Below are 263,052 nucleotides of genomic sequence, written 5' to 3' on the forward strand. Positions count from 1 at the left end.
AGACTTAGTTTAAATAAACCAAGCCTCGATTTGTTTCAGGAAATGAGGCTGGGCCACAAGTCAACCTAATTGCAAGGTGGTGGCTGAGGGACAGGTGCCAAGCCAGCTGCTCTTAGAAAGGAAGCAGGGAAGCTCTATGTCAGGGGTTTCCAAACTTAGCAACTTTAAGATTTATGGACTTCAACTCCCAGAATTCCTCAGGCGAGGAATTCTGGGAGTTGAAGTCCACAAGTCTTAAAGTTGCTAAGGTTGGAGACCCCTGCTCTACGTTAACAGGCGTCTGCATGTGTCCCTTGCAGTGATCCCCTGCCTTGGGGTAACCCTCTTGGGATCTCCCTCTTGGAAGGCTGAGCTCTAACTTAAACCGTCCCTGCTGCCCCCCACTTTCTGCTCCTCTTTACCCTCTCCTGAGAGTCGTTTCTTTCAACCTACATTAACAGTTGTGAAAATGATTTCTAGCTAAATCCCATATCATGCCGCCCCCATTCAGACATGCCATTCCTGTGAATGGGGCACGGGGAACGGTGATTTCAAAGCAACTGTTCCCGAGCACACAAAGCATACTGTGTCGCCTTTCGTTTATTTATTGATTCAGGGTTGAAATGTGGTGCATCATTCAAAAAGATTCTTAAAATGGAGAAAGTGGAAATGAGGTTTTATCGAAATGAAATGAATTTTATCTCTGAAACTACTTTTCTTCTTCCACGCCAGTTTAATCAGTCAGGTTGCATTCTAAATAAAAATGATTTCTGATCCATTAAACCTTGGCGTTGTGTGAAATCCTACTAACAGTAAAGGCCGAGATGCCATGTGATTTTTAAAGTTGCAACCCCATTTAAACCAGTGTCTTCATTCTGGTTGAACTGTATCAAAAATGAAAAGGCAGAACACAGGAGATCACACAAACCACAACTTCCAGTCCTTGGTTTGTTCTGCATGCAGGTTGTTCTGGCAGCTGTTGTGGGCAAGCCTGATGTGTCGGAGGTAAAAGCTTTACCAGCCTGGTTCTCTGGCTCAGACTTGAGGGAGGGTGGGGGGGTGGAGTGTCTTAGGCCTTAGGCCTCAGGCCTCTTAAATCTTGAGACATTATCTAAATGAGTATAACTGAGTGTGAAGATAATGGCTTGGTGTATATTAAGTATAGTACTCATAAGTACTACACTAATTTGTACTAAGAACAAGTCTTTATCCCCCTCAGAATTCCAGAACTCCATTTAACAAGTCCCAGAAGATTCCTTATTGCCTTAAAATGCCTCAGAGTGTTCACAATTAACTCCCCTTCAGTTTCTGTCTAGCCAACAATTCTTACTTTAAAAAACAGCTCAAAAGAATGAACACAAACAATGTTACCTCCACTCAGTTGGACTGAACCCCATAGTCATATTATTTACTTGAAGAGGGCTCCAAAATGAATCCTACCCTCCTAAATTGGCTTGTTGCTCTGATGCAATGAAAAATTCCATCCCTGTTGTTGAAATACCAAGTACCAAATACCAAGTCCACCACCAAGTACAGTACAGTGAGATGATTTCCTAATCTTTGCCTAGGGCATCAAAATGGAAGCCTTCTAGAAGGAAGATTTATAGAAATCCCAACTGGACTATGAAATCAAGGAAACATTTGCGGGGAGGGAAAGGCAATGGCAAATCACTCCCATGTCGTCATGAAAATAATAATGGATGTCTCTATGAAATACAGAGGTACAGCTCAACCTGTTTCACTCAACCCAATCACCATAACCATATAGACTGGATTCATGCAATGCATTAGGACTAATGATTAGGTTACATCATTATTGGCTAGCTTGTAGTCTTGTGAATGCAGTCTTTGTCATATGGCACAGACATTTGTGCAAGCTTTTGGACGTATCTGGACCAACTGAAATGTTATTTCCCTCCAACTGTGTGTAGAACAAGTTCAAAGTTGCTAGATACACACTTTAAAGTTATCCACCATTAAATCAGGAGGATAACAGCACTTCTTCACCATGGTTCCTCATTCCCGACAATCTGGAATTTAAAAATACTGGTAGATGGTTAATATGAGGCATCAATGAGTGGACCATTTAATTCAATAAAAGGACTAAAATACTGAGAATTTCAGATAGAAGACTTTCCTTATTGAAGCTACTTCATGAATGTTCATGGAGGAACAAGGGCAGGGATGAAATACATACACGTGTAATGTAACCGCGTGAATGTCACCACTTGCATACTGGCATAAGACATGATATAAATATATAATTGCACTGTCAACATGACACCATCAATTACTTCATCAGGTCAATGTCATCATAGCTTGTTATGGACACCGCTGACCTGGTGGGTGCCAATGTGGGATTTTCAGACTGTGTTTACATGAGACACCGAATTATCAATCAAAATAGAGGTGGAAGGGACCTTGGAGGTCTTCTACTCCAACTCCATGCTTAAGCAGGAAACCCTATACCATTTCAGACAAGTGACTGTCCAGTCTCTTCTTAAAAACATCCAGCGATGAAGCATCTACTACTTCTGAAGGGACAAAACATGGGTCGTGGGCTAGCTGTGCAGGAGGAAATTATGACGTTAAACTATGGTGCAAAAAAACCAGCAACAAGTGCTTGGTAGCCTCTTTTGCTAGTAAAATGTTAATAAATAAAATAAAATGGTAATAAAGGACATGAGGTGCAGCTCATAAAAAACTTATGTTTTTATATAATGTGTATTAGTTGGAAATGTGCTGTCAAACACCTTAAGATTCTATGGGAAAACTAATATGTTAAAGTTAAAATATATATGCAGCATATCTGTACTAGACATTATTTATGACAATTAACAGGTAAAAGTTTCAAATCCTGTTTAGTCTTCAGGTATTATCAGATTTTCATTGCTTGGTTTTTCTTCCATTATAGAAAAGTTGCTGTTTTGCCTTGATGAGCAGCAGTGAGAATTCGGGGTCCTTCCTCTTTCCTTTTCAGCCGTTTTCTGTTTATGCCATTGATTTTTAGATGGTAAGACTGCTGCCAGCCTTATTACTGCTATTGTTGTTGTTTGTTGCACAGTCACCCAGATGTTTAGACTGGATTTGACATTTTTATCCACCTGCTAAGTCCTTCCCAAGGGCCTGGGGTAGACAAAACTGAAGTAGGTATAGTCACAGGTATTATTATTATTATTCTTTCAAATAAAGAACAGGATAAAAACCTGTTGCAAATATATTCAGCAAAATGAATTCCATTAGATCCTGAAGCCTCGGATAGCTTTCTATTTAGCATTAAACTTCAATCTTTCACAGACAGTCTGCAAAAGAAAAAAGCAAGGAGACAAAGAGAAAAGTGACTGGTTTAACGAAGAAATATTTTATGAAAGAGCAAAACTTCCTGCCAAGGTTCCGCCGTATCTATTCTCCAGGGGGATTGCAGTCTGACAAAGCAAACTATGGAAAGCCCACTAGGTCATTTTCTCAGGATACTGTTTATCGCTTGGGGAAGGAGCAGTGGTTTTGAAATGTTACCAGAAGAAGAAGAAAGTAGAGAAAGTGATCTGGAATGGAAGGCGAATAATCCTTTCAGCTGTTACCATAAGAAGAAAAATGGGCTCTTGTTCTTTTTTTTGCTCACTGCAAGTAATAAAATCTCATGTCTCCAAAGTTTTTGCCTGATTGCAGTTAAATTTGCACAGGCAGATTCTGTGAACTTTTATTCTTCAAAAATTCAGTTTACAGGAATGTTGCACAGCTATATCATGTAGAATGTATTTGAAGTTATTCTTATCAGGATCACACAACTCACTGGCAAGCAAAAACGTCTTAGTGGACACAAAAGGAACCAGAGCCAAAAGATTACTTTTCAATCCAAAGATTGAGAGTTTGTTTGGCAAAGAACTTATGTGAGTGCTTGAAGTCATACATTTCTTATGCACACACATAACCTGTAGCTTTTACTTCCCTCTTTCGCCCTATCCCTCCTCCAACAAAAAGTAGAGATATAAAGTTGCTGCATGCCAAGCTGAAGTTTACCTGCAATCCAAAATCCATTCACTCCAGAGCATTTGACCCAAAGTCAATATGATTAATTTCCCCAGTACTCTGGGTATGATGAATGTTAAGCTCCATAATTTTCAGTCTTCAAGTTGGGCACCCAGCTTCATGCAGGATAACTTCTATGGCTGCCATTCCTAGGCACCATCAGAAGGGGAATTCATTGATGTTCCATAGGAACAGCCTTCCTTAACCTGGCTCTTTCAATCAGTAACCTTCAATTGCCAAATTTCCCAGCCAGTAATGGGCACTGCTGAGAATTAAAGTTCTCTTGTCTAGAGATTATCAAGATTTTTTTTTACAGTTGAGGATTTTAACTGACCTTCAGTACATTATGATTTATCATCCTGCTTAATTTTACATTAATCCAGGATACACCACCTCAAGCACTTCTAAACTTTAACATTGTTGAAATAGCAGGCAATTAAAAATGCTGTTCATTTCTAGTGTACCCTGTATCTACCCACCAAGGTATGTGTTCTGATACTTTCCTATTGAAACACCCAGGTATTTTGATAGGTACTACAACAGGCCTTCTCTGTAAGGTTAATCCTCAATATATGGACTCACAAATTATCTGACTACATTTAAGCCTAGGGTGGTTTGTGAACTATGTGTCACTGGTTAATCTATGATACAGGCTGTCGAGTAACCAGTTTGTTAAATAAATAAATAATGGAAATTCAGCCTTTCTTTTTTTGCTTTCCAAGCGGAGGGCTCAACTCTATAAATATTATTCAAGCCCTACATACCAGAAATGAAAAACAATAGGATTTACTTCTAAGCAATCAGATCTTAGACTGTACTGCAGTCGAATTATCTTTCATGTGGAATTAAGAGCCTCTGATATTCAACATTAAATAATCCCCCTGCCCTCTATCCTAATTCAGAGCGATTTTCTGAAAGCTGGAATACTGGCTTTGATGCCCACGCTGGTGTTGGAACCCAAGGCAACAAAGTCTCAGAGGGAAGCCCCTTTGAAAAATCAAGATTACCCACTCTGGATAAGAGAATCTGGACCTTCGGTTGTTCCCCCAGATCCTTCCTCAAGCCTTCCGACCTTCCTGGATCGGGGTGCGCGTGAATTGGCATTCCGTCCGTCAGGTAGGAAGAAAAACCACCCATTACTCCCTGATTTCATTGGGGCTACTCAAGAACAAGGCGACCCACAGGCACTCTTCGTTCAGGAAGACGAGCTTGAGGCGCTTCCGAAGAGCGACTGGATGGCACCTCTTCCAACCGAACGGTTTCAAGCGTTGTCTCCCCCCCCAAAAAACCAAAAAAAAAAAAACCACCGTAACTTAGAAACTAGCAGGGAAAGGAGGCAGACGAAGAAAATTCATTACAACAGAAGCCATCCCAGCCTACGAAATATTCCGTTAGCTTAAGTTTACTTCAATTTATCACAGCTCAATCAAATCTAGGTTCCGTCCAGTTCCGTTTCTTTTCCAGTGTGGCCTGTCCATGCCACTCAACCCGCAGTCGCCTTCACGGTTTCCAAAAAGTTGCCGGCTCGACTCATCCCGTCTTCTCCAACTTGGGGCGGCGCTCAGGATGTTTGGACGATACAACGTGCCAGGATACATTTCCCGGACAGAGTAAGGTCGCCATCGGGTTGGCCCAAGAGCCCTGGGCCGACTCAGCCGGCCTTACGAGGCTTTTCTCCGTCCGCCCGACAGCAATGAACGGCCGCAGTCCGCTTCTAACTCGGAGCGCACCCAGGAGCCCGAGGTCAAGAGCGAAAGCCTCCTTCGTGCGCTCCCCGAAGTCCCACCCCGCAAACTGGGACGTTCCGTTCTTGCTTGCCAAAGAGTTTGGCGACGGCGCCCCGATTTCTGCAATTCAGCCAGAGCTGAACCTGAGTTTTTTCGCCCTCCGTTCTTCCCACTCTACAAATCGGTGCTTTAGATCTCGCATTCGCCTTTGTGACTGTTGCCGCTTCAATCTGAGAGGCCTGACCCTTACCTAAGCCTATCCTTGGAACTTCAAGCGGAGCAGAGAAAGTACTTCGAATGTGACTCTCCCGACTTGAAGAAAAATCCAGAGCAACTACTGGGTTGGCCATATTTACTTATAATCCCACCCAACACTCATATGAGCCAACAAGTCCAACTTCGGGATGGAAAACAGAGGGGGGGAAAGGGGGGGGATAGTTGAACTGAATGAGTTTATTCTATTTTTAGATAATGCTTCCTCACAGTGCAGCCCTCATTCATTTTGTTCAGGTTTGCTCCCAAAAGCAGAGTTCCAGCCTCAGCTAGATGATAGATAGATAGATAGATAGATAGATAGATAGATAGATAGATAGATAGATAGATAGATAGATAGATAGATAGACAGACAGACAGACAGACAGACAGACAGACAGACAGACAGACATAGAGAGAGGGGGGGAGGAAGAATCAGAAACTTGAAATAATGGACAGTGGCAATTTTGATTCACCATACACCTAAGTCCACTTGTTAAATACATTTCCTTTTAAATAACCACTTAGTAGCAGCTTTACAATAGTAACATGTCTGTAACCTTGGCCCCACTGAATTGAATAGAAAGAACATCTGAATTTGAGGCCTTAATCCATTTGCACTAGACTGAATTGAAATTATCTCTTTGCCCCATATATCTATCTAAAAGCACTTTGGTCACATCAGTAGATAGATACTTACCATTAAGGTAAATTATATGTGTGAGATACAAGTTATTGCCTGTTTCTTTTCAGATTTTCTTCCACACTCATTTCTATTTTTTAAATTACTTTTCTGATATTTATAATTTCAGAATTGTTGAAATTCCTGAGTGGTCCTTTGGCATTTATCAGAAGGTTTTTGGAAATCTGCCATTCTAGTATATTTCCAACATCATAACTCATGGAAAATGTTCATAAAGAAATGTACTTCCAAATAAATGTTCATTGAACTTTTCAGGAGAATTCCTGGCTGATCCCACCTATCAATCATAGCCTCCTACACCTTTTTTTTCTAGGATAGTTTATATCCTTTGGCTTTTCAGCAATCCTTAAACAAGCAACACTCCTCAAACTCCAGCAGTGCCTGTGTTGATCCTCATGAATCTGATTTCCCCACCTATTTCCCAGTTCTTAGGGAATGCCTTGCCTTTGTGGAAGGATGCAGGCCTTCAGGACGATAGTCTACTAAAGTGCCATCCATTTGAATGGGATTTACTCCCAGTGAAGTCACTGTGTCCACAGTAAATCTCCAGGGGCTTTCACAGGATGGTCATGAGCATCAGTTGAATCTCGTGGTACAGGAACACGTGGGGGAATCAAAGTCACACACACACCCCAACCAGACTGCCATTCTTTCTATTCGGATTATACCAAATCAGCAAAAACTCCAGCCCCAGACCAAAAGAGCAGCTTCAGACTCCCCCTTTTTACATGCATCCTTCACTCACTTCCTGGCTTCCACTCATTGTATATGTGTATGCCCAGATGCATGGCTCACTTTTTTGTTGTTGTTCCTACATTACACTTTCCCATGTTTTATTTCATTAATACAATGCTCAGGCTTGGTAAAACACACTAAACCCTGAATTTATACGGAATGGCTTTGTGCAGCATCTGAGCCTAAAGGGAACAGGTTGGCTGGTTTGTAGCTCAACTTCTCCAGCACACAAACGCGGTACATGGGCTGTTTGAATTGAGCCAGGCTGTCTAGGCACAGGTTCTTTTTTCTTTTAGTAGTTGCGGAATTGCTAAAAGTAGCAAGGAGGAAATAACACACATATAAAGCCACCCTGCGTGCCTGCATTCAGAGAGAAGGCCTGCCTCCTGTTAGAACTGCAGGGATGCAAACCAACACCCATTGATTTGGAAATTGGGCAGTACTCATAACTGAGGCCCTTGTGAGTAGGAGGTCCAATGAAAGGACCTCGACTTCACTCTCCTTGCTATCTCAGGTGTAATATCAACCCCCCCCCCCATATCATGGGTGGTGGTGGTGGTGGACTATTAGAAGACCTTAAAGGTCCCTCCAAGCCTATAATTCTGTTATTGTATCTTCTTCAGTCTTCCCCCCACCTCCAATTAACTGCAGCATAGGCTGCCTTCTGGAATTCCAGGGAATGCTGCTGTGTCTTCTTTGCTTCACTTTGAAATCCTTGCACCTTCCCCAGCACACCGTGCATTGCTAAAAAGCAAAATAAAACACACCCAGAATTTATGGGTATTATTTTTTTCCAAAGGCTCTAAGTAAAACTCATCTCTCTTGACAGCTTCTCTCCTTTTTATTATTCCCAGTCCTATCTCTGTGCCAAAAATGGGAATTGCTTAAAGCTTCAGCTTGTCTGGGAGGCCCTTTCCCACCTCTTCTCCTTCCACCAAGCCCTGGCAATTGCAGGTTCCACTGCTTTTACAGAACAGGAGGAGGCAAGGCAGCAGTCTTTTGACAACAGGGGAATCCTGTACGTGTGGCTTCAACATTGCCCTACTGGGTACCACTGAGGTCCTTCTCCCCAGATCCATAGTCTTCAGGACAAGGGCATCAATCCCGTACAGTGCAGGAGCCAGGGATCCGCAGGGCTTACGTGCCAGGCATACAAATCAGGTAGAGCTTCTATAACACCACCCATTTTGACGTCTTTGACCAAACTCTGCCCACACACTGGCTTGCACATGGATTTGAGTCAATCCTGGGCATTTTAAACAGAGGTGGGAAAATTCTTGCTTGAAATCTTAAGAGAAGTGCTCCTGTCTTTAGTTGCTTTCTTTCAACATAGTAAATTTGAGCTAGTTTTAGCCTTGGCAAAAGTTTGCTTGTTTACGGTTTAGCACATTAGGCATATCCAGCAAAATTGGTTAGCTTATGGTAGAGTGAACACACAAAATGGGTTACTTTAGTCCAGGGGTCTCCAACCTTGGCAACTTTAAGCCTGGCCGACTTCAACTCCCAGAATTCCCCAGCCAGCAACACTGGCTGGGGAATTCTGGGAGTTGAAGTCCGCCAGGCTTAAAGTTGCCAAGGTTGGAGACCCCTGCTTTAGTCAACAAGTTCGACCTGTTCTGTGAAGGCAGCCAACGTGGCTGCTGAATGGGCCCACAGACTAAGAAAAAACAGTTTCTTAGATTACCAGGCACCAAAAGCCCCTCCTGCCCGGCAATGAATTGGAAGAGGCCTAAGCAAACCCCCCTGGCTGCCCTTTCACCAAAGGCACACAAGGCCCAGAGCAACTCTGCAGGGTGTGGGCAAGCCAGAGAAGGCCTGACCTTTCTTCACAGATCCACTCAGGCTTCTAAGCCAGCTGTCCCTATCCCAGGCCCGGGGAGCGACCTTTACATCCCAATCGTGCTTCTCTTTCCTTGGCCCAAAGAGCCCTCCAGCCCAGCAAAAGCAGAAACGCAGGGCTAAGCTCCTCGGCAGAGGCACACAAAGGGCGCAGCCCCAGGCAGAGCAAGGTGGAGGGAGGAGAGCCCCACACGAGAGTCCCGGTCAGGTTCCCGCAAGCCCCATTTCTTCCCGCCACTGCAGTTTAGCCTGGCTTTCGACTTTTACTCGCCAACTACTGAGAGCTGGGTTTTAGCCTGCTTTGCCCCTCCTCCGCTGCTTCCCATCTTAAAAGAGTAAAATTCAGGACTTGGCTGCTTACTTGGAGGATTTTTCTCCACGCAATTTCCCCTGGAAGGGGATGGAGACCCCCCCCCAAAAGGACACCGAGTTGCAGGAAGAGCAGGCAACCCTGCGAAACCGAGCAAGAGCCTAGAACTCGCCACCTGCAACAAGTTGGTTTGCAGCTGGCTTCCACAGGTCCTCAGATCTCCCTTTCGGTACCTGGCCATCAGCTTCTTTTGCTGGGCCACGAAAGGCGCTTTCCTCCGTGGTGTGACCAGAGTCTCTTTCCCGTGGACTGGAAGCAGCTGGCCTCCGTGGAACAGGACAGAACAGAAGACCAAGGCCAGAAGGAGGCAGCCTCAGGAAGCAGTAGGTTTGGAGGGCACAAAAGTGAATCCTATTTCTTCGTGAAGAACTTGCTTGTGGAGTGCAAATTTCCATTTTGGAGTGCTAGAGCCGGCTTTATAGGTGTCTCCATCAGGGCTGGGAACTCGGTCCTTTTTCACATGCAGCGGGATCCCAGGCCAACCCAAAGACATGCCCCGTACTCTCTCAATGCAGTCCTTGATCTGGTCTTGCTGCGGAATCCCGCTTAGTGATTGATAGCACCATCCAGCCCTCGCTGTGCCCATTTCCCAGTCACTGACCGGCTTTAGGCTTTATGACACCACGCTATGACTGGGTGATGTTATAAATCACTCATGTCGAAAGAATCCTAACTTCCAAAGTCCTTCTCCAGAGGACCCTTCTGTGTAGTTAATTGCAATCCAATGAAACAGAATTTACTTCTGAGTAAACTGGTATAAGATGTAGCCTGACCACCTAGGGTGATTATTAATTTACTGTACATCAACAACAAAAAGAGAGAAATAGATTAGCTCTGAGTCTGTGTTAAAGTGATAACCAAGGCAGTTGCAAAATACTGGCGTTTAATCTGAGCCTAGAAAATGCATGTAGTGTAATAATAGTATAACCATAACTGCATTTGGCACAACCTGGATTTACCTGCTAAAAGCATAAAAGAAAGTGGAGGCAATAAAAGTGAAGAAAGCGTAAGTGCACCTCGAAAAGCTGGAAACTCACTTAAGGACTGAGTTATGGGGACGAAAATCCAGAGAGGTGGTCGCCATGAGCTCTATTTCGCTCTCTGTCCCTCCCATCCCCTGATGGAATCTAGACATTAAAGGTTGAGAAATCCCGACAGGCGCAGGCTCCGGTCCTAGGCCTATTACTTCTACGGAGGAGAAGTAGTCCTGTTTTATTTAACTGATCCCCTGGCAGGGATGGATCTGGGAGTAAGGCCACGGGCTCAGATCCCTCCCGGCCCAATGTGACGCACGCTTCACCCAAACCGATGGGGTAAGGTTTCCACGAGTGGGCAAAATTTAAGGCACACATCTGCATCGAAGTTCATTTGCATGTTCAATCAGTTCCAGAGCGAGAAAACCTGACCCTCAAAAAGTGGCGCTAGATTTAAGAACCATCAAGGGAGGGAGGGAGATAGGCGGGTGGAGGACTAAGAAAAAAGCATCCTCTTGCCTCTTGTTGTATTTATTACAAACTCTAGAAAAAGGTTATGCGGAAAATAACCAGGTTCCTTTCTCCCAGAGAAAGATTTGTGGAGTTAGAATAGGGGGGGGGGGGAGAGACTAAAATCCCCTTATTCATATTAACCAATTAATATCCGAAATAGTCAGAATGCAAATAAGATAAACGGCTTTTTGCTCCATCATTCCCGCCTGGAATAAATAATAAGTATCTTGTTCTATAACAAAATTTCCGCGTTGGGAAGTTGACTCCCCGCAAAGGGGAGAGTTGGATCACAAGAAACGAAATGAGGCTCTATTCCAAAAGCTTTTCAGGCAGCTTTTCAGGCATCGCAGATCAGGAGGGCCTGTGACCCCCTTCCTACCCCCTTCAAAGAAGTCTATTTTTGCTCACAGCAAACCCAGGCGCCCTTCACGATTCTGAAGCATTTAACTGACAAGAAAGTGGGCCTGCCCCTTGATTTCTTTGGTTTTTGCGATAAAATAAAGAAAACGCCACGCCTGGGATCAGGGATGAGCTAGAATTAAAGGTAAAACAAAAAAACAAAAAAAAAAAAACTTTATGGGGAATACATTTTCGGAGACGAGAAAGGAGAAAAAGACCACAGCCGAATCGAAAAGAATCGCAGCCATTCCCTTCCCCTCCTTGGAAAAAAAGAAAGCGAAGAGAGAGATGCCTTGGCGAGATAGTAGCTCTGCGGCTGCTTAAGCGACGCCGTGTGTGGCATTGGGAAAAACCCAGGCCGCGTACAGCAGGCCTTCATTACGTTTCCAATAGATAACATTTGGTTAACTCGGTCCCTAGATTACAACGCGACATAATAGCCCGTCAGCAAAGACGGGGCTTTTTGTGTGGTCCTTCTGCGGGCCACGAACTGAAACATTAGCTCTCCCTTCGCTAAGTCATTCTAATTCTAAATCAGCCTAATTCTTCCCTGAAGCGGGGGGTGGGGGGGGTGGAGGAGAGGAAGGGAGCGTCTTAATAAAACCACACTTTGCAGTTTGGGGAGAAAAAGATTAGGAGGAGGAGGAAGGGTAGGGAGACAATCCCCCCCCCCCTCCGTTTGTTTTTCAGCCCAGGGTTTCGGCTTGATCTCCGCAATGCCTCGCTCCTGTGGCTGCGTGTTCAAAGCTCCAAAGGGGACTCCAATCTGCACGGGAGCAAAGTCCCTCTTCAGCGAGCCACTTCGGAGTCCCCTTAAAACAGGGGTCTCCAACCTTGGCAACTTTAAGCCTGGAGGACTTCAACTCCCAGAATACCCCAGCCAGCTTTGCTGGCTGGGGCATTCTGGGAGTTGAAGTCCTCCAGGCTTAAAGTTGCCAAGGTTGGAGACCCCTGCCTTAAAAGACAGTACGGGTTTGTCCTTCTCAGCATCTGCTCGGCCGAACTGAATTGCCCGCTTCGCTACTGACCCTTTGGTGCGGGGGTCCCTTTCTTCCCAGGGCCGTGGCCTCGAGCAGGCAGCCTCCAGCAGGCCAGCAAGGGCAGAGGCTCGAAGGGAAGGGAAGGGGTCACCGCCGCAAAGCGGAGGATTCCCCCAGAGAAGTCCGGCTATAACAAAACATGGAGGTGCTGGAGCAGCTCACCTAACGCCGATACAAAATGGCCAAGGGAGAGAACGCCGCTGACCGCTTAACTGTCCGGGAAGAAGAAGGCACCCGCAGGAGAGAAAGGCCTCTAAACGCAGCAGTCCTTGCTTGTCTTTCAGCTTTGGTCTCTCACCTCTCCAAATACACACCTCACAAAGCCTCCCCAACTCGCAATCATTTCTGGGAGAACTTTTGAACAAATGACAATGTAGGTCCTTACTAAATGAAAGATCAGCATAGTTTCCTGAGTTTTTAGGAAATTAGAAAATTCATTTAGAAATCACTTTGTTTATATCTTTGAGGAGTCTGGCTTTTTAAAATATATATAGACGTTGGTTATTTGCTCCCAAGACAAGAAATCGGGTTGCCGCCTTCTGAATCCTTAGGAAAACCAAACAATATTAATGCAGATAAGAGTTGCCAGCACTTTAAAATTATCCCCATGACTTTTTGACAAATAAATTGCATTGTCTTCGAATTGAAACATTAACTGAGAGCAACAAATTTGCACATAACGAAAAATCTAGGCAACAGTTTTAGGAACTAAGGAAATTATTGATTGTAACAGTTTAGGAAAAGTAGACTCAAGTTAGGCAGCCAGATCCAGAGTTCTACAGGTGAGTTTTGCCAGAGGCATCATAGTATTCATAGTTATACCTAAAGAGTTTCAGGAGAGAGGTGTTGACTTCCTGTTTTTCTGCTAAGCACCTGCTCAATGCACTGAGTGCACTGATTGCTACAGTGCAATCAAGTTTTTAGCGAGATAATACAACATTTTTCAGCAGAGTTCCCATATACCTGGCTATTAAAGCTCTGAACAACTCTGTATGGTGGTTGTTGTTTTTTCTGGAAAAGAACACATGAAGCATTTATTTATATAGGTTTCCCCCCCCCCCAAAGGAATGTGCTGCTCCTTTACAGTATACTATAGAATGGAACAGTATTCAAATATGCCTTACAAATTAATAATGATTACTCTTCCTTAAGGCAAACATAACCAGGCAAACATAAAATATGGTTTTAGAATTCCTTAACATTTGTGTTAAATTTAATTTTTTTTTTGAAATACCAAAATATTGTAGAGGTAGCTTGTTTCTAGGTATATGCAGACATTTCAGGGAAAAGGCTCTTTTTGTCTGAACTGAAAATTATTTCAAAATTAATACATCAGACCAGTTACTATATTTACCCTATAATTAGCAACATGTAAGTTTTTTAAAAAATCTGTTTTAACTGCTCATCGGCTTTCAAATTGCCAGACCAGCTCAAAGCATTTTCTATACTTCTATATATTTAAAAGCAATATAGTAAGTGCTGAATATTTGTCTGCAGTTAAGGCAACTCTGTTTAATTGGATGTTTTTTTTTTAATGCATGCATGCTTCTATTCAAATATGAATGCTGGGAAGGTAGGCAGATATCTGCATTATTTGTGTGTTTAAAATGCTAAACCCATAAATAGGTGCCCTTCATCTATAATCTATCACACAGATTGGTGGGGGACACAGACAAATGTGACCAGCTTGCCAAGTTCATTATACTCTGAAATCCTTGAAAGAATTTACATTCATTTGCTTCAAATACACAAGGTTGTCCTTAGAGAAGATTATAACTTACAGCTACCAGACTTTATCCATCTTTAAAAGAGCTCCTTGTTATTAGTTGTTGTTGTTTTTTTTTGGTTATTCCTTACCCTCATTTGAGTTATTTGTTTAGGAAAACTAAAAAAATATTATTCTATGTCTGCTGCATTATAATGGTTTCTACCAGGGTAGATCAAGGAATGAGGTAGTTAAATTCAGTTTTCACCATAAGCCTATTGGCTTACAGTTAAGCACAAAGGAAGTCCCACTGATTTCAACTATGAGCCTGTGGGATTATTGAAGACCAACTGCAGGAAAGAGGGAATGTACAACTTCATTTCAAAGTTGCTAATCTCATGGAAATATGATAAGATTTAATGACCTTTCATCAGGATTAAGTTATGGCTAAATCTTGAGAACCATACCTCCTCTGAGAAAACATTTGCTGCTATTATTGTTTGTTATTATTTTTATTCATCTGCCTAAATATTGATAGAATTAGAACTACAAATACATTTTCACAGGGCAGAACACTAAAGACCTGAAGCCCTAAAGCCAATAGCGGGATTTATTTTCTTGAAAAATCATTTGCTTTATTTCTGGAAATATGTAAAAAAAAAAAAGCGTTTTTTTTTTTTTTTTTTAAAATTGGAAGGTACAATAAAACTTGTCAGTCCTCTTAACAATAATCCTGATAAAGAATATGCATAAAATACAAATTGAAAAGACAAAGAGCCTTCCATTCATACATACCCCAGATTAAAACGACAATGACAATCTCTTCTATGTAAACATTTTGATCTTTCCGTGCAGAAGAAGTACGGGGGGGGGGAATGAGCGGCAAAAGACCGACTCTCTCACCATTTTTGCTGGATTCCCATGTCCCCCCTCCTTCCTTCCTTCCTTCCTTCCTGGGGGACTCCAGCGCGCTCTGCAGCGGAAAGTAAATAAAACTTTTTAAAAAGAAGATATTGTAAAGGGCGGGGGGGGAAGGACGGCGTCTGTTTTCAAAGCAGAGAGCCGAGGACCGTTTCTCCGCCATCTGTCTCTGCAGCATGTAGAAATGGCTTTGCATAAATAGAGGTACGGAAGAAGGAGCAGACCGGAAGGCCAGAGACAAGCGAGGAAAAAGGGCACAGAGAAACCAACCAGCGAGTCGATCTGTCCGGAAAGGTCTCTCCGCGTCGCTGCTCTCCAAAGCCGAAGGGAGACGAGGCTGGCCCAGGCAGCTAGCAATTGGAAATCCTGGCCGCGCAGCTTTCCATGCTGCCCAAGGCCGCCCCGTGGGGCAGAGTTCCCAGAGAGGCGGCGGCGGCGGCGGCGGCGGCAGGAGAAGCCAGCGAGGGCGAAGGCGACGGCGAGGCCATCAAAGTTCGTGCCAGGACCGGCAGCCCCGCGGCCTGAGACCCGCAGCGGTTCCCCAGCCCGGGGCTCACGCTGCCTCCGATGAGGCTCTCAATGGAGAACGGGGAGCGCGCCAAGACCGAAGTGGTCTTGGTGGCGGCCGCGTGCAAAGAAGCGGCCAGCGACGGGCCGAGCTGGGCCGCGTAGTTGAAACTGGTAGTCCGGGCCAGCTCCGGTCCCGCCGCCGCTGCCGGGCCCAGGAGGGAAGGCGGGGCAGGTGGCAGGACGGGGCCCGACGCCGACGGCCGCCTCTCCTGGGGCTGGAAAGCGAAGAGAGTCGAGGGCGCCGGGTAGGGCTGGAGGTGGAGCCCGTAGCCGCAGCTGTAAGGCCCGTAGGCGTACGCGGGGGGTTGGCCGGGGTGCCCGGTCGGCGGCGGCGGCTGTGCGGCCGGCGGGTGAAGGAAGGCGGCGGCGGAGGGTTCGAGCCCGCGGAGGAGCAATTCGGACGCCGGCAGCGGCTGCCTCTTGAAGCGCTTCCTGCGCCGCAGGAAGCTGCCGTTGTCGAACATGTCGGCGGACTCCGGGTCCAGAGTCCAGTAGTTGCCCTTGCCCGGATTGCCCGGCTCGCGGGGGATCTTGACGAAGCAGTCGTTGAGCGACAGGTTGTGGCGGATGGAGTTCTGCCAGGCCGGGAACTTCTCGCGGTAGTATGGGAAGCGGCCGCTGATGAACTCGCAGATCTCGCTCAGCGTCAGCCGCTTCTTGGGGCTCTGCAGGATGGCCATGGTGATGAGCGCGATGTACGAGTAGGGAGGCTTCACCAGGCTGCTCTTGCCGCCGCCCGCCGCCCTGAAGGGTCCCGGCTGCGAGGAGGAGCCGGAGGACGAGGAGGAGGGCGAGGAGGGCGAGCCGGAGCCAGGGGACCCTGCCGGCGCGCGCCCCCCGGGGGACCTGGGCAGTGAGATGGCCTCGTCCTCCTCCCCGTCGTAGGGACGCCGAGGAGGGGGCTCCTCCTCGTCGTCCTCATCCTCGTCGCCGCCCCCCTCGTCCTCTCCCTCCCCGACCACGTCGATGTCTGTCTCTTCGGCCAAGGCGGAGGCGGACATCTCCGCGCTCAGAGTCATCGCTTGGCGGAACCGGGCATGGGCGCAGCGGGCGGGGAGGCGGCGGGGCAGCTGCCCGCGGGAGGTGTCGGTCCCGGTCAGCCGCGCGCCGCTTTGGGCCCGGCGCTCCTCCACCAGCCGGAGTTGGCTTGCCGGACTGAGGGGATGGCTTCTCCGGCGGGTGGGCGAGCCGGGAGCTTGCTCCCTTCCGCCGTTCCCCTCAGTTAGGAATGAACCCTGCGGGGAAAGCAACCGCGACGCTTCTCGGGGAGGCTGGCAAAAGCAGCGGAGCCCGCGGACGAGCTTGGCCAGGCTGAAGCCGTGCCCAAAGGGGATGGCCTTTTCTCCTCCCGCGGGCGGGCGGGCGGGGCGGGGAGCGCAGCGGAGAGTCACATGGCTCCAAACGTCAGCGCCATAACCGGGAAAAGACTCCGGGAAAAGAGCGGCGGGATGAGGGGGAGGGGAGCTCGGGGAGCGGGATCCGAGCGAGCGAGAAGAGGCCAGAGGGCAAAACCGGAGCCTCATTCCGGGCCTAAAAAGACCCGCTGGGAACCTTGGGGTGGGGGAGGGGCGCCCCCGGAACTCCCTCCCCCGTCTCCCCCGCCCCGCCAACCGGACCGCTTCAGACCTTCCTTCGCCTTTCCCCTCCCCCTCCGAATGGCGGGCAGTTGTCATTTGTTTCTTAAACTGGAGGCAGCGGAGGAGAGAAAGTGCTTCGGAATTAAAAATAAGAGATCCGAACTCCAGCGTTGCCGCCGGAAAATGTCCCAAAATGTGAGGGAAATTGTCCAAGCGCTGCGCAGGATCCAGTCAAGGAGGAACGGAGAGGGGGAGGGTCGCGCGATTTGGGGGGGAGGGACGGGGACCCCTCAAAGAAGACATTCTCCCCAACCCTTTTATGCGCTGGGAAGCAGAGAAATGAAAGCCCGAGTCGGGGTTTCGCCCGGCAGAAGGCCGGTTGGTTGGAAACCCTGCCGGGATGTAAGTAAACGCCAATCCCGAGGTTTGTCAATCGGCTGCTTGTCCCCTTGTGCTCAACGGGGCGTGCTTCGGTCGAGGAGGTCTTAGGGTCTCTTAAATTTGGCTCTTCTCTTCAGCCTGGACCTTTTCCCAGGAGGACCTTCGCTCGGACCACCCGAGGACACCTCGGGGCGGGCGGGTTGACCGTGAAGACCGGCTCGGTCGTTGGCAGAGGAGTAAATACACCGAGCCTTTCCCGCTCCACCGAGATTAAAACAAGAAACTGTTTTCTGAAAGGCGAAGCGATTAAAAAAATATAACATGCCTGAAGCCGGTGGGATTTTTTTTCTCTCTCTCTTTAAACATGATTTGATAATGATCGTTTCAATGGGGACGAACCAACTTCTACACTGTCGACCTTTGTTTTCTCTTTTATTCCTCCCTCTTCCCCGCCCCTAAACCCTCCGCTGGGCATAAATTCATTTGGTAAAAGAAAAGACGGGCTCTATGCATTTCCAATCCTTAAACAGCGCAGTAGCCTTTTCCCCAGAAGTCAGGCTTTAGAGAGGCTCATCATCCCCGGACAAGAGAGCGCGGTCGTTCGGCCGTTTATCGCTCTCTGCAGCCGAAGGCGGCCGCCGGGATGTCTGAAAGGCAGGAGAGGGCCCGAGCTTCTGTGTTGCTGTCGCCAATGCGCCGCCAGGCGGAGCGACCTACTTGCGGAGCTGCGCTGTCTCTTCCGTGACCCGCATTGTGATAACGCCCTTTCCCTGGGACTGGGAGCGAAGAGGCTGGTTTGCTCCTTGCTCTCTTAGTGAGCGGGTAGTTTATCAAGTGGGCACACTTAAAAAATTATTTAGGCGGTGAATTAAAAACGTCTAAAACGTGTAGCAGTGTGTGCATATTCTGTGCGTGTGTACTCTTCTATGTGGGTGGGTGGGTGAGCGAGAGAGCTAATAATAAAGACCAAAGGAGACCAACACTTTTATTTCTTTTTGCTCCTTATTACAGTGTGCGTGTGTTTGTGTCTGTATGGGTGTCTGTATGGGTCTATTTGTGTGTAAATAAGTACACTCAACCAGATCCAGAGCAAATTTGTTTGAAAAATATTTCATGCTTTAAAACTTCACTTTCCCATTTCTCCCTTATATGTATTTATACATCTATAAAATAATTTTAAATACAGATCATTAAATAAAAAATAAGCAGCATTTCAGATTGGGTGACTGTTTAGAGAAATCTCTCTGCCCTTGCAAAAAGAAAAATCCCATTTTCTTTAATAGCTTTCTAAATAATTTCCTTGATGAAATTATACCAATAAGATCCCTTCCAGTGTAATTGCCCTGCTTCTTAAAGTATAACCAAGGGTTTCAAAATCAAGGGGTGCAACTCTTCTCCTTTGATCTTAAATATATTAGAAATACAATTCTCATTCTTTCTAATAATATATTTTAATTATATATTTAATACTTTGTTTAACTCAATTTAGTTCAACTGGTAGATAAAAATCAATCTGATATATAGACATATAGTAATTATATTAATTAACTATACTTATTAATAAGCCTAAAATAAGGCAATGTACATTAATCATGCTTCTTTACCCTGTTTAGAAGCCAAACAAATTTATTTTCTTGGGATTTACTTTCAAATAAACGTATAAGAAATTGCAGCCTAAAGGAAATTCCATTTAGTGCAATCTATTTCTAGATTGCTCTAGCAAACTTTTTTTTAATGTAGCCAAGCCTTAAAGATTGGACTAAAGAACAAGTGATATTGTTAAAAAATCAACAAATTCCCTCCATAGCTTCTCTGTATATAGCAAGTTCTATTATTAAATATTTGAACAAGGAACCTATCCTCCTAGGAACCACAGTTACGACCAAAAACGAAGGAGGATTTGGAACGATTTGTTAGAAGAAAACCATGCTGATTTATTGCTTATTTACAATTTTTGAAGTTGCTGATAACACCAGATTGTACTATCGTGTGTATTGTTTTATCTTTATTTCAATTTTCTTCCATTTCAGACTGTTTCAGTTGGAGTTGAATTACATGGGAAATGTTTGCATCTGGGCATATTTCCCCAGAAATAAGACTTAATTTCTAAGGAATTACACGTACCTCTCTTTTCTCTCTCTCTTTTTTTTTTTGCTGAAGAATAAGCCTAAATTGGGGAAATTTCCATAGAGATCAAGTATTTAGTCGGCTTTGGGGGACGAGAGAGGACAGATGCATAAAGAATACAACATTTATTAAATCAACGTGAGGCAGGTGGATCCCTTCCCTCAGATACACAACGGGCTGGAGATATCATCAGACCTGTTAATGCCGAGTGGTAAACGCTCTTCCTAGGATGAGGTCACCCGGAAGGGATCAGAAATGTAAATAACCACCGACTTTATTCCGTAACGAGAGAAACGGAGATCCTGTGACACGCCCGACGGCTGGATTCGTTACGGTTTATATTCAACCGTCCAACATTCCGGTTTCACTCCGTTTCCATTCGTCTCTTCGACGGTTGGGAGAGATTGTGCCTGATCGCTCTGATCACAGAATAAGACTTCCATCTTTTAAGCTCCTCCAAACCCGTGGGAAAGGAAGGCACCGTTAACCCTTGAGAGAAACGACCGGTTCTTGACTGAGTGAATCGGAGCGACTCGCGTGTCAGAATGGCAGATAATCTCTGACCCGGTCGCCATCTTTCACCGAGCCCGGACTGCGGCAGTAAAGACAGAAGAAGCGACTCAGGAGAACTACGACGGAAAAGTTCCCGGCCGCCGTCGGTCCAAGCCTGGAGGCAGAAGGGACTGCTTAGGTCAGACCTGAAAACCGATGCCCAAATCGGCTAGCTCCAGATCTAAGAAGGTTAGCTGCCCTTTTTCCTCTCAGGGCAGCTGTGAATCGCCCTGAGGGACGAACAGAAGCTGGCAAGTTGCAACACCCCACCCTCCACGGCAAAGGGGAGGGAGGATCCCCTCTTCCCCAGAGAACGACGGCCACACTCTCCCCAGAAGCTCGCCGCGAAGAAAGGGGAAATGTAGGTGCGGAGCAAGGTTCTGGTGGCGTGGCCGCCTCCTCTAATCTTCGGGCCGCGAACTTCTTCAACCAAACCGGTCGACTTGGCCGTGCTAGCTGGGCATTGTGTGGGCCGCAGTCCAGCTTTCTGGAGGGCCCCAGGTTGCAGAAGGCCGTCGGGGTGGCTGCCTCCTCGGCTTCTTGCTCCTCAGTGCCCGGGAGAGTCGCCGGAGTGACTTCGTAGAGGAATGATGCCACCTACTGGCCACCCCATCAGAGGCTTGCAGCGCCTCAAAGAGGCTCTATTTTAAGCTGGCTGGATGTTCTCCGATAGATCCCTGGGCTCTGACGGAAAACCATTGCCTCCTTTTCTCTAGCCCAGGGGCCCTCAAATTTGGCGACTTGAAGACTTGCGGACTTCAACTCCCAGAATTCCCCAGCCATTCTGGGAGTTGAAGTCCGCAAGTCTTCAAGTTGCCAAGTTTGAGGACCCCTGAGCTAGCTGGTGGGATTGCAAAGAATGCTTCTTCTTCAAGGTAGCCTAGGTTTTCCCCATCACTTGTCTATTCAGACTCATTCTGTTCCGGCTTTGGATCCCAACTCTTGTCATCCCCATCATTTTCATTGGTACCCTTTTAGCATGATCAGGACTGTCCTACTAGGTGCATTTTTTAAAATGGACAAAGTTGGAGGAAGCTAATTTCAAAAAAGTAGAGAATTATGACTTGTGAGATGATTGGAAGGATCGCTTCAATTACAGGCATGGTTTTAGTAATGTTATTTTGTTCTTCTGCCGGAGTTGGTGACTGGGCACTTTGTCTTATGAAAGAGGTTCCCCAAGCAACTCAAGATTAATTATAGTTGTCTTTTCTGCAAGGAGCTATAATTTGTTGGGGAATTCTCATGTATGTTCACAAGCAAGAGAAGCCATCTGACTAGGGCTGTTCTTCATTGTTGTTGAAGCACTATCCACTAGAGATGCTGCATTGGGATCCTGGGAAAGGATCTGTATACAGATATTGCAGACAAGTGTTACTTGCATGTCCCCCCAAAAACCTTTTGGACATTAACTTTAAAGCCCAATACAGTTGTATGGTCTTGCCCATCCTTGAGTCAGCACCAACACTTTACTGGCCTGAAATTTTCTCATCAGTGCTATTCCCTATTCTCCTCTGTTTCAGATCATCATAATCACCTGATCTCTCTTCAAAATATCTGATATATACACACATACATATACATATACATATATACATATACCCAGGGGTGGGATTCTACCAGTTCACACCTATTCAGTAGAACTGGTTGTTAACATTCTAAGCAGTTAGGAGAACCCGTTGTTAGAAGAAATTACTGGCCTAATCCTGTAAGGAAGGCAGGAAGGAAACATTCTGGTGTTGCTGACAGAAACTGCCTCTCCGTTAACCCTTATTACATTCTTGGCAGGACTAGACTTCCTGTCTCAGGAACGTCTCTGGAGTTTTTTTTTCCTCCTTTGCTGGTACTTTGCCTGTGTGGAGTGACCATTCAAAGTTACAATGGCATTGAATTTTTTTTTCACATTTACAACTGTTGTAGCATCCCCACAGACAGAAGAGGCCAAGCAAGGAGATACATGCCTCAATGTGAGTGATGTTGAGTTGGCCATGCCCAGCCAGTCATATGACCACCAAGCCATGTCCACCCAGTCACATGACCACCAAGCCACACCCACCACCTAAGCCACGCCCACAGAACTGGTTGTTAAAAATTTGAATCCCACCCCTGCACACACACACACACACACACACACACACACACACACACAAAATGAAGTTGTTTCGGATAGCATTGGAATAAGAAAGAGAACTATGTTAACTCTGGAATAAAAGGACATTCAGTCTGTCTCACTCATGTCTGGAGACAAGATTATGGCAAGTTCATCACGTGAAAAGAGTTGCTGCACTGATATTTTCAGATGTAGAAAAAGCCTTTTCTAGCCTTTGTTTATAGTTCTGAAATATATAAACCTTGGATATAAATTTATTAAATGGGTAAGTTCAATTTATATTTCTCAGAAAAAAACAACTGTTAATAAAGAACTAACAAAACCTTGTATGATTTAAAAAGAGACAAGACAAGGATTTCCACTGTCTCCACTTTTGCTCATTTTTTCTTGAAGTACTAGAGACATAAGACAAGATAAGAGAGTTATGGGAGTTAAGATTAAAAAACAAATTTATAAGAGTATCTGTGGATGTTAATTCTGAAAGATTAACTAGAGACAATAGAAACATTAATGGGAAAATTAAATGACTTTGGTTTTAAGATTAATAATCAGAAGACAAGGATGATAACAAAAATATGAAAGTAGAAGACCAAATACAATTGATGGAAAAAAGATTTATAAAAAAGTAAAATGCTTGGCTATTACTATAACAAATATGAATTGCATGCTATTTCAAAATAATTAAGATATGAAATAAAATTAAGAAGGACATATGGAATAGGAGGAATTAAAATTATCAGCATTGGGGGAATCTTTGTCATAAAAATAAATGTTTTGCCAAGAACGGTGTTTTTGTATTAGACAGTGTCTATTTTGACAACTGATATTCCATTCAAATAATGACAAAAAGACATACCTCAATTTATAAGGCAAGGAAAAACCATGAATTGAATATAAAGTGTTAAGAGATTCAAAAGAAAGAGAAGAACTGGGTTTACTGGATTTGAAATTCCATTTTACTGCTTGCTGTTTGTCTGGAGTAAAGAATTAATGTTGCTGAGAAGCAAGCTTTTTTTAACAATTAAAAGATCATGAGTGACATGGATATTTATGGTACATTAAGGTTAAAGTTAATGTAGACTTTAAAATCAATTTTATATGTGCCATATTGAGAATATGGAGTAAATATAAACCTGAGTCATGATGAAAAATATGTTTATGGATCTCAGCTTAAGTAGCTTTCCATAGAAGATAAACAGACGAGGACAAATGGTTGGAGTAGTGGGAATTATTAGAAAACTATCAAGGGGAATTTAAAATCAAACCAAAAGAGCCACTAACAGCAGATTATGATTTTCATTGGTTTTCCCCTTTAGTTATCAGAAAGATTTCAAATGGACAGAATGACCAATGGCATGGAGACAAAATGTGAAGTACAATTGTATACTAATAATGAATGTTTAATTGCTAAAATGTATATACTTTCATTGAAATTTGAAACGGGAAACACAGGTTAAATAATGTATGATAAAATGGGCCAAGAATTTTGGTTATAATATATAGATGGATCAATCTGAAAATATGTGATTAAAAGGATTGAAAGTTATGCGTTATGATCCCAAACAGAATTTTCATAAAATGACACTATTGTTGGTACATGATACCAGAGAAGTAATCTAGAATGTATAAAGACACTTTAAATGTATTTTAGAAATGTGAACAAAAAGCAGGAACAATTTATCATGTTTGGTGGACATGTAAAAAAGCTTTAAAATTGGTTTCAAATACATAGTTTGCTATAGAGGATTTTAAAGATTAATATTCAATTGAAGTGAGAATTTTCCCTTTTAGAACTGCAGTAATGGATAACCAGTTAGAAAAGAGCCATGGAAGATTATTTCAATATACGATTACTGTGGCGAGATTACTATATGACAAAGATAGAAAGATTCAACTCATGGAGGAATTGTGAAATTTACAAATTTTGCTGCAATGGATAAATTGCTTATATTTATTAGTGATTGGAAACCTCTAGTGGATTAATGAAAAAATGAACGTGATTTAGGGCTTTGATGACATGATAGCACAAATTATATTAACAGTATTATGAAAGAACTTTAGAGAGGTTACATATAATTATACCTATAATTGTTGTGAATTACGGTATCATTATTCAACTCAGTCTGGAACTGGTAAAAATTTAACAGTTTGTGCTAACCTAAGAGCTGTTAAGGTAGCATCTGAGTATATAGGCAGTTCCAAGTAGGGTGGTTTTTTTGCAAAGTCAGAATACTCAGGTTTAATAAGTTTAAAATTTCCATGTATCTAGGCAGTTCAAGGGCTCCTATTACTACTGGTGTAACCATTGATTTCTTTCTACCATAATCGCTTAACTTCAATTTGCAGAGCACGGTATTGTTATTTTTTCTAGCTGTTTTCCCCCAATTCGTGCATCACCTGGTATTGCAATATCAATAAACCTGACTTTTTTCTTTTCCACAATAGTGATGTCAGGCATGTTGTGGGCTAGATGACTTGTCTGTTTGGATCCAAAAGTCCCACAAGATCTTGACCTGTTCATTTTCAAGAACTTGGTTAATTTGTTGTTCCCAGTAATTTTTGCTGCATTCGAACCCAAAAATCTGGTAAAGCTCTGATGTATGATTTTGATAACTTTATCATGATGTTGTAGATGAGATTTTGGTACAGCTACTAATAAGGTGATCTACTGTTTCATTTTTCTCATTGCGTGTCTTTTGCTGTTGTTACCGATATGTTGAATTTTTGCTTCCATGGAATTGGTCTACAAGACTTGTTCTTGGGCAGCCAAAATGAAGCATTCAGTTTCTTTCTTCAAGAGCTCAATTCAGGACAATAATAAGAGGCACAACAATATCATACACCATTAAAAGAAATAAAGAAAAATATGCCCAACAAAATAAATTAGAACAAAGAATCAAGGAATTAGAAACTCAGCTACAAAACACCCCAAAAGATTGCAAATTGAAAAATCAGATGATAATAACTAAACATAAATTAAATTTAATCGAACAAGAGGGAATGGTTTCAAAGTTGAATACAACTAGACAGATATTTTTTGAACAGGCCAATAAACCAAGAAGGTGGTTGGCCTACAAACTTAAAAAAGAAAAACAAAAAAGATTGATCTACCAACTAATAGATGAAAATGGGGATGCCCAACAAGGAGTAGAACAGAAAAAAGAAATTGCATGTACATTTTTTGAAGATCTTTATAAAAAAAAGGAGGTAGATGAGGATATGATAAGAAACTATTTGGCTATTACTAAAGATAAAATAATCAAGGAGATGAAGGAAATGTTAATTAGAGACATTACGTGGCCCAAGCTAAAAACAGCAATAGAAAACCAAAAGAACAATAAAACCCCAGGACCTGATGGGATACCAGGGGAACTTTATAAGAAAATAGGAGAACAAATAGGACCTCTCATGATGGAAGTATATAATGAGGTCTTACTTGCAGCAAGAATGCCGGATTCATGGAAGGAGACACTGATATCGCTGATCCTAAAAGAAGACTCAGACTTACGACTTATACAAAATTATAGACCAATTTTCCTGTTAAATACTGATTATAAAATATTTACCACAATTATAGCAAATAGATTTAAAAAATATTGAATGAGTATATAAGATCAAAACGGATTCCTTCCCAATAGACAAAATAGGAATAATTTAAGAATAGTACTAAATGTTTTGGAATATTACAAAGCCCATCCGGAAAAACAAGTAGCCCTTGTATTCTTGGATGCACAGAAGGCCTTTGACAACCTAAATTGGCAATTCCTAATTCAACAAATTTACAATATGAATTTAGGCACTAAATTTGAAAACATTGTGACTACAATTTATGATTCACAAAAGGCGAATATTATAATTAATGGAGAGTACACGCGCTCAATAAAAATAGAGAAAGGAGTTAGGCAGGGATGTCCATTATCTCCCTTGCTCTTCATATTATCTTTGGAAACATTGCTTACATGAATTAGACAGAACTCAGGAATAAAAGGACTAAAAATTAAGAAAGAATATAAACTCCAGTCATTTGCGGATGATATGGTTTTTTTCATAGAGGAACCAATTGAAACAGGTCAAGAACTATTGAAAGAGTTAGATCAATTTGGGGAAGTTGCAGGACTTAAAATCAATAGGGAAAAAAATGAAATTAATAACTAAAAATTTAACAGAAAAACAGAAATTAAAATGGCAAAGGATAATGGGATTACAAATAGTAAAAAAAGTTAAATACTTAGGCATTTGGTTGACGACTCAATGCAAAACCCTAATGGAAAATAATTATAATAAACTACTATAGCAAGTCAAAAAAGATTGAGAGATATGGGTCAAATTGCAAATCTCTTTACTAGGGAGGATTGCCAATATAAAAATGAGCATTCTGCCCAAATTTATTTACTTATTCCAAACAATACCAATAAAAAAACATAAAAATTACTTTGGGGAACTTAACAAGATAATCACCAAATTCATTTGGCAAGGGAAAAAACCGAGGATAAACCTAAAGGCAATGCAAGATATGAAGAGCAGGGGAGGTGTGGCACTCCCAAATTGGGAAATATACTATAGTGCAGCCTCCTTACTTTGAAAGAGTGGGTAAACCTATCGAACAAAAGAATCTTATTTCTAGAAAGCCACGACTTACAGAGGGGGTGGCATGCATTTTTATGGGACATTGGAAGAATCAAACAGAACTATTTCCACAGACATATAATTAGAGATTCCTTATTGGCTAATTGGAATAATAAAAAAAAACTTTATTTAAAAATCCCAATCTGGATCTCAACAATGGAGGCGATGATACATCCAAATAATCTAGATCTTAACAAAATGATAAAATACAAAGACCTTCTTGATGCGCAAGGAACTTTAAAATCATGGCAAGATCTCCAAGAACAAGGGCTACAAGTAGACCGGTGGGCTTACCTGCAAATTCAAAATAGATATAGTCAGGATAAGAAAATTTTTGGAATTTATGCTAAGTCACAACAATTAGATAAAATCCTATTAGGCCCAGATAAAAAAATATAACTAAATTTTATAATTATTTATTAGAGATAGAATTAGAAGAGGAAGTAGTCAAAGGCAACATGATAGCTTGGAGTAGAAACATAGGACATAGCATTACATTATTAGAATGGGAAAAGGTCTGGACAAGGAACAATAAAATCACAAAAGCAGCAACATATAAAGAAAATGCCTATAAAATGTTTTATAGATGGTATCTCTCGCCCTCGAGAATAGCGAAGATGTCTCCTAACGTGGATCCGAATTGCTGGAAATGTAAAAAAGAAACACGGAACATTCTTTCACATGTGGTGGTCCTGCACTGAAGCCCAAAGATACTGGCACAGAATAAAAAAAATGGTTAGAGGAAACAACGGTGGAGCAAATTGAATTAAAACCAGAATTCTTCTTACTGGGGATATTTAATAGACAAATTTCTAAAAATGTCAAATATATAATTCTTACTGCAGTCAGAATAACCTTTGCACAGTGTTGGAAACAAGCAGATATTCCAACAGAGGAAATGGTCATTCAGAAAATAACAGCCTGTGCAGAGATGGATAAATTAACCTTAGCACTTAAGGAAAAAGAAACATCAGAATATTATAAAAGCTGGGAATGCTGGTATGACTGGATAGAACAAAAATAGAAAATATATTAGTAAACACCGTAAAATGTAAAATAGGTAGTAATTATATACTCGCAATAAGATGTATTTGTAAATATGTCACCAATATTGATAACAAACAAGGAACCATAGACTGTCGAGAATAGAATTGCTAGTTTTTTTAATCGTTTTTTTTCTTTTTGTGTGTTGTATATGTGTTTGTTTGACATTTTAATTGTATAATTAATAAAGTTTTTTTTTTAAAAAAAGAGCTCAATTCAGTTTTTGTTTTTACAGTCTTAAATAATCTTATGTAGAGCAAATGGGAAATTTTCAACCCTTTTTAGCCAATTCATAGCCACAGTTTGTTTTGATTAAAATGCTGTTAGTAATCCCATCAAAAGTACAAATAACAGAGGTGACAATGAATTGCCTTGGAAGATTCCTCGTTTGATTATTATTAGCGTATGGAGTTGTTACATTGGCCAGACTATGGAATCGCACAAATAGTAGTTTAGTTGCTTGTTTACCAGCTCTGTCAGGTACACATTTGCACGCTTCCCACCACACAAGGCGAGCTAGTTTCACCAGAAAGAAAGACAAGTGGCTCTTCCTGCAGTATCATCCTAGGCTCCCTCCCTCCCCAGAGCTGCCTCACAAACAAGCACAATACCTGGGACGGTTCAGAAGGCAGGAATCTGACTGTCTGCAGAGTACCAGCTCATCTCCCCACTAAAGTGGTACCAATTCATCTACTCACATGGAATATGCTTTTGAACTGTAACGTGGACAGAAGCTGAGGTGAAAGATGGGAGCTCACCCTGACACACAGCGCTGGGACCCAAACTGCTGGAGCAGAAACCATCTTGAACATCATTAAGCCATTGAGCCTCTATTGCTGTGAAGAATATCAGAAACTACTTTGTATTTTTTTTTCTTACTTTTCCGTTTTTTAAAAAAACTTTTTTTCTTTCACTTCTTGCTTTCTTTTTGCTGTTTCCTTTTCTTTTTTCCTTAACTTTATATTAGTTTGCATTAGTTTTCTTTTTTAAAGACTTCAATAAAAATCATATTTTAAAAAGGAATTGTAATGATGATTTGATGACGATAATGCAAAATATTCTCCAGGATATTTGCAGGTGTGGAAACAGAGATTTTCATTATTTATCCTTAAATGTGAACTCTAGGCAGCTCCTTGCAGATAGGATCACCTTTAGGATTCTAGTAATCTACCATAAACTTATTACCTTGCTGGCTATTCGGGGGTCCAGAAATACATTTACCTGAAATAAATATTCTGCCTCAAATTCAGAGACATTTTGAAAATTCTGTCAGCTGTAGAAAATCAAAAGCCTATCCATTGTGAAGATGAGAAGCTATTTACTGTGTTGCAAGAAATTTTTACCCTAATCCCAATTTAAACCAATAAAGCCAAACAGTGAAACAACAATGCTTTGAAGTTTTATTGATTTGTGACCATAGTGTGTTCTTAAGACAAAATTTATATGTAAAGAAGCATTTTTATCAAACTATTTATGTACATCATCTTTCTGCTTACCTTATTAGGAACCACCCATAATTATTGGTATGTGTTTGCTTCTATCTCAGTAACTTATTTTAAAAACAAGGAGAAGTGTTTTTAATTTGTATATGGCCTGTGCTTCACATCACTTATTTTCTTTCCAGCAAGTGCTGTGCTTTTCTACTTGACAATTACTTCTAGCTTATTCAATTGAACACCTTAAATGTGGCTTTGGTTATGGTTGCTAATGCTTTCTGGTATAGAGGTCTGCAATGTTCATTCCCATTGAAATTATCCTCCTTCTATCTTCTGGGTTTTATCTTTTCCTGTGAGGAAATGGATAGGGTAGTCTATTTCAGAAGGTCTATTTCTTATTACTTGCTTTTATGCATCAAGACTTTCGGGGGCAAATTATTTATTAAAAGTATTTTTTTACTAAGTGTGACTTTTATATCATTGAAACTTACAACTCACTCTATTTCTATACTGTCTCAGTCTCACCCTGCCTATGGAAATCCACTTAATCCTGGTTAATTCACCTGGCTGTCAGCAGCTTGCGGCATTTTGGTGCCAGCCTTATATTTATTTAAATTAATTGTTACTCTTCCTGGACTCTTGTTCATTCGCTTTGCTGGCCTGAAAAGTTAGTGTGATTCTGATTTTGCAGTCACTGATATTTATGCTATTGATAGTTTAGAATGGTTACAAGGCTCTTCAGTTGGATAGTGCTAAATGATTGGACTGCAATATTACCATCAAAACAACAACACACCCCTTTTCAGCATCCAGCATGGCCCTTTGGAAAAAAAATTCTCAGTCCTCAGTTCTCCAGCTGTCACTCCTCTTCTGGAAAAAAATGAAAAGAAAATCAGAGAGTTACACTTTAACTACTTCATCCACTGGAACATCTCGACTCAGAATTTATACTTGTGTTAAGGCAGCTACTGTGACTTATTCAGGAAATCATGATTCAAGCAAATCATGGGGTAACATAATGCATTTGTTCAATCAGCCATATTTGTTATCTTTCCCTCTGTCTCTCGCACACAAACACACTGTACCCCCAGTATGGGCACACAAAGTTCCAGAATGTATTAATTGCTCCTCTCTCAGTGCATCAGATCAAAAATGTTCCTTCTGTTTACCACTTCAGTTTAGCTTTAAGTACTCATCCCTATTTAAATCGCATTCCTTCCATCTCAATTGGTATTTCAATGGGCTTGGAAAAAGCAAGGCTGAGGCACAGCTAGGCTGTGACGCCATGTCATTTAAGTGCTAGACAGACAATGTGCTTAGTGTAGGTCAGCTGGAAGGAAATGACAGTGATTTTAGCCCTTGGGCATCCATTTCAGAATGGAGGAAATTGAAATCCTGCTAGTGGAAATAACTTGAGAGTGGTCATACTAAGGTAGTATTTCTAGGCATAGTCATAACATTGACTGACCAACTGCATTGCTGGGCTGCACTATCTGGATTGTAAAAATCCAAACAGCCACTAGATGTTAGCAAAGAAAGATGGAAAATTCTAATATTTTGCTGCCAACTTGTGGCTGTTTAGAGTTTAGCAGCTTAGTCATAGGATGCCCCAGAAAGGTACAGATAGCATGAAACTTCACAATAGACTCTAAAAGTCAGAGCTTTTCCCTACCTTTCAGCAGTTTCCTGATTTTCTTTCACACACAGATTGAAATTGCACTCCATGCTGAAAGGCAACAATTCAGTTGCCTTCTCTCATTGGTTCTTTTATTCAGAATATTCCCGTGATTTTGATTACAAAAGGATTACAAATAACTTAAAAGGGGCTCACAAATTCTGTAATCAGGCTTGCAAAAGGGGAACCCTGTCAAAATTTGCTAAGGGCTTTGTACCCCAGCTTACCTCCGGAAGCCCACAATGGGTTACTGAAGTCTGAGAAATTTGTGATACACAAATTAGATTTTTCAAAGTAAGTACAGCAAGTGGCATGTTGAACTAGTGAAATTATTGTTTCTGTGTTGGATGCTGGTGAATGGGAGTATAGGCATTTGTATCTACAGTGGTGCCAAACATGATTAGTGACATCAAGATGCAAAGCCTGCCCTGCCATACTTGTATTAATGATGTCACACTTAAATATGGAAGGAACATTGCAACATACATTTTGTTACTTTTTACTCTTGTAGATACCTTTTGGGGGATCAAATGTTATTGCATCTTCAATTTTTTTAGTTTTCTTTTTGTTTGGGTTTTTTGTTTACTTTCCCCCCAATTTTTATTTTTTATTTACTTTTGTTTGTGTTATTATAAAATACCTTGTACTTCTGATTTTTTCCCCCAAAATTCCCACTGATTTCCCCCAAAGTAAAATATATCTGCAGATATAGGCAGTTGTCCTGAGAAATAAAATGTTTATGTTGGCCTGGGGCCCCACTGGGGGATCAGCATGATGGAACTGGTTGATCGCGTAAGAAGAGATCCCACCGCTCCACATTCTGCCCCACTTTCCCCATGTGCCCTTAGATCTTAATCTTTGGTTTTATTTATGTTGTAATAATGTAGATATATTTTTGATTACTGTAAGCCACGCAGTTATCTTATGGTAAGACAGGCAGTCAATACATTTTATAAATAACAACACATAAAATATGGCAATATAGTAACAACAACATCACAAATGTTCCATTACTTACTTTATGAAAAGAAACTACTCATCATGTGATAGGTTTTTTTGGCTCAGATGTACAAAGAACTTGACTGACCTAAAGTATTATATACCTAGAATGGAACAAAAGAGACCCCACATATTATTCCAATCAGACTTTGGATCAGCATACAGAACAATGTTGAAAAAACTAACTTTAAGATGTGTGAACTAACTGGGGAATTCTGGAAATTGAAGTCCACCCATTTAGTTACCAAGTTGAAAAAACATTAGTAGACATTAGACCCAAGAACAGTCCCCCCCCCAAAAGCCATCACTCTGCTAAACAAATAATTCCCTCAACACTGTTCAACTATTTACAAAGTCTGCACTTCTATTACTGTTAATCTTCTCATCACTCCTTATCACCCATCCCCTCCCACTTGTGATTGTAACTTTGTCGCTTGTATCCTTACAATTTATATTGACTGTTTCCTAGTATGATTTGATTGCTTATTGTACCCTATGGCTATTATTAAGTGTTGTACCTGATGATTCTTGGCTCTTGATGAATATATCTTTTCTTTTATGTATACTGAGAGCATTTACACCAAGACAAATTCCTTGTGCGTCCCAATCACACTTGGCCAATAAAGAATTCTATTCTATTCTATATTCTATTAGTATATAGAGTGACTGCAAAAACTGATTGTTTTCAATGTCACCCCACACAAACCTGTTTATTTCCTTCCTAGTTTTTCAGCAAGTGCAGGATCTGTTAGGAATATAAGTCACCTAACAGGTATTTGGGTTAGAAATATATAAACCAGGATAAACATTTTAAAACTGTAACTTTAAGAAACTGCAAAACTGTAATTGGGTGTGGTTTCTCAAACAGCCATAAGATGGAGCCAGAAACCTGGGTTGTTTAGTCTGAGTCTCAGAAGAGAGTCTGAGTGATTATCTCTGTTTCCTTCTGTTGGAAAATATTGCTGTTGCTCCATTTCTTCTAATTGACTGATATTACTGGATTTAATGTAAGTCTGATACTGAACTGTTTTTGACACTGGAATTTGATATTTGGATTATCCCTGGATTGAAAACTGACTGATTTAACTTGTGAATGACTTTGGATTGCTTATTTTGGACTTTGCTTAAATCTTTCTGGAAGTAAAAACCCACATTTACTGTACAGTGTATCTGTGTACTGTGTGTGTATTATCCAAACACTTCTCTCAAATACGTCTCCCTGTATGCGCTCATTCTCCCAACGGGGAATTACCTCAACAGGATCTACTCGTTTTTTCGATCAGCCAAATCTCTAAGGAACTAGTCTCTTGATTTTTAGCCTGGTGGCTTAACCACTAGACCGAACTGGCTCTTACTCTGCAAGACGCTTATACCTCGGATCGAAACGAGACCCACCTAACAGGATCAGCAACTGGAATTATCGTTCCACCTGCAAGCACCCTATAATTCCCAGCCCACTGGCGGAAACGTCATGAGACAGAAGACTGGGCTGCAGCCTCCCACTCTGCCAGCGTCCAGCGCTGAACTGCAATGGGAGCTGCGAAAAGCATGGGGGCAAAAATTGAGTTAGTACGCATGCGCAGAGTCCGGGTTGCCTCACAGCATCGCCGCTGCCTGTTTTTTTCCTTTCCGGCGGCCATCTTGGTTCCCTCCGCGTGCGGCTCTCAGGGTCGGCGCTTCCCTCCTGCGGCTTTTCCTGCTCGCTTGCCGGGACCCGCCCGTTTCGTCCCGCAAAGGTACGGCAAGACACCCCCCCCGGCCCCCCAGGAGGAAAGTGGGAGGGAGACAGAAAAAACAGTCGCAGGTGGCAGTCGAGATCCGTTTCTGGGACAGCCCTTGTGGGCCCCTCTTGAGTCGGGAAGACGCCCGGGGCCTTGAGCGCGTAGTGAATCCCGGTGCAGCCTCCGGAAGTGGCCGCCTGATTTCGGTCGCTCCGCAGCCGTCGGCACTTGGGGGAGCGGACGTTGCCTTCTCTCATGAGGAAGAGCAGTTGCTCGTAGGCTGAGCCGAGCAAGGCCGGGGCGTGGAGGGCGGAGGTCCTTTGAGGGTCCCTTTTAATCCCGCCGGCCCCGAAGCGGTGCGGCTCTACTCGTTTTAACCTTCCCGTTTGCCTTTTTTGTTTTTTTTGCCTTAGATGAAAGAAACGATCATGAATCAAGAGAAATTAGCTAAACTGCAGGCCCAAGTGCGCATCGGTGGGAAGGTAAGACGGGCTGCGTCCCATTTCTCGTCCCTCTTTAACCTCGCACGAAATTAGGATCTTAACCGTGGCCATTTTTGGGGGGTGGGGGGGCTTGCGGTGCCTTCGCCCGCAAAACCAGATTACATCTGGCTTTCATGGATTAAATCTTTTTTTCCTTTCATGGTTCGTTTAAGGCGTGACTTTGTAACTGGTTTGGAGGGGCGAGCTGCGAGATGAACCTCGCCTGGGTGGTCTAGTGTTACGCAGATCTGTTAGAAAAGCATCTCGTGAAAGTTATGCACAGAAAGTGTTTTTATCTTTTTATTTTTATTTTATTAGAAAAACTATTAAACGTTAAAAAGATACATGTTTTTAGATAGGCCTCATTTTTATGTGATGACATTGTTAGGTAGGTGAACAAGTAAATCGTAGCTGGTTGATAAGTTTTCTAAAATCATGTACGGTCTGGCTAAGTGAGGACAGATCTGGTTAATACTCGAGTGAAAGACCACCAGAAAAATAGCAAGAGTTGTAGGTTGGGCTATAAAATTAAAAAAAAAAAAGATATCCCAGAAAGAACACAGCGTCCACCATTTTCACATTGTTGCTACTAAAACTGTAATTATAAGGAGCCATTTTTGAGGCGAGGTGTTTGAGGAGACTGTTCCTAAACTGGCATAGCCATTAAATTCATTGGTAAAGAAAAAGGAACTAAGGCCATTTTGTTTTGGAGAAAAACTAGGTACATTTAGAAGCAAATGCAATGTACTTATGTCTTCATTGGTTTAATCAAACACTGAATTGAAAACTCTTCTAAAGAAAAGCATTACATTCACCATACTGTACTTTGCATGTGGTTATATTTGAGTTGATGTTAGTGCTGCTAATGAAAAGGGATGTTTTCATGTTATAACCACAATTATTAGTATCTGATAAATATGCTTTTATTTCTGGCAATTTGTGAAAATAACCTGATAAAGATTATTTGCTAGCAATACATAATGTACTAAAGATATACCGTGTTTCTCATATAATAAGGCCGGGTCTTCTTCTTTTTTTGAGCCCCGAAAAAATGGCTAGGCCGTCTTATTGGGGGGTGACTTAATTCCTCACCCTGCATCGGCGGGCGGGTGGCGACGGCTTGGACTGACCTCGGCGTTGGTGGGGCACTTCATATCGGGAGACCTTCCTCCACTGTTGCTTTCCCTTCTGCCGCCGCATTTGGCGCAGCCACACAGGGCTGGCCAGGGCTCTTCCCTGCAACTGGAGCCCAGGAGAGACACTCGGTTTCAGGCGCTCCTGTCTTTGCCTTCGAACGATGCCCAGGAAGGTGGCGACAGGAGCGCCTGAAGCCAAGTGTCTCTGCCGGGCTCCAGTTGTAGGGAGGAGCCCTGGCCGGCCCTGCATGGCTGCACCAAATGCCGTGGCGATGCTCCAAACGCCGCGGCGGCACGGGGATTAGGGAAAGCAACGGTGATGGAAGGTCTCTCGATACGAAGTGCCTCACCGACGCCGAGGTCAACGCATGCAGCACCATACCCGGGTGTGCAGCAAAAGTACTTGGCGACAGTAGGGAGGTTGGTGGCGAGGCATGGCTGCCCACGGGGTGCTCCTAACGGCAAGCCCCCCACCCTTCCCCCCCCATATTGCATGTTTTAAAATAGGCTTAATTTGGGAGGAGGGGCTTAATTTCATTTCATGCCTATAAAACATGCTGGGACATCCTATTGGGGGAGGCCGTATTGTTGGAGAAACACAGTATATTGTAAGCTAGTAAATTGAACAGTTGGGTGTAGTTAGTAGTCCAGTGGAAGTTCCCTAAGATACTAAGGCTTTAGGCTGAAAAGTCTAGAAACATCTTAGAAGAAGGCAGTAATGAATCACATACTGTTACTAAGAAAACTCTGGACATTTTTTGAGGACTTCAGGAGTTGGGTTTATGTTAACACAGACTTTATCTTTTTATGCTACATGTTCCTAAAGTAAAGATTTAACAAATTCAGTAAGACTTTTTCCATCAGACAGATTGCTAAACCAATGGCACACCACCACTGCTCTGGAATATAGTCTTGTGGCTACTTATTTGGAAGAAAGCCTATAAATTAATTATATGGCTGTCTTGCATAGATACCACATGGTATTCTGTTCAAAGATTAAACATGGTCTGTGTACAAAATGGTGTGTATTATACCTTTCTGATACCATCAGTATTAGATTCACTGTGCATAAGAAACCTATCTTTAATTAAGGGTGGAGTCTGGAATTTCAGGTCCCAGCAAGTTTACAGCTGGAACATATAATTTTCATCATATACACTAAATGGTATTAAGCGTAAAGCAGTATAGTTTTTGCACTGAAAATAATGATGTCTTAGCCTGTGAATTTAGTTGATTCAATTGAATTAAACTCTTCATGTTTTCAGAGTATGGTATAGTACTGAAGGTATTGGGTTCATACTCTTAGCTAGGAAGCTTATTGAGCAGCATTCCAATCTTTCAGTCCAATCTATACCTCATGGGTCATTATTGTTCATAAAATTAGGAGAAAAATTGCTACTGTATATTTGTCACTTTATCCTGGTTGATTAATTGGCACCCATCATTTGTAAAACACTTCAGAATTACTCAATTAGAATTATTTTTTCTGCATATACAAGTAGCTGTGCTACTTGTACAAAAATGTGGAAATCCATTTCCATGAAGAATAATCGATGTGATTCAAAAAAAGGACTCTTAAAACGTTGACTCACCATTCAGCAGTCATTAAACCCACTGACTTAAAATACAATTCCAATCTAGCATGTTTTATATTTTTCCTTTTTTTTTTTGTTTAGTCCTCATGGCCTCCTGACAGAATTTCACTCACAATTTTTTCCTTCAAAGAGAAAGTGAACTTTGGAGGATGTTTTGTGGAAAGGGGCTTTTTTTTGGTTTGATTTATTGTATATAATATATGTCACCTTCTAGTAATGAAAGACTGATGGGTGCAACAGTATCTGCTTTCATTTTCTTCACAGATGCTTTGTATGTTTGCCTATGAAAACTGAATTACTTAAAGAAAACAGGGTATAAACTGCCAAAAGTATTTAACAATGTTTCAGATCTTACTGTTTCTTCTGTTAGAAGTTATTGAACTCTTTAGATATATCTGTGCTACTAATGTTCATGTTAATTCTCTGAAAAATATATTTTCAGCATTTGGAATATAAGTATAATGAATAATATGTATAAGTCTGTTTTCAGCTAATTTTATTGAATTTGCTTCATTCTTGTTTATCAGTGGAATTGCTTAGCTTTAGTGCTTAATGCATCCAGAGATAGAATTAGGCTGCCTGACATTTACGTGCTATGCATAAGTGTTTAAAGACAACATTTTGAAGACTTTAAAATGTACTTTTTATCTGTAGGGTACTGCTCGTAGAAAGAAGAAGGTAGTTCACAGAACAGCTACAGCAGATGACAAGAAACTTCAGTTTTCCTTAAAGAAATTGGGAGTAAATAACATATCTGGGATTGAAGAGGTAACAGCTTTTTCTTTCAGTGCTTATAAAGACTTGACAAAATGCTGCTTTTAAGAAAATAGAGTTAGTAGGAAATGGGTGAAATGGAGTGCATTCATATAAAAATGTATTGGTACAATTAATAGATATTTTTCATGTATTATAGGTCAACATGTTCACCAACCAAGGCACTGTAATTCACTTCAACAATCCTAAAGTTCAAGCCTCACTAGCTGCTAACACTTTTACAATCACAGGCCATGCTGAGACAAAACAGCTGACTGAAATGTTGCCTAGCATTTTAAATCAGCTTGGTGCTGATAGTCTGACAAGCCTGAGAAGACTGGCAGAAGCTCTACCAAAACAATGTAAGTAAAGACCCACTATAATTAAGAATGAATATTCTGGAAGCATTTCTATTAAGTACCTAGATACATAAAGGCTTGTGGTCTTTATGAAAAAGATGCTAAATTTGGGTTTCCATGGGAATGCATTCTTAATTAGAACTTAATATATTGTTCGTTATTTTCACTTGATAACCAGATTGAAGAAGACATGATAAACAGGAGATCTTTTTGACAAATGGATAAAAGATCTATATTAAAAGTATATTCTGGATGCTGAGTTATGCAGAGAAGATTTGAGATAAAGTTTTTGTATAATTACAGGCTGGGGCCACAAAGACTTCACAATAGGTGTAGAGTTAGTGCTGCAGGGATTATAATAGCATAAGAAGAATGGATAAAAATCAGGTTTTTGGAGGAATTGTGCTTTTAAAAATAAAGTGGGTGCATTCATCTTAGTAGACAATAGGATTATTTTCTTATTCCACTAAAAAAAAACCTTTATTGTGACTTGGATGTAAATCAAAGCAGGAAGGCACAAATTTTGCCCACAAGTGTAACTGCATCTTCATGCTTGTAATAGAAAATAGGCAAAAATTGTTGCCTAGTAATTAGAAAAATGATTCAGTGTGTCATGCAAAAAAGTATTACCTGGAATTTTAGATAATTCAAATGTCTTTCATGTCCTCTTCCAAAGAGTGGAATAGAAAAGACTGATGATAACTCTGTTCCTCTACTGACAAGACATTTTTAATGACTTGAGAAAACTGCAAGTACATTTTTTCTTAGTTCCTGAACAAAAGAGGAATTTTAACATCTTCCCTTGACTAATTAGTATGAATAGCCAGATTTTCTGCATATGAAGAAACTGGTTGAAAATATCTGGTGTACTTTTTCAAGGCTAAAAGAAGATAGAAATTGGTTGAAAAATATTACAAGTTATGATCTCAAATACAACATTGAAATCAGAAGTGCTTTTGATTTTACCTTGGGAGCAGTCAATATTTTTTCTAGCTTGAATAATGTTGGACTGATTCTTCCTTATTTTATTACGTGCAATTTTGGACTCCTTGCCAAAAAGCAAACAATATATGCGTGAGATCTTAAATTATTTTGAAAAATGGCAGACAACAAAATTCTAGACATACTTTGGGTGGCCTATTCCTGTATTAAATATATTACATTCACAAATGTGTCTGTTTGGAAGTGCCATTGAATTCAGTAAGACTCATTCTGAGGCAAGTGAGTAAGAGACATTGTGATAGAAAGTTAAAACATTAGATGCTTCATCCGTGTTTTAATATGTGATTTCAGCTGTGGATGGGAAAGCACCTCTTGCTACTGGAGAAGATGATGATGACGAAGTTCCAGGTAAAAATTGTTAGCCTCATTTATTTTTAAGGTCAGGATTTGAAAAGATTTGTGTTCTTACCACTTTATCTGGAAGTATTTTTCGCCCAATTTTTGTTATGTCCAGAAGTGGAATATGGATTAGACTTCTGGTGTATATACGTAACCCTCATGTTACAACAGAAGTTGGGACTGGAATTTCCATTGCCAAATGATGCAGTTGTAAAGTGCAAAGTTACCCGTATGATACTTAGGCACAACAGTTCAGGCATCCCTGATTGCTGCTGTTAAATGTATTGCCCTGGGTTGTCAGGCAAGGACATCACATGATTACTTTTGTGATTTCCTTTCAGCTTCAAATACTGAATTTGAAACAAGTATTTAAACATTAGTACCTCACAGGAATAACTGATAAGTACAGTAGACATCAACGCAGTAATGTTCACAAGTGAACATTCGCTTGCTGGAACCTGGGAACGGTCATAGATGGTAGCCATATGATTGTGGAATTCTGTGTCACAATTGTGAATAGGCACTGAATGCTTGGCTGCAGTTGCACGATCATGGGGACATTTCAACAGCTGCAACTCATGGACAGGCCTCTTGGTCAGTGTTGTTATAACTTTGAATGAATAGATGTAACCGAAGGACTGCAATTGATCAAAAATAGTTGCATTACAATGCATTGCTTCCCCCAGATCAGTTGTGTAAGTATATGAGGTAGAGATAGTTGTATAGTTATGCAGGAAGCTTTAATACTTAAAGCCCTCTGACAGATATACAATTCTAAAATGCTTTAGATGTTAGCATAAAGCACAGGACTTTTTCCACTGGGAAAAAAAAAACCTCATTCCATTTTTTTTCCTTTGCAGATCTCGTGGAGAACTTTGATGAGGCTTCCAAAAATGAAGCAAATTGAATTGTCACGTTCAGTAAAACTTGAAAATTATGTGGAGCTGCTATTTTATATTGTGACTTTTACTTGTAATATTTTGTACTGATCTTAGTCTTAAGATCTGTAATATTTGGAAACTCAATTCAATGCAGCTCTCTTCAGTTGTTAATGCACAGTGCAAATGGGCTGGAAGCGCAAAAAATGGAAAAGTACTAAGTCCAAAAGCTAATAAAGACTAAATTTTAGGCAAATACTTTATTAGTATTTTTGTATACAATTAAAACAATCACTTGTGGATAGTAGTGGGAAATGAAGGTTCTTGGCTTTAAATTTTATTTTGATAAAAACCTAAAATCTTCCATAGCCACCTCTTTTGCATTACCTATTATTTATGCTAACATATAATAAAATGGATTTAAGTTCACAATTAGATTATTGATGGTGGTTCAGCTTTTATCTGGATAAAAGACAGGTTAGATTACTCAGTTATAGATAGGCTGGCACTAACCTTTTATTTAAAGGTTTCATGGTTGGCTTAATCTTCATTGGGTCTCCCCTTGATATATTGGACTTCAACTCTTCAAGTTCTTAACAGTAGGACATCTTTATTAGCTGAGAATTATACAAGAAATCTGATATTGAGGAGCCTAAAATGGAGAAGGCAAACTTAAAAGGATGTTATTTAATATAAAAAAATTCCTTTGTTTATTTAAATGAATATGTATGCATGATCTTTGCTAACATATCTATACAGTGTGGACAATGCAGAATAATAAGATCACATGGCTTCAGAAGAGCCTAAAGGCATTTACAATAGACTTTCAAATAATAAAGGAAAAAATCTTTTGAGTTGCTGAGATTTTAGTGATAGGGTGATTTTTTTTTTAGTTTATTCTTTACAGCAATTGTTTGCCATTCTCCTTTCCGTGTGGAAGTTAATATAAATAATTGTTCAAAATAACTACACATCGATAAAACTACCATTAGGAGCTGTTCTGGTTTCTTTGCTTTTATTTTTAAGACAGCAGTTTATTAACAGCAAATGACTATACGTTGTCTTGAACAACTGGATCATTAGCAGAATTGTGTTCATTATGTCTAGATGCAAAGAATACTGAATTTGAAACAATTATTTAGACCAAGGGTCTTCAAACTTGGCAAGTTTAAGGCTTGTGGACTTTAACTCCCAGAATTCCTGAGCTAACATGACTGGAGGAAGAATTCTGCGAGTTGAAGTCCACAAGTCTTAAAGCTATCAAGTTTGAAGATCTCTGATTTAGACACTGGTATCTCACAGGAATAATTTATAAGTACAGTAGACATCAACAAAATGTTCACAAGTGTACAGTTCATGACAATGCATGTTGTCTCAGTTGAATGAATCTTGATTTTTAGATAAAATAACAGCTGCACTAGTGCTTGGACAAAAGCTTGTAGAAATCTGTATTTCAGTCTAAGACCAGAGAAGGGCTTTTGTGACAAGTTACCTGTTTAAAAAAGATAGGCACAGGCAAGATGAATAATTTGACATTTGTGCTATGCTCTAAAATGACACATAAAGAAGACTTTCTTTCCTAGTGTTATTTTAGAGATAGTAATTAATCCAGTCCATGGATAAGTAATCTACCTTGGGTACTATTTGGATGAAAGAACACCAGGAAAACCTAGAACTTATAGGCTGCACGGAAAAGTTGAAACAATTTCTTGGAAGGTCATGGCAAATCAGTTTCATATTGCCATTAATGAAGAAATGAATGGCAAATCCTTGTCTTTGCCTTAATTATAATGAAAAAAAAGCAGTTAAGATGCATGAAGTATACAGCATCCCATTTTAAACAAAAATATGCTCATTAAAATTGACTACTGTAGATAACTACTTAAGATTGCTTAAGTCTGGGGTAGTTATATAGTAGGAAAGTATCCAACACTGCCATTTACCCAAATAGCTATAATTGTGTTGGTGCAGCCTAGTTGCTTTCAATAAAACTTCTGGGACCAGAACTGCTGTCTTCAACATGCTGTTGCAGAAGACAAATTATCCACATGACTTATGTATTTTTATTTATATGGTAATGAATACTGTGTGCAAATGGTGTGCTAACATCTTTTACAATTTCAGTGAACTACAGGAAAAACTGATTACTATTTAATGGTGAATTGGAAGCATGGAATAATGGCAATATATAGCTTGCTGCTAGTTATAAATACTGAGGAAAAGCTATTTATAAAAAATACAATACAAAAACATGAAAAAAATCATGATAGACAACAGCTCAAAAACACAATTTGTACTTTATATAAAACACTCCGAAAACAGTTTAAAACTGTAGGTTTGCTTTCCAGTCACAATTTTATAAAACCAAAACAGCATTTTATCTCAGAAGGCTTGAGAACATAATAACATATAGTATATTAAATATAAATTGAGAGATGCATACGTTTTTGGCCACCTAAAAATAAGTAGCAGAAGCTAAAGGATTCTCTTTGGCTAGTAAGATTCTCATAGTAGGCGAATCTACCATATATTAAGTATTGCACAATTTCCCCACAACAGTTTAGAGGCATATGTCTATTTTCAATGAAACATGTTTACCTCATGCTTTTTGTGTCTTATGTGAGAATTAACAATTCCATACATGCAATAAAGATAATTTTCAGGATAATATCAATGCATGGGTTGAAATTTTGTTACAATCGGCTGTAATTTCACTTAGTGGTATTTTTTATAACATTCCTAGAACAGAAGGCTTTGAACCAACATTACAATAAGATACATTTATTTTAGGTGGTTCTTAATTAAAACACCAATATTTTTAATTGTAATAGTGTGCTAATGTTAACAATTTTGTTCAGTCATCCCAGGTTATAGCTTCAGCCAGCAATATTTTTGTTTCTTGTGTATATATTATTTCTCTATCCAATTCAAATACTTAATCTATAGTAGAAAATCATATTAAACCTGTATATTTCAATAGAGGCACTGAAATAAAACAAGCTATTTGTATAAAAAAGTCTGTTCTTCTAAGATTTTAGAAGTCAGTTGTAAACATTAAAAATCCTTTCTAAAAACAGCAAAGAACTGATTGTTGTCTATACATGAAAATAAATAGACACAAGAACTACACATTATAAAACCCCTACTGGCACTAACTGAATCAAATTAATTCGATTAATACAGTCTGAAAAGCTATCTTGCTATCAGTTTGAAATGTATAATTCATACATCGGTGTGTAATATAATTTTGTGTATTGTCATAGTACTTTTAACAATTCATTTTTCAAGTGCATACATGAAATAGAAATAAATAGATAAGTTTGAATTTTAAACATCTATGAACATCACTCAAATGAACATGGTTCACCTAAAATATAACTCAAAAGAAAAAAAACTGCTTGAATAAATCCCGTAACATTTTTCTGAATTCAGCTTTCAAGTGCTGTTATTACCCATTCTTGTATCTAAACATTGAAACAGAAATTCTAATGTCATAGATCCTACTATGAAATATTGGAACAATAAACCAGCACTATGGTACAGGAAAGGTTTGCTGGGGCAAAAGGCAGTCTCTTCTACTTATAAATCAACTGCTAAATATGCATGTCACCATTTCAAGCACATTTGGTAAGTAGTAACAATGAAGAACGGACTAAGTTACCAATTAAGAGATGCTTTTATACTGAAGTCCATTTCTTCTCTTATTCCATAGCTATTATTCTTTGATATTTTGAAGGAGTGATAATAAATGAGTCTCAATAACCTGTTGAACTGAAATAGAGGAAAACGGTTAGCATTCAATTATTTAAACCGGGGACTTCTAAAAGTACTGAAACGTGAGGACTAAGATTTTGTAATAGTTGATATATGCATTAGGCATACACCTATTAGTTTCCAATACACAGTTGATTACACTTGTGAAGAAAAAGAACCAAGTTACACCCAGCGATATACCTAATTCAGAGTGCCTGTGGTTAGCGGTGTTGGGTGGGAGTTCAGACCCAAGATACAGATTTTCTACCCTTCACTTCTATATAGAAAAAATAAGATTTGCTGTTTGAATGCATTGTTAGGAGTAATCGCTGTTCCCAAGCCTTGACATTGATAATAGCATAGCTACCATCCTGTATACATATGTATACATATATACAATGTGTCACTGCAAATACATTTATGCCTTGTGTAGCCACACATGATGGTTTTTTTAGATTATTAAAGTTCTATTGTGTTATCCCTTGAACATGCTGTACTACAACCAAGCATTGGTGAAAAGCTTAGTTCTAACTACATTGCATGTATGTATATGTGTGTGTGTGTATGTATGGCATTCAGCTTTGTTCGGGTATTTTCCCACATCATAGTAGTTGTGCTTTTAAAAGTTGTAGCAACGTTTCGGCAGAATCTCATCTGCCGAAACGTCGCTACAACTTTAAAAGCACAACTACTATGACGTGGGAAAATACCCGAACAAAGCTGAATGCCATACATGTAAGTACACATACACACACACACACATATATACACATTGTCATTATCCACACACACTTTACAAACAAACAGCCATTTATAACATTAGGAATATTTTTATCTTGACATTAAAAGGGAATTGATACACATAATATTTATCTTTTCTTAGCTATGTAAAGAGTAAAGAATGCTGTTCTTTAAAGAAGCAGCAAGAAACATTTGGGAGGACTCCTGATTTAACAGGCCATGGTTCTAAAATGCCCATTCGAATATGCATAACAAAACCTATTAAGTGGTTAAACTAACCAACTGACAATAAAAAGGACAGCAATAGTAAAAAGGAGAGCACTTGAATACTCACCACTACGATGGCCCAAGGCTACAGCGAGATCCATAGAATTATATCCAGAATCAGTTTCTACAGTTGGATCAGCACCATGTTCTTTTTAAAACAAAATGACATTTAGGAATATGTACATGAAGGTTAAATCTCATTGTTTAACAAGTTCCTGAACTCTTACTTCACAATGCCCTTAGGGTGCTCCAGTGAATACACTGACAGTTCCATTTATTTAGCAAAATACCCCACACTACCTCTGAATTCACTGCCACAACACATTTTGGGCACTATAGGTTTAATTTGTATTATTAATAATTACCTAAGAGTATTTTGACACATTTCACATGATTCCCATGAACAGCATAGAGCAAGGGTGTACCACCATTCTGAGGAGAGAAAAAAAATAAAATTTCCTTTGCATAGCTCAATGATAAAACCATTTGTCCCAAAATTTCAATTTATTTATTAGCAAAGTGTATCATATCGTCCCAATTCATCTTTTCCTTATCAAAGCAAGAGAAAGAGAGGTGGATTTTCTTCTGTGAACTAGACTTTAGCTTGCACCCACTAATTAGATGGCTTTCCTGTGGTTGGGCTACAACTCAGCCTGATGACCAGAATACTATAGGAAGCATTCAGGTATCATGGCTACATGGAATGTGGAAAGGAACTACAAGCCATAGGTGCCCTCAGATCCTGGAAAAATAAGAAGAAAGTGTTCAGGAATTAAACCAGGTCAGAGAAGTTGCCATTGTGGTATTCTAATAGTTTTGTAAGATGACACAGAGCAGAAATTGCAGAAAAATAAGACATGGTAGGTATTCTTTCCCAAGGTTAAAAAAGAAGAGGAAGAAGTAGAAAAGAGGGATGGACAAGATCGAATACATTATAGGAAAGTTGTAGAATAATATGTTAAAATGACAGACCTTTATCTTGTTTCTGTGTCAAGCTTAACTTGATGAACTTAAGTCCCTTGAAAATTATCTTAGCCATTTTGATTGGTATGAAGAGCCAAAACCCAGAATTATACAATCAAGGAAAATAAAGTTAAATATGTTTATACAATCCAATTTACCATATCACCTATTCACAAAATGAAGAGTATCAAAAAAAAAATCTAAAGCAGACATTCACCCTTTATGCTCTACTGGGGGCATATCAAGTGCTGTGATATGTACCCAAGCCTTGGTCTATGAATAGATAAATAGGTAGGTAGGTAAGTAGATAGATAGATAGATAGATAGATAGATAGATAGATAGATATGGCACTTGCACTCCCACTGAGAAACTTACCCAGTCATATTCATTTACATCAACTCCACAATCCAGTAGCATCTTGACAATGTCTGTATATCCTTTACTACATGCTAGTGAAAGTGCACTCTCTCGTCCTTTCCCCAAGATTTGTGGGTCTGCACCCTGTAAGGAAAAGCAGCATTGGTTTCATTATCAAGATCATTCATGTGTAGAACTCATGGATCAATCAAATGATCTCCTAAGTCCAAGGATCAAACCCATTATAACATATAGCCATTTGCTTCTTTAAAATGAATGCAACGTCTCCAAACAGCCAAGGAATAATTTGCTTGAATGAGCCACTCTTTCTTCTTTTTTTTTGTAAATTTTATTTGAGTTTTCACAAAGAGAAAAAAAATACAAATAAAACATCTTTTTTAAAAGCAGCATAATCCCAGGTTACATTTCTTCATACAGACACAAATTCAGGTTCATGCTCATTTTTATATTCTATTTCATATCTTATTACTATTTTACATTTTCTGCATAGCTTCTCCTCTCTTTTAATTTTCTCAATTTTATTTTAATTATCTCATCTCAAATCATTGTATTTATATTTTTTGTCTGTCCTGTTTCAATTATCTATTATCTTTTCTCATTAAACAAAATTTCTCCTGTAGTTACTGATTGGAGTATGACGCCTTTATATCTTTTCCCTAAAGTTGTAACATTCAATATAATACATAACTTTGATTCGGATTCTGCTTGGTACATTCTTAAAATACACACTGTATTCTTAAAAAAAGAAAAAAATTATAAATGTATATAATTAAAACAACATTCCATTCCAATTCAATTCTATCATTAATATTCATTAAAGTCTTAACATCTTTAACATTACTTTTCAATTAAATATCATACTTCTATGGGAACAATTATAAGCTTTCCATAGTTAATTCCCCCCCTTCACTTATATGTTATTCACTTATTTTATTCACAAACATTTCACTAAATTACACTATTTTATCCCTCATTTTAATCATACGTTGTTTCCAATTTTCTAAAGTTATTTCTATTACTAATATAACAATACAATCTTATGTACCTTTACAGAATCCCTTTTTCAGTTAGATTTTCACCCATTATCTCTAAATAGGTCCTGTTTGAAGGGCTTCGGCGACAGAAATCCGCGATCGTGCACGGTTTCTGTCTTGGCTCACCGCTGGAGTGCCCTGAGCCGGCTGGTTTCGGGGCTAAGCCACCCCGTAGAGGTGAAGAGGGGGGAGACCGCCAGCAGGGTCAAGGAGAGCCGCATCTCTCCTCCTCAGCTGGCCATTACTCCCTTTCCTGAAGACGGTTGCAGCGGTGGTCAGAAATGGCCACCACAAAGAAGAACTCGACCGGAAAAAAATGTGCAGGAGGAAGATAAGAAGTGAAAGTTTTGGCTGACCGGGTTAAATTGTAAATGCAACAACCAAGGTACCCTGGAATTTAAACTTACAAAAAAATAACATCGCTCCCAAAGAAGAGTCAGAAGCAGCGAAGCAAAGTGAAAAGGGAAAGGTTTGGCTTTTTTTTCTTCTCTCTCCTTCCCTATACTGACAACTAAGAGACTTAAATAAGAAATCAGAAAAATCCGCTTTGACATCAATAGGCAATTAAGCTGAAAATAAAACAAAATGCCAAAGGGATAATAAAGATTTCTGGACATTAAAAACTTTCTTTTTCATAAGCAGGAAGGGAGAGAAAAAGAATAAGGGCAGGATCTGGAAGAGGGAGGAGACTGCCTGGAATTAAAAAGAATCTAAAGTAAAACTTCAACAAGACTTCTAAAAGATACATTTTAACTGAAACTTTGCAACTAAATAGTAACCCCAGGAAGAGAAAGTGAAAAAAAAGAGTAAAAAAGAAACAGCTTGTGTGTATTTGGATTATTTGGTGTTCTTTGGATTTTTGGTTATTGTATCTGAATGACTAAAATCAATCGGATGGTTGTTTGAAAATTTATACAATGGCACCACTTCCGGATGAATTGAAAATGGAACTTAAAAAGTACAAAGAAGATGCACAAGAAGGGAAGGGTTCTTTTGGCTTGGTTTTTCAATTCTTAGAAATGGAGATTTGGAACTATGAGAAACAACAAAAAAAGACTGCAAAACAAGAAGACTGGGACAAAGAAGATCTTTAATGAACAAGTAATTCTATGTGGGGAAAAAAAAGGAAAGGGGGGAAAGAGAATGGAGAATTTAAGACTTAAAAAAACAACCAAAGAAAAGAAAAATAAATACTGGAAAGCAACAGAAAAGGGGAATACAGAAGAGAGAAATAGAGGTAGAGAGACAAGGGGGTAAAAAGGGGAGAGAGAAGAAGAGAGGGAAGAAGGAAAGGAAAAGAAGTTACAAAGGACCGGAGCAAGATATAGAGAAACAGGACCACTCTTTCTTCTTATGCATAACTCTTCCTCTGTTGCAGTTTAAAGTAATTGCTTCTTAAATCTGACCCTTCAGTTTTTTTTAATAATAATCTTTATATTCCTAAAGAATAATCACATATCTTCACTCATTGTATTTTCCACTATCCCTCTTTTAGAACATGAATGCAAAATAATAGTTTAAGTACTGATGAATCTATCATTTAATATGATTCTGGGGAAAAGGTTATTTATTGCTCCTATGAAAGTATTAGACAAGGGACATATTGAAAATAGAGAAATGGACAATTAACGATCTGGATATGAAATTATTTCTATAAATGGAAAAATACTTAATAGGAGACTAATGCAGTATCATTTATAACTGCAGATCAAAACACTTTGAGCTCTACTGATGTTACTTACATACCTTAAAGAGACTGACGCCCACAAAAGGCCGACAGTCCTAAACCTTGTTCCCCAGATGTGTTCTGAGTCTTTATACTATTATCCCACCATCTGTTTTGGGGCAGCAGTTTGATACTTCTGCTGCCACCATCTATTGTGGTAAGAACAGCTCTGGTCATAACAAGCAGCTTGCAAATTATTTCATCCAAAAGAAATCCAAAAGAAAATCTATCATTCTGGAAAGATAACAAGGTAGCAATGGATTCCTACAAATTAAGAATCCTCTGCCCAAAATATTACAGACCACAAGGAGATGGTTCAAAATATTAGAGATCACCAGAAAATTCTAAACGAAAAAATCCATCTTCATGTGTATAGCCTGAAATACGGAGGAACGTGGAAATTAAATATCCAGTTATATAATTTGTATCAAGAGATAAAGAAATATAGAATACATTTTTTTAAAAAATCCCTAATTCAAATTCCTAGTTATATGTTTTACATATATTTATAGCAACCAAAAGTTTTCTGAACCAAATGGTCCTTTTGTTAAATTTCCTGCACTTCTCTAGTTGCTAAAGATCCAAAAATTGATCATAGGCTGCTGAGGAAGATAGAAATGCTTTTTACCTCCAGCCTATCTCTATAAACTCCTTTCTGGTTTCAGAAAAGCAGGAGAAGTTAGAAAATCTTGCTCTGTACTAGACAAAGAAACCATTTTCACTCACAGGGATATGGCTTGTGAATCTAAAGTCTGCAATGCAGATTCATAATACTTGCATACTCATTTCTCAGTTTTTATATTTTCTTGGTACTGATGCAACTGCTTTAACAATTTACATTCAGATGGAAAGAAACATCTGCTTGTAGCATCACTAGGCATATATAAAATACAATACAATTTCACTTACATTTTGGAGTAGAAATTCTACTACTGCGATTTGCCCGTGAGCTGCAGCCCACATTAGAGGAGTAAAGCCTTCTTCATCCATATGATTGATAACATTTTCTGTTCAACAAAACATACAGGTGAACTCTCTTTCCACTTATTCTGCCCTTGAATTACCCAACTGCTGCCAAAACTTGCATCCCATTCATAGTACTTTGGGGGCTGCAAAATATGCTTTCCATCTCCATTTGGCTGGAGGTTCAACCATGTCTGAGCTACATAATCAGTCTGACACGTTAAAACAGTTTTTTTTCTGTTTTTGTTTCTTTTTAGTTTAAATAAATCATGTTTTAATCAGATAAAATCTTTTTATATATATTTCTACATCAGTTCTCTATTACAAAAAAAAAATCCTAAGAATTTCTAGCTGAAATTAAAAATATAAACACTCTAAAACACTCATTATTAGTTGTTCACATTCATCAAATAGTCAAAAAGGTACACAGGTTGATCTCAGAGGTAAGAAAAAAATTATCTGTGACAACACTGCAATTTAAGCAATGTCATAAGAAATCCTGTCAGAAATGAACAATGACATAAGAAGCAGCTTGTACAATATAAGTAAAACTTTTATTAAAAAATATGTTCCCTTGCTCATGTCATATGATTCACCAAAATTAAGGATACCTTGAATAATAATTTCATAGTAGTATAATAAAAGGTTTGCTAATAAATATATTTTCCCAATGAAAAAAATGTAGAAGTCCCATAATGCAAGACTATCTACTGCTTTTAAATCTTTTCTTTCTGTAACACTGGTACATAGTTTTAAGTATATATATCAGTATTTGTCTCAATGCTGATATAAAATGATTTGACATGATTAATTGAACTAAAATGATTTTGAACTTATTTCAAAGCAGCTGGAGAAAAATAATGAATGCAAGGAAGAAATGGAAACTTTCTTTAAAAAAGAGCCCTGGTACAGACCCCACCTAGCACCATATTATCTCTGCCAAAAACCCCAGAAAAATCCAGAGATAAATTCTTACCTTGTTCTATACGTGTAGCTAAATATAACATTTCTCCCTGAGCTGCCAGCTGGTGAACAGACAGAGCTGCAAAGGAAATAGCAGAAAACTATATTAACAATTCAGTAAATAACTAAATTCGGTGGATAACCAGGAATCCACAGACACATAAATTAGGTTTATACTACAAATTGTACTAAGATATGGTTTGCCTTTAACTACATTTATTATACTATATCACTTAGGTTCACACATTGAACTATAATCAAACCCACCAATTCTCACATTGGTTTGGTATATGAAGCCAATCACAGGGTTAGATACTGGTAGGACATATATTAAGAAAGTGAGAGCTTCACTTTAGTAATAGTTCAGTTACAAAGCAATATGGCTGTATCTTTCATTGCTATAAAGCAACATGGCTGTACAAGTTTTACAATATATCTTTCCTGAGTAAAGCACTTGTGTGGAATTCTTGATGCAGAGTTTGGTTGTTTGCTTGCAGATATTTTATTATCCAACTACATAGCATCAATGCTTGTGGGGGTGGAATTTGCTCTATTTATATACAGTACCTTGCCCTGCTAGTATTGATGGAGATGTGGTTTTCTTTCTGGTACTGTAGTTTATTAATTACAGTATTGTTTTCCGCTTGTGTGGAATTAATCCCTATTTATCTGAATGTTGACTACTGAACAGGATGTATTCTGGTCTTTTTGTTTCCTTCTTGGCTTTATTTTCTCTTTTGAATGGTAGGTAAATGCGATTTATCTTTACAATTTCAATTTATGACTTTAATAGAGCCTGCCCATCATAGTCATAAATCGTGGCAATTTTAAAATGGGTCAGTTACATGACCAACCTGATTTTACAGCCTTTTTGCTGTGGTTAAGTAAAGCAATGGTTCCCTATGGATGTGATTTTTGACAAAATATCATAAAATGTAGTCATGTGACTGTGGGGAGCTGCAAATAGCCATAAATGCAGCCATGTCGCCAAGTGCCTCAATTCTGTCACGACTGCTGTGTCAGTTGGAATTTTGAATCCAGGTCATAAAAAGCCCCAAGATAGGTCCATCATAACTTCAAATGGTCACTAAGCAACTGGTTGTAGTTAGGACTACCTATATGTGTCTATTGATGGCTAATTTGTCTAAGTGCCAACTTAAATGAATTCCCTAGTGATTTTGGATTTATTTTGGTTTAGGATGCAGTTTCTCAGTTGAAACTAGGTTGAGTCTGTTCATGCATTGTGAGATTAAGTTTTTATTGCTAGATGGCAGCAATGAATACCCTCTCCTAGTCTTCTACTTACTTGTCCTATATAATGGCTATTACAGTCCTGACATTGTATGCTGTAGGACTTCTGTTTTTCTTCCTTAGGCTATTTAGTCTTTTGGTTTATTTAAGATGTTTTAATTTAAAGGTTTATATATATTATCTTCAATTGGTAAAGTACATCTCTGGGTCTGTGGTAGAAAGCAGCCAAAGTAGCTTGAAGGCTCCTGAGGACTTCTGTATCAATATGTATTTCTGGGACTATTCTCAAACTTAATTCTTTCTACAGAGAAACACGTACAGTTTACAAGTAAAGGTGTTGTAGAAACTTCATTTCCTCTGTGCTTGTTAGTTAAAGTAGTTGACTGCTTGATAGGTGAAAAATGCTTAGTAGTTGATGGAGTATAGACGTGTCTCACTTGAATCCCAGGAGAAGGAGAAGTGTGGATGTTGCACTCAGCTAGGTAAAAAAAAAAACTACTGTCAGAATGTCATATGGTATAACAATAATTTATTATATGAAGCAATGTGGTTGTTTCATGCTTTATTTAGATAACAACAGAGCTTATCCTCAGTTCAACATTTACATAGTTAGAAGGACAAATGTAAAATGCAAAATAAACCATAGACTCAGGCAACTTAAGGCAAATGAGATTATGTAGGCAACCTTCATAATATGCCTGAAGATAATCTGCTAAAATATTTTTGGATCCTAGCTTGTAATGATAATCTAATTATCTGACTGAAAGAAATATTTAATCAGGATTCTGCTCATGGTATAGGAAAAAGATGGCATTGATCACACTCTTGAATGGCCTGTAGTAGCAGTGGGATGGAGCCATCCTAGCTCCATCCCACTTCCACTATACTAGGGAATTGGGGGTAGGTGCATTGTGCTGTGTTGGTTCCTTTCCTTTCTCAAAGGTCTGTTTCAGTTGGTGTTAATAAGAGGGGAGAAGTCCAATCCTTAGTCCGTACTTGTGCAATGTTTCAGGGCTTCGTTCTTTCTCCCCTTTTGTTTATAATCTACATGAAACTGCTGGGTGAGGTCATCTGACAGTTTGGGATTAGGTATGACCAATATGACTGGGAACACAAGTATATGCAAGGACCTGTTTTGTAGTTAATATAGTCATTATAATACCATGGGTGCTTTATTCTTGGCTGCCATATATTTTAATGTTTGCATTATTTTAATTATTATTTAAATGTTGTTTCCCCGCCCAGAGTGAGATGGGCAGCCATGTGAAATAAATATTACTCTATTTAGTAGCTTGGATTGGACAGACCCAATCATAATAGAAAATAGCAGGACCTTGTATTTTTATTCCTAAATTATTGTGTATATATCTGAGACTAAATATTAAGTCAATCCATAAACGTGGAATGTTCAGGTCACTTTACATATAAGAATGGCAAAAAAATGACAAATTTTCCACAAAAATAGAAGGAAAGAATATTAGATATACTTGCTGCCTTGAGTCATTTATAAAAATAATGTACAATAAATACATAATAAATAAATAATAGCAAAGAAAACAGGAAAAATGTTGGGTCAGATAAGATGGAACATCAAATCAAATTTAAGTCCATTCTTTATAAAAAAAATACATTGTTCAACTACACCCATATACTCATTTCCCTTGATACCATTATTGAATTTTTTTTGAAAAACTGACCTTTAAATAATACTGAAGCCACTTCAAGGTCAGAATTCACTTGATCTTGAATATTTTTGCTATCCTCTTCATTCAAGGACTTGACAAATCGAGAACATACATTCATATCAAACCTATTGGGCAAGATGAATTTCATTCCCATGGTAACACTCTGAGGTGGTCCTTCTTCCACACTGGACTCAAGGTGATGTTCAACTTTAATATCTGGCATATGAGACAAGCTAAAGGTGCCAGCACAATCTTCCACAATTAGCTGGGTATCAGCATCTAGATTGGTTGAAGACTCCATGATCTGAATTTCAATTATGTAATCTGTTTCTCAAGGTATTTGATGTATTCTTTTTTTCAGTATTAGTGTTTGAGATTTCTAATAATCTATAGTTGGAAACAAAATACCAGTAAATTAGAACACTGAACTCTGATTCAGTTTACTGTGCAAAAAATAGCAGTCACTACTATAAACAACTAATTAATTCTGAATAATGTAGAATATTCTCCATCTTCTGTACATAAGGAAAATCCCAAGATAGCCTCTAAAATTTCTATACTGGACTCGATTCAAATCAGATTTTTACTATGTTACAAGGGAATAAATCAGTTCCTGATAGAAGTTTTAAAAATTGAGAAGGACTTCTTTTCATAAACAGTGACTGATGATCTCACATAGAGATACATATTAAACATCCATGGCAGAGTACTTTGGGGACTTATCTTTGCCAGTTTCGTTGCTGCTTTCACTATAGGCAGGGCTAATGCATCCTGAACATGACATTTATTTTAGATAAAAAACTACATTTAAATTCCACTTTTAAAACCATTCCATTCCATTAAGTTCTTTTGGGGGAAAACATGTAAACAAAGACAGCTTACAGAACATACATGAAACATCACATTTCATAATAGCAACAGTACTTCACAGTTATACCGCTTCACAGTACTTTACGGCCTTCCCTAAGCTGTTTACAGAGTCAGCTTATTGCCCCCAACAATCTGGGTCCTCATCTTATCTCACAGTATTTTTCTTTTTTCAGGAAGGCTCCCTATGAATTGCAACACAAAACCAGTACAGGCAGTCCTCGACTTACAACAATTCATTTAGTGACTGTTCAAAGTTACAACGGCTTATGACCATTTTCCACACTTTTGACCTTTGCAGCATCCCCACGGTCAGATGATTTACATTCAGATGCTTGACAGCTGACTCACATTTATGACGGCTGCAGTGTCCTGGAGTCATGTGATCCCCTTTTGTGACCTTCCGACAAGCAAAATCAATGGGGAACCAGATTCACTTAACAACCATGTTATTAATTGAAGAACTGCAGTGATTCACTTAACAAATGTGGCAAGAAAAGGTGTAAAACGGGGCAAATTAGAAAAAGTATCACTTAGCAACATACATGAGGCTCAATTGTGGTCGTAAATTGAGGACTGCCTGTATCTTTCCATCGGACACCTCTAAGTTATTGTTTGTTGCCGCATGAATGCGACACAATTGCAACCAATTTAAATGCCCTAAATAGGATGCCTGTGAGACCTCCCCACTTGCAGAACCGGCATCTAGCAGAAGGACCTCCCCTTCGCAGACCCGGCTTACTTAAGCCGACCCGGGTCTCTCTCTCCGATCTAAACTTCGCTCTATGGAGCGGACGCGTCTGTTCCCGCCACCTCTCCGGCTTCACTTCCACAGGTCGCCGAACCCTTCGTCTCCCACCACGGCATCCTTCAACTCCATTGTCTCGCTTCGTTCGCCGCGCTGCAGCGCCCAGTCGCAGCTGTTGCGATTCCGCTCCATGACGTCACTTCCGCCGAAGCACAACAGGAGACTCAGAAACGGGGGCCGGCTCTGCTGCTCCGGTTACTACCCGTCAGCTGGGCTGCAAGCTTCCAGAAGGCCGCGAGAGGGCAATACTGAGGAACTCTGGGAGTTGAAGTCCACAAGTCTTAAAGTTGCCAAGGTTGGAGACCCCTGTCTTGGAGGTTTGCTCAAGAGAAGCTCAGCTCAAGACAAGGAAGACGTTCTGGATTAAGAATGGAGAAAATTTAGAGCAACGCAACCCCCTATTTTAAAAAAAATACAAAAAAACAATTGTCGAGGACAGGGAGGAACCGCAAAGCCGTTTCCCTCCGGCTTATTCTGCCCCCTTCTGGCAGAGGAATGAAAAAAATAAGCGGAAAGGAGCGCGAAAGCGGCAGCGAATGAGAAAAACAGTCGCCCTGTGCCAGGCCGCCGCAAAAGTTAGAGAGGAGGCGCGCTGTGATGACGTATTCGGAGCCGCTACACTTGCGCTGCGATGGCGGCTCCCTCGGTGGCAGCGTGAGAGTGAGGAACCGGAGGACCAGGTAACCGCGATCTGATTGCAGGGGGGACTCCCACAGATGCGAAAGACCCCCCCTCCGCCTCTGAAAACAGAATGGTTTCCTTCTCCTGGAATAGCTGTTGCATTTTCCGGCCTCAATTCCTCCTCTCTTAATATAGGTAGACGGTAGCGTTTCAGTGGCAAGGAAGGCAGAGGAGGAACAGACTCTACTTTCCCCACCTTGTCGTCTCCCTTCCAGAAAATGCTGCAGGAGCATTAGAGTAGATTAACGCTTCCTTGTTTGCCTGCATTGTTGTGCAGGTTGTCCTAGGAAGCCTTCAAGTGAATTCTGAAAGCAGCGCTTTCCCATGTTTGCAATCATTGGTATTTGGGGCAATGTTGCTTCTGAATAAAGTTCCTTGGAGCAGTTGTCCACTGGCATTTCTGCTATCAATAAATTCTAAAAGTAACTGCAATAAGAAAAAAGTGCCCCGTGTTATCTGTTACCAATCTGATTTCTTTTAAAATGGAAAAGGGGGGTGGGCAGAATTTTATTTTATTTTATTTTTTATTTGTTTGTTTGTCAAACATGTACAAGATAACAAGTATAAGTATGATCATAAACAAAAACAAAAGTAAATACAGATAAATGGGGACAATAAGACAGGGAGGGCACGCTGGTGCGCTTATGCACACCCCCTTTATTATTTATTAATATTTACTAATTGAGCATAAAACCTGTATGGTCATAAACACAGTTCATGAACTCTGAATATATCAGCTATAAATTATCATTTGCAATTTACTATGTATGTGATTGTTGACATTGAGACTTTTGCTCACATATCCCTCTTCAGAGCTTGTAACTATTGTCTCTAAGGAAAAATATAAATCTTCAGATTTTAAAAAAAACTTGAATGGAAAAGTGTAATAGAATAACAGAATTAAAACATACCCTGGAAGTCTTGTGTTCTAATTCCCTGTTCAAGCAGGAAATCCTATTTCATTTCAGATAAATGGTTATCCAATATCTTCTTAGAAATAGAATACTTATTTTAGATTATGTAACAAATATAGTGTAGATTATTGTAGAATGTTACCACCTCCCATTTCAAAATGAATGAAACAGGTTAGTCCCCAACAGTAATTTGAATTCTAAGATTTATTTTGCACATTCATATTTTAGATAAAAGAAGATTGGAGAATTGTCTATTTACTTGTTTTTTTATTTGAAACAACCTGTTTGCTTTTTAGAAAATTCTAGCCCTATGAAGTTTACAGATAGAAGATTGCTTTCTGCTCCTGGAGAAATTTCCTTTAAGAAACAATGGCAAATTACAAGCCTGTAATAGTTCAGACATTTCCCAAGCTTGGAGAAAAAATTACAAAAGATACTTTGTATTGGAAGAATTATAAGGTAATAACACATACTGTAGTTAATTATAGGAACTGAAACTGAAATTCTTTGTAAATATTACTTGATTTGTCCCAAAGGTGCTTTTTCAGCAGGCAACTGGACTTTTTTTTTCTTTTGAAGACATTTCGCTTCTTATCCAAGAAGCTTCTTTAGCTCTGACAAGATAATGGGGAATGGAATGGTTGCCTCTTGAAAAAGAACCTTTGGGACAACTATAACCAGGATGACTGAGAATCTCTACACACTTTTAGCATTACCTGATTTGATTTTTTTAAGTGAAAAAAGAAAAAATGCAAAATTTGTATATCACTTCTGCATTCTCCCATTCATGGATGAACCTTGATTTAATGAATCCTCAGTTTAGCTAACTTTAGAATCAATGGATCAGATTTCATCCAAACATCCCCCATAAATGCCAGACAACTTGATTGCATTACAGTCTGGGTGAGATAGTTGAAGTTGCAATAATTTAACCTACATTTTACAAAACTACAGCAATTATGCAAAATATGTTAATGTTAATTTTTGAGAGCCAGTTTAGTCTAGTGGTTAAGGCACCAGGCTAGAAATCAGGAGAGTGTGAGATAGTCCTGCCTTAGATAGTAAATAGTTTTCTAATAACTTTGCCTTAAAAAGGATAATAATGTTTAATGTACTATCTTTGTTCAGACTCCCATTCAGATAAAGGAATTTGGTGCAGTGAATAAAATAGACTTTTCTCCAGTTCCTCCATATAATTATGCTGTCACAGCCTCATCAAGGGTAAGATTTAAGTTAAATTTTGCTTTAAAATATCTACATTTTTTCACATTCTAATTCTACTTTATATTACAGGAATGGTGTATTTCTGCAAATTCACTTGCTGTATCATCCTATTTTTACTGCAGTAGAATAAATATGTCCATTTGCTGAAGGAGGCAAAAACATGCATAGGAAATTCAGTTCTGTTATATGGAAAGGGCTTTTATAATCCCATAGTATAGACATTGCTACAAACCAGAGTTACTTTTTGGCCATTTCACATTGGCCACACCAATATCTGTGCAATGAGAGTCAGAAGGTTATGGTTATTGACTTTGGCGTAGGGCACATGGATAATGATTCTTGCAATAACTGAGACCATAAGCAACAAAGCTTTTGGCTTTTTCCAGTGTTATTCTGAATGAAAATTTGTGCATTATATGTTGTTTTAGATTCACATATATGGGCGATATTCACAAGAGCCAATCAAAACATTTTCTCGCTTCAAAGATGTAGCTTATTGTGCTACCTATCGAGAGGATGGGCAACTGCTTGTTGCTGGCAGTGAAGAGGGCAGCGTTCGGATCTTTGACATTGGTGGGAGAGCACCATTAAGACAATTTGAAGGCCACTCCAAGTAAGTATGGGAACATGACAGTACTTGATTCATTGCCTAATTGTTTCAATCTACAATTGTACTTCGGAGTAATTGAAATTTCAGATGTGAGAAAACATATTTGAAGCATCTGTTTTCTCAGCTAGTCAACAAACGTGTTAATTATGTTGCAAATATAGTATTTATAAGTAAGTTATCATTATGTCTATTAATGTCATTAGTCACAGTGCATTGATTTAAAAATGATTCGTGTATGTATATGTAAAATGTAGTCTTTTGGCATATATTTTTCACATTCACTTTTGCTGCATTAGATCTGATTTTATTTAATTGTGACAGAAAACCTGATTATTTATTTTGGTTTTAATTAATGTTACTGAAAATATTAACAACCTGGAAACATTTGACTATTGATCCAAGCAGTGTTTTCAAAATTGTATGTTTTAAAAGTGTGGCTACAGTTTGTCTCTTTTTATGAATAGTACAGAATTTTAAAATATGAATTGTTGAATATATTTAATTTGCTAATTAAAGTTTAGTTTTTTATTTGCAAATTTTATAGGGTGCTCAAATCCGAACTAACTCTGGCCCATAAGCTGCATATAATATCCTGTTTAGCACATCATGCTTAACCCAGAATAACTGGATCATTGTTACCTTGATGAGTGAACTCAGCCATTTTATTTGTATTTGCTATGTGAATTAGATGGACAGCTTCCACCTATTTATAAAGATTATTTTCTTAGATCTTTAATGTATTGTTCTCAAGTCTTGTGTTAATTAATTTTAAACAATAGAGATGATTTCAGATCCAGACTTTAAGTATCTCAGATAATCTTCACATAATTCAGAAAACCATGCTAATCAGTACTCTGAAATAGTAGAATATACAGTGTGTTTCATGCTTTGAAGGTGGTGTATTGACTACAGCAAAAAATTGAAATGGCCTTATATTTATTGTTTTTTGTTATTGTGATTTATAGAGCAGTCCACGTTGTAGGATTTCTGTCTGATAAGTACCGAATAATGTCTGGAGCAGATGATTACACGACACGGGTCTGGGATGTTTCAACTTCATCTGAAATAGCCTGCTACAAAGAACACACAGATTATGTAAGATGTGGCTGTACTAGTAAACTGAATGCAGATCTTTTTGTAACAGGTTGGTGATTAACCTTACATTTACTTGTGACAAAATGACTTCCTGAATGATGTTTTCATTACCGTTACAATATTATCCTAATTATAAATTTCTTATTTATGTTCAAATATATTGATTTTCCTGATTCAGCTTGGTTTTCTGCTCTGTATTTCATTATTTTTTTTGGGGGGGGGTAAGAATGACAATCATAATTGTAGGTTGGTAATTCAAAAATTCTGCAGACATTTTGGAATCAGAACATGAAATCCTTAGATGGCACATTTGACCTTAGATTATAAGACACTTTATGTTGAAAACTTGGTTGTTGTTGAGTTTGTTTTATTGTTTTTAATGTTTGTAAGACATTATACATTGTAAGACAGCCAGTAAAATAGAATAGAATACTTTATTGGCCAAGTGTGATTGGACACACAAGGAATTTGTCTTGGTGTAAATACTCTCAGTATACATAAAAGATACATTTGTCAAGAATCATAAGGTACAATGCTTAATGATAGTCATAGGGTACAATAAGCAATCAAATCATACTAGGAAACAGTCAATATAAATCGACAAAGTTACAGTCATACAGTCACAAGTGGGAGGGGATGGGTGATAAGGAGTGATGAGAAGATTAACAGTAATAGTAGTGCAGACTTTGTAATAGTTGAACAGTGTTGAGGGAATTATTTGTTTAGCAGACTGATGGCTTTCGGGGAAAAACTGTCCTTGTGTTTAGTTGTTCTGGTGTGCAGTCCTCTATAGTGTCGTTTTGAGGGAAGGAGTTGAAACAGTTTATGTCCGGGATGTGAGGGGTCTGTAAATATTTTCACAGCCCTCTTTTTGACTCATGCAGTATACAGGTCCTTGATTGAAGGCAGATTGGTTCTTGACTTACAATCATTCATTTAGTGACTAGTTACAAAAGCACTGATAAAGTGACCCGTGAATGGTTTTCACACTACTGCTGTAGCATCCCCATGGTCACGTGATCAAAATCCAGGTGCTTGGCAACTTGGATTATTTATGATGGTTGTATTGCCCCAGGATCATGTGATGACCATTTGTAACCTTCCCAGCCACTTCTGAAAGCAAAGTCAATGAGGGAAGCCAAATTCATTTAACTACTACATGATTCACTTAACTGCAGTGATTCATTTAACAACGGGCAAAAAGTCATAAAATGAGGTGCAATTCCATTAATAACTGCCTCATTTAGCCACAGAAATTTTGAGCTTAATTGTCGTAAATCAAGGATTACTTATAATCAGTTTGTCAGTTTTCCAAATTGGGCAGTTAGAAACAGGCACCTAAACTACAACAAGCTTAATCGAGACAAGTAGGACAAGCTGCCACATAAAAAGCCAACAAACCCCATTCCTTTGTGTTAAAGTACTAACAAAGTTAGGTTGTGTTTTAAGTCTGAAGAAAAGCACATGTGCTGTTCGCACTAAATCTTTTCTTCTTCTGGCATACATTCTAGGTTCCTACGACCATACAGTGAAAGTATATGATACACGGACAGACAAAAGCATTATGAAGATAGAACATGGGCAACCAGTTGAAAGTGTTAATCTGTTTCCTTCTGAAGGTCTTCTTGTGACAGCAGGTATTTCTTTCAATCAGAAGGGGTTTTTTTTTCTATCTCTTTTTGCCATCTTTATTTTAAACAAAACATCCTGTTTTTATTTCTATATGCAAAAACTCTGTTTCTCAGTTGTTGTTTTCATTACACAAGCATGGGATGGGGCAGATATGAAGTCCCTGTGACTGCTTAATGCATGCTGAGATTTACAAGCCTTTTCTAGATTACAGTCTAGTTTCTTTTGCTGCGCTCCAAGTGAAAGTGCTGAATCTATTAAAAGCTATTTTGTTAGTAAAAAGGGGGTAATTAATAGACTGGGAAGAGAAATAAATTATGGGTATTGCCTTCCAAAATGTCTGTATAAATTACTATTTTTAAAAACTTTGCAGGTGGTCGTTACATTAAAATCTGGGATATTCTTAAAGGAGGCCAGCTATTAGTGTCCTTGAGAAATCACCATAAAACTGTAACCTGTTTGTGTTTGAGTAGCTCTGGTCAAAGGCTTCTCTCAGGCTCCCTAGATCGGTTTGTATTTTTCAGCATTTTCTATCAAGCTTTTAATGGTTCTGTGCAATGAATGCATATTCAATTAAAAAATTGAAAAGTGGACATATAGCTTAGTGGCATTCCCAAAGTATTGAGTGCATTTCTTCCATTTTCTGAAGACAAAGGTGAAACTTGCAAGCTTACTGAATCTCAGAATCAGGGCTAGACGTCTAATGATGTGATTTTGGTGCCAGCAATAGATTGCTGTCTTTTCATTAGCTGGATAGGAAATATGACCATTTTAGTCATATATATGAACAAAGAAACTCATTAAACAAGAAGGGGTACATAGAGTTGCAACCATACATACAGATGTTTGTATGGCAACTGCATAAATAAGTGATATAGGGATCACTTTGACAACTTGAGGTAACTTTTGAAATTATTTTTCATTCACATCCCTGAAGGGCTGATGATGTCATGGCATCATGTGTAAAAAGCCTGGAGATATTCTTCAGTGTTTGACTGGGAAGAGAGGGGACTTTGGGAGTTGTTGTTTCAGGTATATTCCATCTTTCAAAGAAAAAAAAGTTGGTCTTGCCTGCTGAAGCAGTAGGAAAAGTAACTGCTCAGTTAAGGCTATTAAATAATATGCTACATTGTGTACTTTATTTTATTAAATACAGGTGTCCCTTGACTTAAAACCACAACTGAGCCCAAAATTTATATTGCTAAGCAACAGTTAAGTGAGTTTTGCCCCATTTTACAACCTTCCTTGTCACAGTTGTTAAGTGAATCACTGCAGTTGTTAAGTTGGTAACACAGTTAAGTGAATCTGGCTTGTCAGAAGTTTGGTGATCACATGACCCTAGGATACTGCAACCACCATGAATGCATGCCAGTTGCCAAGCAGCCAGATTTGATCATGTGCCATGGGGAGGTCCAATGGTTGTGAATGTAAAAAATGGAAATGTCACTTTTATCAATGTCATTGTAACTTCAAACGGTCATTAAACAAATGGTTGTAAGTCAAGGACTACCTGTATTGACAAAATTACAGCAAAGGGCTGACTATGGTATTGATATTTTATTTTTTAGGCACGTGAAGATTTACAGTACAACTTCCTACAAAGTAGTGCACAGTTTTAACTATGAAGCATCAATTCTCAGTCTTGCATTGGCAGTAAGTAGTATAACCTGGTGGGTAAACAGATAACAGTCATTTGTGTCTGTGTATTGTTCTAGGCCAGTGGTGGCTAACCTTTTTGGGCTCCTGTGCCAAAAATTGTGTGCGCTTGCACGCTCGCACTCACGTGCCAGCAGACAGAAAGGCAATGTGTGCCTCCCTACGCATGCATGCGTAATCCCCACCCACCCACCCCTGCTGCCCTCTTACCTGGACTGCGCCTCACAGCTAATTTTCGGCCGGTTTGAAGCCTTTTTCGGCCTCCCAAAGGCTTGAGGAAGGCTTCTGCAGGTTTTTGCAGGCCAAAAACTAGCCCTGTTTCATCATTTCGGGTATTTTCGGAAAAACAGGAAGTGATGAAAGGGGGCTAGTTTTTGGCCTGCGAAGCCTGCAGAAGCCTTCCTCAAGCCTTTGAGAGGCCGAAAAAGGCCTCAAACTGGCCGAAAAATCAGCTGTGAGGCATGCACATACCCAGTGAGGTAAGCTTGCCTGCAGCTCGGGTGCCGGCACAAATGGCTCTGCGTGCCACCTGTGGCACGTGTGCCATAGGTTCACCATCATGGTTCTAGGCCAAATGTGTTTGGCTTGCTTTTTGTTTTAACATAATGCAGTGAACCCTGCTATTTTATTTTGTAGGCATTCAGATTTTGTCAGTAAAAATGCTTATCAGTCTTAAGTTTTTGAATATAAGGTGCTGGATACAAAGACATTTATAAAAATAGATCCTGTTAAAGAAGGTGTTGTGCATATGCCATGCTTTTCAACGATATTCTTCAAATTTACATAGCTGCCCAAATAAATAACATATCTGGCCCGCTAATAAAGAAGTAGGAGCAAAAACATGCATATAACAAAGCAAATAAAAGAGATTTACCGAGGTATAAGCCACAATGGAATACTTAATATATGGTTAGAATAATTGGGCTAAAAAACTTGATTGGGCTTAACCTCAAGCCTGGTAATTTAATATAGTTTTATTTGATTAAAATCTTTTAGTCTGACATTGTAGAATGCTTCTTCATGTTTAATATTAGGAGTTAATTTCTCTGTGAGGCAGTATTTTCATAAAATTAATATAATTGAACTTTTTAAATAAGTTTTAATGAGTTTTAACAAAACAAATAAAACATCTTATTTGAGTACAGCATGGTTCTGGGTTATCACATTTCCATACAGACACAATTTCATATGCTTATTCATCTTTTTTTAAAATAAAGTTTTATTTGGGTTTTCACACATACAAATTCAAGTAAAACATCTTTTTTGAAAATAGCATGGTCTCGGGCTGAACTTCTTTATACAGACACAAAACTCAATTTCATGCTCCTTTTTGTGTACTATTCCATATCTTATACTATTCTACATTTTCTATATAGTTTTTCCCCTCTTAATTTTCTCAATTTTATTTTGATTATCTCATCTCAATTCAAATCATTATATTTATACTTTTGTCTGTTCTGTTTCCATTTCATATTATCTTTTCTCATTAAACAAATCTAATTGGAGTATGACACCTTTATATCTTTTAAGTACATCCATTCAACTCTTATTTAAACTTCAATATATACCTTAAGGTTATGACCTTCAATATAATACATAATACATAACTTCCAATCAAATTCTGCTTGGTACAATCTTATAATACACACTATATTCTTAAAAAAAAAAGGATTATAAATATATGTAATTATAAACCCTCATTCCATTCCAATTCAGTTCCATCATTAATAATCATTAAAATCTTAACATCTTTAACATTTCTTTTCAATTAAATATCATACTTCCTTAAAGACACGTATAATCTCCATAAATAATTTTTCCCTTATTTCTCTTCACGTATGTTTTGTAAATCATTAAATATTCATTTTGTTACATTTATTTATTGACAAGCATTCCACTGAATTACGATAGCTATTTTATCAAACATTTTAATCATACATTGTTTCATATTTTCTAAAATTATTTCTATTTCTAATATAACAATACTATCTTGTGGACCTTTGCAGAATCCCTTTTTCCATTAAATTTTCACCCATTATCTGTAAATAGGCCCTGTTTCTCTATATTTTGTTTCTGTCCTTTATAACTTCTTTTCCTTTCTTTCTTCCCTGTCATCTTCTCCCTCCCCTTTTTACCCCCTAGTCTCCCTACTTCTAATTCTCTCTTCTGCATTTCCCTCTTCTGTTGCTTTCTGATTTTATACTTATTTTTCACTCTATTTTTTGTTTTTCCCAATCTTAAACTTTCCATTCTCTTTCCCTCCTTTCCTTTTTTTCCCCCCACCTAAGATTACTTGTTCATTAAAGATGGCTTCTTCTTTGTCGCAATCTTCTTGTTCTGCAGGCATTTCTTGTTGTTTCTCATAGTTCCAAATCTCCATCCAACTGAAATACGAAGCCAAAAGAACCTCTCCCTTCTTGTGCATCTTCTTTGTACTTTTTAAGTTCCATTTTCAGTTCTTCTAAAAGTGAAGCCATTTTAAACAGTTTTAAACAACCACCCGATTGATTTTAGTCATTCAAATACAATAACCAAAAATCCAGAGATCATCAAATAATCCAAATAGTCCCAGGCTGTTTCTTCTTATTTCTTTTTCCACTTTCTCTTCCTGGGATTTTTGTTGCGATGTTTCAGTTAAAATGTATCTTTTGGAAGTCTTGTTGAGATTTTGCTGTGAGTTCTTTTTAATTCCAGGCAGTCTCCTCCCTTCCAGTTCCTGCCCTTTTATTCTTTTTCTCTCCTTTCCTGTTTTCAAAAGCTTTTAATTATCCAGAAATCTTTATTATCCCTTTGACTTTTTATTTTCAGCATTAAATGCCTATTAATGTCAAAGTGGATTTTTTCCCAATTTCTTGCTTAAGTCTCTTAGCTGTCAGTATAGGAAAAGGAGAAAAAAACCCCAAATCTTTTCCCTTTTCTCTCTCCTTCGCAGCTTAAAAATCTTCTTAGGGAACAATGTTATTGTTTTTTAATAGTTTCAATTGCAGGGTACCTTATTTGTTGCTTTTGACCTGGTCAATCAAAACTTTCTCTTCTTATCTTCCTTCTGCACATTCTTTTCCGGTCAAGATCTTCTTTGAGGTGGCCATTTCTGACCACCGCTACAACCGCCTTCGGGAAAGGGAGTAATGGCCAGCTGGGGAGGAGAGATGCGGCTCTCCTCAACCCTGCAGGCAGTCTCCCCCTTCGAGCACGGATCGAAGCCTTGCAGAGACAAGATTTCGGTCTGTCGCCGAAGAAGCTCAAACTGGAAGTCCCATATGCATATTCATCTTATGTATTCAACTTCATATCTTATTACTCTTTTTCCAACTTCTCACTATTTCTCCCTTTACTTCTCTTAATTTTCTTTTATGGTTATCTCATTTTCTTGTTATTCAATTGTATTTCTTTTACCTAAATTTCTATATCTTTGTATTCATTGTACTTATACTTTCGTCTGTCTTGTTTACAATTTCATATATTCTCTTCCGGCATTCTTAAGCAAAATTCACCCTATGATTGCCAATCGAAGTGCAACACCTTTAAATCTTATTGTTGTTATCATATGAAATCTCATTAAACATTGAATTTGTGCACTCTAAAATTATATAACATTCACATTTCTAATATTTATTTTATATCATGTAAATCTCATCATTCAGACTCTGCTTGGTAGTTCCCCTTGAAAATGTAAAAAGAAAAATTCTAAAAACAGCAAAAACTATATATATATATATATATATATATTTTCTGAGGTTCTCGGTATTTGTATGTGGATCTTTGGTTATTCGGGTTTCTCCGCGTAGATTGGAAGTATCTAGGCACGCTTTCGATGAAGTCTCATTCATCATCTTCAGGCTTGTGTCTTCTGCTCTGTGCTTCTCAGAGTGATGTGAGCTCACATCACTCTGAGAAGCACAGAGCGGAAGACACAAGCCTGAAGATGATGAATGAGACTTCATCAAACGTTGCCTAGATACTTCCAATCTTACGCGGAGAAAACCCGAATAACAAAGATATAGATATATATATATATATATATATATATATATATATATATATATATATATATATATATATATATATATATATACACACACACACACACACATATACATATACATATATATACACATATACATATATATATATATATATATATATATATATATATATATATATACACACACACACATTAGTAAACAAAATAGTTATTCAAAATCATTCTAGTACTGGTATGAACCTTGTAAATCTTTCATGTTTCTTTTCAATATCTATCAATCTTTGAGAACAATTGAAATGTTTCCCTCCCTTCTTCATTATTACTTAACTGTTAATAAGCATACCATTGGATAGTCATACAGTTTTATAAATTATTTACTATTAATAAGCAAAATAATTATTCCAATTCATTCTAATAACTGGTATAAATTTCCTTATAAATCTTTCACATTTCTTTTCAATATTTTATCAATCTTTAGAAACAATTGCAATATTTCCCTCTCTTCTTTATTATTGCATTAATTATAAATAAACATACCATTATATAACAATACAGTTTTATCTCATAGATTATTTACTTATTTGATTTCTAAGTCATTACAGTATTCTATTGTCACAACACTACCTTTTGTACCTTTGCAGAATCCTCACTTTTAACTTAATTTAACCATTGTCTCTGTGTTTTCTAGCTGAGCAAATACCTTTAATCCTAGTACATTTCCCCTTTTTCTTTATTTCCTGTTTTTGTCCCTCATAAATTCTTTCCCTTTCTATCTTTCCCCCCTTTTCTCATCCCTTTTTTTATACCCTTCTCTCTCTAATTTTCCCTTCTGTAGTTTTATTTTCTGCTTCTCCTTGCTGTTATACTTCTTTTTCAGACTATTTTTCTTTTTGGCTGTTCCCTTTGATCTCAAACTTTTAACTCCTTTCCCCCCTTTTCCCCTTATTACCACACTTTGCTTATTTGATCATTGAAAATGGCTTCTTCTTTGTCCCGCCCTTCTTCTTGCTCTTGAAGCTTTTCCTTTTGCTTTTCATAGTTCAGGATCTCCATTTCAAAAAATTCAAATACGAAGCCAAAGGATCTTCCTCCCCTTTCTGCATCTTCTTTCTGTTTTTTAAGACTCATCTTCAATTCCTCCAGGAGTGATGACATTTTAAACACTTTTGAACAACCACCCGATTGACTTTAAGTAAAAACAGAAAAAGAAAGAAAAAACCAATGCCAAATTTTTTTTTTTAAAATCACCAAATGATCCCGACTGTTCCTTCTTGTTTCTTTCCTTTACTTTTCCTTTCCGTGGGTTACTGTATCTTTTAATAAGATTTCAGTTACAATGTATCCTCGGGAGTCTTTTCAAAGTTTCACTGTTAATCCTCTTTATTTTTCCAGGTGGCACTCCATTTTTCCATTATTCCAAGTCCCACCCTTTTGCCGCCACTCTTCTCCTTTTTAGGGCTTTAAAATGACCAAGAAAAAAATCTTTATTCTCCTTTTGACACTTAGATTTCAGTTTAAGGTTGCCTATTAGTGTCAAAATAGATTAATATAAATTTCTTTCCATACCATTTGTAATTGTCAATATAAAGGTAAAAAAAGGGTTTTTAACCTCCTTTTCTCTTTCTTTCACCGCTTGATGATCTTCTTTCAGAAGTATCCCTCTAGGTACTTTTAGATTCAGGGTACCTTGCTTAGATGTTCTCTGTTGTTTAGCCCTGTCTGTCCTGCTTTCCTCTTTGTCTTCCTCCTGCACAATCTTATCCAGTCGGGTTCTTCTTTGAGGTGGCCATTTCTGACCACCGCTGCAACTGCCTTTGGGGAAGGGAGTTTAGACCAGCCAAGGAGGAGAGATGCGGCTCCCCTCCACTCGGCTAGCAATCTCCCCCCTCTTTACCACCTCTACGGGGTGGCTTCAGCTCCGAATCCAAAGGATCAGGGCGCTCCAGCAGTGAGCACAGATTGAAATCACGCACGATGATGGATTTTGGTCTGTCCCTGAAGAGACCCAAACCGGAAGTCAATATAATTGAACTTAATGTATCGATTAAACCAACTTTGTTTTCCTTTATAGCCTGAGGATGAAGCTTTGGTTGTAGGCATGACAAATGGCATATTGAATGTTAAACATCGGAAGCATGAAGGAGTAAAAGAGGTTTTGCGTCGGAGAAGGCCTGCATACCGAACCTTTGTGAAAGGAAAAAATTATCTACCAAAGCAGGTATGCAGAAAAAAGTGTTCAGAGAAAGCCTTATTTTTTTTTTTTAGTGAATAGCATAAAGAAGTTAAGATGTGAGGGGTAAAATTGGGCTATATTTCACTGCATATTAACAAGAGTTAATTGGGGACCCGGTTGGAAAAGCTGATGTGGGGTAGCCAATTAAAAAGAAAAATAAACAAAGATGCTACTGGTTAACTGGATACTAAACATTTAAAATGTTAAGCATTAAAATATTAAGCATTTAAAATACAGATGTGGGCAGGTGGCAAACATGGTGATTGAAGGAATCAAGTTGCACTATATTCAAAGTGAAGTGAACAAAGTTTGGAAGGCCTTAGAACAGCCTGGTGTCTACTGAGACCAACTCTCACTGAGTTAATTGAATCTTTTTTATCATGTAAAAGGATCTGTTTTATTTATATAATAAGTATCCTGCCTGGTCTTGTACTGCATAGATGACAGTTTAAATCAGTGAAGAATTAAAATATAAAAGGACACAAAAGCATGATTATTTGAAATATTGAAAACCTTGTGGTGGGGTTCATACCAGTAAGTTCAAAGTGTACTTATGGTCACTGAAGACACCTTTTCTCTTGGCTTCCTCCAGTGAGCTCTGCCATTGCATACAGATACAGAAGAACATTTCCACTTTTTTGTATGGTCTGTGCAGGGAGTTTGGGGAAATAATCCAGAAGGTATTCTGGATTGCAGTGATATTGTTTAAGATAACTGCCTAAAATTACCTAGTCAGGTGAGAACCCAGAAATCAGTACCCCCTTTTTTCCATGCAAGAACCTTGCAAGAACAAACTATATCTGTTACAGATTCCATTTGGCAGAGGACGAGATTAATTAAGACAAGAAGAAAATGAAGCTAAAACAGGATTTTTTTTACCGCTTACGTTGTTGACTGTTCTCTGACTCTTTTCCTGTCATTAGGAAGATTTATTTGTCAGCAAGCCTGTGAAGAACTATTTGAAGAAATATGACAAGTTTCTGCGAACTTTCCAGGTTTCCAAGGCTCTGGATGCAGTACTTCAGGTAAGATAATATTACTTGAACCATCTGCTTTATTTTTAATAAAGTGGGTCTGCAGTGGGTCTGGTCAATATTTTCATAAATATAAGCCTTCTGCTATATATGCAATAACATTGGTACTACGGTGCACTAGTGATACTGTTTATTAGTGCACAGTACTAGTGGACTGTGATACTAGTGTGGAATACCAAATGTAATGTTAAATGGTATTGGAGAAATCCTCTGTAGATTTTACGTGAAGAAGTATTCAGGACTAGGAAAACAAAGAGATGACATTGTTTTGAGTATTGCTTGTTTAACTAGAATCTCTTTATATTTTAATAGAATTTTACAAAGCTCTGATCACATTGTAAATTGCAGTACTTCAGGATTACAGAAGAGATAGGTAGTCCCAAGGTTCACAAACATTCTCTTATTGCTGTTTACACTTTAATTCCTAAAGTAGCAAAGTGGTTTTAGATTGGTAAAAGATGCTGCTAAAGTTTCAGGTTTTCAAATTTGTTTTATATCCTCCAAAGGAAAATAAAAGCTCTTCCCTCTGCCATTAATATTTCCTGAAAATTTCTATCTTCAGGCAGAGCAACCTTTAATCCAAATGGTGGGTGGAAAACTGAGTCTGGCCTGGGGACTGGATTGAGTTCTCCGCTGCTGTAGCAAATTGAAAGATAACAGGTTAAGTTCTCCCTCCTGAAGGACCTTCATAGACAGCACTCTTCTGCCTATGAAAGGAGTTGAGGGCCATTGCTTTCCATCTCTTGCCTGGACAAAGGCCTTTGGTAGAGAGCATCTTTCCCCATCTTTCACTGCATGGCAGGCTTTTGTTTGCAGGAGGAGGCAAAGTGGTGAAAGGTGGACATAGTTTTCACCTAATGTGTTTCCTTCTTGAGAACAGTGATGAGTGGCTAACAGAGAGCTGTGTTTGAAGGCAAATCACACAATAATGCCAGAAGGGAGAAAGTGGTTTGAGGAAAGAACTGAGACTTACTTGAGGCCATGTGGGTCAGATTAGATTTGGTTGGAGCCAGGCAGTTAAGTGGTTTCCCCAACTCAGGTTGGCAAGCGCTCTGTAGGATTTCATATTGGTGCCTTTCCTTGGAGAAGCCAGATTTTGAATTATGCACCATTTGTCTGCAAATCATATATACTGTGCCACTGACCTGGAATCTCTCACCACTTCAAGTTCTTATATCAGCACGTAGGTATTTTTTAAGGAAAAGTGGAATGAAAAGATTTTAGTACACTTTTTATATGTAGTTGTTACCTGCTTTTCATCATTAAATGTGAATGTGGAATGAGCCATTTTTAAAATATAATTTATTCATATAAGAAAGCAACATATAAGATTACCTTGTCCTAGAAATAACTGTAAATTAAATTAAGTTGGTTTGGAAAACAAAAAAAAAGTGTTTCATTAATGATCCTTGAACAGCTCCTTGCAATCAAGACCCTTAACAGATGTGTCCTTGGTCCAGCAATTGGACAAGATTGCAACAAGCTGTTCTGAATGGCTTTTAAATGTAAACTGTTACATTCTGAATTAACTCATTTTTCTTTATGTTGAAATGCCTGAGGACATTTTATTGTAAAAATGTGTTCTTGAATAATTTCTACTTCTAGGGCCCTGAAAAAAAGAATCCACCTGAAGTTACAGTTGCTGTCATGCAAGAATTAAACCGCAGAGGAACCCTGAAAAACGCACTTGCTGGGCGGGATGAAAAGCAGCTCAGTGTCCTCCTTTCTTTCTTAATAAGGTTAGTTGTCAAAGACAACTACCGTATTTATCGGCGTATAACACGCACAGGCGTATAACACGCATCTTCATTTTAAGAGGGAAATTTCAGGAAAAAAAATTAAATTTCTAAATAAAAACTTTGAAGCAAAATAAGGGTAGCTCAGAACTTTTTTTTTATTAATATTATTACCACTTATAAGGTAAATCAGTGGTCCCCAACCTTTTTTGTACCAGGGACCGGTTTCAAGCAGAAAATTTTTGCAAGGACCGGGGGGAGAAGAGAAGGAGGCTTGCTCTCTCGCTGCTCCACCATCCAAGGAAGAAACTGCTTCAAAGAAGCGGGGGGCTTTTCCTGTCGCCGCAGCTATTCCGAGCGCCCGTTTCACCCCACTCCCACCCCGCGCGCGCTTCAATCCACAGTGTCCCATTCTGCCTGCCTGCCTGCCTGCCTTAGTTTCTGGTTGTTTGGGAGCAGCTTCGGCTGAGAATAATAACTATTCGCCTCTTTTACTCAGCCGAAGCTGTTCCGATTCAACCATTAACGAAGGCAGGCAGGCAGGCAGGCAGAACGGAGCACTGCGGGCGGGCGGGCGGGCGGACGGGGTGGGGTGGGGAGAAACGGGCGCTTCAGGGAAGCTGCGGCGACAGGAAAGCCCCGCTTCTTTGAAGCAGTTTCTTCCTGTGCTGGTGGAGGAGCGAGAGAGCGACTGAGAGAGCTGACCCAGAGAGAAGGACAGGCTTCGGTTGCTTCCTCCCTCCCCTTCTTTCATTTGTGTCCTTGATCCCCGATCCCAGCAGCATTCACCGAAGGTGAAGAAAGCCGCCATTTTTTTAAAAAAAAAATTCTTTGCGGCCCGGTAGAGAGTGCTCCACGGCCCGGTACCGGTCCGCGGCCCGGTGGTTGAGGACCCCTGAGGTAAATAATGCAAAATAATGCCCTCTGCTCGCACCGCCCGGCCTCCGCTCGCACCGCCCGGCCTCCGCTCGCACCGCTCGCACCGCCCGGCCTCCGCTCGCACCGCCCGGCCTCCGCTGGCTTCTTAACATTATATCGGCGTATAACACGCATACATCATTTGCCCCCTATTTTCAGGGGGAAAAAAGTGCATGTTATACGCCGTTAAATACGGTACATAGTAATCCAAATTGGAATAAATTGCCTGGGATATTCTAATTTTAGAATGATGGGGTTTTCAAATTCTTTTTTTAAAGTTTGGATGAGTTTCATTGAATCAAAGGGGATGGAGAAATATCAGAATATCAGAAAGAACTTAATACAATAATGCGCTACAGTCTGATTAAAAATCACAGTTAAAATACAGAGTCTCCGCCCAGAATTAATACTTAAATCAACTTAATGGGTAGCATCTTGACCCCAGATTATAATTTGGGGGGGGGGGGTTAGTTCCAGGGGACCAGTGCTAGGTGGAAAAAAACTCCTAACCATGTAATTTGGAAGTTATTTCTTGATAAGGAAGAGGAGTTTCCTTTCTTTCTCCAGTAGGTCATTAAAAGTGAAAAAAAATGGGCATTATAGGAAGTTTAATACCTGGTTATTCATTACATTTGCAGAAATGTGACTGATGCAAGATATGCTCCTATACTGATAAATGTTGCAGAACTCATTACAGGTACGTTCATATGTCAAATAACATGAATAAAGTTGACGTTTACCCAGGTATTTCAAAACTGCATGCCTTTTGTTGTTCATGAAAGAATACAATCCACAAATAAGCAAAGAGGTAGCTATAATTCAATGGGAAATTGAATGCTTGCATATAAGGAAGTTTCAGATCTAAGCACCCCGCAAGTCAGATCCAACCAGCGGGCCTTGAGTTTAACACCCCTGAATTTGAGGGCATCTTGATCTTGTAGGATCCAAGATGGAGGTGGTGGTGGCTCAGGAAGGCTCATGGATAATTTTGTATCTCTTTGTTGCCATGTCTCTCAAACTGGTGCTGGTTTGTTTTTTTTCCAGTTATTTATTTTCAGTTAGTGAAGTGGCAAGAAAGCAAGGAATTACAGACATCACTTACTCCATCTTTTTCTGTAGTAACAAGACTCTGGCTGCCAAATTAGTTTCTTATTTATATCTTGCTTAAAATTGTTCTAGAAAAAAGGCAATTGGGAATTCTTAGTATGTCTTTATCCTCATTAAGTACACAAATTCCATTAATCTTTATCTGTTCTTTTCCAGATATATATATGCCTGTGATTGGACAATCTTCAGTTATTGATAAGCAGTTTCTGAAACTTCAAAATCTTGTAGAGAAAGAGATTGATTACCAAGAGGAATTGCTAGAAGTTTTGGGAATGATGGATGCACTGTTTGCTACCATGACAAGAAAAAAATCCAGTTCCATGGATGTGAACAAAACAGTGGAGCTATAAAAAACACTGGAACTGTGCTGAGAATTTTCACCAGTGGAATCTGCATTTAGCTCTTATTTGCACCCCAAAGTAAACATTACTTTTGACTGGAGAGTGACATATCTTCTGAAATATTTTAATGCAGCCAGGTGGATTTTTAAATTCAAATGCTGTTTTATTTTAACCCTTTTATTTATGCAAATTCATCAGGCATTTTTTAATCATTACAATTGTCAGCTGCTAAAGTAGAAATAAATGCCAGAACATGTATCTCTCATGGAACCATTTGTATTTAATCAGGTCTGCTTTCATTTGGGAAAACCAAACCTTTGGAGATGTTTCTGTGCCAACTTTCAACAATTTTTTTCTATAAAAATATTCTGTATATGTATAGTATCTAAGAATACTTATGCTGAATCTTTAAAAATTTTAAATTCTAAGAATTTATTATAAACATGTACTTTCTGTTGACTCAGCAGATGAAAATAAATGATAACAGTTGGCAAAATAGTATGTTTTCTCCTTCACATAGTATGAATAAGAGCATGTTGTCAGCCAACGACTAGGATTATTTACGAATCTAATCCAAGTAGCAAATTATTCTTGGACAGTGTGGGATTGTCTGATTATTATTTCTAATTGCCAAGAATGCACATTTAAGCTTCTACTACTAATAGACTATGTGTCATCAAGAGACTTGTTAATGAACATATGTTTCCAGCTTAGTCCTTCAAGTCTTCCAATGGTGCACTAATTGCTACTATAATTGAGTCCATCCATCTTGCTGCTGGTCATCATGGTTTTTTTTTCTTCCACCTTTCTCAGCTTTATATACTTCTCAAGAAAGCTATGTCTTTGTATAATGATAATTTGATCCTGGACATTTGTACTTCAAATGAAAACTGGGTTGATTTGTTGAATAACCCATTTGTTTGTATTCTTGGCTATGCATGGTATTTTCAGGAGTCTTCTCTGAGGTCAAAGTTCAAAATCATCAAAATGCTTTTCATCTTGCTTCTTAAAAGTACAACTTTTCCCTTCCATAAACAGGAAAACCATTGACTGCATAATTACAATTTTTGTTAGACACAGAAATATCATAGCAGTGAATATCTTCCAAGGCCTTCATTGCTACTCAAAAGAACTAGCATACTACTTGACTGTTGGTTCTTTTGCTGTTGATAATTGATTCTTAAAAACAGAAGCTATCTATCTCTTCAGTAACAATGGTTACTGTTCTTGTTATCATTAGCATGGCCTTTTTTTAGTATTGGTCCCATTTTTTAAAACATATTTCTTGACTTTAATACTAGAACTTGTAAATCATTTACATATTCAATTATCAGAGAAGTCTTACCAGAATGGTTTACCATTGGTGTCTCCCATGCAATATGAAATTATGGTTTTGCCATTGTCATTAAAGTAATCATCTGCCTCAAAGATCTTTTTATATCATTCTTGCCCAATATTGGTGCCTGCTGAGATGGGGATTATATAATCTTAGCATCCCTTATTCATTCTTTCCATGAACATAACACCACCATAATGAGACAGCCCAGCAGGATTTGAGGGGACCCACTCTTATGCTGCACTTCAAATTAGTAACTTTAGAATTGTACGGCTGGAAATATTTGATTAATAAATAAGAATCCTACTAGGTCAGAATGCTGTGTTTCTGTTAATTGAATTTCTAAAATTGCAGACCTTTCATCAACCTGGTCATTTCCAGGGGTGTTGGTCATAATGCCTCTGACTAATGGGAATTGTTGTCCAAAATATTTATTAAGTACCAGTTTGTTATCCAGATTAAGCCATTCTGTATGCTGTGACCTAGTAATTCTCAAATCAGTTTAAGATGTGCTATACTTTAAATTGACAAAAACCCCACAATCTGTACAAGTAGCACAGAGATATATTTATATAGATGCAGCGGTCAGTCCATAATTTCAGCATGATAAAGGGCCAAATCTTATACTGCTCAATGAACAATCATGTCTGAGGGAACTTGCTTATTTGTTAACATACTTCAAAAAATGAAGTTTACATCCTTGCAGGTAAATTTTTCTGCTGTAATAGAATATTCACAGCTAAGTATGCAGTGTTGCTTTCTGCTGCCAGTAACCTGATGACAGCTCGATAGCAGTGATAAATTCCATTTTAAGATGAGTTCGTGTTTGACTCTATCCTGTTACAGCCTCAAGAGTGACGTTATGATATTTATTTTCGTTGAATTTATTGAATGTTGAATTGATTCAATGTTCTCCCAAAATGTTCCCTTACAGTGAAGGTATGAATAGAAATGTCAGGAGATTGGTTAGTGTTTTTCTCTCTCCCCCACACCCACCCCACACTACATAGTGACACAGACATGGTCATGAAACACAACCCACACAGTTTCGGTGAAAGATAAGAAATATAAGATCCCTCCAGGGTCATTGGGAATGCTGGCTGGTTCAGTGCTGCAGCTTAAGAATGAAATAAGCAAACAAAGTTTTGTAATTTACCTGTAAGCTTTCTTGCTCTGAATAGCTGTTCGGAGAAGTTATGTATATTTCTCTGAAATATTTTTAGTTATTGAACAAATGTTATGACTCACAAGGTTATTGCTTTCAGCATGAGACAATATTGTTGGCAGAGAGAGAGTCCACCTGACAAAAACAGGACATTGAATACTCTGAAACTAGAAACTGACACACACAAAAAAGTTACAATAGTCTTATTTATTAGCATAATCCCACCTACTACTTCCAGTATCTTAAACAGACATCCATTGTTTGATTTTGGTGGTGACTTATTTAAGTGCAATTGATTAATGTGTTTTATTAATTGAAGGACTGGTGACTGAATTAATTTTGAGTGAGATCTATTCCCTCACCCTTCTTTATGATACCTTTAACAAGCTAAAGTTATATAGGTAATGGCTCAACTAATCCAAAAAGGTGTATAATTTAAGACCTGCTCCCCTACCCTGTTATCTTCTTGAAAGCAATCTTCTTATACAGTAAATATAAAAAGTCTATACACTCCTGTTAAAATGCTAGGATTTTGAGATGTAGAAAGTCAGACTAAGATAAAGCACTTCAGAATTTTTCCACCATTAATATAAGTTGTACAGTTCAATTGAAAAAGTAATTGAAAACTTTTAGGGCTAAAATTAACAATAAAAGTACAATAACATGTACAAGTTGCACATTTTTAATATTCCCCCATTTGCCTAATGGAGGGACCACAACATAAGGGAAAAAGGAGAAGATAGGGCACTTTTGAGTTCTGTTAAAGTGCCACATGGTTGAAGGTGGTGAAGCTTGTAACCACATGAAAGAGGTCTTAGGTGGTAGAGGAGAAAGGAAACAATCTACTTGAAGTACATGGAAATAAAGGTCAAATTCTCTTATTGTTTCTCAAAACATCGGAGAAGCAAATGAAGATATTGTGGTAATGATTCCTATTACATATCGTCTTTTTATCCAGGAAAGTTTTAATAACTCACCCTTCAATTTAGATGAAAGTTTGAGCAGACATTTGAACTGTTCAAGGATCTAACAAGTTGCATGCTCAATGCCACTTAATTCAAGGGAAGAAATAGAATTTTTGGGAAATCTGAACATGATATTGTGAACTTTTTTCTGAGACTAGGAAATTAATTAATATCCCTACTGGGGGAAAAATACTAATCTTGTTCAAGGTCACAGGTGATTACACTTCATTGCTCTGAAAATTCAGTTCTATGCTAAAAAAAAATCCTTCAACTCTCTTTCAAGAACATTCTTAATCTCTATTTATTATTTAATCTATTTATTTGATTTTGACACCATCTGACTCCAGTCCAACTCAGTTAACAATGTACAGTATTGATAATGTTTTTGTTATCAGTGATTTAGCTATGCTCACTAATTGTTTTACATGAAATTGATCTTCACACAAATATTGCAATATATCTCTTTGGGATATTTCTTTTACATATCTCTTTGGCCAAGATTTTAAATTATTAATTTTAGTTGCAGCATACATTTACATTATATGTTCTAATTTGTACTGAGTGGCATGGCAATAAAATGATATCTCACATGCTTACAGTTGTACTCAGCATTCCTCATCAAATTGGGGAGAGGTTTTGATTTGTTGCAGCATACATTTACATTATATGTTCTAATTTGTACTGAGTGGCATGGCAATAAAATGATATCTCACATGCTTACAGTTGTACTCAGCATTCCTCATCAAATTGGGGAGAGATTTTGATTTGTTGCAGCATACATTTACATTATATGTTCTAATTTGTACTGAGTGGCATGGCAATAAAATGATATCTCACATGCTTACAGTTGCACTCAGCATTCCTCATCAAATTGGGGAGAGATTTTGATTTGACACAAAGCTAAAGTCAGGTTTACTATATTCATGTTGGTCATGCCTTAGCCAATAAGTGGAAAAACTGCTCATTAAATTTGCAAATGGCACATAAATGGTGATACAGCTTTTTAAAAGGATGATTTTACAATCATGTTTTGGATAAACACGTGTCCTTCATCTGACAAAAATGTATAAAATTAAAAAAAAACCCTCCAAGGGTAGGTTTGATGGATCATTTTCTGTCATCAGTTTTCCATGTTTCCATAATATTCAGAACCGAGCACAGTAATCAAGGTGAGATCTGACCAAAGCAGAAAAAGAATAACAACTTCCTTTAATTGGGAAATTATGCTCCTATAGATGCAGCCAGAAACTGCATTTGTCTTTTGTGAAACTACATATACTATGGACTCATATTCAGCTTGCAATATACTATTCCATGATATTCTGTGCAACTATTATTACCAAGGGAGGGATCCCTTGTCTGAAATGGTATATAGGGCATGGGTTTCAAACTCGATTGTGTCATGTGACGTATTGTGACGTATCGCGATGTTTTTTGCCTTTGTGGAGCCAGAGTGTGTACGTGGCCTGCGTGTAACGCATCTGGCCCACGGGCTGCCAGTTTGATAGGCTTGGTATAGGGCTTCCTGCCTGAGCAGCGGGTTGGACTAGAAGACCTTCAAGGTCCCTTCCAAGTCTGCTATTCCATTCCATTCCATTCTCTCAGCCTGTGTCTCTGAGTTGATTTGATCACAGCACGTTTCTGCTACCTCTTGTTACTTTCAGCCAATTATTCAGATAATTTTTTAATTTTAGAAAAAAATCCTATCAGTTCAACAGTTTACCGAGAGATGCTAAACTTTCCTTCACAGAATCTGCTTAAGCAGTGGCTAAACAACCATGGTTTTGAGATGCTTTAATTTTAACTTTTGCATTGAATGAAGATTTAGATATTATGGTTTAAGTAAGTATATTTAGTTTCATGAAAAGAAGGATTAGGGGTGACATCATAACAATGTTCCAATATCTAAGGGGCTGCCACAAAGAAGACATGCTCAACCTATTCTCCAAAGCAGGGGTCTCCAACCTTGGCAACTTTAAGACTTGTGGACTTCACTCCCAGAGTTCCTCAGACAGCTTTGCTGGCTGAGGAACTCTGGGAATTGAAGTCCACAAGTCTTTGCCAAGTTGAGACCCCTGCTCCAAAGCACCTGAAGGCAGGACAAGAAGCAATGGATGGAAATTAACCAAGGACAGAACCAATGTAGAACTAAGGAGAAATTTCCTGATAAGGAGAACAATCAGTGGAACAATTTGCCTCCAGAAGTTGTGCTCCAACACTGGAAGTTTTTAAGAAGAGATTGGACAAGCATTTGTCTGAAATGGTGTAGGCTTTCCTGACTAAGCAGGGGTTGGACTAGAAGACCTCTAAAGTCCCTTCCAACTCTGTTATTCTATGTATGAAATATATATGTAATGAATTGTTTAGAGTGTCACAAGATTACTAGGTTTGCCTAACTTGAATCTCTTTTAAAGTATAATTTATATTATTTCATTAGCAACTCTAATGAAATATTAGAATTGCTAAATCAATAGTAAGCACCCAAGGCAGTCATTTTCATGATGAGGAAGATCTTTAAATATCCTCCTGCGACTTGCTTTAATAGTAAAAAAGGTTAATAAGTCTCTTAATTCATGCATTATTCTAAAAGCCAAGTTTGGGAGGAGGTTCAAAGTGTATTTTGTCCAAAATATGTTATTTGTTACAGAAGTGTCATCTATGTTATTATTACACCAGAGTGGTAGTAAAGCTTTACCATGAAAATTTTGCATGCTATATAATCTGTGTTAGTTCTTGCAATCCCGAGAATGAACTATTTTTGCCTGTTATGTTGCTTTGGAATTATTTGGCAGCAGTATCTGCCCCTTAAATAGAACAACCAGGAAACTATTTAGGTGTTAAGTCTTTTGTTTTGAACACTTACTCTAAGATGCAGAGAACACCAAGGACAATTTTCTAATATTACAGAGAATTTAACTTCATTTTGGGAATTTCTGTATTTATACTTTAAATTTATTATCTGCATAATAATATAACACTGTGACTTTCTCTGTCACACTTCCTAAAATATGTCTTTCTGTCCAAAGCATGTTATTAAGTATTCAGGAGATGTGGAACCAAGTTAGTTTTTTTTTTTAAATTCTTTCCTGGCATATCCTTTCCCTCCATTTTGTGTAATAGGTCCATGGCAGTTTTGTAAAATAGATTAACTATAGTAGTTGTGTAGCAAATTTACCTAGTGGCAGAAGCTTTAAAGCTATGTACTACTGTTAAAAGACTAATTTATTCAGAACCTTGTCCTAGAGTCCTTGCAACTAGTGTACTAGTTTTTCAGTAGTTGTTTTCATCTCTACTTTGCTTTTTGCATCTTTATTCTTGTGCAATTTTGATTAGTTTATCAAAATTTGTGCATTAAAAAAATAGAGTTTAAAAAAAGGTACTGTTCATTGCCATAATTATCAACACAGTTAATTTCTATATGTTGAACCAAGATAGGGAGAGAAGGAAGAACACAACTTTAAGTCTTAATGCTCATAAAAGTACTTGACTTCCCATTTTCTCTTGTTACATACAGGATAGGATACCCTTTAATTTCGTTCTTTTTTGTTCACTAAATCAGGAATGGGGGGAAAAAGCAAATGCAGCTCCACCGTACAGTGGGGATTTAAAACTTAAAATTATTTTGTTATGTAACATTTCTACACATTAACTGATTCCTTTTATCTTTTGAACTCAGGCCCAGCGTAGCCCGAATCAGTCTAGCAAGCTGAATTCATACAACCCTCGCAAGTCATAAAATAGCTATATTTTAGATTAACATAATGGAGAAATAGTCTCATTGAGGTAAACTAGTCCTTCTGCATCAGGCTCTGTATGCTGGTTTCTCCGTCTGAATAGGGCCTAGGAAAAATGCCTCCATTCTCTTTTCCCCATCTTTTTCGACCACAATCTTTACACTCAGCGCGACCTCGACGCTGGTGGTTCCCAGCGGAGCTGATCCGCGTTTGGTGCCCCCTCTCTACCCGCCGGGATCCACCGGAGGTCGCTCGCTCCCTCTCCGACGAAGCTTCCACCGAACGCCGGCTCCCCGTGGAGAAGCGAGGGCTCTTTCACACGCCAGAGACCGAGCGGGCGAGTCGTCAAAGGAGCGGCCGGCCCAGCCACTCCTTTTCACCGCTTGGGGCGGCTTTGCCTGCGCTCAGTAGCAACAAGTCTCTGAGTGGGAAGCTCCGCCCCGCCAGGAACCCGGGAGCCCCCGAGGTGGCGAGAGCAGCAGCCGGCGACGGAGCGAGGCAGCCGGCGACTCCGAGGGCGCGCGCTACTTGCTTTTGCGGGGCTGGCGAAGCGCTGCGGCCCCGGCTTCTCACCGGGAGCCATTTCGGGACTATCCCGGTGGAGGGAATGACAGGTAACGTCGCCGGTGCGGGGAAATGTGGCTCCGCTTTCCCATAGACCCGGGGATCGTGTTTGGAGGGGCGGGGGAAAAGGAGAGGTTCGTTGGGATGCAGGAAGGCTCCTGCTTTTTCTTTTTAACCGATGGACGATTTATCCAGATTCCGCCTTGATACCTTCTTCCCCCTTTCTTTGGTAAAAGTTGCCTTGCTTCGAATAACATTGATCCAGCAGGTGCAGTTCTGGCTATTGTGAGACAGCGCTTCTTTAAAAAAAAAAAAAAAAGGCTCACCTGGCGTCTTTGGAGGGTCTTACCACATTTAGACGAGGGGCTTAGTTGCCTGCTTTGACTTCGTGCGGTCTTGAGAATGGGTACCATATTGAACGTGGAAACCCGGGGCAAAGGGAACAAAGCTCTTTTATCAAGTTTAGACCAACCGTATTGCTGTAGGCTAGCGGGATTTGCATTTGCAAACAGGTTTTCTGTGTGGTCTGAAAAACAATACTTTTCCATTTTGGCCAAAATGAAAAGTGTTGTGTAAGTTCAAGTCTTAAATGCATTTCTGTGAATTTCTGTAAGAGGCAAGTCTCTAAAGTTATCCATCTCAAGCAGATGCGGTATTGTTATTCTTTAAACTACACTAGGAAACAATGTTTACTTTTCCGTATTTCCCAGTAAGGAGTTCTGTGTGACTCAGAGGCTTGTGTTACAGCAGCCATTTTCTACCTTTAGCACAAGAGCAGCTCCTTAATTGAAATGTAGTAGAATAGGTCTGATTTAGGACTTGTCTGCACTGGTGCCATAAAACATGTTAAACTTGATTTCACAGTGAAATTCATGCCTGTTTCACCTGTGCTATCTGCCTTAGGCATACCTCAAAATCAGTTCATGTTTGGAAACAGCTGACTTTAAAAAAAAGGACCAAGGTAGGTTTCAATTATTTTTATAGTGCAACCAGTTGAAATACAAGCAAACTTTTAAGAGGACAAAAGGAAACTACATATTGTAAGCCAATTCTCTATTTCCCTTTTGCATTGTGGCATATTTGTTAGAAAATTAGAACTGATTCCTTTTCCCACATCCTCCTTGATTTCTAAAGACATTTATTGTGAGTACTTCAGCCCTGTGGGATGCAGTTTTCGTTTGCCAACCTGGATTGTGGGGAAAACCAAATGTTTAATTTTGTTAAATATATTTTATAAAGTTTTCTTAGCATAATTTACCACCTTTTCTTGTTACCTTGACATACTGTGTTGACGTAAATGATTTTGCATAGCATGCCAGTATAAAAAATACAACAAACAAATGAACAAAATAAAAGAGTTCTAAACTGCAGCATTGTTGTCATATCCCCATGGCTGGCCTTCAGTGGAAGCTTATAATTCTTCAAATTGTTTTGTTGTTTGTTATAGAGAAAATAAAGACTCCGGTAACTTAAAAGAAAGCTGTATATTTTATCCCTTGTTGTAGTTACCTCTCTTATCTTGTCTGGCAGGGTGATTGCTACTGCAATTTCTTTGTGTCAGGTGTGAATAAGTGATCCATTATCTTGGTGCAAAAACATAGAGGTGTTTCAGCTCCCCAGAAGAAGGCTTACTACAACCCCATATGAGTCACTGCTATGGGCTTGCGCCTTGCTGATTAGCATCTGCTTTTGTTTCATGTATGTATTATGTGTGGTTGCATCATTTAATTGCCCTGATGAAGAAGCACAGAAAAATCACCTGTTTTCAGGAAGCCTGATATTTCATTTGGATTTGCTCTTCAGCACCAGTTTAGAGAATACAGGCAATTTCATTTCCAGATGTGTAAGGATTAAGCAATCAGTATAGAAATTCATAGAAACAGAGATTGCTTATAGAGCTCTGTGTGAGTGATCAAGTGGTCTTGTTTTTTTCCAGTTAAGAGTTGCTCCAGAGTATTCTCAGTGGGGTCCAGCAAGGAGCTCTCTTGAGGAGTGTGATTCCTTTTTCTTTACATCTGCTGAAATCAATGGTATATGAGTGAATAAGTGTCCTTCCACATTTAATTGGAAGAGAAGAAATTGTATCATTAGCTGGACTTTTGCACTCATGGCGGAAGTATCATGAGTTGCATTTTGTGCTGTGCCTGTCTAAAGAAGTAGGGAATGCAAAATGTGTTCATTGCTTCGGGTTAAATGCAAGCTGTATTAATAAAATAATGGCTTTGTTTTAAACAATACCTAGAAGAGTGGCAGCATTAGTGAACATTTATTAGCAAGTCTATGTTCTTGTTGAGGAAAACAAAACTTTCTTTTTTTGTCTCTGCTATGAACTGATTTCAGAAAGGTTTACAACAATAAAATAAAATAAAATAAGTTTTAACCAAATAAACATCAAATAAACAACTCATGTATATAATTGAACACTTGGGAGAACCTGCAGACAGACTGGGATTTGCCATTCATAAGTGATTTGAGATATTTTGTAACCAACATTAAAAATAACTGAACAAGATTGTCCTTGGATGGAACAAAGCAAGTGATAGAATAAGGTTGCATGCTTTTTAAAGGAATTGGCTGCATAAAACTATTGCATAAAGTCTATAGCTTTAGAGCTTCATTACTTAAATGCTATGTAAATTCCCTCGGCATCTGTTCACTCAGCCTTGCCATTTTGAGGGTAAGATGATGTTACAGTATATTAACGTGTAAATGGGAATTACTGCCACTGTACTTGGCAGTGAAGGTGATGGAGGAAAACTTCAAACCAAATTCCCTCAGTAAAAAGATCTTTTAACTGCATAACCTGCTCACCAAGTCTTTCCCTTTTCTCCCAAAGTGGACCAACAGTGCTTTTCTTTGTTGAGTTCTAAACGCTATTTAAATTTGAGTCCTGTTTGTTCGATAAACTTGTGTTTCTATACAGATTAATGAAAGTTTTGGAAGTAAAAATATTTCCCTCACTTAGTTTTAAAAGTGACCCCAAGAAGCACAATTTAAATCTAGAAGAAATGTGAAAAACATAAAGATGAAATTGGAAATGGAATAATTTGAGATGCTTTATGTAATCTGTTGAAATTATGATAAAATGTGGGTATAGGATTCCCCAATAAGTCTGCTTGCATGAAGTGAGGCCTAGTGTGCTGACCCCGAGAAGCACAATTTAAGCCTAGAAGAAATGTGAAAAACATAAAGATGAAATTGGAAATGGAAATAAATATAGTGGTAGGAAAGAGGGACAGTATCACAAAGTAACCAGTGAGAGTTTTTATTTAATTCTACCTTTTTTATAAATAACTCAAAATGGCACACTTCCTACTCTTTCTTCTTCACATTTTCGCCACAACAACCCTGTGAGATTTACTAAGATAGTTATACAAAGTGGCTTTAACTACTATAGAAGAGGTTTGAGGATTATGTTCCAAACTAACTAAAAGCAATCATCTCTAGGATGAAAAATGATCCAGCAATATGAAGAAATATTAGAAAAAAGACTAGAAATTAAAGTGCTATCATAATGCTATAACTGAATATGTTTATTTGTGTACATATCTGTGCGTATGCAATGATATATACAATATTATATATGGGTTAAGTTACCCTGTTTCTAAAAGAATGCCATAGGGTTCGAAAAAGTTACAGAAATGGACAATCAAAATAATGATTAATGTTGATAAAACTGGATTGTAGTGAGGAAAACATTACTTGGGCAGAGGAGGGATATATTTAATACAACTATACTTCTCTGCTCTTTTCACAACATAAAATACTTTCACAAAGAGTTTCCCCCCTCTCAAAATCCTAGAATTTCTTCTGGGAAAAAGAAAAGTCCAATTAGTTGAAGTAGAACATTTCAACTCATGTATTGCTAATTTTTGGTGTTGTACTACCACAGGATGTGATAGCCAGTATAGCCAAGACTAGATAGAAAAAGTTTTAAAAATTCTAAATTGGTTTTTCTTTTATTTCATTGTTATATTTATTTCCTAAATCTTATGTAGGAACTCAGGTGGCATGCCTAATAGTCTTTTCTACATTTTTCCCCAAACAGCTGTGTAAGGGCAGAATTACCGTATATACTCGAGTATAAGCCGAGTTTTTCAGCACATTTTTTGTGCTGAAAAAAAACCCCTCGGCTTATACTTGAGTCAGATTCCCCTCTGAAAAAAAAATGGTGTGGAGATCCGGAGCTGGGCAGCCGGTTCCCTGCTTCCGTGTTTCCTTTGCAACTTTTAAGCATGGGGGTAATCGGAAGCAGAAAAGTTCTTGCATGAGGATATATTGTTTTTTCTTTTTTTAACTGTTTTTAGGGGGGGGGAAAGACCCACCGCCATGTGAGAATGCTCAGACACGAAATCTATCCGCCCGAAAATAAGTGTGTGTGTGTGGGGGGGGGGATTTTTAACAGAGGGAAGATGTAGGGAGAAGGCAAAAGCGACGGAAGATCCTTCAGGGGAAACTGAGGGGGAGACTCACCCTTGGTCCAGATGAGCCCCCTTCCCCGCCCCTAAGGAAGCAGAGGCAGCCAGCAAGGGCAGGCAAGCCCCACTTCACGGACTCCGTCCGTCCTCGCTCCCACCCACCCACCCAAGCCACGAAGTCCCCCAATCGCGCAGCCCAGAATCGCCCTCCCCTCAGGGGGCAGCAAGGACGCCCGGTGTTTCCCGAGACAAGAAGCTCCGCCGTGCAATGAAAGCGCCCTGGCTCTAGGCTCGCGGGCTCAGAAAACAACGCGAGCCGAGGTCGCTTCGGCTCCGCTCAGCTTCGTTTCCTCAGCCCCAGCTGCTTTCAGTCCGCTCGGGAGGAGGGGGAGGAGGTGGTGGCGGTGGCTCGCGTTGTTTTCTGAGCTCTAGGCTCGCGGGCTCAGAAAACAACGCGAGCCGAGGTCGCTTCGGCTCCGCTCCACTTCGTTTCCTCAGCTCCAGCTGCTTTCAGTCTGCTCGGGAGGAGGGGAGGAGGTGGTGGCGGCTCGCGTTGTTTTCTGAGCTCTAGGCTCTAGGCTCTAGGGCTCAGAAAACAACGCGAGCCAGGTCGCTCGGCTCCGCTCAGCTTCGTTTCCTCCTCCTCCTCCCGGCGGACTGAAAGCAGCTGGGGCTGAGGAACGGGCTGAGCGGAGCCGGCGACCTCGGCTCGCGTTGTTTTCTGAGCCTAGAGCCTAGAGCCAGGCGCTTTCATTGCACGGCGGAGCTTCTTGTCTCGGGAAACACCGGGCGTCGTTGCTGCCCGCTGAGGGGAGGGCGATTCTGGGCTGCGCAATTGGGGACTTTGTGGCTTTGGGTGGGTGGGTGGGTGGGAGCCAGGATGTTGACTTTAAGCGCTGCTGACCAAGTGTTTCACAAATACCAGTGGGACCTCCGTCCACCACCACCCCTCCCTCTTTTGCCTCCTTCCTTCTGATCAATCAGGTTTTCCCAGTATTTGCTCACAGCTGCGTGCTAGGCGTTGAACGCGGGGATTTCTGATTCCCCTTACACGCGCCTGGATATGCCGCGGGGCGTTTTCTTCCAAACGCCCCACGGGCAGAGAACACTGACTTTCATGATAGTGAGATCGTTTCCCAAATTAATTGATTCACTAACCCAAAGAAGAAGATGTTGATGACAGTGGGAGGCAGGGGTCACTCTCCCTTGCACAAAAAAGCAAGAGCCGTTCTTATGATCTCTCTCTCTCCCTGTAATACAGTCAAGCCCTTTCCAGCATGCGCGATCCGCCCCGCCGCTTTGCACCTTGCAAATGCAAAAACCCGGGATTTTGCATTTGCAAGGTACAAAACTGCGGCGGCAGATCGCGTGCTGAAAGGGCTTGACTGTATTACGGGAGAGAGAGAGAAGATCATAAGAACGGCTCTTGCTTTTTCTTGCAAGGGAGAGAGTGACTCCTGCCTCCCACTGTCATCATCATCTTCTTTGGGTTAGTGAATCAATTAAACCTTTCATGATAGTGATATCGTTTCCCAAATTTCACTTAAATCAGGGAAGAAATCACAAAAAAACCTTTGGACTGAGAATAAGCCTGTTCCTACGATGCCATTTTTGTTCACTGCAGTGTGAAAAGTGTGAAAAAACACACTTCTCTTTCTTCATCTTGTTTCCTATTTACTGGTCTCTTTCAAAGAGGAAATTGTGAACATCAAACTTATTCTCAACTGTCCTAGTGAAAGTTTTTATTGGTATCTATTTTTATTTTTGAAATTTACCAGTAGCTGCTGCATTTTCCACCCTAGGCTTATACTCGAGTCAATAAGTTTTCCCAGTTTTTTGTGGTAAAATTAGGTGCCTCGGCTTATATTCGGGTCGACTTATACTCGAGTATATACGGGTAGATTGCTCTGAAATCACTCAGCATCTGTGGCTGATTGTAGATTGGGCCTAGTTCTCCCCAGTCTTGCTTTGACTGCTATATTATACTATCGTTTCAATAGTGAGATGAGTAGCATATAAATTTCATAAAAAAAATAAAAATATTAACAATTTTGGACATAGTAGCTGTGGAGGTAAGGGTTGGATTTGAACTGCCATTCCACATGGATAGAGATTTAATTTCTCCATCTCTGAGCAGCAGCCATGAATTAATTACATTTCAGAGAACAGTCCTCTATATGTTTGCTTTGGTTGAAACAGTCTGATACTCCCAGTTATGTTGTGCATCTCCAGATAGTACATTTAGTGAAATAATAAAAACTTTAGTATGAGAATATATAGGGAAAAAGGCGTACCTGCAGAATGCCTATAATCTATTCTATGCTGTTAAAATAATTGTAAAGATATAAAGCAACAAAACATTAATCTATATTAAAATACTGATATTTGTGGATACTTGTGATGAGTAATAAAACAATGCATCCATAAAATGCTGAATAGCAAGGTAAAGAAAAGTGTATCCAGCACATGCCTAAATTGAAATAAGATTGACTCAAGTTTTGTCATTTTGGGAGAATGTCTGCAACTACTGAGTAGAAAAAGCCTTCTACTTGAAGGAAAACAAATTCCTAGCTTAAGGCATTATTTAGCTGAAGCTGACATCTAGTTTAAAGTGTGTGGATGTGTAATGCAAATCTATAGAGAGAGAGCATGCTATGCATGTGTGCATAGGACACCTTTCATTTCTCTTCTAGAGTTAGCAATTTGAGCTAGCACATAGATCAGTCAGTGTGAGTGGCTAAAGAGTTGAGCAGTACCAAAATTGAACTCAGTGAATAAGTAAATAAATGTTTCGGAGAGAGTAATTATCTCTAAATGTGTGTTAAATCTGTAATTGTATACATGCGAATAATATGCGCTTGGAATCATATAACCTTGGCAGGCCAAAGCCAAATTAGTATAAAAAGAAGTGAGACTAAAGTACAAGAGCCAATGTGGTGTGCTGGTTAAATGTTAGATGAAGAGTTGGGAAGCCCAAATTCTGCTTGCCCTCAGCTGTGAAAACTCTCTAGGGGATTTTCTCTAAGTCCAACTTATCAACAGATTTGTGGGGAAAATAGAAGGTAGAGCTTCCTATGCTTCCATCAGCTCCTGGATGAAAGGAGGGATATAAATGAACACCCCCCCCCCCAAAGTACCTTAACTTCATCAGCTTTGCAGCTGCCTAAATCTTCAAGGGAGGGCCAACTTTCCATCCTGTGACTGGCAGAATCCTGGTTGGTATCCAGAGAAGGACATCCTTTCTGAGACAAAATTACTGTATCAATGATCTCGCTTCTGTGATAATGCTGGTTCCTTCCAATATTGATATATATTGGACAGTTTCTAAAAATACGTGTTTCTATGTTGGTCTTCCCATCAGTAACAATATAAATGTGTGTGTGTATACACACACACACACACACACATACACATACATACATATATGTGATTATTTTTCTTTTTACTCTGTTCCTTTTTTTCCTTGATTTTTAATCACATCGTTCAATTATAGACAACTTAAAAGTTTTTAAAAATTAAAAGTGCTATAGAAACACCTTTAATAAAATAAAACAACAAATAACCATGATTTGTGACCATTAATTGGCTGGTCATTATGGTTTTTTGCTAGTTCTTTGAGCACCAGTGTTCTCCTTGCAGTAGCTGAAATATCAAGATGACTTGCAGTGACACCCCAGCAAGCATGTCTTGTAGAAGTACAGAATATAGAACTGCAGCCAAATTTAGAACAAAATGTACAACTTCTGTTGAAAGCCATAAAAATGATGACTGGAACTTGTAGTTTATGCACTATTATAGGACCAGGTGAGATTTTAAAATTAATATGTATGTCCCAACCACAAAGACACAATCTTCCAACTTCTTAATCAACTTTTACTGTAATGCTGCTTCAAAAAAGAAGTTGCAGAAGGGTAGGACAAAAAGTTTGTTTGCCTGCAAAGGAGATTGGGTTAAGGTTAGGCTTTAACCTTTGTATGCAAATAAGTTGATATATTCTCCATCTTTAGCCCTTATAATTAGTGGTTGTGAGATATTGGGGCTTTAAATGCAGGTGATAGAGAAGTTAATCTGTCACTGCGTTGTCAAGACTTGTCAACTTAGAATCTTCGTGTTGTGTACAAACTAGAGAAATAAATATGGTTTACTTTGCTTCTTCCCTTACCTGTAGTTTTGACATGCTCATACTTCATTAGACCATGATTAGAATTATGGAGTTGGTAAACTACCATTTGTTGTTCCTGTACTCTTTTACATTTGGATTTGCAAGTTTGTGGGCATCATGCTTATGCTTCAGTGTGCTGTTTTTGGTTCTGAGATTTTCATTCATTCAATATTTAGTCTTCAGTCAAGTTTTTTGGGTGCAGTTTATAATATGCAAGTGGATTAGGTTGGAGTAAAATTATGATTCAGATTATTCAAATTTAATTGAGGAAATGAGTTAAACATTAGGCTAAAGAATAAAATTGGTCTTATGCTTTAGACTGGAGTATGGGTTCCTGAAAAGACTGAAGAGCCCTACATTTGTCAGCACTACATCTGTTTAGGCTAGTTGCTTCGTATTAGCTACTTAACAGAGGTGTCAAACAGGAAATAGATGGGAGCCAGTTCTTTGGGTTAAGCTGTCTGCTTGAAAAGTCAATAAGAAAGTATGATTGTCCCACATAATGTAAAAAATGATGCAAAAATGCATACGTACATGTATCTGGGCTTGGGATATGTATAAAGCTGAAGACTATATTCGGAATTTTGAAAGCATGTTTGGGATTTTCTCACAGAAGAGTTGCCATGGTGAGCATATGCAGTCCAAGAAGGCAAGCTGGCGAAGTTGCTCTCTCGCTCCCCCCCCCCCCCGCTCAATTCTCCTTACCTTTCTAACTTATTTTAATATTTTTTCCCATTGAAAAGTAGGCATAGTTACAAACAAAACACTGGATTATATGGCCTCCATTTTTCATTTTTGTAATGGTCAGAGGCATTCTTGCAAAAAAGACTTTCTGGTTATATCGCATGAAAAACCAACACATGAAATCAAACCTGTAAAAAAGCAGGCTGTGACCCAGAATGTATTGTTCTAATTTAAAAGGTGAAAGATTCCATAGAAGTAGTTCTTTTGATCCTAGCCTTAAGTGAACATTCTTTTGTGTCCTGTTTGTCACAAGCCATAGTTTTACTTAATTCATTTTACTTATTCAGTTATGCATATTGAATTCTGTCAATGTATAGATTTCAGGTTTTTCTCTGACTGCATGGATTCTTTAATACTGTATATTGAGTACATTGAGCCATTTGTGTTGTGTGGTACTAAATATGTATTTTTCCATCTTTGGATTTACAAAGTAGTTGGCAGGTGCTGGATGCTGCTGTGTGTTCAAACAATAGCAGCATGAATCTTTCTGATAAAAGAAAAAAAATACAGTTAATTGTGTGCCCAACCATCACTTTGCCAGCAGTGTTTTATGTTATGTTCTCTGCTTAATCTGATTCATTTTCAAGGAATGCAAGCTAAAACAATTGTTAACAAAATCCCCTTTTCTATTAAAACAATTTACCATGTTTACACAGTGTCTTTGTTTTTCACTTTTAGGCAAGCAGAGATAATTCAATGAAGGCTTTTGCTGTGGGGAATTTTTTTATATGCAGGTTCTAATGTACACTAAGGAGGTTTGCATCACAATGAACATAATCCAGTGCCTCCCTTTTCCTCCAGGAAGAAGAAGAAGAAAAAAAATATTGAATTTTGCTTCATCTTTGAGACAATTCACCATTTTAAGATGCTTGCTTCTGTTCATATTCACAATCTACTCAAATTGGGCTAACATTACTGCTTATGATATTAACAAGATCTTGTACAAGAGCAGGAAGTCAAAGAGGATCAATTATGTGTCCTGTTGCACGTCCGTTTCAGGAAATACCATTAACATGGGATTCTACCAGGGCTTATTGAAAGGAAATAATGAGCATTTTCTAAAACAATGACTGTGGCTATCCTTCTGCATGGAAGACTGAGGATGTTCCCTAGGGTGTTTGATGCTTGAGATATTGCTTAGCATAATACCTGTTAGAAGTGATATAAGGATAGCTGTCACATATCTTTTCATTCCCGGATGTGTTTGGAATATGTTTGGGCAGACAAGCATCTAATCATGTTGTTGAGTTTCTAGTGGTATTGAATGAGTTAGAGATTAAATATATCTGCTTTCGTTAGGGACTATTACTTTATGGTTGAGCACTAGCAGCATATTCCTAATGTGGAGACCTTACAAAATGCTCAGGTAGACTGCAATCTACTCCACATTTGGAAAACCACTGAAGTCATTGAAAAAGCACAGTTAAAAAACTTTGGTACTTCTGAATTCAAATTCCCAGCATCTTACACAATCAACCATGTTTTGGGGAATGTTGGAAGCTGTAAGTTCAGAACCTCTGGAGTGTCTAATTCTTGTACAGAATCCGTTGTAAATAGTTGAAAGAAGCAGACTGAAATACTATAAAGATTTTGGGGATACAAGAATATTAGCCATTGAAATCTAGTCTGTTGAGAATCATTTTATAGTTACTGGCGGTGTTCTGAGATAACCTCTTGTCTTCATATTTTCTGCAGTCTGATACAATTGCCTTTTGACAAGAGTAATTGCTATTTAAACCTGAATGCCAAGAGTAAGCAGCCTTAAAAATATTTTACTTTTATGGACTTTTGCTGGAGCCTTTCACCAAGTATAAACAAAGAGCATCATAAGTGTAGAGACCTATCTTGAGCAAAGTGTTTTAATAAAACACAAGCTAGAAAGTGATATTATAGCAGCCTTTCAAGCTGGCACTCCCTGGAGTGAGAGTAGACTTTCTAGAATTTAAAGGCACTAGACAGTAATTTGAACTCTTTTGTACTTAGATATTTGGTATATAAGCAGTACTTGCTTTCTTCTTAGGGCTTAATGTTTATAATCTGTTTCTGTAGGATACAGATTGCAGATAATTATTATAGACAGCTGGCATTGCCATTTTCATAGCTGAGATTGAACTATGGAGAAGAGAGACTAACAGCTGAATCTGATCTGATTTGAGAATAATTATGGACCAAAAGGATTAAGTACCCTTTAATCAACTTTTTCTACTTCTTTCTTTTATCTTGTATCTTAAAAATGATGAGTAAGTGTATAGAAAAACCAATATTTTTTTCTGAATATAGACTAAGCAAAAATTGCATACTTTCTTGTTTGACATGTTGGGTAGAAGGAGCATCTAGAGAATAAACTACATAATTTCAACTTTGATCTATTGTCAGATCAAAATCTTTATGGTAAAATAAATTATTTAGAAAAAGAAAAAGTACACGGATAGAAGAGAATCTTTGCAAGTAATTAAGGTAACACTTAACACAGTTCTGTAGTAGTAATACCTTTTTAACTAAAGAAATTTATTTTGTTATACTGGAGAAAAGTAGATCCGGAAGAAGAAATGTGTAAGTAATTCCTGACTCATTGTACACTGCGTGGTACAAATTACAGACTGTGCTAAATAGAGGTGTAGTGAGTTTGCAAAATATTCATCTTGAATAAAACAAAGAAAAATTATCAAGAACAACTTCCTTATTTATATTTCCAATACGATTTTTGTTGTGTTGACAATATTTTGCAATTCATTAAATTCAAATATCTTCTGAGTAATTTCACCAGAGGTTTTGGAGATGTTCATTGTAGATTTGTTGAAAGAAGGATATTACAGAATCTTTAACTAAATATAGTTTTAATAAACTAATTACTCAATTACTTAGTACAGTATTACAATCCAGACAGTCTGAAAATAAACTTCTTGCTCTTTGGTTTTATACCTCAAATTCCTTTCTGTCTCTAAACATCTATTTCTTAATTCTAATGCATGAAAATATTTCTTCAGTTACCTCCCCACTTTTCTGTCTACAGAGAAAGGAGGGCAATTTGCGGCCATCACAACCCACTCCACTGTATCATTAATGGACAGCAAAAAAGGATTTACATAGTTGAATAAAGCAACAACAGCAACATCCAACTGGGGAAAATGATTAGGTTTCCCTCAGCCTCCCAAATCCAGATTCTACTTATGTGAATGAATCAGTTGTTTTGTAAAATCTTGCCCACAGCAATTCTTCATCTGTTAAACTTGACTAACCTCTCTTTACCTTATCCTTTTAAAAGGAGAACAAAGTCAGCATCTGTGTACTTTATCTCTCTCTATTCAATGCCCAACTCCTACATATGCATCAGCTTCTCTTGGGCACACACAAAGTGATAAGAACAAGGAAAAAAATTGCTGCCCAGGTTGTCCTAATGGAAAAAATACATCTTTGTTTCCTATAAAACCTAACCGACTTAATTTCCATGTAAACCCAATTTCATTTAGGATGTGTCTGTCCAGTAACCAATCCCATGCCTATTCTTTCTTATAGTAGTTTCCTATGTGCTAGATTAGAAATTGCATGTGAGTAATTTCTTCAACATGCTCAATCATGTAGAAAAGTAACTCCTATTAAATAGAGATTGCTGCCAGAGTACAGCTATATAATGAATTCAAAATCAGTACCTTTCCTTGTGAAACAAGCTAACTTTTCTAAAGTGCCTCATTCAGAATTTTCAGAACATGTTGAGGTTACTCTTAGGAAATAACTTCTGGATCGGCTTCTTGTTCAGAATGACTGCTAAGAGGCACACCAGTCATATATATTGGAATATTACCTGCTCCCCTTCCCCCCTTCATTAAGCCCCTTGCCGTATAGAATGCTTGGGCTTAAAGGAATTCTTGGAAATATAAATGATCCTTGCATTTTGCAATTTATCAGCTCTTCATTCTTTAAAAATTAAGATCCCTTTTATTATTATTTTTAAATGTAAAGGGGCAGATGGGCACAGTCTGATTGTCATTAAGAGGGGTACTATGAACATAGCAGAGGTTGAAAAACATCCATTTTCCTTTGTACATCACTAGAGGATTGGGGAAATTCCCTTACCCCCAACTAATCAGGTACTGATTCATGCCTGGGAAGAATATTTTAGAGAGCTATATACAGACCCCGACTATGTAAATAAGGAGAGTCAAATTAGTTTGGACCAAACTCCTTATTGGCCCCCAGTTACACCAGGAGACATATCCCGGTTGACCAGTGTTGGGATATTCCCCGTTAGGAGAATGAGTGCACTCAGGGAAATGTAGTGAGAGTGGTGTTGAATAACACACAACCAGCATACAGATACACTGAATAGTAAAATGTAGGTTTTACTTCCAGTAAACGGGTAAACAAAGTCCAACAAACAGTCCAAATCATACACGGTTAAAACAGTTAATATCAGTCCAGGGATAATCCAAAAACGAAGTTAAGTATCATAAGTTCAGTAAATGGAGCTTGCTAACAGTTGCAAGACTCACAACAATCCAAGCAGAACGACAACCAGGCAATATGGCAAAACAGGAAATGCAAGGAGAAAGAAACCAGGTTTCTGGCTCCATCTTATGGCCATTGGAGGAACCTCAGCCAATCACAATTACAGCATTCTCTTAAAGATACAGTATTAAATTACTATCCTGGTTTATATATTTCCAACCCAACTGTTAGGTGACTATCATTCCTAACAACCGGAACGAGCTAATAAGGCACCAGGTGCTGATAATGTCCTGCCAGAAATAATAAAAAAGAATGCCAGTTGGTGGGCTCCACTTTTAGCATCTCTGTTTACATTTATAGATAAAACGGGCTGTATGCCAAGAGATTGGGGAGTAGCAATTATCACACCAATTTATAAAAAAGGTAATAGAAATGATCCAGGCAATGATAAACCTATTAGTCTTCTGAATGTTATTAGTAAATTGTATGCCAATTTACTAAACTATAAACTTCAGGATTGGCTAATATCTGGGGGTATAATCAAAGATGAGCAAGCTGGTTTTAGAGAAAGAAGATCATATTTTGGTACTTCAGCATCTGTTTCAAAAATACATTAAAAAAAAATCCTCGCTTTTTGTGGCCTTCCTTGATTTTAAGCAGGCCTTCAATTCAATATCCAGGAACACTCTCTGGGAGGAATTAAAATGCACTACCATCAATAAATGCCTCCTTTTCCTCATACAAAAATTGTGTGCTAATTCCATCTTGAAAGTGAGGTGTAATCCTCAAGGGAATTTAACCGGTCCAGTAAGGGTACAAAAAGGGGTACAGCAAGGTTGCATCATGTCCCCCTCCCTTTTTAACTTCTATATTAACCCCCGACCGATCTCTTACAGAAGTCTGATTTACATCCTCCTAATGTAGCACAATGTAAAATTCCAATTCTCCTATATGCCGACGATGCTGCTATAATTTCACAAACTCCCATAGAACTGAACACAGCAATTATGGCAACACTTGAATATTGTACACAGAATAAGCTGGTCCTTAACTTTGACAAATCAAAAGTTTTAGTTTTTGCTAAAAGACATAGACAATACTCCTGGAAAATAGAAGGACATAGTTTAGAACAGGTTAGGACATTTAGATACCTCGGGGTGGTTTTCCACTCGCAAGGGACATGGAAAGCACACCTGGATCACACATTGCAAGCAGCCTATAGGTCCTCAAATGCAATTAAACATTTTTTTTACACCGGTGGAGGGCAATTAGTACTTGCAGCCTCAAAACTTTTTGAGGCCAAAACATTGGCACAAATTCTATATGGGGCACAAACAGGAATCCTTGTAAAAAAAAGACTTGCTAGAACCTATACAAACCAAATTCTTGCGAGACATCTTAGTTGCACCCAAAGGAATTCCAAATGTCCAGTTAAGAATCGAGACAGGCATGCCTCAAATTGAGGTAAGAGCTTGGAAGATGGCGATCATTCATTGGCTAAAAATGCATTTCTTTCAGAGGGACTGACCCTGCTAGTACTGACTGATAACTACCCCTCCCCCTGGAAGCGGGTGATAGACTACAAGCTGGGCTCCTATGGGCTCTCACCAATTTTCTTAATGTCCCTAGACTTTGACCAAGCAAAGCAAGTAGTAATCAATAGAATGAAGGAAATGGAGTTGCAAGAACTAAATAGGTTGGCTTGCCACAGCAGGGACAGAATCAAACAGGGAATGTGGGAATCGGCAAGATATCTAAATGATCTAATCATAGGTTTCTTCAGAGCCAGATTTAATATTTCCCATTCCTTCAGGGCAGGTATAAGAAAACACCAATAGCAGAACGGGTATGTATATGTGGTAAACGAGAAGTTGAAGGTATCTCGCATGTTTTATTGTACTGTGAGTTATATAGAGTTTATAGGTCATTGTATATTCTCCCCTTACTAGAGAGATTGCCAGGGAGGGCAGACAATTTTTAAGTAGGCTTTCTCCTCCAGGACTCAAACCTGGCTATTATGCATGCAGTGGTAAAATTCTGTGTTACTGCAGTGTCTACAAGAAAAAAATTGATTACAGAATTATAGCTGTCAATTTGTGCCAATTTTTGGAGATAGAACAATCTTTGGAAAATGATATTTACATACCTACTTATTGGCTCTCCACTTATATAAACCAGGTAGTGACCCTAACTGTTTGAGAACATGTATTTTCTTAACAGGGATGTTTTTATCCACTATTAATGTATTATAATGTGTCAGTACTATTTTTTATATATATTGTAAATAGTAATGTCTATTGTTGGTCTAAGACCATAATAAAGTTATATTCTTCTATTTTTCCATCTACCTTTGGAATGTTAACTATGAAACTGTTCCTGTTTCAACTTTTCTTTGCTTTACAGACCTGCAAAGATCATAAATGTGAAGATTGATTGTAAAGTTACTTTTTCATCACTGTTGTAACTGTGAATAGTTGCTAAATGAGGCAATTGCTAAACAAGGACTACCAATAATAAATTTACTGTTGCATAAACTGTCTTGAATCACAATTGCTATGTCAGAGGATTATAGCCCTGAGGATGAGAAAGAGAGCTGGGAGAAAATTATATCTGGTTATATTGTTAATTTTGGCTGAAATATTGAAGGTTTGAAAATGAATGGAGGCTGTGTTTACATTTAAGAAAGTTTGAACATAATAATATTAATTCTTTTGTAAGAATTCTCAGTAACTATTTCCTAGCCAAATCAATGTTTTTAAGGAACATGTGAGGAGAGGCAGAGTATACTATGGAGTCCAAACTGCTTTATTTTGTTTTGTTTTTTAATATTAGCATTTCAGATGTCATATTTGTGTCAGTTTATTATTTTGCTCACAAAGGATTTAGCTTGTCTAATGTACAGTGTTTTGATAGCATTATCAAAATATACTCTTTCAGATTTTTTAAATAATGGCAAATATAGTTACAAAATTTGAATTATTTAGGTAATTATTATTTTTCATTAATTAGGTATTGTCTTGTTTCTGTTACATAAACTGTGGGTTATGTAATGTTTCATTTATTTAAATTGCAAGCATTATTTGGTGAGTCTCCAAATGGAAAGTTTATTAAACTTATTGGCACCTGGATGACCTTACATAATGCAAATTCAGTTAATTTTAAGTAGTTTTGGTAAAAAAAAAAATGGTTGTAAACTTTCCAAACATTGCACCTGTTGTGTTTTCCTTCTTATGGAGGATAATGAAAAAAATGACTGCTTTTACAAATGTATGGGACAGAGAATTGCTGGTGGAACTCTTCAGATACCATGGTGATGGTCTTAGTATCTTTGACTATCCACAGTATAGTATCAATGCTTTGCAATTAAGTGTGCGATAATTATCTTGGTTTGCTCTATTTGCAGATGCTGCAATGATGGAATTGAGCTGCACTGAAGCACCTCTTTATGTAAGTACTACAACTTTAGACTTATGCCCTTTTCGTTTGTTTTGAATAGAGGCTTATTGAAAGGAAGCATGAATGAAGCAAAATATTGTGTCTTGCTTGACAGAATCTGAAAGCTATTGAATGCTGCTGTCTCATTCTAACTGGGCCATGCCTTTTATGTGCACTGTTTCTCATTGTTCTTGAGGTAATTTTCAAATTGTGGTATACAGATATTTGTACTTAAAGATAATATAACCTAGTACTTAAAGATAATATAACCTAGTTTGTACTTAAAGATAATTTAAATCAGAAAATATTTAAATCACAAAATATAGACATCATTGCAAATATACCCATTATCTTAATAGCTCCACTCAAATGAAGAACTTCAAACCACTACTTCATAGTGAAAAGCTACTGCTGGATAGTCCATGATATAATTGGTACCATTAGAGCAGAATTATTACCCCCTTTATTTCTCCCAGCACAATAAGCAGGAGACACTCAATGCAACTGGGCTAATTTATAGTGTGATGAAGTGAGTAAAGTAACATGTATTACAGGAGGCCCTATATAACCATTAAGTTTGGAGTTTAAAAGAATGAATTATGCATGGAATGGATGAGAGGAAAGCACTCTCTGGAGTTGAAGTGATGGTAGATTCTGAATTAGGAGTATCTTTAACACACATACATTTATTTGCAAGTCTGCTTTGACAATTTTTAAAATAATATTTCTTACCATAGTGAAAATATGGTTTAGAAAGGTATGTTTCTCCAGAAATGTAATCTGATATTTAGTGCATGATTTTTTCTTGCTGTATCTGCCTATTTTCTATTTTTGTAATTGAGGTTGAATTAAGCTAATTTAGCTTTAATAGTCTATGTATACTTGAATGGCAAGATGCAATTTTTATATGAATAAATTAGTTCCTGTAGTTCAAATAGGGAAATGTAGGCAAAAGTAACAAGATACCAAATTATGATAGGAGTCCTGCGACTATGTTGAATGACCATCTAATATCTTCATTCTTCCCTAGCCTGATATAATCAAGGATTTTATCAAAGAAATTTTAAAGCACTTGCTTTGGAATAGTTGCAATATTTCTGGGGATTAAAAAGCAAATTTAATTTAAAAAATGAATGCATGTTTATATTTCATTGTATTTTATAAGAAAACATATATTTATAAAAATAGATTAATTAAGAACTTATTTTTAATCTCTAAATATTTTTTATGTGTCTATGTTGAGAGAAGTAAATTAACCCGTATAATCTTTTAAATTTGACTTTAGTATTTTACTTAATTGATGTATCTTAACATGAAGATACACTCCAGATGTGTTAGGTTAATGGTATATTATCTGAAAGTAATGGCAGATTGGGGAAGGCTAATCAATCAGGCTTGGTTAAGGTATCAATTCTAAATGCATTCTACTAGCAACAATGACATGCTAAGCATAATGGTTCAATTCATATAGATGTTAAATCAGGGTTTGAATCATTTTTGAATCATGGTATATGGAACAAGCCATAATGGTCAACTGTGTTGAATTACAGTTCTTGCAGTCTTTTGCCATTGGCCAGCAGGATGTTGAAAAACAAAATGCTCTTTAATGGATGATAAATTAAGAACAAACAGATCAAATTTTGTACTAGATAACGGTTGAAACAAATCATGAGCTTGACTTCTAAATGGCATTTTTTGTGCATGACATATTTTGTTTTTTTGTTGTGATTTGTATCATATCCTTCAGAAACCACCTGCAGCAGATCACAATTGACCATGATGGCTTAGATGGCATAAGTAATAGCCCCAAAACATCTAGATGGTAGTAGAAGTGAAGGGAGGGAACCATCTCCACTAGATAGAGTGAAATGTGGAAACTTTGTTTTGATAACATAATGGAATTAATATCTACCAGTAAATGATTGGGGAATTGTTTTTAATTTATTACATAGAGAGTAATACTGTTGATACTACAATTATTTTTTAAATATGTAGCTTGACTATACTGCTATTACTTAGGTTGTTGACTATATTTTTAAATCAGTTACATTTCTGTTCAAAGTTGTATAAATAAGAAAAGAAATCCTGTGGTAAGATGGGCAGCCAACAGAATGTCCAGTAAAAAGATTTAGAATAACATATTATAATAATGAGTATCCTTTGAAAATCTTGGATCACAAAATCCATCATTCCTAGACTAGTAAGCACAGCCAGTGGATCAGAGGTGCTATTCAGCTGGTTCTCACCTACTCAGGCGAACCGGTAGCAAAAATTTGGCGTGGGTCGCCGAACCGGTAGCAACATCTAGCTGGCCATGCCCCCAACCTGGTCATCCAGTTTCTGCTCACTCGCTTGCCCCACCCACCCGATGCTCGCTGTCCCAGTTTAAAGGAGGACTTTAAAGGAGGACAGTTTAAAGGAGTTTAAAGGAGGACAGTTTAAAGCAGCCACTTGAAAACACATGACTGTGGGCGGAGCAGCGATCCGTTAACCTGCAAAACTGTTCCAAGGCTGGATTCTTCATGGACACTAGAAGTATCGTTTCCCCTTGTGAGTAAAGTGCCTGGAGCGAGAGGAAAGAACGCTGGGGGGAATCCAGCCATTGGGAGCTTGAAGTAGCTTCAAATGCAAGTCCGTTTACTTGCAGAACTTCTCCAATACTGGGATTCACTTCCCCTTGTGAGTAAAGTGCCTGGAGGAGAGGGAAAGAATGCTGGAGGAGGGGAGGGTGGGGGAAATCCAGCCATGGGGAAGTTTGCAGGAGCTTCAAATGCAAGTCCGTTTATCTGCAGAACTTCTCTAATGCTGGATTCACTTCCCCTTGTGAATAAGGTGCCTGGAGTGAGAGGGAATGAAGGCTGACGGGTATGTGTGTGTGTGTGTGTGTGTGAGAGAGAGAGAGAGAGAGAAGAAAGAAAAAAAAGAAAGAAAGAAAGAGGAAGGGAGAGAAAGAAAGAGGAAGAAAGAGAAAGAAAGAAAGAAAAAGAAATAGGAAGCGAGAGAGTGTGGTGTGTGTGTGAGAGAGAGAAAAAGAAAGGAAGGGAGAGAAAGACAGAAAGAGACAAAGAAAGAGAAAGAAAGAAAAGGAAATAGGAAGAAAGAGAGAGAGAGAGACCGAGAAAACTCTGTGCTACTATTTTTAATTGTTCCATTATTTATCATGTGTTAATATTTTACACTGTCCCTACACCTAGAGTGATTCTACTGCCTTTCTTTTGCCCAGGGCTACTACATATTTTTCAGGGTTTACATGCATTCAATGTCTATAGTCCAGAGCATAAATACATGTGTGTTTAACAGAGTTAAAAGGGAGTTTGGAGGTCTTCTAGTCCAAGCCCCTGCTCAAGCAGGAAAACTGAGGATGCCAAACTCTGAGTAGAGGTCCTGGGAAAGGTGTCAGAATAACACTTAGAAGGGACTTTTGGGGGAACTCTATACCATTTCAGAGAAATGGCATACAGTCTTTTAAAAATTTCCACTGATTGATCACCCAAAACTTCTGGGGACAAGCAGGTCCACTGCTTAATTGTTCTCACTGTCAGAAAATTTCTCCTTAGTTTTAGGTTGCTTCTCTCTTTGTTCAGTTTCCATCCATTGCTTCTTGTTTGCCTCCTGGTGCTTTTGAAAATACATTCCCCCCCCTTTCTTTGTGGTAGCCCCTTAAAAGCCTGTTGCCTATATCACGCTCTTGAGTAAAGCATGTGAGCTATTTTCTCCTTTCAGTGCTCCATGAAAGTACATCTATAGTATGCAGATAATAAAGTCAAAAAAGGTGAACAACATTTTTACAGAACTATAGATAAGTTGAGGCTGGGTGACAAGGAATGGCTGGGAGGGGCCAGGTGAGGCACCCCTTGATGTGGGTGACATTGAGTTGGCCATGCCCACCCAGTCACATGCCCACCAAGCCATGCCCACCCAGTCACATGCCCACCAAGCCATGCCCACCCAGTCACATGACCACCAAGCCATGCCCACCCAGTCACATGACCACCAAGCACACCCACCCAGTCACATGACCACTAAGCCACACCCACCCAGTCACATGACCACCAAGCCATGCCCACCAAATAAGCCGCGCCCACAGAACGAGTAGTAAAAGTTTTTGAATTCCACCACTGCAGTGGATGATATAATTTGTCATCAAATTTTGAAGGAACTGTGCTAGGGAAGATTATATCAATATACAAATAAATGTGAGCAGCCTGACAAATAAATGTGAGCAACCTGACCTTGTATAAACAGGCATACAGATGGAAATCAGTCACAATTGTGTTCTATTGATGAAACAGCAATAGCCTATGCCAGAAATGGCCCAGTAATTGCCTTCTAATGTAGTACATAAACCTCTTGGGATTCCTTCCATTAGAGAAACTCCTGCCTTATTAGTATATCTTCATGGGAAACACAATCAAGTTGGTATTTAAATCAGACATAGACAGCAGTTCTTTTGTCTGTTTTCCTTGAATAGATTACTGACTTACTGTGTTTGGCTGAAATCTTATACAGTACATTCGGAGTTTGAAGATTTGAATGAATCACAATATTTGTGTAAGAAGGAGATGGTGAAAATAATCTACTTGAGTTTCAATCTTTTTACAGCGTGGCATAGAACTCATCAGAGCATAAAAAGATGATACACTTGTGAGTTCTGTTTTATTTGGGGGAATATAGAGGGAGAGAAAGATAGTAAGGTTGATGATTTCATTTGTCAATATGGCACCCAGCAGAAATCACACAAAATACCATTTCAATTTTCACTTGCTCAGTGAAGTAGTGAAAATCTCAACTTAAAAGCTGGCAAGGAAGTCACTGAAGGATGAACATATGAAATTCAAATTACATTGTTGAACATAAGGATGCCAGGAATGTGACATGCATATAGGTTTGAAATCAACAGGGTTTTAACAAATATCCTATTTGTTTGGCGGAAATTACATGATGCCTGTAATATACTAGTTATATGGTAGTATTAGTAAATTGTTTGGGGATGTAAAAATGGGGGTGGTAGGACAGTAACACATGTGTTGGAAATAAATTCATTTGATTTTTAATGTACAGATTATGATCTTACTGAAATTAAGTGCAAATATTGTGCATTTTCATTATTTCTGAGGACCATTTATATCCTGGAGACAAACTATTTAAATAAATTCCAGTTGATGTCTCTTCTTAGTAATAACTTTTGTGATATTAACCAGGGGTGGGATTCAATTTTTTTAACATCCGGTTCTGTGGGCGTGGCTTAGTTGGTGGGCGTGGCTGGGTGGTCATGTGACTGGATGGACATGGCTTGGTCATGTTATTGGCTGGGCGTGGCCAACTCAATATCACTCACATCGAGGCACCATCTCCTCGCCTGGCCTCTCATGACTGTGGGGATGCTGCAACAGTCGTAAGTGTGAAAAACAGTCATAAGTCACTTTTTTCAGTGCCATTGTAACTTTGAATGGTCACTCCACACAAGCAAAGTACCAGCAAAGGAGGGGAAAAAACTCCAGAGAAGTTCCAGAGACAGGAAGTCTAGTCCTGCCAAGAATGTAATAAGGGTTAACAGAGAGGCAGTTTCTGTAAGCAATACCAGAATGTTTCCTTCCTGCCTTCCTACAGGATTAGGCCAGTAATTTCTTCTAACAACCGGTTCTCCGAACTGCTTAGAATGTTAACAACCGGTCCTAGCGAATAGGTGCGAACTGGTAGAATCCCACCCCTGATACTAACTGAGACAATGCATGGAATTTAAATCACACAAATATTCTCAAATTTAAGATTTGGAAGTAGAAGAGCATTATGTCATAATTTGTGATTTTAACTTTTGTTTTTCAGTTTTTTTAAATTTCACATTTACAATATAAAAGTTAGATCTTTTAACAGGAAATAATGTAGTGATCTGTCTTTTTCAGTGTTTTGTTTTACTGTACTATAGTAATACTAAACTATAGTATACTATACCAGACAATTTGGTACAAGTAAATAATATGAGGCAAATCAATCTATTTACAGCATAAAGTTAAAAAACTTTATATGTTAAGGCATTTTTACTTGTTTGACATTTTAAAATATAATAGCATTTTAAATTCTCACATTCATTTGGCAACAGCAATGATGGCATGTTCTGAGAATGTGAATGACCTTTCAAAGCCATTTTAACTTGGAAGATCTGGTCAATCTTATGTCTTGTTGAAATGAATGTAAACTTGCATAAGTTCAGAGGAAAACTTGATGTTACACTGCTAGCATAGCAAATAGTATTCATCTAATGTGTGAACCAATTAAAAAAGCTCTCTTGTCAAATGTCAACATACTTCTAGACTAAATGACAAAACTTCATAGTTAGCTATTAGGTGATATGTACAATCGCTTTATGTTCCTTCTATAAATTGAAAAGTTCTTTTGATCTCTTTGTATTCTGCAAATAATCTTTTCTTTTCAATCTTTCCTCTGTTGGCTTTAGTTGACTCAAGGCTAAGCAAAATAAATTAGTTCCTAAATGGATGCCTTTAATTCATTTAGTCCCAGGGAGCCCATCTTGGTTTGTAAACTTTAAAAATTACAGTATAACCTTATGCTACCCCCAGATTGGAGAAGGCTGTAGTATTGTTATTGTTTAGTTATGAATGATCAAATTTCACCAAGTTCTTTCTTGTAATTTCTCTGTTATTCAAGCAGAATATATTTTATTACTAGCCCTACCTAGCAGTACAATTTAAATAATAAATATGCTAATGGCATCATGTAAAAATACAAATGTTTTTTGCAAATAATATTTATAGTTTCTAAAGATTTATATTCAAAGATTAATCTTTTATAATATGTAGCCATATGCATATGTTTTTCTAATCAAATTATTTTAAGAATGCTCTTTTATAGATTCAACAGAAATAAAAGTATATTCAGATTAAAGATGTGTTGCATAATTTTTTCTTTCTTTTTATCTTGCATCTTCTTTTACCTTTTTTTCCTGATCTTTATTTTCATTTGTAATTTATATTACAATAAACTTTAATAAAGTATTATTATTGGTATTGCTTATTTATGTGTGTGTGTGTGTGTATGTGTATAAAGTTAATCTGTGGTAAGATGTGCAGCAAACAAATAAATAAATTTCTGAAAGTGATTAAGAAATAAGGTTCAGTGAACCTTATGTCCATATAGGCTACAATATGAGTTTGGTTGAAATCCCTTGCCTCCCAGCTACTCAACTCACAAGTCAACCACAAAAACCTCAGTTCCCGCAGTCTACTCACAAGGAGCAGCTGTCTTAGCCTGAAAAGTGGGCGAAATCATAATCTTTCCTTTTTCTGGAGAGACTTTGCCAGATGAACTTCACTGTCTGGCTGCTGATCCCTGCCACAATGTTCCTTCTGGTTCATTATAAATTTTTACCTGAAGTCAGGTAAGACAATTTCTGAATAAAAGGTAAAGTGGTTTTAGAATTGAGATTTATAGCTCTGGCTGTAAAGCCTAATAAAAAATTAGTCTGCTATAAGACATGAGTCAGGCCTCAGTCCAGCTCATTAGCCCTGCCAAGAAATCAGACAGGAAACAGGATTAGATGAACTAATTCTACTTTATTGTAAAGCCAAATTAACAGAATCTTGCAAGTCTGAACATATAAACTTCCTGCTGCCCTTTTAACTGCAGCAGGTCTTTCCTAAGTTTCTTTCTCTGACACTTTAAGCCACTGGGAGCTCCTGTCTCTCTTGTCTTATTGTTTCCTAAGCAGCATCTCTTTCCCTCTTTCGCCAGGGTCAGTCACACAAGTTGCTTGAGCTGTAGTAATAGTAAGTCATCCAGAATCATTGAGGAGTAGATGGCATAGGAATGTGTAAACAATAAATAAATAGATCTGTTCTTCACTAAAAATTTGGAAGTATTCCCTAAAGTCTCCCTGTAATAGTTCCATATTGCAGTGCATAAAAAGGTAGAATATTTAAGAATTAGCATTTAATTTCATCCTGGACTGCTTTGATCAATCCTGTATTCAGCTTCAGTGTACTTATATTAAGCTTTGATTTGGGAGACCACAGAGACCTCTGATGAATACAGTGACTGGATATTGATAGTTAAAAACAGTGAATGATAATATTAATTACAAAATATTTTGATTGTTGATTATTATATGTAGTAGAGCTTGAAAATCAGTTTTGATCTTTGGTTTGTTCAAAAATTCTAGATAATGCATTTTGTCATAGCAAAGTTTCTGTGGTAACATTTTGTGAGCCATTGTATTTAATTCTAGACTTGGAATAACCTTGTGACAATTATCTCTAGCAGTGATTTTTCAAGTATGAAAATATTAGTAAGCTTTATGATAAATATCTCTTTGAGGACCTTTGAAACTATTCTGCCTGGTGCTTCAGTTTAATTATAACTTAATTAGAAGTGTGATATATATAGGGAACTGGTTTGGGACTCTTATGATTTTAATACAAATATAGATCTGAAATCTAGTATATATACGTAATTTGGTGCTAGGCTAACTTATTTAGACAAGTTGCATTAAAAGCAAACAATCACTTCCTAAGCACTAGATAAACACAACTGATAATTTGTGAAATATGGAATTGCAGAGAGCAGGACAAAGACTGTATCAAGCAAGAGGGAAAAATATGATTTTCTTTAGTTGAACTCTGTATAGAAGAAAGATTAGCATATCTTGTTTTTTTAAGGAAAAATCCCGATTAATTAAATCCTAATTAATTAACTGGTTGTTCTGAACTGGCTTGTTTAGCTTTTCACTACACTAATAATTTACTGGGCAGCATAAATAAAAGAGAGGCAATTTTTTTTTAATGAAAAGCCAGTATGGAACACTTCAATCCCCCAGTAAATTCTGCCACTGATCTTCAGTTTTCCATTGTTGAAAAGGGATTTTTAAAGACTGATTATGTCATGAAAGAGTTGAATTGTAATAAATAAACCAAGAAATTTAATTTTATTCCTTTGACTTGAATTGGGTAGTTATCTTTAAATTATTTTTTACTTGGCTCCCTAATACAAGATTGCCTGTGATAATCTCAATAGAGTAGAATAGAATACTTTATTGGCCAAGTGTGATTGGACACACAAGGAATTTGTCTTGGTGTAAATACTCTCAATATACAGGTAAACTCGAAAAATTAGAATATTGTGCAAAAGTTCATTTATTTCAGTAATCCAACTTAAAAGGTGAACCTAATATATGAGATAGACTCATTACATGCAAAGCAGGATAGTTCAAGCCATGATGTCTCATAATTGAGATGAATATGGCTTACAGCTCATGAAAACCCCAAATCCACAATCTCAGAAAATTAGAATATTGTGAAAAGGTTCAATATTCTAGGCTCAAAGTGTCCCACTCTAATCAGCTAATTAAGCCATAACACCTGCAAAGGGTTCCTGGGCCTTTAAATAGTCTCTCAGTCTGGTTCAGTAGGAATCATAGGAAAGACTGCTGACCTGACAGTTGTGCAGAAAACCATCATTGACACCCTCCATAAGGAGGGAAAGCCTCAAAAGGTAATTGCAAATGAAGTTGGATGTTCCCAAAGTGCTGTATCAAAGCACATTAATAGAAAGTTATGTGGAAGGGGAAAGTGTGGAAGAAAAAGGTGCACAAGCAGCAGGGATAACCGCAGCCTGGAGAGGATTATCAGGAAAAGGCCATTCAAAAGTGTTGGGGATTTTCACAAGGAGTGGACTGAGGCTGGAGTCAGTGCATCAAGAGCCACCACACACAGGCGGATCTTGGACATGGGCTTCAAATGTCGTATTCCTCTTGTCAAGCTGCTCCTGAACAACAAACGTCAGAAGCGTCTTACCTGGGTTAAAGAAAAACAGAACTGGTCTGTTGCTCAGTGGTCCAAAGTCCTCTTTTCTGATGAGAGCAACTTTTGCATCTCATTTGGAAACCAAGGACCCAGAGTCTGGAGGAAGAATGGAGAGGCACACACTGCAAGGTGCTTGAAGTCCAGTGTGAAGTTTCCACAGTCTGTGTTGATTTGGGGAGCCATGTCATCTGCTGGTGTTGGTCCACTGTCCAGGGTCAACGCAGTCATCTACCAGGAGATTTTGGAGCAGACGAGCTTTATGGCGATGCTGACTTCATTTTCCAACAGGACTTGGCACCTGTCCACACTGTCAAAAGCACCCAAACCTGGTTCAATAACCGTGGGATTACTGTGCTTGATTGGCCAGCAAACTCGCCTGACCTGAACCCCATAGAGAATCTATGGGGCATTGCCAAGAGAAAGATGAGAGACACGAGACCTAACAATGCAGAAGAGCTGAAGGCCGCTATTGAAGCATCCTGGTCTTCCATAGCACCTTAGCAGTGCCACAGGCGATAGCTTCCATGCCACACCGCATTGAGGCAGTAGTTGCTGCAAAAGGGGCCCAAACCAAGTACTGAGTACACATACACGCTTATACTTTTCAGAGGTCCAATAATGTTCTATGTACAATCCTTGTTTTATTGATTGTATGTAATATTCTAATTTTCTGAGATTGTGGATTTGGGGTTTTCATGAGCTGTAAGCCATAATGATCACAATTATGACAAATCACGGCTTGAACTATCCTGCTTTGCATGTAATGAGTCTATGTCATATATTAGTTTCACCTTTTAAGTTGCATTACTGCAATAAATGACCTTTTGCACGATATTCTAATTTTTCGAGTTTCACCTGCTCATAAAAGAAAAGTTACATTCGTCAAGAGCTGAGAATCATCAGGTACAACACTTAATGATAGTCATAGGGTACAATAAGCAATCAAATCATACTAGGAAACAGTCAATATAAATTGTAAGGATACAAGCGACAGTTGTGAAATTATTGATCTTAATAATATGAATTATAACTAAAAATTAATAGAACAATAAAATTGTTGCAATAATAGTCAGTAGGAAATTGGTACTGTCTGTACCGATGATATTTTACTATGTATTTATAGATCTCTTTCCCTATACACATCCAATAGTGAGTAACATATCTGAGATGAAATGGATACAGTTTCTAAAAATAATATCAGGAAACAACAGAGTTAACTTTCCTGTGTAGTCGTCGTTGGCAGCTTTCCCAGAAACTGTCTTCAAACCCAGATAAGGAGCCGCACGATAAATCAGAGCCGAAAGGCAAACAGAAGGCTTCTTCCAAACTGCGAACGTAATTAACGAAGTTTGACCCGAACAAGGATCTCTAGCTAACATGCCTCCTTATATTCCTTGAAGGGGCGTGTCAGTCTCTCTAATTAGTCTCTGATTTGACATTTCCTTTCAAATTGTGCTTGACGTCTCAGCCTACGTCTAGTCCTTGCATCAACCCAACATTCGTCAGTTTGATCATCACTCAAAGACTCTGGCACGTTCTGTGGATCAGCTGCTGACACCTGAGGCATAATTGATGTGGAAGGTTCTGGAGAGGAAGGTGATTCCGACACTTCCTCATCCTCCTGGCTCACGTCTGCATCTCCCATTAAAGCAGGTTCAAATTCCAATGCCAAACCCTCCTCATCACTCGAACCTGTGTCTTCTGACACATCAGACTCAAAGCGCACAGCAGGCTCAAACCTCCCAGTCACAACAATTTTAGATTAATGGTTGTCCAATCTCTTCTTCCAGTGTTGGAACATTCACAACTTTTGGAGGCAAGTTGTTCCACTGATTAATTGCTCTAACTGCGACGTAATTTCTGTTTAGTTCTAGGTTGCTTCTCTTCTTAATTAGTTTCCATCCATTGCTTCTTGTCATGCCTCCAGGTGCTTTGGGGAATAGCTTGACTCCCTCTTCTTTGTAGCAACCCCTGAGATATTGGAATGCTACTATCATGTCAGCCTTAGTCCTTCTTTTCATTCAACCAGATATACCCAATTCCAGCAACTGTTCTTTATATGTTTTAGCCTCCAGTCCCCTGATCATCTTTGTTGCTCTTCTCTGTGTACTCTTTTTAGAGTCTCAACATCTTTTTTACCTCATGGTGACAAAAACTGGCTTTAGTATTCCAAGTGTGGTCTTTCAAAGTCATTATAAAGTGATATTAACACTTCAGGTGATCTTGATTTTATCTCTTTGTTAATGCAGCCTAGAACTGTGTTGGCTTTTTTTGGTAGCTGCAGCACACTGCTGGCTCATACTTAAGCGATTATCCACGAGGACTCCGAGATCCCTCTCACAGTTATTACTATTAAGCCAGATACCGCCTATACTGTACCTGTGCATTTGGTTTTTTTTGCCTAAATGTAGAACCTTATTTTTTCACCATTGAATTTCATTTTGTTAGGTAGAACCCGATGTTCAAGTCTGTCAAGATCCTTCTGTATCTTAAGCCTATCTTCTGGAGTGTTGCCTATTCCTGCCAGTTTCGTATTGCCTGCAAATTTGATTTAATCTATGCCCTCACCCAGATCCTTGATGAAGAGGGTCTAAAACAGAGCCTTAGAGTACCCCTCCAAGTGTAAGGCATCCAGAAAGTATCAATCACTCCAAGACATTTTCTCTCCAATTGATTTATTTAGAAACAAATCTGGCATGTCAAAGGCAATTTCCCAAAGTAAAACTTTTTCGCATGTTACACAGAATCCACCTTTTCTCCTCCCACTTCTACACTTCATAAATCACGAGAACCAATTAACTGCCACTGGAATTTCTTAATACGACATACAGAATAAACTTGAACTTTTCAACTCCTGCAACTCTCTTAAAAAAATGTGGCAGCTGAATTTCAAAGCTGACAGGCCTTGAAAACTCCTCCTCCTAAAAGAAAAGGAAAAAAAAAACACATACAGGGTTAATACATTGTCCTAAACCCCCTCTCCCGCCTCCACGAGGACCCTTCGGTTTGTGGGGAAAATCCTCATGGAGTTGGTTAACCAATTGATCATCATGAACATCCCAACTCTTTACCCAACTAGCATCTGATAGGGGGTATCCTTTCCACAAGACCAAATATTGCAATCGGCCACTGTGTAATCTAGAATAGAGAATTTTTCGAATCTCATAATGTGTTTCCCCCTGTATCATTAACGGTTTAGGGGGAGTGATTGGCAGTGGTCTTATCATTGATGCAGTAGCTGGTTTTAATAAATTACAATGGAACACCAGATGAATTTTCCCCAATAGTCGAGGAAGACTTAATTGGACAGTGACCAGATTGATTATTTTTGAAACAGACCCAAGAATTTTGGACCCAGCTTCTTACTGGGCAGTTTCAACCTAAGATACTTGGTCAACAAATATACTTTGTCCCCTACTTTAAAAGGTGGTTAAAGGGATCTATGTTTATCCGCCTATTTTTTATATTTATTTTGCAGCTTTGTTCAAAGCTTTTTTGGTATCTTCCCACCCTTTCTTTAATGAGTTCATCCATTCTGTTAGGGACATGGATGAGGGAGGTTGTCTAGGTAATTCTGGCATCGGGACAAAATCCATTCCACTGTTGATTTGGAATGGAGTCAATCCCGTGCTGCTATGTACTGCATTACTGTAAGCAACCTCTACAAAAGGTAATAACTCAGCCCAATTTTCTTGTTGATAATTTACATAGCATCTAATGTATTGTTCAATCATGGCGTTAGTCCTCTCCACTGCTCCGTTACAAGCAGGATGGAAAGCTGAGGATAACCCTTGAGAGGAACCCCCTGAATCCTGGCTGGGTGGTGCCTCTCTGGAATAGGGGTCCCTGTGGCCTCGCTGTCGGTTGGGGCTGCAATTGTGGTTGCCAGGAGGAAGATGGGTTTGGCCTGGTTCCCTGGTTGGGTGGAGGGGAAGTGGCTGCTGTCTGCTGTCTGGGCAACCCCCCTTCAGACCAGGGCTGTGTTGGTGCTGGCTGCCATTGGCATTGAATCCACCCCTGGCCTGGATAAAATCCCCACCCTGGAGAGATACTCTCTGCAGGGGGCAAAATTCCTTGTGGAAAATGAGGGGATTGCCTCGGAGGCTGCAACATACCTCTGTCAGTTGATACTTCTTTCTGGCTTCCACCAACTGGCATCTGTATAGTCTCCTCATTCCTCGCAATACTTGGGTAAGTGAATATGGGTGGTCTCAAGCTTCCACCCATCCAAAGAGACTGTGAGACCAAACCTGTCACCTTTAAATTCTGGAACTGTTGATGTAAATCTGCCCTTGATGGACTTCCAGGATAAATCTGGGGGGTGTCTTCTTGGGAGAATTCTGACCCCAATTGTCTCTCTTCCCTCCAATCTGGCAGAATAGCAATATGCCTGGGGCTAGAAAAAGATTTCTCTTCAGACAGCTGGGTTACATCTGGGTTATAACAACTTCTTGAGTTGAAATGCTTCGGTATAGCTCCCAAATCTCTTTCTCCTACTGCCATCCTGAAGGCATCCATCATCTCCTCCAAACAAGGGCTGGCAGGTTCAATTAATGCTCTGGAGGGAGGGCCCCCACATGCTCCCCCCTGCACATCTCCAACTTCGGCTGATTGTTGATCTTTCTCCATCCCTGGGAAAAGAACTCCGGGGTGTCAGCCAAGCCCCCTTCAAAAAATAAAAGATCATTTTGGGAAATAAATGTAAGGCATCCAGAAAGTATCCATGATATCAATCACTCCAAGACATTTTCTCTCCAATTGATTTATTTAGAAACACACCTGACATGTCAAAGGCAATTTCCCAAAGTGAAACTTTTTCGCTTGTTACACAGAATCCACCTTCTCTCCTCCCACTTCTACACTTCATAAATCACAAGAACCAATTAACTGCCACTGGAATTTCTTAATACGACATACAGAATAACCTTGAACTTTTCAACTCCTGCAACTCTCTTAAAAAAATGTGGCAGCTGAATTTCAAAGCTGACACCATGTAGATGTAGTTCCATTGAGGACTACACGTTGAGTGCTGGTTGGCCAGTTACGAATCCCTAAGATTTTTCTATCTTATCAAGTACAGGTAGCACTTGACTTACAACCACAATTGAGCCCAAATATTCTGTTGTTAAGTGAGACATTTATTAAAAGACTTTTGCCTCATTTTATGACCTTTCTTACCACAGTTGTTAAGTGAATCATTTCAATTATTAAGTTAATTTCAAAGTTGTTAAGTGAATCTGGCCTCCCCATTGACTTTGCTTGTCAGAAGGTGGCAAATGCTGATCACACGACCCTAAGATACTGCAACTGTCATAAATATGAATAAGTTGCCAAGCACCTGAATTTTGATCGCATGACCATGGGGATACTGCAGAGGTTGTAACTGAAAAATGCCTTTTTCCAGTGCCATTGTAACTTTGAACGGTCATTAAACAAACTGTTATAAGTTGAGGACTACCTGTAGTAGGTTGTGGTCTATTTTATCAAATGCCTTACTGAAGTCCAAGTAAATTATATCCACAACATTCCTCTGGTCTACTAATTTTGTCACTTTGTCAAAAATGCAGTAAGATTTGTCTGGCATGATCTGTTTTTTTACAAACCCATGTTGGCTTTTAGTTAATATCAACCAGTATGTTCACATAAGATTTAGTTAGCTTTTACTGCAAAGTATGAATTTATCCTCCTTTTGAAATGATTTTAGTCATAACATCTGGGACAAATTTGGAAATGGTCTTGGTTTTTCTGGTTTTACTCAGAAAATGCTTGTGAGTGTATAGTACTTGAAATAGATGTTTACTTTCAGTCCTTTTCTAGATCAGGTTACTGGTGCCTAGAGAGAGAGTCAAGAATACTTTTTTAAACAATGGCCTTTAAAATAAGCACGCAAGGCATAGACTTTTTATGGAAAATAATGGTTACAGTTCTCATTTCGTTGCAATAAACTAGTTCAGATATAACAAGGAAAGTCAAAGAATGAAAAAATTATGAAGAAATAAATAATATCCATGAGGATCAGTGTAAGCAGTTCCTTGCAGACGGAAGCTTTAGTCAGACTTGGTTCTCTGCCATTCATATGGCAGCTATTGAAGGAAATTCATCTCACTCAGCTTTGAGTTGCTGGTTACTGAACAGCCTAACAGTAGTTGTGATTTGGATGGAAACATCTTAATCTATTTGGACCCACATGCACAGTTTGTATTTTCCAATCATATCAAAGTGGGAAGATGTGGATAATTGTGCGAGCCAAATATAGTCATTGGAGTAAATCCTTGTAGCTTGTAATTATTGGTAATTGCAGAATGATAAAATTGAAAGTCCCGCCTGAGAAAGGATGACTGACTACAATTATCTATAATTCAAAAGATACAGAAATGTAGGTATTTCTTAGTTTGACACTAAGATTTTTTTTAAATAAAACTTTCCAAGGCTGTGTAAAAAGGAGTCGTAAGTGTAGAGAGAATATAATCTACAAGCCATAGTTAAACATGAAATGTATTTAGTTGGATACAGAACTATTATTCTGGATATTCAGAAATATAATGGATAGCCAATGGTTGCAATTTTGCAACCTAAAATAAGAAGATAGATCTTGGATCTTTCTATGTTTCTTCAATATTCTTCTATAGTGAGCAGAATTGTTGGTGTGCCAAACAGATGGAAGGGGAGGCTAGACAAAGAAAAGGATCAAAGAGCAGGTGCAAATCCCTGTGTCTGCTGAATCACCCAGTTAGTTAGGCAATGTGAAGTTATATTCTCAATTTGCAGGTTCCATTAGGGAACAAGCTGGGTCAGCAACATTGCCAAGCACTTTTGGTTGGGATTCTAGAGCTACTTTAAGTACATCCAGAATTATTTTTTAATATGTCTATCTAGAAATAGTACTTTTTAAAAACCACCCCTTCCATAAAATTTTCTATATGTCCCTAAGGCAGGTAGTGTGTGTGGTGTGTGTGTTTGGATGGTTGGGTGGGTGGGTTTGGTTTACCTGCCTTTTGAGTCTGAAGTTTTGACTCAGATTTCTTGGCAATATTTTGGAAATAGTTTGCTATTGCCTGGTTCCCAGGACTGAGAGCGAGTAACTGGCCCAGGTCACCCAGCTGGCTTCATGCCCAAGGCAGGACTGGAACTCAGTATCTCCTGGTTACTAGCCGGATGCCTCTAACCATTACGCCAGACTGGTTCTCCAAAGCAGATGAGTCCTGGGATAATTGCATCTGCAGGAGCATGATGGTGCAGATTGGCAGGCTAAGTACTCTACCTACACACATACTTTTGCAGTGTTTTCCCTGGACTCTCATGATGGCTGTGTTCAAGATTTAGGGGTAGTCCTTCCCTGACTATAGTAGTCCTTGATTTAAGACACAATCAGAATCTCGGTTATTGAAAGATTTAGTAGTTAAATGTCCGTTTTGCTTAATGTCTGCAATCCTGGCATTCCCATTTGTGGTAGTTAAGCAATCTCATGGGTTGTTAAGTAAAGTGGAGGAATGCCTCAAGGGTTAAGGAGGCGCTGGGAGGCTGGCAAAAGCTATGGGGTCCACTGGCACGTGGAAACTTGCCTGAGAAATTTGGGGTTCTCCCTGTCACACCATGTCTAGGATTTTACTCTGAAAGTGCTTCCTGCCCACGGGTTTTCAGTTCCACCATGCAGAAGAGCAGGAAGCTCTTTCAGTCAGCCCCAGGCACGAGAGGGAGTCCTCTTGGCAGGTGATAGCAGGTTGCAACATTCCCTTCTTGCTTCCCCATTGACTTTCTGGGGAAGCCGGCAGAGAATATTGCAAATAGGGCACAGATCACAGGGCATTTGGCACCTGATCGTAAATGTAAACAGGATGCCCATCACCAAGATCACAGTCACTTGATCATAGTGGGGCAGTCCAATGTTTTGCAATGGTTGAAAATACTTTACAACCACAAAGCATCCTTTCTGAGGCTGCTGTTATTTCAAACCATTGTTAAGTGAATGGGTTCTAAGTCAAGGACTGCCTGAATGACTGTGGTGTGGACTTCTTCTTGTGATGCTGATCAGATGGCTTCTTTTCCTTGTCATTTGTGACCTATTCATGGGGGAAGGATATCACATAATTTCATATATTAACAGAGGAGGTAAGTCTGTTTTCTTTTATTATTTTAGAAGATCATAACATCACAAGGTTTAAGAAATTGATTTAAATATTGTAAGGCAATTTAGAAATTTTAAAATTTAAAATGCGGCAAAATCAGGAACAAAAGAGGCAGTAATGTAGAAACAGAGTATTTTTTGATTAAGTCAAAAGTTTTATGAAACAAAATAGTTTCTGTCGTCTCCCCCAATAGTTTTTAAAAATGATCTCTACCCCAGTTTTAAATGTAGCTTGCATTTAATAGATGGGATTATTTACTAAGAATGTCCACTAAAAAATCTTTGGGATATTGGAAATAATTCTCTGTTCTTGGGATTGTAGCTCATGTTTACACCTGCACTTCATTTTTATAAAGTAGTAGTATCTGTATGCACACCTAAGCCTCAAAAGCTTTTATCCTAAGTATAAGCATAGGGATGAAGAAATCAAAGATGTGGAAGAAAGTAGATCCAGGTGCAAGGGTGTGTCAGATTTACACAGATTGAATTAATTTTCACCTTCCAGCCAGGAACAGAAAAACATGCAATTGTAATTACTAAGATCTTGATTATTATTTGGATGTAAGAAACCCACATATTTGAGTGTACTGCTATAATGTCTGTAATGTGAAACTAATTAAGCCAAAATAATTTTTGTCTCTTGATTTCTAATATGGTTAACCTTAGTTTTATTGCAAAAATATTTTGAAGTATTGGGAGTTTTACTCATTTTGCAGGAGACAAATGGCCCAAATTGATGTGAGTAGTAGGTTAAGTAATAATCAGAGCACTACTTAGCTTAGATTAGCAACCCACCAAATTTAACAGTCATTTTGCCATCATAGTGATACAGACGCTTTAAACACTTCTTGCAGATTTCTAGAAATAAAAATTAAAAAAAACAAGAAAATTGTTAATAGCACCTGTCTGATCTTGATGAATATAAATCACCGGAACCTGATGGTTTACATCTCAGAGTTCTGAAGGAGCGGACAGATGTTATCTCAGAACCATTGTACCATATCTTTCAAAAATCCAGGAACACCAGGAAATTCCCTGAGGATCGGAAAAGAGCTGATGTGGTTCCTATCTTCAAAAAAGGAAAAAAATAAAAACAGACCCAGGAAACTACAGACCAATTAGCCTAATATCAATACAAGTATTCCTTGATTTACAACCACAATTGAGCCCAAAATTTCTGTTCCTAAGTGAATCATTTATTAAGTAGGTTTGCCTCACAAAATTAGCAGGCAGAACAGGTAACAACCAGACTTGGCAATGGCTAAGAGCAGGAAAGCTGAAGAAAGAGACGCAGGAGCTAATTCTAGCTGAACAAGACTTAAGAACAAATGCATACAAAGCCAGAATTGAGGAAACAGCAACAGACAACAAATGCTGTCTCTGCAAAGAAACTGAGGAAACAGTAGACCATCATGTTAGTTACGGCAAGATTATTCAAGCTGACTACAAGCAGTGGCATGATATAGCAATAGTGGTGCATTGAAAGATTTATAAGAAATATCATTTGCATATGAGGAAGAACTGATGGGATCATAAAAAAGAAAAAAATAATAGAAAATGAAAAAGTTAATATGCTCCAGGACTTCAGATTTCAAACAGACAGATACCTGTCACATAATGCCCCAGATTAAACATTGTTGATAATAAAGACAAAAAAAATCTGGACATTGTAATCCAGCATAATGGAAGAGAAAGAACCGGAAAAGATAACAAGTACAAAGATCTGCAAATAGAAATGGAATAACTGTGGCAAAAGAAAGCAAAGGTAGTACCAATAGTAATAGGTGCCTTGGTGCAATCTCAAAACAACTGAAACATCAATTATACACCATTGGCATGGACAAAATCACCATCAATTAATTGCAAAAAGCACCTTTACTCAGAACAGTTTACATCCCAGGGGTGGGCTTCTACCTGGTCAGACTGGTTCTATAGAACTGGTTGTTACGATTCTGCGCAGTTCGGAGAACTGGCAAACCACGTCACTGACTGGCCCTTCCCCTCCCCGCCCACTCATTCCTTACCTGGCATGCACACTTGCGTTGGATTTCTTGCTTTCTAACTAATCTAAAAGCAGAGCTGAACCTTCCTTAGGACTGAAGCTTCTATTTTTTAGTGCAGACTCAGGTAGCAGATTGCAGAAAGATAGATCTCTGAGTGAATCTGTGATTCTGCAAGCAACTCAATCTGCCCGCCTGCTTTGCCTGATTTTGGGTAAAAGTTGCTCTTTTTTAAAATAAAAAATTCCAATATTTACATAAATATTTATAATATTTACATACAAGCCATGCCCAGCCAGTCACATGACCACCAAGCCATGCCCAGTCAGCAAGCCATGCCCACCCAGTCACATGACCACCAAGCCAAACCCACAAATTAGGCCATGCCCACAGAACCGGTTGTTAAGAAATTTGAATGCCACACCTGTTACATTCTGTGGTAATACCTTTAATACAACGAAACATCAACATCTGCCTATTTAGGTCCTTTGGAAGGACTCAGTAGGTTGATACAAATGCCAAATCCAGTTTAAACATCTGACTTCTGGGACTAACCATAATAATAATAATGGAAATTTATTGTATATTTGGGTTTTTATTTGAGTGTATTTAGTAAATATATTGAGTTCTTGCAAGAGTCTGTACCTTGGAAATGTTCTAAGTCCATTAATTGCTCACTCTTCACTTACCTTTTATAGTAGTTAAGTCTCTAGTTTTAGTTTTCTGTTGTAAAGAATGATCATCTGGTAATACTCTGTTCAGTTGATTTAGTTTTCATTTTCTTAAGTGAAAACTTATAGACATGTTACATTTCATCAAAAACACTTTAGACACTTGTATTTTTTTGGGGTGTGTGTGTGTGAAGTAGTGATTCTCCTCTCCTAAATTTGCATGCTGTGTCCAGTTTATACATGCTCAGTGCAAAAAAAAAATCATTCTGGATGTTTTAAAGAACCCTGCATAGAAATTACTATCCTGAATTTTATTTGGAATAGTTAGAATTTCAACTTGGTTAAAATGGGTAATATAAACTCATTGAAAAATGTTTTTTTTCCTGGAAAATGCACATTTGGAAATATATTTTCTGTAAATGAACTTTGGTTTCATTTGATGAAATTATATTGTCAGCTATACGTTTGTTTTACTAGTAATATAATATATTTTCAAAGAAAAATGGGATCAGAGCTTAGGTAAAGGTAAAGGTTCCTCTGCATGCTAGTCATTTCTGGCTTTAGGGGGTGGTGCTCATTCATTTCTAAGCCGAAGAGCCAGCGCTGTCTGAAGACGTCTCCATGGTCATGTAGCTGGCATGACTAAACACTGAAGGTGCACAGAGCACTGTTACCTTCCCACCAAAGTGGTCCCTATTTTTTTCTATTTTCATTTTTTACGTGTTTTCGAGCTGCTAGGTTGGCAGAAGCTAGGACAAGTAACAGAAGCTCATTCCGTTACACGGCACTAGGGATTCGAACCACTGAACTGCCAACCTTCTGATTGACAAGCTCAGAGTAACCTGTTGGTGATAATAATTCCTGTTCATAATGTTTGCCAGTCATCATTTCCTAAGTTTCATCTGACTCATTATCAGTTAGTTCTTTTGTATCCTGTTTGCCCATCACACCCAGATAGCAAATAAGCAAGACCAAGTTTGCATCAAAAGTAAAGCTAGCCCTGGGTGTTGCCTGTAGAATGATGGAGCCTTATGCTTTGATGCCAAGGTGTCAGACTTATCCATTGTCCATCATATCCATTTGTCAGACTTATCCATTGTCCATCATAGTCCAAAAAACTGTGGCTGTACTCTTCAATAATGTTTTAATTAAAGAAAACCTGGGATGACACGACCAGAAGGAGTCCTGCCTACATTTGATTGATTGGCACTTGCAGAGATTAGAAAAACAATATAATGTTGGTACTCTTGTATAGTTATCTGGAGATGGGGGACTCTGGAGATTTGTTTTTGTGTATACTCTGAACTTAGTAATTTATACATAAAAAGATACATTCTACTTGGTGTTTACTTAATGTTTAAATGCTATATTTTCTCTTTACTTCAACAAACAATCCTCAAGTCCTGTTTAAATTAATTTACATTTAAAAAAATAGTAGGAATATATGGCATACACTCTAATTTTAGGTGCTCCAGAGAGTTGTTGGTGGCTCTGCTTTTCAAACCATATCAAATGATATGTATGTATGTATATATGTATGTTAGCGTGTGATGGAATCTCTTAATGCATGCCCACTGATTCATACATATCCTTTGGTTACATACATATACATGCATGCATGTTTTCACACTGTAAGTCCAGATGTTATTTGAAGCAGTGATGAGACTGGGTAGCAGTGGTCTAGTTTTCTTGTTTTAAAACAAAAGAAAAGGAGGCCACCGACATCCAGCCCAGAGCTCATCCCTGCTTCATTGATGCCAGCCATTAAGGTTTACACCATCAAAAGTTATTAGTTTGGTTTTGCCTTAGTAAATTGTATGAATTCAGTCATAGCTGAACCTGAATTCAATACATTTTCTCTTAGTATTCTTAAATGTGTGAGTAAGAAAATATATACTGTTATTGAGGGGATTTTAGTGAAGACGAGAGAATATCTGGCTCTGTCCATTGTGGCATTTTGCTCCAAATAGTTTTCTCTGAGGAGTAAAGACTTTTGAAGGCCTCTGTGTTAAAAAAGATATTTTAAAGTATTTGTTTTTGTTATTTTACTTGTTAACAAGTTGCTACTGTCAGATGAGGACAATTTTATTGACTATTGTTAAAACTACATTATTAAAAATAACAGTAGCAACAAGTATGCAATTCTTATTTTAGGGAAACACAGCTCCATCTACACTTCCTCGCCAAAACAGATCTGATTTTTTGTTATTGCTCTCTTGTATATTTCATTCTTTTGAAAACTCCCTTTAGAGTTATATAATGGGGTTGTTTTTGGTTTGTTAATTTCAGTTGCTCAGAAAAAGTGTGATTTGTTTATAGTTTTGTAAATCCCGCTTTGAACTGAAAAACGTTTATTACAACCCATCTACAAGTAAACATTTTCCACCTCACTGAATACAGTGTAAAAACTTTAACCATGTTAAATTTTGTAGAATATGCCCAGTCTACATTGCCAGCTCTCTGTAATTAGAAATGTTTCTCTTATGTGACATAGCATTAAAAATATGTCCACTTTCTAGGGGCAAACCATTATATATGGAAAGTTTGACAACGTTCTTCTAGAGGAGGCTGAATTTTACTTTGTTTACAAAGGATCAATACAGAAACATGTGGTTTTTGCCAAGCAAGTTACTGAAAACACTCTTGAATCTATCATTCCAGGTGAGTGATGTAGCTCTGCTACATTGTCCATTTGTCTTCTTATTGCAGCATTTTAAACTGTGTTGGAAGGGCTATTAATTATTGAATTTTGATTATTTAATTGTTATCACAATGGAATCCAAACAACAGGAAGAGAGTTTTTGTCTCTTGTGTACAGTTGCTGGGCTAAGACGTAAAGTCTGTTTCCAGATAACTGACTAAGCATAGCAACCAGTGGTGGTTGAGTTGCCCAAAATGTCTAACCTTTTCTTGGGAGACACTGCATTTTCCACATAGCTTAATTTCTCCTTCTCGAAGTCCAAGCATTATTTATTAGTTTAAAGAATCAGGAATGAAAACCTTTTATTTACAGTATACATTCCAATCTAAAGCCTTATAAAAGCATGACTTTGCTAGTTTTTACAGCTTTTTGTTAACTATTTGTTAACTATGGTTAGATAGACATAGGCAATCCCTATCTTGTTCTCATGCAATATCCAAGCTATTTTTTATCTTCTTCAGATTGTAGACCGATCTGGATTCTGCAGTTATCAGGTGCCTTGATAAGTTGCTTTCCCTTCCCATTTTTAAATGCTGTCCTTTCAGCACCATTATCATGCCTTAGCAACTGCAACTGGACCAAAAATTTTGGTCATAGGTTGTTGTGGTCACTAAACAAGTTGCCATGACCTGATTCTATTTCACAACTGATTATACAACATTACATGAGTCATGTGACTGTTAAGTAAACCATTAAGCAAATCCACTCCTCTGAATGGGCGTTCTTTGCAAGAAACTAGTAAAAATGCTGGAAACTGGCAAAAAAATTGAGAATTGTTCCATGACTGCGTAATATTGTAACTGGTCATAAAGGTGAACTGATTGCCAAAGCATTTGAAATGCAATCATGTGATCACACTGAGGAGGGGTGCAACAGTCATATCTTTGAGGGCAGGACAAAAGTAGCTTTTTGAGGTAACTTTGAACAGTTGTTAAGTGAGGACTACCTGTAATCAAGTAGATATTGGGAGAATCCTCTACCCTTGACAGGCTAGAATCAAATATTGATGAATGCAGAAGTAATTATAGTACTATTTGCATGGCCAGTCAGTCTTGCTGTGTCATGTTGGGTGATCAACTTTAAAGCTCACGTAATGCAAACCTTTTTGTTTATATTAATAAACACCATCTTCGCTGATGGGGCAACTCTATGTGTGTTTTAACCATAAATTCCAGAATTCCCAGCCAACATAATGTGGCTAGGAATTCTTCTGGCATGTTTTTCTGCCTGGACTAGTTGGTGTTCTGGCTGGATATTAGTAACACTTGCATCCCAATACAAGTGGACGGTACAAATTGCACCGAATAAAAAGGAGCAATGTAAATAAGGCAACTGAAAATTGAAAAATATATCAATCTTTCTGTTATTTCTAATATTTCTATGCATGGTCAATATACTGTATTTTCAGTTAAGTGTATACATGTGTATGTAGTACATGGTGAATACTATCAGTTGTTTATTTCCCCCCTGCACATATAGTATATGAGAATGGAATCTGACTTTAATTCCAGTTTCTCATACTTTAAGAAATGGCAATAAAATATATTTTTGTAGAGGCATGTATTGACTATATAACACTTAATTATTATACTTTTTCAGCTCATAGAGAACAAGAAGATGTTTCTGTCTTTGTGGTTATGTATGGAAAGGAAAGTGAATTTGTGATTCTGGGTTCCTCATGTATTACCTTCAAGCATGACATTGCTTGTGAATTAGCCTGTTTCTTGGTGAGTCAGGCCAACTGTCTCACTCCCTCCAGTCATCACACCCTTCTCAGTCAGTTTGATTTGATCGAGAGAGATTTGCAGTCAATGGATCATGATGTTATGCTAGCCATGGCCTGTGAAGAGATTCCATCTTCCTGGAATATTGTTGGGAATAGTACAGAAGATGGTAAGTAATTCTTAATTAATTAATTAATTAATTTTATAGCAATGAATTTAGAATTATATCCTGCCTTTTATCCAACAGCTTGAAGTTGAATATGCAACACTCCTTCCTCCCATTTTCTCCCATCACAATAAAATTGTGAGGTAGTACATAAAATCTGTACCAAAATTATCCATGATTGGGGGTGGACTTGAAGCTGTGCCTCCTTGGTTCTACTATATCTTTGTTGCTGTATCACTCTTTTACTTTGCTTATTCTTTTCTCATGTATTCTGATTCTTATTATTTTGTATATATTACCAGCATAAAGATCAAAGACAACTAGTACAACGGAAATTAAATTTAAATTGTAAAATTAAATTAGGCACCAGAAATTAAACAGAATATTATAAAGTGGTTTGTATCCTATTACTGTTAATATATAAAAAAGCCAATGAGGTAGGAACATTACAAAGCAACCAGATTTGTTAAAAAAGTTGTTTCCTTGGTACATCTAATTCAGTTCATGAATTATGCTTGTCAGCAACTGTTGATAATTCAAAGTTTGCTAACAAGATTAATGTGGCACCAATATGAAGTTTTCACTTTGATTACTAGCAGATGAACATTTTTTTCTAATTTAAAACTGTTATGTAATAACATGTTCTTGTTATATAAACAAAAGGAGACATCCTTTTCATTGAAGTGGTGAAAAGAATGCTGTAGTGCAGGAATTTTGGTAACCAACAGCTTATTTATTACAACTGTTAATGTTTTGCCATTGATTTATTTAACCTTTATTGGGTATGATTTGTGTTTAATAACACCATCATTATGGTTAAAAATATAAGTGGTTATATTTGGATTTTGAATTCCATTGAAAACCTGGGTTTTGCTTGTGCATGGGAATTGTTTAGCAAAAGTAGATTTTATCTTATTTATATATTTGTTTTTAAATGTTTATCCTGCCTTTCATCCAGAACTCAAAACAATATACCGGTACATAGAACGTCTGTCTCCCTGTGAGGCAGGTAAGGCTGGGAGAGAGTGACTGGCCCAAAGTCAGCCAGTGATTTCCATGATTGACAGTGGAGTTGTCTCAGATCTCAGTTCTAGTCTAATTCTTTAATAGTTACAAATGTTCTTTTGGGAACTTTGAGATATGCAATTCACAAAGTAATTATGCATAATCATAAAGAATACACAAAGAGATCTTATATATGACTTTCTGAAGTTTGACTTTAAGTTTCATGCCAAGACATTTCTCAAAGCTGGATTTCTTCTAAAGTGATAGCTGCTAGTGAAATTGGGCTAAGAAAGCACTTCCATTCTCATAAGGGTCCATAATTGGGTCTGGTCTTTGTAAGAAAGTAAAATCCAGTTTATTTAGTTCCAGTTATTTTTTTTCTCCTAAAGAGTTTCATATAGGACATAATTATATTAGGATTATAAAACACTTATTGTTACACAGTATAATGTGATGAATAATATGGCTCTTTACCTCCCCATCTTCCCAAACTGCAAGACTATGTTACAATGCTTTCTTTCAATTGGTTTGCAAATCAGGAATGCTATGAGATAAAACTGGCAGAAATCTGGAGAAATTCCTAATTAGTTTTGTGACAAACATTGATAAAGGCCAAAGGCAGAAAACAACCTTTGCCAATGGGTTCCCTTCATATATATTAGACTGTTACTTTTATGTTCTGCAGATAGCATAATCTATGCAATCTATGGAGTTGTTGAACACTGAAATTCAAGCATCTCAGGACCATCCCAGATGCTCTAGAGTTTTGGTAGTGTTAACATGAAGAAATTTCTGACAGTGAGAACAATCAACCAATGGAACAGCTTGCCCTCGGAAGTTGTGGGAGTGCCATCACGTGAGACTTTCAAGAAGAGATTGGACTGTCATTTGTCAGAAATTGTGTAGGGTCTCCCGCTTGGGCAGGGGGTTGGACTAGATGACCTACAAGGTCTCTTCCAACTCTGATTATCTGTTAAGTGCAATTTAAGTAACCCGACTATTTCTTAAATAACCTAAAGTTAGTTACGTTTTATTCTCTTAGGGTTGCCTCCCTCAGTTCAGTGCTAAATTACTTCATATTACAAATTTTGCAATAAAGTTAAGGCATGTTATACTTTTCATTCTGTTCTGTCTTGTAACTAAGCCTGAGTAATCATGTGGGCAGTGGAACAGAATGAAACATGGGGACTTAACTGATGGATTCCTTGATGCCATGGTGCTTCAGACATTTGGCTGGTTAGGAAAGTGTGCTGTGTTAGATACCCATCTCCTATTTTGATAAAAAAATATTTATAAAGAGCAAAACTAAGATTATGATTCCTTTCATTCCTTTTGGGTAGTCAGTCCAAGGTGTGTACGGGAAACAAAGTTCAAAGAAACAAAATTCAGCATGCTTATGGGAAAAAGCTGCTGCCACCTATTCTGCATACACTAAAATTGAAATGTAGGAAAAACAGTATTAGTACATCTATGTGAAGAAATAGCCTTTACAGCAGAATATTATAATTTCACTAATACTTTGAGATGGGCAGCAAATAAATTTAATAAATAAATAGGAAGGGTTTATATTTCTTGGTAGATCCGGATTTTTGAGATGAACTGCAAAAAAGCTTAGTTATAGCTGGATTCTTCCTGCCACAGGAGCAGGCAAGCAAGCCACTTAGAAATTTCAACTGTGATCTAAATTGGGATCCCTGAAATATCTATCCTAATTAAGTATAAGATTTGGATAGAGTCATAAAGGCCATCTGCGGATTTAGACCTTATGATAGGCAGATCACAAAAGAAATCTCCACAATCCACTTACTTGCTCCTATTGAAAGTGCCAAGCAGGGGGCTGGGGAAACTTGTTTCATTTTCATCTGCTGAAAATAGAGTCATAAGCTATTCTTTTTTCTGTATCTTTGTTCTTTTTATATACATTTTTATTTTACTGCAGCACTGTTTCTTATTTTTTATTATCTCCTCTACTTTTTTCTTTCTTCGTCATCATTTTTTGTTCATTTTTTTATTTTTTACTTTGAAAAACTTAAACCTACTGGGAAAAAGAACCCCCTCCCAAACATCATGGAGGATATCAATGGAAAATCTAACTTTGTATTGGTTCTCCAAAAAACTACATGTCCATTAAATCATCAGAAGTCAAACCTGACCTTAAAAAAAAAAAGACTATTTGCCTTGGTGCCAATTTCCCTACCCATCAGGCAGTGGCACACTGATTGCTGCTATTATCAATCATTCAAGTTCTCCTTGCTTTTTGCAGATGTGATTTACTTAATATCGGTAATGTTAGTTACCATTGGTAGTATTGTGAAAATCATGCTATATTTGGTTCTGTTGTTCTGTGGCCAGCCATGGTGCTAGATTCCCCATAATTCAAGAACCAATGAAAAACAAAATATGTATCTGCCAAAGAATGAATTTAAAGACTTGTTTCCAGCAGAGGTACTTTTTCCCCATTCTTCTGAGATAAGCCTGCTAATGGTTGCAAGGAAATGAGAGATTGCCAGGAGTAAGAACAAAGAGCAGCTGAGACCGTAGCATCCCATCTGGCCCTGGGTGAAAGGTCCTAATGGCAGAAGGGCTCGCACAATTCATGAGGGGCCTTTCTGAGCCCCTGTGCCTTTGGCAGATTCCTCATATTAACCCTGCCAACATCAGATGGCTCTATGTTAAGCTTATTTGGCTGACTGTAACTACTTAGCAATTCAATTCAATTAAGTTCAATTAACTCTTCAATTTCAGATGTTGAATAATGCTTTCTAGGAATTATTTTATTATGAAATTCGATTTTTACCAAGCTCTAATGTTTGTTAGCATTAATTCTAGACTTTAATTAAAACTTCAAGAAGGAAACTTATTTAAGTTTCTTTCAGAAATTGGAATTATTTCCTGTTTTTATTAATGCAGGGTAAAGATTTCCTCAAAGTGGATTAATAGTGACTTATTGCCCAATATATTTGTCATAGGATTCTGCTTTTCTGCAATGAACATTACATTAGCTCTATGTTGTTTTAATGTTAACAAAACCTTGAGTCCCATTTTTCCAATGCACTGCATTGCTTATCAAACGAAACACAAACAAGACTATCATTGGGCTGCATTTAGCACATTGTGTTGCGTTCTTAAACACTCTGATAAGAACAGTTGTCTGGGTGATGTGTAAATCAGTACAATAATACAGTCCAACTATAAATAGCTCTATCACTGAAAACAAAACAAAAGAAACAATAACAACAAACAGAAGCAGCAGAGCCAGTATAGTCTAGTGGTTGTGGTCTTGGACTAGGAGGCCTACTCTCTCCTAAACCAATGAAGCTCACTGGATAACTTAAGACATCACTTAACAGCCTAAATAACCTATGTGGGGAATGTGGAGAAAACTGCTGTGTGCGTGTTTGTTTGTTGCTTTGAATTCCTGGAGGAAAGGTGACAATTCAATCTGACAAACAAACAAGTGACAACATAAAGTCGCACATAGGCAGAAAAAAAAAATCTTAACAGTAAAAGAGGGCAAATTTGTGACATATTAAAATTATTTTTAAATGCTTAGGAGAATAAAAAGGCATTCACAGGGCACAAGAAAGTCTACGGCAGTGGTCCCCAACCTTTGTGGCTTGGCAGCCAGGCTAGGATGGGGGGAGGGGAACTGGGCCACATGAGGGGCGGGCTGGTGCACACATGTGCACACACTCCAGCCATGCACTCACGTGGTCCAATTCTTAATAGACCATGACCAACCAGTAGGGGGTTGAGGATCCCTAGTATTGGTGTGTGATAAGCAAGTAATGTGAGAGCATTCAGTGATTAGAAGTCATCCTAAAAATCACACAGTGCTTTGTCAGTTAGGAAAAGAGAAATTTTCTCTTTTCAGAGAAAAGTGTTTTGCTTGAAAGGCATCTGTTCTACTGTTGACTATGTTGGCTATGTCAGCTTTCAACACTGCCACATAGCTTGAGAAAGTGGGAGGGGGGTGATTTCAATTGTGTAGCTCTAAGTAGACAAAATAGAATTCTTCTGTTAGTTCAAGGTCATGAAGTGTGGTGCAGGAATAAAAAGGAACTTACTTTGGGATTGGTTCATGTGATGTGATGATGAGGGTAAAGGGGATGGATTGTAGATTGGGACATTGTGGAAAGTTCCGGGGAATTTAGTTATGAGATTTCTCAGATGTGCCAGGTGCTATTCTAATAAAGGTACTTTTGAGATGATGCTTGTCTCGGAGTTGCTGATTGGAATGGAGGTTTGCTGGAATGTTGACAGACTATGTATGATATTGCAGTTATGTATTGTTTTCTGCCACAGTTTAATTTTTGTGATTGATTGTTATATGTGGCCTTATATTCTTTTTTAGAATATATTTTCTAAACTTTAAATACAGGTTTAGAGAGGAAGTAATCTGCCTGTGTTCAAAACTAAGACATCTGAATCTTAATTTATCTAGTCATTCATCACACCTCAGTACTAGATGATAGCTTCACTAAAGACTATGCTTCAATAGTTCCTGCAATTTAAGGTTATTGATGAGTTTCTTTCAGCTTAAATTACTTTGAGACACCTAGTAGCAAAAAATATTCATTTATTGATAGAAGTCGATCAATATTCTATTGATAGACACTCTATTATGACGTGTGAGTCATCAGTTTTATGTTTTCTTCTATCAGCATTAATAAACTTTCATTGTACAGGTGCCATAACACTTGTTCTTAGATGTTTTGTCCCCTTGCAGTTCAGCTTGTTTTAAATAAATCAGCAAACAATAAACGGTACTTGAATCTTATCACAAACTTTTCAAAATATGGGTTTCTGCCAGTGTGCACAGTTGTGGTTTGATTCATGGTAAAAGCATATACAGAACTTGTTTGCTAAGAACAAAAAAAAAGTTGGTGGCAGATAGCAGGGTGTGATCAGTTTTCAAGCACAACCTTGGCTTTCAGGGTTGCTCAAGGTAGGAAATTACCTGCAGTATTAGAATCTTCAACTGATTTTCAGGGAAAAAAATATTGGGTTTGAAAGCTTGTCAACACATTAAAAGTGTAAAAGAAGATTAAGCCTGAAACAACTGAAAACTGTAAGCCTGTTCTGATGCCAAGTCTTCCCTTCAAGACACAGCTAATATTTTCTACTTCCTTCCTGAAAATAAATGAACTTTATTATTCAGGGACAACTTAGTCACTTCTGTTAGGATAAATATTTGTTTTGTTTTAAATAATTTTAAGCAAGGAAAGGATTCAGGTGCAAGAAAGAATAGGAATATTCATGTAATAGATTAAACAGACTGGTTTTATCTGCTATTATCCCTTAAACATTATATTTTGACTACAAACTAGAGAACTGATACAAATCAAGCTCTAGAATACTGGCTATAACTTGGCTTGCAACATTTCCAGCCCTTTTAAATAACTTGACTGCTGATTTTTCAAGAGACAGCTTGATGGAAACTAGTTCTTTAAAACTGGGAATCTTTCAGTACTCAAATGAATTTTCTAGCTTCTTAATGTGAACTTTCTACTCATGTCTCATTTTGTTTTAATCATCCATTGAATTAGAACAAATGTTCTTTGTTCTGATGGTGTAAATTTGAGAATGGGTTACATTTTGCTGAAACAGCAGGCTTTTCATCTATTTATATTATGAACTTGAAGTACATTGGAAGAGGTTAGTATATAGAAGTCTTATTGGCTGCATCCATTGGATTATATTAGTAGTAAACTAAAAGAAAGATAAATCTGGATGGAAAGCAGATCTTTTAGAAAGAAGATAACAACAAAAGGGGTAAAATGCATACAACACATTTTCCAGATTTCTTACCTTACTTTCTTATAGTTACTAACTCCCACTGAAACCTGAAGCTTTCCCAATAAGTATGTTCATAAGAAACAACCTTTATAGGTTGTAGATATTTGCAGTGGCCAGAACCCATGATCGAAAAAAAGGTTAGAGCCCAAGCAAAGACATGAAATGAGTGTTATATGAAATAATGCTCACTGATTTAAGATGGTTGGCATTGGTTGATCTATTTGCATATATCTATTTTCTCTCACAAACTCCTATCCTACATTACACAGATGCACAAAAACACACATTTGACTAGAGACAGAGTAACTGTCTGGATTCAGTAAACATAAACAATCTGTGCATGCTTTTTCTGTAAGAAGTCCAACTGAAGTCCGTGACCCTTCTAAGATAAACATAACACTACTGCTCATGTTTATTCCAGCTTATTTCTTGAAAGTTGGCATGAAAATTAGGGAAAGGAGTTTTGGCGGTATTGAGGTGTTTTTTGCCCTTTGCAACATGGAATCGTTGTTCCAGGGCTGGAAGGAAAAGGACAAATATTCAGGCTTTCAGTTTAGTTCCTTTTATTCCAAGGTCAAGACTTCTGGTCATATTCAGTCCTGGTGCTAGTTGCATTCTTTTCTCTTTTCCTTCAAGAGCAAGACGTAAATCTCTGCAGTGGAGAGTTCCTCAACCATGAACCTCTCCATGAGATTCCAGTCTCCTGATTTTTTCGATCTGCATGCAGAGCCTTTATTGATCGAGAAGGGTCTCCAAAGCAGATATGTATTGTTCTCATATGATGACAAGGAAGAGAGGTTCACATTACTATAAAGTGTCCATAGAATCTTCTCTTGTCTATTCATTCATACACTTTCAAGAGGCTCTGTCTCTCTTAGCATACTCTCAATCAGTGACACGGCAGATATTTAGAAAATTCATTATGGATCACAATTAATTTTGCTTTTCATTTTCCCAGACTACATTGGTAATATCAACTTTTGAACTAATCTTAGCATATGCTATTCATGTGAGCAAATATTTAGGCTTATTATGTTGTTCCTGAGGTCAGTGTACAAAAATTTCCTCCTGTTTTGGAAGTTGACTTCTGATTTTCCAACTACATCATCAGAAGGGAACATATGTACAGTCTCATTACTGTCTGCATTTGTTTATATTGGCTGAGGAAATGCCTGGTTGTAATATAAAATGTGTTGCTGTCTTTGTCTTTATGGAAGCCCAGATTGTTAATTAAAGTCATGGGAGAACAAACATAAATGTTATTCTGTACTTTCATTTTCATTTTTCATTTGCTTTTATGTTAGTCATAAAACATATTTATTGTGTTAGACCTGTATAGACAGTTATGTCCCGCTGAATGACTTTAGGCTGCTCCCTTTTTTAATTTAGCCTATTTTACAGGATTGCTGTTTGGGTGGCAAATGGCAACTGAGAGTAAGTAGTTTTGCACTGCTTAAAACAAAGGTGCAGGCTATCACTGTAGGAAACAGCCAAATAAATATTGAGGGAGTTCTTACTGGTCTTTTCTCATAGACTCTGTATTGATTCTGGGCATCTTTATTATAGGATGGTCTCATAGGGGAATGCTTTGCTTAAACGTATGCTGGTAGGCTTTGGAGTTGGCTTAATTTCCAATTCACTTTCATTTACCTTCACTAACTGAAATAATGTCCATGATGTATGCTATGTTTGATTCTACTGTCAATCATGAGGGTAGACTGTGAAGATTATGCTGTTTCATTCTATGTTCAAGCTTGCATGCAGATTCAGCAATATGAATATTTTTCATCTTCTCAGGCCTTTAAAGTGGTTGGGCTGTTTTAAATGCAATTAAATGGCTTGATCCCAAAGTTGAGCTGCTAATTAGTTGAGAGCTTCTGTTTTTGTGGTGATGGAGGAATAGAATAAAAGAGGACAGAACTGAGAAAGGTGAATAGACCTTCCAGAAGAGACCACCAGGAAGAGATTACAGAAACCCTGCAGAGGGGTGGGTGGGTGGGGGGAAATAACAAAATGAGAAAGAGCAAGTTTTTAAGAAAAAGAAGCTGAATTCATTATATTAGGAGAATAACATAACAAAATGTTTTAGAAGCAGGCACAGGTTTACCATACTGAACATGGCTGAAGAGTCCAGAGGAGGAGTGTAGAAGAATATCTTTAACTGGAAAAGAAGTAGCAGGAGCAGATGTTTTGTAATTTTCATTAATATTCCTGTGAGAAAGAAATTTCTCCCAAGAAAGATGTATGTTTCCAATGTTCACTTAGCGTGTGCAAGTATAAGACTGAATAGAGAATAAATGAAAACAGGATAAGGCAATCTGTTTTTAGGCTGGGGATTATTTTGACTTCCAAGAGTTATAGGAAGTATGTCCAGTAACAGAATAACAAAATAGTCATTTTGTCCATCTCATGTTTGTGGTTTTGGCAACTTTGGTCTTTGAAGTGGAAAAAGAGATGCATTTTGCTTTGCAGAATCTTAATGCATCATTTTCTACCCTTAGTTTGTCAAAAAGAACACAAAGTCATATGCTGTAGTCATAATCATCCATTCTACTGTTTACATTATGGTATTGTGATTGGAGGGTGTACAGGGAGAGATTTCAAAATAGGGATATGGGATATGGATGTAGGATATGGATTACAATAACCGTACATGGGAGAATACATAGCCAGATTCATTCTGTGCATATATCTAGGCATATTTGTGTGGAAAACATATTGAATGTGCTACTTGGTCCATAACATTACTGGATGCTTTCCTTCTCACCTAAGCTGATAAGGCACAAATAAAAGTTTCATTTGTCCAGGACCTGGTAGAATGAAAAACACTTAGTGGTTCGATCTTCTGATTGAATGAGGGGCGGGGAGGGGACATAGTTCACTGAATTTCCCATGCAGGCCTTTAATCATGGCTGCTCATACCTTTTGACTCTCTCAGATGTATGTGACAGTTTTTGAAATAGAAAATAAATAAGAGTATACCAACATCTGAATTTTAATATTACAATTTTCTGTTCATTGGCAAAGTATAGCTTGTTTTGGCTAATCTTAAAAGCTTAGCAGAGTTAGACTTGGTTAATGTTTGGAAAAGAGATCACCAGGAAATCACAGGCTAGATAATTAGTCTAAAATAAATCTTCAGAAAGGCAGGGGCAAACCATTTTATACCGTTGCCAACTAAATCAGTTATCAGGTCCAAACTGTTTGTTTGGTACAGTGGAAGGGTCTCCTGCAGAGAAAACCCCAAATCCACATTGTTCTGAAGTATTCCCAAATCCTCAAGCAGATTTGTAGCCTGCTGAGGAACATGAGGCTTATGTTCTATTCTGCTAATGAAATTTGTGCTGGGTCAATTAGCTTAAAGACTGCATTGTTATAATTCAACAGAAATTGAAACATGCTTGTATCCATTGAAAAATTGAAGAAATAAATTAAATAATTCCTTTTTCCCAAATATGATCTCAAGCCTTCCTTCCTTCCTTCCTTCCTTCCTTCCTTCCTTCCTTCCTTCCTTCCTTCCTTCCTTCCTTCCTTCCTTCCTTCTTTCAATAAGTGACTGTGTGACAAACAAAAATAAATTAAAAACAGTTATAACTAATGATACATAATTAAAATATGTAGCAGGGATTGCTATAGGGATTCTATTGATATAACCTTTCTTTTTACTAATCTGTGTTGATAATCAAGTTGCATTGTTATATTAAAAGATGCTTATAGTCCAGAAGAATAGGATTGCTGATTTTTAACGCAAAACCTGTATATGTTTTTATTTTAGAATCTAAATGCAAAGAAACACTTCTCCATCTTGCAATGAGATTGGGTCTGGTTCAACTTTCGCAGTTCCTGTTATTCCAACCAGGTGGAACAGTTGCAGTCACTTTACTTAACGAAGAAGGATTGACACCATTGGACTTGGCCTTACAGAATGGACATTTCAGTCTTGTGGAAATGTTTTCCAAGTAAGTAGTATGGCTTGATATGAAAAAATGGGAAGAAAGAAATTCAATGACTACTTTTGTTTGTACCTCTCTTAAATTCAGTGAATATTCTATTGCAGATGTTTAAATGCAAATAGGGTTTTTCAACCTTTGCAGTTGCTGCTTGGCCTTTAGTACCCAAAATTTCCCAGCAAGCAAGTCCATTGCTTAGAATTCTGGGAGTTGAAATCTATCTGAAAATTGTCAAGACTAGAAAATACTGCTTAATGGGAATACAATATAATTTACTAGTTTATGTCTTGTTAAAGATTATAATCTCATATTTGGTTTACTTAAAGTTTTATGTGCTTATTCTTAAGATTTATGGGTAGATAATAATTCTGTAAATAATGAGTAAATAGAATACAGTAGAAGAAAAATCCAGCTGCATCTAAAAACTTATTAGAAGGGTGGGCAACCAAAAACGGCATCTGTTTATATGTTCTTAGGGAATATCCAAAGTATTTAGGAAATATCCAGAATTTCTCTCTCTCTAATGTAGACATGTATTCACTGGATTTGGTAGTTGTATCTTTTGCCCTTTTTTTAATTTAGCTTCTCAAAAGGTGCTAGTTTATAAGAGGTTAGAATACACTCTTACAGCAAAACAGCAGTATTCTGTCATTTGTGTTCCTCAACAACTTAGTTATTACCATTATTTTTCCTTCTCCTTACCTGACTTGCTTTTCAACTACATATAGATTTCTGTCTGCCATGCACATACAATCAAGCACCCCACTCACAAAGCTGCAGTGAAATAGAACAGATTTTAAGCTGTTCAGGAGTTCATTTCCTGCTGAAGTTCTGAAGCAATATGTTGTTGCTGATTAGACAACTTGGCTGGCACCATCTATTGTACCACAGACCTGCCCTGGAGATCCTCCCTACAATTGACTTAGCAACAGCCAAGTTGTCTGAACTGTATTTTAAAGTTGCCATGAATGTTCTATGCAAACTGAAACAAGTAAGCAAGGAGATTTGTGATTTATAAAGGGAAATAGCCCTTTTTGGGATATTTATTGGGGTTTTGGTTTGTTGTGCACAAGGCCACTGTACCACATATGGGTAAGAGAATCTTAAAATGAACAAAGAGGGTAGTTCGGAGCCAGGATTCTGACAGTTGTCTTGTCCAAATGCACCCATTCTCATTATCCAGTCATGATAGTATTAAATAGGACACAGAGAGAAAATGAGCAAGAAAAAAAACCCCGTTACTCCCCCCTTCTTCAAATTTACACTGCTGTTTTGTTTTTAGCTTTGTTTTTAGCTTTAGTTTGTATGAATTTATGCATTCTTTGTTATCACCCTTACTATGAATGTCTCACTTTTTTGGAACATTCAAACAATACAGCACTCTCTAGAGACTATTTTATATTGTGGTATGCTTATGAGCTGGTATGCTGCTGGTTTGTCTATTGAATCTAATTTGTGATTAAATAGTCTGCATTTTTTTAAAAAGTCATCGAAAAAAATATCAGCTGTACTTCTTTTTTTCATCAGAATTCTTCCAAGTTGGAATTGTTGATTCATGGGCAAAGTTCTTCAGAAAAAAACTTTGTTTAGCCTGAGCATTCCATAATATTTTTTCCATGAAATCTTTGGAATTAGTCAGATTGGAGTCTGAAATTATGGAATGCAGTGAGAGAGGGACTTTGTATAGGTTTATGTTCCATGTTTCACTTGTCCTGACACTTTTACTCTAATCTCATGAATGTGTTGTTTCAGAAGGCAGATCATCCATCCTTTTGAGATTTCTAAAGTGGAACTTGATGAAAATGCTGTCCTTCAATTTGCTTATTCATCAGGGACTTTGTTGCTGACATTTAATCACACAACAGACCATTCGTTAGAATCTGATGTACAGCTCTTTAGGAAATACTTCTGGGATAGAACTTTTATACAAAAGGTAAGTGCCAAATGTAATATAATGAAACATTATTTTGTTTTCAGTTTAAGAAAAATGCTGTTCACATTTGAATAGAGTCATTGATCATTTTTAAATTGTCAACTGGTCTTGCTAATAGGAAAAAGGATGGGAAAAAAGAATACTATGATGCCTTAAATACAAATAATTTTATTGTAAAATCAGGATTGTGATCTAGAATTTACATGGTTTAATTGAAACAGTGTAGTCTAGTCAAAAGTGTATGTGAAGTCTGGTATCTAAATTTAATTATCCTGAAATGTCTAGAAAATATAGTGAAATCAGGGAAATCACTTCGGTTACTAAACCAAGAACTGTAACATTTCACATTTAAATTCAAAGATGCTAAATTGTAATTTCCAAAACAGAATCTGATGGAAATGTAATTACCCCTTGATATTTTTATATTTTAAAAGTTACAATATGATTGTTAAGCTTGAACAGTGAAATAACATGCTCAATAATGTATAGAAAAATGTTGAAAATAATGTGCAAAAATGCATCGTATTAGAAGCAGCCATTTGCAAAAGTGCATGATTACAAAAATGCTATATTAAGAAACATGCATAAAAATTCAAATGATTTTTATGAAGCTAGTTTTTATTAAACTTTTATGAAAAGTGATGTGGAAATTGTGAAAAACCACATTCTAATTAATTGCTGCATGTATTGTACTTTGTACATACATATAAGTTGTATATATGTTCAAGAAAAGCAACCCTTGTCACTTATAGATAACAATCACTTAAGTTATGTACATTTGAAGAAAGAAATAAGCTATTTTATGTATGATTCAGCAATAAGGCCTTTGCAGTACAAAATTAGAAGGAAATGTCTGAAGGAGTGCATAGTCCATAGAATAAACAGGATGTCCTGGGCAGACAAATAGTACAGAGGTTGAACAGAATTTGGAAGACAGATTATAAACAAACCTTATATAGCTGCAAAAGATTAATGTAACCTGCTGAAAATTAAATTGTTCTTGGGGGAAAGGTAATATATGCTTGAAAATTCAAGATGAATCATCACTTAAGAATAAGAATTACAGAAATGTAATAAACTTTGAACACAAATTGCTTATATAGGATATAATGTTATTCGGGACAATGCTGCTATATATGAGAAAGGCACTGAATAAGACTAATATAAATTATAAAAAGAAGTTGAAGATTTTGCCTTGAAATGGAGAGTGAAATCAGCAAGGCATCCAGGAACAATCTCTTTTAGAAATACTTGATTTCTAGTAATTCTCATAGACTGAATAAATGATGTTCTACTTTTAACAAAGAGGTATAATTCATATACACCCTGAATTTGAAGGTAGCAACCTGACTGAAAAGTGTCAGATAACATACTTCCTCTAGAATTCTCTGCAGCTGAATCCCCATCATAAAAGTTGGACAGTACACTGCTGGATCCAGAGAGGGCCTTTTTAAAGAAAAATGTGCAGCATAGCTTTCTTAAGACTTGTTCACATCATCTCCTTCCTGAAGTAGGCTGTTGCTGGCATCCCAACTTTTGTTGTTGCATCCCTGCAATCCCATATAATAGCCAAGATATGGATTCCGTGTAATTCCATAATAGTCATGTGCCTAGCTCACAAATGGCAGGGGTCATAGCAGAATGCTTGGAATCCACAGGATGAAAGGAGCAGTAAGATCACTGCCTGTCCTTGAGTTTGGGGAGATGAAATCCAACCAGTGAAGAGAAGCATGGTGATTACCTTGATGAAGGAAAACAAGAACCATTAAGAGAAAATAAACAATAACTCAGTCCTGGGAAAGAAGAAAACAGGAGAAAAAAATCAAAATAATTTCATCTTGATTCTGTTTGGTATATGAGGGATTAGAGGAAAACTAACAGGCTTTCAAAAGTTTGTTATACCTTATATATATTATATAGCATATACCTATATTTAGATATATGCTACCTAAAGTAGCATTTCTAAAATCTTTCCTTCATTTCCTAACCTGGCCTATCTTGAAGGGCTGAGAAATGGACAAAGTCAGCAATATCACTGTTTTGCTTAATTGGGTCACAGTAAAACCTGCCAGGTCCACCTCCTCATTCACTACCAGATTGCAGACGAGCATGCTTCTATTATGAATAAACCTAGAATTTACCAGCAGAATATGACAAGCACAATAATGAAAGTCCAGCCAAAATGTCTACTGTACTACTTATCAGAAAAGTACTAACAGACCCAAGAACATGCCCATGAGTGAGTGAAGGAATTTTTAGAAGTATAGACAATGAGGGATGCCAGAAATAAATCTGAGGATTGTATTGCTAAAATCTTAAGATCAAGAATAACAATTAAAAGCTTTAAATACTTCAGATGCAGGAAATCGGCTAGGGAGGCAGTAGAGCTGTACAGAGAAGGAAGCTATAGTTGTGCCAGTAGGGAAGCTGAGGACATTGCAGAGAACCTGAATTAATTCTTTGCTGCTGGTTTAATCCAAGAAACTCATAATTATGTGGGAAGAACTTGCTCTGCAGCTTTTCTTCATACTGGCATAAACTAGTTTCTGGTGCTGATGTTGGCTTAGTAAGGAGAATCTTATATGACCAGGGGCTTTCCATGATGCCAGAAGAACCAGCCCATTGTCACCCTCCTATCAGCAAGATTCACACCAGCAGCCAAAACAACTTGGAGCCTGAGAAGAGGGCTGACCCAAATTGCTAATCCTCAGCACCTGCTTCTTTTACCTGTTGGATCTTCTTGGTTGAGAGCAAGCTACAGAATATCAGTTCAGGCTGAGTCCCTATCTCAGCCTTTTGTTCCCTAGAAATAATCTACATTGACACCATTTATTGTTAGTGCAAGTGTTGATTCCTTTCTTATTTGACAGTGTCATTCCTCTACAATAGTGAACTTGAAGCTTTATTTTTATTTATTAATCAAACTTGCTATGCTGTCAAATCATCAACTGTGTAAACCTCAGTAAGTACAATGTCCAATAAAACAAAATCGCCATAATTCACAATACCAATATGATAACCAATATAACAGATATAACCAATACACAGAATGCATACCAAATTTGAACAGTTTTAGTCTTCACAATCTCTGGAAGGCCTTCACTGAGGATGTCAACCTAGCTTTTGGAAGGAAGCTGTTCCAGAGTGTTTGATAGTTTTCTGGCTTCATCACTCTCACTTGAGCAGTTTCTCTTGGGAGGATCTTTTCAGATGAGTTGAGTCTAATTAGGGAGTCCTGAAACTTTTGCCAATCTTGTATACGTTTATATATCAAAACTACCACTTTATTGGTGACCCGTACAAGGTCCACAAGATAGGTTGACCAACTATAGTCTGTAAATGATCTTCACTTCTACTTCAAATAGAATTGATTGCAGAAATCTAAGTATGAGGTGATAAGGCCACGAATCATCAACTCATTTTGTCCTTTGCTATACCTATCCATATCTGGATAGGGGACATCCTGAGGAAGGTCCTCAATACCTGGTTGTCTTATCAGGCCTGGGGCTCCAAGGGAACTGGAGACAATGCTTAGGTGGCTCCATTTCTGAGCTGCCTATTTATTTTCCCTCTTCACCTAGGATTTGTATCTGCTTTTATAATGTTATTAATATGATTTTTTATGTTTTTTTATAAATAGTATTTTTATATATGGTTTTCTCATTTGTTGTCCATTGTCCAGTCACCTTTGGTGAGATGTGTGGCTATACAAATTTGATTAATAAATAAATAACAATAGTAAACTCTTTTTCTTTTTCAGGTCAATAATTGAATATAGGCACTGGCTTAACTTAGGTTTACTTAGCTTCAAGCTATGATCTAACATATGTAGCATGTTGGAATAGTATTCCTTCCAGATATATCCCAAATGTATTTGGACATCAATTCCTAACACTCTGTTGCTAGTGATTTGCTTTGCTGGCTGTGCTGACTGCTGCAGGCTGAGGACATCTGGTCAGTAACAAATTCGGGCAGGTTACAGATTAAACAGATAATCAGAGTTGGAAGGGACCTTGTAGGCCATCTAGTCCAACCCCTGCCCAAGCAGGAGACCCTACACCATTTCTGACAGGGAGCCCAAACTCTTCTTGAAAGTCTCAAGTGATGGCGCTCCCACAACTTCCGAGGACAAACTGTTCCATTGATTTATTTTTCTCACTGTCAGAAAATTTCTCATTTATTTCTAGGTTGAATCTCTCCTTGTTCAGTTTCCATCCATTATTTCTTGTCTGGCCTTTGGGTACTTTAGCAAATAGCTTGACCCCTTCCTCTCTGTGGCAGCCCCTCAAATATTGGAAGGCTGCTATCATGTGTCTCAAGGTCCTCCTCTTCACTAGACTAGCCATGTCCTGTTCCTGTTACCATTCTTCATATGTTTTAATCTCCAGTTCCCTAATCATCCTGGTTGCTCTTCTCTGTACTTTTTCTAGAGTCTCAACATCTTTTTACAGGATGAAGTACTCTAGGTATGGTCTGACAAAAGCTTTATAGAGTGGTGTTAGTACCTCACTGGATCTTGATTGTATCCCTCTGTTAATGCAATTTAGGATTGCATTAGCTTTTTTGGCTGCTGCTGCACACTGCTGCTTCATATTAGCCAGTTGTCCACAAAGACTCCAACATCCCTCTCATAGTTACTGCTATTAAGCCTGATTTCATCCAGTCTATATGCGTACTTTTGGTTTTTCTTGCCTAAGTGTAGGACTTTACTTTTCTCCACATTGAATTTCATTTTGTTAGATACAGCCCAGTGTTCTAGTCTGTCAAGATCCATCTGGATCTTGAGCCTATCTTCTTGGGTGTTAGCTATTCCTACTAGTTTAGTATCATCTGCAAATTTGGTAAGTTCCCCTTCTATTCCCTCATCTATGTCATTAATGAAGATATTGAAGAGTCCTGGGCCTAAGGTGGAACCTTGTGACACCCTACTGCTTACTTCCCTCCATTTAGACTTAGACTCATTAAGGACTATCGTTGAGTATGGTTTATCAGCCAGTTGCGAATCCACCTGGTGTTGGTGCTATAAATCCCACTTTTTTCTAGCTTACGAAAAAGTAGGTTGTGATCTACTTTGTTGAATGCCTTGCTGAAATCTAAGTATTATCAAGCCTGAAATTGACATATGTGTAGCTATTTTAGTTAGGCTTAGTATATATTCTTTTTCTTACTTTGTCTGTGGCAGTCATGGGGGGAAGGGTTTCAGTCTTGCCACATTACTAAGAGGGTAGGATAAAGAGGATAAAGTAGAGATAAAGAGAATTGTTTTGGCTAGGTGATTCTCCTTCCCATGGGAAACGAGCTGTCTATGCTTGGGGGCCTTGAGGTGGAGATTTATGGCATCAAGCAATGTTGAATTACTTCTATTTGAGAATGTGATTTTTTTTGGGGGGTGTTTCTAACTTTTAATATTATGGGGTAATTCCGGGTTGTGTCAGATCCGGAATTACCCTGGACTTTGCCAATTTGATGCTTTCCTAAATAGAAGAATTTGTCTTGGAAGATGGACTTTGTTCTTTTCTTTTCAAATGGATTTCATCACTTGGAAATCTGACAAGTATATTGCATTACATTAGAGTACTCTGTGGATACATTACTCTGTGAATTTGTGTTGTGCATCCTATATGAAAAATATAAAATAACAATAACACAATGAACATACTAATTAAACTAATTTATTATTATTATTTTTTTAAAGAATCTTACTCCAAAGCAAGCTGAAACATTGGGAGGAATGCAGATGCCTTGCAACTCTATAACATCTAAAGAAGGTATTTTCATTCTCTATTGTATGAAATTATTTACAACCCATTATATTGTATGTGTAAAATACGTCAAAAGGCTTTCATCTTTCTTTTGTATGCCAAGGCACAGTTTCTTTTTAATCAATATCTGCAGAATTATGAGACAAAACAAAGAGAAGCTAAATATTATAATCTATTTTAAATACAGCAATAATAAATATAATTCCAAAGTATTTAATTAAAAATCATACATTTGGAAGAATTTTAGAGGCTGTAGTCTAACTGAGAAAAAAGTAGCAATGGCTTTAGCTTCAGTAGCAGTGTTGAAAATATGTCTGATTATAGATTTAATGGGGCATATTGCAGGTATCAGTTGAGCTCTCTGTTCCCTACAAGGGCAAAAATGGATGTTTTCTCAATATGGTGGACATGAGCCAGTGATGAACATTGATGCTTGTGAATGTTGGACAGATTATCCCATTGCCATGTCCCCTTCCTCTCTCAATAATTCAGCGCTCACAGTAGTGCTTGCAGAAAAATTATCTTCCATTTCTTCCACCACTTCTTATTTCAGCTTGCTGACAGAATTTGCTTTCAAAATGGTCTTATTAAAGAAGAGGATTTTGTTGAATTTTTCATAAATAAAATGTGGTGTCTCGTACTTACTTGATTTACAAAGTTGCTAGATTGTTGTATGAGAAGGCTTTCATTGCACAATTCTCTATCCAGTGATTTAGTTTCCCTGATGCCCACACTTCAGTTAAATCTAGAAGAATTCTTCCAGTTTGGCTTTTTCCAGATTGGAAAGTGTAAGCACTCAGAGAAGCTTCAGAGGGCTGGATTTAAATTAAAAAGCAAATACAAAGCAAAAGTCCAACCCCGCCCCCCAAAAAAATCCTTCCCCAATAAATGACATCACTCCTCAAAGGCTGTTAAATCTGGCTTTTGATTACAGAAAATAAAAGTTTGCATATTTCTTCTAGAGCATCAGATGGAAATTATAAAACAAACAAGGCACAGAAATGTAATCTGAAATATTTGATCATGAAACAGTTGTGTTTCACAACTCATGTTGACTTAGAAGTAAATCTCACTGGGCTCTCTGTATACATAATATGAAATGTTCTCATAAGAAAAATAATTTAAACTATTGATCTAGTATTGATATTCTAAGTGAGCTTTAAGGTTTATTTTATGGAACTGTAAAACATAATGCTTTGTTTTATGATTTGCATGTATTACATCAGCTATATTAGTTATGGTGACATATCTGTAAATCTCTTTTAATTTAATGTTCATTAGTTAACTTTGAAGTTAAGTAAGTGTCTTGTTTGTTAAGTGAGCATTTTAAGAGAGAAAATTTTCAACAAGTCCTTAGTCAATAATGATCTCATTTCAGAATTTAAAATTTGGAAAGACATTTCAGAGAAGAGATTAGACCATTTTGCCAAGAGCTAATTTGTCTGGAAATTATAATGTTGAAGTTCAATGTATCTGAAAAAAACTAGAAGAGGACACTTGAAACTATTTTCTGGACATTGATTTAAAATTTTCATTGTGTTCACAATTATTCTTTATATGTATCTATATAATTTTATTAGCTACTTACAATATTTATAAATCACTGCATTGTTTGTCTGTCTTTTATCATACTTTAAAAAATCTGACTTGATCAATATGGCATTGTAACGACCAAGAGGCACATCTCTTCCTCTTAATCTGTGATGTGGGACTGCCTGTCAGACTTACATTCTTACATATTTCCAGCGTAGAAAGGCTCATGTGATGTTTGACAATTACTAAACTCAGTATCTAGGCTTTCAAAAATGAACTGCTAGAGAAGGGTGGGCTCATCCTCTAAACCTTTTTCTTTAAGAACTAAGTGAATGTGTACATGAAGTACTTTAGCACTTAGGGCACAGGTCTCCAAACTTGGCAACTTTAAGACTTGTGGACTTCCATGCCCAGAATTCCTCAGCCTGCATAACATTGAAGTCCACAAAGTCTTAAAGCTGCCAAGTTTGAGGACCCCTGATCTAGAGTCATAGAATGGGGAGTTGAAAGGGACCATGAGGGTCTGCAGTGTATAGGAAGACCTTCGGCAAACATTATCTGTTGCAGTTTAAATCAGAACATTAGCTTTACTAATTTATTTATTCGACTTAACCAAAACTTACTAACAGAGTTTGTCTTCAGTTCTTCTTTAGGACTCTACAACAGATGTGACTTTTACTCTCTACCAGACTGGGGGGAGTAAGATTAATTCACTCAATGGGAAGAGGATTTTCCTAGGGGATGGGAATAGCTTCTTCAAAGGAGGAAAAATCCGTGCTTTAGATAGCTTGATCAGCTGATTCATGTAATGCTTGTTTAACATAAATCTGAATTTTACAAACTAAGAAGGGATTAATTTACAATATCATGAGCAGATTTTTTTCCCCCAAAGAGTTCTCTATTAATTATGATAGGCTGTCAGTAGTCAGGCTCAATGTTCTGCCTGATGTTGCTCTGTTTTAATTCTACTAAGAACTTTTCCCTTCAGCCCAGCTTTTAAAAAAAAAGAACAACTTTGGATTTACCTGCCCAGAGCCCTGAAATACAGAACTAGGGAAATATGCTTGTGTCAAATCTGAAAAGGCAATGAAAATCTGTGTAACTGTACCAGTTCCCAAATAAATATGATTTTAATGTACCCTTATTAAACCAATAAACCAAAATTGTGAGGTATAAAAAGTACACCTGTCCAAATAAAATCAATGTAGCCAGCCTAGTTAAAGTATTTACTTGTTACTTGCTTATCTAAAGAAGTCAATTTCAGAACATGTTCAAAATACATTGCAGAGAGGATAGTTGAAATAAATTATTACTTCACCTACTGGGGATGCTGTCAGGCAAATAATTTTCTTATGGCTGCTTACTTCTCTTCTCAGCACTGCTTAGTTTTATAGAATACAGAGGATATGGAAGTTAGCACCTTTGAAGAGATTTGCTTTATCCATTCGAGTAAAATGCTTAATCCCAGGTCTGGCCACTAAGAAATGATCTAATATCTAAAATTCATTTTCCTAAAACCCATAGTGGGATGATAAAGGCACAGTCTAGCTTCTTTTAGGTGTGCCATTTCATTAGAGATTGTTTGGGGAAGCATGGATTGAATTTTCATTTTTCCTGGTGTTTCTGCATGGGGCCATTTTTATGGAGCACTGTTTCAAGTATGTTTTGATCTGGACATGTCAGGGCAAAAGATATCTGGCCATGTCTTTTGTTCAAAGGAATGATCAAACAAGCAGGGAAGGGAATTTGAACCTATCAAAGGCATAAAAGGAAGTAGTAATGCTTAGAAACATTTTGTTGCTCTTGTGTGAGTCATCACCTTAGCTTGAAGCACCTACTGGAAGTGTAATATTCAGGAATTTAAAAAAAAATGTTTAAACAGGTAGGAAAATTATGGATGTTCCCTCCCAAAATCACGGTAGCCTAAATTGTTGTCTGAGGAAGATCACAATAGAGTACCGATAGAAGGATATCTGTAATTGTTTTGACACCTTTAGGGATAAAATCAGACAGAATCTCTCTATGGCAGTGAAAGTACACAAAGAACAAATAAAAAATTTCTACTGTTTTGTGACTTCCAAATCATCTCCTTGAAGCAGATGCTTCCTTCAGTCTCATAGAAGGATCATTCCTTGCTGTTAGTTCTGAATATTTAGGACTGTATTCATGTTGTGCCATCATGATATTTCTAGGTTATAGAGAATTACAATCAGATATAAATCTCTTTACAACAGAATTCTGCTGTTTTTATGTTTGAGTTTTTAATAAATAAATATTTAGTCTTTGACATCGATTTCAGAAATGGCTACTGACTGGTTAACAGCAGTGATACTTTCCTCCTGGGAAGAACTTAATGTAGAAATAAAACAAATTGTAAATGTTTAATTTGCTGTAAATTAAACAGGCTAGAGAATTACTGCACACAGAATGACATTATTATGTAGGCAATATTTTGATGGCTTTTACATTGTATACATTGTTTTTCAAGAAAGATTAAAAAAACACATATAGTTCTTGATCCAGCCACCAAAATTTTAATTTGCTTTTTTAATAAATTCAAATTATAGATTGTAGATTCTGTAATGTTTTGTAAATCTTTGTGCAAGATCTTTGTGTGAAAGGTGGATTTGCTTTCAGTGTAATTTGTAAAGGAGAAACTTTCCCCTTCAGGTGGGGTCTGTGATTTGCAAAAGAATGCATGATTCATTTATGCTTCCTCCTTCCTCCCTGCTTTTATGTAATATTTGAAACCCAACTTTGCAGTGTAAACTCAAAAAACAGATCTGCATCCAGTGATAGAAACTTGATATAAAAATCGGCTAATGAAATAGAACTACTGTAAATGAAAAAACAATGCTCACAGACTATTCATTTCTTTTTTGGCAAAAATATTATTTTAGTTTAACCATGTAGGTTGTAGAAAAACTTGGAGTTCTGCAAAATGTGCTCAGGCACAGAATATTCATGCTTCTCTTGCATAATATTGGCACTGTTTATGATCAGGGGAAAATAAATTAAAAATGATTTTGATGCATCAAGTCCTTATTCCAGACTTTTGAAAAAGAGCCAGGAAATAAAATCATAACACAAATGCAGTTGTTTCCTGTAGTCAAAAGAAAAGGAAGGGCAGTTAAAAAAAATACATGAAATTGCTACTCTTGTTTACAAAGTCAAAATCTCAGGCTCACTATAAATGACTTTGCTGCTCAAGAAGTATTAATAAATAAGGATAATTTGAGATTAAATTTGCACTGTACAGCATACCCCTTTAAGGAGGAAATCTTGTTGAAATTAACCCATTAAAATAACACAAGAAGTTATTGTACAGCCGCCTAGCATTTCAGCTATAGTCATGAGATTTGGAAGTGGTGGATATAGTAAAGAAACATTGTTTGGTCTTTGTATATCCTTCTGTTTTCCTCTTTCAGTGGGTGTCTGGGAAGGGGAAATAAAAAGAATTACTTCTCACTGTTGGCAACAGGGAACTAATGAGAAACTGTATTTCTTTAAACAGATCTTATAGATGTTGCATCTGAGGAACCACCTCTTAAAAATGAAGATTTGACGGTATATAGTCTATCCCCTTTTTATGAATTGCTAAAATCTAATGAGACACTTATATTATCATGCCTATGTTGCACACTTTGCCTTGACAGCACAACACTTCACAAAATCCCAGCTGGGCTAATGACAGCTAAGTAATGCTTTCTTCTGAATATGTTTCGAGACCAATTAAAAAGTCTCTGAGATTTTACAAAAACATAGTCTTGCTGTCTGCCAATAATATATTTAAAGAAAAACAGCCTTGTCTCATGCTTAAACCCTGATACTTGTGACCAGTCATTTATAGTTAGGAATCTGTACAGGATCAGGGATAAATTCTAAGAATAAATGGTTTGCATGGCTGGAGCTGTTTTCTATGGGCATTTCACTTTTCATATTATTGCATAAGGCTAATGATGCTTTGCTAATAAGTGTTAGATCTGTGGAAGACCTGAAGAAACAAAATTGTTTTGGATACTTGAGCATGTGACCTTCCTTATATTTAATTGCTCCACTGGTTTTACTATAACCTATTATGGGGTTTTACCTGGAGATATTTCCTTATAAAACCTCTTTTGATTGGCAATGGCAAGACTTACATTTAAAATCTTCAGCATAGCAAAGCATGTTTTTTTCCCCTTGAGCCCTGGAAATCCTTGCCTTTGGATGGACTTGTGGCTTATAATGATTTAACTGTAACTCCAAATATCAAAGATCTTAGGCAGGACATAATTCATGTCTCCACCTATTTTCTGGCATGGAAATGACTAAATGACTTGTGGGCACGTTCCCAAGTCTTTGAATTATACAGGAAATAGAAGGTAAGCAGATGTTTTTGATACTTTATGATCTGCATTGTCGGCTTCTTGATAGTTCAAAGTTGCTGGAAGTGTTGTTTTTTTATATGGTGCCTCTAAAAACTGCGACAGCTAAAATAGTTTCCTCCACCTCCTCTTCTAATAAGCTATGCTTGCTGTTGCCGAACTTGCAATATAAATTCTTGAATTTGTACTACTTTCCTGAAGTACTGGATGTGTTCTTGACTGTTGAGATTTTTATAAAAGCTCTGGTTTGTTATTTGAGAATATTGGACAAGAGCTTATTGTAAAAACAGATATTCTATTCTGAGTGGCTAATTTTGCTTTGACAGTTTAGAAAAATTAATGTTATATTCTGAAATGAACCAGAGCAGAAAAATGCTTTTGAAAAATATATTGCGTTCTGAAATTTTTCAACACAATTTATTATAGATTACATACTAGAACATAATATTATTTCCATTTGTTTTGTAGTTTCAACAAGAACATATAATTCATCCACAGGAAAATGAAGATGAGAATGCATTGGATTTAGGTAAGAAAATTTTCAGCTGTGTACTTGTATTTTAAAATTCCATTTATTATCCCTTGTGAATGGAAATAACTGTCTGATGGCCTGAAGTGCTAGGTTGCAAATGATAGGACAGAAACTTGTCTCCCTTCTGTCGGCTCTTCTGTGCACAAAGATGCATCAGTTCAAGATTGGTGCTATGCTGCTTTGTCACACAGTGTCACAGATGTTGGGTGAGTTTTCACAAGTTAAAGCAATTAACTATTCATTTGCTGATAACTCTAGGACAGGGGTGTCCAACCTTGGCAACTTTAAGACTTGTGGACTTCAACTCCGAGAATTCTGGGAGTTGAAGTCCACAAGTCTTAAAGTTGCCAAAGTTGGACACCCCTGCTCTAGGAGAAACAGTGCAAATAATGTTTTTTTTTTTTTTTTTTTGCATGTCCTCTGAAGCTATGCTGTGTAGTTGCATATGGGTGGGTATAGGGATTTTGTCCTGCCTTTTCATTCTTCAGAAGTATACCCCTCCATCTTAAAGTCAAGATACCATGGCACCATGTTACTTTCTTCTTCATTGCTTTGAAGAGAAGGGCTGAAATTTCCGTGAAGAAAAAGCAGTTGATTTTTTAATTGTTGTTGTTTGTTGTTTAAGTATTGACTTCATAGAGACCCATGGTCACTTGATTGTGATTTTCCAACCATTCTTGCTGATTTCTCACAAGCAAAGTGAATGAGGAAACCAGCAACTGTTAGAATTTCTAGGCAGTATTACTTTCTGTGCTGATGTGGGATTCCAGGACTTGGAAAAACAATATATATGAAAGTTGATATTAAATGCAGAATTGAGTATTGCAATGCTTTTTATATATTTCTTTTAAACAATAAGCATATACAGGTAATCCTCGACTTACGATCACAATTGAGCTCAACATTTCCCTTCCAAAGCTAGGCAGTTGTTAAGTGAGTTATGACCCAATTTATGACCTTTGTTGCCTCAAATATTAAGTGAATCGCTGTAGTTGTTAATAACACGGTTGTTAAGTGAATCTGGCTTGATCTATTGACTTTGCTGGTCAAAAAGTCACAAAATGGGGATCGCATGCTCCTGGGACTCTGCAAATCACCATAAATAAATACCGATTGCCAAGAGTCTGAATTTTCGATCACATGAGCATAGAGTTGCTGCAACAGTCGTAAATGTGAAAAATAATCCTAAATCGCTTTTTTCAGTGCTGTTGTAACTTTGAGTGATTGTAAATCGAAGACTACCTGTAGAAACCACTGCCAATAAATAATTTTTTAAAAGTACGTTCTAAATTGGTTCTTGATAATTTATTAATTATAAATAGACAGTGCTTATGGGGATTTCAGTTATGAAACCAGTATTTCACACTTCTGGCATTAATTTCCACTTTATACTTTATATATTTCTTCATTCCATTAACAGCAGCATTTTAGTTGTTTATAGACTAAAGGAGAAGATAATCATATTGGTGTGAAAACATCAATTGGTATACATTTTAGTAATGGGAAGCATGTTGTTGTTTTGGGTTTCTGTTTGCTCTCACATTTATTTCTTTTCAGCCACTTCATATATTGATTTTTGCATTTATACATTTACATTAATTCATTAAATTTTCACAAGCACAAACATTTTATAGTTACTAGTTCTCTGGGTGAAGATAGATTTTGCCCAATATTCTTAAGAGGGGTGGTGCTTATCTCCATTTCAAGGCTGCTGAGCCACTGCTGTCCTAAGACGTTACTGTGGTCATGTGGCCAACATGACATTGTGGACCACTGTTTCCTCCCCATCCAAGTCATATCTATTTATCTACTTGCATTTGCATGTTTTCAACATGCTAGGCGGGTAGGAGCTAAGCAAATGCTCATCCTGTTGTGTGACACTTGGGTCTCAAACTCTGTTGGCTTTCCAGCTGACAAGCCCAGTGTCTTAACCACTGAGCCATCACATCCTCCCAGTGAAGTGAAGAAGACTAAAAAAAATAGAGAAGAAAACTAAGGAATAAGAGCTGGAGCTTATTAAAAAGATAATATGATATGGAAATCAATAAGAAAGAAGAACAAGCTCTGGATGTTAATTAAGCAAGACATACACTGGCAATGATCCAAATAAAGTAAGGGATTGATGAGACAAATAAAATAGACAAAAGTGGGTTTCTCTGCCACTGCAATAGCTCAGGTTATTGCATTGCGTTGGTTTCCTAGGCAGTGATGGGCTTTATCTTATGTTATCTAGTTAAAAAGCACTGTTCAGAAAGTAAATTAAATTCCAAACTCTAGCCAAATGTTTCTATTTCTCCTTAGTCTCTCTGTTAAAAACATTGCTTCTGGCCTCTATTATCTCTTTACAGAATGATTATCCGTATTTTTGTGAGGAAGGGAAGAGCTGTAGCTAATTTAATGCTAAGTGTAAACCATTGCTTTGCATCAAAAAGTACAGATATTATCTCTGTCATTTCTAGTTAGGACTCTACTTTTTGGAGTATCTGCTAGCCAATGTCCTGGGTTAAATGGATCAGACTCTGTATATAGGAGCTTCCCTAAGCTCCTATTCTAGATCATATTATTCTATCTATTCATATGAAATTTGAAGATATTGCTTATAAAAAAGATTTGGCACTCAACAGCAAAGGAACATACAGAAAAAATTGACAGGTGTTTTGAAGTGATGCACCACACATTTATAATTTGTAATTATATCTTATGTTGTTGCTTTATCACCCACATTTCAGAAGAATTCCCACAGAAACATACATTTAGTTTAATATTAAAAAAAATTACAGACAGAGATTTTACAAGTCAAACTCAGCTTCTGGTGATTCCATAGACACAATCATGAAATTTTCTTGGCAATAATATGGAAATAGCTTCCCATTGTCTTCTGGGGAGCTTTTCAAATTTCCAGTTTAGTTTAGAACCTGAGTTCTCTAAAGACTTGCTACCTAAATACTAAGCAGGCCTGAGATTGGTTAACTTTTTAGAAACTAGAAAAAGCTAGTTAAGTACTATTGTTGTTAAGACATTTTACATTAAAATAGCAGCAATTCTTTAAAAAGCTAAATGCTTATTCCTATTTTAAAACATTCCTAAGCTCTGAATGTTTATGTTCTTTTATAACATTATATTGGTACCTTTTAATAGAAATATATTCCATTTCTAAAACTCACAATTTATAATGCCCAGTATTCTAATAGAAAAAGTATGGAATGCTAAAGGGCTGCAATTTTAAATAATAAGAGTCTGGATAAAGCACTTTTAACGTTGTTCATGTGATTTGGCAGCCAATGTTTTTATTTTGCTGAGTTCCGTGGCTTATATTTCTGAGGAGGAGAAACATTCTACTGGCCACAACTTAATCTTCAAGAGATAAAAATCTCAGAGGCCAGATTGTTGGCATCACTCACAGTGTGACCAGGGTAGCAAAAGAACATTTTAAGGAGTCTGATTTTTGGGTGGGTTTTAGATTGTTCAGTAATTCCCATTTAATTGCTCATCACTTTCAGGCGTTGAACAGAGTGATCTGCTGCATTGTGAGAACCACTTGGGCTATACTGGAGTCTGCAAACTTTGCTTTCAATTCTTTAAAGTCAGTTTCTTTAAGAGTAGGATTATAAAGGATTTCAGTTAATCCCCCCTCTCCCCGGAAAGTAGGTATGACAATAGAAAAGGGATTTGGAACAAACATTTGCATGCTATTCTTTAGGGTGCCTTCTCCAATCAGGCATCTTCCAGATATATTGGTCTGCAATCTCATCATAACAAAGGAGCTGATGGGAATTGAAGTCCAACATATTTGGATGATTTTGAATGAGGCAGATTTTGGATATATGCCAAGCTAGGATAATTAAACTCTATATCTCAGTCTTATTAATAGGATTTTGTGAGTATTGAAAAATCTATTTCAAGAAATACATGCCGAATAAAATTAGATAATCCAATGTTGTATTGTATCAATTTCCAAATGAAAGAACTATAGTTTATCATTATGGCAATAAACTACAGAATGTCCTTGTTCCTACCACCTTAAGCCATAGCTCGGAGTTTGAATTTCAGCATTTTGCTTCCATTTTTATTAGCCATAGTTCAACATTACCTTTGCATTCAAATTAATTATGCTTGGTTTTAAGAAAGATTACTTGAAACAAGTGAACTTCCAAATCATAGTGTTAGAATGTGGCTTGTTTTAATTAACCATGATTAAGAGCAAGCATGGTTTGGCTTCTGATACAAAACCTTTTGCATTAAAGTGGTTTTGACAATGAATATTCCCAGTGGCCTGATAACCAGTTAAAGGGTTGTAGGCTGTATAGCTTCAGAGCATTTCTTCAACATCTGTTTATACCTCCTTAAAATAGCAGCATTTTTATATCTGTGCAGTTGCTGTCTGCTCTGTATCTTTTCTATTATTCCAATTCCCTTTTTACATATATTAACATTTTAAATAAGATTTATGTCTTTGTCATATAAATTCCTGAACTACAGTAATATAAATAGTGTATGATTTGAATGTCAGGTGGAGCTGAGAGAGACTGTTAAGTAAAGAATTAAGACTTACCAAACTCTGCAGCACTATGACTACAGTACTTTGAGAATCAAGTCATGACATGTTAAGTGTTTTCAAAGCAATAAAGGCTGCTTTTTAAAAAAATATAAGATTTTTTTATTCCCAATATAATAAGACAAGATTTATAGATAATCAAATACAGGAAATTGGGTTATGTTTTAGATGAGACAGATAGGAGAATTGTTTAATTGTCTGAACTGTATTTCAAGAAAATGATCAAGAAGGCCTTTATTAGGTCTATTTTCCTAATTTCCTTTAAAAAAGAAAGGAGAGCAAACATAGATAAAACTGTACATACAGTTTGTATAGTATGGAATCCATAACTGTATGCTTGTTTCAATTTAACATTAAAACATCTCTTTTTCCAAATACTCATTTGCTTCTTTTTTCAATATGCTGAACTATCAAAAGTTTGTTCTTCTTTCATGTGAGCCTATCAAAATATTTTGCTTGAGACTGTGTGCAAAATAATTTCTTGCATATTCCAGAAATATGAATTCGGATGATCTTGCAACTAAGGGAAACACAGCTTCTTCCCTCTTGGACTTCCTTGTATTTTTATTCAACACTGCCAGTAGCATTGTTTGCTTTGATCCGTGGATTACTGCTTGTCTTTCAAATCATAACTGGAAGCAATTGCTTTGAAGTGGGCTCCCTCTTGTAGACTTATACGGTGATATTAATCAATTTGCTGACCTAGACATCATAGTAAGTTAAGAACTAAGCTACAGTCAAAAAGTGAAACCTTACTATGGACATTTTTTGACAAGATAACATGGCTTATCACAAATCCATCTGGAGATTCTCTTATACCCATCTTCTTTCTGTCCAAATGTATAAATCAGAGAGGAAACCTCTGATTTTTTCAAGCTTTTTTGGATTTGTTCCAGTGGACAATGTGGCAATTTCAAAACAAATGAGTGATTTACTGCAGTTCATGTGCAACCTACCCGTGGGCATAATTTTAGCTACCATAAGATACGTTATTCAAACATAGTTGTTGAGCAAAGATTAAAGTTTGGTGAGATTGCGATTAATTATTAATTTCTAGAGTTTGGAAGTTTGTTCAAATTGAGCTTTCTGGTGGGAAGAAAAAGGGTATAAAATGTATTTTTTGCCTTTTCTAGAAAAGTGGCTCTTGGTATTGGCTTAACAAGAAACATTCTTGTGCCATTTTAAACAATAGCAAATATTTCATAGAATAAACCTTTGTAGGCAAGATACTAATGTTCAAAATTCAGGAATTCATATATATTGAATATTCAAAATTATTTTTTTGTATGAGTTGTGAAGCTGTCACCTTCTCTTGCAGCAAATGTTTCAAGAGGCGAGGGTTAATTCTTTGAACTGAGCAATCTATCCCATGATATGGCCATTCCCTATGATCAGTTTCTAGGCAACTTGGGATGCTTCTTTTTCTCTTGAATGAAGCAAGAGTTGCTAGCTGGAAGAATGTTTTGGTTGCTTGGCTATTCAACAAATCTTCCCTATCTTCCCATGCTTCTTTTTGATCTGCAAAGTTTATAGAATACCATTGAGGTGAATTTTTTAAAAATGGACCTTTTTCTTCCAGATAGAGATGACCCAAATATTGACGTTTTTTTAAATTGTTCAGTTTCTTCTGTTTTGATAAACACCATTTTGCTAGAATTGTCTGTAACTGTTCCTTTTTCACTATAATGCATGTTTCTATTACCAGTGACACTGTTTAGCTACATAGCCTTTCATTGGCAACTTTTCTGATTGCCTTTGATTTTTTTTTCAAGCATTTCAAAGGGCTTTTCTAGTGACTCTTGCCTTCATGTTATGTCTCCAAAATATACGTCTTGTAATTCATTATTAGCACTGCCATTGAGCACGCTGCTTTTACTTTGTCCAGTATTAAATAATTCAACTTATTCAGTCCAAAGGATTCTCAACATTTATCCAGTGCCACAATTCCAAGTCACTAGTTTTTCTTCATTCACCCTTTGAGCTTTCACAGCCATATATTTCAGTTGAGAAAGCTGTAGTCCTGACAATACATAACTTTGTTAGCAGCCTTAGCTCTCTGCACCCTACTAGGCTTGTCATGCTCTTAAAGAGAAGCAAATGTCTCTTTAGCTCACAGCTACAGTTTCTAACGCTATGGACACTGAGCCATGAAGATAAAGATGTTCCTTCATGCTCCATACATCACATTTTTCTGCACATGGTTGGCATTGCTTGTAGACCCAAACTTATAGGTTCATTCTCTTTTTTAAACACTAAGCAGCAGGCCAGCTTTGCACTCTCTTCTTTCACTTTCAACAAGGCATCCTTTAAGTGTCCCTTGCTTCCAGTCATCAGTCATCAAGACTGTTAATTTTTCTCCTGGCAGTTTTAATTCCAGTGCCTACTTCATCTAGTCTAACATTTTCCATAATAAAGTCTTTGTAATAGTATATACCTTGGCCTATTGTGTCTCCTATTTGATCGCTCCATATTCTGTTCTGATTGTTGCTGCCTGGTCACCATACACATTCTTCCATAGAGGGATGAGATGACCTGGTACAATCAATTTTTTAAGGGCAGTCTACAACTTATGATCTAAATGAAGTTTTTAAAGGCAAACTGTAGTTAATAGTCTTTTTTTTATAAGCAGTAAAAGAAGCACAATGTTTCAACAGTTTGAGCATTTTTAGCAGTTCCCTTCTTTATCCTGTCAATTATGCTAAGATGCATACATTTTTCCAGAGACTAGATTCCTAGCCATAATAAAAATAAGAAAGAGTGAAAATAAAGCAGTATCCCCTTAATATATTTTGTCAGAAAGGTATTTTTTTTTAAAAACAACTTTATATACATTTGAATTTGCCCTCTATCTTAAACTTGGACCCTGGACCACATGTGCCCCCTACCTTTTCCTACTTCCTCTGCGTTCAGTGGTCCCATCTCCTCAATTCTGCCTAAATATTTGCAAAGATAGAGATAAAAGGGTATGGCAACAATGGAACAAATGCTGTAAAATATGGTAAATCTAAAATGCTTTTAATGAACTGAAATAAACACCAATGATTATTATTCACAGAGTAGTGATTGGAGATCTATCATGTCTTCGCTTTCTGAAATTATGGGCTAGAAATATCTAGTACAACCATTTTATTTGTTCAGAGGCAGTTTAGATAGGTTTTTTTTCTTTAAAAAAAACCAGTCGTTCTGCAGTTTGGCTAAGATTTTTAGTTATATAAAAAAATCATGGCACTTTTATCTTTAATAAATATACCCAAAGAAAATTACAAAAAAGTATCAAATAACCAAATTAAAACTAAGACCTTAAAAATCACAAGGAGAGGATTTTTACATGGTTGGAGTGAATCTTATGTAGCTGAAGAAACTCTTTAAATGGTATAAATCAAGTTTGATTTGGAAATTTGTAATTATGTACCTTCTTGAAAGTTCAATCGGCCCATGGATAGAAGAAATATTTCATATATCCTGAATTCAGGCTTTATAAAGTGTCTAGGAATTATACAGTACAGCAGCATGGTTAAAAGAGCATTACCTTGTCTCAGTCTGTATCAGCTGTGCTTTCTGAACACTTTTCAAAACCATGCCAGTAGAAGGCAGTAGTAAATAGCCAGTGTTCTCAAAAAGCAAGCAAAATTCAAATAGCTCTTACCTTATGGGATAAATGTAAATAGGTAAATGTTACAAACGTGACATAGATACCTTATGCAATTGTGTGCTTAATGAAAATATTACATAATCTGAATGGAATGTGTAAAGGCTTGTTTAAAAATGCTGACTAGGTAAATGGGGATTCTTAAGCTTGAATTTGTTTCACAGAAAGAGGCTAAGAATGACTGGTAAAGTCTGGAAAATAATCTGACACAAAGCTTTGTTTTAAGATAACATCATCTGTATGTATGACACTATAGTTGACCAAAGAGTGTTTTTGTTACTTATTTCTCACCTTGTAATGCAGGAGTAAGCCCAAGCAGCTTCAGCCCTTGAGCCCTTTTCTTTAGCCCTCAAAGGCTTCCACATGGCACTGAAATTTGGCAGCTATCCACCTATTTACAGTCGTGCTTAAAAGCGTGAGAAACCTTTTGAATTTTCAATATTTTTTGCATAAAAGTGATCTAAACCATAATTTCTTCTCCACACAAGTACTAAACTATATAAAAGGAATCCATTTAAACAGAAAGATTATATTTGTTCTTTTTATTTTATTTCAGTGAAGACCTCGATTTTCACCTGGGCTCTAGGATCAGGATGTTCATGGAGCTGGTATGGGGTGGGTGCTGAGTTAATGAGACTTTTACTTCAACATTGTTTATTGCTGTAAATGGACTTTTTAGTGTACAGGTAGTCCTCGACTTACGACTACAGTTGAGCCCAAAATTTCTGCTGCTAAGCAAGATAATTAAGTGAATTTTGCCCAATTTTACAACCTTTTTTTTGCCTCAGTTGTTAAGTGAATCACCGCAATTGTTCAGTTAGTAAGACAGTTGTTAAGTGAATCTGGCTTCCCCGTTGACTTTGCTCCAAAAGATCTCAAAAGGTGATTACCCTGGGACCCTGCAACCATCATAAATATGATGTCGTTAAGCATCTAAATTCTGATCCTGTGACCATGGGAATGTTGCAGTGGTCATCAGTGTGAAAAACGGCCATGTCACTTTTTCAGTGCTGTTGTAACTTTGAAGTGACTGTTACAACAGCAATATTTGCAGTTACAACATTTAGTGAACAGTCACTAAATGAATAGTTATGAGTTGAGAATTACCTGTATTACATTTTTATTTCATCTTCTACCCAGATTTCCTTCAAATAAAGGGGTGGCTATATAAGTTGAACAACAAGTTATATTCTCATCATGTTTTCATGCTCTATAAATTGATTCTCTCTTCCCCATTCCCCTAAGCTTACTAGTCTTATCATTTGCAATTTCATATTTAAACTAAAATCATAGAATCAGCTTGTTCACTTTTCAGAAGTGTTAAACTTATTTTCATTTACTTGGGAAAAGCAGGCAAATATACATTGTATGCTGACCACTATCATCTTCAGTAAGAGCAATAATTAAAACAATGATGAAGATCTTTAAGTACTAGAGTCATGCAGAAACCTAGACTATCATGCTATTTCATACACTTATGTCTATTTCATACACTTGTGACATTATTAGAATCACCTTATCAGGGAGATGGGCAGCATATAAATAAATAAATAATAAATATTTTGAAGACTTGCCATCTCCAGAAATATAAATTAAACTGGCCAGCAGTGGAGGTTTGTGATAATCAATAAGGAATGTATGGTGACAATTGCTAAATTAGAATTATGCATAAAGCTATGCTAAGCAAAATAATCGGCATTGGTGAGTTGAGTTTATACAGTATAATTTGCTAAATACATAAATTCTACCTTAGTGAACTCTGCAACAATGCCAGGTGGGACTAGATTGCCATTCTTATGTGAACCCTTCAAAATTCCCATTGCACTTATTAAACCTAAGAGAGATGGAAATTCCCATTAGTATCAGTATATATTTCAGCAAGCTCAAGGGAATGATCAGCTTATTCATACATATTAGTTATGATGATTACATATTGGCTTTTTAAAACGGATAATATGGTTTTCTAGCACAGTTGCTGGACATTATGGGTAGGAATAACTTCATCAAATATATGTGTGGTTTCTATATTTGTCACAATTTATTAGTTTCTATAGTTATTTAAGAACAGAATGGTAAATTAGATATGACTTTATTCTTATTTAGCATATATATTGATTTTAGAAAATTTAGAATTAGATTTAATAGATCAACATGACCCCAATAAAATCTTTATGTGTAAAGTGAAAAGAACTAACAGAAAAATAGTTTTGCACATATCTATTCTATTTTTAAAAAATTGAAAGATTAATTTTAAATAATTTTAATTGGCCCTGTTTATACACATATTATTTTGAAGAATTTAATCTGCATTTTTTTTCTTGGCAAGACTGTTATTAATCTGTAACTGAGTGTGTGGGTTGGCTAACCATCTAATTTATCAAGAAGTCCAGGAAATCATTTCATATGTTATGCTGAAATGGATCTATATATCTCACTGGTTGGAAATATGACTGAGGAAAGACATTGCTGTTTCTTAAATTGATCATTTTGTACACACTTTCCCCATTGAGTAAAGAGCAAAAATAATGTATGTGAGATGTTTTGAATCTTGGTTAAAAACTACTAATCACAAATAGGTTAGTTTTGTGTTTACACATGAAACCTTTAAACAAGAACACTAACTGTAGTTTATGTAGTGTAATGATGGGGAAAGGATAATGAGTTTTTGTTGAATACTAATCGCCATTGGGTTGTTCAGGGAGATTGTATAAGAATGAGAGACTTGTAAATTAGTCACTAGTTCTATTGTAGATCCAAAGGAGGGCAAGATAGCTCTGTAAAGGTGCCAACCTTACAAATATCTTTATGTAGCTTGTGAAATTCAGACATAATGATTGGGGGGGAAAGTGGTTTTAGAAGTAACTTGTCCAAAACAATCATAATAAGGTGGTGGTTGTGGTGGAAAGAGCATGCTTCCTTTTTAAAATTAATGGACAAAGTATGTCTGCCAAAGTTATAAATTATGAGGGGAATCCTGAAACAAAGGAACTCAGGAATATGATTAGAGTCACCAATTATTGGTTTGAATCTTGCGTTCAGAGATGGCTCATGCTTTAAAATAATATAAGACGATTAAATATTTTACCTTTGTAAAACACAATTAAGGAAATAATTGCTCTAGTTTTCTATATCATTCCGAGACAATGCAAAAGTTCTTTTCCTTCTCAAGCAACCCTGATTATTATTTACTGAGGTTTGGAAAATGAAAAGGCAAGTTAATGATTAATTGGCACACGGTGACCTTTCCAGTGACTGTAGACTAGGATAAAGCAGCCTCAGTCCTGGGTGCACATCTTATTTTAACTTGACTCTGTCTGCTTTCATGTTAGTCCATGTGCATTAAGGCAGAGAACGGACTCTTATTGTTTCTTCTGGGTTTAGAGAGTAATTACTTTCTGCAGGGTGCAACTTTTTCATTTCCTATTGTTTACCTTGCTGCTCCATACAACAGCTAGTTACCACTTGAAAGAGGTGTTTGATTAGCAAGAACAATGGATTCAGATTCAGATATACCTTTTCATTATTCTTGGCCATCCTTACCTAAAATGAAGATTCGAAAAAGGACATCCAAACCAAAAGGTAGATAATTTCTCCCCCCTTTATATTATTCCTCTCCTTTGTTTGTTTATTTGATTTAATAGGTGCATACAGAAGAAAGTCAATAGTTCTGGTGATTTTTCTCATTTCAAAATATTTAAAATACTGTCTCACAGATGACAAAAAGTTTGAAAACCAGATTTCCCTTTCTTTTCACAATGTATGGATGATCTTTGTCTCTTTTAAGCTAGTTTGATATTTTTTTTAATATGCATGCCTTCAAGTTTGAAATCATTTTATTTAGCAGAAACTATTTACGATTTCATTAGAACTTACTTTAAGCAGTGTTGAGCAAACCTTATGCCAGATATGTATTTTGAAAGATAATACAAATGAATGGTCTATCAGATGTGATCTGTAAATAGCTCTGTTTTTATTTTGCTTTGTTTGCCCATGAGTGAATTTAATTATATCCCTAGAGGCTCTTACAGTGAAAGCCTATTGGCTCATTTACAGGATCAGGTGTATGAGATTTAAACAAAAGAGAAAGAAACTTTCCTTCTGATATGAAACTTGGTCTTTAATGGTTATTCTAGAAGTTTCAGACAGAAACAAGGACATTTTTATAGAAAGATATATTTAAAAAGCATTGATTTAGCAAGGCAGTCAGGACTGTTAACGGAGGTTAGATATTGTACCAGAATTATGGTCACGCTTCTTTAATCAGCCCTGGCTTTAAGCCTGTTTCCAGCACTGCTTTAATGCCCTGAATGGTTTTGTTCAAGGTTATTGAAGGCCAACTTCTGTGGACTTTCCTGGGTGGGGGAGGGGGGCTTTTTTATCTAAGTTGAAAAGGGAAGGAATATTTCTTCAGTGTTAAAAATTCAGTACTAATAGTTACAATGCTACTCCCAGTGTGAGACTTGTCATATACCCAAATTGTTTTTTCAATAGCAAGTGGACATCTTTTTTCTTTACTTAGGCTTGCTAGTTTTCCAGTTTTATAACTTGTTTTATTTTTTCAGTCCTTGCCTTATTTTTATCTTTTGCTATTTCTGTCTTGACTTCATTTGTTTGTGGACCTGCTTTAATTGACTGATACGTATCGTGTTTCCTAAAAAATAAGACACATCCCAAAAATAAGCCCTAGCCTAATTTTTTTGGGTGAGACTAATATAAGCCCTACCCCAAAAATAAACCCGGGTGATGGGTGTGACCAACACAAGAGGTGGCGAGTTCAGGGGGGGAGGTTGATGGTGTCTGGCAACCTGCCGGACCCTTGGCGCAGCAAATCGCTTCATTCCCAAGTGCCCAAACACTTTTCACCCAGAGGGAGATGAAGCTTCGTCTGTTTGCAAATAGAGTGTTTTGAAATGGAGCTAATCCTTCTGTTTCAAAGTGCCCCATTTGCAACAGATGAAGCTTCCACATTCTGTCATTTCTCTGTCCACACGAAAAATGTGTCTGCCCTCAGAAGGCCTATAAGCTGCTTTGGCCGTGGGCAAGCAAATGGAGGGAGGAAGTGGGCGGGTAGCCACAAAATAAGACACCCCCCCCAAATAAGACCTAATGGGTCTTTTGGTCCACCCCAAAATATAAAACCTGGTCTCATTTTCAGGAAAACATGGATATATACTCTCCCCTTACATTAATTTGTTGAAAATTTCAGAGAGCGTCAGCTGTTCTGCAGTATAAATGATAGTCAAAATATTATGAAAGAAAGTGTGTATAACTGTGGTAAAATGAAGGTATGCAAACTAAGAATTGAGTTTTAAAAATATAATTAACAACAGATTATCATGAAAGAATGTGCACATTTGTCATGTGTTACTGTAATAATTTATAATAGACTATAAATGATTGAAAAAAATTGACTCAGATATACTTGTTTTTGTTTTTAGAAGTAGTTTGATTGTTCTTGGGATCATGAGAGCTGAAGAATCGATTGCTGAAATGATATTTCCCATATTTTCTCCATAGACAAGTTCAACAATGAATATATATTTAGACCTGGAACTGTTCCATTATTTTTCCCCATGCCATTTTCCCATTAAAACTGTCCTTTTCTTCTTTCAATATGTATTGTGAGATAAAGATCTAGGCAGCAATCTACTGATCTGAATAGGATCTGACAAAGTAGAAAGAAAAACTCTGTTATCACTGACTTTAACTCAAATTTACTCCCATTTTTATTGTCCACCGTGACTCAAGTTACTATAAAACAAAAAACCACCTGGAAATCCTATCACAAATTATCTGCCATCTGGAAATCCTACCACAGATGCTCTATGTATCAGTGTGTTCCTAAGGATATTTCCAATTCAAGTGTTTATGTGTATTGTGTCACTTGTTAAGTAGGTTTCAGGTATCACTGAAGTCCATTCTTGATTTTCCTGTATTTTTTTCTGTTATATTTCTTTACAGGAAACAAATTAATAGGGAAGCACAGAATAATCAGATAGTGGTTTTAATTGGTAATGGTAGTCTTGAACCTTCATCTGCATTCAAAGCTGAAGAAAGAAGGAGATTTTAGAAACTCTACTATTAGGAAAGTTATAAAAGCATAACCAACATAGAAGGGCATAAGCTGCACATATAAAATATTAGATATGTTCTATCAGCATAATATTCTTCCAATTACAGTCCTTGTGCATCACATCATGATTATCATGATCATCATCATAACTTTATTTGGTTTTTCAGATGAGTTTCTGAGACACACAGCATGTAAAATTAGAGATCCCAGATATTCTATTCCAGAAATTCTATGTCTTCACACTCACATTATGCATCCTGCTTTGGGGTAGCAGTTTGGTAATTCCTTGGGGGATTTGGAGTTTTAATTTTGAAAACATAAATACAGAGTAAACACGACAAAGGGTATAAAATTATGCATGGTTGTACAATTTCATTATTTTTCCTATTTTAAAAATACTAGAATCTTGGATAATTGGTGGGAGATCAAAAACTGATGAAGAAAAATATGTCTCCTAGCAAACAAATTCAATATGTTTTTACATTTCAGATGTTGTGGTAGGTACCATACAAACTGGGTTAAATACATTTGTGGAAGATAAGGTTTTTAATGGCTATGAGTTATGTAGGTTATTTATTTACTTAAAGTTATTCCTAGTGGTTACTGAGGGATTTCTTTCCCAAAATTGGTATGTATAACTCTGAAATTGAAGAATAGTTGTTCTTTGACACTTTCCATAAGATTTATCGAAGAGCTTAGGAAGACTTGAGTACTGACAGAGAGAAATCTGGCTGATTCATATTAAACATGTGTAGAACTTGATCTGTGTTGGAGACAAAAACAAAGAAGCCCTTCTCCGCTTTGGGTAGTAGAGTAGTAACTGAAGAGACCTTTCCAAAGACTAGTTGTTGACTTACATACTCTACTGATAAAATCATTGCTGTCTATTCTGGTGGGATGGTTGAGATAGTTACTTGTCCACATTTTAAATCGACAATGTGAGCAGTTTGCTTATATGGGTTAAACCAGCCACATATCCTTTAGACTTCTTTCTATCCTGGCTAAAAGAAGTGCAGGTGAGGTGTTGGTTATTTATCTGATGAGCTATATTACCCTTCGTCATATAACTAAAGTACTTGTTATGCCATTAATGATGCAGGTTTTCTGGTAATATTTATAAAAATATAGGTTGGATAAAATTGTCAATCATCTATGTGGACCAAATTTAATAACTACATCCTAATCGGTTCCGACCCTCTTTCAGTTTCACAAGCTTGGTGAAATGTTCAAAACATTTTCACGTACAGTAATTCTTTGAAACTTAGAAGCATGAGTATTGCCAGAAGAAAGTTTTGGCTTCTCTCATTAAGCCTAACAGAAAGAAAACATGTGGAACACAATTTTGAAGATCTGTCCTTTTAATCCTGAAATTCAAACATAAATTTTTACATGGTATGAGGTTGTACACTTTATCCAACATAATTTATACTGCAGATATTTTCCCTTTTTGGTTTCATAGCTTTCATTCTTTTAAGTTATAGATTAACTTACGTTAACTTTGCTGGAGGAAATTCTGGGAAGCTATTTGAAAACTGTTTGCTATTTTTTCCTAGGTGATTGTTTTTCATTTTATTCTCTGACACATGCCTAAAATATATGAAATACACTGGAATGTTACTAAATGGTGTTTAAGCATTTTTAATTGTCCTTTTAAAATTCATATGGGCATTACATTCTAAACATAGTAAATAGATCAGAATTATTAGCCTATGCTATGTGATTTATTTAATGAAATAGCTGCCGTTTTATTTATTTATTATAAGGATTTGCATGCAACCTCTTCTATAGATTCTAAGCAGGTTATGATCAATAATACTTCATATATTGATAGTACTGAAAAGATTGAAATGTTGAAGTGTTATATGAAGAAAGTAAAGCATGAAAGAGACTAAATAGAAAGCTTAGCAAATGGGTCAAAATTTAGCAGAGAGTAAAACAGGTGTATGTGGCATCACTATTGCTTTTATGGGGATTTTAAAGATACATACATATAGAGTTTTTATAATACCAGTTGAGTCACTACACTGTATGTTGATTGGCAAAATGGAAATGTGTACTTTTGTATGCAGATGCTGTGGTGTTGATGACTGAGAATCCGAATTATTTGCAGTACATGTTACATATATTGTATGGTGGAATGAATATGGATATATAATTAATATAGAGGGAAACACTGGAGAAGTTTTAAGCTATGCAGCTATTTGTAAAAAAAAATTATTTGTCCAAATAAACCAAGACTATACTCATAGGGGTATAGTTTATTTTATTATATGAAAGTGAGAGTTGCATACATCAAGAGAAGCGTAAAAATAAGTTAAATGCAGTGGGAATAGTTTATTTAAGAAATGTACATGATAAAAAGAATGGATGGACTCAACCATGAAAGGCTAATAAATAAATGTGGGATGAATATAAAAAATGAGTTGACCAACAAAAAAAACCTACATTGAGGTAGTTTAGTCTTATAGAGAGAATGAAGACTGAATTACAAAACAAATGTTTGCTGGAAGAAAGAATGGGTTGAGAGGAAGGGGAAGAGTTAGAATGTCATGATTAGATGAAGATAAGAAAAGAGAGAAATGAAAAGTTTTAATATATGAAACAATATATGAATTGATATATGGGAACAAGAAAGCAAAAATGGTTCACTGTTGTAGAAAAGTATGAAAAGATACAATGAATTGTGTTAGTGCAAACTAGATTTCATTAGATTTCCTTTCCTTTTGTTTTCTCTTTTTTGGTCTTCTTTTTCTTATTAATCCTAATTTTTTCTATGTTTTGTTTAATGTTGTTTGCTTGTGAGGAAATAGAGTAATTGTTGTGCTGTATGTTTATAAGTAAAATGTTAGCTTCCCACCCTGTTTCTAGGGTGGGAATACATCTTATGTTAAAGAAAAGACATTTGTTTTAAGGATTGTCCAGGCCACATTTAATTTAATTTTAAGCACAAGAAAGAGAAACAGGATCCTTTAGCTGTCCATCAAGCATTAACTTCTAGGCATCATAGTTGGCAGGAAGACAAGCCATAGGATCACAATCTTCATATTACAGTGAGATGTGTCACATTTCTATTTAAATTATACACTAACAAATGCAAATCTGTATCCTCTTTCTTTAGGTAATGTGTTTCCTCTTTTTGAACAATGCACACTTATAGTTATTATATTTGGTACACGTAATGTACCAAATTGTATTTTGGAAAATAATGACAACAGCTGTGCATATGTATGTGGTAGACTCAATAAGCATAGAATAGGGAATAGTGTTGGTGAATTTGTAGAATTCTAGCTTTTGAACACAGTGATGTGTGCAACAAAATCTAGAGGATACAGATAGCTCTTGTCAGCTGTCTTGTTAGAGAAGACCAAAGTACATCTGGCCTAGAATTTTAACCACAACCAGATGTTCCAATAATTAATACAAGCATTAAAACACCTTTTAAAAATGTTTTAAAGTACCAATTTTTACATGTGAACTTGGATTTTTGGTTAGAAAACCGATCTCTCTTGATTTTATAAGTGTCTACATAAACCACAGTCAATGAGTTAACACTTAGTGATACTTGTGCTCTAAAAAATGCATGGAACTTCAGGAATGTGATTTATCATCTGCACAATAGATATTTCTTTGTCATTTTTTAAACTGGATTGTTTCCTACAGTAAAAATAAATAACTAATGGAATCAATGTGTAATTAATTTTCCTGTCTAGTGAATTAGAAGTCTTGAAATACCTTTCCTATTACAGTAGTCTACAGTATGGATGAAAATAGAAAACTGATGAGCTACTCTTTTATAACACTCTGTTAAGGTGTTACAAAGTTTAAGAGTCTGCTATAGATATTTGATTGCTAAATCCATTGGAATTTTCGATTATTTAGGACTTAATGAAAAGCAAAACAGAACATATACTTTAAAAAAAAAATGCTCTGGATGGGCCACACCCTGCTGAAGAGTGTGGCCATCTAGCTCTTCTTCCAGGCCTTTGGCAAGGGTGACCAAAGCTTATTTTAAGCAAAGTAGTTTTCCTTTACTCCCAACTGTTTGTTATCCTGCCATCTTTTACCCTTCTTTTTTGTTTCTTGGTGTTTTTAATGTTTTAAACAATTTGTAAACTGCCTAGGTTGCTGATAATCAAGCAGTGTACTTCAATTCAATTCACAGTCTGGTACCGGTAAAAACATAACAGTTTAGTGTTATTATTATTATTTGCACAAAAATCTTAAATCACAGCTGCCAGGTCTTTAGCTGGTGTTCACCTTCATATGCATTGACTTCATTACAACATAGGATGTTGTAATGAATCAGGATGATGTGATGTTGATGCTATTATGCATCTTGGTACAAATGATCTGTCCCAGAAGGATGTACCTTCTGTGCAGAAAGACTTCCAGAGCTTGGGGTATGAACTTAGTAGTATGAGCTATAGGGTTATCTTTTCAGAGGTTCTACCAGTATACAAGGAACAAAAAGGGAAAGGCCAGCGTGTAGCGGAGTTTAATGTGTGGCTAAAGGAGTGGTGTAAAAGGGAAGGCTTTGGTTTTATTAGTCATGTTGTCTGCAGCTGGTCCAATGAAAAGCTGTACAAAAGAGATGGTTTGCATCCATCAAAGAAAGGGACTGAGTTACTTGGCATTAAATTCACAGATTTTCTGGATAAACATTTAAACTGAACAGTGGGGACAGATAATTAATTACAGAACATTTCTTTCCCCAGCAACCTAAAACTAATAAGGATACCAGTGCATGTAAAATAGATGTTTGTGCAGGTAAGATTATCAGCCTTGCTGTCAACCAAAACCAAGCATTTAATAGTGAGTGCCATACCATGTGCATTAATCAAACAGGTGGCAAGAAAGTAGGGCCAGGCAGGCACAACACAGGTTATGTAGACAGTAAACACAGCATCAGACAAAAAGATCTCAAGTGCCTATATACAAATGCACAAAAATCTGAGGAACAAACAGAGTGAACTCTAACTACGAATACATGAAGGTAGATATGATATAGTTGGAATAACAGAAACTTGGTGGGATGAAACCCATGATTTTAATATACTAGTAGAAGGATACAAATGGTTCAAAAAACAAAACAAAACACCAGACCCCATAAAAGAGGAGGTGGAGTTGCACTGTATGTAAAGGACCACTATATTGCTACAGAAATGCATGAAACCAAAGATGAAAACCTAGAATGCATATGGGTCAATATAAAAGAAAAAAGGATGACATGGCCATAGGTGTATATTATAGGCCACCCAATCAAGCAGAAAAAATAGATGTCCTTTTTGCCAACCAACTAACAAACATATGCAGGAAACACACAATAGAAATGGGAGACTTCAATTATCCTGATATCAATTGGAAAACTAATTCTGCACCAAGTGAGAAATCAAATAAGTTCCTAACCAACCCAGCTGACAACTTTGTTGTCCAAAAGGTAGAGGGTGAAACTAGAGGGACAGCCATACTGGACTTAATTCTTACAAACAGAGAAGAAGTGATAGAGGGAGTTGAAACTGCAGGAACCTTGGGTGAGAGTGACCATGTCATACTAGAATTCAACATAACACAAACACAAGCAATAGAACATAGTGACACCAGAGTCTTGGATTTTAAAAGAGCTGATTTTAATAAACTCAGAGATAACTTGGGAAAGATTCCATGGATGAAAATTCTAATGGGGAAAACAACTCAAGAATCTTGGGAAACTCTAAAAAGTATGATCATAGAAGCCCAGACCAGCACAATACCATTGAGAAAGAAAAACCACAAATCAAAGAAGAAACCATCATGGCTGCACAAAGATTTCTCTGGCAAATTGAAAGAAAAAAAGACAAGTACAAAAAATGGAAAAAAGGACATACAACTAAGGCAGACTATCAGCAGATAGCCAGAATCTGCAAAGACGAAGTCAGGATAGCAACGACTCAGAACGAACAAAGACTTAAAACAAAAGTCAAAGCTAATAAAAAAAGTTTCTTCCAACATATAAATAACAAGAAAAAGAAAAAGAAACAGTCGGTCCACAAAAGAGAGAAGATGGCAAGGAACTAACAGGCAACAGAGAGAAAGCAGAACAGCTTAACTCATTCTTTGCATCGGTCTTCACACAAAAAGAAATTATAGCTCAACCCACCAGAATCATAACTGTAAAAGACAGACCAGAAATAAAAGTTAAAATAAGCAAAAAAATAATAATAATAGTAAGAGAACTGTCTGATCTTGATGAACACAAATCACTAGGGCCTGATGGAGAGTTTTAAAGGAGCTGGCAGAGGTCATCTCAGAACCACTGCACCATATCTTTCAAAAATCCTGGCGTGCCAGTGAACTACCAAAGGACTGGAAAAGAGCTGATGTGGTTCCCATCTTCAAAAAAGGGAAAAAAACAGACCCAGGAAACTATAGACCAATCAGCCTAACATCAATACCTGGGAAAATATTGGAAAAGATAATAAAAAACCAGATCTGCCAACATTTAGAAACAAAGTAATAACTAGAAGTCAGCACGGGTTTGTTAAAAACAGATCATGTCAAACCAATCTTATTTCATTCTTCTTAACATCTTCATCTAATCATGACATTCTCACTCTTCCCCTTCTTCTCAGCCCATTCTTTCTTCCAGCAAACATTTGTTTTGTAATTCAGTCTTCATTCTCTCTATAAGACTAAACTACCTCAATGTAGGTTTTTTTCTGGCTTAATTCATTTTTTATATTCAGCCCACATTTATTTATTAGCCTCTCATGATTGAGTCCATCTGTTCTTTTTTTTGTTTACAGTTCTTAAATAAACTATTTCCACTGCATTTAACTTATTTTTATGCTTCTCTTGATGTACACAACTCTCACTTTCATATAATAAAGTAAATTATACTCCTATGAGGCCATCTTCGCTTATTTGGACAAATAACTTTTTTTTACAAATAGTTGCATAGCTTAAAACTTCTCCAGTGTTTCCCTCTATATTAATTTTATATCCATATTCATTCCATCATACAATATATGTAACATGTACTGCAAATAATTCGGATTGTCAGTCATCAACACCACAGCATCTGCATACAAAAGTACACATTTCCATTTTGCCAATCAACATACAGTGTAGTGACTCAACTGGTATCATAAAAATGGCCAAAATTATGGCATGTAAGATGAACAATCATACATGTTTTCTAAAATAAATAAATGGTATTTCTGTTCGCTAGTTTATCATTTTAGGTTACTAAATCGGCCATGTTAAAAGTAAAAAAATAAAATATGGTAATGAATTCTGTTTATTTTTTATGTGTTTAAAACATTTTGCTATTTGAAAACAGCAGATAACAATATCAGGTGAACGTTCTGATCATGAATTTGAATGGACTTTTCTTTAACTTTAATGCAAGATATACTAGTACATGGATACTAAATTCTATTATTTATATGCTTTAATCTTAGTATTAAAGTGCATCATTGTGTTCTTCATTCTTTTAAAATATTTTTGTGCAGGTGTGCATATATTATGCATATAATCCTAAACAATTTCATAAAATTATTCACAAACTTCTCAATGGTCAGTGTTAATCAGGGCCTATGCCAGTCAGTAGGATTAAAAGAGATGGATAAAGCTATGTATGTTTCTCCTCATAGAATTATTAGGAGTATTAACACCCCTTCAGGAAAGAACATTGGAGGAAAGAGTTAATCCTTCTCTAGGATTGATTTCATTTATTTAGTACTATTGATTAGTTGATAACCTCTAATTTCTGTTACAATAAAACAATGTTTCATTATTCAGTTCGGTTAGCTCCTTGTTTATTTGGACAGATTATATCCTGAATGAATAAACTATGAGGAAACAAATGTGTTGGCAGGCAATGTAGGATACACTGAGATTTCACTACTTACTATTTAGTATTTTACTTCCTTTTCTTTCTCTCTCAAATGATTCTACCTGCTGTCTTCAAGCCCATTTTGAAATGTTATAGTAGAAACATTAAAAAATAATAAGCAGCTGAGACACCTGTTGCATTATTGAATCTCCTTCACAACTTGGCATAATTGCAGTGGGTCATGCGGAGAACGTGGAAGAGCCAAGTTTAAGGAGAAACAACTAACCAAAATTCAAAGTATATCCTGGAAACAATCTTAGTCCAGCAAAAACATTGTATTGCACTGATAAGGGAATGGAGGAAGCTGAGTAGGTCCACCAGAATCAGAACTTGTAGTTCTTGTGGAACTCCTTTAGTTTGGGGGAAAAAAACTGCTGGTCAGATTCCTCCTATTTTTAAAAATCTCATTTGATCTTTCTTTTTTAAAAGAAAAATCATGTAATCCTCCCTCTAGTAGACTCAGATATGGGGTTGTGTGGGAAACACTGCTGTAATAATTCAGATTAATACTTCTGTTAATCTGAAATATGTCCATATTGATAGATTCATTGATGACAGTAATTATAAAGATAGCCTTCATCTTATGTGATTGAGATGATAAGGAACCTTTCATGCTATTATTTATAATAATTCTTATTGGAAAAGTTGGAGCTAGAAAGATAGGACAAATGAGCAGTATTTTGGTGACCATTAGCTAGCTAAGGGCTACAAAATACATAGGCCTAGTTTACTTTTAAATTATAGTTCCACTCTTTCAAGACATATAACCACCTAGAGTGTTAGGCATCCAGAAATTGTCCATGGTAATCAATCACTCCGAGACAAGTATAATCTCCAACTGATTTATTAGGAACAGCTCTGGTAATTCTATGGCATTTCCAAAAGTGAAAGTCATTTTCAGCACAGTAACACAAAATCCACCTTCTCTCCCCCCACTTCTACACTTCATTAATCACAAGAACCAATTAACTGCAGCTGGAATTTTTTAATGCGACATACGGAATAACCTTGAACTCTACCCCCCCTTCCATTCCTTCTTGGCAGCTGAATCTCAGAGCTGACATAGAGTCTTTTTGATACAAGATAGGTCGTAAATAAATTCAATCAATTAAAAATATACAGTAGTTATCTATTCTCCAACACTAGATGGCTATAAACTATAGTCAAGAAGGGCTATAAGTTGCCCATCACTGTTATAAACCCCATACTAGCTAATTGTAGGAATAATTCATTCCTTCTTCTTTGTCTAATTCCCCAATCTTCAAATATGATGGGATTATAACTCCTAGAATTCTAAACCAGCAATGACCAATAGTATTATCTGGAGGCCATGATGTTCCATGAGTACTAGAATGACTCTGATTTAGAAGGCTGAGTGTGGAAACAATAACGAGAAGAGGAGGAAGAAAAAATGGACTAATAACTCCTCTTGCCTCAATTGTTCTACTCATGAGATGAAAACATGCATGATTTCATCAAAATTATATATTTCTTCTGAATTACCATGTAAAAAAAATCAATTTTCCTATTATTTTATTCCAGCTCAGCAATATTCCCCATCTGAAGCTTATAGGAGAAGACCAAATCCTTCCACCTTCTTTGCTGCAGCAAAACTTTCTGCTATGCTCAATGGAAATGATGAAGTATATGCAAACCGCATGGTAGTAGATGAGGTAAGACTGACAGGTGTATATTGAGATTAGTTATGTGTGGCTATTGAAAGTATGTGATTATATCAAGTTATGAATTGCACAATTAGTATTTGTTTATTTTATTTTAAGGGGAAGCAATAAGAGAAATGTTTATCATTTATAACCTAAGTGTGTTAACACACACACACACACACACACACACACACACACACACACACAAATGTGTTGGCCAAAAATTACCTGCTAATATTTAGAGGAGCTTTTCATAATTCTACAACAGTTTGTGGACTCTGCTTTTTTTCAAACTTGTATAGTATTGATGCTTAAAAAAAAGTTTCTGGACTAAAATGCTCTCTTTTTTAAAAGATGAAGAGTAAAATGTAAAACTTTTGTTTAAACAGGATACCAAGAACCTTGCACTTAATTCTTCTGAAATGTCTCTTAATCTGTACTAAGCCATGTCATTTAATTTTGGGACTGATTGATGTCAAAGTTTATGAATTCTAAATTAAAGAAAAATCTTTTAAAAGTTTAAAAAAAATGAAAGACCTGTAAGCAATGGTTTCGGTTTGCAAATCTCAGCCTCCTCCCTTTACTCCCCTTAACTACTGAGTGAATTGTACAAAAATGTTTTCTGGGTCTCTATTTCATCCCTATTTCATACGTGCTACCCATCTCTTTCCTGCACAATGTATCCCTTTCGCTATTATTTTTGTCTGTTTCATGTACCCATCAAAATATCTGTTTTATGCTCTTCTCTCTTACCTTTTTTATGTGTATCTCATGCACGTATGCCCCCCCGGTCAGATTTGTACCTTCAGATGTTGCTGGATTACAATTCTTAGTAATTTTACTGGGAAAGCCAGTGATGAGGCTGAAATTGTTGTTCAGCATCCTCCAGAAGATGGCACTTCTTCTTCCCTATCATAGACTAATAGGAATCCTTGCCCATGGAGTTTAGTGTTATCTTACAATTAGTGTGGGAGACTACACTAAACAATTGTAAATGTTAAATGAACAGTATACATTTTATTTAAAATGTTTAGGTGTCAGCCTTGGAAGCCATTTTTTACTTGGAAGCTTCGATTCTGCCACATTCAGTGCCTGGGAATTTGGGAGGGAGGATTTCATAGTGAGGTAGAAGATTAGACACAACTTTCTTTCTCAGAGAGTCAAGGACATGTTGCCCTGCACCTGGAGGGGAGTGACCGGAAGGATGTCTCCAGTTGGGATGAAGATTTGATTAAGCCATGTGATGGACTGATGGATGCAGGAAATAGATTTTTGATTTTCTTTTGGGAAGGGAAAATCCAGAACTCTCAGATTCAGGTTTTCTTAGATTTACCAATATGACAAGTCTAATAAAATGGAATTTTGAGGAAATGTTTGTCTCAGAGTTTATTGGTTTGGAGTTAGTTAGTTGGGACGCTGACATTAGGTTTGGTGTAACAATAGTAATATAAAAATTTAATTTTACTTACCTATCTGCTATCTGGTGTTTGCTTTCTGAGGAATTGCTATGCTTCCTTCTTGCAGAATTTTTATTTCATTTTGATACCTGATAATATTATAGATATTGAATGAATTCTTGGAGCATAACACTAAGAGTATATTCTGCCATCACTGGGTTCCTGATCCCACTGAACTTTTTCTGTTGGGATATTAATGACACGACGGTTCTAACAGCTGAATTTAGTTTTACATCATTTTGCATTATTTTGTATTTAACATTAATAATTTTATTTCCATACTTTAGTTGGAAGATGCTGGTGTCAAGTACATTAATAACAGCCCGAGTACTTTGGAAACTAACACAGATTCAAGTAAAGATCCAAAAGTGTTGAAAAATATTCCAAGCAACAAAAATCTATCATCAGTTATGATACCCAGCTTGGATACCTCAGGTTCTTACATGCCATTAAAAAAGACACATGCCTTTGGGAATCTACGGAATCATCGTTATCCCTTTATTAAAAAACGAAGGTGTGTGATAGCTTTTGATTGCATTGTTATAAAAACAGTAACTCTTTACATATGTGTGTTTGTCCTATAAAATAAATATGGGTTGCATGGGTTTCGAAAGGAATGTTTTGGATAAGGTTCCAAAACTTTTCATGCGTCTGTTCTGCAAAAGTGCATCATGCTGGTTTTAATATTTTTTATCTGCTTTCTGAAAACATAACTAAGCAAAAGTAATCAAGAATGACTTTTACAGAATATTCTCCCTTCATTCCCCTCTTCCCTACTCAGAGAAGCATATTTAAAATTTCCCATCGCTGTTTTTCTGTTTCTGAATTCATGCTGCCACAGTAAATGTGAGGTTCGTGGTGTGTTTGCTGAGGTATTGTTGATTTTTTTACCAAAAAGGTTATATTTTAACATTCAGGGAAATGTTGTCCTTTTCTTAATGCATGCTTCTAATTTCTTGGATTTTTTTTCCAGGTATTTTAACTATGGTTAAGGTTGGGTAGAGTGGATGAAAGGACAATACATTTTACTTATTGTATATAACTACTGTAAGCTACTCTAGTAAATTATTGTATGTTTGTGTTCCTTTGCTCCCAGTTCCAGTCTTGATGACTTGGATGTTGACAGTGGAGATGAAAGATCCCATAACTGCTATTCTTCAGTGTCTTACAACTCTTCTGCGATCTTGCCGAGTGATAGGGAGCAGTTAAGTGCTTCAGAGCCCACCACTAGATTGGACGACAGCATGAACACAGCTGAATCTCTCCCTTTGTCCAGCAGTTTACAGTCCAAGGTATCGTTGTTTTCATTTTCCCATAAAATTAATAACGCTTATTTAATTGATGGGAGAACTTATTTATACTTATATTTCCCCCCAAATGCCATAGTATTATTATTTTTAAAATATTTGGAATTTATCAATAAATTTTAGTAAAAGGAATTTTTCATAAGAAACATCATCATCTAGTTTTGCAATTAAAACATTTGTAAAAACTAAGAAAGAGATAGAAAAATTTCAAAATATGCTGTTTGTTTTATATGTTTAGGAATCTCTACTTTCGGGAATTCGTTTGCGTTCATATTCTTATACTTCACCCAAAGTCTTATTAGGAAAACCACCGTGTGCTCAGGAATTTATTCAATGTGATTCAAATGATGGTGAGCACTAATATTTTAATGTTCTTATATTTTTAAAGCAAATTAGCATGGTTAATTCAGCCCCAAGTTAACTTTAGAGTAGGGTATTAAGTATACTTTTCATATGAGATGAAATGATTTTTCTAAGTTGCAAGATTCAAATTACTCACACATATCCCACCTTTTTCTAAATCAGATTTATATCTAACTATTGATGTGAGAAGATAGGCAGGATGAACAGATGTATTAAATTTTCTCCCTATAATGTGCATCTTTCATTTTTTATTTATTTATTTTTTATTTATTTATTTGATTTGTCAATTGCTTACAAGATAATAAGTATAAGTATATACATAGTTATGAATAAATGAAATGGGTACATGTAAGAAAAAGAAACAATAGGACAGGGACAGTAGGCACGTTGGTGCACTTATGCACGCCCCACAGACCTCTTAGGAAAGGGGTGAGGTCAATAGTAGACAGTCTAAGGTTAAAGTTTTTGGGGTTTGGGAAGAAACTACAGAGTCAGGTAGAGTATTCCAGACATTGACCACTCTGTTGCTGAAGTCATATTTCCTGCAATCAAGTTTGATGCGGTTAACCTTGAGTTTGTATCTATTGTGTGCTCTTGTGTTGTTATGGTTGAAGCTGAAGTATTCATTGACAGGTAGGACATTGCAATGTATGATTTTATATACCATACTTAGATCAGACCGAAGACGGCGTAATTCAAGGTTTTCTAGTTCTAGAATTTCAAGTCTGGTGGCATAAGGTATTCTACAACGAGTAGAGGAGTGGATAACTCTTCTTGTGAAATATTTCTGGACTTTCCCAACTGTGCTAATATCAGATACGTAATGTGGGTTCCAGACTGATGAGCTGTATTCGAGTATTGGTCTAGTGAATGTTTTTTATGCTCTAGTTAGTAGTGTGATATTACCAGAGAAAAGCTACGTAGGATTAGGTTAACAACTCTTAATGCCTTTTTGGCTATGTAGTTACAGTGGGCTCTACCACTTAGATTATTAGAGATGAGTATTCCAAGGTCCTTTACAGAGCTTGGATCATCACAAGATCTTGACTATTCAGCTTGTATTTTATTTTCTGATTTTTTTTTGCCAATATGTAAAACAGAGCATTTATTTGTTGAGATTTGAAGTTGCCATTTGTTTGACCATTCTGATACATAGTCAAGATCTTTTTGAAGGGTAGCAGTATTGTCTGTGGTATTGAACAGCTTTACATCATCAGCGAAAAGAACGCAGTTGCTCTTAATATGATCACAGAGGTCATTTATGTAGAGTATGAAGAGAGTTGGTCCTAGAACACTGCCTTGGGGGACACCACCAATTTTGACCATTTGTTGTCTGTTTGACAGGAATGCTTCTATCCAGTTATGCAGTTGTCCAGAGATACCATAAGATTTTATTTTTAGGAGTAGTTTGTCGTGTACCACTGAATCAAAGGCTTTACAGAAGTCTATGTAGATTGTGTCTATTGCTTTGCCCTGATCGAGTTGTGTCGATCAGATCTTTCAGATCAGATCAGATCGAGATCTTTCATTTTTGTACAGTTTAGTTATACAGCATCTTACTGAGGTTTTGAAAAAGGAAGAATATTTGCTTATTAAATTTATATGATTGGTTTGTTCAGGAGCAAAGGCAGCATAAATGGTCCCAATTTTCCCCACAATAATAATTTTCTGAGGTAGATTAGCCAGGGAACAGAAAACTAATTTCTGTGGCCAAAGATGGATATTGATATTATGATTGGTCACAAAGTCATCCAGGATTTGGCATTTTTGCCCACCTATTGAGTCCTTGAGAAAATGAGATAGGCAGATGTTGTTTAATAATATTAAAGGTGTTTTTGCAGGATGTAAGCCGTCTTCTGCAATTTATTATTATAATAAACACAACATGTAAAATTACAGCTGCCAGTTCTTGGACATTGTGATGTATCAGTGTAGTATATATATGTGTGCATTCAAACTGTGTGCTCTTTTGTAATTGAAAGATAGAAATTCTGTCAATAAACATATTTTCTAAATCTGTCCAAGTTTTTTTGTATGGTACCTAATGTGTCAGTAACCAGTGGGAACACATAAATAGTGAGTTTATGCCATAATCTTTCAGCTTTTATTATTATTATTACTACTACTTCAGGGATGTTAGTATACAATAGTCATTTTTAAATGGAATGAATACAAATGAATTTTTAAATGGAAATTTTATGCTGTCATTTTTAAATGGAATGAATGCAAATGAATTTTTAAATGGAAATCTTATGCTGTCAACAATGACTGACTGCTAAAATATAATTATTTTAAACATTATTTTTTTTATAGAATCACACACATTCAGCTTGCATGAACAGTCAGAAAAAAGGTATGTTTTAAGTGTGTGTGTATGTGTGTATGTGTATATATATGTGTATGTATGTATGTATGTATGTATGTATGTTTGTTATTGGTAATAATTGCAAAGTAGAGGCTGTTTACTTGAGCAATGTAAGAATTTCAGCATCAATCAGATATGCTACTTGAAATTAACTTGCAATAATAGCTGGATAAAGTGCAGAAATGCATGTATACTGAAATTTTTCCACATTTAAGTAAGATAAAAGAATGCAGATATTTATTTTTTGTATTTTATGAATTCTACAATGTCACGTATTTTATTATACATTTTTACTTTGTAAGATGTTAAGATATTTCCTGGTATATTTTTAGGATTCAAGAAGAAGAATGGGATAAGTACATAATACCAACAAAATCAGAATCTGAAAAATATAAAGTTAGCCGAACATTCAGTTTTCTAATGAATAGAATGGCCAGTACACGAAATAAGTCTAAGGTAATTTGTGATCAATGCATTATGGGAGAGAAAAAAACACCCCACCAAAACAAAACAAAAAAATCTTAAATATTATGAGTACTGAATTGTGCTTGTAATTAAAAAATGAGCACTAAAATACAATTCTTATGAATATTTTATAACTTGACAATGAGAAATATTTTTTTGGACATACTGAATGGAAAACATTTTTCAGTTGCAAGTGGTTTTTTTTAAAAAAAGCATAGGAGAATAATTGCCCTACAGTGAAATGATGATATCCTCTATTTAATGTAGGATTTATCATTCCATTGTCAGAAATTCTATGCTAAATAAATAAAGGGAAAAGGGACAGAATTCAATAAAAGGAGAAAAAATCAGAGGGTTTCTTTTGGATTTGTGCTAAATATTTCCCTTCTGATTTTGGGACCGTTTGGGAACATTTTTAAAAATTGGTTCATGTCAATATTTTTCCAATCTGCTACTCTTTTAGTTCCATTCTGACTTTTACAAACTCTTATTTTGGAAAAAGTGTCATAAATAGTCCTGTGTAATCATGCAGATATGAAGATATTCAGAATTATCTTAAGATGATCCCTACATCCCTGAATGATGTAGCTTTCAGAAAGTGTCATCATTGTCAGTGATTATTTACTAGTTCCACTTTTGTTACAATAGCCAGCATGTCCAAAAGTAAGGATTATTTATTTTATTTTAGGCTTTCAAGCCTAAGTCAGGGACTACAATTCAGAATCTCCTTGTTCCAAATCTGGTGCTTTTAGACCAAATGTTATTTGAATGAGGTTATTTTACTATGGTTTATATAAATATGTAAGAATATGATTTCTATGCAATATTGTTCTGCAAAATGGAGAGGAATGAAAAGATTATTCATTGCTTCTTTTGAGTGGGGTAGTTGACTGCCTCTGGAGATACTGATGCTGTATCGCTCTGTGAACTAAATTTATATTTATTTGTATTTTTCATTTTGGTTATTAAGGCAAAAAACAAAGATGCCAAAGAAAAAGAGAAAGCTAACAGGCATCACTTTGGTTCTGGATCGTATGCTGGAGTAATGCCGTGTTTCACATGTGAGAAACCACTGTTGGGGAAAGAATCATTGCAGTGTTCTTGTAAGTAACTATAGTTTGTGTTCATAGAAGTTGCTTTCCCCAACTCTGTTGTAGAAAGTTGCTTGTATTTGTAGATTGGTTCCAAACTTAGTCATGTGTAGAACAGATCATAGACCCAGAACCACAACTTACTTAAGTTCCTTAGCTAACTTACAAGTTCCTTAAGTCCCTTAACTTAAGTAAGATTTTTGTGGGATTACTCGAAACATGACTAAATATAGATTCAATCCTATTTCTTGATTTGAGAATAATTTGCTTAGTTCAAGACACAGTGCTTGTATCATAGGTACTAAATTTCAGGATTCATCCATAGGCACATTGGAGACTTTATTATCTTTATATTGACTAGCAGCAGTTTGTCATGCCTTTAGGAAGAACATTTCTAGTTCTGAGCTGTTGTAGCCTGAATTTGGAACTCTTCCCACAAACCCATAAGATTATTATCCCACAAGCTATAGTGATCTCTTAATTAGGTGTGACCAACACAATAAAGCCATATTAACAACTTAGCATATTAAATATCTAATGTTAACTCTGCCTAGAACAACTGCTGGGTTTACATAGTTTTGAATTAGATGTTCCCTTAAATCAATTTCATCTTTATATATTTCCAAAATAAACTTAAGAGTTGTAAATATTTTCTTTTAGCTATTCCACAGAATGAAGCCAAGGAGATCTTTTTAGAAATTTTAAGGTGAAGAGTCTAAAAAAAATCAGTTCTACCCCCAACCCTCCTCTTGGACTAAACCTGCATTTATTTTTCTTCCTCTTGATTAGTTCCAATAGATGAAATGAGCCTAGAAATTGAAAGAAAAATAGCTTGAGGAGATATATAAGGGAGCTATATGATCCAGATTTAGTATAGTTTATTCATGCTTCTCTGCCTTCTCAAACATCGATCTCTCAGTTTAAACATGGTTGGGACTGATGTAAATGTAAACAGACAGACCTGTTTCCAAATCATGGCATATCTGAGGGATCACCTTTCTCCAATTGTTTCTTCCCACCTGGTATATTTGGGCAGAGTGAATACATTCCATTTCCCCTTTATCAAATGCTGTGGGACTGAGGAAAGCATGTCTTCTCTGTCATAGCCCCTGCCTGAGATAGGGTCTATGACAACTCACCATGGTTAATTTGCCACAGCCAACTTGCCAGGCCAACTTGCTGAAGAACAACTCGCCATGGTCATCTTGCCACAGGACAACTCGCTGCAGGACAAGAATTACACTAATATCAAAGAAATGGTGGAATAGAATCATTAAAGAAATGATGCAAAAGGAGGAACAGAATAAAATGTGAATGGCAAAAATTAAAATATTTTTATTTATTTTAAATAATTAAATAGAATTGTTACATTGTCCCACAGCGAGTTGTCTGTGATAAGTTGGTTGCAATGAGTTGACCATGGGGAGTTGGCCATGGGGAGTTGGCTGCAGCAAGTTGGCTGTGGCAAATTGTTCCATTCCCACCTGATATATGGCTTGTGGCATCTTGCCAGGGGTTTTGGAAAGCCCTTAAGACTTGGCTTTGGTCTTTGGTTGGGATTAATTTATTTGCATGGTCCTTATCAGGCTTGTACTGGGTTGTTTTAGTCTGAGCTGTCAGAATTTATTTTCAACAGTTTTTTTTTTTAATTTTGTAAGCTGCCCAGTCTGTTGAGCTGGGCAGCTATAACAAATTAAAATCAATCAGTAAATTTCATGCAGTTTGATTCTCAGGGTAATTCTAGAGAATAATTGTTTCTCATAATATAAACGTAGAAGGGGTTGTTTTCTTGGTGGCAACCTCCTGTTCTGTATGATGTGTGGTTTTGGCCTAAGATCCAAGACATACTGTACTTCTTTATCCTTTCGGTGAAAATTAGTTGGGACTTTGCCGATTTATATAACTTTTCCAACCCTTTTGAAGGAACCAGTCATCACAGCTGGAAAACATTAAGACAAGAATTATTTCTAAATGAAAGTTGAACACTCTAAAATTGAGATTGCAATTGAGAGGACCTTTTCTTGCTTCCTTGCAGATTGCAATGCAGTTGTGCATAAAAGTTGTAAGGACTGTGCTCCTGCATGTACAAAAGTAAGTTTTAAAACAAATACTTGGGGATGTCATTGCTCATTGTTACACTGTTCTGCTTCTATTTTGTTGTTTTTGAGTGTAACAAATCAAGAAATTTATATTATATTGGGTGTGCAGGTAGTCCTCCCTTACAATGGCAATTGGGACTAAAACTCCATCTCTAAGGCAGCAATGCCACTATGCTAACTTATGGAAGAAGTTCTGGCAGTGCCAGCTACTGTCATTAGGCAAATCATGGATGGTCACAGTACTCCACAATTATGTGAACACCATTTGTGACTTCCTGCTGATTTTCTCATTGACTTTGCTTCTCAGAAGCCAGCAGTGAAGGTCACAAATGGCAACCACACGATTGTGCAATGTTGCAAGGTTTGCTGATTGCCAAGTGCCCAGATTGCAGCCACATGATTATGGGTACACAACAATTGCTGCAACCATGAGGACTAGTTAGTTCCACTTGTTCAGCACTGAATAATTGTTGAACTTCGAACAGTCGCTGAATGAGTGGATGTTAAGCAAGGACTACCTGTAAGTTTTATGCTAGAGTAATAATTTCAGGTAAGCATTTCAAGTGAGTAACTATTGTTGACCTATAGAAAAAAAAAACCAGGGCATTAGTTGTGGTAATAAAATCATTACAAATAAATACAGTGAGAGTCACTAATATTTATATTTTCCTAAACTCTCTTGCTTAATAGGTTTCTTGCTTTGTTTCTACACTGAAGGTCATTTTGTTTCAGTCTTTTTGTTTAGGCTTCCTTATTACAATGACTTGTCCTTTTTTATATTTGCTTACTATGATTTGCTAGTTATGTCACTAGTATGTACACCACTTATTAGTTGTCACTACCTTTTGTCATGTGGAACCAACTAAAAAAATTAGACCTGTGGTTTTTCTGCATGAAGTGGAAAATTATTCCAAATTCTTTTTATCCTGAATTTTGATTTTCTCTGGAAGAAATAAACATGGGATTTTGATTCCTATGTTGTGATAAATAGTCACAGGAATTTTTCCACAATTTTGCCTTGTCCATGACTCAGACTTGGCCAATCTTTCTTTGTCTCTCTTCATATCCCAATTAATTCTTGAGAAAGGGTATGTATTTGGGTGGATGATTTGACTTCCTTTGGGGATTTGGAATTGGTTTCTCAGGTGACTGTACATTAGACTTGTGAAGTAGCTGCTTCAAAATCATTGCAAGAGCATAATAAACTGAAAATTTAAATTGTAATGAAACAAAGGTAAGAATAGCATCATCTTCCTGTTTTGTTAAATACAGAGGCTGTTTATATTATCAGATAGAACAAAGAGGAATGGTGCCCCTTAGTGTACACAGTCAGAATGACATAAGTTCAATGAATAGCATCATATTATTGACTTTTCCCAACAGTATTAGTTATTTTAAAAATGCCTGTCAAAAATTCTAAAATACATAATGATTTATAATAATTATTATGCCTGGTACATTAGCAAAATTCTAGCAATTTGCAACTTTACTATTAGGGTTATGTAAAAAATGGAGCATCATAGGTCAATATAAAATCTTTCAATAAAATATGATCACATATGCATAGAAATGTTAAATTACCTCTTATTTATTTAACCAATTAAATAAACTTTATATTTAATATATTTAATAAAATTCATATTAATGAAAACATCCTTCTTTACCAGAAATTACAAGATAGAAGTTATGTTAAGAACAAGATACAAACTGTCCAGACAAGTAAGTTAAAGAGTAAGAAAGTTAAAAAGTATAAATTGTTTTTCTTCTGTTATTTTTCATATTTTGTTATTAGTGGCTGTCTTTGGGAGAATGGACAGCTTTTGTTGATTTTTCCCTTCGTGCCTTTCCTAGCTTTCTAACAAAGGCGTCCTTGAATATCAGATTCCTTTGTTTTAGGGGAGGAGATAGTTTGGAGAGCTGCAAACAAACATTGGCAAATATTTGCTCTATATTTCTATGTTCTTTATGGGTCTCCACTCTTTCCATGAGAGTATGTAGTACACTTCTCAGAATGAACCCATTCACTAATCCAATATATTTAACTTGCTTCACTATCAACTCCAAGATTTTCTTTCATACAATAGTTTCACCATAACTTCTGACAGCATACATTCAATAGTTAAATTAAACAAACATTAAAAGCAGAAATACCCAATCTATGACTATTTTTATTGGGCCACATATAACCTTCCAGCTATTTGATGTGATCCTTGTAATTGGGGTGGGCTTCAAAATTTTTAGCAACGGGTTCTCTGCCTGGTTGGCGGGTGGCTGGGTGGGCGTGGCCATGATGGGCATGGCCTAGTTGGGCTCCTGCACCACAGGGGTGGGGGGCTTTTTGCTTTCCCTGAGTTCTAGAGGCTTTCCTTGAGACTCTGGGAGCCTTCCCAGGCTCCGGAGGCTCTCTGGAAGCTGGAAACGGGCTTGTTTCCAGCCTTTCTGAACTTCCGGGAGACCCATTTTTCTCCCTCCCCAAGCATTCGCATGCACACTGCACTTACCTGCATCCAAAACAGGCTGCATGGGTTCTCCTGGGAGGGTGGGAGGGTGGAGATGAGGAGGATTTGGGAGTTTTCCAAACTGTGCAGAATCTTAGCTAGAGGTTCTCCTGAACCCTTGCAAACCTCCAGCAGCCCACCCTTGCTTGTAATCTACTCAAAAGTTCTTGTTATTTTTAATGTGGCAGAAAGATGAAATTATTAAATATACCTAAAATAACCACATTAAGACTTTTAATGGTATTTAAATTTAACTTATTTTAAAACAGATTTAGTTTTGGCCCTGACTTCTTCCATTTTTGAAAGTGAGGTTTGTAATATGCAATTCAGGTAGCCCTCAGCTCATTATGTACCCTAGTTCTAAATTAGGACTTGGAAAATTGCACTTCCTGTCATGCCACTGACACTGAGAGAGAGGAGGAACAGCCAACAGGGAATGGAAGGTTGGCTGCAGAGGTTGTGGAGGAGGCCGGGGAAGGGCAGAGGCTGGCTGAGCAAGCAGATGAGGATCCAGGCCCATCCCCTATCCATCCTAGGACACGCAGGGAGGAGAGGATAAGGGAAAGACGTGGTCTACTCAGGAGGAGAGGGCCTTGATCCTTTTCATGGGATGCAGGTGCGAGAACTGCATAAGAGTTTGGACCTGTGTGTTAGCAAACACTAGAAACAAAGAGTGTTTTATTCCTGGATGAGGTTTATCTTAGTTGGCATTCTTCCAACGGACTATACCTGGTTCTCTTCTTGAAGTTTGTAATTAATTATCCTGGTCTGTCATGGAACGTTCCTCAGTGTAGTTTGTTTTTTGTTTTTTATTGCTTCGTTATCTGCTCTTTGAGTTGTGTTATGATATGTACAGAATAACCCTTGAGTAACAAGGATATGCACATGGAAACGTTTATGAGAGTAGTTATGAATAATTATTCAGCCACATACAGATACACTAAATTGGGTTAAAGTTTACTTTAAGAAATAGCACAGTCCAATCCACGGTCCAGGTCATATACATTTAACAGTCCAAAGAATATCCAATTACAAAGTCTTCTTACCGGTTGCCTTTTTCATTTACAGTAAACAAAGATATCAAAGTATAGGCACAACAGCAACAGAATGTCAGAGAAACAGAATGTCAGAGATACAGAATGCCAGAGAGAGAGCAAGCCACGATCTCTAGCTCCCTCTTATGGCAACTTGCAACACAATCAACCAATCAGTGATTTTATCTTAAAGCTACAAACATTCATTGTTGGTTTATATATTGCCAACCCAACTAATTTTACAGATTCCTAACAAGTTGGACTGTATTTCTTTCATTTGGAATGTTATTTTGGAAAGAGTTTAATCTCCAACTGTGAACAATTGAACAGTGAAGCCAAGTTGAAGGCATTAAAGAACATTTATTTACGTTTTGGTTTTTGTTACATTTGTGGGACACTCCGGGTCATCACACTTCCCCATCAATTTTGATTGAACCAGATTATAATCAAACATTAAATTTTTAAATACTGTTTACTCTTTTTGAACAATTATTAATATGTGAACTCTTCAGATAATCTGACATTTGTAGAAGTTGTATTAAAGTGAGTTTAAAAATGTGAAATTGAATGCAGAAATTAGAGACTATGAAATATGTCTTAGTAATCACAGATGGAGGTAGGAACAAATTGAAGTATGTTAAAATAACATTTCCAAATTAGATTTCATTTTGATCAATAATTATCCATGCTCTGTGTTAAAAGACTTTTCAAAGCTATATTTCAATTTGATATATGTCTACTTATATATAAATCTTATTAAATTCAGTGGGACAGTTATTAGTATATTAGATTTAGAATGTGGTTGCAAAGGCAGTTTGTGATATGTTACTGCCTTTGCAGTCACATTCTAAATTGGTAGGGGATACAATCAAAGGATGCAGTGGGTGAGTACAAACATTTTTTTCCTATCTTAGCTATATACTGGAGGAATATAGGAAGCAGCTGTACAGTCATATGTTTGCTGTCAAAGACAATATTGTTTAAACAGATTGGCAGTTATTCTCCAATATTTCTGAGATGAATCTGATTCTGGGATATTTCATGCATCTCATGAAGTGAGCATTAGTTCACAAAAGTTTATGGCTTTTAATATAATTCTTTAGGTGCTACTAGATTCTCCTGATTTCGGCATACAGTTCATCACGACTGTCTCTAATACATGGATAGAATACATCACTTAAATCTAACACTGTATTTTTTGATTTTCCAGATCTATCATTCAGAGATACTCCACAGCCAGCATTCTTGGCAACTCTGCCTTCTACCACAATTCCCATTGGAGTATCCCTTATGAAAAAAGAAGCATTACAGCAACAACACTCCTTATCCAGAAGTGTTCCAAGTACCACTTCTGAAAGGTAGACCACAGTCTCCAATGTCACAGTTAAAAAAAAAACTTTCCAAGTGAATCACTATATTTATATGATTTTGTTTTATCCATAGAAAGAGTATGTCCTCACTGGAGCCAGATACTAATACCAGCAGTTGGAGATCTAGGTCACACTCTGAAGAGTTGCTGCAAACATTAGGGTCTACTTCATCTGTTGACTCTTTTATAATTGAAGGTAAACCAGGAACTCACAGTGATATCATTCACACAAAATTTATTCTATATTAAAATTATTCCATATTAAAAAATTAAAAGGGATTAATTAGTGATCATGTTATGATGAGAAACATGGCTCAAAATTTAGAAATCAGCATTGTACAGCTGATCAAAACTCTTTTTTCAGATATCTAAAAATGTTGGAAATTTTTAAGAGGTGCCATCACTGTATTTCTTTAAGGTGTCTTTTTAAAGATGAATGTACATTTGCCAGTACTACAGGATTACTGTGTTTCTTGAGCAGGAAGCCAATGAATGAAGTGTTAGTTCCTTCATAAATGCTCAGCAAAATTCTCCAAGCAATACCAAAGAGATTTTAAGATAAAGAGTAGTCAAACTGGATATGGTTTATCATATTCTTCTCTTAATTTTAACAGGATTAACCTTTTGCAAAGTCAGTGACACTTAAGTTTTTCCTTAACAGAATATAACATTCATCTTGAGATCTCCATTTTTAAAGTAAAGTGCATCCCATTAAATGCTACCATTATTAAAAATGGATTATATATTAAAACACACAGATGCAAACATTATAGGAAATTGATAACCATATCTCCAGATTCATAGATGCATTAGTACACCTTTGGAGTATTAAAAATCAGCACACAAACCAATCCTGGAATACTTTTTAGTCGTTCAATTGGTATCTGAATTTAACTTTCCTATCTTTTGTTTAAGAATGGCTTTTATTTTGCTATAGATGATGTTGATGCCTCTTTATGGAGTGACCTCAGCACTGATACATTGGAATTTGAGGCAGAATCTTGGAGTCTGGTTGTAGAGCCTTGGTTTTGTAACCAACAAGAAAAGGATGTTATCAAGCGACAAGATGTAATCTTTGGTTAGTGTGCTATAGTATCCTCTATGTTTTGTCATAAAAAATATCAATAGGAAACAGACAGCAACACAAACAAAAATTCTTTAATACTTTATGATCAGAGATTTATTGTTCCTAATAATTTGGAACATAAGAAATGAATAGATATAAAAATATATAATAGCAGTAATACACTTACATTAATAAGCCATTGCAATGGGGTCCAATGACATATAGCAAGTCCTGCAAGGACTGCCATAAATCAAAGGCCCCAAGCTGATCTCCAATCCTATCCTTTATACTGTACTTTTCTTCTAACCATATACATGCTTCACAACTTCACGAACTGTCATTTTCCTTAAACACCTGTATACATTGCTTTCAGTTCCTCATTTCTAACAGTTTCATTCTTCCTGTTTTAAACTTATCCATCCAAGCAACGGCTCAGCAGGATTACAAATAGTTCTGGTATATTTTGAAACCATCCTAGCTGAAAACTTTGGTTCATGTCTCTTTCTTCTGGGGCCTGCTATCATCCATAGGACTTATTGAATCTAATAGATAAATTAGCTATATCTTTGATTCTCACAGTTTCTATATAGATGGTTGGAAGTGAAAATATAAAACAGCTTTCTCTAATTTGGCACTCAACAAATGTGTTGTATTCTACCAGCAGGATTTGATAATAGGAATTGTAATCTAAAATATATGCTGCAATCAGTAGTGAAATAAAATTTTAAAAATGCACACTAGTTTCAGAACTTATATTTTATTTTTGTTTTTGTAACTTTTGTCTCTTTCTGAGAAAGAGAGAGCAGCTATTCTCTGTGCAGTAATCTGATAAACTATTATTTAATATTCTTAATGGATATTTGTTTAAAAAGATGTTTTAATCCACCTTTACCATTTTTATAAATAACTATAAGCAGTGAACACATCTAATCCTTGCTCTTATTTTCTCCACAATAACATCTGTGAGGTGGCTGGGCTGAGAGAGAGTGACTGAACCAAAGTTATTTAGCTGGCTTTCATGACTAAGGCAGCAGGACTAGAACTCACAGTCTTTTCTAGCCTGGTGCTTTAATCACTACATCAAAGGCAATCAAATTAATCAAACATCAAAGTGCCTTAACCACTAGACCAAACTCTCTCTCAAAACACGAGTGTTTGGACAGAATGATAGGACGTGCTCAATAATGATACAGTGCAGAGCACTTTTATTTAGGATTACAGGCAGACAGCTATGACTCCGCCACCCCTCCAGTGCTGCATGCTGTTCTTCCTTTCCGTGTTTTGTTCCAAGGAGTTTGTCACAGTTGTGAGTGTATTCGTAGATTCTGTAGGCTTTAATCCCCATCTCCTCTTTTCAATTTATTTCTTGCTAAAGATGCATTTATACTTCTTCAGACCTTAGGTGTTCCCTAATGTCCTGATAGCACCCCTTATGTTGGAATAGTTCTTCAATATATAAAAATAAATATAGAGAGAATCTACTCTAAAATATATCTACCATGACTTATTGAATTTTATGGTTTTTTTTATGTAGAACTGATGCAAACAGAAGTGCACCACATCCATACCCTCTTCATCATGTCCAAAATATTCAGAAAAGGGATGAAAGAAGAACTACAGCTGGACCACAGCACAGTGGACAAAATATTCCCTTGTTTAGATGAGCTGCTAGAACTTCACCAGCAGTTCTTCTGTAGGATGAAGGAAAGGCGACAGCTCTCAAGTCGGGAGGGAAGTGACAGAAATTTTGTGATCAGCAAAATTGGAGATGTCCTTGTGCAGCAGGTAGAGCACTGAACAGAATTATACTTTCAGCAGGGTGTTTGTGAAGATATAGTCATTCTAAGAGAAACCACTTACTTAGTAATTGTTCAGAATTAAAAATGTGACTGAATAAGGGGGATTTATGACCAGTTGTCACTGTTCTGACCATTGCAGTGGATCAGTAGTCATGTGATCATGAGGCAGGCACCTGATGTCCAGTGTGGTCACATGATCAACATTTCCAACATTTCCTGCTGACATTCCACAAGCAAAGTCAAAGAAAAGTGGGCAGGAAGTCAGAAATTGCTCACATACTAATCTCTGTAGTGTTGTTCACAGCATCCTCTCCCCCCAAAGTATTCATGCATGTGCCTATGCTTCAGAATGCCTGCTTGTGACACCCCCTGCAACACCCATGTGCCCACATGCATTCCAGAGCCTCAGCCTGAAGCAGTCCCCCCCCCCCCAAGTGCCTTCCTGTTTCGCTTATCCACACCTGTTGACTGGGACTCTCATCTTTTCACACTTAATGACATGCATGCTCCAGAACAAAGGTCAACAACTGGAACTGCCAGGATTGCCCTTTGCTAAGGGATGCTGTGACGACCCAGAGTATATCAGAAATATAACAAAAAAGAAAACGTAACTAAAAGTCCTTTAATGCCTTCAACTTGGCTTCACTGTTTAATTGTTCACAGTGGAGGAGTAAACTCTTTTCAAAATAACATTTCAAAGGAAAGAAACACAGTTCAAATTCAAAGAACCGATAACAAAGCAAAAACCAAAAATAAACCGCACTGAATAAAGTTCCACGACAGACCAGGATAGATAATTGCCAACTTAAGGAAGATAACCAGGTACAGTCCGTTGGAAGAACGCCAACCAAGATAAACCTTTAGGAATAAAACTCTAATTTGTTTCCAGCGTCTGTTAGCATGCAGGTCCAAACTCTTATGCAAATCTCACACCTGCAACCCATGAAGAGGATCATGGCCCTCTCCTCCCAAGTAGACCACATTTTACCCTGATCCTCTCCTCCCTGCGTGCCCTAGGACAGATAGGGGATGGGCCTGGGTCCTCCTCTGACTGCTCAGCCGGCTTCTGCCCTTCCCCAGCCGCCTCCACTACCTCTAGAGCCACACTTCCACTCCCTGTTGGCTGTTCCTCCTCTTCCTCAGAGTCAGTCTCCACCAGGGGCATGACAGATGCAATCACTTGATATTACACTTTATGATTAAATTGTTTAGCGATGGAAATTGCGGCCACTATTGCCTTGATAAGCCAATGATTATCTATATATCCATTTTTATGATCCTGGTCCAATCACAACCACATCTCCCCTAAATATGATAATCCTGAAAGAGGAAGGCCTTAACCTTCCTTTGCCAACATTTTCATGATGTTTGAGATCACATAGCAAATGCTTCCCTTTATTTTGTGTGAATCTCCCAGTCTATAATGCTTTTCTGATGCACCAAATAGATTGGAAGGGGAAAAAGATCTATTTGGGGAGTGGGAGAACCAGTTTGCTTACATATTCAGTATGCAGCATAGCGATAATTCTACCGATACTCTATTGAATTGCTACTATTTTTTCAGTTTTCAGAAGAGAATGCAAGAAAAATGAAGACAATCTACGGGGAGTTTTGTAGTCACCAAAAAGAAGCAGTTAGCCTTTTTAAAGAATTGCAGCAAAACAAAAAATTCCAGAATTTCATCAAAGTAAGTTGATAATATCTATCTCAGTTGTACAAAAGCTTATCTACTTTAGGAGAACTGTTAATGTGAGAAATGGTACAGCACATTAGCTTAGCATTCTAATAAATAGTTCAAAAATAGTTTTTCCTAAGTATACCACAAGGTGGCTCTATTTTAGTGCAGTATGGCTGGTAATACTGACTTTCAGAATTGTAAGAATTGCAGCCAATGGAATTCCTGTGCTACATAAAAGGCTTCCATTTATACAAAACAGTTTTCTTACTTTTTAATTTTGTTAAGATTTTCGAGGTGGAGTGTGAGTCTCTAAGGAAAGGGGAAATCGATTCCTGTAACAGTATTTTTTTCTGTTGCGGATAGAACTCATTAAATTTCGTCCAATTTAAAAAAGCCATTGAATGTTAAGGCAGAGGAATTGGACACTGGGCGTTGTACAAATGGAACAAAATGAACAAATAAATAAATACATGGCTCTTTTATAGAAGTTGTCTTATATTTTTAATAAAGTAATAATAGACACTATTATTTTCATTCCAAAATGGCTTATCATTAAAGCCATATGAAATTAAAAAAATAAACTATCTTCAGTGTTTCTGATTATTTGAATAGTTAAAAAAAAAAAAACAATTGCACGCATATTGGCTTATTTGCTGTTGGCTTATTTGTACCTAGTTACAAATAAGATAGTAACCTTTCCCATTCTAATCGGAGAGGTCCACATTGGAGATAAAAGCTTTTTATTTATATAATATAACAATATACTTTGTTAGTATTTTATTTTTTTTATTGTTTCCTCTGAATGTTCAGACCACCTACCAGCTTTTGTGATTCATTGGAGTGAGGGACAAGCAACATCTAGCAGTTCCCTCAACTTTAGCTTGTGACACCTCAGAACTAGCCCCCCGGCCCCCTGATCTAGGCAAAAAGGTCAAAGTGGCAATCACAGCAGCACAGTTGAAGCCCAACCCTTTGTGTGGGTGTGCAGGATTGATAAATATATAAAAGAGATGGGTTTTTTGAAACTCTTGCTATTAGAGTCATCTTTACTTTTTTTTCTTTTTTAGCTATCCCAGGCCATTTTCTTTGGCACTGTAGATAACTTATTCAAAATTATTATAAAATTCCTTAGTCATTTTTCTGCATCAGCCATATAACATTGGCAAAATGAAGTGAATAATAAAAGCTCAATATCAGATGGATTGAAACAAGAAATAAAATATATAGAAGGTTGTCTTCCATCACCCAAGCAGAGAGACTTTAAAATCTAAGTGACATTTTATATCTAGCAACCTTGAAGGCTGTATATTAAAAGTTAAATCTCTTCTTAAAGCTGCGGAATAGTAATCTTTTGGCCCGGCGTCGGGGAATCCCAGAATGCATTTTGCTAGTCACTCAAAGAATCACAAAGTACCCAGTTCTAGTAGAAAGAATATTACAGTATACCAAAGGTAAGCAATAATTTTCTACCTGCTTCATGACTAAATCTTATGGTGTGCTTAGCTAACTAACATCAACGCATCAATATTACTTTAAAAATTTCTTATACAAATATTTTTTTTTACAAATTTCAGATTTTTCTTATTTTGCAAATAACTTATTTTGCTATAAATGAAAATGAGTTGTGTTTCATATATTCGTTATTTCTTTGTAAATTTATTTGCCACCTACGTTGCTGTGGGGTTTCTCTAGGTGGCTTACAACAGTAAAAAGGAAGAACTGAAAAGAGTGTAAACAGAACTAAAATAATAAAATAAACAATGAAATGGAACACAACAAGAATACATCAATATGGTAACAAAAAGATTAATATGATAACAAAAAGGTGGACAGGTGGAGAGCAGAGAACAAGGGAGGGGAGGTGGAGTCTGCCATCAGTAAAATGTGCTCTATTTTATTGTTTTTTATTGGAGAATTACAACGAAGTGAACAGATTAAGCTCCTAACCTTGAAAAAAAATTACCTGGAATATGGTAAAGTTTCTAGGATCTGAAGTAGAAGTCCACATAGCCTGGGCATTCGGGTTGGGAAGGTTGTTGTAGCTAATCAGTGGCCCAATGAGGGGGTCTTTGTAACTCCCAAGTCCAGTAAACAAAGGTGTAAGTAGAGGAGGAGATGGTAGGAAGAAAAAGAAGTGGAAGCAAGTCTAATTGTGGTGTCAGGTTCTATACTCCCATGGTCATGGTCCTACCAGAACAATGCAGATGTGGTAATAATTGTTCTACCAGAACAATGCATCCATGTGGTAATACTAAGAGATTAATGTGGCAACACCATGGATGATTCTTCTAAACCACAGGTGTCAAACTCTCTGCATCACATTGCTGTCACTTGATGTTTTGTTTTGTGACAGTTTTCCCATTCGTGGAGCTGGGATGGGCGTGGCCTGTGCCTGATACATCCAGCCCACAGGCCGCCAGTTTGACACTCTGTTCTAAACATTAAATGAATTTTCAGATTTCTGCTTTTAAAGTAGCAAACTTTGTATTTTGATTTTAGGATTCCATGAGTCATGAACCATTCACAAAACAGATTTGAAAATAATGCTCTGGTTCTTTCTTATGAAAATCCATTCTAAATACTTAAAGAGAAGGGTTTGCTAACATTATGTGCCTTTTTATTTTTATACAGAAGGAACAGAAGAACATCAAGATTTGTGTAGAGCTCTTAACCTTATCAAGGATATGATTGCAGCAGTTGATTTGCAAGTCAGTGAATACGAAAAGAAACAGAAGTTGCTGGAGATTCTTAGTAAAGTTGAGAACAAAACATATACCAAACTGAAAAATGGACATGTTTTTAGGAAACAAGATTTGATCAAGAAACAGAGAACGCTTTTGTATGAAGGGTTAGTCTACTGGAAGACAGCTACAGGACGTTTCAAAGGTTATTAAAATTCAACTTCCTTGTATACTTTCAGTGTGCATCATCTGTACTTTTCTAAAGAAAGTTTTTGTTACAAATGTATAAGTTGCTAAAAATATGAAAAATGTCTTAGAGTATAGATAGGATTGCAATAAGTTGATTAAGTTTGTGGCCTTGATATTTTCTCTCATTAATTTTCTCCAGAGTTAAGTTTGTCTGAATCCTTTATTTTCTGTCATAAAAATAAGAAATCAGTTTATCTGATTGTAACACACCCAACACTAGCAATCTGTTTTCCAATATAGTATGAAATCACATTAGAACATTAAACCTGTTCAAATGTCACCTGTTAGGTGTAAAATTATATCTTCAAGTTAAATTTATTTCGTTAGCCTGACAAGTACACTGTAGTAACAAAAAAAAAGAAGCACAAAATTAAGAAAATAATAAAATCAAGTACATAAGTTAACTCTGAAATAGCAAGCTTATGCTCAAATTATGTCATCAAAATCATTCTGAATTAACATAGATGAACATTGAACATTGCTAACATAGATGGGCACTTAAAAGAACGACAGCCAGCTTCCCAGATGAGTCCCTTTCTGAAAATTTCTCCCATTGACACTTGGTGCACCTTAAATATTGAAGGACATCTGGAAAAGGGTCCAAGTAAAAATTTTAACAGACAGACTGAAGCAAGTGAAATGAAGACTGAAGATGAACTGGTTATATTCCCTGATTCTGGTACAAATAATCCTCATTTAGCAACCATAATTGGGACTGCTAAGTCAGTCATTAAGGGAAGTGGTAACTAAGCAAAGCCACAACAGATTATGATTTTACTTCAGCTTTTCTTTGCTTTACCAGCCTGTGTAGCTTGTCATTACAAGAATTGCTAGTCATTAATCAACTGTAAAGTAAAGTTTTTCATTATTGTATCTGCAAATTATCACTAAATGGCAGTCACTAAATGAGGGTTACCTGTATTAAAATATAAAACATAAACCAAAAATTCTTAAAGTGAAGAAATATATTAATAACTATATTAGTTGGTATTGTTTCAAAATACTGCTGGTGATAAATCTATGGATGTCATTTCATTGAATACAAATCACTGAGCTCTAGTCTGGGATCCTCAGAGGAAAGTGTGCCCACCTCCTCAATTTATAACGTGTTTTCATAGGATGTCCCATTCTAATCAGTGCACCTAGTGAATCTCTGAATGTTGTAGTGTGATGTGAATGTTTTTAAAGAATTGAATTTATTTTCATTTGATTTGTCTGATATGAATGATTGGTCTATAATGCAATTTTCTTTTTTTAAAGACATTTTAGCTCTGCTTCTAAATGATGTGATGTTGTTTTTACAAGAAAAAGATCAGAAGTATATATTTGCAGCTGTTGTAAGTATAAATGTTTAAAAACACTTTAAATTATCTTAATTGGGAAATTGTATCTCTTATAAAAATAATAAATATTGGGACCTTATTCAAGCAAAATTAAGCATTTTAGATGGCAATCTTGAATCTGTGTAAATTTGGATGAATTTGTGTTCCAGTCATTGAAAGAAAATAGATATTGAGTAGCAGATTTTCTCAAATCTCTAAAATGATGAATTAATTTGAAGATTCCCTTAATGATTCATACTAATGATTTTATAGCAGATTAAGCAAAATATAATTACACTCTTTATTAATGATTGGGGGGGGGTAGCATTCCTGAAATTGGTTGTATGGGTGCAGATTGCCAAGCACCTGAATTTTGTTGACATGACCGCACAGTGCTGCATAACCATAACTTTGAAACCAAGTCATAAAAAACTTTTGGGGGAATCTTTCAGGACTTTGAACAGTAGATAGGCGACTAGTCATAAGTTGAGGTTAATCTGTAACTTTCCTCAAATTGCAGCTTATATATTGTAGTGTGTAGGAGGTGACAAACCCATACATGTTAAATATTATTCCAGATAATATAATGGATAGATATTCAATGCAGGGCAGACTGAGAAATATTTAGACACAATGCACCTTAGAAAGTGTATAGAAGAACAAAAGAAAGCTCCAATAAACCAATTATTGAAGAGGAAACAAAAGGAGCAATACAGATAAAATTCAGTAACCAGGACCAGGTGGGCTTTTAATGTATTATAACAGGGATCCCCAACCTTTTCGACACCGCGGCCCGGTTCCGGCATCAGCTGGGCGCCGCGCCCGGTAGCCAGCGTCAACTGGGCGCCGCCATCTTTTTATGACGAAAGGCGCTTCGGTGACGCCACCGAAGCGCTGTTTCGTCAAAAAGATGGCGGCGCTAGTGCTCCAGTGAGCTTTTTCGGGTAGAAATGGCTTTCTACCCGGAAAAGCTCACAAGCGCTGGCGCCGCCATCTTTTATGACGAAACAGCGCTCCGGTGAGCTTTCTACCGGGAAAAGCTCACCAGAAGCGCTTTTTACCAAAAAGATGGCGGCGCCCAGCAACCAGCGCCCGGTAAGGCTTGTTCATGCGTCCGGTACCGGTCCGCGGACCGGCGGTTGGGGACCCTGTATTATAAGACATTTCATGAATTCTGATTAAGCCATTAACTTAGGTAATGAATGAGATTCAACAGTGTGATGCATTTTTGTCTTCCTTTAATTTCTGTGTTATTCAGTGAGGAATATTACAGGCTGTTGTCATACAGACCTGTTTTGTTACTTAATGCACACAGCAAGCTTTTCAACAGCAATATTTGCAAAAAAGATTACCGTATATGCCGGCGTATAAGACGACCCGGCGTATAAGATGACCCCCCAACATTTCCACTCAAAATATAGTTTGTTATATACTCGCCCCCTCTTCCGCACGCCTTCCACTTTTGCACTTTTTTTTTTTTGAGGCACTTTTGTCTACTGTGGAACGAATCCCGTGAAGCTGAAAGGAGCAGCCAGCCTTCTCCCAGCTCCCAAGGAAACGAGGCTCGCACCGCCCGGGCTCCGCTGAGGTATCCGGCTGGGGCTGTCAGGAGTTGTTACCGCTGGTGCGGCTCATGCGGCTCCAGTCCGCGTTGCCTCGGGAAGGAAAGGCAAAAAGGAAGAGCCGCGGCAGCGCTTTGCAATGGCAGCAGCGGCTCCTGGTTTTGCCTTTCCCTTCCCGAGGCAACGCGGGACTAGGAGCACGTGCGGAGCCGCTCCAGCGGTAACAACTCCTGACAGCCCCAGCCGGATACCTCAGCGGAGCTTGGGCGGTGCGAGCCTCGCTTCCTTGGGAGCTGGGAGAAGGCTGGCTGCTCCTTCGGCTTCACGGGATTCGCTTCCACGGTGCGCAAAGTGCCTCAGCCGCGGCAGCCGCAGTGCTTCCCAATTACTATTTGCCGGCGTATAAGACGACCCGGCATATAAGACGACCCCCCCAATTGGAGGCATCTTTTTCAGGGCAAAAAAGTCGTCTTATACGCCGGCAAATACGGTAATAAATTTCTAATTGAATTGATACATCCTGATCAGACCGGATTTTTCCTGACATGAAGGATAATGCTTTGTAAATACATTTTGAATGATGTTGTAGTGAAAGGACAAGCTTGCTCCGGCTCACATTATTTACCTTTGTTCACAAAAAAAGATACAACAAAATAACGGTTCCAGAAATAGCTGACATAGTATTATATTGAAATGATTTAATTTAGATGGTCACTCAGATCCTTTTATTCAAAATATACTGTAATCATCCTCCTCATCTTCTTTTAATGACCCCATAATCCCTTGTGGGGTGGAATCTGGCCAACTGAATGGAGCTGAGTGTTTTACTGGCCGGATGCCCTTCCTGTTGCCAATGCAGAGCTTTGTTCAGCAGATATATTTTCATTGTGCCCAGAGAGAGAAATATCTGTTCTCTACCTAGGTTGAACTCATAGCCTCCTGATCGTGAGGCGAGAGCTCTAACTCTAGGCCATCACATCACTCAGAATATTCTGTGATTTGCATTTTTCTGTGATCTGTATAGGACCAGAAGCCTGCTGTTATAGCTCTTCAGAAACTTATTGTCAGAGAGGTAGCCAATGAAGAGAGAGGGATGTTCTTGATCAGCGCATCCTCCACAGGACCTGAGATGTATGAAATTCATACTAGTTCCAAAGAGGAACGCAGTCACTGGATGAGGCAAATTCAAGAAGCAGTGGAAAGGTATATACCGGAACATTGGTTACCGCTTGCTCACTCTTTCTTTATTTTAATGTAAAAAAATTCTCCTTAGAAATGTTTGTTAACTACATCCTACCAAAATAAAATACACGTGACAAATCTTGGAAACATATACCAATTTGAAGATTCTGAGATTTGATTTAATAGACTCATACTGCTTCTTGCTGTCAAAAGTTATAAAATGAAGCATATGCCTTTCCATATCAGGCTATTTGGGATACTTAAATGGCAGTATGAATTGGGGTCTGACTTGCAAAGAAACTTTTCTACTAGGGAGGACGGGAGGAATAGTAAGGCACCATCTTTGTGGCAGTTTAGTGTCATTGGTAAGCATGTCATTTATGATGTCACATCCAGCCTGATTTTTAAAGTAGATGGTGGCCAACTGCTTAAATGCAATCTTTATTTCTGTTTAATATTTCTTAACCAGAAGACAAAATGAGGGAAAAATATATCTGCTAACTTCATCAAATTATAAATATCTCTACAGTGATTCCTTTAAATTAACCCTATTAAATTAGTATGACTGAAGCTGACTTTTCCAAATGGATTCCTGTATATAATGTTTTATGGAAAAAAAAAATAAGATCACTTTAATCTGTTTTGCTTATATGGCATCCCTGAAGTTGCCCGGAAGAAGAAGGCAAAATAGGTGATTCTGATGAGGACCGAAAAATAACTGAAGCCAGAGCGGCCAAAATTCAAAAATGTCAAGGTATAGTGTAATGTTTTCTGGTACTTTAAAACTAATACATTCATCCATTAGAGTGGACATAGTCTTAAGAAAGAATGTCCCTTCCTCCATTAGACATTTTATAAGCATGCCTGTGCATTAGGATTTCCTACCCAGCGCTGCTTCCTCATTGTGAACTAACTATAATGTGTATGTGGTTGCTTCACTAGGGATGGGATTGCATGCAATTCATAATAGAAATACCAAATTTTAAAACGAAAATAATAATGTGGGTAATTATGGTTCCAGCATAAATAAGTAATAATTACTATCGCCATATTTTTTAATCTTAATAGTGCATGTTTTTTTTTTTGTATAGTACTCTTGAATAATCAAGACCAGCAGATCTGTAACTATTTAGAAGAGAAACTTAATATCTATGCAAAGCTTGGGAATATGAGTGGTTTTGAAGAAGTTCAGGCGGAACCACATCTACTTATTAAGCCCGACTCTGGAGAAACCCCTCAAGTGGCTTCACTTCTGGCAGCAGCTCTCAAAGAAGGTAAGTCTGTGTCTACATATAAAGTATTTTTCTTCTTCTCCCCCTCTCCCCCTTGTCACACTTCTTAGTATTTTAATTAATTTCAGGTTTAAAAAGTTTGAAAGCAAGCATTCAGAATTCTCCCCAAAGGGGTTCATTGTAGCTCCAAGGTACTTTCTAACTTTCTAACTTCACTAACTTTTTGAGTGGGGATTTCCAAAGTCACTGATAAATCTGTAAAGACAGACTGTCTTGTTCTATGGAAAATCATATGGTTTTCTTTAAACTCTACTGTATGGAACTCTTAAAAGGATTTTTTTTTTAATTAACTAACTAGGAAACCCTGTAAGTGACTGTAGGCCTGTGCTGAGGAAACCAGTTTGGGTTTTGACTACTGCTTTACTCTCCATTGCTTTCTTGTCTGAAATTCAGAACTTATAGGCTCCAGGTGCCTCTGACCATTTTTTGAGCCCCCTTAAAAAAGGGAACAAAATTAGAAAGACTTATTAAACCTTTTAATTTGCTCACCTAAAAGAAAGATCAGAAAGAAATTATTCCAAATTAAGACCTACATCCTCAAAAGTTTTATTTATGTGATAGTAAAATATTATTTTACTATTATGCCCTTGGATACTGAAAATAATACTCAAACAAAAACCAAGATGAACCTTGAGATACCTGATTTACTCAAACTAACTAAGAATTTAAACCTTCTTTAATCAAATTTATATCTTTGGTGGTGTATCCCCTAGACAAGGACATATCATAACCAATAAAAATGCACCTCTCTTCCTTTGGATTGCATTTATATTGAAATTATAAATTAGGATAATTTTCATAAGGACCTCTAAATATTTTAGCTGATGGCACATTTACTCATATTGGAAAACTGGTGGTTCATTCTCTTTTTTTGCTTTAAAAAATACTTGTACATTGTGGCCTTTCATTCTATTTGCCTCTAGAAATAGTCTACCCTTCATACTTCATATACCAGCTACAAGTCCAGCTGGGTGTTCTAGTGTACATTTATCTTTTGATTACCTGAAAATTATTAGGCTTCTTGAAAGTCTTGTTTAATTATAGATGACAGAAAATAATATTTCCAAGCCACTTTAATTATTACATTTACTTCAAAAAATAGGCATGATATTCTTTCCTGGCTTTGTAACGTTGTCTTATTAATAGGAGGTGACCAGAAAGCACTTGCTTTGAATCAGTTATAGGACTCTCTTTGATATTTCCACCTGCCAAATTCAGGATCTCAAATCCTAACAGTGCATGTTCAAATTTCCTCCTTTGATATGGAATTGGGTGAGCTCTGAGTTCATCAGAAGGTATCTTGCTGTTCCTAATGGACCTACACCTTGCCTTCCAGTCATTGCACAGGAGGCCTTCCTATGGGCCTTTCCCTCCTGAAGGCAAGGGGGCTTGGTTTAGTCTACAAGTAAAGATTTGTCCTATTACTCCCCTTTTTGAATGTGTTATTTATATTTTAGGAACTTTGAATGTTTAATCATTTCTAGGTGTTTAATGGTTGACATGTTAATATTACATGGTTAAATTTTAATAGATAATATATGTATATATATATATTCGTAGATTTTCACGGGCACAGGTATGTAGGTCTAGGTGTGTTCGGGTCTTTCCCCTGACCCCAAAACCAAACAAGCTGACACATGCCAAGAACACAGACCCAGACCCAGACCCCAAACTCGAAGCCAGACTAAAACCCAGAATGCTACATCACAGCCACCCGCTCAGGATATCATATCAGAAAACTCAGGAAATTACACCACAAGAACTCAAGAAGTTGCAACACAGCAAATTATCCAGGATATCACAGCACAAGACCAAGGATACCACAGCAATAAGTCTCACAAGGTCATCACACAACCCATTACCCAAGCCATTACTACACAGGAGGCTAATGGAAAAGAGATCAAAACACAAATGACCCAGGAGATTACAGTGCAGGACCCAGGATACCACAACAAAAGAACTCGCAAGCCCATCACACAACCCATTACCCAAGCCGTTAAAACACGAGAGGCTAATGGAAAAAAGATCACTACAAAACAAATGACCCAGGAGATTACAGCACAAGATCCAGGATATCTCCACAACAAAACTCACAAGGCCATCACACAGCCCATTATACCAACATCAACTCCATCAACCAATCAAGAGGCAGCAGCGTAGCCAACCAGCCCAGCACACCAGCCCCCACCACACTGCTTGTACTGGAACGAAGCCGAAAGCACCAGCTTGAGGATGGCGAGTGGGACCTTGCCGAAACGTCGCCAAGATACTCTTAATCTTACACGGGAAAAGACCCAAACACACTAGACCTACACACACACACACACACACACACACACACACACACACACACACTGAACTGAGTCAGTTGAATTTTATTTGCTGTGATGAAGATTGTACATTACCATTAGACCTGATATCCTTCCCCAGAAGTAGTTTTTAATAGATTTTTTTTGTCCCTTATAAATCATGCATTACAAGGATGACTTGGAGGTGCGAGAAACTTCTGATGCAATTTACCGGATTCCCTGCATGGATTGCCCCTGTGACTATGTAGGACAGACGGGGAGAAAGCTAAGCATCAGATTATAAGAACACAAGTGAGCGGTTAAACGTGGAGATTCAAACTCATTGATAGCCTCATATTGCAATGAACAAAGACATATATTCAGTTTTGCAGCTACTAAGATTGTTGGCCAAGCAGGGACAAAAATGGCTAGGGAAATGATTGAAGCCTGGGAAATGGGCCCCTTGTCAGTCAACAGGCATGCTGATTTACCACCAGCTTACTAAATACTTAAAAGTCAAGGGCATGGCAGCACAAGGAAACAACCAATCAGTGACTTAGTGGCTACCCATCAACAGCCCAGTTAACAACTAAAAGTCACACACAACCAGGAACCACATAAATATATATTTTGAGTGTTCTAGAGAAAGGAGCTCCCTTAGGATGGACTCCAACATGAGTCCGAATGCTTGAAAGACTAATATTAAGTGTAGCTAAAGTTTGACATGTTATATATAAACTATTGTATCTAATTGATTAAACATTATCAGTCATATGTATATGAATGAATACATATGACTGATATTTATAGGCTAATCATTGACCACAATAAACATCTCCTTCTCTTTCTTTCTTATAAGTGATATAAGAATTACTGTTTACTTCATAGACACAATAAACACCTAAATGTTTGCTTTTGTTGCAGCGGAAAACCTTCATACAACAGTAGCATTATTGCAAACGAAAGACACAAACCACTCAAAGGAAGAGAGTGTTGGTGATTCATGTTTGACAAATCTTAGTGAAAGTGAAGAACGTGAACCTTTCACTGATTGTTAGTAAGAGCTAATATTTTTAATCATCCACGGCTTAGATATATTTACCATGATTGTTTCAAAATACGAAAATATGAAAAATCTAATACAATATACAAAGATACTTACTAGAAGAATTAGGTATGTCACTGGTACTTGCATGCCTGACATAAATGTTTCAATCAGGTATGTGCTAATGTGAATCCCTATAAACTGTGAATGGATTTAGTCAACTCAATCCTTATTATTGCAAAAATTGAGAAATTCTTAATCTGAGACAATGATTGAACGGCTTGTATGCCATGTTTATTCGTATGCTTGGGGATTACTTGAAAAAAAAAATAACCTGGCCTTGAAGTCTTAAAGATATTTGCTGTATTGATAGTGTGATATTGCATTTATTTTTCTATCACAAAAAGGGAACTTGCATTTCTGTATTATAGTAACACCCCATTGGAAGAAAAGTAAAACAAAGATATAATTTCTTTGATTTTTAAGATGAGAATGCAAACATTAACTTTAAATTTTTTGAAAGCAAGTAAAGTAGGTCTTCAAAACTTAGACCTTCCACCTAACTACAGTGATAATTGATGGTTCTCAAGTACCAGTTAAAATAAAAGTTCTGTTAGAAAGGAGTTCCACCAATACCAATTGCACATATATGCTTATTCTTGGTGATTGAACTCGACATTTTATTTAAACATTCTTAATGGTACAAAAAAAATTGATGAAAAACTGAATAGCAGTATCCCTACTTGGACATGGGGAAAATCTCAGGAAAGAAAGGATAGAAAAAGAACAAGAAAAAAGAACAAGAAAAGAAAGCAAAGAGTGGAATGCTAGAAATAATATATTGAATCCAAAATAATTAAAGAGAGACAGGCATTTAATTTTTAAATTCTAAGTCATTTTTTTCCTCTTGACATTAATCTCTAGGTACAGAACTACAGAAGGTAGAGAAAGAAATTTGTAATTCTGACATGCACTATGAAAACAATGTAGCAGAAATGGATATACTAGATCAGGTACTGTACTTTCATATGCTCCTTGAATGGCATTATCTAGGCATTGAATTTAGTCCTTTTCCTATTCTCTTTTTTGTTTGTACTTTCACTTTATCTAGTCTTTATGCCTTCTTTTCTTCAAATCTGCCATTAAATAGCTGCTTAATATATTTGTGCGTGAACTACAACATATTTGTAAATAGCAAAAGTTTTAGATAATTTCCTAGGCAGACCAGAAGATGGCAGTACAGTTCCACAAATAGTCTAATCGTAATTCTATGTTTGTAGGAAGAAAATGCCTGCTTTTCTGCTTCTGCACAAACCGAGGTAAGATGGTTCTCTTATAGCAATCTATTAATATTTCCTACTCTAAGTTTATTATGCTTTGTAATTCCTATCTCATCCTCAATGTTTCCTTCTTTCCTTAGGTTGTGCAGACTATCCAGAATTTAACACGGCTCTTATACAGCATTCAGGTGATTATTGCTTAGCGAATTTAATGGATTTTTAAAAATTGTACATTAAACAGCTCACAGCTTTTCTGATTTTCAAAGAACTGTTAACAGTTTAGCAGAAGATTTACAAAAATCTTCTCTGAACATTATCCTAATCTTTGAAAAACGTTGTTCATTAACTATAAAGAGCTGGAAACTACTATACAGTGGATTAGTTAGGAGTTTGTCTTTTTGTGTTGTCTTTGTTCTTGCATATCAATTTGAGGAGAACAATCAATTTAATTTAAACATCAGTGTAGCATTTATTTTCTCCTAAAGTACATGATTGATTGAGCCTGACTAAGGTGATAGGCCCCTGAATTGTCTCTACTACAACTTTAAAGTCTGAAGTTAGTTTTTCCTTGAAGAATAGTCAGAGAAAATTCTGAATAGATATTCAACATCATGCATGTATTTATTGTTGGTATGAAAATAAAAATATGAAATTAGAGAGAAAACCAATAAAGGAGAATATTTGTAGCTCAGAGTTGAAATGACTGGTCCTTGGTGCTCTCTGCTTGTTTTCTTGCAGAAGTTTCATTACCCTAAGTAGGTAACATCATCAGTGCTACTAAGGAGTGCTAAGGAGTTTGCTGTCCAACCATTCTATAAAATGTACTTCAGGGTTATAAAATTAAGCATATGTAAATTCTATCCAAGAAAATTCATCCCATGTGGACAGAAAGAATGATCAAAGATAACTGTGAATCCCCCAAACCTGGAAAATCAAAGTATAGGACATCTTAGTTAAAGCTGGCTGAAATGATAGGATAATGAGCAAACTTCAGGATTTTTCAAAGCTCACTGTTGGAAGTTTGATTCTGAGGCATCAAGTCATTTTCTATTCCTGGCAATCATATAGATCCGTGATGGCGAACCTATGCCATGTGTGCCAGAAGTGGCACGCAGAGCCATTTCTCTGGACATACCAGCCATCGCCCATTGCTCTTCCGGATTCTGACGCATGCATGTGCACTGGCCAGCTAGTCTTCATGTCTGCGGGAGCGCTGGAAACCGGAAGAGCAGCTCCCCGGAGTCCATGCATGCGCAGGCCAGCTGGTTTTCACGTGCACATGCATATTAGAAACCAGAAGACCATATGCGTGTCGGGAGGCTAAGCTTCTGGTTTCTGGCGCTCCCGTGGACACATCAGGAAGCTGCTCTTCCGGTTTCCAGTGTGCGCGCACTCCCATTTCAGCAGTGTTGAAAAGGTTAGACACCACTGATATAGATATTTGATTGATTGGAAATTTGGACCAGTTCTAATAAAGGTATTATTGAGGTTTGGAGCATAAAACATGTCCAAAGTTCATCTGAATGATAATAGTCATTCTCTATGTGTTGCTCTATGTGTTGTTTAGAAAAGTCCGTATGTCTAGAATTGACAATTCTCATAGTTTTGTCCAAGTGTTAATGTTCTGATCTTAGAGCTTAGGCAAGTGCAAGCGTCCTTCAGATAATGTGACCCCAAACTTAAATATTTATTGTAAAAGGTGGAGGAGATTCTGAGATTATGGCTGGGATATATATGACCTCTGTTGAAAGCACTTCCTATCTCACTTAAGAATATCTTTATTTCCAGATAAGCCAGAATTTGTAAAATTGTATGGTATAGTGATCCAAAAACCATAACGTTAATCATAGGATTAGTGCAGAAAATGAATACATGTTATTATCTGAAAATGGAAACCGTATGTTAAAGGAATAAAACAACAAACATTGTCTTAGACTTGAATGTGGAATTTTCTTTTAAAAGCTATTATGCATTAAATGTTGATATTTTATAAAAAGGAATAGAACAACTGATAGAAATTATTACTGCATTTTGTTTTGATGAAAAGGCAGCCTTGACTATCCAGGACACTCACATTGAGATCAATAAGCTGCTTCTGCAGGAACATGAAAGGTCCGGCTTGAGCCACAGTCCACGGAGCACTTTCTTTCTCGAACAAGAAAAACACAGAAACTTAAAAGAAGAATTTGCAAATATTCATAAACTCCAGCAGCAATTTCAGCAAGAGCAGCAACGATGGCACCGTGAGTGCGAGCAGCAGCAACAGGCGCATGAGACAAGAGAGAGCAGGTTGCTGGAGAAGGAGAAAGAATGCTGTAACCAAGAAGAGTTGCTTTGCAAAAACCGTGAAGAGCTGGATAGCCAGTTCCAAGATTACCAACAGAACCTACAGAGACTCCAAGAGAGTCAAAGGATGGTGGAGAAGGAACGGGAAACTGTCAGGTTGCAGCAAAACATTTTGCACCACTGGAAACACAACCATCAAAGCAATCTGCCAGCAGTCATCTCATCGGGAAACAACGAGGTATGCAGCGTTTACAAACATTATTAAACTTGGTGATGCATCTCCCTCAAGCCCCAGCTGAGGTAGTCCAGTTTGATGAGCTAACGCATAAGACTGAAAACTAGTAAAGAACCCATTGAGTTTATGGCTGAGATAATATCTGAATCACTACCTTATTTATGTAACTCAGAAAAAGAAGAGATAAAAGTTGATGGGAGATTAATAACTTGTGATGAGCTTAATTACTTATAGTGATTGCTTTAAGTTTCCAGCATTCATACTACTATTTTACTAGAAATACCAAACTCCAGGCATTGTCACTGAAAAGCCATTGTATCATTCTGATGGACAAGTCAGGGTGATCAGGATGATCTAGGAATTGAAAAGGTGGGAAGGAAGCCATTGGCAGTGCAACACCACAGAGGAAAAACAAGGGTATTATTCTAGAAGTGGTATTCAGCAGGTTGTAACCAGTTCTGGAGAACCAGTAGCGGAAATTTTGAGTAGTTTGGAGAACTGGCAAATACAACCTCTGACTGGAGATTTTACAGTATTCTTCCACTGCCACGCCCACCAAGCCACGCCCACATAACTGATAGTAAAAAAAATTGAATCCCACCACTGTATTATACCATGTTTCCCCGAAAATAAGACCTGGTTTTATTTATTTTTTTGCCACCAAAAAAGGTACCAGGTCTTATTTTGGGGGGATATCTAATTACTGACTCATTACTGATTGATCTGAAGGCCTCAGATGGTGAAACAGAGGCCGGAGCAACGTGCACGAGTAGTGGCAAGTGGCCATAGAAGAAGTGGGCCTGCAAAGCAAGGCAGGTATCAGGGTGTACGAGGCCTGGTAAGTAGGGCATCTCCAAGCTTAATTTTTACCCATGTGCCTCACCCCACCCCATAAACCCTGGAATGGATGGGCTCTTAACTTGGGGTTATTTTGGGGGTTGTGTTTATATTGGGCACATGTATAAAAATCAAGCTAGGACTTAATAGGTCCTATTTTCAGGGATACACAGTAGTTAGAGTACAGTATACATACAATAGAGAAATGCCTGAAGTCTTCAACCTAAATGTGCCTTTGAGGTCTTCTCTATAATATGTGGGAAATGAGGAGTACCAGTTACGATTGTTAGGATTTCTCTATCCACAGGAAGTGCCAGCCAGTGGAATGAAGATAGCAAAATTTGTTGTTTAAGAGTTTTTGTAGTTTATGGACTATAATTTAGGTATCATGCTTTTTCATTTACAGGTGATAATTCTACTTACATAATGTGAGAAGCAGGATAATCTCAAAATTAGCTTCTTTTTAAACAGCAGACAAAACATAGAAAAATAGCAACAGTCTAATCTAGTGCTTACTTGGAGAAAATTATAGCACATACTTGTTTTAAGAGGAGAAAAAAATAAGAACTATTCCAAAACATGCCCCCTCCCCTCCCTTCTTCCCTCCCTCTCTCCCATCCTTCGTCAGGTGAAGTTGTTTAAGTGTTAAATTATTATTTTTTCCACAAATTGTTCATTGCTTGAACTTGCTACCTGCTCTTGAGTCTCATCTTGGCAACAGATGAATAAAATGAAGGGTTTTTCTTCTTTTTTGTTCAAAGCTGGTTAATTACTTCAAGATATAAGACGGAGATTTATGGTGGCAGGAAATGATAAAAATTTGGCCTGCTTAGACTTCCTTTTGTATTCTTATATACAGATAATGGGACCTGTTCATTTGGACAGTTTTTGTGGTGAGAATTCAGCCATCATAAAAGAAACTCTAGTACAGATGTCATTAAACCACCTCAACAGATCCAATTCTCTAGCTTACCAAGACTGTGGGAATAATCAGGCCAACTTCAACATGGATATGCAAACATTCACCGCTGATCTCACAAAATCAACAGGACCTTGCCATCATCCTTCTTCCAACACAAATCAGTCAGATGCTTGTAACAATCGTAAGTTATAATTCAATACACATATCTCCAGTAAATAACATAGAGAAAAAGTAATGTCTGTTTTTTCTAACTATTCTTATTTATTGAAATAAATCTTTGAATCTTCTGCTATTAAGATAAGGGGGGGGATCACCCTTTTTTAAGATATGAAAGTTTGATGCATCTCTCCCAGCCCAACCAAATCCAGACACAAAAGAGAAGCAAATATGAAAGCAGCCTATTTTTAAGGTTTGCAATATTTGCTCACCCAATTTCCCTTAATAGTGCTCTTGTAAATCCACATTACCTATGTTAGCTATGTAGATATAGTAGCAAACCATAGGCTGTGAGGGGACTTTGGATATTTTTTTCTATGTATAGTGTAGTACAAATGAGATATTGTAAATCTGTGGTTGCTCTAGCTTTCCAGTCACAAAACAACTTTGGCAACTTGGTTCAAGATGATAAAATCTGAAATCAAATTAAAAGCTGCACATGTAACCAAAGTCAGCTGCTCAGATTCAACAAAGTGTATGGAGCTCTATTAGTATAGTGGTTAGAATGGAGTATTGCAGGCTAACTCTTCCCAATAGTCCGGAGTCTTGACGACTCAAAGTTGATTCAGCCTTTTATTCTTCTGAGGTTGGTAAAATAAAGAGCCAGATTGTTGGGGGCAATTTACTGATGTTGTAAACTGCCCACAGAATGCCGTAAAGCTCTATGGAAAACTACATCAATGTAAATGCTATGTTACTATATTTTATTTCTTATAGAAGAACAGTGGCAAAATTTTGGAAAAGTGTAAGTTCTTCATTTTTAGCCTAATATTTTTTGAGGAACATAGAATAAAATTTGGGTCATATTTAATAGTGTCATTCTTCCACATGTATCAAAGCCAATAAGTAGAATCTCTGATCACGAACACTTCTGACCATGACCAAATCGGGTTCCAACAAAAAAATTCACAAAGTTTTTGAATCTGGTCATGAACACATACTTGGGTGGTGATCAAACATGACCCCTGACCCAGAAATTCCTGAAGACAAAACATTAGAAGATGAAGAAATCGCCAAAGTTATGGAACAAATTATGGTTGTGACCAGTACTGTACTTTGATTCAACTTATTCAAGCCGTAGTATAAGCTATGAATAAGCATGGCCATTTCAGTAGGTTAGATCAAGAACGGGATACAGAAATTAGAAATTGTTTCAGGATAGCCTTGTTCTTTTCCTACTCCTGAAGAGCCTGAGGAATCCTTCAGTAATTATATTCTTTAGGCATTAAAAATCTTTGGATTCATGTTGCATTATGTTTTGTGTGCAGTTGCCTTCAGTTACATAATCAAATGGTTCTTTAATAATTATATTAGAATTTATATATTGGAAGTGTTTTTTGTTTTCTTTTTCACAGTTTTAAATACAACTAAACGTTATTGCCTAAGTGAGAGTGTGATGGCTATAATAATTATAAATTCTATTGGATTCCTGTTTAATTTCTAGAAAATTACAGTGAATGTAACAGAACTGACTATAATAATTTAGGATCTCTTACAGACTTTTATTTAGATTTTATTTTTATAAGGACATCAAATCTAAAAGAGAGTCATATGTATACACCGTATCAAACAATTTTGCAAACAAAATAAAATAATGAGATTAGATATATTTAAAATGTTTAATGCTTTTCAGATTTTACACAGTACCAAATATATTCTACTGGGTAATCTCATAAATATCCTTCCTTCCCCAGAAATATTAGTCCAGAGAAACTTGTAAGAAAATGCAAATATTTATAGGTGGAGGAAGGTTGTTTGCTCCATTAAATGCTTATATAGATTTGGACTACAAGGTGTTTAATTGAGAGTTAAAGGTTGCTGTTCACATAATTGGCAATTGTTGGTTTCAGTGCATATGCTTTACAAATGGCCTTGAGGCAAGTTCTCCCAAATGGCAAAACTCAATAGTAGATATTACAGGCTTTGTAACAAAAGGCCTGTCCCTTAGCTTAAAAGCAGGAAGAAAATGATTGAAAGACATTACATTCATGCTGTTAAGCCTGGATTCCCCAACAGGTGTTAAGGAAAAAAAACTAAACAGAATGTACAGCGAAGTCAGATAGGAAGACAGGTAATGTGTGAGATAAGTTTTCTAGTTAACACGCAGTAAAAATACAGATACGCTTGTGCTATCAAAAATTATAATTTATTCCATTTAAGAATTATAGCATAGTCATTATAAACAGTCCATTAGTCAAATACCAAATTCAGTCAAGTCTTGTCGAGGATACTCTAATTGCAATGTCCGTGTTGAATAGCCAGTGTCAGTACACATATAATAAATCTGTCCAAAACTTATCTTCTCTCAGTTGAGAAATATCTTCAAAGTAATCCAACACTTCTTCTCCTCCCCGATCCAGCAAGAATGCAGTCTTCAATAAGCCAGCCAGTAAGAGCCAGAGAGTGCCTTGCTGCTTATATAGTACTTTTACAGCTGCACCCTTAATTACATTCCTTTAGCTTAAAGTCACATACACTTTATCTGACAAACCATGATTCATCATTTTATTATCTTTACCCAAAACAGTTAGGGTAAAACAATGTTATCCCTAACATTCTCCCTTTTGGGTAATAATAATAAATATTACAATAATATATCCATTTACACTTTCAAATCATAATTGTCACAACTCTCTTTAAATTTTACAACACCTTGTGCTTTTGTAAACTGGTCTGCAATGTTTTCTTCCGTCATGCAGTACTCAAGTTTAATTAGACCATTTTTAACAGATTCTCTAACATTTAAGTATCTTAAATCAGTATGCTTTGATCTAGTCTTTACAGCAATATTAGTAGCTAATTGTATAGCTGCCTGGTTGTCCTCGTATACAATAATAGAATCTTTAACAGTTATACTCATGTCTAATAATAACTGTTTGTACAGAATTAAGTCAGTGCATAGTAATGACAGACATGAAAATTCTGCTTCCATCGTTGACAAGCTAATATGCTGTTGTCTGATTGACCTCCACCCTATTAGAGTCTTACCAAATAATATAACCATCCCAGATGTTGATTTTCTAGTATTTATGTCAGTTGCAAAACTTGCATCTGCATAGGCACTAAGATTCAAATCACCTTTTGGCTCTAGATACAATGCATGGTGCATTGTTCCTTTAAGATATCTTAAAATTCTCTTTAATGCTTGCCAATGACATTGATGTGGATCATTATTATATCGTGCCAGCTGATTCACACTATAAGCTATATCTGGCCTAGACCAATTGCTTATATATGACAAGCTACCAATCAAAGATTGATATATGGTCTTATCAAATTTGGGACTTTGAGCATCCATTTTGCAAATTTCCTGACTCATTGGAGTCTTTGCAGGCTTACAAAGTTCCATTTTATACAATTTAATTAATTGGCAAATTTTATCCTCTTGAGATATCTTAAATCCTTTTGTGGTTTTATTAATTGTCAATCCTAGATACTTTTTAATTTCACCTAAATGCTTTAATTTTATTCTTTTGGCTAATAATGAAATAATCTCAGTAGCTTCATTATTGGTCTTAGTAATCAAAGCAATATCATCTGTAAATAATAACAATAATGACACTGTTCCATTATTTTCTCTTTTAAACATACATGGATCAGCTAAACCAGATTTAAACCCTATATTGTTTAATTCTTTCACAATATATTGGTTCCATTCATAGCCAGATTGTTTCAATCCATATAAACTCTTCTTGAGTTTCCAACAATCATTGCTATTTACTTTATAATCATTTATACCAACCGGTTTTATCAAATATATTGTATGCTGCAAAGGTGCATGTAGATATGCAGTTTCTACATCTAAATGATTAACTATATAATTATTCTTAGCTGCCCATACTAAAGCTGCTCTTAAAGTTATAGCCTTAAGATTTGGTGCAAATACCTCATCATAATCAAATACATTTTGGTTAAATCCTTGTGCTACTAATCTAGCTTTATAAGTTACTTGCCCATTATTTCCAGTCTTTACTTTAAATATCCATTTGTACCCAATGGATTTTTCTCCTGGAGGTAATTTGGTTTCTTCATAAACCTTCATTTCCTTTAATGAATTTAACTCTTTTTCCATTGCCTTTTGCCAATTCTCTTGATCCTTAGCAGGATACATCTTAAGTTCATCTATGCTAGTAGGAACCTTATTTACTTGGCAAACAATACTTGCCTGATATCTTTCAGGTGGTTTAGTTATACGCATTGTGCGTCTAGGTATAACAGGACTTACAGGTGGACTTTCCTTTATTTCCTGTTCTTGACTATCTATCTCTTCTTGATCAATTATTTCCTCTTGATATGATTCTATTTGCTCTTCATGGATTTCTTCTTTAATTGGACTTTTTTTATAACTAGTCTTTACTTTCTGCCTCTTGTAGTGTTCTATAATAACATCATTATCTGAATCCTGCTCTAATCTATTCCATCCTATATGTTCTAGGAATTGTGCACTAGCACTGCAGTATACTCTAGATGTACCTGGTTCCCAGAATCTATAAGATCTATGGTTTGCTTGATATCCAACAAAAATTAATCTTTTTGCTCTATGTTGTCCTTTGTGCCTGAGTTGTGTAGGGATATGCACCCATGCTGGTGCACCAAATGTGTGAATATAACTCAAATCAGGTTTCCTACCATGCCACAGAGTGAATGGTAATTCACCTGTTGTTGAATTAACAACATTGTTTAATATGTGATTCCCACACATTATAGCTTCTCCCCACAAATTGTCAGGTAATCCAGAATCAGATAACATTGTCCTTCCCATTGATTGCAGTGTTTGACCTTGTCTCTCTATAAATGCATTATGCTGAGGCCTATATGGTGCAGACTTTTTATGTTGAATACCTGCCATTCTAATTCTATTCTGGAATTTATTATTTGTAAATTCCGCACCATTATCTGTTATAAGAGTTACTAGTTTCTTTTTAGTTTTCCTCTCTGCAAATTTTAACCAATTAAAGAAATTTGTATACGTTTCAGTTTTTCTCTTCATTAGAAAACAGAAACCACACCTAGAATAGTGGTCCATTATGCTTAAAATGTATCTAGCACCACCTACACTTGGCTTTTTAGGACCTATTATATCGGCAAATACTACCTCTAAAGGCTCTTTGGTAGTAAATCCATCAACTCTATTTGCCGGTATAACTTTGCTTTTGTTTTTATTACAAGCAGAACATTGCAAATACTTATTACAAGGTTTCAAACTTATTCCTTTAGATAGTTGAACAGTTCTCTTAATCATTTTAAAATTTAAATGACCTAACCGTCGGTGTAACAAGTGAATACATTCATTATGAGGTTTCTTATTATCATAAACTGTGTTAGCCACTTCTAAACCATTATCATTTAACACATATAAGTCACCTCTTAAAGATGCAGTAATTTTCTTACCTTCTTTTTCAATTAAACAAGTATCTCCCTTAAAGGTAACTATGTATCCTAATCTAACCAACATTCTAACTGAAAGCAAATTAAATTTAAGTTGAGGTACATATAACATTTTAATGTTCTCATTTATACTAGAACAATGAGCAAAACCTTGACCTTTTGCCTTCAGTTTCCATCCGTTTGCCAATGAGATATGTTGTGAACTCATGGACATTTTTACAAATTTTTTGTTATCATTTGTAATACAGTGGGACGCACCACTGTCAACCACCCATAAATTATTTTTTACAACTCCATTACTATTATACATTGCTAACTCATAATGCTTATTTCTTCTTTGATGGCTTACAGCATTCTGGCTTGCATTCTGGCGCTTTGGTTTCTTACAAAATCTTGCAAAATGTCCTCTCCCTCCACAATTAAAACACTTTTTAACTGCGAATGCAGTAGGAGATTCATTATTTTCCTTTTGAGGTTGCTCCCTCCTTAACTGATCTCTTTCAAGCCTTCTTCTGGCCTCTTCAATCAATCTGCCAGTGATATCAGTTAAATTTAGGCTTTCTTTAGGCAATATTTCAAGGGAAGTTACGTAGTCATCAAAACTTTCATCTAATGAAGATAGAATTATGTAGACCTGGTGTAGTTCAGAGAAAATTAATTCCTTCTCATGAAGTTCTTGGAAAATGCTTTTCATAGTATTCAAATGACTCAGCATATCACCATTCTTTTGGAGATACGTGCGAAAAAGCTTCCGTGTTAGATTTATGTGAGCACCAACGTTATCTCTGACATAAATCCTCTTCAGTTTTTGCCAATGCCCAACAGCTGTTTGCTCTCCGTGTATATGAACAAGTTGCTGATCAGTTAATGTTAACCCTATGATGCAAAGTGCTTGTTCATTTTTCTCTTTAAATTCTTTTATCTTTAGACTATCTTCCTCATCTTCAGGATCCCATTCTTCTACGTTTGGTGGATTTTCAATTATGTTCCACAGACCTTCTCTTCGTAGAAGTAGACTACATTTCATAGACCATGAAACATAGTTTGTGCCATCCAGCTTGGATATAAGGGACAAACTTTGTAGACTGTCTTGTGCCATATTTCACTATATGGATATAAAACTATAATTGATAAAACACAGCTGTCTGTTTACTGTAACGTGTAACAACACAAAATATCACTTTTTACATAAACCTGTTTTTATCCAAGTTAAACTGACTTTGCAGTCTCTCTGGGCCCATAACCAGTGTTAAGCCTGGATTCCCCAACAGGTGTTAAGGAAAAAAAACTAAACAGAATGTACAGCGAAGTCAGATAGGAAGACAGGTAATGTGTGAGATAAGTTTTCTAGTTAACACACAGTAAAAATACAGATACGCTTGTGCTATCAAAAATTATAATTTATTCCATTTAAGAATTATAGCATAGTCATTATAAACAGTCCATTAGTCAAATACCAAATTCAGTCAAGTCTTGTCGAGGATACTCTAATTGCAAAGTCCGTGTCGAATAGCCAGTGTCAGTACACATATAATAAATCTGTCCAAAACTTATCTTCTCTCAGTTGAGAAATATCTTCAAAGTAATCCAACACTTCTTCTCCTCCCCGATCCAGCAAGAATGCAGTCTTCAATAAGCCAGCCAGTAAGAGCCAGAGAGTGCCTTGCTGCTTATATAGTACTTTTACAGCTGCACCCTTAATTACATTCCTTTAGCTTAAAGTCACATACACTTTATCTGACAAACCATGATTCATCATTTTATTATCTTTACCCAAAACAGTTAGGGTAAAACAATGTTATCCCTAACACATGCTAAGCTAATCGTTGTCTTTTATGTAGATTAATAGTCAATTGTTTGATTAATTAGAATAGGAAGGAAATGAATGTTTACATCACACAAGGAATCTTGTTGAGATTTCACTGTAAATTCCTTTTAAATCCAGGCAGTCTCCTCCATTTTTCCAGATCCTGCCCTTTTATTCTTTTTCTCTCCTTTCCTCCTTTTAAAAGCTTTTAAGTATCCAGAAATCTTTATTATCCCTTTGATATTTTATTTTCAACTTAAATTCCTATTGATGTCAAAGTGGATTTTTTTTTCAATTTCTTGCTTACATCTCTTAGCTGTCAGTATAAGGAAGGAAAGAAAAAAAAAAACAAGTCCTTTCCCTTCCCTCTCTCCTTCGCTGCTTCAAAATCTTATTTGGGAACAATGTTATTTTTTTATATTTTAAATTCCAGGGTACCTTACATTGTTGCTTTTGCGGTTTAACCCGGTCAACCAAAACTTTCTCTTCTTATCTTCCTCCTGCACATTCTTTTCCGGTCGAGTTCTTCTTTGAGGTGGCCATTTCTAACCACCACTGCAACCGCCTTCGGGAAAGGGAGTAATGGCCAGCTGAGGAGGAGAGATGCGGCTCTCCTCAACCCTGCTGGCAACCTCCCCCCTCTTCACCACCTCTACGGGGTGGCTTAGCCCCAAGACCAGCCGGCTCAGGGTGCTTCAGTGGCGAGCATGGATCGAAACCGCGCATGGTCACGGTTTTGGTCTTTCAGCAAAGAGACTCAAACCAGAAGTCCCTTTGCTCTACTTTCCTGATGTGCCTGTGGAGCTGGCACCTCAAACATGGAAGGATGGATGGATAGATAGAGACAGAGACAGAGAGACAGATGGGTAGGTAGGTAGGTAGGTAGGTAGGTAGATATATTGATAGGTAGGTAGGTAGGCAGGCAAGCAGGCAGGAAGATAGACAGACAAACAGACCTTTTGGATGGATGGATGGATGGATGGATGGATGGATGGGTAGGTAGGAAGGTAGATAGATAGATAGATAGATAGATAGATAGATAGATAGATAGATAGATAGATAGATAGATAGATAGATAGATAGATAGATAGATAGATAGATAGATTGGTAGATATATTGGTAGATATATTGGTAGGTAGGTAGATAGGCATATAGATAGATAGATGGGTTGATGGATAGATGGATGGATAGGTAGGTAGATAGATAGATGGATGGATGGATGGATGGATAGGTAGGTAGGTAGACAGACAGACAGATAGACAGGACTTTTGGATGGATGGATGTATAGATAGATTGGTAGATAGGCAGGAAGGCTTTGACCACATGCCCAATATCCAGGATCCCGTTCAACCAAGCCCACCCTTCTTTGTAGTTGCCGTGCCTGACAGCAAGTTCACAGGCTGCCCCTCCCGCCTCCCAAGCACACCCCCTTACGTCATAGAGGGTGTTGTTGTTACCTGCTTCCTGGAGCCAGTACAGGGCAGGGTTGAGGAAGCCCAGGGTAGGCAGTGGTGAAGCGTTGGAAAAGTAGAGCAAAGCCATGCCACCACTGTTGCGTTCGAGGCACCGCCCCCGCAGGCACGTCGGGAAACATTGACTCTGGAGCCGGCACCTCAATGGGTGAAACTGCAGGGTCGGCCGGCGCCTCAAATGCCCCCCTGTCACCTCTTAGCGTCTCCCTGCCGGTCCCCTTGCCTCTTAGTGCCCCCCCAAGGCATCCCACCGGCCCCCAGGGGTGGTACCGCCCACTTTGGGAACCACTACTCTAAGGCCTGTCTGAGCTAAGAATTTTATAAAAGTATATGGAAAACTGAAAACCAGCTAGCTATCCTGCTTTAATTTTCATCATGGAAAATAAATAGAATGTAAAACAAACAAATAAGCAATATGCATTGAATCCATTATATTTTCTATACAGCAATAGAATGACAGCCTGAAGTATATTTTGTCTCAGAACAAAACATAATCATAAATTGAGATTTCTTCTACATTTATATTAAAATGCTGTGATTAACTAAAGCAGTGTTTCTCAGACTTTGTGACATGAACATATGTTGACGTAATGCTGGCTAGGGAATGCTGGGAGTTGAAGTCAACACCTCTTGAATTTGCCGAAGTTGAAAAAAACAACAGTAAAGCATACCATATCATCAATGGACAGCATCTGTGATAAGAGTCCACTTGGTTCACTCTTGACTATATCAATGTATATTTGAAAGAGTTATCTAAAAAGCAATGCTAAAACTAAGCATTTATATAAAGTGAGATTGTAAAGAAATGGTTAAGCATGTTTGCATAGAAAGTGCATGAGGTAATTCTGCAGTAGAATTTATAAATACATAATATGAATTATGATGCTTTATGTTTCCGATGTTTTATTGTATGTTGAGAATAGTATGCAATATTATTAGTATGCTAATAATAATCTGGACCACATCACAGAAGAAAGATTAATATTAAGCTGCAGAATCGCCCTATTATATTAAACTTTTGAAAACAATTTTATTTTTAATGAGTAAACAAGCAAAGAAAAAATGTACTTTGAACAGTTTAAAAAGTACAAAAGCTAGCTTTATTTTATTATTTGTTTTCTTTAATACCAATATTCTATCCATTTCTTTTTTTTAAATAAACTTTATTCAGTTTTCAAAGGTTTAAAAACATAAAATAAAATTATACACAATTATATTGACATCAAGACATCATTTACATTTCCTTATCTTATTTCTATACATATTATCTTGTTACATTACAATTGCATATTCTTTTCCTTATTCTTATTCCTAATTTATATCACATATTTTCATCATATATTTCTATTTATTCTATATTCAATATCTGTATAGTTTCTTATTCTTTACTTAATCACAACATTGTTTTTGTTACTATTCTTAAACCAGCCCTCCCAGACTATGTTGATTCCTCTTTATCTTTTAATTTTAGAGTCAGCTTGTCCATTTCTACACAGTCTAATATTTTCTTTATGACTGTTCTCTCTGATGGTATATTTTCCCTGTTTCCAAGATTGTGCATATGAGTCCTAGAAGCAGTCAATATATGCAAAATAATATATCTATCCTTTTTACTATAATTCCCTACAGACCTCTTAGGAAAGAGGTGAGATCAAGAGTAGACAGTCTAAGGTTAAAGTTTTTGGGGTTCGGGGAAGAAACCACAGAGTCAGGTAGAGCAGTGGTCCCCAACCTTTTTTGTGCCAGGGACCAGTTTCACTCAGAAACACTTTTTCAAGGACCGGGGGAGCGGGGAGAAGAGTCCGAGTTTGGTGGTTTGCTTGCAGACGTTTCATTATCTGACTAGGTAACATCTGATGTTGTTACCTAGTCGGGTAATAAAACGTCTGCCAGCAAACCACCAAGTTCAGGGAACGCCAATGCCTCCTCATTGCAACCCTGAGCGACAGATAGTCCCTGCAGGACGGCTGAGAAGCCTCGCCTCTCGGCCCTGCCTTCATCAGCCCCATCCTCAGGTGTCTCCCTCCCTCCCTCAGCCTCATCCCTCAGGTGTCTGCCTCGCCTCTCTCAGTCGCTCTCGCACTCCTCCACCAGCCCAGGAAGAAACTGCTTCAAAGAAGCCTGCAGGGTGACTTTTCCTGTCGGCGCAGCTTCCCCAAGCGCCCGTTCACCCCCACCCCGCCGCCCACGGTTCAATCCAGTGCTCCGTTCTGCCTGCCTGCCTTCATTTCTGGTGGTTTCAAGCGCAGCTTCTCCGGCGCCCGTTCACCCCCGCCCGCCCCGCCCCACCGCCCGCGGTTCAATCCAGTGCTCCGTTCTACCTGCCTGCCTTCGTTTCTGGTGGTTTCGGATCCTCCGGCGCCCGTTCACCCCCGCCCACCCGCCCCGCCGCCGCGGTTCAATCCAGTGCTCCGTTCTGCCTGCCTGCCTGCCTGCCTTGGTTTCTGGTAGTTTCGAGCAGCTTCGGCTGAGAAAAGAGGCGAATAGTTATTATTCTCAGCCGAAGCTGCTCCGAAACTACCAGAAACCAAGGCAGGCAGGCAGGCAGAACGGAGCACTGGATTGAACCTGGATTGATTGGCGGCGGGTGGGGGTGAACGCGGCGCTCGGAGGAGCTGCGCCGACAGGAAAAGCCACACACACACCCCCGGCTTCTTTGAAGCAGTTTCTTCCTGGGCTGGTGGAGCAGCGAGAGAGCGACTGAGAGAGGAACGAGGCGGGAGGAAACCGAAGCTGCTGAGCCAGAGAGCAGGACAGGCTTCGATTGCTTCCTCCCTCCCCTTCTCTCATTTGTGTCCTTGATCCCGATCCCAGCAGCATTCACCGAAGGCGAAGAAAGCCGCCATATTTTTTTTTTTTTTTTCCTTTGCGGCCTGGTACAGAGTGCTCCACGGACCGGGACCGGTCCGCGGCCCGGTGGTTGGGGACCCCTGAGGTAGAGTATTCCAGACATTGACCACTCTGTTGCTGAAGTCGTATTTCCTGCAATCAAGTTTGGTGCGATTAACCTTGAGTTTGAATCTATTGTTTGCTCTTGTATTGTTATGGTTGAAGCTGAAGTATTCATTGACAGGTAGGACATTACAATTTATGTTTTTATATACTATACTTAGATCGGACCGAAGGCGGCGTAGTTGTAGGTTTTCTAGGTCTAGAATTTCGAGTCTGGTGGCATAAGGTATTCTGCAACGAGTAGAGGAGTGTAGAACTCTTCTTGTGAAATCTCTAATTTGATGTCTCTGAAAGTAGGAATGTTGCTTATTTTTTCCATCTCATAGGAAACTATGCCACCCTCTTTGCAAATCATGGCCTTCTATTAACAATATTCTTTCATTTTCTAAGTTAATCCAATCTTTAATTCATACCATGGCTGCTGCCTGGTAGTACATTTCCCAATCTGGGAGTCCATCCATTTCAGTCTGATTCAGAGCTGAAATATAATTTACTTTTTTTTCTCCTTTTAATAGCAATAGCACTTAGACTTATATACTGCCCCATAGTGCTTTAAAGCACGTTCTGGGTGGTTTTCAATGTCAGCATATTGCTTCCAACAATCTACTAAATATTCTAACACTTTATCATCTGTCCAAATTCATGGACAGCGATTGGCAAGATTGCAAAGATCCTTTTGAAAAAAACAACAGTTCTATAGTGGATTGGTTTTTCCTCCACTAAGAATTTTTTTGCAATTGTCCCATTTCAAAAGAAGATGAGAACACTTAATTAACTGAGATAGTTGTTGCAAAATAAGCAGAGTTCATTTTTTTAAGTGTTTCTTTATAGGCTCACAAAAACACTGATCAAGGTGATTGCCAGAATATTCTCTTGGCAGGACAACTGTTTCTTTCCCCTCATGATAAATTCACAGAGATATATTTAAAAGCTCTAGGTTCTCTTTTCATTATTTCTTATATAGAGCCCAGCTGTGTTTAATGAATTGGGAAAGAAGCAAGCCAATAAAAGGTATGTTCATCGTTAGAAGAATAATGAATGGATCATGTGTATGTGTATAATTTTACTGCAAAACTTCAAAAGCTGAAAGGAAAGGCAGCTTTAATACTATGAATTTGAGAGAACAATAGAAATGAACCAGCAAGGATCATAAGATAAGATGAAAAGTAAGTAGTAAATGGCGGAATAAAGCTTTTGGAAATCCTAATTTATTTAGTTTAGCTGCTGCCCCGACTTCAGAACAATATAGTAATAATTATAAATGCATATGTCACCTTGTTCCAACAACTGACTCTGGGAAATTCACAATATAACAAAAATGGAATTTAAAAGGCCAAAGTTAGTAAGAACAATGACAAGATAAAGAACAAGATGGCAAATCCAGCCAACAGCACAAATAAACATATGTTAATAAAACAATAGACTCTCTATCCCAAGACTTGCGAAAATGGCCAGGTTACAAACAACTAAATAGATGGGAAAAGAATAAGTAGAGATTAATACTGAAGAGGAATGAGATGCTTTGCCCTAAAAACTGCACTTCATATTGATCTGACCTCAGATGTCTCTTCTGGCATTTCACTTCCCTTAGTTCATAGAAGAACCAAGGGACACATATTATGAGATGCCACGTAGGAGCAGTCCAGCACCAGGGCCTCATCTGATGCCCATACCAAGTACTGACTGAGGATTCAGTTGACTGCCGATCAGGTCCAAGGGAAAAACCACAAAATCTCCTTGGAACCCGATAGGTCTATTAAACATTTGATACAGACTGATTTAATAAACCACACCTTCCCGCAGAAATAGAAACTAATAGGATGAAAAATGTACATATGCTTTGTGTGTCCAATCGCACTTGGCCAATAAACAATTATATTCTATTATTATAATGAATTCACATCCTTGGATCCTAAGACCAAATGAGGCAAGGAAAAGAGATTAGATCTTGTTGTATAATGAAGAATACATTTTTTTTCTTGTACGTCTTTCTTCTCCACCGGAAATTTGGAAGAAACCAAATAATAGAAATCTCCTGCAGCAATTCTGGAGGGTATCATAACAAATACGTTTTGAATTAACATCACAGACAGTTATGCTTTATACATTGTGATATTTTAATATTTTCCAAAACTCTGCTCTCTGTTTAGTTATGAAGATATAATGCAGATTATTTGGCCTATAATGCAGATTAATGGATCTATACTATTAGGTGGTAGAGTTGGAGTGGATTTTCATTTTGTTAGAAATAAATGTACTTAAATAAATTAAAATGATTATATTTGAAATAAAGTAAAGGTTTCCCATACAGCAACATTTCAGTAATATATTATTTTCACCTGACTCCAAGGCTTAGGTTTTGGTTTCCCTAGACCAGAATTTATCAAACTAGCATCCTTCAGACGTGTGGACTTCAACTCCTAGAATTCATGCTGGCTGAGGAACTTTGGGAATTGAAGTCCACACATGTAAAAATTGCTAAGGTTGAGAAACATCGTCCTAGACTTCCAATCTAATTCTCCAATGCATTGTACCTTACAAATTCTGTTGCTAGTTGAAATGATAGCTTCGTGCTTTAATGGAAAATGTTCAGCCACAAAGACTTGAGCCGCAAAAGGAATTTTCCCTGCTTTCATCTTTGCAATGTAAAGTCATAAGTTACTTTACTTGGTTTGAAGAAAAACCAAGAACCAACTGTTCTTTTGTGGTCTTGATATTATATTTAATTTTTACACAAGTTTTGGGTAGATAATTTGATAGTTATATAAATGTATTAGAAATATTTATATACTTGAATAATAATTTCATTAGATTACTAAATAGAATTGTAACTACAGCTATAAAATGATATGGCTCTTATTCTTTCACATTTTTTCATATAGTTTTTTTTTTTTAAAGATTTGGGTTTGATATCTTCAGATTTTGGAGAAATTGATCATAAACACTTACTATTTATTTAAAAATATGGCATATTTTTTCTTGAATCAATATCAGAAATAGATATAAATAAGCATACTTTCTGATTTTACCTGTGGCTTTTTGATATCATTTCTCCAAAATATGTTTGCCTTTGGGGCATTATGGCAGTATCATTGTTGGCTCTTAGAGAAGTTAATTGCAGAAGTGGTTTCATGTTAGCTTTTGAATTTTTCTCATAGTTGTTAGCATATGAAATTTTTCGCATAGTTGTTAGCATATGAAATTTTGATTAGACCAAAGAGCTGATTTCCAGTTCCTAGAAATTAGAGATCTACACAAAATGAAAATAGATTTTGGTGAAGCATTGTTTTGATTATATTGTTTCAAACAAAAACAAAATCTAGAGCTGTGTTTCTCAACTGTGGCAACTCGAAGACATGTGGATCTTAATTCCCACTATGGAGAATTCTGGGACATGAAGTCTACACCTTTTAAACTTTACATTGTTGAGAACACTGATCTAGAGGGGTCCTAGTGTGTTTGTACTGAACATAGAGGGCAAAGGTGGTGTAAGGTAACCCCTCTTTTCTCTCCAACACTGACCTTGATGCCTTCCACTCTGTCTTCTCTCTTCCATCTGTAATGATGACCCAAGAAATCCCATCAGCTGACTGTCTCTGATCTTTCCTTACCCACTCTTATTAGTCAACTTCAATGTACTGACTTGTGTGCCTGTTCCTTAGAGCAGTGTCTCCATAATAAAAAATGGCTTCCAGGTACTGATGCACATGCCATCAGAAGGAAATCCCTTAGCACTGTTTCTCCTCAACCCCTTAGGCTCCACTTTTTTTATAGAGCAATCACATGTCAATCCATATCTAGAAAAAGAAACCAATTACACAAACCAAAACATCCCACATCCATGTTTTAGTTCAGGTACAAGCACTCAAAATAGCTATTTTGCACGTTGAATGGTATGACATTTCTCATGACATGTAAAAAGTGCAATGGATTTACTTTCACTGTGGTATTTTAGCAATCAATTGTGCCATCTGTTATGCCCTGGATTTGTCCCAGAACTGTGCCACTTTTAAGATGAACTTTGAAAACATGCAACAGCAGGATTTCCTGTTCCACTTTCAGAATGATGGTGTCGCACATGGGAAAAATCGTCCTTTTTGTAAGGGAGACTGTGAAATTGTGCCTACTTACCTAAATAGCAGCCAAGGATCTGTACTTGATTAAACTAAAGCTTTTTCTCATCATTGGCTTCCACTTTCTTCTAAATACTTTCTCATTTCTGGAACTTTCCAATACAAATCCTTCTGCGTTTTCTCTTATCAGAAAAGCTGACACTAATCGTTGTTTGGTGACACCACATTTAATGACTCTTCTAGTAGAATCTGTATTCCTAAACTTCCATTATTCCATATTCTGGCATATAGAATGAGAATAAATGTATCATTACTTTTGTGAGCTTTGGAAACCATATTAAACCCAGAAACTTTCATGCTGCCACATTCCTGTGCCTGGGATATTAGGAGGGTGGGGTTAGAGTGTTAGTAGTTAGACATAATAGCATTCTTCTTTTCAGTCAAGGTCATGTTCTTCCTACACCTGGAGGAGGAAGGGTTGAAGGGATGTCTCAAGTTGGAAGATCTGGTGATTGGACCATGTGATGGGTGCAGGGGTTGGGTTTTGATTTTTGATTTACTGAGGGAAAACCCTGAACTCTCACATTCGGGTTTTCCCAGGTGTGCCAGTATGACTTTTCCAATAAAAATAAACTTTGAGACAGGCATTTTCTAAAGTGGCAGCCGCGGTATTATGTAAAGAGAAGAAAGATGGGGGAGCTTAGATTATGTGTAGATGCCAGTGACGTGGCTACTTTCTTTGTAAGATGCTTGCTTAAGTCTTTCCCCCACTCCATACTGTAAGACTGTACATTCCTAGTTCTCTTAATCTTTTCTTGTAAGGTCAGTGATTGGTGACCCTGATATTGAATCTCATATCTTTAGAAACAACTGACAGCATAAAAAATTGAAACAGTGCCTGAACTGCCTTTAAATCATGCATTATTCAAATAGTGCTGTCATGACAACCCTGGAAAAGGTACAGTAATGTTTTATTGGAGCAGTTTTTCTAATGTGTATGTATCCCATTGAGCTGCACAGAAGGTATATACATTATATTAACAATTCATTTTGAATTTCTCAGAAAACACAATCCTGTTGGATGTTAGTGTACCTTAAAAGACAGTGAGATGTTTATTTCAAAGTAAATATTTTGAACATTTTGAATATACAGTACAACATGTTCAAATATACTTTTAAAAAATATACATATGGACTCTAAATTCTCCAAATACTACTTAAATTGTGTTGAGGCATTCACATTTTGGACTTCTTGTATTGGGAACTAAAAGATGACAGTGCATTTAAGAGGCTTTTCAGATGCTGCTGGCATGTTCTAAAGAAGAATTTGTAACCAGAAGTGAAGATATGTTTGGTGGCTAGCAATAAAGTGCTGGAAAGTGACATCTCCCTGGGTCAGACACATATCTGAAAAAAAGTTTTTAGGCACTTGAAGCTGGTGCTGCTAAATGCAAATTCAGCCTTTACTAAAAATTATTACCCTTCAGGTTTATGCTATGTAGGCAGCATTTAGAAACTTAGCATCTTTTCTGCCTGGCCATTGTAAAAAGTTGCTTACGCTGAGTCATGTAATTGGTCCATGAATTTTGTATTGTTTGTGAAAAAAGCAGTTGTTAGACTCTGAGGAAGGGCTAGTCTCCTTACAAAGGCACCAACTGCTCAAAATGGTTATTCCCTTAGTTCCCAGTCTTTAAACCTGCCAGAGACTGCTACCTTAAAGTCTCTTCATGAGGAATAACCGTCTGGAGCACTTGTGGGTGCTCTCTCCTTGTCCAGAAAGGAATTATTGAGGTTTTCTTGCCAGATGTTCATTGCCCCACAGTAATCAGTTCCACTTTCATGGAATTGTCTTCAGTCTGCCATTTCTTCCCTGGAAGACCTAACATGGAATCTATAAGATTCACCCCAAAATATTTAGAAAGCATAATTTATCAGGCAGCTCTGAGGTAGTACCCTCCACTAAATAGCCATATTATCTCAGGATTGTGGGAGATGAATTTCAGAGTTATTGGGGACACAGGCTACATAAAGCTGCAATATATGTGCTACTTTACATTGATTGTAAATATTCATATTTTCATATGAATATTTTGTGTTCAGTACTGTACTGTATGCTGAAGAATAATACTTTCATTTATAGTATGTAGTATTGAATATTTGAAAGTCTGCTTAATTTCAAAGGGTTTTTTAAAAAAAATCCCCTTGACTTTAATAGTCACCTAAAAAGCTTACAGTGACAGAGAAAGAATTAAGAATAGGTTGGTTTTCTTTTAGTGTTTGAATCCAAGGCATCCAAATGGGGCTGAAATTTGCCCTCATTTCCAAAAGTTAGTTTTGAACATAAACACATTCATGCTGTGCTTGTTTTTGAACATAAATACAATCATGCTGTGCTGGTAATGAAGGCATTTAGTCCTTGGGAAGACATTTCTCTGGTATACAAGCGCTTGCTCTCAGCTTGATGAACTTTTAGGGATGGTGATGGGAGGTGAATGGTTCCCCCCCCCCCAAATTTTACAATATTTGTAATTCTTCCTGTTAATTGGCTTTTAAGGAGGTTCTCATAGCCAGTTCAGTGGGTTGGATCCAGAAATGGGCATTTGTAGTTTCTTTGTCTTCCAGAAGTGTTTCCAGATTACTCCCTGCACAAGTTAATAAAAAGAAATTCAGGTCGTTTCCATTCCCAGAATAAGTGGAACCCTGTGAATCAGGATTGTGAGAAACACCTGGAGTCATAACAAATAGTTTGACAAGTTTAATAATTGCAGCACATTCAGGCCAGGAACAGAGTTTTCAGTGTTTTATTTAAAATGGAACCAATCTGGGTAAATTCTTGCTAAAGGCTCATGTAAACAAATTAAGCAATAAGCAGCACAAGAGTTTCTGTTGCAGCTCAGCTCTTGCATTTCACTCAACTGAGCACTCACTGGATTATCTTTTTGATTTTTAAAAAAGTTTATTAAATATTTAATTAATATTAATAATATTCCTTTTATTTTCTTGTGAGAAAAATATGAAACAGTGACACTACATGTTTCGGGCAAATTTGTTACAAAGGAAATCAATTGAAGAGGCAATTGTCCTAGGAAAAGAAATCACACAAGTCTAAAACTAGTGATTTAATTTGTTATTGTATAATTATGGCCAAAGTGGGAAACAGACATATGTGAGGTATTTTCACATGCCAAAATAAATTAACCCTGGATACTTTGCACTTTGGCTTGGTGGCTGATGGTTATATTTGATTGCCTTGTTTTAGTCAGTAAATATCTTGGGCTGGACCCACAAAGTAGCCATTAAGAATTTTTTTGAATATAATCATCATGCAGGACTTACATGCATAGTGCAAGCCAAGAAGTAATTTTAACCTATATATGCTTTTATGTTCTAGATATGAATGCATTGCAGAGCCAGTACCCAAGATTACAAGATTTTGATTCAACTCATGGCAACTTTCAGTTACTTCACCCTTCAGATGTTCTGCTTCATAATTTACCTTGTGACATGGAACAAGATTCAGAAAATGGTGGCATGGAAGAAAAGATTGTTTATCTCTAATCCCTCGTTTTTAATATTAATACAGTAGCACTTTGGGGTAGCTTTTCTAATTTTAGTTATTCTGTATACAAATTGCTTTGCCAGTATATTATTTATTTCAAAATACAAATTTTCCCTATCCATAGGATACAAATTAAGTTATTTTTTAAAATATACCTGTAATATTTAAATTGTGACATTTGAACATTGATGGGCTCTAAAACTACACCTGGTGTATATATGTATATATACATATGTATTTGTATGTCTGAAGTAAGATGATCAACATTGGACTAGGTTAAATGGAAAGATTTTTGCTTTAGATTATGTACACTATAATTTGAGCAGCTAAAATTTAAGAATACAACTTCAATTACAAAAAAAAGCACCGTGATAACAAATTATGTAATGGAAAAACAGAAACAAGAACCTCGGTCTTTGGCTGTTGTACTTTCTGAATGTACCATAGTGGATTACAGACTTTTATAAGCATCAGTCCAATCATTACCTCAGGCTGCTTCCCTTCAGATACATTGAATTTCAGTTCATGTAACCAACAAGTATCGAGTTGAAGAAGGCATTGTTCTCAGTTACTTTCCAAGTTACACGACCACATTACGTCTTTCATATTAGTTTCATAACATGTACACAGACATGATCGTGACCTGAAATAATGATGAAAAGCTCTTGAAATAAGACCTCTTCTGAATCACTATAGCTTTTTCAGTTGAATTATCACACTAGGACCTCTGCCACATTATAGTTATTTTTATCTTGTTTCAGTTGTGAACCTTTTGATCTGTAGTCTAATGTGGTCCTAATATTATATCTTAACAGCAAAGAGTTTTAGTAAATAATTAATGTCCATATATTTGTCACTTCAAGCTACATTTGTTTACTGTATCATTCCTTAGTAGATATTTTTGTCATTTTCATCAACCATGTACAACATCTTTTGCTTTCCAGGGATCAGTTTTATGTATTGCCTTAGAATTTGTCCTTAACTATTCAGAGTGGCCTTTCATATCAAAAGCAGCAAAACTCATGGCATTTCTCTTTCACATAGGATAGAAGGCTAGGAAGTGGAATAAGAGCAAATGCAGGATTTTTCCTATTTAAACAATAAACCAGGTTACACCGATTTCTTTTGTACATGCATGGGCTGTGAATTAGTATATATCTTTCAGAATGCAGAGCTTTGATGCACTACAATAAATAAGGATCTTTTCTGTACATTTTGCAAATGAATTGTATACTTTTTGAATGGAATTACTATTTTCAATCTCCAGATGTGTGTTTCTGTGTATGTATATGCACATATACAGCTGACTATGTATGTAATTTTCAATATGAAATTGAAGCTGAGCTGAATATAATTCCTAGTGATCACATGGACACATCAATGTACTTTTATTGATGATAATCACAAAGTAGTATCCTAAAACTGTCTTTTGGAACTTCCTCCCTTCCTTCCTTCCTTCCTTCCTTCCTACCTACCTACCTACCTACCTACCTACCTACCTACCTACCTACCTACAGTTGCAAGTGGGATTGCTTGCTTATGAGTCCATTCAAAGATCAGGTCTGATCGCATTTAGCTTTTTCAAAAATAGCCAAGATTCTGTCATAAATCAATTAACTGCAGATGGTTTCATTTACGGTTGCTACAGTGGTGAGATTCTTAGTGTTTCAATGAGTTCTAATTCTTGTAAGCAAAGAGGGTCTGTAGGTTGCCTTAGGATTCAGTCAGTAGTGTTAATAAGTGCTTGCCATCTCCTCACTCCTACCATTCAATACTTCCTTCAGAGAACTCTGTAGCTATGAATGCAACTTCCCTGCCACCTCTATATGTGTTTACTGATCACTTAACTTAAACTTAATTTAAATAGCAAACCTGTAGCAGTACTGTATGTTGCAAACTCCTAAAAACTATGCTTCTTTTCCACTTGGTGAAAATTATATGTTTCATGTTTCCCTCCCCTTCCTTTGTTTCAGCTATGGATGAAATGTTAATCCTGTATCTGCAGGAGTTGTTTTTCTCACTGGATAAATGGCCTCCCAGGTGTCCCCTCTTGTAGATCCATTTGACACAGTCTAGGTCTAGAAATATGCCCTTGTATGCTGCTTGGTTAGCTTGCTGAATTTTCATAATTTACTGAAATGGGACATTTCACAGTGCATGCTAGAATATCACCATAGTGAATTGAAGGCTTCTTGTGAAAGAAGAGGGAGGGGCTGTTTGTTGATTCATGGAGAACTAAAAGGAGGGGGAAAGTAAACTTATTGACTAATGGGTTTACGGTAGATAAAATTTGCAGATAGGCTTAATTCTCAGAGCTAGCTATTGGTTTTCTAAATTTGGGCAATGATTAGCTGAATTTGCTCTCTCTAAGTTCCAGGACGATGCTAAATCAGTCAAGTTCAACAGAGGGGAGGGAGATAAAATGGGGAATTTTATTGCAAATTGGATAAAAATATTAAAATGGAGAATGGTCAGACAGCATTTCACATCTATGTCCAGGCAAAAATGAAATATAGTAGAAACAGCAGTGGCTGTTAACAGGTAAAGGTAGAATGTGCACAACCAACCCATAATATATTGGAGTCCATTTACTACTAGTACTCACTGTGTGTATACTACACAGTATATGTGTACCACATACTTTCTTGGAAAGAACAATTGCCTACTAACCTATTTCCTGCACTGCACTGTGCCTGTGGAAGAGAAATTATGTCACATCTTTATTTACAATACTTTCAGTGATCTTCAGACCTTTAACATTAAGTATTGTCTATTTTGCTTACCCATATTCACAATAAAAGTAAATTTTATCAGTTTATAGCTTGCCTCTGTACTTATAGGGAAAGAAAGATTTAAAACGTAAGCCAATGTGCTGAATCTAGGTGGTCTTTTAAGCAGTCTGTATTCTATAAGTATCCATCATTTAGACATTTGTAATGTTTATTTGAATTAAACATGAGCTTTTAGAAACATTAAGAATTCATTAGCTCAGTATTAGAGACTTAATTCCTTTCAACACCCAAGAAATACTATAGAAGAAAATTTCAATGTCATCTCAGGAATATCTGGGTTATATGTAAAAAAAAAGGATTGCAACTTTGCTTGATTGCAGCCATTATCTTGACATTTTTTGGTCACTACTTTCCCCCTGGACATCCCAGCACAGTCTACATAGATGAAGGTCGACTTGCTAAGTGGATGTGGCACAGGGTTCATGAAGCAAACCAGTTTCGCTATATAGTAGGTAGGGACAGTGGGAATCTCGTTCATCCATTCATGCGCATCACTAATTAGATGACGAGGCATTTGGCTAGGGTATCATAAATTATCAGACAGGCAGATCTCTCTGAGCGTGAAAATTCGCTAGAGATGGTCATACCAGTGGAGTCGCTGCTTGTGGCAGTGTCATGAATCACACGTCACCCAAGTTCCAGACTCAACCTTTCCTGGTTCTGTGCCTATATGCATCATAGCATTTGAGCGAGCCAACGACCATAAGGAGACCAATGTCCCCAAAGTCCGTAGCCCAGCGCCAAACAGTTCATACAGCAGTCCTTGGTTGGAAACAATAACAGGGAGGTGGTGGACCAAGACAGATGAGGTAATGGTGGCCCATCGCTGAATATCAGCGACACGATCAGGCTCTCTGTATTTGGAGACCTTGATGTCCCAGGTCTCCCGCATTCGATAACCGGACACAATGGAGGCATCCACGACCCAGAGCTGGTTCATCGCCTCCACCAGTAAGTCCAGTTTAATGAAGGATGTGCCAGATAGTACGATGGGCTCGACACTTGGACGGAAGCCTCACCAGTGCAGAAACTGATCCAATCGCTGCACAACACGGTTGTGCCGCATGCACCGGGCATCATGCGTCACCTCGCAAGGTTACAGGACGTGGTTGATCCTCTGGGGCCCGGCAGGCTCCCCTACACATCTTAGTGGTGGTCTGACGATCGCCCTCCCGTGTACTCCTTGATCTCGTAGGGAGCATCAATTGGATTCCCTTTAAATACAGGGGAACACGCGAGAGGGGCGTAATAGCCAATCATGGCTGGCTGAGTCGATCCTGGGGACCCCTAGCTCCCAACCGTCGAAAGAAGTCAGGAGCACAGTCTTCCACTCCTCCTGTGCCTCAGCCTTGGTTGTCACAGCAGTAGCGTTAACTCTGCACGGCTGGTTGGTGCCGCAGAAGACCAAATGCATCCTGGCACTGAATGATCTGAAACAGCATGGTGGGATGGGATGCAATCTTCTCAAGTCGCAACGCCTGGAGCAACGGGATAGAAGTAGAGAAACAAGGCACCCCCAGGCCTCCATCCTTGATGTGACCATGGAAGTAGCCCATGGGGGTATCGCAGCCAGCGCCACACCGCTGCACGGATCAGGCAGTCCAATTTCTGCAGTGTATTTCCATGCACGTGACCTAGTACGAGCTCATGGGTGAACTTGGGCATCAAGAATGTTTGTAGCAGCAGCATCCACTGTTGCAGCTTTAGTGGCGCCCGCGAGAGCTCCTGGAGCAGAGAGTCCAATTTGCCAGTGTACTTGGGGATCACACGGCCCTTCCAATTAAACTGGAGGCTGAGATAACGAACTGAATCCTCTGGGCCAAGAGGGTTGATGCAGCCACCCGCACATTCATAGATGGTTGGTAACGGGGCCATGCACTTTCTCTTCCCATCCCTGGCGATGGTAAGACCCAGGGACTTCTTGGCATTCAGCACCATTCTGGCTCGTGTAAGGGCTTCCAATAAAAGATGTAATTTTTCTTGAAGCTGTGGGGATTTCTCTGAAAACAGAACCAGGTCATCAGCATAAGCGATACTGCTGATCCGGTGGCCGTCGAGGTCTGGGTAGAGAAGCTGTAACGATCTGGATGACCATGATGAACAGGAGCGGAGACAGAGGATCGCCTTGCTGGATGCCCTGACCACAGGTGGTAACAGTTCCTCCAAGTTGTACCGTGGACCGCTCATAGAGGTGTCGAAGATAAGACACCAAAGGAGGTGGTAAACCAGCAGCTTCGGTGACACGAAACAGCGTATGGTGGGATACATTGTCAAATGCCTTGGCGATGTCTAGGAACAGCATCGCACAAGGCTCATGCTTTGTATGGACCCTCCGTAGAATGGTATGAAGAAGGGTCGTTGCCTCCAGGCAGCCGTCCTGCTGGAGAAACCCATGCTGGAAGGGTGAAAATTTTAGGGTATCGTGGAGATGCCATGCCAGGATCTTATGGAAGGCATGGAGGATGGTAGAGGCAATCGAAATAGGGCGGTAATCTCCCAGAGCTGATGGATCGTCTGTCTTGAGCAAGAAGGTCACCCATGAACAAACTAAGTATTCTGACAGGCCCCCGGCAGCTAGCAGCAAGTCGTAGTAAGCTGCTAGAGATGGATGGTGCCAGATCAAGAGATTGACAGCAGGAATGCGATCCAAGCCTGGAGCGCTAGATGTCATACTCGAGCATTGCAGTGACCTCAGATGGAGTAACTCTATACAGGAGTGACCAATATACAGATATTGGCGTGGCTGCAGCCCTATTATCAATTGTACTCGGAGTCCTAAATACTGTCGACTAGTAAGTCTCCATCTCCGATGGTAGTGGTGGAGATCCACGATGCTCGTTCTTCCATTGCCCAGAGAAAACGGAGGACACCGCATCTCATTTTCGGAGCTTGTAGAGCCGTTGAATGCTGGCATAATTGGCTCTACAGATGGAACGTTTGCTCCAGTGATGGGTTGTATCTGTCGAACGGGGCTTCAATGGTCTCCATGTATGGGGAAACCAGCGTTGGGCATGATCTTGGAGAAGGGCCCGCCCCCATGACTGGCTAATCACTCCGGATTGTATGGGGCTATCCACAAAATAGATTACGTTTTCATCTGTAGAAAGAAGGGGCGGAGCTAGCGTGGCCATCTTTGGTCTGTGCATCTGTCGCTCAATCTGCATCTAGTCGTGCTAGTGGGAGGTTCGTATTGTTGCCCGTTATTTCACAGCAAACATTTGAAATGTGTGCTGCAATTGAAAATCCCGCGAGTTGTGAGGTGCGATCAGTGATAAGGTTTCTGTTGGCAAAAAACCATAAACCGATTGAAATTTTTCGGCAACTGTGGGAAGTGTATGGGGACAACATCATCACTGAAGGTGGAGTGCGCCAATGGTGCATTAAGTTTAAAAATGGCCGAACTACGGCACTCAAGAAGTCCTGAATGCTTTCGCTTGGTGCAAGATCGGGGCTGTAGGGCGGATGAGGAAAAATCTCCCAGTTGAAAGCATTCAGGACTTCTCGAGTGCTGTAGTTCGGCCATTTTTAAACTTAATGCACCATTGGCGCACTCCACCTTCAGTGATGATATCTTATGAGATGAGCGAGACCAGCTGGTATCTTTAAGTGGTACAAATTAATCTAAGGATTGCTTCTCCTGGGTGTGCTCTTTCTAGAAAGCTTAAATGACCTATCTGCTAAAGGGTTTCACTTTATGAGCAAGAGTTGGCTGCTTGATAGTTATCACTGCATTTAAACTATATTCATTCCTCAAGGTGCTCTGGCACCCTGCCTGATTTGTAACTCTGGCTTGCAGGTATTTTTAATCTAATGATTGGTATTTAGGGCAGCTTTTTGCAAGCAAAGAAGCTTTTTGTATTTTTGTACAGGTAATCCTTGACTTACAACATTTCATTTAGTGACCATTCAAAGTTACAACGGCACTGAAAAAAGTGATTTATGACCATTTTTCACACTTACGACCATTGCAGCATTCCCACTTTCATGAGAGACCAGGCGAGGAGAAGCGCCCCTTGACATGAGTGATGTCAAGTTGGCCATGCCCACCCAGTCACATGACCACCAAGCCACACCCACCAACTAAGCCACGCCCACAGAACCAGTTGTTAAAAAATTTGAATCCCACCTCTGCATCTAAGTGCTATAATCTGGCTGGAAACCAAACTGAAAGGGATCTAGATAATACTACTTCACTTCTTTCTTCCAAAACTAACAGGTCAGCAAAAACTGACACACTCAAGGTAGGAGAATAAAAGACTTCAGTTTGCAACAGAATAGTGCTGGACCAAGGTTGACATATTAGTTCTTTCTAGGTCTCATGACCCATGCTTTTTTATCTTGAACAGAAATCCAGTGATATTCAACCCTTGCTTTGGACTCTGCTTTTGGATTTTGGGACTATTGCCAGATTCCATTTTAGCCAGCTACAAGTCTACAAAACTTGCAGATCTGCAGCAGAGCAAATGCTAGTGCTAGTGCTAATCAGTGCTAGTGCCAATCAGCCAATGTTTTGGCAACATTTTTAGAAGCTGCATAACTAACCAGCATCAGCAATTTAGTCTTGAGACTGTCTCACTTTTATGCATATATTAGAACATATTTATGAATGTGTTACCATATGAATTCCTGAAATGTATTCCATTTTTGGCAACAGTCCTCATCCCATTACAGTGGCAAGGATCAGCTTGGCCATTAGAGAGTATGAGCCAGCAGTATGCTCCAGCTGCCAAAAAGGCCAATGCAGTCCTAGGCTTCAGTAACAAAAAAAATAGCATCAAGATCATGAGTAGTGATAGCACTGCCTATGTGGCACCACTGAGATCCTACTTGGAATACTGCATTCAGTTCTGGTAGCCACAATACGAAAATTATGCTGAGACCACAAAGAGTATGCAGAGAACAACAAAGATGATAAGGGATCTGGAGGCTAAATTGTATGATGAATGATTAGTTTACTATAGTTTATTGTCATTACACTTCGTACAACAAAATTAAATGCCATCTTCAGTGTACATTATGACTATGAAAATAAACACAAACACATATCCTTCACATTTTATACATTGGATTGAAAACCCCTGTTATTGCATTAATATTGCACTATACAGTAGAATTCAATAGAGTTACTTCCCTGGGATAGAAGCTGTTTTTCAGCCTATTTGTCCTTGTTTTTATTATCCTGTACCGTCTGCCAGATGGTAATAGTTCAAAAAAAAGGATTCCCAGGATGAGATGGATCTTTGAGAATGTTTGGAACTTCTTTACGGCAGCGGGAGCTATAAAGCTCTTCCAAAGAGGGGAGAGGGCAACCAATGATCTTCTGGACAATGACATTAACCCTCTGGAGTGCTTTCCTATCTGCCACTGTGCAATTGGCAAACCATACAGAGGTGCAGTATGTTAAAATGCTCTCTATGGTGCACTAGGTATGTCTATCCTAATGAAGAGAAGAACTGGGGGTGACAAGATAGCGGTCTTTCAGTACTTGAGGGCTGTCATAGAGAAGAAGGATTGGCTTATTCTCCAAAACACCTGGGGACGAGCAGCAGTGGGTGAAAACTTGTTACATAGAGGTCTTACCTAGAACCAAGATATGTTCTGCCAGTTAGAACAATTAATTGAACAGTTTGGCTCCTGGAGTTATATCCCTGTGTTAGCAAAAGTGGGAAAACATCACATTTGCAGCAAAGGAATTAACTACTGTTAACTACTGGCAGAGTTTGCCTTGATAGTAACCCAGATATAGGCTGAGGTTACTCTGTGCATTCAGTAATTAGTAGGGTGTTTCCATGCTAGAGAAAGCAAGATGGGTAGATGAGACCATTGACAGAACTATAGAAGGCCATCAGTAGCTATTAATTATGCATATGAAAACCTCCATGATCCTCTCAAAGGTGCTTTTTCAAAAGGCAACTTGACTATGTTTTTTTCCCCTTGAGGAAGATGTTTTGCTTCTCATTTAAGAAGCTTCATCAGTTCTGGCTGGTGGCTGATGTGGCTGGTGGTGGAAGGATTAGTGCTGATAAGTTTCATAGAAACATGGTCACATACTTGAGTTAGCACAACACATTTGATTCAAGCAGGTTTGTTAGTATTTTGTAACTGAGTCAGTTTTTCTGGCCTTCCTGGTGGCATCAGATGGTCAACATGAGAAAGGGGATGCTGGCCTAGATGCATCTTTAATCAGATCCAGACTTTGATAACTACTGCACAGACACTTCCGCACATACCTCTTCAGATGCCAGCTTGGGGGAGGATGAACCAGTTCCTGGCACATCAGGAGAGGAGTTGGTTAATGGCTCCAAGAAGCTGTCTGAGAGTGATTTGGCTGAAGCACAGGTGCAGCAGGACAGCCCTGAGGTGTCAGATGGAAAAAGCATGCAGCTGCAGCCGATTAGGGATGAGGAAGAGGAACTGCCTTCTGCACTGATCCAAGAACACATAGGGCAGAGAAAAGGCAGCGAAGGTCAGCCAGATTACTCACAAGAAAGCCTTGCCCTTCTTGATGGGCTGCTATTTAGCACAGTAGACAGATGGAGGCAATGCTGGGAACAACGTACTCATTTCTTAACTGTGTGTTTTTGGTTGTTGTGAATCCTGTCTTGCTTTGGATTGATACCGTGCCTTGACTTGGATTGTGCCTTGTGAACTCTGGACTTTTCTTGCCTCGTGAACCCTCTTATATTATGGATTTAATTTTGTCTAGTGGGTTTATTTTAATTGGGAAACTTTCAAGTGCCCCGTAGACTCATTGGTCATTGCTCTGTGGACTAGCATTGTTCTGCCTGTGACTGGACTTAATTGGGATAGTTCTGGGTTTTTGGTGAAGAGAATTGCTGGGGAATATTAATATACCCACTAATAAACCCACTAAGACATGGTTACGTGTGTGAGTGAGTGAGCAGGAGAACACACAGGCAGAGCTATGATGTTTTTCCATTTCTATTTTCACTGGGCTAAATTGTTTCACAAGTTGTATCAAGTTCTTTTAAGTCTGGATTATAAACACTGTTATTTTGACAGTAGCATTTTTTCCTATCATGTTCCTCTAGTTCAAAGTATGCTTTGGCCTGAAATTACGAAAACAGTTGTTTTGTTTCATATACATCTGTTTTCCGGCCTATTGATTTCCGAATAACATCCTTCAGTGTTTCCCCACCCGGTCAATGAAAATTCCTTCCAAATTGAGATAGGAAGCAATCTTTAAAAAGTATATTGTAACAAGTAAAGTTCTGTTATTCAGGGTCACAAGAACAGTAATATGGAAGTAACTGTTTCAGAATCTCAGTTATAGTTCTTCTTATTTACATTTTTCAACAAATCTTTTCTCTGATTCCCAAAGAGTTAGAAGTGAGAAAAGCAAAAGAAAATTAAATGAAAAGAAAAAAAACCCAATAACTAAAATATACGATCCTACAATTTCCAACATTATTAAAATATTCAGACCCCAAATATAATGACTAGAACTGATTTGGACCTATTCACATAATCTAAAACTTACATAAACAATTGGAACTACCAGTTGAAAAACACTGGATTCATTATTCTACATATTTAAAAGAATCAAAACAAAACACTCAGCCTGTCCAAGGAAGAACATTTCAATGGACAATATTATTACTATCAGTCTGCAGGCCTATTTTATTAAACACTACATGGAGGCCTAAGATGATAAATTTTGTCTGTAAACAAAAAGACAGGGCTGTTATTTTCCCCAGTAACAAAGAGATGTGACCAAAAGGAACATGGGAAAACGTAAATCATGTCTTATTTCTCTGTCATTTTCACTTCAAAGATGGGAAGAGAAGATTATAGTTCAGTTTCTCTTTGCAAAATAGAAACAACCCATTTCTCTGCTCCTCTTTTAATTCTTTAGTACGTGGCATGGCTCAAAGGCGTTACGGATGTGGAATCACCTTCTGGCAACACTTCTGGCTTGCCTCTCTTTTCAGATTCTGGCACCATATGTGGTCTAGACTGAAGTCTGTATATTGACCCAGGGGAGAAGGGAAGTGATATGTGGTGTTGATGTCTCGTTCCTGGGGAGGAAGCATGATGATTTCTTAGTCCCATCTGCATTAACAATAACAACATCCCTCAGTCTGGTATGTTTCAGATGTGTCAATCTAAAAGTATTATAATTTCTTAGTCAGATTTTGATCAGGGAATTATGGGATTGGTATTTCAACATATTTGTGAGGCATGATATGCAAAAAGAAAAAGAAAAAAGAAAAAAAGCTTCACAATGTCATCTTTGTAAGATTCCAGCAAAACCTCTTCCATTGTGATTTTTATCACATTCTCAGGAGTGATAATTTTGCAATCAAAATAATTTCCATTAGAGCTATCAAGAGCATCAAACCCTTTCATTGTTTATTCCAGCATGACAACGGAAAGAAAGAAAACACATGGTTGGGTTTAGATTGTAGCTGAGGCCTATGTAGTATTTAGTATACTATCAACAACTTTGGATACCTTGCGCTTTCCTCTCCTCTCCTCTCCTCTCCTTCCTTTTTATAAATAAATGGTAAGCTTTGCAAACAATCCTATGTATTAGGCAAATAAAGCATTCTTATAAAATGAAAATGATAAGGGATTGTAGCCGAGGGATTATTTGGAATGCATTCACTTTCTCAGAAAACAAAACCAAAAATAAATTAAGATGGTAGGGAGCATCTTATGAAGATTGAAGGGATGTTGGGAAGCAATCATCAGCTTGCCTTGTGCTAAACTGATGTTTTATGATATCCGTGGTATGCATTTTATGAACTAATAAGCTTATCTCGGAATTCAAAAATAATTTGTGATCCTAACTGTAGAGCCATTCTGCCCCACTCCTACTGTTATGTTTACAATGGATCTCATTTCCTGATCAAATAATAGAATGTACTATTTTTACTTCTGGGGATTCTGTTACAAAAACTGTGAAGACAATTATGGTTTGCCTCATTTCTATGTAAGTCTCATGGGAGATCAGTCAGTTTTTTATTAATGCATCCAACAATGTTGGGAAGGGAGGGAGGGAAGTAGGGAAAAGCCTCCCATACCAGTAGACAGAGAAATATGATTTGCCGCTGAATTGTGCTATTACTAATTCAGTCTGAGGAAACATGCAAAGAATTTGCATTTAGTACTCCATTTTAAAAAAACAGCTTTAGTTAGAATATATAAGTAATGAAAAATAAAATTTCAATAAAGACAGAAAAGTGTCCCAACAATCAAACCTAACACATTAACAGCATGTGACTCATTTAATCTTCAAAGCTTTACCCTGAAAGTTCTATAATAGATTTAGTCGATATTGTTTTGCAAGGAAAAAAATACCCCACAGTTCAGATTAATTTCTACTTACCGTTTGAATAACAATTTTGTATTATTAAAGAAGAGAATAACATTCTTTTCAACTTCATGGTACAATTGTACATGTTTAAAGAGACCAAAGTTCTTTCTCTTACTAAATTCTTCCCTTTTCATATAAGTTATCTCTTTGAACCCATCTGTTGCTGTTATACTGAAGCTTATTAGAAGATCAGAAATACACATTTAGAGATGTTAATTTTATAGGAGTTTACACTGGCTTCATTATATTAAGTTAACATTATATTAGCTGGTTATAACTTAAAAAGCATGCATGAATGCAACTTCTGATGTGGAATTACTGCTAAACAAAGCTTAATTTAGAGACTCTAAGCAACTCCCACTTTTCCCGCTAGAAGTCTAAATTGGCAAACCCTCTCTTTGCCCTATCACCCATAACACGACTGATATGAATGAAACCAGAATCTAAATGAGGCTGGATAAGTACTTAATATTTGTGAGGATGAAAGCCTTAGTGAACAGAAGTTGGTGGTACCATAGATGAGCAGATTATCTTTTATCATTTCCAAAGTGCACCAAGGGGATGTAGTCTAAACATTGAGTCTTTTTAATAATGTTTGAGAGCCCTGGGGGATGCATGGTTGCCTTAATAATGACAAAAGCAATAATTCATGCTTTAAACTCTGTCCACTTTTGAATGTGGTTTTCGACATGCCAGGCAAAGCTTAAGTGGTCTTTAAACTGTCAGATAGTACACTTCTATGATAACTTTATTTTGTTCCAATTTTTGTTTTATCTTTTGTTTTATTGTATTTAATTTTTCTCTATTCTGATTTTAAATCTAAAGCTTTTAGAACACTTATACTGATTTTAGCTGCATTCTGTCATATGTTTTTGAGGTTTTTCCCCCCTTTTGCTGGTCATTGAATGTAGCTAAATAAATTTGATTTGACATGATTTGTACATTACTTTTACAATTTCCTCTCTATTTGAATTCATAGATATGAAAAATCTATCTTGCAGGAATTTCTCATAGACCAATACAATGAAGTTGATGCAAAGTGATACAAAATATAATAAATAAATATGAGTAAGAAAAGTTCTTATGCTTACAGATGTATGAAATATTTTTTATATCTCAGGCTTACACTGGTAATTAAAATGGTTGTTATTGCTGACTCCCACAGATATATTTATTTTATCAGGAAAATTAGGTTAATTATAAAGAAAAAGGGCATTTAAAAGGAAACTTCTGTCTTATATTCTATGGTATAATAATTGTTCTACATGATACAATATCTAAAATAAATTCATCCCTTTGAAGGAATTCATTTTATGATTGTTAAACTCTGGTATTATGGAAATAATGTAGAAATATATCAATAATAACTATAATTTGAATGAATATGGTACATGATAGTTTCATACTAAACACAGCAAAGGTTCAGCATAGTCTATAAAAAAGAATTGTTGCTATGGTAACAATATGGAACTTGAATTAAGGTCTTAACCAATGTCGCAAATGATGCTATATTATTTTAGCTTGCTGCTTGTAATTAGTATATGTATATGGAAATGTGTGTCTGTAATAGGAAGTTGTGACAACCTTATATTTTTCACCTACTTTCAAATATCTGAACTGCCTGATATTTTTTTTTAAAATGACTTCTCAATCAGGTTTTTGAGTCAATTGAAAGTGAAATTGTTGTCTTTGTCCTATGTTTGTGCTTGCTTGAAGTAGCTGGAGCTTTAATATGACTGCTGGGCCTGTAATAAAAATGCGAATGTGTCACATTTTGATGAGCTCTGTCACACTTGGAGCCTTTTCTCATTTTCATGTGATAAGTACATCACTAACATATCCCAGCAACCTCTGTTACTTGTCCTTCATCTGAGCCATAGCCCATTTCTAAAGCAGCCTGAAGTCATTCTGATCTGTACCAATGTTATTGTACCATTTCCCCCTTAACTACTTCACAGAGTTTGCAATGTATGCACTCTTAAGTTAGATGAACATTTAACATAAGTAATTCTGGCGGATAACTCAATCAAAACCTTATTTTTGCTATCTCAACAATTTGATCAGTAGTGCAGTTTGAGAATTTCTTTTTTTTTTTAAAACAAGTTTTATTAATTTTTAAAACACACAAATTGTCATTATTCATTACATGTTTAAACCTTTTTTCATTGTCAATTTAACAAGTCAGATAAATTATAATTCTGTTTTAAACCATTTCCATACAACATACCAAAACCTCTTATTCAATTTCTCTTTACTTCTCTTTACTCTTATTCAATATCATTATTATTATTTCATCTGTTTCTTTCTGACTTAGTTACCATTATTCTCAATCTATATTTCTACAATTTTTAACTAATTCTCCCCCAAAAGACATATACACACAACACACAAAACATAAAAAAATCTTTTTGGAAAGTAACTTGGACCCAGGTATCTCTCTCTTCATGGACTTCAATTATATTCATGCTCATCTTACATATCATTACTTATTTTATTTACCATTCTAAGCCTTCTATATTAACTTCCCCACATATTTCACACTTCTTACTTCTATCTTAATTAATCATCTTAATTTGAATCATTATATTTATATCTTTTGTCCATTTTTTATCATCCCTTTGTCTCATTCCTTATAAAAAAAAATAAAAAATAAGTTTCTCCTGAAATCATTAATCAGAGTATGATGCCTTTCTATCTCCCCTAATAATCAAATTAATCTTTAAAATAATATCTAATACCCAATCCGATTTTGCTTGGTACATTCTATCTAACTAATACATCCAACATAATTAAGTACATAATTAGACAATAAATCCAAATATTAAAAAAAGATACTATAATAAAAATTTTATAATAACATCAATACCATAGTCTTATTAAACTCTTTAATTAAAACAATATTCTAAACCTCCCCTATTATTAAGTTTTAAAGCCAATCATTTTTAAACATTTTAACATTTTAATCTCTTATCAACTCTTAAATCATTACAATACTACCATCTCATCTTATGTACCTTGCAAAATCTTTTTTTTTTAAAAAAAATTATACTTTATCCATTATCCAAAAAAATTTCTTTTTTCATTTAATTTCAAAACATTGTAGCTTTTCTCCACCTTTTCCCTTTCTTTCTTCTCCCAACAAACCTTTCTACCCCCACTTCTTCTAGCCTCTGCCTTGCCAGCTTCCCTTCTCTGTCGTATTCCTTTTCCCTTTTGTTTACTATCATCATATTGGTTTTGCACCTTATTTTTCCCTTTCTTAAATGTTTTTTAGATCTTAAGTCCTTAAGTCCTTTAATTTTCTTCTTTTCTCTTCTTTTCTTTTCTTTCTCTCTCCCTTCTTTCTGGATCAAGTTCTGAGATTCATTAAAAATGGCTCCTTTCTTTCTTTCTTGTTCCTCTGCTGTCTTCATCTGTTGTAATGTTTGTTGATAATTAATAAGCGCCATTTCTAAGAAAAGGAAAGCTTCTTCCACACCATCTTTACCATTTTTTTTGCTTGTTCATATTCTTTTCTTAGTTCCTCAACAGAAAGAGCCATTATAAATCTTTTCTTTTCTTTTCCCCTTCTTTCTTCTTACAACAACCAGAATACTCAAAAGAAAATAAAAAAATAAAACAGTCCCAAAGTTATCAGTCAGTCCAAACCAAGGCAGAGTTCTCACTTTCTCCTTCTGGGGTAATATCAATCCAAGAGAAAGAAAGTCCAAATCTGTTTAAAATCTTATTGCAATATATTCTAGTCTTCAAATCCTTAAGGCATCTGCTCCAACAAAGTCTTAGCATACAAATGTTTTCTTTTTAATCCTCTCTCTTCCCACTCATCGCTTAAAACCAATTTTCACCTAAAAGAAATAGGTTTCTTAATATCCAGTTATTTATTCCGTAGGAAAAGAGGGAAAGCTATCCTTTCAGCACCTTCAAACAGCCGCTTTTTTCCTCTTCTGGCAGGTATTATTCAGAAAGTCATACTTTTCAGGAATTTTATTAGATATGTCTTAGAGTCCTAGGAGCCAAGAAAAACTTTCTCCTCTCAATCACTTTCTCCACTTCCTCCTGCGCATTCTTACCCGGCTGCCAGCTTCTTTGTGGCGGCCATTACAGACCGCCGCTGCACCGTCCTGGGAAAAGGGAGTTCTGCCGGCCAGGGAGGGAGTCTGCAGCACCCCCAAACCCTTCTCCGGATCCCCCTACCTTCAGCTGCCCCTGCAGGGCAGCCTAGCTCCGTGCCCAGCTGGGTCGGAGCCCCAAAAACGGCTAGCACGGCAGGGATCGCGCAGCTTCGCAAATCCCTGCCGCTCGCAAGCCGACAAACCGGAAGTTCCGCAGTTTGAGAATTTCTGTTGTTCCCCTTAAGGTGGTATAGTGATCCTCTGTTATGAACCAGGTTGCCCAAGCAGAGGCAACATTCGATAGAGACCTTTATTGCTCTGTTAAATCACCAACAAATTCCCCTACAATAGCCCATAAAAGTTCCACCCCAAACTTCCCTGAAGGCAGCCAACCACAGTCCCACAAACAAAAGCCAATAATCATCATACCCGAATTGTAAAGGCAGAGAGGAAGTCCAAAAACAAGGAGCAAGTCCACAAGACAAGGTCCGTAAATCATATACAAGATTCAAGGTCTACAGGGCAAGGGCAAGAGTCCACAAACAAGGTTTGAAATCCACAGGGTTAGGATTAGGATTCAGAGCAGAGTATTTCCAAAGCCAGGGAAGTGCATGCCAAAGCAAAACAATTGTTCCCAACAAAGACATCCTCCCCCAGCCTCTGCTTAAGTCAACTCAAACCAGGTGTCCCTTGTGAAGTGGGGCGGGGCCACCTTCTCATGAGCAGCCTTGCAGACCTTCTTTGAGCTTGCCTCCGCTCCACTCTCTGTGCCTTTGGATTGAGTAGGGGAGGCAGCTGGTCCTCATCAGAGGGGATCTGCTGCCTCTCAACACCACTGCCTGAGAGGTCTGGGACAGCATTGTCCTCAGTCCCTGACCTCTCCAAATATCCCAGGGGAGACATGCTATTCCCGTGGATGGTCTTGGTTCCAACTCCTCCTCCTCCTCCAGACCGGAATCTGATGGGGCCATGATACCCTCCTCCCCTCTGATTCCTGGACCCTGTCTTCTAACCTGTTCTGCTTTGGGCAGTAGGAGAAACTTGTTACAGTATTTCCAATAGGGTTCTCTCCCTGTACTGTCAGATCATAACTGATCTCCAGTTTGGATCATTTTGAGCAACTGCTGACCTGAGGTGGTGATGAGGAGGCTTCATGATGAAGCAAGAATGAGAAAGAGAGAAAGCATTCTTTCTACTGCTTTATTGCATAACATTCACTGCACCAGCCAGTTATTTGGTCGATTTTAAATATGGGTTTAGCATTTTTTTGGAATAGCATTAAATTCATGTCCAGAAGAGATGATAGTTGCGCTTTTTTTTTTTTGCTTGCTCAAAACCAACCTGAGTTCTAACAGATTTATTTCCTCCCTAGTTCCATCTCACACAAGGCGATTGGTGAATACTTTCCTTTCAGTACAATTAATAGTGAATAACATAACTTGGCTTTGAGAAAGACATCTTTGCATTTTTATGTCAAATTTAGTTTTGGGTTTCATTGAACTAGTCATTATTGTTCAGCCAAATCCTAATGTCCTTCCTTGTTTCTGTAAACATTTTCAGGAAAAATATAGGGGACAATTTACAACTTAATCTTACAATTATTTTATTTTAAGATAAGGTGATCTCCCCTTTTCTCCCTTGCAGACTGTAACAGGAGCTCAAATCTGTACAATTTCTGTTCATTGTTTTTAATTCCAATTCAGCCTTCGAAATTATACCAAGTTAAACGGGAGATGAAGGACTTGAGTCATTGACATTATTTTTGTTGTTGTTGTTGTTATTATGCATGCAACTTAGTAAAACAGAAGAGACAACTAACTGAATCAGAAAATGGTTTATAATTCCCCTCTGTGACAGTTGTGAGTGGGTGGCAAAAGTCCCAGTAGTATATTCTATACTACTGAATATAGAAACAATTTTCAAACTTTTCTGTTTCATTTGAAAACTGTACTGCTAAACTAAAAGAGAATTTGTCTAGGTAAACTGGTAAGTAGATATCAACAATGGCTTCAGCATTCAAACGATATGTGTTTATGGGCTCATTCTAAGAGCACTGCTGATTATTATTATTGTTTTGAAAAGAAATGCAAGAATGGTAGCTCCTGATAATGGTTCCAGGAAAATTAATATAGCAAACACTTCATTTTTATAATAGAATTTTGAGAGACTCTCTACAGATCAAACATAGTTTTGTATTCTCCTATTTTCTTGTTTCATTAAGGGTGACAGTTTGTTTCACGAATGTTAAAATAAAGAAGAGATGTGAACATATTTCTAGCTGCTGTCACTTCTAAGGAAGAAATCCCAGTTTATTTTGCTTGCATCTTTTAGACATAGGCTCAGTACATATTAAATTTATAGCCTTGTCCCCAATATAAATGTAAATTATTTTTGCCTCTGCAGAGATAGAAGTTACACCAGCTCAGGAAATATCTCCCTCTATATGTCTCCTGGAGGATTATTAAATGTACAACATTGGATTTGCTGAAGATATTAGCATAGAACTATAATTCTAGAAGTAGCAAAACCAGAGGTGGTATTCATCAGGTTCAACGTATTTTATATATATGTTTTGTTCTGAAGAATGCTCAGCAAGTTCTAGAATGTAGATTCAAATGTTATTCCAAAATGGATTAAGAATTATCCAAATACCACCATTGTAACTATATCTATATATTATTAGCTGTTTTGGTCAATGGTGGGATTCAATTTTTTTTACTACCAGTTCAATGGGCGTGGCTTGATGGGCATGGCAGGGGAAGGATACTGTAAAATCTCCAATCAGAGGTGGTATTTGCAGGTTGTTGAGGTAATTCCCTGTTAGGAGAATGAGCGCATACAGGGAGATGTATAGAGAGTCGTGTTGGAATAATACACACAGAGCACACAGATACACAGTAAATGTAGGTTTTTACTTCCAGAAACGTTAAGCAAAGTCCAAACAAGCAATCCAAAGTCATTCACAGGTAAATCAGTCAGTTTTCAATCCAGGGATAATTCAATAACAAATTCCAGTGTCAAAAACAGTTCAATATACGACGTACATCAAATCCATGAATATCAGTCAATTAGGAAAAATGGAGCAACGGCAATACTTTCCAACAGAAGGAAACAGAGATACACTCACACTCTCTTCTGAGACTCAGACTAAACAACCCAGGTTTCTGGCTCCATCTTATGGCCATTTGAAAAACCACACCTAATTACAGTTTTGCATTTTCTTAAAGATACAGTTTTTAAAATGTTTATCCTGGTTTATATATTTCTAACCCAAATACCTGTTAGGTGACTTTTATTCCTAACACAGGTTCCCTGACCTACTCAAATTTTCTACTACCGTTCTCCAGAACTGGTCAGAATCTGCTGAATACCACATCTGGTTTTGGTACTTCTAGAATTATAGTTAATGTTTGTTTCAATAATTTTGAGGCAAATTTTTGCCAATTTATTCCAGCATGTTGGTATTTTAATTGCCTTGTTCCAGTAATTTACAGTTTTTTTCAATTCCTTTTGAGCTACATTGCTGTTATTTGGTATTGAAGAGCTACATTGTTAAATAAATCTTAATTTTCTTCAACACTTGTGATAGCTAGTGTGTTGTGTTAAGTATTTCTTTGTTTGAATTCAGGAATCCTATTTTTTTTTAAATATAATCATTATGGAGCACTTTTTCAACATTATGTTCATAGCAATACTTTGGGGCATTAAATCCATATATTTTATGTAAAGCTCAATGTATCATTTCTCCCCACTACTCATGTCTTTTCATATAATCTGTTAGAGATATTTTGCTATGGCCACTTATTACTTAGGTGATCAACAGATGTTGAATTTTTTATTTGCATAATCTGAATTTGTTGTTGATTTTTGTTGTTATTGCTAGTGCTTGTTCACTTATGCTGCAAATATTAATCATTTCATTTCCTTCTTGATGGATCCAGTCTGAAGCCATTGCCAAGTTTAGTTACTTTTCATTTTGTCTTTGGTTTTTTAGACTGACTAGGCAGAAGTTACCTTCCAATTTTTCATTCACTGTTGTAACATTTTGTTCTTTATGTCACCTTTGATTCAGTCACATTCAAAATATTTCCTTGCAGATATTATTTTAACTCTTTGTTTCCTTTTATGTAATCATTTAAGCCACATATTTCATCTTCCACTGACTGCTTTATTTGCAACAAACCATGACCACTAACCTTCCTCACTACATACAAACAACTCAGTTCACATTTCAGTCAGAGGTGATATTCAGCAAGTTCTGACCAGTTCTGTACACCCGATAGCAGAAATTTTGAGTAGTTTGGAGAACCGGCAAATACCACCTCTGACTGGCCCCGCCCCCATCTATTCTCTGCCTCCCGAGTCCCAGCTGATCGGCTGGGTCTTCTTTGGTTGCCCTGCACAGGGGAACAGAACTGGAAAGCAGGTTAGTGGGGTGGGGAGGGAATGGAGATTTTGCAGTAACCTTCCCCTGCCACGCTCACCAAGCCACGCCCACAGAACCGGTAGTTAACATTTTTGAATCCCACCACTGATTTCAGTGTAGTACATTATCTGTTGTCAAGTCTTGCAATCTAAAATAGCTAATTCAGTTGTGCCCAATCACATTTCAGGGACAGCTGGAACAGTAAAGGGTTTGCTTATATTAATGCCATTCCACTTTTAAAAGTTTTCTAATTTGTTTTATAACTTCAGAGCTTTTCTTTTTCCCCTGGGCACACAAAATATAGCATGCTTCTGAAATAACAAATACTGTATTTTTACATTTCTTCCATTGTCAGTGCTTTGCTTTTAGTACCACTCTAGGTCAATTCTATCTAAATATTAAATTTCCCCTTTTTAATATTACTAGTATTGGCCAGTTCTACAATTCAAATTCTAAGCTGACATTATCTAGATTTCTCATTTCTCTAGATGAATTGTGCATTGTATTTCAAAGTTGTTGTCCTTAAATGGATAGCTTATAATCTAATGGGTTTTTTTTATTAAAAATTATTATCAATGGAATTAGAGTCATATTGAAATGGAGGAATTAAAGAATTTCCTCAAAAAATTCTCTTCTAATGTTGACTTCTGTGTTTGCCTAATCACATCTTCTTCACATATTTCAACTTAGTTCTATTTTTATTTGTGTTTATATAAAATCCAACTTCTGTGCCAATCATTAATTTTTCCCCTCTCCATATGTAAAGATATATTTCTTATAATTCAATCTACACTGAGAATAATTCCAAGAGTTCCATTAAGATGATTTACAATGAACTTTGTTCACAAAGATATTTATTTGTATTATCAATAAGGCCTGCAAACTAATAAATGCAAAATTTGGCTCCTTAAATTAAAAAAAAAAACATCTTCAGTGTTACTTTTTTTTTTGTTTCTTCCAGTTTCCAGTTGCTTTCCAGAATTCATTTGGTTAAAAAAAACAACAATAAATTTTATAATTTTCCTTATTCAGTCATTCCAAGGATCTGTCTGAGTAGAACTGAGCCAATGAACTTGGGCTGTTCTATTTGGCCAAGGTTCAGCTTTATTGTCTTTGAGCTGCTCCTGAAAACCAATACCTAATTATTTTATTTGCCCTTTAGGTGCTTTGATGAGAAACAAATCTCTGTCTACAGATTTTAAGAGCCTAGCTGAGTTTAATGCTTATTGGGGAAATGGAAGCTTAATAGTTATAGGTAGTATTATGTCTTCTAGTTGGTCGGCACAAGTTTTTACCACTATCCCCAGCCCTCCATCTGGACCTGCAACTTTACTAGAGTCCACAGTCTTCAATATAGCTCTCACTTGGTGTTCGTACAAGGTGAGTGGCTGGGAGTTGAAGGGCTGGCGGGCTGGGGCTACAGGGTCGGGTCTTTTCACCTCATAGCAGGCGAAGAAGGTGTTCAGTTCCTCTACCAATGAAGCATCAGAGCTGACTGTCTTCATTGTATTGCCCTTGTAATTAGGTGCTGCAGTCCCTGTCACACTTGCTTCGGGTTGTTGTCTGCTAGATGGTTCTCCACCTTTTGTTTATATTTTTGTTTAGCCTTCTTAATGCCTCTTTGTAGGTTTGCCATGACCTCATTATATTTTTCTCTGTCCCCTGCCTTAAAGACAGAATTCTGAGCTATCAGAGGTATCCGTACCTCTGTAGACATCCAGGGTTTACAGATCCCATAGACTCTGATGCACTTGTCCACTGATACGTTATCTTTGCACACTTTGATATATGAGAGTACAGCATTGGTATATTCATGCAGTTCTAGATGTTCAAATATGCTCCACTCAGTGATTTCAAAGCAATCCTGCAACTGACTGAGAGCACCCTCTGGACAGATTTTAACAGTTTTCATAACTGGCTGAGTTCTTTTCCTGAGAGGGACATACTTCAGGCATAACAGCAGAGATTGGTAGGACATTCCCAGGTGGGGGAGGGGAATTGCTCTGTAGGCCTGTTTCAAGTTAGAGTACATATGGTCTAAAGTGTTCTCCCCTCTGGTGGGGCAATGCACATATTGCACAAACTTAGGGAGAACTGTCTTTAGAGAAGCTTGGTTAAAGTCCCCAGCCACGACAGAAATGCCCTCTGGATGAGTTTGCTGCTGCCTCGAGATAACATCTTAGAAAGCACATGCTGGCATTGGCATCAGATTTTTAACATCTCTTTGCAAATGGCCAGAGTTCCATCATGCTTGAAAGCAGCCACTATCATCCCAGTCCCAAAGAAAACAACCTGAACGGCTACAGACCTATTGCACTAATGTTTGTAGTGATGAAGTGCTTCGGGAGACTGGTTCTTCAACACCTCAGGTCATGCCTCCCTCCAAATTTTGACCAATACCAGTCTGCCTACAGGAGGAATAGGTCAACAGGCAATGCCCTATGTTCTGCAATGAGTCATCTAGAGAAACCTGGGAACTACGTCAGAATGCTTTTCATAGATTATAGCTTGGCCTTCAAGACCATTTTGCTGAGCATCCTCATCGAAAAGTTGACTGACTTGAATTTTCCTTCTCTCACCTGTGACTGGATTAAAGACTTTCTGAGAGACTAGCCACAAATACCCTCCTCTTTGAAGCTCAGCACTGGCTCTCCTCAGGGTTGTGTGCTTAATCCCTACCTGTACTCATTGTATACATATGATTCTGTATCTTCTGATCCATCCAATGTAATTATCAAGTTTGCAGATGACACACCGTACTGAGTCTTATTACAGGAGTTGATGCATTAGCATACAGTGAAGAGATCCAGAAGTTATCCACATGGTGCTCAGAAAACAGTTTGCACTTAAACATCAGCAAAACCAAGGAGATGGTATTAGACTTCTGGAAGAAGAGAGAGGAACCTGCCCCACTTTACATTAAGGGGGGGCTGCGTGGAGAGATTCAAATTCCTGGGAGTTCAACTTAGTGAAGATCTCACCTGAAAAAATAATACGATCCAGGTAGTCAGGAAAGCTCAACATTGATTCCATTTCCTCAGGGTCTTGCGGAAAAATGACTGGTGACCTCCTTCTATGATAGAAAGCATCCTCATATATTGCGTTGCGGTATGGTAAGCTGGCTTGACAGCCGCAGACAGACATTACAAAGGGTGAGGAGTACAGCACAAATATAATGGGCTGTCCCCTAATTTCACTAGATGGAATTGCTAGGACTTGATGTCTTAGCAGGGTGAGGAAAATCCATAGGGATGATTGACACCCTGGTCAGCACTTCCTTACTCTCCTACCATTGGGCAGGAGATACAGAAGCATAGTCATCCTAACGATCAGGCTGAAAAATAGCTTCTGACCATGGGCTGTCAGACTTCTGAATGCAACATAAGACCACAACTATTTAGTATGATCGACTTGCAAGGGCCAGCACAATGTGCAACATGTCTACACTGGTGCAATATAATGTAATGTAATGTTAAGCACATATATGTATATAGGATTAGGATTTTCTTTCTTTCACTTACGAGTTATTGAGATGTATTCTGTGTTTTTTGGGGGGGCTGCACTAAGGGAGGCTCATCCAATCTCATTGTACACATGTTGTGCATTGACAATAAAGGCATTTTTATGGCATGTTGTGCATTTGAATTTGAATATACAGGTTGTCTGTTCCCTGAAGCTGCAGAATAAAATCCCGTGCAGTATACATTCTCTTAATAATAACTCCCATGCATATTTCTCAATACGCTTTTAAATCTTTACCTATGGATGTAGGATGAATTGGCTATATATAATATTTAATACACTGAGGTTGGCTTGGATGGAAAGAGTATTCTTTTGCACAAATTATCCCTGTTGTAAGTTATCTTATCATGGATATAATTGTATTGCCAATTATCTGTTTGAACATTTGTATTTTATTTTTCCCATAACTGTTACACAAGATTAATAGTAACTAATTAAGATGAACCTACAAACAGCAACATGGTTAAAATATTAGGCTACAGGGAAAAAGTATAGTATATAGCTTAAGCAGCAGACAAAACAAGTCATTGCAAATTAAAACAGACCCAATAGTCAACTGTCAGACCCAAATAGGTATCCAATATAAAGCCCAATAGACTCAAAACATATTCAAAAGTCTAACATGCAACCCTTGCCTGACTTCTAAATTTACAAAGTAGTATGATAGAGAAGGGAGTGTAGATTGAACATGAGCATCCATGAAAGAGGGCAAGGGACAAGAATGACATCACATATATGACAACTTAATCATTTGATTACAACATTGCTCACAAATTATTGTTTTGTGGCCCCATGGTTTATTGGTTTTTCATAGAACAGAACAGAATAACAGTACCTCTCCACCCCCCACCTTAACTTTCACCTTTCCCAACAATAAATATGTTTATAAGTATGACTAAAAGATATATGAGAATACCGATTATATGGTAAAAAAGAATCCCAATTTTCTTGTGGTGAAAAAAATATTACTGGAATTAAAATGAAGATTAAAATACAATTTTTAGTACAGTATTAATTTCGAGTTGACACCTCTTTGTATGTACTTGCATTTATTTTGGATCAACTTTAATACCTGAAGCTGTAGAGACAGAATATTTAGTCATTCTTCATTCGTCAAAATGGTGCTTCTGTCTATGCTCTCTTTATGCTGATCTGAACTTCACTTAGAACAATTAGACTGAGGAAGTTCTTAGACATCAAGATTGCTCCTTGGAAGTGGATGACAGAGTTTTGTAACTCTCAGAGGATTTAGCCCCAGTTGAAACAAAGCAAACAGTTTCAAATGGTGTGCACTGATCTAATTCCTTTGTTGAGATATAAATAAAAGCCAGCTGTTCCTTGGGCCATTAGATATCTTTAATGTATGTCTTGCTGTAAATTTGTGTGCACATACCTGCCTTGATCCCCTTTAGTTTCCCCGCCCCAGCTGTGCATCCTATTTAATAAACAGATGCAGTGTAATTTTGTTCTCAGAGAGGAAATAATGCAACCTTACAGATGGAGCAAAACATACCTTTATTTATTAATTTTCTATGACTGCTTTATCTCAGCAAGTAGGCAGTAAACAGTCTTAAAATAAATTAAAAACAATTCCCACCATGAATTCACAGATTAAAATACACAACAGGTGAGGAAGGTATCACAACCAACAGTTGCTAGTCCTACCAGGTGATGGGATCCTTCATACCTTCAGGGCCCCAGGTCTGGTGACAGAACCAGGTGTTCAAGCCCTATGGAAAGCCAGCAGATTAGGGATCATCTTAATCCCTAGAGGAGGAAGAGAAGGAGGTGAAAATGTCATAAGGCATTTAATATACGTACAATTTTATAATCAATTTCATATGAACAATAAAAGATATAACTGCATACAATAAATGACAAAGCACAAAGGAAACCTGAGCAGTAATATTTAAACTAAACAAATATGGAAATTCAGTAAAGAAGAAAGAAAGAAAGTGTCTATAAAATGAAAATCAGTCATTGGCCTGGTAAGCCTATAATGTATCTCAGTTTCTTAAGAAAGCAATTTCTTTCCTTTTTTATAGACCTGTTGGGGTACAGAGCCATAGTACAATCTTGCATTATCTCGCCTGGTAGTGTTTGGATCAAGAATTGCACTCAACTTGATCTTATTCCATATTTGGAGGAGTTAATTTTGAACCTGAGTAGTAAACCTTAATTATAGCACAAGTGAGAAGTCTGTCTCAGTTTGGAATCCTCCAGGTATGTTGAACTACAATTTACAATTTTCCATAAAGGTTAAGTTTTATATTCAGCTTGGAGAAACTGAAATATAAAACTCTATTCTATTAATAAACCATAGAATATTGGTTGGACTGCCATTTGTCAGAAATGGTGTAGGGTCTCCTGCTTGGGTGAGGGATTGGACTAGATGACATACAAGGTCCCCTCCAACTCTGATTATCTGTTATCTGTTATCTCTTTATCTGGTTTCATATTCCTTACAACATGAGGGCAGAAGGAGAATTACATAAGCCACCTTCAATTTCTTAAAGAAAACATGGGATATCAATAATATTTGTGAAATTTCCATTCCTGAACATTTAGACTACTTTTATTTGATTTCTCAACTATATCAACTTCAGCTTTCTAAACTATATCTCCTTATCTAATTATTAATTATCCTAAGACGGAAACAACTAGTATAGCACCATTTTACCTGAAAACAAATCAACCAAAACATGAATTTTATGGGTAATAAACTAATAATAATATATATATATCTACAGTTACAAGCTACAAAGTCTGAAAGAAACTCTATGAACTCAGCTTTAACCTTCAATCACAACCCTACCTCAACCAATCCACCATCACCCAAGACTAGGCACGCACGCCCCTAACTACCTCAATTCCAACTACTGCTGGCCTTAAATGCAAGCTACTCAATGCAAGGAGCCTTGCGAATAAAATACCTGAATTTCTCCTCTTACTAAATATGGCTAAATTCGACATCATATTTGTCTGTGAAACATGGCTCAACGCATCTCTCCCTGACTCCATTACCACAGTAAGAGACTATCATGTTTACCGATCAGATCGTGAAATTCATAGAGGAGGTGGTGTTGCTATCTTCTCTAAAAAGTCCTTACATCTAAAAAACATCCAAGTTACCCAGAAGCTTGCTCTTCCTGAGACCATCATCTGTGAACTATCCTTAAATATCACATTTCAATTCTTACTATGTTACAGAGCACCTGATTATGACATCGAACATGTAAACAAGCTAAATACACTACTAGCATGGGCAGCATCCTGCCCACACACTTTTATCTTTCTTGGTGACTTCAATCTACCTCATATTGACTGGACCCTAAATGAATGTACAACTGAACCCATACACGCAACCTTCTTCAATGCTGTTACAAATCTGGGACTGGAACAACTAGTAACCAACAACACTAGACTAAAAAACTGCCTCGATCTCATCTTCTGCAATAGTTTGAATTTAATGTACAGAATACAAACTAAAGAACCCTTTTCCAGCAGTGACCACAACATGATTGACTTTTGTCTCAACATACGCCTACACAAAAATCATCACAATGACGTAATCCCCAATTATAACTTCCAAAAAGGCAACTATGATCTTATAGACAACAATCTCTCATCCCTTGATTGGCAATCTCTGGATGCAATACTGTTGAAGACCATTACAACATATTTTTACTTGAAATCAAAAGAGTCATCAAACTATATGTACCAACAACTCCCAAAACCAAACAAAAAACAGATTACCCATAACAATAAGGAAACTTCAATCCAAAAAGAGATCACTCTGGCGGAAAAACAAATCTGGTCACGTTGCCAATTTCAAAAGCCGATACAAAAATTTATGCCACCAGATAAAGACTGAATGCACCAATTATCAAATTAAACAAGAGGAAAAACTTCTATGCACCAATTCCACCCGCACTTTTTACAATTTTGTAAACAACAAACTAAAAGACTCAAGGTCCATCCCACCCCTGATAGGACCTAATGGTAAAGACTGCAACGACGACACCACTAAAGCCAACATCTTTAACACATTCTTCGGCTCAGTATTTGTAAACAGCAATGAATCATGCCCAGTATTTCCTAGCCGAACCACAGACAACTACAATGATCTAATACATATTGATTTTACAGAAGACAATGTTGAAAAAGCACTACGCTATCTAAAACCATCTCTATCTATTGGACGGACGGAATATGTGCCTACTTCTTAAAAAAGCTACCTGCTGCCATAGCCGAACCTCTAAGCATAATCTTTGAAAAATCTTTCAGGACCAGCTCCTTGCCAAAACCATGGTCACAAGTCACGGTCATCCCCATCTTCAAAAAGGGAGACCCCAGCCTAGTTGAAAATTACACACCAATCTCTTTATGCTGCATCACCTGTAAAGTCATGGAATCAATTGTTAACCAATCCATTATCCTCCACTTACAAACAAACAACCTACTCTCCAATAAACAATTTGGTTTCAGAAAAAAACTATCCTGTAATCTGCAACTCTTACACTGCAAAAATATATGGACTACACAACTTGATCAGGGCAAAGCAATAGACGCAATCTACATAGACTTCTGTAAAGCCTTTGATTCAGTGGTACATGACAAACTACTCCTAAAAATAAAATCTTATGGTATCTCCGGAGAACTGCATAACTGGACAGAAGCATTCCTGTCAAACAGACAACAAATGGTCAAAATTGGGAGTGTCCTATCAAATTCTGTACCTGTCAATAGTGGTGTCCCCCAAGGCAGTGTTCTAGGACCAACTCTCTTCATACTCTACATAAATGACCTCTGTGATCATATTAAGAGCAACTGCGTTCTTTTCGCTGATGATGTAAAGCTGTTCAATACCACAGACAATACTGCTACCCTTCAAAAAGATCTTGACTGTATCAGAATGGTCAAACAAATGGCAACTTCAAATCTCAACAAATAAATGCTCTGTCTTACATATTGGCAAAAAAATCAGAAAATAAAATACAAGCTGAATAGTCTGTAAAGGACCTTGGAATACTCATCTCTAATGATCTGAGTGCTAGAGCCCACTGTAACTACATAGCCAAAAAGGCATTAAGAGTTGTGAACCTAATCCTATGTAGGTTTTTCTCTGGTAATATCACACTACTAACTAGAGCATACAAAACATTTGCTAGACCAATACTCGAATACAGCTCATCAGTCTGGAACCCACATTACATATCTGATATTAGCACAGTTGAGAAAGTCCAGAAATATTTCACAAGAAGAGTTCTCCACCCGTCTACTTGTTGTAGAATACCTTATGCCACCAGACTTGAAATTCTAGACCTAGAAAACCTTGAATTACACCGTCCTCGGTCTGATCTAAGTATGGTATATAAAATCATACATTGCAATGTCCTACCAGTCAATGAATACTTCAGCTTCAACCATAACAACACAAGAGCACACAATAGATACAAACTCAAGGTTAACTGCATCAAACTTGATTGCAGGAAATATGACTTCAGCAACAGAGTGGTCAATGTCTGGAATACTCTGACTCTGTAGTTTCTTCCCCAAACCCCAAAAACTTTAACCTTAGACTGTCTACTATTGACCTCACCCCTTTCCTAAGAGGTCTGTAGGGGGCGTGCATAAGCGCACCAACGTGCCTACCGTCCCTGTCCTATTGTTTCTTTTATTTTTCTTATATGTACCCATTTCATGTATTCATAACTATGTATATACTTATACCTATTATCTTGTAAGCAATTGACAAATCAAATAAATAAATTAAATAAATAAATAAAACTTAAACATCAAACAGTAGACCTATACCAATCCTCTATAATGCATATATATACTTATACCTCTGCATACATATTTATTTTCTAGCATAATGCTTAGTGCAGAGATTCTTCCATTCAGGTTATCAGAGAAAGCTGCTTTAAATATCATTCTGTTCCATATAAATGTACAATTGCAATAATAGAAATCCATAATTTATTTTATGTAAATTCAAAGCAGCTTGCTTAGTTCTTTGAAGATTATTAACTTTCTTAGTGGTTCGTCTTCTTAGTTACAATAATGACTCCATGATTTATCCATGGCTGTTATATCACAGATAATAACTGTTGATATCCTTGGAAAATATTCTTAATATAAAACATTTCTTTCTGGAAAAGAAAGAAACTTGTAAAATATAACCTATTTAGTTATGTGTTCTTTTTTCTGAAAAATAGGATTACAATAATCACACACTTACAATAACAACAAATTCATTTTAATTAATATTGCCAATATGTGACAAGTAAAGTATCATTAAAGCATGAAGGATATTAAAACTGCTTATGTGCTGCACGCTGTTAGTATTTCATGCTCCAAATTTATTCAATATATTTCAAACTGAAATTTGCAGAGACTGTGCCATGCTTGAAAAAATTTAATGCCTTCATAAATACCAAATGCCCCAGTGCATCAAATTATTTGAAAAATATGTTGAAAATACAGGAAAACAGATGCATGGTTTATCAGCAGGAAATATTTTCTTTTTATACAAGGATGTGAACACTATAATATTATTTCATTATATGAAATACATTCTATTAATCTTACATTCCCTTCAGAATAGCTTCAAGGGACATTTGACAAATGTACTTGAAACAACAAAGTTTTATAAAAGTATTCATTCAAACAAGGAATTAGGTTTTTATTCACAGATATACTGAACACCTTTAGAGAAGCATTTATCTAGGATCCTCCAAGACATTTCAGCAGACTGCTCTAATTTCAAGTTTGCTTCTTCTCCTTCCCCATTAGAGTCCCCTTGCTCTTTCTCACTCTTTCTTTTAAAAAAAGAGACAGCTATGCTTTTGTTTCAGAGTAATAAAAAATCCGAGTTGTGAGCTGGTTCCAGTTTTTCACTATATCTATGGCAATAAGGCTAAGCTGTCCCAAGTAACTCTGTTGAGGATCAAGTTAAAAGTCCTATCTATGTGTAGCGTATGCAAGCCAATTGCTTCTGTGTGCAGAACAGAAACAAGAGTTGAAAATTGATTTAAAAAAATAGAAAGGATTGTGTGAGATGAACTTACCCGGTTCTATAATATAGTATAATAATTTCAGATAAAGGGGACTATTGACAACAACTAATTACAGCTATTATCTATCAAATTATGTTGATAGATATGATTTGGAAAATATATTCATTGGTCCTGCTGAAAGAAAAAACATATTAATGTCCAACTGTATTAAATATCTGCTATAAATTAACAGAGATCTTTCCAGAAGTGGCCACCTAAATTGCATGCATAAATCTTTTTGGCAGGCCTATGAAGGTGTAATGAATTCAGACCTGTTATTTGTGGTTGATTAAGTGCCCATCTGTGCAAATAAATTTGTGGGATTTCTTTGAGTTATTGGAGGATGCAAATAATTTCTGCAGATGAGTCCCACTATCAATGAGCAAAGGAACAGAATCATCACCTGGTGGCCAATGCATATGAACTATTGCTTGTGTCAGTTCCTAGCACTATAAGCATATACAGTTAATAAATTCTCTATTAGCTGGCCACATGCCCTGAGAGCAGTTTCATTGCTACAGTTATCTCTGCAAACTATGTAACAGCACACATTTTGCTCTCTTCAGGTTTTATGCTGAATGTTTGGAGGATTAAGATTATTCTTTTCTACTTAGTTTAACACTATCAGAGAAACTTGCATGCAACTCTTTCTTCACTGCACTCCTATGCTTCCCAAATACCTTGTGCAATTGTATTTTATTTTAAAATAAAAACATGAAACACCACCATTGCAATGATATATATATATATATCATTGTAGTTCTTTTAAAGTTGTAGCAACGTTTCAGCAGAATCTCATCTGCCATCATCAGGCTTCTGTATTGTGTCCGTGTGTGGGTCAGACTTTTACAGTGGTTTCAGATTTAAATTTGGGGCAGCCTATTGCTGTGCCAGAATGGTTTTTTCTTCATCCTGATTGGTTGGGAGTCTTGGTCTGTGTTTATTGGTCTCGGAGTTTGCTGTGTTCTGCTTGATGGGTGTCTCTGATATCTTCTGTCTGTTTTTGGCTCTTTTGTATCTTGATTGGCTGGCAGCATTGTGTTACTTTAATGGAGGCCTTTAGTGCAGCTTGGCTTCGGGTAAATGGACGGCTATCATTAGTTAGGAAGCTGGGTTTCATCTGGGTGCCTGGTTGGGGTGTGTTTGAGCTGGAGGTATCAGGGGGATCTGTTTGTGCCCAGGTGTTTGCCTGGCTTGTGGTGTGGAGATTTTTTGTTTGTGAGTGCAGGTTTCCAAATGATTGACAGCCTGGTGGAATCATCTCTTCTGTTCATGCTTTCTGGTCTTTTTTCAATCTCTATGGCTTCTCTGATGACTCTGTGGCTAGGGTTTTCCATAGTGGCCAGGGTTTTGGTGCCATTGAAGTTGATGCTATGACCTGTAGCTTCCATGTGTTGGACTAGTGAGGAAGTGTATTCCAGCTTTTTGACTGCATTTTTTGTGTTCATCCAGGCGGGTACTTATTCTTCTATTGGTCTGTCCAATGTATGTGGCCGGAGCATGATGCACAGGGGACTTCGTATATGCCTTGGTTTTCCAGGTCAATTTTATCTTTGGGGTTGCTAAGGATGGCTGCTATTTTTCTGTCTGTTTTGAAGGCAGTCCTGATGTGATGTCTGTGTAGAACCTTACTAATTTTTGTCTCTGTGGCCTCTTATGTAGGGCAGGACAGCTGTTCCATAGGTCTGTTCATCTTCTGGGTCTCTATTATGTTTCAGTGTGTTTTTGTGGACTGCGTGGTGATTTTGCTTTTGTGGAAGCCGAACCAAGCCGAACACCATACATGTGAGTACCCGCGAAAACTTAAGAAACAAAATATCAAACCTCTACGGGAGGAAATAAACAGCCAGATCAAACCTCACGAGAAACTGGAAATTAAAGAGCAGGAATACTATGTGACCTCCAATTCCTACGCAGCTGCAGAGACAACAATACTACACCAACCTGCTTCAAATTAACATTTCATCAAAGCACAGCAGCCACTAAACGTATCCTGAAAAGAACTGAAATGGCTCTACTAAGAACGAGCTCCACAGTAAAAGAGATTCCCGATTAGATCAGTTAAACAAAGATTTGCTAGCACTATACCTGGAACTGAGCAGCAAAATCCACCCTCTACTTTGGGACAAGATCAAACAACTTACAACTTGGAGAGCTGATTCTGAAGGCATCTACAAACAGGAAAAATTATTGAAAAATTAAAGAAATTAGAACATGACAAGAAAACCCCCAACAACTCACAACAACACCTGAAACAATTAGTGCACGTTTCCAACAGAGAACTCACCAAAACAGAAACAGATGTTCTAACCAAAGGATTCAATTATGCTATAGCACCCCAAAAATCCCCACAGAATCCATCATATGTGCAGTAGTATCCAGCCTAACTAAATTAAATACAGATGAAGCTGATAAAATAAGACGCCAAGTTACCAATATCCTATGCACAAGCAAGCCACCCAAAAGCAACTTACAGAAAATGAAATTAAAGCACTACAAACCCTGAAAAGAGATAGCAGCATAATCATCCTCCCAGCAGACAAAGGAAATGCCACTGTAGTAATGGACAGAAAAGACTACGAAACA

The 263,052-nt window shown here is 37.3% G+C and overlaps 5 protein-coding genes and 1 long non-coding RNA gene across 11 annotated transcripts; 3 read left to right on the top strand and 3 right to left on the bottom strand.

Moving 5' to 3' along the window:
- Positions 1-14,836: 14,836 nt before the first annotated feature.
- Positions 14,837-17,076, bottom strand: FOXD1 (forkhead box D1). Its single transcript, XM_087954105.1, has 2 exons — positions 15,457-17,076; positions 14,837-15,238 (listed from the first exon to the last, which is right to left on the bottom strand). The coding sequence occupies exon 1, from the start codon at positions 16,773-16,775 to the stop codon at positions 15,537-15,539; it is 1,239 nt and encodes a 412-aa protein (XP_087810231.1). The 5' UTR covers positions 16,776-17,076; the 3' UTR covers positions 14,837-15,238; positions 15,457-15,536.
- Positions 17,077-27,286: 10,210 nt separating this feature from the next.
- LOC148132551 (uncharacterized) lies at positions 27,287-30,436 on the bottom strand. Its single transcript, XR_015748165.1, has 4 exons — positions 30,384-30,436; positions 28,869-29,006; positions 27,727-27,839; positions 27,287-27,420 (listed from the first exon to the last, which is right to left on the bottom strand). It is a non-coding gene; the product is annotated as an uncharacterized LOC148132551 (long non-coding RNA).
- A 3,469-nt stretch (positions 30,437-33,905) lies between these two features.
- Positions 33,906-40,801, top strand: BTF3 (basic transcription factor 3). 3 transcript variants are annotated; one of them, XM_026670631.2, is made up of 6 exons: positions 33,906-34,016; positions 34,415-34,483; positions 37,869-37,982; positions 38,128-38,329; positions 39,620-39,676; positions 40,528-40,801. In XM_026670631.2, the coding sequence occupies exons 2-6, from the start codon at positions 34,415-34,417 to the stop codon at positions 40,572-40,574; spliced, it is 489 nt and encodes a 162-aa protein (XP_026526416.1). In that variant the 5' UTR covers positions 33,906-34,016; the 3' UTR covers positions 40,575-40,801. The 3 variants fall into 3 exon arrangements, with proteins under 3 accessions (XP_026526416.1, XP_087814392.1, XP_087814391.1); XM_087958265.1 differs by lacking the exon at positions 33,906-34,016 and adding an exon at positions 34,206-34,276; XM_087958266.1 differs by lacking the exon at positions 34,415-34,483.
- Positions 40,802-41,538: 737 nt separating this feature from the next.
- On the bottom strand, positions 41,539-56,133 carry ANKRA2 (ankyrin repeat family A member 2). Of its 2 annotated transcripts, none has more exons than XM_026670628.2 (9): positions 55,828-56,094; positions 54,283-54,657; positions 52,905-53,063; positions 51,348-51,413; positions 50,318-50,415; positions 46,646-46,771; positions 45,672-45,738; positions 45,374-45,454; positions 41,539-44,316 (listed from the first exon to the last, which is right to left on the bottom strand). In XM_026670628.2, exons 2-9 carry the CDS (start codon positions 54,569-54,571, stop codon positions 44,261-44,263), a joined length of 942 nt encoding a protein of 313 aa, XP_026526413.1. In that variant the 5' UTR covers positions 54,572-54,657; positions 55,828-56,094; the 3' UTR covers positions 41,539-44,260. The 2 variants fall into 2 exon arrangements, with proteins under 2 accessions (XP_026526413.1, XP_087814390.1); XM_087958264.1 differs by having other exon boundaries at positions 42,868-44,316; positions 55,997-56,133.
- On the top strand, positions 56,090-75,604 carry UTP15 (UTP15 small subunit processome component). The gene is made up of 13 exons (XM_087958263.1): positions 56,090-56,625; positions 57,837-57,999; positions 58,669-58,761; positions 59,193-59,377; positions 60,340-60,518; positions 61,981-62,106; positions 62,472-62,607; positions 63,667-63,751; positions 69,811-69,957; positions 70,896-70,997; positions 72,612-72,745; positions 74,299-74,357; positions 74,924-75,604. Exons 2-13 carry the CDS (start codon positions 57,910-57,912, stop codon positions 75,115-75,117), a joined length of 1,530 nt encoding a protein of 509 aa, XP_087814389.1. The 5' UTR covers positions 56,090-56,625; positions 57,837-57,909; the 3' UTR covers positions 75,118-75,604.
- A 7,026-nt stretch (positions 75,605-82,630) lies between these two features.
- ARHGEF28 (Rho guanine nucleotide exchange factor 28) lies at positions 82,631-230,586 on the top strand. Of its 3 annotated transcripts, XM_026670627.2 has the most exons (36): positions 82,631-82,922; positions 100,046-100,089; positions 123,208-123,349; positions 124,989-125,282; positions 135,859-136,042; positions 137,786-137,966; positions 143,662-143,734; positions 148,776-148,828; positions 150,097-150,157; positions 173,853-173,983; positions 175,719-175,945; positions 176,528-176,723; positions 176,977-177,088; positions 179,415-179,454; positions 179,799-179,922; positions 180,902-181,034; positions 183,058-183,113; positions 184,789-184,840; positions 187,864-188,011; positions 188,097-188,218; positions 188,960-189,100; positions 190,623-190,873; positions 192,452-192,574; positions 193,899-194,016; positions 195,197-195,451; positions 196,756-196,832; positions 199,404-199,582; positions 200,227-200,315; positions 200,653-200,835; positions 204,066-204,194; positions 205,111-205,199; positions 205,467-205,505; positions 205,607-205,654; positions 207,514-207,990; positions 209,684-209,927; positions 229,046-230,586. In XM_026670627.2, exons 1-36 carry the CDS (start codon positions 82,916-82,918, stop codon positions 229,210-229,212), a joined length of 4,989 nt encoding a protein of 1,662 aa, XP_026526412.2. In that variant the 5' UTR covers positions 82,631-82,915; the 3' UTR covers positions 229,213-230,586. The 3 variants fall into 3 exon arrangements, with proteins under 3 accessions (XP_026526412.2, XP_087814393.1, XP_087814394.1); XM_087958267.1 differs by lacking the exons at positions 82,631-82,922; positions 100,046-100,089; positions 123,208-123,349; ... (1 more) ...; positions 135,859-136,042; positions 137,786-137,966 and adding an exon at positions 143,397-143,520; XM_087958268.1 differs by lacking the exons at positions 82,631-82,922; positions 100,046-100,089; positions 123,208-123,349; ... (4 more) ...; positions 148,776-148,828; positions 150,097-150,157 and adding an exon at positions 161,649-161,943.
- The last annotated feature ends 32,466 nt before the right edge of the window (positions 230,587-263,052 follow it).

This window comes from Notechis scutatus, chromosome 2 (assembly GCF_049901735.1).
Source record: "Notechis scutatus isolate UNSWTSFEM ecotype Mainland chromosome 2, rNotScu1.2, whole genome shotgun sequence".
In the NCBI taxonomy this organism is placed as follows: domain Eukaryota; kingdom Metazoa; phylum Chordata; class Lepidosauria; order Squamata; family Elapidae; genus Notechis; species Notechis scutatus.

What these genes read in the sequence shown, in the direction of transcription:
- FOXD1 (XM_087954105.1), bottom strand. Translation starts at nt 16,775, where the DNA reads ATGACTCTGAGCGCGGAGATGTCCGCCTCCGCCTTGGCCGAAGAGACA.
- BTF3 (XM_026670631.2), top strand. Translation starts at nt 34,415, where the DNA reads ATGAAAGAAACGATCATGAATCAAGAGAAATTAGCTAAACTGCAGGCC. An exon ending in ACATATCTGGGATTGAAGAG is followed by an intron (nt 37,983 to 38,127) that starts GTAACAGCTTTT and finishes CATGTATTATAG; the next exon opens with GTCAACATGTTCACCAACCA. An exon ending in AGAAGCTCTACCAAAACAAT is followed by an intron (nt 38,330 to 39,619) that starts GTAAGTAAAGAC and finishes ATGTGATTTCAG; the next exon opens with CTGTGGATGGGAAAGCACCT.
- ANKRA2 (XM_026670628.2), bottom strand. Translation starts at nt 54,571, where the DNA reads ATGGAGTCTTCAACCAATCTAGATGCTGATACCCAGCTAATTGTGGAA. An exon ending in ATGTGTCAAAATACTCTTAG is followed by an intron (nt 45,455 to 45,671) that starts GTAATTATTAAT and finishes TGTTTTAAAAAG; the next exon opens with AACATGGTGCTGATCCAACT. An exon ending in AGCCTTGGGCCATCGTAGTG is followed by an intron (nt 44,317 to 45,373) that starts GTGAGTATTCAA and finishes CCTCTATTTCAG; the next exon opens with TTCAACAGGTTATTGAGACT.
- UTP15 (XM_087958263.1), top strand. Translation starts at nt 57,910, where the DNA reads ATGGCAAATTACAAGCCTGTAATAGTTCAGACATTTCCCAAGCTTGGA. An exon ending in TGCAGATCTTTTTGTAACAG is followed by an intron (nt 60,519 to 61,980) that starts GTTGGTGATTAA and finishes CATACATTCTAG; the next exon opens with GTTCCTACGACCATACAGTG. An exon ending in AAAATTATCTACCAAAGCAG is followed by an intron (nt 69,958 to 70,895) that starts GTATGCAGAAAA and finishes TCCTGTCATTAG; the next exon opens with GAAGATTTATTTGTCAGCAA.
- ARHGEF28 (XM_026670627.2), top strand. An exon ending in TGAGAATGCATTGGATTTAG is followed by an intron (nt 150,158 to 173,852) that starts GTAAGAAAATTT and finishes ATTTTATTCCAG; the next exon opens with CTCAGCAATATTCCCCATCT. An exon ending in AGTATATATTTGCAGCTGTT is followed by an intron (nt 196,833 to 199,403) that starts GTAAGTATAAAT and finishes TGATCTGTATAG; the next exon opens with GACCAGAAGCCTGCTGTTAT.